Source organism: Tetrao urogallus (genome assembly GCF_951394365.1).
Source record: "Tetrao urogallus genome assembly, chromosome: 12".
In the NCBI taxonomy this organism is placed as follows: domain Eukaryota; kingdom Metazoa; phylum Chordata; class Aves; order Galliformes; family Phasianidae; genus Tetrao; species Tetrao urogallus.
In genome coordinates this window covers 9016548-9260665 of record NC_136825.1, presented here as the reverse complement: position 1 = coordinate 9260665, position 244118 = coordinate 9016548, and the positions used below count along the sequence as shown (strand labels likewise).

The following is a 244118-nucleotide window of genomic DNA, read 5'->3' as shown; positions in this document are numbered from 1 at the left end:
AATCAAGTTACTTTGCTTGAGACACATTTCTGCAAACAATTCAGGCTTATCTTCAATACAAATACGTGTTTAAATGCGCCGCTGATGCAAGCCTTATGTATGTAACACACATACAGCTAAACGACAAGATACTTCAGACTCTTGCGGAGGTATTTACACCCTCCCACTGCCCAGCTGGCAGGGCCAGCATCCTACATTCCATGGAGAACGAAGCAAGCAACGATCTCCACAGGTTGGCCAAAATGCTGCTGTAGCTGTATAAATCCAACGTGGGAGTTTTTGCGGCAAAGGGAGCCACGACACCGAGCTTAGCAAAGTGCAACTCAGGACCTCGGCAGATTTATAAATAGTTTTTAATTAACCGAACCCTAAAATATGCCCTGGTTGCTACAATACCCGTGAGAACACTGCAGCACGATCAGACTCCACACGGGCATTAATTAGAACCGCAGCACTTCCTACCTCTCCGAGGACCGCGCTCCCCAGGCGGCTCCCGGACGCCTCGCGCCCCGGCGCCGGGCCGCAGCCATCGCCCCGCACCTGCGCACACCAACTGCCTTAGCCTCAAAGTCAGCAGCACGCCCAAACCCCGCACGCCTGCCTGCGCTCACCGCTCTGTCAGCCGGCAGCCACACCTGTTCGACGGCGCCAGGCTGCCACCCGCGGCAGCCTCGGCCCCACAGGGAGCCGCTCGGTTCGCCGTGCCCTGGGCCCTCTGGCCCGCGGGCGCTGCTCCCCACGCGGCCCTCGCACCCCGCTGGGAGCAGCCGCCGGTTTCCGTGGCAACGGCTGTTGGCGGGAAGGCCGGAGCGGGCTGAGGAAGGAGCGGCGGGCTGAGGCGGCGCGCGGGATTGAGGCCCGGGGCGTCTTCCTCAGAGCCCCCATCGCTTCGTCCCGGCCCGCGGCTGCCGGCTCAGCAGTCTCCACGAGGAGAAGGAGCCCGGGGCTGTCCGGCTCTCTTGCACAGCTCTGGCGAGACGAGAGGCCCCGACCCTTTGGCCTCCATCTCCTGCCCCACGCAAACTCTGGCTCCTGCACTGCAGATGGAGCCACAGCATTTGTCCTGCATTATTCATGCTCTCAGTGCGTGGAAATGAAAATCGAAATATATATATATATATATACTCATTTAAAGCTATTTTTCAGATCGCTTCAAAATTCAAATTAATTAAGATTAATTAAAAATTAAATAAAAAATAAAAAGCTCTGAAAGTGATTTTTTTATTTCACTTACATCTTTAATGTAGCAGCAACTCCAGTGGGGCCACTGTTTTTAGTTTCATGTGGCACAACAAGAGAAATGGGGACTTGCTATCCTGATGTGGCAGCGCAGAGGAGAAGGACCGTGCCAGCAACAGCTTTCACTGAAGAAACAAGGGGCAAAATACATCTGACAAGCTGAAGTGGGGATGAGGGAGGAATGCTGTTGCCAACGTGCCACGTGAGAGCAGCCGCCTGTCCTTTTCCTTCCCCAAAACCAAGCAGATTTCTTAACAGCTGTACAAAGGCAGAGTGAGGGGGAAAAAGACCCCCATCCCTGCCGCCCTCAGCATGCAAAAGCCATCACCTGGCTTCATCGCTCCTCAGATGTGTGGAAGAACCTTTAATCTCTTGGAAGAACTGCCCTTTTCACAGTGGAAACACCCTGCCATACTGGGAATATGAATGTAAGATGCTTTTGAAAAGCAAGTAAATATGTGGCCCACAGGGGAAAAAGGCTGCATTTGAATTTCAGGCCTGTGACTGAACAGCAAAACTCCTAAAGGCAGCAGATGCAGAAGCAGTATGGGATCCTTTCACAGACCCAAGTGTAATCCCTGCTCGTATCCCTCATCGTTTAACCTCCCCAGCAGAGCTGATGACATGGCTCTTGTCAGCAGTCACGTGGTGAGCACCAGAGTCCAGGTAAGAAGTGGGTTGCCAGTGTGCTAGGCACACACAGAAACCTGGGAAATGCTTTGCTGCTCCAAATTCTCAGTGTCATTCCGGGAAAAGAGAAATAGGAATTGAGCAGAAAAGCAACAAAAGGAAGGGCTGGAGGGTTGTGGCTCATAGGTGGGAGACATCGAGCAGGTGGATGGTCCTGTTGACCATTTTCATCAGTTCAATTAATTTGTCCTTCTACAGAACCACCAGTTTCTGGTGGCTCCCCAACGTAGTTGTTTGCCAGCAGCTTACTTGGTCAGGTCAAGGGAATCTTGTGAGGAAAAGCAAGGCTGGTCTCCTGCTTTGTGGACAATGCCATATATTCAGAAACTAGAAATCGCTATGAGGCGCTTTTTAATACAAGACTCCTCAAACACCTCCATTCAGCAGGGAATATATATATACTCTTTCTATAAAACAATATATGTCGAAAACGTGCTTGCACTTCTGTTCCTAAAGAATGCCTTGACAACAGAATACTCAAGTGGGTAACACTTCACAAACATTAAACATACATTGGTCCTTTGCATAAAGCAGAATGAGTCTAATATTCAAGGATGGACAAAAACATAACTGTGTAGTTGTTGCCACAAATTATTTTAAGAAGGATAGTGTGCTGGCTCTGATAGCACCACATCATTTTCATTTCCAACTGCATTAAACTAATCTGTTCACAGATTCCTTCAGAAAGTCCCTCAAACGCTAATTGCAAAATAAAAGCTGGTTTTAAAATCCAGAACTGACTTCCTTTAGTAATTTTCCATCTGAAAACTTAGGCTACAATGTCAAAAACTGTGGCATTACAATAGAACATTTAAACTAAATGTTACGTTTATTTAACTTAAGAGTTTGGTTATTCTGTGCACAATTTCCTTCAAATACATATTTCATGATGAGAAACATGCCTCTTATTTAAGTTTACTCCAACTAGAAGAAAGGCATTCTCTTCTCTGTCTGAGAAGAAATTCATGGCGAAAAATGTGGAGTAATACAATATTCAAAGAGATAAGAGCGTAGATCCATGAAAAATGGTGCCATAGCACATACAGGTTGGAAGGTAAGTATGATTTCTTCTGCTTGGGAATATTGTTTTTATATCAGACTTTTGGAGACATCTGTATTATTAACTTCACATACCTACACAACATCCAAAGTGATACCATTGATATTAAAAAATTTAGAGTCAATATTCTGAAATCTTCCTCTTGCAGAATATTTGTCTGGGTTTTTTTTTCAAACGTAGTATAAGTAAAGCAGCGTATGCCATTGTATCTGTCTCAAAGGATGCCAGGCAGGAGGAATGAAAGGCTTTGAATATCTGCTTAACTGAAATCAGTGAAGCAAAGGAGAAGAGACCATCAGGGAGACTGTTAAGGTCCCTGATTCTCAGGCCCAGTGTAAATTAGAGCCCAGCTGGCAATGGTACTCGGGAGACCATACGCTAGCTGAGGATGGCTGCAGCACAGCATGTTGCGACCATATGTCTGACATACTGTCTCCTTTCCAAGGGTCTCTGGCATAACAGGATTTGGTTAGACTCTGCTCAGCTGGCCAGGTTCAGAGCTCTCATCTTCTTTGTACCAAAACAAAGGCGTCAAAGCTGTGGTTAAACTTGTCCGCAGCAGCATTCAAGTGGGCAAGGAGAAGCAGCACTGTGATGCATCATCCTCTTGGTAGGAGTGTGTTTCCACTGTGGCATGTGGTGAAAATGCTCCAGCTGAGTCTGCATGCATCATAGGTGGGCAGGATGACCACTGTGGGGAATGGGACACCGGGCTGAAAACTGGAGGTGTCATGTGGCAGCACCACAATGTAAACAGATCTGAAAAGACAATCATGCAAAACCACTGCCAGTTTCAAGTCTTTCTGTGTTGCAGCAATAGGAGCGCTGGACCAGAACACTGCTAATTCTGCCTTTTCATACTGATTATTACCAGGAATTAGTTTTGTTTTGAGATGTGTGCTAACTTGCAAGTTAGTTTTAGCTTCACAATCTCCAATTCACTATTCATTTAGTCTAACAGATGAATTTCATGACCCTGAATTAATTTTTTAGTTTTCCCCTCCCAGTTGTGCTTTTTCTATTAGATATTTTGCAACACGAAAGTGTGCTTCACTCAACTCTTCACGTGCTGTTTAATACATGGTTTCATGGTTTAGAACTCATTCCGTTGGCTCCCAAAAGAATTTATCTGTCTACTCATCCTGTTATCTGAGGGTTACAACAGCTTGTACTATCCTACTTACTGTGGGTCTGAAACCATGGTCCTTAAGAATATTTTCTTCCTTGCCACTGACATCCAACTTGCATAGAATCACAGAATCACAGAATTGTAGGGGTTGGAAGGGACCTCCAGAGATCATCGAGTCCAACCATCCTGCCAAAGCAGGTTCCCTACACCAGCTCACACAGGTAGGTGTCCAGGCGGGTCTTGAATATCTCCAGAGGAGACTCCACAACCTCTCTGGGCAGCCTGTCCCAGTGCTCCATCACCCTCACCGCAAAGAAGTTCTTGTGCACATTTGTGACTATTCTATCCCCTTCTGGAATCCATACCTAAGAATTTGCTTGTTTTTCTATTTCTTCTGCTCTCATGTCCATGTCATCGTATTTTGTTGAGCGACTTCTCTCTCAGGTTCTGTTCCAATTACACAATATTCAGACTTCTCAGTCTATTTGACAAAGAGGAAGAGTGTTGAAATACTGCTACATAAATAAGAAGCAACTCTTCTTTGGTTCTAGATGTGCCTGTGCTTATCTCAAACCCTAAAAACAGAACATGATTTCATCCAAGAGGGGCATTATGGCTCTTTTCTTTATTCTCTGTATTCAGTTAAGTGGCATTTTTGCAGTATAACTTATTCCAGACCTTTGCTAGAAAAAAACTATGCATACAACCTGCCTTAGAAGTGTATTCAGTTGGGAGCTGCCTGGCTGCAGAGGATCTTACACATCGTTCAGCTAAGTCAGCAATCCATATGCAAAAATCAAGCTTTCAGGGACACTGTGTAGATTTGTGACATACTGTAGAGTACTGTGCATCTCTAAAAACCAAAGAATGGATTACACCCAACCATGAAAAATGTTTTTTTCCTTACCATGACATCTATAATATAGATACGCTTTATTTAATAAGGAGCTAAAAACACGTGGCACAAAAGTTACTTTAAAATGTTTAAAATATTCAATATTGTAACTGTTTAAGATGATAAATGAGAGAACACAACAAGCTGACGTCATGCTGAAAGCTAACATAGGACATCCTGAGTATATTTAATTTTAGGACCTGATCTTGGCTTGTAACATTTGGAAGCATGGAGAGGTGGGCAAACTTATTCGATTCTGTATTTCCTGATAAGCTATTTTATCTTTGCAGTCCAGCGTAGGTTATATTACACTGCTGTCATGAGTTAGGTGCTGGATAATGGATAGTCTCAAAAAGAGTCCATCTCTATGTAGGCAATCAAGTAACAGTTTGTAAATTCACTCAGCAGCAATACGTCTCTTGAAAAAAAAAAAAAAAAGAGCATTTCAAGGAAGAGAGTGACAAGACTTGGTGAGTTCCTAAAGATCAGATTTTATTCTCTTCATGGTCATGCTTACTGCTCCCAGGAAATCCCTTATCTGCCTACAAATGACAAAAAATTTTTTGTCTTAATTAGCAAACCCTGGGTCAAGTTCTTGTTACAGAACTGGCACTGCCACTGGCTTCAACTGGGAGATGTCCTTAATTCTTCCTTTTTTTTTTTTTAGTCCGTTATGTGTCAGCAGACTGAAGCAAGCGCTGATATTTTAAGGTTCTTAATATTTTCAGGATTCTCACAAGAGCAAACTTTCTCACTAGCTCAACACATTTGTAATCAGCATTAGCCTTCCACACCTCTGCTTCTATCTCAGTGTAAGTGAGGGAGGTGGTGGTGCTAGTCACAGGACCTATGGCATGACCACTCAGATGTGTTTCTCCCTGTTATCTGTGGTCAGTCTTCTCCCACCAGGAGACAAGGCTAATGGTAGTCGTGTCCAGTAAACCTCACTGAAGGCAACAAAACCATGTAGGCTTTGCTGACCAACAACTGTCCAAAAATTACTTCTGAAGGACTAATTTCTTACTCAGAACTTCTGGACTACATCTGTGTCTTAACCGTGATTGAGGAGAGTATTAACCTACATATAGATATGGATTCCTTTCTTTTAACGGAACAAAACTCTAATTCTCACTTGCCTGCTTTAAACATTTCTTTAAATGTTCTATTTTCTCCGTTATTTAAAGTGCCCACTGGAGCATAAAGTGTTTCAAAGAAGAGGACCAGGCAGACTGGACATTTCTTTGTGTACTTTTTGCAGCTAGTGCGAATGTTGCTTTTGCTGCCAGGAAGCCAGAATTGGCCTCAGGTTCACGTATGTAACATGAGAAGTGCTAAAGTCAGACTCAAGCTTCGAGTGAAGACACATAAAGGAAAGGATATGCACTAATATGCACTAATACAGGATGAGGTCTCTAGAATATCTTCATACAGGCACTTTGAGATCCATATACAAATTCATGTATCGCAGTGTAGAAGAGGTTGATGGTTTTTTTCAGTTCATTATACCTTCTTTCACACAGCCCATTCAAATCTGATCATTTCCAAATATATTTGGAATATCTTATTGACAGGAAATTTCTGTTGCTCAAAATTTGCATCTTTTCATGATCTTTCATTTTCTATTCTGACAAATATGCAGTGTTATTTTTGAAAAACACCAAATGATGAAGGAAAATAAGATGGGATTCTCTACAGATTTCTATTTCATACTGTTTTCAGAGTGTTGGGTAATTTCTGATCTCTTCATTGAAAAAGTTGAAATGAGCTATGGAAAAATTAGACTGACTAACACATTAGAGAATGGTTCTGTCCAAATCAATTGTTAAGCATCTGCATAGAATACAAAGAAGAGCTGATTAAAAAAAAATAATAATAAAATCCAAAGTGTTTTATTTGAAGTATTTAACATCTTAATAGACTCATGGGAGGCATTTAGCCAAGAGGTTTTAAAACACCTATGTTACAGCTTAGCTCTTTTAGTTGTAATATCCTACAACCTAGCCCAAGACTCTTCAGTTACAAATTTTGTATTGCTTTGTAAGGAGTATAATAGAGTTTTTGAGAGAATAAGTTATGTTCACTTCCAGTAGTATGTCTTCTTTTTTCTTCACTACATACTATTTAATATTTTCCTTTGTACACTTCTTAATAGTTGAGCTCCAAGTGAAACTCTGAAAAACAACATTAGGATTCAAACTAAAGTGGAAGAATTTATTTTCAGGGTCACAAGTAGCGTAGTGAGATTTCTCTCTTAAACAATGACACTTAGTATCTCTGTAGTTCTATGAATACTTTTGAAGTGTCATATTAAAACCAATCTCTTGGCCTTCAGGCAAAGAGAAGCAATTAGTCTTGGAGTTGTGAATAAATAAAAATCCATTTATATACCCGTCCTTGACATGTACCTTGCAAATCTTAGAAACTTCATCTAGTGGGAAAAGAAATGTTAAATCACAAACACCAAGACTAATCATACTGTGGTGTTGCTTCCTAAAACTGTTTAGAGTGTATCAAACTTTCAAGTATTAATTTGTATGTATATATTCATACATATTGAAACACAACAACAGAAAGGCATTCGCACACATGAGTGAGAAGAAAGAAATGAGCGAGTGCGTATAGAGCTATAATGCACACCTTTATTATCTATCCTCAGCACTAATCCAGGTGAGAAAACTCAAAGCTCTTGAGCACATTGTTCTGTCTAGCTCCTGCACAAACAGTCCCTCACAAGCATCCTACCATGCGCACGCCTCTCTCATCCCAAATGCGTTCAGTCTTTGGTCTGCAAACAAACAAACAAAGCAGATCTTTATTAGCCACGCATGCCAGTGAAGTGGTACCTGTGGCAGTCGTGTTGGAATGAGTCAGAAAACAATTTCTACTTTTTGTTCAGTGCAGTATTTTTAGGTCTTCTCTTTCTTCATTACTGCACCTCAGTGCAGAAGCATCCTATTTCTACAATGCTCTACTTGCCGTTCAAGGTTCTTGCGTTTGTTTTTCGTTTAGCAGTCAGTAGATCACAGAGGAAGTAAAAATTACATTGTCAGGTGATCCCTGGCAGTTTGTACATCCCTACAGAAACACGAGGTAGCTGGGGGTGGGAGACAGGTCAGGGAGCCTCGGCAGATCTCGTCCTCCTCGTGCTCCACTTGTTGAGCGGTGAGAGATGGGATTGCTGGGGATGCCGCCCGGCCCGACGACAGGTGGGACGGCCGCGCGGGGCCGCACAGTGGCCGCACGTCGGGACAGAGCTGGCCTCGGGGCCGCGCAGAGCTCAGAGGTGGGACTCAGCGAAGACCGCACCTGGGCCGGTGGGATGGTCAAGGAAAACAAATTTAAGTCTATTCTGGATGCAAATCTCTCCGCTGACCTAGTTCTCATTCTCCTTTTCATTTCAGAAGCTCAGCTAAAAATCCATAAATTAAGGAAATTAACTGATGGAGCCTGCGGCATCTTTGTAAGCTATTTAAATCTTTAAATTTACAACATCTTCTGCATATATCAAGTAATTGAACTAACTGCAGGGATGTAACTTTAATGAGAAAATTTCCCTCTTCTCCTGTAGTTTGTACTCGAGAAGGAAAAAAAAAAAAAAAAAAAAAAAAAAGAGAGAGAGAGAGAGAAAAAAAAAAAAGCTACCCTTAGGAGAAAAGTTTCTGTTTATTCCTGCCACGGAAGATAACTTTAAAAAAAAAACGAATTGCAGGGGTCCTGCCTGTTTTTCTCCGTTCCCTGCAGGTCGAGGCGGGCGGGCACCGGCGGGGCCGCCCCGAGCCCCGCGGCGCGGAGGGAAGAGCGGGCGGGCGCGGAGAGGAGAGGAGCGCGGCCCGCCGCCGGGCTGACCTTTCGGGCGGCCGCGGCGCGTTGCGTAACTCCCTGCGCGGCCGCGCTCGGCGGCTAGTAGGCGCTGCAGCCCGCCCGGCCGCGGCCACCCGGACGCGCGGCGCCGCTCCGCGGGCGCGCAGCTGCCGGAGCCCCTCCTCTGCGGCGGCCGGCGGCCGAGGGCCGGACGCTGCGGGGCGGCGCTCCCCCCGAACTTCTCCCGCAGGGGCCGCTCTCCGCGGGGAGCGCAATCCCGCGGGGACTCGGGGAAACGCGGAGCCCCAGGCGGAGGCGCGTCTTGGGCGGAAAGTTGAGGGGCGGGCTTCGCGTTGTTTTAATTTTTATTATCGTTTCTTTTCGCTTTTTCTTTTTTTCTTTTTTTCTTTTTTTTTTTTTTTTTGGTGCGGAGGGGGGTTCCCGCCCCCTTCCCTTCGGGGCGTGCTGCGCGCCCGCGGAGCCGCCCGCGGAGCCCCGCGCCATCGCGCCGCACGCTCTAATTGAAATGGCGCTTTTGGCCGGGGGCGGGCTGCCAGGGCGCTCCGCAATAGCACAATGCATGTCGATAGACGTCATTTGGTTTTAATGGCCTACAGGAAATTTGGCGTTTACAATGCGAGACATTAGCAAGGGTGAAAGGGAGGGGGAGGCGGGCGGGCGGGCTGGAAATAATTGCGGCCCCCCCGCCGCCGAGACCCCCCGTCTGCACCCCGCCGGCGCTGGGGATGCGCCCGGGGGGGCCGCGGCGATTTTTTTTATTATTTATTTTTGAACTTGATGTAGTTTATCAACAAGTGCGGAGTGGGTGCTACCCTAATTGTAACGGAGGAGTCGGGAGATGTGAGAAACGTGCCCTGCGTTACTTATTTGGGAGCTGAAAATTTATGCCTAGTTGAAAACGCCTGGGGAAATATTACATCAGACCAAATGACAATGATTAAAATCAGCTTTTTCCCCCCCTTCCCCCTTTTCCTCCTTCTTCTTTTCAGTAAGCCCGCGGAAGGACGTGACAGCGGCCCGAGCCTCCCCGGCACCGACCCGTTACCGCCGGCGGGGCCGGGCCGGGCCGCGCAGCTCCGCGGGCGGCGTAGGGCTCCGCGGGCTGCGGTGCGGCGCCTCCCGGCCCCATCCATTTCCAGGGATCGTGTTTTGTTTTACGGGGGGTGGGGGTGTGAAATAAATCTGGGGACCTTCACTAAAAGCAGGGGAAAATATCCAATTTTCATCGCAAAATTAGCTAGGGCGAGAGCAAAGGGCTGAGCTAATTGTAGCCTAATCCTCTGCCCTGCAGGCGTTTGCAAAGCCTTGAGCAAGAATTCGCTTTTTTTCCTCCTCTTCTCCCTTCCCTCTGTTATTTAGAGACGGGATTATTGCCTTTCTTCTCATAACAGCCTCGGCAGTTTCATTTAAAGGCTTTTTTCCCCCTCACACACACACACATCCGCGCACACACAACATAAATAGAAAGAAGCGGCAAAAACAGAGAGGGGGAGAGCGAGCGAGCGAGGAGAGAGAAGCCTTAAAAATAATAATAATCACAGCAGGATCTGAGGAGCAAAGATAGTAATAAAGGCAAAAAAACTGAGCCCATCCACACACAAACCCAGCAGAGCCCAAAGCCGAGGGGGGCTCGCGGCTCATCCTGTGCTCAAGGTAAGGAACGCGGCAGCGGCTGCACCCGCGGCTGCCCGGGCCGGGCCAGAGCGTGCCGTGCCGTGCCGTGCTGAGCCGTGCATTGCATTGCGCTGCACCGCGCGGCACGCTCGCGCCTTCTCTCGCTCCTTTTTTTTTCTGTCTTTTTTTTTTTTTTTTTTTTTTTTTTTTTTTTTTTTTTTTTTTGGAAAGTGCCTCTTCTTCAAACTAACTCGGCTCCCGGCTCCGGAGGAGAAGCGGCGGAGGAGTGTTTTTTTTTAAAGCTACAGCTCCCGCTTTGCTAGCGCCGTGTGTGTGCCTGTGCGTGTGTGTGCGTGCGTGTGTGTATGTTTTGTTTTGCTCCGCTCCAGCATGGGCAGCGCCGGCGGAGCCCCGCGGCCCGGGGCGCCCGCGCTGCCGCCCCGGCCCCGGTTCTGAAGACGGCCCGGCCCCGGCCCCGGCGCGGCGGAGGCAGCGCAGCCCGCTCCGCGCTCTCGCAGGGTACACGCGGAGCCGCGGGGGTCGGGCGGGCGGCGCGGGGTGCGCGGCCGGGGCGCGGGGGTGGCGGCGGGGCGGCTCGGCACAAAGGGAAGGCGGGCGACAATGGGAGCGCCGCGTATGGAAAGCACGGGCGGGCCGTGAATGAAACTCTGGCGCCAGTGAGAGTGGAAGGCTCGGGCTGGGGCAGACTTCAAACCACTCTAGGCTATAGTTTGCATTTCTGCTCCTGCATGCGATGTGGCACACTTCTGCAAAATTCATACATTAGCCTGGCTAACGCTCACCTCCATTGGCTGCACCGAAATTGGATGCGATCGGGGTTACGGGGTTCTTTTGCCCTCGCGTTCATCTAAGACATCTCCTTTCTTGTTATGAGGGAATAAGTAAAGGACGCCATGTTGTGCTTTTTTTTTTTTGGCTGATCGTTACCTTTGGGCACGCCGCGCGTTTCAGAGCAAAAGGCAGAAGTTGGGAGGGCGGCTGCGGCGCTCCGCGGTGGTTCCCCTGACCAGCAGCGGGGAGAGGCGTGGGGTGACGTGAAGCCGCACTGATAGAGCGGCGGCTGCCACAGCGGGCGGGGGTGGGGAGGGAGGGAGAAAGCCTCTGCTTTTTTTTTTTTTTTTTTTTTTTTTTTTTTTTTTTGCTTTTTTTTGTGTGTGTGAGGAGAGCTCCGCAGGGAGCCCCCACTCCCCCTGCAAAAGTTTTGGGCACGATCCACTCTGTCACTCGGGACAGCGGTGCGTGAGGAAGCGCGGAGGTGTGTGCAAATGTTGACGGACTTTAAATTTTGGAGCCATCCAGTGCGAGGTTTCGAGTAACCCCATCCCTTCTTTGTCTCTAGGCTCGCTTCTCAGCGTAACCAATTGTCTCCGAGTGGCTCTGGAGGCAGACCCGAGCGGTCGCCGTGCGTGTTTATGGAGACAAAGGTAATGCCCGGCCCGGGGCTCTGCCCCCGGCTCCGCGGGGCCGCGGGGCTGGGGCCGCTCCCGCAGCTGCTCGGCCCGGAGCGCTGCGGCGGGGCCGCTCCGGCGGTGGGGCCGGGCCGCGAGCGGGCGCTGGCCTCCCCTGAGCCGGGCGGAGCGGAGCGGCCGCAGCGCCCGTCGGCGGGCGTCGGTCCTGCTGCGGGCGGGGCACGGGGCGCGACCCGCGGGGCCCCGCAGGCGCCCGGGCGGAGCGAGCGGGGACTGGCGGCTCCTGGAACCTGCGGTGCTCATTTCACGTCTCGAATGTGCATGAAGGAATTAAACTGCACGAGTGAATAACAGCATTAGTTTCAATTAATTTTTATCCTGGCAACAATAAACTTTAGAAACAAAGCGCTTTTACATCCGCAATTAGTCTTGCTTCCCATCTGTAGTCTTTTTAAGTGCCTGCTCCTCGATTTAACTTTGTCCCTCCTTCAGAGCTGCCTCCTTTTCCGCTCTCCCCCCTTTTTGCTCGTTATCCCTTCCAGGCTGCCGCTTGCTTCTCCTGCAACCTTTCACCTTCCCTGTCCCTATCTGTCTGCTCTGCTCTCTGCAGTTTATTTCTACTGTATTTTCCCAACATCAGCAGCAGTATTGGTTACCATGGCCCCGGGCTATGTGCAGAGGTGGGAAAGCTTCATCCGCCCAAAAGTTCTTAGACTTTTGAAGTCTTTCTTTTAGTAGGATCTGAAATGTATCATCTAGAGTGTGTATTAAATGAACAGTATTCCTGAAGGCTTTAGAGCAAGAAAGGCAACACCCTGGAAAATTCTGCAGTCTTTCAGCATTCTCTGCCCTAGGGTTATAGCCCTGGGCACGGAGCTGAATGGAGCTCTTACAACTGCCTTCTGTTTACCTTTTATGGTTAAAATAACAGCTTAGCAAAGAAGCAACTTCATGGAGAAACGATTCAGTGAAATCATCTCAAGCTGTAGCAGCATAGCTAGTTTAATCACCCCTAGAGAGCTGAACAACTGTGAGCACAATGGGACACAAAATCATTTTGTGTGTAAATGAGCATGGCATTGTGATTATTTCACTTTGCATGGGCAAATAGTTTTTACAAGCAGTACTTATGCAGTTAGCTTAGAAAGGCAGAAAAAGATAAGCTGGCTCTGAAAGATCTTGGTGTGCAATGTTTGAAAAACTAAATATTCAGATAATTTGGGAATCGGGCTCTATTGATTTTGCCTTCAGCAGGTTCCCGTGTTACTTATTAGAGCAGGGTTATTGCCTGTGCCACTAGTTGGGATGCTGTATCCTGTTGCAGGCAACTAAAGAGCAAGGATTATTTTACATGGTTTAATAAATGAATTTAGTTAGTGTTCCTGCAGTATTCACCCTTAAGGTTTTAATTTTCACATCAGTATTAGAAAATACGTGCATAAAGACTCACTGGATAAATACATTTAGGATTTTGCTTTGTGCATAAAATAAGTGCATTATTCAGTGTGATGAATTTTATCTGCGTCTTACATTAAGGAGAGGAAGGAGTCATTAGAAATAGTGTTACAGTACCTTAAGAAATGAGAGTGCTTATTTCTTGGAGCACTAGAAGTGCTTTCTGTATCCTTACGCTCAACAATTACGCCCCCTGATAATCTGCACATAGGAAATGACTGAAGTCCACAGCTCTCATAAACACGTTGGCTTCATTTTTAATACGAATCCTCTCCAAGCAAGGGAAAAGCCTGTGTTCTAATTCTCCCTCCTCCCCCAAAAAGCCGGTAGCATCCTCAGTAAGTATGAGAAGCCATAAAACTTTGAGAACTATTTTAGCTTTCCAGTGATTTTCTATAATTAAGTGTTTTTTCAACACATGCTCTAGCTGAGAGATGCCAAAAGCAGAGGATTGTTCAAAAGGTCCCTCCAGTGAATAGTATAAATTAAATATCTACTGTGTGATTATGGATGGCCTCACTGAGAATCTCAGGCTTTTTACAGATCAAGGAATTTACTGGTATACTAACATTAAACAAAATCCTAAGATAGCAGCCGTGCTTAAATATGCACAAATAGATTCGGATCACTTGATCTTTAGCTATCTGTGCATATTTTAAAATTGAAGTCTGTGTTTCAAGACAAATGGTTAAATGCAAGACTCGTTTACAGAAGCCCTTTGATTTCATTTGGAAATTGTAACAAGGGGTGCAGATGAGCCCTAATTAGGCGCTTGTTTTGTGAAACTGCATGAGATGTGTTTCTAAGGCAGCTCTGTGCTGCACGAGGTCTATACCTTTATCATTAGTGATAATAGTTAGGGTCTGAACAAAGACAGGGTTGACATTCAGCCTGTGTCTCCTGACCCTTTCATTTAAGTGAGGGAGCACAGACTGAACATGAGTTTGCAGTGCTCTTTGGTAAGAAAGAAAAATCTCTGTGTTGGCAGACAGATGAGGCACCCACAGACTGGTAAACAGAGCGCCAAAATCCTGCAGGTACTTACATACTAAGTTGCTTTTGAAAGTTAGTTCTTTTATTTATGCTATACGACCTATTTACTAAAGCTTGCCCACAACAAGCTCTTGTGGGAAACAAGAAAGCAGCATCTTGAGTCATGAAAGGATTCAATCACTTTCCTTGAAGGTGGTGCTGTAGTAAAAATGTTAATGCCCAATTTCACATCGACTGACACAGAAGTCCTAGGACAGAGCTGGCATTTGCTTCGTGCTCAGTGCAGAGGTCCCTTCTGCCTCCGAAGAGGAAAGGATGTGGATTCACAATGGGGTGATGTATTGCTGTGCTTTAGATGCAGGAAATCCTTTGGAGCTAAACCTGATAAATGCAGTTAATGGAGACGTTATGATGACTTTATGAAGCTGTCCGGATGTATTAAGATTTTTCAGCTCCTTTCTAATAGCTTAGATTTGGATTTTTACAGAGAATATTTCTAACTGCATGTTCATTGAGTGTCACAGCCAGGCTTCTCGTGCAAAATATTTGCTGCTAAGAGAAAGACGAGACCAGCTTTAGATTTCTAGGAAACATTATCAAAGTAACGTGGGAGAAATGGGAATTTACTTTGTAATGCTGTATTAAAGTGCTTCTTAGATGGAAGGGAGAGTCTGGGTGTTTGGTAGCATGCTTGCAAAACAAAATACCAAGAAAATTAGATTATATTCAGAAATATCTTCAGTTATAATGTTTTGCATATGTTGTTTTACCCATAAGGGGGAGAATGAATGGACATTTTCTAAAACTTACAGCAGATTTTTTTTGTTTGCCTTGTATGTTATCTGTACTGATTCAACCAGAATTAGCTCTGAGACACACGTTTCATGCAGAATAAGCCGTGCTTTTTGTACTGAAGAGAACTGAGGAATTTTCTCCTGCTTTGCTAATTCTTTCCATTTTTAAGACATTTAAGTGTTTTTTGCTTTGTCTATCAGCTGAAGATTCTTGACCCAATTCAGTAGTTCTGCTAATTTTCAAACGTTTTAAGTGCAGTAGCCATTAGGTAGATGTTGAATTTGTAATTTCGCTTGCCAGATTGCGTAGTGGTTTCTAACGCTTCTTGTCATGAAAACACAGGTCAATTTATATATATATATATCTTTCTGTTTTCACTGCTTCCAGGCATTGCATTCAGTTTGAAAGCTTATTAGTTCTTTGTATCTAATATTAAGGCTTAACTAAAAAGTATCCATTCATTTTGCAATTATTGAAAATAAGACACAAAATTGATCTTAGTTTGATATGAAATTTACTACATGTATGAACTAAATGCCTTAAGTATTGAGGAAGTCACTAATTTAGAGGTGTCTTGTTACTGAGACAAACTTGCAAAACCCCCTGAATCCCAATTCACAAATTGGTTATTCGTTTGTCAGGGGATATTTCACATCTAACACATAAGCCCGCGACCTTTAATTAGAATTTTGCAGTTTGTTTTATGCCCCTTGAGGCTGACACCTTGAAATTTTTTTTTCTTGATTTCTTATGGCTAATAAGCATCTTTCCCTTCCCCTCTGGTACTTTAAAGAAAATGATGCAAATACACTTAATTACAGTGGTGGCAATAATTTGTTAGCTGAATATGTGATCAGGCAGATGCAAAAATGATCTGATTAGATCTGTGATCACACTGAAAATAAAGGTAACATACTGCTACATTTAAGAGAAACTGTTCTTTTTGTCCTCCGTTTCCAGGAGGGAAGAAGCATGTCCCGTCTGTCTCTAACACGGTCCCCAGTTTCTCCTCTGGCTGCTCAAGGAATTCCTCTCCCAGCTCAGCTCACCAAGTCGAACGCTCCTGTGCACATAGATGTAGGAGGACACATGTACACCAGCAGCCTGGCTACCCTGACCAAGTACCCAGATTCCAGGTAAGACTTCTGTATTTTCAGTCTCTCTGCCTCATTCCGTTCATTGCATGGAAATACTCGTGCACCTGTGTGGCATATTTTGGTGTGAAATACCATTTATTATGTATTCACTTATGAATAATTCAGTTTCCAATTTATACGTTAACTTCACTGGTGTTGTATAGAAAAAATGCCTGTACAATTTATGTATTATTTAGAGAGCCTATTCATTTTCCCTCTCAGTGTCTTCAGCACTGTACTGCTACGTGTGAAGCACCTGTTGGTGTCCTGGATTATTTCCAACTGTACCTAGCAACCTATTCCTTTCAGATTTAGGGAAAAAAAATACTTCTTTTTTCCCCTTTTGAGAGAACAAAACAGTTCAGTTATACTAGGACAGACAGATGCTTTTGTTGGCCAGCAGAAATCCTAAAGTCAGGCATAGCTCAGTGCCTCTGTGGCAGCAGCTATGTCCTGTGGGCAGTGGCCAGTATAGCAGCTCTGTGCACTTGCAGCCACAATTTGGATCCAGTTTTTATACTTTAGGGTAGCTGATCAGCACTGAAGATGTTGATGACAAGCCTGGCAAAAAGAATTTAGTTCTGGCCGTATTATCGCAGAGGGAACTCCAGATACATCAAACTATGAACTGAGGTGGCATGAAAACATTGTACGTGTAACACTGTCTCTTTGTTACTTGCCCAGGTCCCAGTCCTCTGGGGTACTGGGCACCACGATGTATGGGTCAGCCTGGGTAGCATCAGACCTGTAATGGTACTGTGAAAGAGATCGCTGTTTTCAGGGTTAAAATATTTTCATTTTAGTAGTACCTGATTTTGATTTACAGTTATTGGTCACTAAAATGATTCATCCTTTTGTCATTCTGACTGTTATGCTTCAGAAGGATAAATGCCTCGTGTGTAACCACCAGAAGGTGTAGATGTGTAGCATCGAGGTGCCTGTCAAACTGCTTAAAGGAGACTATGGACTCAAAAGTAATTCAGAGCTCAGGCCAGTGAGTTACCAGAGATTTTGCTACCCACATGGCCAGTATTTCTGTAAAGAGAAGGACTTTTTTTTTCTTTATTGACAACCACTGTAAAGCTCTAGATTTACTTGGGGATTTTTCCTTTTAAAGAACTAGCTTTTTGGCACAGAATTGGCAGGTTCTCAAGCAATAAATGTCATTTATGGAGATACCTTGATATGCTTCTGATGTCATAAAGCTGGACTTGTGTTCTCATGCCAAGGAGAGATACTTGCTACATTGTCTATGGGAAAGAAACAATTATTAAAATACCTCTATCTTATGGTTAGGCTGAAACCATATATATATATATATATATATATATATATATATATATATATATATATATATATTTTTTTTTTTTTTTCAGAACAGTTGCTGTTTAATGTTTGTGTGGTACTTTAATCACAGAGAAGTCTGTTTGGTGGGGAGAGATTTATAACAGAGGAGCAGACAAATGCTTCATAGTAGAAAAATACAGAGAAGATTCAGTAGTTGTGATGGAATAGCACATCTGTTTCTGCGTTTTAAAATATCACTGCTGACACTATTTCTAAAATGTGCCTCATATCAGACTTGCTTAATAAAAAAATGTACATAAATTCACATATTTTATATAAAGAGAACAGTTATTTAAAATCTTTTTCCTGTTTGCGAAGATACCAGAAGCATATTCCATAAGGTTCTGTAGTTCTATTAAGTTAAAAATACAAAACTGTGACTGACCAGAGCTCTTGTGCTGCCAGATGTTTTGCTGTGTACTGTATGTTGTTTGCATTGCAGTATTATCTCATAAGGCTTGAATGCTTTTTCAGCTGCTCAAACTTCAGTTCTTACAGGAGTAAGAGCTTGAAGAGCTAGATCTGAAAATCAGAAGGATTACATAGTAGCCGTGTATATTTTTATAGCAAAACATAACCCCTTACCACCACCTATGTAGATTGCATTGCTACATGTGTTATGGATGGAGGGTTCACTTTAAGTTTCAAATCAAATCTTAGCTGTTGTGGTTTTTTTTTTTTTTCTTCTTCATAATTTGGCTTTTTGCAGCAGTGCACTGTAGACTTGGTTGGTTGCCCCATTGAGCCTGTCCTACTCTCATTCCCAGTTAAATCAAAATAAAACTTGCAGTTATTTCAGTGGGGATGATGGGAGCTCCTGATGGTGCTTCGCTGCCTGTGTGTGATTCTTCCACAAGGCACAGATTTCCACTGCAGTGCTCTGGATGAGAGAGGCATCTCTTACAGATGCAAGAAGAAGGAGATAGCTTTTCTGGGTGAGACATCTGGAAAGAATGCCAGAGCACTATTAAATTATGCTCAGATGATGATGTGCATGGCCACATATAGAGGCATATATCATCCACATGCAGAGTTTCCTGGATTATTTTGGACAGCATATTAAACTCTTGGTTTGAGCATGAATTTATAAGCTTCAAATCCAAGAAATTAAACAAATTTCTAGCTTCTGTTTCAGGGAAAGATGTAAGCATATGCTGAAATGCATTGTTAAATCTTAGCTTGTGCCACATAAAATATAATTTGCACTCACTAAAAGTGAAAGCTGTGGGAATAACCTTCCTGTTCATGTTACAACCTCTATCTCTTTTTCTGTGTTCCAAAATCCCAAATAGACTTTTAGCTTGTAATTTATACAGCACATGCACATTTAAGGACATGTGTATAAACATGATTGTACACAGAGACATCACTTGCTAATGGGAAACGGAAAACAATCACTGAATCATGTTTATCTTTCAATAGTATTTGAAGGAGGCCCAATCCTGTTAGGTCCTAAATGAACTCAGTTTGTGTTGACTTCAGCGGGAGGGAAGAGCTCTCAGCAGCTTGCCAGATCAGGCCCAGCAGGAGCAAGTATAGGTATGACCAGTTCCTGCCTATACCTGCTCTCCAGTCACCCCTCTGGTATGACATAAATTACACCTGACAGCAGGCAGCGTGATACATTTCTTATTGTAATTTGTTAGGATTGACTGTGCTCAGCCCACTCGCTTGCTTTACTTGTCTGATCCCAAGTTATGTGGTTAGCCCTAATTCATGGAAACAAAGGACCTGATTCTGGGAGTCTTACTCACGTGAGGGAAATAGCTGGCAATGTAAAGTTGGAGAACTAATTTTGCATTTCAGTGATCCCAGAGCTGTTTTGGAGAAACTTTGATGAAGTCTTTGATGGTGTTCATACTACAGTGCAGCTGCTGGGAGAAGAGAATTTGTCCATTGATTAGATTTGCATAAGCAAAGGGAGCCAGATTAGGCATTAAATGTGGCAGATGCCCTCTTTCCAGTGAATTTTTATGGGCTACATAACTTCTCCAAAGAAGAGAACACTGGAGCAGCACACAACTGTTGTGGCAAAAGGGAAGGGTTAAACAGCCACTGCCAAGGACAGTTTCTAAACTAGACATGCTCACCTTAGTCTTTACTCTTACAAGTTTTCCCAGTTGGCTTTTTAAATGAAACACCTTATAAATAAGTAAACTGGATTTTCAAAGGGTGAAAGGCAAAGGAAAAAAGAAACAAGCAAAAGATACTGTGAGCAGAAACAACGTAAACACAGCATAATAGTCACAGAGAGGATCTCAGAAGTAGTAGTATTAATCCCTCTACTTATAACTAGTTGAAGCTGATATTCTTGTATACCTGAAATTGCCATTCAAGTTAACAAGTTTTGGGGGATTCATGGAGGCTGGCACTGACTTACTGCATCTAAGGCTTACTTTCTCTAGCTTATTTTTAGTAAGTTTTCTCACAAAAACTGCCAACTCTGATAGTTGTGAGCTACAGGTGTGTAAAGCAAAGAAAAAAAATCTGTTGAATACTCTTACTGTCAATATCTTATTTGTAAAGTAACCAGCTGAACAGACCAATTATTCAACTTTGAGAGCATTTCCTCTAGAAATTCCATTGATGTTTTCACCCACAGGACCTCTAAAAGCAACCCCTTCACACGTTGACACTTGAATATGGATTTATATGACAGATTATAAGGGAAGTCTGTAAAGACTTTAGCACATCTATAAAGTGAGCTGCAAATTGTATTTATTCAAGGGAATGTGGTAGCTCTTAAAAAACAAAAATAAAAAACAACCAGAAATCCGAGCTTTTAATGTGCAAAGTCGAATACCCAAAGATGCTGCCAAATCATCCAGTCTTACTCCCACTGAGTTCAGTGACAGATATCTCATCGACTTTAAGTGGAAAAGAACTAGAAGTTCTAAATCCCCTTATACCACAGCAAGCACACACTTTGCCATTTCACTGAAAATTTTGATATGATTTTTAAGTTGTTAGAAAGCAGAATGACATTTTTTTCATTAGAAAAAATGAAAAACAGGCCTGTTCTTTTTACAGCCCTGTTTAACATTTATCTCAGAGAATTGCTGTGAGCTCCCTGTGAATTGTTCAGCTATAAAGGGTACATATATTTACTTTACATTCTTGGTTAATTAGTATTTGTTGTCTAACCCTCTGTTAAAGATAAATATGTTATTTTGTGAAGCAAGGTTATAAGAGGTCTCACTTCCAGGAGTGTTGCTCGTGTGCGAGAAGTGAGCAGACATCCTTGTAATTGAGGCAGAGGTTCCCTGGTGGGAGCAGTGTGGTCACACAGACCCAGAGGAGCTTCCCCATCACCGCTTGGCAGAAGGTGGCTGGGACCTGCCAGACTGGACCTGCCTGCCTTCAGCCTTTACTCCGTCTGGTTAACCGAGAACACCCACCTTTTTTAAAGTTTTCTTACCTCTTTAGGAAAGCAAAACTTGTTGGCTCTGTGGCCCAAGGCAGTGCTGGTGCTAACAGTGCATGCCCTGACCTTGAGGCACCTTGGCTTCTGGAGATGGCGTCCACCCATCTGGAGGCTCTGCCCTCCAGAGAAAACCAGCACAGGCTTTTCTTAACAGTTTCATAAAGCAGTGATATGACTGTAGGTTTTAAGAGGCATGGTATAATTTTCCTGTTTTCTCTGTCTTATTTTCCTCTGAACACACGATCTTTTGGAGGGAATTTACAAAAGAGCCCCCTAAAGTTTTGGACTTTTTCTTGTCAAAGCAAACTCTATTCTTTTATAAAGCCACATTTGGACAAGCTCTCCTAGCAAGAATGTTCTTCTGAGCCCAGCTGCACAGTAAGTCATCTAGATTCCCCTGTTGCTGGAACTCAGCAGCAACACCCAAGATCTTTTCTTCTCCCCACCTCTCTGCAGTCACACCAGGCTGGACTGAATTCCAGGCCAACATTCTTCTCCAAGTTTCAAGACTCACCTGTTGTAGCTGCCAGACCATGACTGCTGACATCGTATAGCCAGATACAGATTAACTCAAACACATCCAATACTGAGATTGTCAAAACAGATTTTCCACTTCACCCTTTACAACTAAAAACTTCCTGCTCTTCTTGGGAGAGAGCAGGGAAATTAATTCGGATGTATTCAGTGTGTATAATTCTCCAGATTTAGCACACGTAAGAGCACGTAGGATCAGTCCAGTGTTACCACCATTGACTTGTTAACTCCTCATCAGATCTGTGGAGTCCTGATGTTATTACAAGAAAACAATGCCAATTATCAGATCCTGTCATTCACCACATACTGGCAGAAGGGTGTAAATCAGTTCTTAAACAAATCCTCTGCTTTGGCCAGGAAGTTAAGACCAAATTTGTTCATAACCAGAGGCTGATTGTGGCCTCTAAAACACAGTGCATTTGTGGTCAGGGTTGCAATTTGGAGCAGAAAACTGCCAGCTCTCCTGGGTCCACTCGCTCTCTTTTGACCCTGTATAATTGTTAGCATCAATACTAACCTAGGGGTTTCCAAAACCTCTCAATTCCAATTCCATACCACACTGACCACAGCTCACTCACGCAGTGTGTGTGTATGGCATGTTGTCCCTCTTCAGTATCTCTGCAGACCTGCTTAGTGATGCTCTTTTAGCACAACGTGTGCCTGCCGTGGCACATTATACGAGCAGTAAGGTACTGCTCTTCCCAGTGAAGTCATCTGAGCGGTGGCACGAGGCTCAGGCATAACCAGGCTAAAAGGCACGGTCTATTACTCAAAAGGCAAAGTTTCTGAATTAGTGCCTACAGCCCACATTCAGGCAAAGCTCTACAAAACACACCTGCATGTGAGCTGCAGCACAAAGCTCATCAATTTTAATGGATATTGTGAACTTGAAGCATACATGGGCTTTAAAGGAAAACACTTGAAGAGGTAGGATTGTTTTCCTGTGCTACTGATGCTCAGAGCTGCAGAGCCGAGGTATGGCACCAGCACGGTGGTTGTGGTGCACTGGCACTGGAGTGCTGAGCTTGGCAGGGGCCCCCCAGCTCTGCTGCAGAAGACAGCAAGGAAAGGAATAGAAAAGCAGAAATTTCGGTTATGCATAAAGCCTTTTCTGAATTAACATAAGAATTTTCATTGAGATTAAAATCATTTTCTGTTACATTTAATGCACCTGTAATTAACAGAAAAATCTTGAGAGTTTTTCTCATTTGGTTGCTGACTGGGCAGGTCTTTGGTTTCCAAGGGAATTCTGACCAGCAGAACAGTTAATGGGAAGAAAAAATCCTCAAAAAAACCTTTCTGTATCCCACCCTTCTTTCCCCCCCAGCTTGCATCTAAACCTGTGGGTGCTGTGCTTACCTGAGTGGAAGCTGGAATCAGCAAAGAACTCTTATTTCTAGATTGCTGAATCAAGTAATGGAAAATGAACCAGGCATTCCCTGCTTGCACAGCAAACATTGCTGTTTTGTAAAGGTGCTGTGTGGCTGCAGCCACCTGAGTCCATGCAACTCTCTGGGAAGTGTGAGAAGTTAGGGGCAGGATGGGAGCTGCTTCCAGGACCCAGCCAGCAAAACTCCTGGGTAGCACGGAGGTCAGAGTATGGCAGGCAGAGGTGGAAAACCCTTCATTCTCCTGGCTGGACTCGTTGGAGCCGATGTGGCAGCCGCCTCAACAGCGCCAGGCCTGAAAGGAGCAGGGCATTGCCTGGCTAAAGGAGGTGCACTGGATGTGGCCTCCATGGAATAAAAATCTGCTACAGGGAAGTAATTACAGCTGGGGATAATGACTTAGATACCCTGTCTCTACATTCTATTAGAGGGAAAAATCCTAGAATCAAAGTCTGCTTTGAGAAACTGAGCAGAGCTCATGGAAATAATACACAAAAACAGATCTGCCTGTGTTAACTAAGGATGCTGCTGCATTTCTGCAGTGGAGGTGGCTTTGGTGGTAAAGGAGAACAAGCCCTCTAACGTAACTGTTCAGTCCAGTGACTGTGAGAGATGGGAGCAAAGGAATTTGTATGGAAACTGATTCTTCAGACCTGTCTGTGTCCATCTCTCCAGGATCTCTGACTAACTGGCATGTAGGGAGCCACAACAGAGCTGAGCTGTCTGCTGTGATAAAAGTGTTTACTCCTTACTGGACTTCATAAATGCTGCCTTGCCCAGCACAGCTGCTGCCCAGGGACTGCCTGCAGGCTCTGGAGAGGGAAGCAGAGCTTATCCTTCGGGAACACAAATCTTAGTGTAATTGGGTGCAGAGATTGGGACCTGTCAATGAATGAATTATTGGTATGTTTACTTGGAATATTTGATGAAATGTATGAGAGAATGTTACACAGCTAGTCTCTGATGAACACTTTTTCCAAAATTATTATTTCTCTGTATACGTATATATATTACAGCCTGAGCTGTGGAGTTCTAGGCACAAATAGGTATTATAGCATGTAGAAAGGGGAGGATTGTGCTACTGTTGGAGAGGACAAGATAGCAAACCACACTCATCCGCCTGACAGAAATAAAATTATGGCTGTGTTGCTAAGCCCAGCACAGGCTGCTCAAAAAGCCTGAAGTTGAGAAAATTCCACATTCCTGATCTAGATATTACCTTGTTTGGCTTGGCTAGTCAAAAGGGAAGAGAGAGGAGGTGTTCTCCATGCAATCCATCCTGGCTGTGGCCAGAGGGATGTCACTTGTGGCCTTTGAGAGCAGCTCAGGCCTGCTGGGCTGTGTCTCTCCAATATCTTCGGTGCAAACTCAGATGACCATGTCTCGTTTTCTGCTCTTCTCTGTTCTCCTGCAACAATAACTGGGCTGAGTTTAGCCCATTAGAATTTCCCTCCTTCCTGTTTACAGTGGGTTAAAAATCAGTCTGTTTAAAAATCAGTCAGTTAAAACTCACACATAAAGCCCAGAAGACAGGGAGACCAGTAATTCAGCATTTTCTTGCTTTAGCGCTCTGTATTTATAGCAGTTTCTGAGGTTAGTTGGTTAAGTCCTTTGTCATTTTTCTAATTCCTTCTTTTGCTTACCACTCACCTCTCACCTGCCAGGGTACTTCAGTGCCAGCAGCACAATTTAAGTATTTTTCAGCAGTTGTTTTCAGGGCACTAACATGAAACATGAAAAGCATCAGCATTAGCAGCATGGTTTGAGAAACAGCTCCCATAAGATGCTATGGAAGTAACCTGTCTCCTCCTTTTATGTGCTGCTAATGGAGGCTGCTTTTCTGCTGGTGAACACAGTGCAAAGTACTGCACCTTTGCCCAGTTTCATAGTTGTAGCAACTTCACACTTAAAACAAAGGGGAATCCCCTCTATTGATGGTTTTCTTTTTTTTTTTTTTTTTTTTTTTGTATGCTCTGCACCCAGTAGACACAACACATGGAGAGGACTTATGTTAAGATGTGGGTTTGGTAACTTTGTGTTGGAAATCATGTCCTGAGGTCACAGCAAACCACTGCACCAGCAAAGCAAAAGAGATGTTACCTCTTCATATTTGGTCTTTGAGTACACATCACTGGTGTTTGTCTTGTGATTTATAAACTTTTGCTTTATAATGACTCTGCAATGGCAAGTAGACCTGGTCTCCTTAGGGGGATATTTCATGAACTACTTAGGAAGTTTATAAAAAAGAGTCCCTAGATTATGAAGCAAGGGGTATCTGTTTTGTAAGGAACGTGTTACAAAATGAATTTGTCTTTAGGCCTAATTTAATTATTTTAATGATCCCACTGGTGGTTGTTGTAGGTGTCGTTCTGTGTATATATTGTGACCTACATGCTTGTGATCATTTATGAAATCTAAGATTTAAAAATACATTGGGCCTTATTAATTCATTGCCTTCTATCACTGAAGTAAATTGAGGTAGTTTGGATATTAGTACACGGGGCCAAATCTGTCTTCCAGTGAAGACAATGAGAGTTTTACTGTAAGCATAAATGGAAACAAAATAAGTCCTGTTCTTTTAGAAAAGTGCCCCACATAATCCCTGGTGTAACTGTTCACTGCTGTGGAGTGATGCCAGAAATGCATATTGATGTGAAGACAGGAACTTGTCAAAGACATCTGAAGGTGTAAAATCAACAGGCAGGTGAGCACAGAAGAGTCCTACCCTTACAGGTAGGTGCATGTGCCTTTCCTGGTCAGGTGGCCTTCAAAAAAAGAAGACTTCATTGGCTTTGAAGGAGATACTCCAAATTCGTACCCGTAAAATTGAAAATAGAATTAATCTATTCATGGGCTAAGAATCAGTCTTTAAGAACAAACCGCATATTTAAATAGAAGAAATATGTAGGCATGCAAACACAGGATTCAATTCTGAAAGCACAGAGGAGGCTACATCTCTCAAGCACAGTGACAAGGTGATGCGGACCATGCTAGGCTATAGCTAACACGGGTTGTGCCCTAAACTGCTGTTAGCTACATCAGTTCCGCCAAGTTTCTTTGTTACATGAATGTAACAAACAGATTAATGTGCTTAGTCCTTGCAGCACAACAGCTTGCTCCATTGTGCTATTCTGACATCAAATGAATATTCTGCTGAGTGAGAACGGGTAAGTATTGCCACTCTCATCCCCGGTATAACTGCATTGATACAGTGTTACCCAGGATGGTGGCTCTCCTAACAAGATTTTGCAGCTGGGAGAAGCTGCAGAGTTAGAAATAAGCTCCAGAGTTATAAACTCATATCTCCATGCTCTATCCACCAAGTTACCTACTCTTCTAACTCATCTGCTGTGATTAGCATGCATTTTATTTTCTAGTACTTAAAAATAATTTGCAGGCAAATTTTAAGAGATTTTGTACTTTGGTATTTTTGTTGTTCATGTTTTCACCTGATTTGTTCTTGCTTGAATCTGTGCTAGGAGGGCTGGCTTTTAGCTTAGCATGCGTGCACTTACTGCATTCCTCATTGATACAATCCCTGCGATGACTGCCTGCTTGCCAGAGCTGGGCACCAGACAAACAGGCTAAGCAGAGGTATTCCAGTGTTCATATGTACTGTATTGATTTCACTCTACTGTAGTATGGTATGAGTTCAAAGGCTAAAATTCCTGCTTTTTTATCTGCTGAGGACCACAAAAAGCAATACCTGAAAGGAATCCTGCACGTGGATGCTGGGAAGCTATTATGCAGCACTTGCAACGTTACTCTTGGTCAGACTCAGAAGGGATCAGTTGGCAAGCACTGGAAACTGAGATTTTCACCGTAAAGCTGAAACGCTGAAGGAATCCCAGTCCAAAGGGCAGGCTGCCGTTACGCCTCTGTCCTAATGGAGAGCAGATGCTACCAGTGCTGCAGGTAATCCGTTTAGATCTGGTAGAAGCTTTTGCAGCAGCAAATCTCTCTCTTGAGAAAGCAGACAATGAAAAACAGGGACTCTTCTTTTAACATTGGTGTCATACTGTGTTGATGGTGTTATGCCAATGACTTGTATGGGTATGATTACATCAGAGGCTGCAGATTTGGCATTTGGGGAACATGGTATGCCTTCAGGGAGATCACTGCCTAAATTCTGCCATTGCAAAACTTACATATAATTTCACGGACAAACTTGGCTAGTTGAACTGCACGGGAATCAGTAGATGACAGTAGAAAGAAACTTGGTCCTCCACTTGTGTTGGGGTTGTCTGGGAGGGAATGAGGGCTGAACTTGGGCCAGAAGTACTTACCACTGCTTTTGAAAGAGGAATAAATTCAGTGATTGCTTTCCCCCCCCCCCCCCCCCCCAATTAAAAAGATGGATTTGTTGCCAGCTGTAAACATTTCCTCTTCTGTTCACATCCAGTTATATTCTGTTTGCAGATGCAAGGGTTAAAGTGGGAGCTGCCTTCTGTTTTCAGTTAAGTCAAAGGATGTTTTGGCCTTGACTTCACTGGGACCAGAATCAAACCCATGACCATAGTATTGTATTTAAGAATGAATCTCTCTCAGTCACATAAAAAAGCCAGGTTCGACTTTCAGCACCTCATCATAATCCAACAGTTAACAGTTTTCTTATTACTTTCAAGTTTTCCCCAAGCTTAAGCCCAGAGCATCCTCTGTGCAGCAGGTATATTGATTGCCGTCTCCCTCTGGGGTGCCGTTTCCCCCTCTGCAATAAGGCCCCCCACTCTTTTCTTCCAGAATGTGGCTTGGGAGCCTGGTTCTCCTACTTGATGTATCTGTGCATCAGTGTTTCTCTTTATCTGCTCTTTCCCTGCTGCTGGAGCAAAAAACTTAGTGGAAATCGCACTCTGATTCTGCCTTTCACCTGCCAACCAGCAAAAAAACTGTTGCCCAAGTCTTCCAACTTGCAACATACAGATGTAAGGTCTTTGTTGGTTGTTTTCCCTTCGAAATAACTTTAACAAATTATTATTGACATGCTCAGTTTCTCTAAGGGAGCCAGGAAAAATACATTGAATACAGCATAATTAAATGCAAAAATAAGCAGGAGCATAATTCAAGCATTGTTTTAAGTGTGACAACAAAAACATGGATAGAAAAAACTGGATACAACTTCCAAATCACTTGCTTACAGAGAATTGCAAACAGCTGTGGCCTTGGGCGTGCCCATAACTGCCCCTGGTGTTTTTGTGCCAGAGCAGTGGTGTGAGCTGCATGAGGTATTCAGCAGTGTGGTGCTGGGACTGTACAAAATAAGTGTAGCTTATTCACCAGAGAACAAAAAGATGGGGTGCAGGAAAACCAAATGGAGGATGAATGTAAGATAAGCTCTTTTTTCCATATTATAATTCTCAGCAAGAGAAGAGTTACCAGTTTCACAAATTGGCATGCCAGTCAATTGCCAGTATTACCACATGGCCTGAGTTGTAAGCAGAAAGTTAAATTATCCGTACCCAGAATCGCTGGTATCATTCTTGTTCATGTCAGTGGAGAGCATCCTGATGTAGTGGAAGGCAGTGGAGCTCCTGGCAGGCTGTGCCCAGCGACTTTTTTCTGCTGGCCTGGAAAGAAAGAAAACAGTAACAGGAAAAAATTGCTCAGCTTTCACATGCTTGTGCTCAGAAGTGCAGGGATATGGCTTGCACAGATGAAATATTGTAGCAGTTTGCATGAGCAGTGGGCACCAAAGCGTGTTAGCTGTCACTATTTGCATTTTACAAAGGTGGTGCAGACTATGAGCGCCTGCTCCCCTTATTCCCACTGTGGGCTGAAATGTGCTGGTTTCACAGCACCCACACGCACAAAGGATGAGGAAGGTCAGACTTGCACCCTGAAAAGTGACTGAGTTACATCTAGAATTTTTCCTGTCTTCACTGAGACCCATGGAGAGTTTCTCTGTTGACTTCAATGAGCAAGGATTTAGGCCATTTACATTAAAATAAAACCAGTATCTGCATGTTTGCCAACCTCCCCACATGTTGTACAAGGTTGATGTTAGTGGCAGCAAAGTCCAGACATACTCAGATTTGAAAATCTTTGTAAAAGTGTGGTTGGCTCCCACTTGAAGTTACAGCAAATAAGAAGAAAGAGGTGTGACAGGCAACCCTTTATTCATCAGGTCCCTCATAGTACTATGACTTAGGGGTGTTTAAAGGAATAGCAAGAAAAGGCTTGTATAGGCAAGCATGTTTTATTTGAATTGTGCATCTTCTCAGGTATTAACTTAATTCTGTTGAGTGCCCACAACTCCCACAGAGTTTGAACTGAAATGCAGTTCTTGCAGGATTGGGACCTTTGGGAAACTAGAAAGCATTAAGATGCTAGCTTGGGAGTTTGTTTGAAATCAAAGAATTTTTGTTCCTGCACTGATTTTCATGGCCAAATTTACTGTAAATTCTCTACTGAGAAAACATGAAAGGCCAAGAACTCTCACAGGGCTCAGATAAGAGCAGCGGCAACAATGTTATAATTCACACAGGATACTTGTAGTGATATAAATTTGTATTAGTATTTTTAATCTTCGCTAATCATTTGGATAGAAATTCAGTTAGAATGAACTGAAAGAAGAGGAAAAGTAACCAGAACTTCATACTGAAAAAAGTGATAGCACTGGAAGGAAATCAGGCTAATGCACTTGCTTTACTTAACTAATGTACTTATTTAACTCAAATGCTAGTCCACAGTTTAAAATGAGGTGAATTCCTAGATGCACAGATATTACCTATAGCGTATGAACTCCTGGGCACTTACCTGGACTTTGGCGTATTCCACCGAAGAAAAAAAGCTTAGCTCCTACCTGCAATGAATTTTGTATTTTGAGGGTTCATATCATAGTTTAATATCATTTGGTTGCATCTGTTAGAATGACGCAGTCAGCCAGAATGTGTCCCTCGTGCTCTTCTCAGCCACTGCGGCCTGTGGGGCCCAGGGCGACAGAGCCAGCCTGGCAGACCGCAGCGATGCGTGGGGCTGCACTGCTGTTAGCACAGCCACCCTCCCAGGGATGGCACCCACGTTGGTGCATTGGGTTTGTGCCACCTGCATCATTCTGAACCGAATTAGTGGCTTCTGCCCATGTCCCAGGGAGCTTTATGCCAAGGGCTCAGGGGTGATGAGGATGGGCTGAGTTCCAGTCACAGCAGGACCTCACAGTTTGCACCAATAAGGCAGGCAGCCTCCTGGGTGTGACCAGCAAAATGGTGCACAGCAGAGGCTGTAGGGGATAAATGCAAATGGTATGTTTAATGGCAGGCTGTATCTCACGTTCTCTGTTACAAAAGATTAAAAAGACCAGCGGAGCAGTGTCAGTAGCACACAGGGAAGTTTTACAGAGAAATGCAAATTCTACCTGTATTTGAAAGTTACATTTTTTTCTTGTTAAGCACAGCAAATGCATTTCACGACTGACGACTGAAATGAATGTGTCAGAATTATGATGTGTTGGTAGGATGAGTGCCGTTCTGTCTGTATGTGTCTCTACTTATCCAGCTTATAAATGTGGTTATATGCTGAGCAGAATGAAAGAATTCGTAATACAGCAATTAACATACTAGAAACTGTTTGTTTAGTAAAGTCTTTTTATAGCTGTTAAAATAACACACTAAAATATACAAATGCTAGTTTAATAAGGCAAAATAAAATCATTAGCCTGACTTAGGGCTGGATTCTGCCACCATTACTCATGGCTAAGCAGTGCTTTACTCAAGAACTGTTTACGGGAGATGGGTGGCAGAAGCAGGCCCTCGGGAAATGAACATGTTGCTGATAAATTTGGGATGAGCAGCCAGTGCTGATGGGCCTAATTCCAGACTCCCAGTGAGGTGAAGGGCTATGGGTTAATACCATAATAAACCTGGTGGAAATGAGACGCACGGAAATGAAAGTCCAGATCTCTTTGACCACTGCTCTGCTTGCTCTTACTGTGTGACTGCTCCCTCCTGCTCCTCCCCAAGGAGCTGATGGGATGCTCAGCCATGCTGAGCAATGCCAGGCTTTTGATGACGAGAATTTCTTAACACAGGAAAAGGCATACCCTTCTGTACCAGGATTAGTGCTTCCAGTGCTACGTTATAGGCAACACCATCTCTATAAATTTAAAAAAATAAAAAATAAAAATTATATATATATATCTACATATACATATATATATTTCCATGAAATTGTACATCAAATAGATACCTGTGAAAGTGTCTGAAGTGTGGAAACAGATTGTTAGCAACAAGCAGAGAGAAAGAGCTACAAGGTCTCTTAACCTTATCACCATGGATGCTTTGTGGTATTTCAGAAATAACAGCTCATTTGTACTTCAGCGGATTTTACTGCCTGTTGCTTCAGTGGTCCTCAGTTGATAGTAACATAGAACTGAACACATTGTTTTCTTTACCTTTGTTTTAGTGACAAAATCTATTACATACTAATTTTGCTTTTCAGTTGAAAGTGCAAAAAATCTTGCAGAACTTTGTAAGAATGATTCTCCATGGCAGATGATAATGTTCCTTTTGGATTATTGACTTTTAAAAATACATGTTGGTACTACATACACTATCTCTGACCTATTACAAAAATAGATATTCAAGCCTGAACAGCAAAATATGAAGTATTAAATCTAGATAATAGATCCTGCAGTTCCTCCAGGTCCCAGTTAATGAATGTAATATCCCACAAAAGCACTGCAAAGTGAGCATATGGCTCAGACAACTCCTATAGCATTCCAGGGCCAATGTTAGAAGGCTGGCATGAGAGGTATTCAGGAATTAAGAGGTGGATGAGCCTGTTACATTGTGTTACTCTACTCATCCCTCCAATAAGATAGGACTGTACTATTTGATACTTCGTTGGAGCTAAAAACAGAGAGGTGCTGGGGGTTATAGGTTTACTATCTCCACAGAATCACAGAACTGTAGGGGTTGGAAGGGACCTCCTGAGATCATCGAGTCCAACCCCCCTGCCAAAGCAGGTTCCCTACACCAGGTAGCACAGGTAGGCATCCAGGCAGGTCTTGAACATCTCCAGAGAAGGAGACTCCACCACCTCCCTGGGCAGCCTGTCCCAGTGCTCCGTCACCCTCACTGTAAAGAAGTTCTTGCGCATGTTTGTGCGGAACTTCCTATGCTCCAGTTTCTAGCCATTTCCCCTTGTCCTGTCTCCACTCACCACTGAAAAGAGTCCGGCCTCGCCATTCTGCCCCCCACACCTTAGATATTTATAGACCTGGATCAGGTCCCCTCTCAGTCTCCTTTTCTCAAGGCTGAACAGACCCAGTTCACTCAGCCTTTCCTCATAGGGGAGATGCTGCAGGCCCTTCACCATCTTCGTGGCCCTCCGCTGGACTCTTTCCAAGAGATCCCTGTCTTTTTTGTACTGGGGAGCCCAGAACTGGACGCAGTACTCCAGATGAGGTCTTACCAGGGCAGAGTAGAGGGGGAGGATCACCTCCTTTGACCTGCTGGCCACGCTCTTTTTAATGCACCCCAGTAAGCCATTGGCCTTTTTGGCCACAAGGGCACACTGCTGGCTCATGGCCAACCTGTCATCCACCAGGACACCCAGGTCCCTTTCTGCAGAGCTCCCCTCCAGCAGCTCATCCCCCAACCTGTACTGGTGCATGCAATTATTCCTCCCCAGATGCAAGACTCTACACTTGCTTTTGTTAAACCTCATCCGGTTTTTTTCTGCCCAGTTCTCCCTTCTTTTCTCACAGATCAGCTGTGTATCTGTGGTCACTGACCTGTGCCATCAGGACTGGGCTTCATGGCTGATCAGAGCATGTACATGCCCAGTCAGAGCATCTAGGAGATGGGGGACTCCTCTAGTCTCTTACTAAGGGCTTGAAGTCTGCACCTCACTAGGGACACAAAACCTGTGCCTGAGATGGGATTCAGTGTGTGGGACCTGGTACATGGAGCAGAGCACGTGTGAATGCTTGGCTTTTGCAATTTGCAGGGTAGTGGTCTGCACCCCAATTTAAGATTCAAACTCTTGCCCAGTGAACACTTTTTCCTGTCACTGTGTAAGTAAAATATTTAAAAGATGCTTAAATCAAAATTCTCCCTGGCTTGAACACCCTCAAGGCCAAATGTATGTCTGGGGAAATCTGAGCTGACCAGGATGTTGTCTTTGATTGTAATGGAAACTAGACTCGTACAATCACAGAAACTTTTGAATTGGAAGGGACATTTAAAGGCCTTCTAGCCCAACTCTCCTGCAATGAACAGGGGCACCTACAGCTTCATGAGGTGCTCAGTCTGGTCCATCCTGATCCTGAATGTCTCCAAGGACAGGGCATCCACCAGCTGGGCAACCTGTTCCAGTGCCTCACCACCATTATTGTAAAAAAGGCCTTTCTTATGTCCAATCTAAATCTCCCCTCTTTTAGTTTGAATCCACTTATCCTTGTCCTGTCACAACAGACCCTGATAAAGAGTCTGCCCCCTTCCTTCTTATAGCCCCCCTTCAGATATTGGAAGGCCACCTGAAGCCTTCTCTTCTCCAGGCTGAACAGCCCTATGTCTCACAGCCTGTTCTCATAGGAAAGGTATTCCATCTCTTGGATCATTTTTTTGTCTGTATTGACCCCTGAGGGATAACACCTGTCTCTGATTTCCATCCGGACATTGACCAGTGACCACCACTTTCTGGGAATGATCTTGCAACTAGTTCCTCATCCATCGAACAGTTCACTCATCAAATCCATATCTTTCCTATTTGGAGAGAAGGAAGTTAATGGGGGACTGTCAAAGGCCTTACTGAAATCCAGATAGGTTAATTCAGTGGCTCTTCCCTTGACCACGGACACACGCCATCATAAGAAGCGACAAGGTTGGTTGCTTTTTGGTTGGAAACTGTGGCAGACCCCTTCAGTGATGAAGCCAGTGCCGCATTAGTGAGCAGTGAGCAGAGTTCCATGCTGTAGGCAGTGTCACTTGTTAGTGCTATTTTCCCATAATTGGAAAGGGTTTAAAATCACTGGTCATGCAACAGGTGATGAAAATATGCTATAAAAATAAAACAGCATTTTTTTAATTGACGTCCACACTAATTATAGCTGAAGATTTAAACTGAGGCAAATCAGAAAAACTTCTGCAGCCATATGCAACCTTTAGCCACATTCCTGGCAGTCTGGGGCATGAGGGAGCATGAGTCCCAGCTTGATTGCTCTACCATCCCTCCCTCCTGGCTGCCATTGGAGCAGGAGGCAGGGGACAGTGGCCATGTTCTCCCTGTCCCTCCTCTTGCCATCCCTCTTGCCCCTCACCCAGGGAGCAAACTGCCTGGCTGCTTGGATAGCCGTGTCAGATACTGTGGTACTCTCCAGTCTCTTGAGCACCTCTGCTCCCATTCACAGCGGTTTTTTGCAACAAAGCAGGTAACAATATGTATCATGCCCATCTTGAACAAATATTTAGGAGATAAGCATCCCTTATGGCTCAGCAGAAGTGTCTGGACTCCACTTACACACCCAGCAGTGCTAACACATGCAGCAGGGTGGCTTCAGGTCATGCTGGATGCGGCTGCCCCGCTCTGTTCCAGCTCTGAACAACCCCCTTCCTTCTCCCTGTTGCACCTCGCACAGCCTCTGTTCCTGCAGCCTCACAACAGCCAGGAGCTGCATGCAGTCAGCAGAGCCTGCATGGTGCAGGAGGAGCTGCAGAGCTCTGTAAGACCAACAGGAGCGGAAGGAGCAGGGATGGAGCAAGGATGGAGCAGGGAAGCAAGCAGAGTGCAGCCCCACATGCTGGAGGGGCTCACCACAAGCATTCCTCTTTTCTTCCCTGCTCTTTCCATAAAAACAGAAGAGAGCCACGTTTAATGACAGTCCTCTGTAATGCGCACTCCCTGCTGATGTGACATTGGGCAGAAAGTGTCTACAGAATAAATCTTTAATATATGCAAACAACTGAATTATGAATGACAAAAATATCACTGAACAGTTAAATATTAATCACGTAATTAGTTAAATTAATACTTTTACTGCAATGTTGTGATAAAGGCTGTCACTCACGTGCTGTGGCTGTGCTGGCTGGGGGAGCAAGGTGCAACAGTGGAGGCTTGGTGGATACTTGGCTTCATTTTCCTGCAGGTCCCCCTGTACTTGGTGCTCCTCTTAAGGCCCCTGGGATCAGATCTGTTAGGAAAGAACTTCAGTTTTCTGTTCAAAAAGAGAGTTATCAAGAAAATGACTAATCTAGCCCAAAAGGAGAAAGCACCACCACCTCCAAACACTCATCATCCCCAAATGCTATTTACTTCCAGCTTGGTGATGCACAAAGCCCAGCTGCGCTGCACTGCTGGGCAGCAATCTTGAGAATGTGCGGTGCTTCAGAGAGCAAAAAGCCCTGGCTACTCCCTGATGGATTTGGGTGGGTCTGTGAATGAGGCTGTGTGTGGTGAGGGCTGCAGCAGGTTCTGGACTCGGTGTCCCCATGCATCCTCCCCAGCTGTGCTCTGATGCAGGCAGCCTGCATGGTCCTGGGTGGACTGCAGGGAGGAGAGCTGTCAGTGGTGTGGGTGGCAGTGGGTCTCTGTAGGTGCTCACACACAGCACACAGCTTCCTTCCCTGTCCAAGGAACTCAGGAAAGAATTTACTCTTGTCCTTGTGGGTTGGCTGGCTGCGCTGTTTGTTTTTGATCTAATAAAAAAGGAGGCCTTAATATCATAGTGAAATGGGTATAAAGCTAGAAACTTGCCCCCTGGCATTTTGGCAAAACGTTATTGAAAATGTAAAAGAGTCTTTAGCAGAAACAACTGAAGCACAAAGAAGCTACAAAAATAGGATCAACAGGATGTGTTCTGGACATTGGGAAGAGGGGTTAGAAGCATCCATCTGCAGGCTCGGCACCATTTCACTCCTCATCCAGCTCTGCAGGGCAGGGAGCTGGAGCTCTGTGAGGGGCTGGGTGGGTACACATGGAGGACTGGGTGGCACGGAGGGATTCTAGAAGGCAGGAACAGCTGTGAGAGAAGCATGTGGCTGGAAGAGTGCAAAGCACAGCTGGACCTGGCTGGGAAGGTGGAAGGTGAAGGCAGTGGGAAAGCATGCACACTGGGACTGTTTTGTTTGATCCTGGCTTGGGCTGCTGTCCAGAAATGAAATATGGGGGGGGGGAAAAAATTAAAAGCATTTTTAAATGCGAAAGTGAACAATCTCTTAAAAGGTGGGAGTACTGAAGAAACATTCACTGCTGAGACTCACCCATCTGTATAGGATCTAAGTGCAGCTCTTTTTGCCTTGCTCTGTTTTCCTCTGCCTTCCACTTCACAAACATCACTGGGAGCACCGTTCTCATGTGCTATAAGCAAGTGGCTCCTCCAGGAAAACGAAGTTTTAAAGTATTATGCACCAGGACTGCTCATAAAAGCAAACATTTTGGGATGACCACTGTCCAATCCGAGAGCTGCAGCAAGTCCCCACATCTGCATGCAGTGGTGTGTGCTGTGCAGACTGAGAGCAGATTGCTGAGTGCATCTGATAGCAGAGCTGTTGTTCACTGTGCTTCCACAGCTTTGCCAATCAGGAGTAAAGCCAGTGCATCAGAGCTTCTGGAAGCTGTCATTTGGGTTCACTTTTTGTTCTCGCAGAACTGCATTTTCTGATAGGCTTTTTGCAGGTACAGCTTGTGCTGATGAGGCGGGAGAAACAGGAGCACTTTCCACATGCAGTGTTTCAGAATGCTGCAGTGAAGCTTGTTCTTGGAACATAGCAGACCCCTAAAATGTCAAATAAATCCTCAAACTATTCATCACTCTGTTTTTGGGGTGGCAGTTAAGTCTTTCAACACTCTGTAAGTTTCTTTCCCCAGCAGTAATTTTGCTGGTGAAGAAATACAGCTCAAGGCACTCTACAAAGGCCTCAAAATTCATGTTTTGTTTTCATTACAAAAAAAAAAAAAGAAAAGAAAAGAAAAAAGCTTCACTACATTAAAGAGCAACCCATTAGCATTTTGTATCCTGTCTTCCCTGCATCCTTTCTTTGTTGGCAAACCTTCCCCCATATGCACCAAGGAGCTGAACAACAGCCATTGCTTTGCTTATGCAGACTTCACGGGCTGCAGCAGGAGGAGGTTTAATCCACAGCCCAGCTTGTTTAGGGAGTAAGTGGGAAAGATGAGTTCTCAAAACTTTTGGTAGCCACACAAATAATGAATGTCTTGTACTGAAACATTAAGTTACTTTATCGGCTTTCAGGCTAGCCCAGAACAGCACCCAGGCTCTGTGCATGTCTAAGGAAATAAATTAACTGTCTGGTTCCTGGGTTGAAATTTAGCTCTGTATGAAGCAATATATTTAGCTGTCTCAAGCAAATAGACCTCAAATAACAAGGAAAATACTGAATTACTGGAGGCTTGCTGAACCTTGGGATTGTATAAATTAAATGTTGCAGTGCGAGTTGGATTTTTCTGATACAGTTAGAAAGTTAGAGGATGGAGAAAGACAGTAAATATACTACAATTAGGGTTTAGGGAAGCATTTGATTATTCTAAGTAACTCAGAGTAGTTGAATGCTAGTACAGATGTAAGGAAATGAGAGCAGGCAGCAAAACCTGGAGTGTACATTTGAGTGGAGAAAGGTTTTTTAGCTGTGTTCAGTAGGAAATTGCTAACTTAGTATCTCCACAATTAACTTAGAAATCAATGGCATGTTAATTATATTCATAACTACATCAAAAAGTTGGAAGACCAGACTGAGGGGCAGCTGCAGAAAACAAATTTTACCCACAAAGACCCCACAGTCCAAAACAAGCTGAGCACAGGGCAGCTGCAAGCATCTGCACTGCTGTGAGCAAGACTGTCCTCCAGCACATGGGCTGATGCTCACCATCCCAGCCATGCCCTGGGCACTCTCTGCAGGGCTGGGGAGCAGGAGCAGCCAGGCTGCAGCTGCTGAGCTCGCTGGCAGTGCTGGCCATCACCTCGCACAGTGGCTGGGTGGGCTCCTTTCCACGGCAGGGAAAAGCCCTTCCCTGGTGGCAGTAGGGGATACTGGTGGATGGCACAGCCGAGCCTAAGGGACACTCGACAGTGAAATCTAGCGGGCTGTGGAATAGTCTCACTGGGAAATGGTGGAGTCCTCACTGGCAGGGTTATTGAAGACTCGACTTTGAAACACGAGACATTCTGCAGTTGAGAACAATGCTGCACTGTCAGAGAGATGGACTCAATTACTTAATAGGTCGTTGCTGTCTGTCTCCTGTGATTTTCCTTTCAAGAACATATATTCAGCTGGGTTATTTCTCATGGGAAGACAAAGCCTTCTGAAAGAAGCCAGACATTTGGAGAAGAGAGGCATGAGGGAGTGTAGCCTAGCAAACACCCAGCCTGCATTGTGCTGTCAGGAGGACATGGAGAAAACTTGCACAGTGCAGCAGATGCAGTGTTTGGTTCTGCTGACACCTACCCAGCTGGACCTGTGCTCTCAGGCCTCACCCCTTGTCTTTGCCCAGGAAGCATTTGGCAGGCTGTGTTGTCCCCACAGAGGCCGGTACGTAGGGCACTGGTGGGGCTGTATGGACCCTTGCTGCTGGTTTGCCAAAACATTCAGCACTGAGGGGTCCGTACAGCTCATGACAATGCATGGGTATCCTCCTCTCTCATGTGGAAGTGCTTTGATGGTGTTGATCAGAATGGCAGCGCAGCTGATGAGAAATCCAGGAGCCCATCTCTGAGTGACATCCCAGCACTCCATGAATGGTACCTGAGGACAGGGGTATATAACTTACCCAATAATACGTTCTTCCAGAAATTGTCCTGCCAGCCACAGGGTGAGTTTCACAGGCACTTCCCTTGTTGGAGCTCTGAGCCTAATTTGCAGCGCTGATTCAGAGCAACGTGAGCTTTGTGCTAGGAGCAGTTGCCAGCGGGCACTTCGTGCGCGTGTGTGTGCACACGCATCCAAGGCGTCTATCTTCCTACGTTTGTTTGCATTTGCCACCAAATGAAGACACTGCATTACCTTATGCACACTGAATTGATACAGCTATATTGAGTGGATGTTTTTACACCCTGAGGGGAGAATGAGATTTTGTCTTTTTTGCCCACTTCTTTTTCTTTTTCTTTTTTTTTTTCCAGAATAAGTCGTCTGTTTAATGGCACAGAGCCTATTGTCTTGGACAGTTTAAAACAACATTATTTCATTGATCGAGACGGTGAGATTTTCAGATATATATTAAGCTTCCTAAGGACATCTAAGCTACTGCTCCCAGAAGATTTTAAGGTAAGGAAAGCTATAGTCTGCAATCTATTTTTTCCCCCCATTCTATCATTTATTTTGGAGGAGGTTGGTTTGTGTGCTTGACCTAAACACACTTAGCTAAATGTTGCTGTTTATTGTTAGGATTTTTAGTACTTGTGTATTACGCTAGGGATGCTATTATTTAATAAACAGACCAATGGTTGTCATGGATACCATAAAAAGTTAAATGATGAAGCTTACAGCTAAATCAGTTTTTCTAAACTAATTGTATTTTCTCACATTTTTAGCTTATTTATCGGAGTATAACAACAATTAAGAATCAACACCAGCAACTAGCACTTACCAGGGTTTAATGTTCAGAATCTGGTAGAAATGTTTTAAATTTGATACTTAGAGTAATTAAATGGTATAAATCTTTTTCTTGTTGGTATGAAAAAGTAACACCCTTAAACAAATCCATGAGGACTTCTGCTAGATATATCCAGTTCAGATACTTCGATTTCAATAAGTAATCTTTTACACAATGTATGAATGTCAGAATATTGGTGGGAAATAGAATTTACTGAGAGACCTTTAAGGAGCAATAATACATGTTTTCTATGAAATAATGACAGCAAGTTGCTTTGTAAATCCTGATTGTTGAAACCCTCTCCTCCTAGCATTGTTTATTTGGCTTTGTGCTTATGAAACTTGCAACACTGTCATCCTTATGTATGAAAATTAGAAGACAAAACTATCCAAACTAGATGACAAGATTCAACAAAAGAGCTAACTCCAGGATGAAATAATGAATAAATTGGGATGCTAATGGGGACTTAGAGGACACTGAGTGCTACTAGAAAAGAAAGTTCCCGTGCTCAGTAGTAAAATTTCATTTTTCATGTTGGACTGGGTAGGCAAGGTAATTTGGTCAGGCCTTCCTGAGTCATCCTAAATGTATAGTTACTGTGGCATATAGCTGATCCTCTTGCTGCAAACCGGTCCTTAGACATTTTTGCCTAAATCATGAGTGTACTTGTACTTGACACCAGCATCTCAGCACTTACAGCTGACACTGAGCAGACGCACAGCACAGTGGGTGCACACCTCCTTTGCCAAGGCCAAGCAGAAGTTTTGGCATTCCCAGGCAGGACTGAAGGCGCAGCCCTACGGGGGCTGTCTGAGCACTGGGCTCTGTGGGAGCGGCTGGCAGGCCAGGGAGGCTGCCCTGTGGCACTGGGTGCTGTGACGTGGGAAGAGGCAGAGCATGCAGGGGCGGACGCAAGACAAGAGAGATGAGAGCAAATGTGTGGGTAGGATTGAAGCGAAAGACCTGTGGGGTGCAAGACGGAACAATTAAAGAGGATGGGTGGAGCAATGGTACTGACACAGCCTCAGGGAGGTGCTTTATCAGCAGTGCTTTGGACAATCTGGTGGCAAAAGAGACTGAGAAGAGAGTGCAGAAGAGATCTAGTTCACCCTGATCATGGTCTCGACCAGCAGCCAGGCAGATGGATTTCAGAGGTGCTGTGAAACAAAACCAGCAGGATTCAGTAAGAGCCTCGAGGGGAGAATGTCAGAGGATGCCAAGGACTTGCCTGCACAGCGAGCCGCTGGCAGGGCTGGGAGAGACTTGGAGAGCCGGCGCTGTGACCAACTCAGTCCGTTGTTCCAGACCATCTCTTTGCATAGAGTTAACTGTACTTCATTTGGTTCCTCCCTGAGAGAGCTTTAGAGCAAACCCCAGGCTAATGAGGGCTCAAGAACAAAGCAAAGTATTGCTAGGTAGGGAGTAACTAAATAAAAATGCATAGAAGAATGCACTGCAAAGCTGTATTAAAACTGCACTGTAAACGGATTTGACTTCACAGAAATTGTGTAATTTTACCAGCATGATTAAAGTGACAGAAGACAATAATCAAAGGCAGCAAATGGAATCACTTGGTGTTTCTAAATGCAAAACTCTATTTAAGGTATAAAACCTGACAGGTTTTCCAGTGAGACTTGCATTAACTGTTCTTTATGTCAAACAAAGCATTATCAAGTGTTTTGAATATTTATTAGTTTTTACCCCTTAATTTAATCAAGCAGTTTATTAGCCTCAAGGTTTAGCCAAGTTGCTTTTCAACTTGAATTGCTGCTCAAATGGTTATTTTGCAAAGTTTGGAATGTTAGTACCACACCAACCTCGCAGTGTTTTCTGTTTAAGTGTTGTTTTCAGACTAAGTTAACACTGAAAAGCAGAGAAAGTGGGGTATGTGTTCCTAGGCTAGTGATTCTTTATTATCAAGTCTCACTGGTGTGTTTACAGTGAATATTAATTACACTTCCAACTACTAATAAGCCAGAACTTGAAAGCGTTTAGAATCTGACAGGTCTCCCTGCTGAAAGCAACATTCTAATAGTTCATATAATTTTCCTGGGCTTGGAGGATTTTAAGCCCCATGAAGTATGTTCAGAAATTACCATGAGCTCTTGGCTCGGTTCTGCTTTGCAGTGTCTGCTGAGCAAGGCAATGGCGGGTGGCTGGGAGCTGCTTACAGTTCCCTTCTCCTGCTCTGGTCAGAGTCCTGGGCGTGGAGCCACTCCACCTTAAGTGACACGTCCTCAAGTGAAGTGTTGGGCCTGCACCCTGGGTCTGCCACACTGCAGGGCCAGGGGGTGTCCAGCAAAGGAGCTGACCCTCATCCACAGCCCAAATATCTGCCTTGATTCTCCATCAGAGGTGTTTCCCCGTGGCAATTATGATCACCGTTTCTCCCTTCAATCACAAAATACATCTCCATGCAAAACCATGATTGCCCATTGAACCTACTTATCTGGCACTCCCTGCTTAGAGATCTTCCAACAGAAATAGATGTAGGCAGTACATATATCATCATTTAATGTTAAGGAGGAGAGGAGCACAAATGCAGAGGACATTTGAGTTTCACATGATTTACTTACTGAGGTCACCTGTAGGGTCAGGTGGCATCTGCTTTATTATACAGTCTTAAAATGTGCATGCCTACGTCTAGTTGTAAGTGCTTTCACACTGACCTTAGCAAATGGTGCACTCATCATAGCAGAAGTGACAGCTTGCTCTCATGTTCAGGAATCAGATCTTCACGGCACTGAATGATAAAGGAAATGCTGAGTCAGGATGACAGTCTGTCGTGTCATGGAAACAAAGAATAACAAGAAAAAAAACAAAAAATAGAAAGCCTGTTCAGGGATCAATCTTATGTGCTCAATTACATAAACTTTACTATTGAGAGAACAGCACCAGATTCATACAAGACGTGTTTTTATTTTACAATTCCTGTTGGCTGTCTCTACTCATAGTTCATAGATGTTTACTGATAGACTGGCACTGATGTCAATTGCACAGTTTACTTTGAAGTCACGATACCTGCCTCCTCCTTGGGAAGATGTGACCCTCATGAGAGATGACTGCTGAACTTAGCCAACACGAAATCAATCACAAAAAAAAAACTTTTCTACCACATTGTGAATTGAAAATTATTTTGCAAAAGCAAAAAACCCTGCATCTTTGAATGATCTGTTGACCCTTTACCCAAAATCTAAATGCTGCTCAAAATTTGAGGATGGAGAATCTGTGCTTCCCAGCTGGCTGCTCCCTGCTTCCTCTTCTGGGTGACAGCACAGAATCTGCCCACTAAGTCCTACTGCAGCCATAAGAAGTTGAAGGCTATTGAGGATTCACAATAGCCCCACCATTGCTAGCAGGGACTCAGGGATGGGAGACCTTGTCCTGCAGGACAAGGAGCTCCTGGATCCCACACCGTATCTGCCCTGAGATGCTGCCAGCTGCTTAGAGAAACTGCTAATGCCAGCACTGGAGTCTCCATGAAAGAGAGAGGGTACAGTACATGTATGCATCTATCATCATACGCCTGGAACAGAAGACACACCAAGCTGCTGTGAGTCTGGGTTTCAATGGAACAGTGCACTTTGTCACTGCACCAGGCAGTTAACATCCTGTAGCTACTCCTGTTCCTCTTCCAGTGAAATGTGCCTTTTTTGGATAGCTCTGAAAAGATTCGTGTTTGCATCTGCCTTTGGTAACTTATCCAAATGAACAGCATAGAGCAGCTCTATCTTGCAGCTCTTGCGGCACCTCCTTGGCAGGGGTCCCTTGTTGTTAAATTCTTGTACTTGATATTTTGTGTTAAACATTTGCAAATCATCAGGATATGATTTTACGTCTACAGTGCAAGGTTGGAAAGACAGTGTTACCTGAGCATCCTGAGTGTGCTGTGAAGGCATTGCAGAGCTGGGCATTGCTGCTGGTCCAGTCACAGCTGCACACTTCTCTGACTGGTTTATAAAACCTGCATGAGAAGAGAGTGCATTAGCACTGTGTTGAGTTTTAGGAGTACCATACTTCTGTTTGCTTTCAAAAATGAAGGACTGATTTTTACAAGGCTATACCACCTCTTATAGCTTTGAATGGTGTTTCTACTAGCACACATTCAATTCACTGCCCTAACATATAACATTATTTTATAGTAGCCATGAACACAAATATTGCAAAACCGAATTTGCGCAACTTACTGAAAACAGTGGAAGACTTTCCATTGACATGTGAGCACTCCATGCTCCTGCTAACTCTATAGCATTACATTTCTCCTTAGCATCACATGCTTTCCTTGGCTCAAAATGGTTATACAGGGCCAGCAGATTCACAGCAAACATTTGACACACCTCTGTAACAAACAGGTGCATGGGAGATTGTTTTGTTACAGTGTCCTGCATGAAGATTTCAGAAAGTTTGGAGTAGAGGTTGTATTTTGCTTTTAATTTAAACCTCTAATGCCTATAGATTTAAACTGATCCCACATGCAGTAACCAAAGAGCTTCACAGGTGGAGAGGGAAAAGCAATAATGGCTCAGCAGAGCATGCTGATTTTTCTGGGAAAAAAACCCAAACCTTCCATTGGTGGCACTGGGGCTGGCAAGCTCTTACCTGTCACCAGGTGGTGGCAGCTCCTTGGCTGGCCAGGTGCTTCCTAAAGCATTTCTCCTTTATCTTCCTGCTGCTTTTCATCTTCTGGATCCTTCTCAAGTTCTGTTGCCCTCATTTCTTCACATTTGCTCTTATCACTCTTTTCTCTCTGCACCTTCTCCAGTCCCTTTTTCTCCACTAATAGTGTGCGTATCGTCCAAGCCTTAACAGACATCAAAGAGATGCAAAGGATCAGATTTCTCTTCTGTAACATGATAACCTTGCTCGTGTCACTGTTAATTTTCATGTATCTCCAGGCTGAAGGCAGTGCTGTGGTGATAGAGCACCTCTCCACAAGTGGCAGTGGCTCTGTGGTGCCAAATTCCAACACGGCTGACTGCTTTGGTTCTGTAGGCAATACCTTGCAGCAGCAGGTTTTGCAGGTTAATTCATGATGCTCTGACAAGTTGCACCTTTTTGTGCTGTACATTCAATGGCTTTTGATTCTCTTTCTTCGAGTTCTGCAGAAGTGCTGCAGTTATTTCCTTATGCAATTTTGGTGCCCGTTTTCCAATAACTTCTCGTCACTCCCTTCTTTCCAGTCTAAATGATTCCCGTAGTTTCATTCACAATCTTTCATTCCCTTCTCTTACTGCAGTACTGAGGTTGCCTTTATGCCCAGGTGATGGCCTACAGCATGCTCCAAAAAAGTCACCCACTGTACCTGCACTTCTATCTGAAAATGGGCAGAGGAAGCTAGGATCAGGTCCTCAGGGAGGAACTGCTCCCATGCCTCAGTTGTCTCTCTTCCCTTCAGGAAACTGCAGGAGGCAGAGGGGCAATGCAAGCAAACCAGCCCAGCGTGCTTCCCCTCTTGTTCAGATCTGGCTGGGTCTGATGGTGCTGCACCCTTTTCAGCATATTCCCACGTGTTTAAGCTGAGATGGGAAGATCCATTGAAAATCTGATGAAAAATTATTAATGAGCATATGCAGATGACATCTCAATCAATTAACTGGGAATTGGATCAAATTGGGAATTTGAATTGCCTGAAGGTCCCTGTTGGGTTATGGATAGCTGGCTGAAAAGAACATTTTCTTTCAAGTTGTTGGAGTAAACACAGCTGAGCTCCCAGCCACTGGGTGGTCACTACGGCAGTATAATTTACCAAGCTCCAAAGTATGCTTGAATAATCATGCAGGGAGCAGCCCAGCCTCTGCAGCTTCATTTCAAATGTGGCAAAACCAGGTGAGAGGTGAAAAGCTGAACTGCCATCTCTACCTTGTAACACGTATGTGAGGGATGACAGCACAATCCAAGATTTTCTGTCATAAGATCAGAAGTGAATATCTGAGGTCAAGAGTGAAGATCAGGGCTTGAGACATCTTCTCTTAAGTCAGTATGCTTTACTTATTGCAACCAGTTATTCTGAGTTCTTAATCCACAAGTAAAACCTTCTTGCATTGAGCTTGTGGGATAATAAATGAAAGAATAATTCAGTGCAATGGGAACTTCATGGTCAGCTCAAATAAATTCAGCACTAACACATTGTGGTTTCCTGCGTAGGTGTAAGATGACAAAATATGTGGATACCTGACCTGTTGCCTTTGCTCTCTTGCTGACAATACATAAGCTTAAGTAGGTCAAACAGGAACAATACTCATTTTTAAAAGGGAACTATAAGCATTTCTAGTTTCTCTCTCCTTTTTTTTTTTTTTTTTCTCAGGACTTTAATCTTTTATATGAAGAAGCAAAGTATTACCAGCTGCAGCCAATGATTAAGGAACTTGAGCGATGGAAACAAGAGAAAGAACAAAGGAAACATTTCCAGCCTTGTGACTGCTTGGTTGTAAGAGTGACTCCAGATCTGGGGGAAAGAATTGCATTGAGTGGGGAGAAAGCTTTGATAGAAGAGATCTTCCCTGAGACGGGGGACGTCATGTGCAACTCTGTAAACGCAGGCTGGAACCAAGACCCTACCCACGTTATTAGGTTTCCTTTGAACGGATACTGCCGGTTGAATTCAGTGCAGGTAACGGCCTTTTAGTGCTGGCTCATCTGGATGCTTTTTCTTTCTTTTTTTTTTTTTTTTTTTTTTTTTTAATTTCTTGTTCAATTATATGCAAATTATTTGCTTCTGCCCAATTACCTTTAGTGCTTATACTGCACGGAGACATTTTCTGCCTGGTGAGATCACAGTCTTTCAGGTTTTCCTAAGTCTAAGCAGAAAAATAGATTTAGATTTTGTGTATGTTAGTGCCATGCTGGTCTCATAATGGTGTTATACTGATAAATGCTAATTTTTTCATCAATGTATAGCCTGCAGCAGTTTTTTTTTCCCTCCAAAGTGCCCTCAGGAACAAAGAGAGAGTTCCAAAAACTACAAAAAAAATCTCCACACCATTTTATAGAAAATGCAACAATGTGTAAATGCATAATTTATGTCTCACTCATAATTAAATGATGGTGCCTGCGGGATGGACTTAAAAAAATTGATCTCTGCACTTTTTTTTTTTTCAAAAGGATGTTCTATAAAAATTGCCCAGAGTATTTTAAACAAAATGTATTTCATTTTATACTCAGAGTTTTGACATTAGGTTTAAAATTAAACATATGAAACAAAAGAAGATAACTGGACAGATAGGTGGGTGGTAGCGGAAATAAATACGTGGTTTGTGTTTAGGCAGCAGCCTTCTGGGCAAGAAATGCCATTTCACAAGGCGTCACCACCACTGCAGCCAGAGCTCTGGTGTAGCTGTCCTTGGGCTGAGGAGAAGGAACAGTGTCGATGGTGCTGTTAACTTACTCCTTAATTAACATGGGAAAACACAGAGCTCTTGGTTTTTGCATGCATGCCTTTAAATTATGCTAGAAAGATTACCATTATGGAAATTGAAATCAACCTAAAGGAGCACGTTTCCAAAGTCATTGTGACCAGAGGTGCTAGCTGGGCTGTGGGAAATGCCTCAGTGGTCTTGATAAACTTCCCTATGGGCAAATATCCACAACAGAATTGGCCTGTGAGGCAGGCTGGCCAGACAGGCTCAGGGGGAAGGTACAATTGCAAGGGAGTTGGAAGAAGTTAGAGCACTTGCTTACCAGTATTGTCAGCATGCAGCAAGTTTAGACTCTCTCCACTGTCACCTCCCACTGGACAGCATTCACTGACTGGTAGGAACAGTATGGTAACAGAAGCTTTCATCTGAAACCATTCTAAAAAGCAGTGATTTACCTAATTTTTAGTTTAAGGCTTCTAAGAATTTTATTTGGTTGAACTTAACAGTCCATTGCCTGTGGTTAATTTTGCACAGTCCTTAGCAATTTCACATTCAGCAAGGGTTGGAGTGGGCTGCCCCAAAAATAGAAGGCTGGAGGTGGGTCAGAGGGAGATCCATTTTCTAGCAGCGGGAATAGTGATGAATTCACCACTGAGCTGGAGAGGGGAGCAGCTGCAGTTCAGCTAAGGTGAGTGGGTAGAGAAGCATGTTTGTGTTTCAGCCACACTCTGTTCATGCAATATGGTCAGGGGCATTCAAGAAATTAGAGTAACTGAAACAATAAAGGGTCATTGCTGGTCACTGATAAGCGCAGCACGGCAAGCAGCCGAGGCTCACGCTTGGCTCTATTAAGTGGCTTTTACAACTATTTATAATTAAAACTGGATGTCAATTATTACTATTAGAATGTGTTTCGAATTCAGTCAAAATCAGTCAGAGTCACTTTGTAGGTTCATATTACGAAAGAAAATTTCTATGTCAGAGAGTCTACAGTCTAAATAATTTTATTAAATTACATCACTTTACTGTATAATTAATAGAGAGCGTTTTCAAACACTTTCTGGAAAATGATGCATTGCTGAGACAAAAGCCTGATGAGATCAGAAATAATTATCACTGACTGTGATGGACTCTCACTTACACATGGGCACTACACTTCCCAGTTCTTTGACAAAACAATACTGAGTCAGTAGATGGAAGAATGGTGGAGTGAACAGCGTGGAGTTAAGGGAGATCAGTTATAAGGTGCAGTGGCTGGCGGAGCAGAAGCACGCTGAAAGAATCTGGGAGTGCTGTGATAAATCTGCCTGCTGTTTACTGAGATGCATTGCTTTTGTCCCCCACTGTCCTGCTTCAGGTATTTGGTGGCACAACTGCAATATTTATAAATCCTTCAGCACTTTTAAAAAGATTTTCATTAAATGCTTTCTGTCAAGAACTGTACATATAAGACACAGAATGTCAACACTGAGTAGGTAGTGGCAACCAAAAAACAGCAGCTCTTATTTAATGCCCACTTGTAATCGCCTATTGGTATCGTTTTCCTAAGACTGATTTTTCAACACCTCACAACAGATGCTGGTGAGATCCATGAGCCTACCTTGGAGAAAATTCTCTGATGTGTGTCTATGTTAAACACTGAGTCTTCATAATTAAGACTGCATTCTTTTAGTATTCTGCAAAATGTAAATAAAATGCAGGAAGTGAAAAGATCATGTTTTTATCTGGAAAACCTCCCAACAAAATCAGAGCCCATATCTCGATGTGCTCAGAATACTGGGAGACAGAGTATATTAAATCTTAGCACAAATCCTCTATTCAATATTGTGTGCCTGTCTTCTTATATGTAGGAGAGTCACAGCTGATACTCATTTGCTTTTTGGCATATTCTTGTGGGAGATTTATAGGAAAGTAGCTCAGATTTTATTTACAGGCACTTACTGCTTTCCCTCCATCTGTCTATTACCTTCAAAAAAGTAATGCACATAGGGCCAAGTTCACTAAGTGGAATTTAAATCTGTTCATGTTCAACATGCCATTTAGTCTCATGCATGCATTGGTGCATACCAACAAATGCTTAAGGCACATGGAAAACAGCCCCTGGGAGACTTTCTCCATAGACCTGAGCACAACCTCGTTCGAGTTATCCTTAAAACTCTACAGTATTTAAACATTCACAGCATTGTTTACAGGATTTGACCAGTTTTGTTTCTTGCCCAGAAAATTGATGATCCCACGCTTTCTAACCCTAGATGATAGCCTGCAGCCCAGTCCTCTGAGCACAAGGGTAGCAAAAATGAATTGCTTTGTTCTGCATGCGGTGCTCTAAGGGTGTAAAGCCTACCTGGGTTGTGTGTTTGCACACAGCTGGCTCGGGAAAGAAAAGCCCTGTGTTAACATGCAGCCTTCCATTGCTTTGGACTGAGGCAAGCCAAGGGCACCCCAGTGCTTGTTTTGTCTTACAACCAAATTGATTTTTAAAAGTTTTTAGCAAGGTTTTGAAGTCACATCTCTCCCTGAAATTTTACCTGTCAATCCTCTGATTCTCTGCCCAGTTAAATGGAAGAAGCCTCCTTTCCTGTAGCTGAGCTGCCTCTTGTCCTCATCTTGCCTGCTTGCTTGGGTTAAGAACAGGGACACACAAAGTCAAAGCACATGCCAGCCTGTGAAACAGCTCGGTGATGTTTTGTTCCTCCCTCCCTAGCAAACTCCTGCTTTCTCTGAGCAGGAACAAGTGTTAGTAAAACTATACTGGGATATACTGGGACCTGTGCGTTACCCCACTTCTGTCCTAAAGGCTGTGCACAGCCCAGAAAATAGAGGGGTAAGCTTTTTATATTTCTTTTTCTTTTTTTCTTTTTTTTAACCCTCCCTTCTTTTAATCTCTCTGGGTCCTTTTTTCTTCTGCATACTGGGATGCTTTTTTGCACTTTCATTTCTACAACTTTCAGGGAAAATATTTGGTTGGCACAACTTCCTGAGCTCATAAGGCACTTTGTCCCAAGGCCAGACTCCTCAGGGCAAGCTGATTTTGAGCAGATTCTGCATGGCAAGCAAAGCACGTGTTCAGTCAGAAGGAATGCTCACCTTGGCCTCACGTGGGTTTGTGTGCAGGGGCGAGGGCAGAGTCTGGTGTGCAAACATGGCACTATTTTTAGTACCTCTGTGAGCAATTAGCTCAGGCCTTGAACCATTAAGACTGAGGTGCCATTGCAGTAAGTATTGAAGCGCTTCACAGTCACTCATGGTGATACTAAAAAGAAATCAAATTATCTCTGCAGCAAAACCACGAAAGCACACAAGTTGTCTCCTTCAGGAGCAGGGGATATTGCTGAGACGCTTACCTAAATTGACCAAGTTTTTAACTGAGTCCCTGGAGTTGCTGGTTGCAGAGTCGCGTGAGGGTCATTACTACGTTTGTCAGGCTTAGGGAACAACCAGGTTCTCCTGGCACTGTGGTGGGCACACATGATGGCGGCACCACGGCGGGGCTGTCGCACAGAGCAGTGCAGGAGGCTTCCCCTTGGTGACATTTTTCTGCAGGGAAATTCATGCAACCACTTTTCCCACCTGTAAAATATATGTTGGACCAGTTAATTCACTTTATGGTACAAATTTCAGACCCAGTTCTGATTTTTCAAGTATGTGCTGGAGTATTATTAGTATTAGTAGCCTACATGGTAATTTGGCTTAGTGCTTACAGTGCCATGGCCTCTGGTAAAGGTTTGGCTGGAGGAGCATTCACACGTGGGTGTGAATATTCCTGTTACTCAGCCAATCTTAACATGTGGGTCTGGTTCAGCTCTACTCTATGTAACGCAGCAGAGCCCTGCCCAACCCTCTGACCCCCTGTAATAGGTAGGAATCTCCCGTGCACTAAAGGGTGCCTAAGTGCCTTTTGTCATGCTGAGATGTCTTTGGAGACACTGTGCTACTGCCCTGGGCTCAGGTGAGCTGCCGGAGGGAGGGAGCACAGCATCTCCTCCAGTGGATCTTACACTGCAGATCTGCCCAAGGTGGATCTGGCATCCACTGTCACCTAATGCTGCAAAGAGTCTGTGTGCTTCCTGCTCTGCTGGGAAACTGTATATCAACATGCTCACCCATGTGAAAACAAAGCCCCCGTCATATTGCCAAGATCAGTATATCCTGCAGTAATGTGCTGTGTGACAGTCTCAGAAATTAAAGTTGCCTCTGGGTTCCTTAAATTCATGCATCTAAATTGCACCAACTTTTCTTTAGAAGGAGAAAGAGAAAATATATATATGGGCAATACAAATTAACCTCGTTCTTGGGCCAGAATGTTTCCTTATTGTCCATGTCTTGGCTCCACATCCTGTCTTTGCCATGCTTTGCTAGAAGCAGCACTCCCTTCCAGCAAGGGAAAATCACAGCTGCGATTTCCGTGAAGGTCTGGTGCAAGTGTCACTCAGATTCCTAAAACCTTTTCATCTCCTAAAGAAGAGCTTGCAAATGCTTTCAGCCCTTATCTGCAAGACTGTTCACAATACTAATGAATAATGGGCACTTTTTATTATGACTTAAACCTGCTGTTGATTTGTTTAAGCAGTAAGAGATAGCATCGATATCACTGCAGTCCAGTATTTTACTACATAATGTAGTAAGCTGTTCTGTGGAGCACTTATTTGTTTGATTAATTTTTGTTTTCTGCAGAGGTTTGCTGAGAGCGAGACTTTAATCACAGTGTAGTCATTTAAGACTAAGTTACAGAATTATAGCTGAATAAAATTCGTTCTATGAAGACTGAAAAGACTAAATCCATCATTTAGATCCAGTGCTTCTAAAAGCTTTTATCACTAAAATTGCTAAATATCCAGCTGATTTTTTTTTCCACGTTGCAGGTGCTTGAAAGGTTATTTCAGAAGGGATTTAATATGGCAGCTTCCTGTGGTGGTGGGGTGGATTCCTCTCAGTTCAGCGAATACGTGCTGTGTCGTGAAGACAGACGACCGCAACCCACCCCAACGATCAGAATAAAACAGGAGCCCCTGGACTAGACCCTACCTGTACTCCTCTGTAACCATAGAAGTGTTTAATAGTCCCTTATGTGAAACACTAAGGATTTGCAAAACAGTATTAGCAAACAGATTTTGACTTTATGTTGCCAATTAGTGGTATTCTGAAACTACCTGTTCACGTAGCCAGCCATGAAATGCATTTGAAAAATCAGTTGTCTGCTCTCCACGATGAAATTACTGAGCATGCTCAGCATACCAGGCCCGGTGGGAACGTCCTTTGAGCTGAACAGCTGTGTGGTGCAAAAGGCAAAGCTTCATACAACCCCGACCCCAGAACAGACTTCTGCAGAACGAGCAATTAAAGCAATTTGAATCTATCAGCAGGAGAAGTGATTCCGACAGCCTTCCCAACGACACCGCAGACGTGACGTGCAGAAGTGCGGTCTCCGAGAGGAAGATGGTACATCACTAACTGCACTGAGAACCCCCCTGGCTGCCATACCTCCTCATATCAGATGTGCTTTACACCTCCGTACCGTTACATTACACTTCTGTGATTGTACTCATTCATGCTAGCAAATGGCTTATTTTTATACAACATTGCCAACTGAAATATCTTTCTGTGGACAGAATCTAGAACCAGAAAAGGACCGATTTATAGTCAACTGGTGCTCAGTACTGAAAAACAAGCAAACAGACCAAACAAAAAAAAGCAACAAAAAATTGAGAAGGCCAATTATGGCAATACATGCAAAAGTAGGGATTTGGAAGCACAACATAAAACTCCGTCAAACAAGGGCCACACACCTACGGTGGAGCTGTAGCTCTCTCAAAGCCAGTCACGTTTTGACTCAGAAACTAAGTTTTGCATCATAGGAGAATCGTGGCTCTGCCACCTCTTGTTGTTCATTTATGAACCTTGTTTATGGGGACAACCAACTCTTTATGGGTCTGGAATTTTCGCAAAGAGATGTTAAAACCCTCTACCTTCCACTGTCCGATGAAAGCAGGCCATGGTTTGTTTAGATTGTTTTTCCTCTATATTTTAAACTATTATTAAAATGCCAATTGTGTATCTGCCCTCTATCTGTTTAATTTTCTCTTCAAACAAGCCCAGTGTCTGTAGTAGGTTACTGTTCCTTTCATGAATCAGTATCAGCTCTCTGACTTACAGGGCTTCCTAACTCAGGAGACAGCACCATGTTTGCAGGTGCAAGGTTATAAATAGCATTCTGCTGAATCCTCTTTATTGCTGTTTAGCAAATTGGGTCCTCAATAACTAATGCACGTGTTAATCACAATTTAGTTTCTCCCACGTTCATTTATAGAATACTGTTGTAGATGCTGAATTCTAATTAAACTTTTTAGATGCATAAATATGGCCATACATAACAGTATTTGATGGTTAACAATTCTTTAATACCAAAAGATTATAATCAGGCAAAATAAAGATTCAAGTTTAAGACTGATGCGTTTGAAGTGACGACCTGTACTAAATATGCAAAGCTGCAACCTTGGCAGAGGTCTGGTTTTTTGGATAAACGTGGGATGCCAGTCCATGGAAAATCAGACCTCAGCAGGTTTTTTTCACCCTGGTTGCCCAAATCAGAAATCTCTTAGGAAATTCTTAGCCTATACATATTGACCTGCTAACTTAGCAAAACCGTTGAGCAAATCTGTCTACTTTCAAAGAGTTGTAAAGTTATTTTATTTTGTGGTTTTATACTTGTATGACACTCTAAAGTTCCTAGGCATTGCCATATTTGAATATATGGCACAACATTCACCTTTGTATGTAAGATATCTGTAGAATTGTATATTATACATTTAATATTGTAAAGAACTTAACGTATAATTGTCATGTATTTGTGTATGCACATTTCTTATACAGTACTTCATGCCATAAACATTTCTGTAAAGTAAATGATCGAAAATAAGCAAGGAGGGTGGAACACTCACTGTATCTCCCACGTCGTTTGAAAAGTGAGAAGTTCTGATTGCATCTCCTCTGGCCTTTTGCTCCATTCAGCTTGATGTAGCCAGGTCTTACAAAAAGAGAAGGAAAAAACAGTTTTATTTATTACTTTCATACATCGAGTTGACTTGAAGTTCAAAATATCCTTAAATAGTCCATTCTGCTTCTTGTTTTTATCCTATGTATGCTTTCGTCCTGCATTTCTGACCAGGGAGACTTAGTACTAGCAGAGGCTGAACGCATGTCTGTGCATCCTCCTCCTTTCATTACCACTCAGCTAGGAGATAAAGGTGAATATGTCACACCTCCGTTTAAAAACACCGCGATCTGCCATTCTTACTCAGGCTAAGCCACGCAGAGGTGCACATGGGCTGTCTGCCAGAGGAGCGGCCGCTGCGTACCTGCGTGGTGCTGAGCATGGCCCACCTGCACTGAAGTTGAAGGCAGCCAGCACTCTTACACACTTGGAAGCAGGGTGCTTTTAGGTGTATGCAGTCACTGGAAGTACTCGTGGTTGGTTGGTTTGTTCTTCTTCAGTCTGGTGTCTACCGCTAGTTTTTCTGCTCAGTAAGGCAGCTCCAGTACTTACGGCAGTTTGCAAAGGTGGCAGCGTGAAAAGTTCCAGGCTGCGCCAGCCGTGTTCATGTGAACTTGAGACGGAAAGTTTGGGCCATGACATCACAGCATTGACTGCAGAATAGCACTAAGGCAAGGAAGACATGTGGAAACAATCACTTTGTTAGAAGAAATATGCCTTCTGAAAAAAAAAAAGTTAAGCTAGGACATGTTTTTTTAGTTAGTAACTTCAGGTCACTTATTTAAAGTTTATTACAGTTTCATTTATATCTTTTTTACTTATTTCCCTCTATTCTTAGGCAGCAATATCAGCAAAAACCAATTTGAATTTTTACTTCTGGCCTTAAACTATAGCAACGTAACTTAATTAAGAACATCACTCAGTGTTGCTAAAACAGGTTTTAAAATATCGCAGAATCTCCAATAAAACCGTGGTGTGCAGCCAGCAAATGTTTTCATTACAAAGGCCAAAAAGTAAACGTAGCTTGGTTTTAACCTAATTTGATGGAACAGAATTGTTCTAACCCTTTTTTTGCTGAGCTCCAAAGCTGTGGCTTGAAGAACAGTCTTTGCAAGCCCTTTTGTACAACCCTGTGGCACCGCTCTGCTCCCACATCTGAAAAGAAATGGATGAATGTTATGTTGTGCTTATTGGACCGATCGCCCTTGAAAAGGCAACTGTGTTGAGTGCATTCATTCACTGCATTAATAGCATCAAGGTTTGTTGACAATTTTATTAGATGTTTGACAAAGGATAAGAATCAGCACAACAGAACATTAAAGTATTTGGTTTTAATATTTCTTTGTGGGTATCCTGTTAATATTTTAATGCAAAATGTTTCTGAACAGTGCTTAAGAACTACCAGACAATGTGAAATTCATGTTTGATAAATTAATACTATGTCACTCGATGTGTTACTTTAGTAAATTGTTTTATTTCTTTACAAAATAAGTACAAATAAGGGAGTATGTTTTCACACAAATTGGGGGTATTTACGAGTATGTACAGAAATCATCAAAATAACGTAATTCTAATAAACACAAGGCCTTTATAAACAATATGTACAAATTATCAATACATTTAAAACATAATTTTACACTTCCTGGCCTTAAATACCTTATGAATAATCTTTTGGCTAAATAGCAGCAGTATAAATTTTCTTCTGCTTTTCATAAACCTTAAAAAATAATTAAAACTTTTGTTTTTAAAACTATTGGACAAATAGTTCTATTTGTGCTTTCGCTACGGTTTCCCATTAAAAAAAAAATATTGCCTCAAAAAAGTGGCAAGCATAACGTAGTAAAAATTGAAAAGATAAATAAGCAAACGTCTCCCTTCCACGGCTACTGGGAACACTGTACCTCGGAAGTACGGCTCGTGCCCACCTCCTGCTGAGCATTCCTATCCAATACCCATTTAAAAAGACTCGCACTTGAGTCAACTTTGCTTGACTTTGGTGTGGGCCCCCGAAAATCCAATTCAGCAAAGCGTTTAAAAAGCATTCATCCCACCGTAAGTACTGACAGCTACCCATATGCTTAAAGTCATGCACTTGTTCATGAGCCTCTCTGGACTGGAGTCCTCAGGTCCAATCGTCCGCGTAAAGCACCACCAGTCCCCGCAGCACCGGCTCCCAGGGCACGCCCTGGCTCTTGTGACTGCCAAGGGGAAAGATCCCAAAAGCCTCCTTTACAGTGACTTGAATAATCCATATAGAATACTCTAAAATCTTTCCCAAACAATACTCTCTTTTATAACCATCATTAAACCATACTCTTTGCAATAAATAAATTAAGATATTTTTAGAAAATAAAAGGATTCATGTTACTAACTGCTACAAATGTGCAAAAGGTTGAAGAGATTCAGAAAACAGCGGGAAGCTACTCAATGGACTGCGGCTGGGACCCAGACGCACAGATTTCATACACTTAGGATTTGGTTCAGCAAATGGCTGAAGGAACGCGCTGGGCTGTAAAAGCAAAAATCCTAAATATATCAAATTTGTGGCAGCGTGCATTGGTTTTTCATTTAGCTGTGCAAAAAATTGCAATTATATCTAATCTAACAGGTATTACCATGCTCAGTGGAAACAGCGCTAGCAAACCTTAAAGGAAAACCAGCACTGTCAGTGAACACAAAGGTTTTCCCCGTTCAGGTCCCGATCCTCCTGGCCATGACATCTTTGTGAGCCACTGCGGCATTCTTTCTCTTTGTGTAACTTCAATGCCATCTATTTTAGCCTTATCTAACGTGGCCAAACGCAGTAAGCCTTTGAAGTTGGTTACATCTGTGGATTTAACATTTTAAAACCTTTTGCACATTTTTTTTTCTTTTTTACATAAAGGGAATTTATTGCATGTGTCTGACAGTTTTACAAAACAAAATTACCGGAACATTGACTTCTGAAAAAAATAGAAGGCACATTAAAATGACAGCTTTCAATGCAAGTTGAACTTCTGTATGGAGAAATCAGTACAATTCTTGGCTTTATTTAAGCAAAGCTCGATAGAGCAGGAGAGAACGGCTCGTTTCTCTTTCCTGTTCCATGTAGAAGATGAAGTCCCTGAGGTTTACACGTGTTATTTTCTGTCGTGCATACTGCCTGGATGAAGGAGTCCCCAAGCCAGCCTGACCTCCACCGGACATATTGAGGCCCTACAAAGAAAGCACAGCAGAGTTCAAAGTCCTGCAACAGTAGGGAGCTTCCTCCAGCAACCAACTGCTGGATTATTTTAAATATCTTACATGTATTATGAACCTTGTTCTGAAAGTATTACATACGACTTCTTTTTCTGTACTTCTGAGTCTCTCCAAGTTAAAGAGTGAGTAAAGAAACATGTGGAAACAAGCACGAGACAGAACTACACAGTGTGTGTTTACAACACAGGACAAACATACTGATAATTCTCTTGCTACAGTGAACCACAGATGTATTAGGCCCATATAATTTTAAGAGCCTTTCTGGGACAGAACTAACTGCAGTACATAAAACCTTCATTAGTACATCAGATGTGCACACAATCTTTATTCCACATCCTTCATCTAAGGCTGGAATGAGGAGAGCAGTGCATGGGTGAGTACATTGCTACTGCCATAACCTCTGCAGCTGCAGATCCCATGCGGACCCAGATGCCCTCTTCTGGGTGTCCGGAAGAAAAGGGCTTGGTGTGAGCAGACACTGAACCATCTTGCTGAGATGGACAAATCAAGAAAAGAAATCACAAGGAAGACTCAGACACTGTAAGATGATGAAGACAAACATTCGTGTACTGTTATGTAAAACGATGACAGATTTTTGTTTAAGTTGGTTTGAAGCTCCTCAATCACTGAATACCTCATCCTGGCCTTCTGAACAGGGATAGCATCCAAAAACTACCTTAATTTCGGATCTGGGCCTGAGAACCCCATGGTCTGAATATTTAGAAACTGAACGAGCATAGCGCATAGACTCTGCAGTCTTGCCGAGTTTAAAACAGAAACTTGACTACTACATACAACCTTTTTCCATCCTTTGAAGACCACTTTTAATAATTCCAATTGATTTCTGGCAAAATAGAATGCTCTAACTTAAAAAAATAGGTTTTAATTTGTAAAAATGTATAAATTATTTTTAAAATCTCTAAAACTTCTGGCAAAAGTTTCCAATATTTTTAAAATACCAAGCCTACTTGCTGCTGCTCTTAACCTACCTTTCTTTCCCCAGGAAATACTTCCTGTATGATCTTGATTTCAGCCACTAGAAATACAGTTCAGCGTTATTCTAGTATTGAAAGGTTATAGGGAAAAAACGTATATGGTATATTGCAAGGAAGAAGTGACACTGTTTTCTCTATTGCTTTTCTGTGTGCGTGCTGCCAAAGTAGGAATCACCAGCAGAACAATACTGCTCAATATATTTCTCTTATATCTGATTATTAAATTACAATAGTGGGTCAAATCCTATTCTCTTATTATAGCCTTAATGTAGTTAAATGAATGCTGCTAAGCTTGGAGGCAAGAGCCCACAACCTTCGAGCACCACCAGCATTTGATCTCAGGGATTCCACTCTCTAGTACGAAGTAGCTTTTGCTAATAGATTAATTGATTTACCACCTAGCCTCACTGCTCATAGGAAAAGCATGTGCTGCAGCTGCAAGGGCTGCTCATCCATGCTGAAGCCAGACATATCCCCAGTGCATAATCCATTTATTAGCAGTGCTCTGAATTTGTTCAGCCTTTATGTTAAAACACATTGCATTCCTAAATGGAATAGCATCATTTAAACTCATATTCTCTATCTTCCACAGGTCTGGATCAATGCCCCACCTTAAGCTGCCTCTCATCCCACTCTGTTCAGCCAGGGCTGTTGTGACTAATTCCAGCTTTCCAAGGAACTACCACGTGCATACTTATTTTAATTAAACGGACTCAAATATATCTTTCTTTTTCCTCTTCTTCCTACGTAGTGAATCCCTCCCAAAACCCAGCAATGCCTCTGTCAGCTCCGCATGCACTACAGATACTGAGCAGCAGCAAAGACACAACGCGGCCACCAGCCGCCCTAAACTCACTCCAAGAACTGATCAGAAATACTACCTGTACCTTACTGGACCAGAACCACACACTTCAATAAACCTAAACAGAAAAGCTACTTTTTTTTTTTTTGTTTGTTTGTTTTCTTCATCTAAAACAATTTCTTTAATTGTTGAGGTACATATAAATCCAATAATTGCTTTATATTTGTTGGACTGAGCAGCTGGAATTATGATGAGGTCAGACACATTCAATGCATTTATCACTTGAGGTACTGAATTTTTGGGTGGTAAGAGCATCTACTTGATGCAAGGCCATAACATGACATTAAGCTGTGCACATTCACTTGGAGCCAATCAGTGAGCCTGCTATCATCCCGTAATCCTCTTTTACAAGGAAAAAAAATGTTACAATGTCGTTAGAAAGTGGAAAAACACATCTGTGAATTGACAGAACAGTAATTTGTTTCTGTCAGTATGATCTCCAATTTAAATTAAAGACTGACTTTTTGGTACTGAACTCAAATTATTGAGTACTACATTAAAAACATGTACCACCAAATGCCACCTTTTTAACTATATACGTAAATACAAGGATATTTCATTGGCAAGAGTGGTGGAACTGAAGTAATGCAGATTGTTCTTTTTCAAACTTCTTTTTCTTTTTAATCAGCACGACAGGCTTCTCATCAACACAAACAAGCCCTAGCTTGACTGTATCTATGGCAACTCGTAAGAGTTACAAAGATAAAAGCTCTAACAAAAAAAATACATGGCTGTAAATTGTTTACATCTTTTGTTTCCTGCCTGCCCACACCCAAGCTATTACCAAATCACACCCACTCAAATATACATCAGTACCAGTCTTTGTATCAGCAATGTTCTATTTATAACTTAAGGGAAACTTACGATATTTCAGATCAGAAAAAAAGACAACAAAAAAAATCAACAATTTACACAATATATTTATCATATGAACCCTTTCTGCCTCTTCATTTTGAAAGGACCTGCATACATGAGTTACAGCAACTTGTTTCCATTCCACCCGGCCCTCCCTATTCTCCAGCCATCTCTGCCCTTGCTGCCTCACCATTCTTCCTTTCCTGTAACACCAACCTCGGTAGCTGCAAATCTCACAGGACAATCCTCACAGTAAGGAAGACAGCGGAGAGCGGCTGCATTGCTCTGCATCCTGCAGCATCTGCTCCCTTCCAGAGTCAAAGGCAGGGATTGGCAAAAAAGGCCACGGTGCCACGCTGCTTTAAACCTGTAACCTGGGACCCACTGACACAGTCAGACTTCACCATCTTCAGTGAGCTTTAATACAGCTCAAATATGCTCAGCTGACATGTGTATACACCACTTGCAGAATTTTAAGTAATGTTGGACTGTCAAGCTTAATTCAACTGTTGGAAGCTACCTAGGTTTAAACTATGGCTTAAGAAGAAGAGATGGAGCAGTAACTGGTTCAGTGTGCACATTTTGAAGCAATTCCGAATTTACGTCAGATGAGACACAAGATTTGGGCCACTCAGCTTGTTTGCTATTTTTATGATCATCTTCTGTGAGAAAACTCATGCTGCTGGAAAAGCAGAGTAATTTTTATTCTGCTCTAGTTCAAAATAAAGTAACAACCAAAGAGCTGGTAGATTAGTAGGTAAACATACAACCGTCTGCCAAACAAACATACACTCTAGAAACTAAAACAAATAGTCCTGTGAACAGAGAAATCCACGGAGCCTGATTTCTTCCAGATGTATTGCATTTCTTCTACATTACTTCTTACCAGAATAAAACCAGCTCCTCCACACGCATTCATCACCTCTTACCTCCTCCAGGAACATTCTCCCTCCACTGTAGCACCCTCCACACACCACAGATGTCCCCCTGCCTCTAAGAGCCTTTGCCTTTTACCACATGCTCTCAGAAGCACCCCACGGGCAGCTCTTCTCCCACCCTCCCCAACCGCTCACTACTCGTAGCAGCCGCCCAGCAGACACGTGGCCCCCAAGACAAACCCACCCAGGACTGGTGGAGCTTACACCAAAGCCTATTCCTCGCTGCCAATACCAGCATGTCTCGTCTTTCCTGTACCCAAGCCAACAGTTTTCACAAAGATTTCATGGGCTCGCTCTCCAGCTCCTTTCTGCTTCTTTCCCTCTTCCAATGCCCACTCTCAGGTGTGATCAGTATTTCCCAAAAGGCTTAAAAGCTGCCAAGAGACTGGACTAAGAAATACAGGCACACCTCTTCCAAAATTTTCATGGACAAACTACCCTGCTACTCAGAAAGTAAAAATGTCTTTGAGCATTAAATTATAGTTTAATGCACAAAGGAACAGGTTGCCCAGAGATGTGGTTGTTGATGCCCATCCCTGGAGACTTCCAAGGCGAGGTTGGATCAGCTCCTGGGCAACCCGATCGAGCTGTGGTGTCCCTGTTCACAGCAGGGAGTAGGACTAGATGGCCTTTAAAGGTCCCTTCCAACTCTAAGGATTCTGTCATTCTATAATAGTTGTGTATGCAGCAGGTGTATGAAAATTAAACTGAGTAACACTGAAAAGTATGCTGCTCCTTATTTGGGGCAGAATATCTTTCATGTAACGTAGAAACATTTGTAACAACATCTACACTGATTTTTATAACCGTGATTTCTACCACTGAACAATTCAATCAGTTTTTTCACAAATCTGTATACCTTTAAATCTTTGAAGGCACTGAATTATAGAGCCATCGAAACACACTGTGATATTCTGTGATATTTTGTCAAAAAACACAAAGATAAGGGCAAGTAGAAAATTGCATTTAATATTTTATCCATCCTTCCTTCACCAGAAAACAATTCAGTCCTGACATCTCTCCTTTGAACACAGTCTTGAACTGCGGCTATTGCTTCTCTGTGACCCAGAGAGACAAGGCAATAATGATGAAAGACCCGCTGGTTTTCTTCCCGGGCTACATGGCACATCCTTGTGGCAGACTTGCACTTCAAGCCGAAGTCTCAAAGTGGGAATCACACAGTAGCAATTCAAAGCTAAGCAATCTATGGAGTAAAAAACACAAGGCATTTTTTTCTCTCCAACCTCCATGAACTGGAGAGGAGTGGGAAGGTAACGTATATATTAGTTTGGCATTATGAATAAGACATCTCGGATCAGAAGAAATCTTCTGGAGATATTCTGCAGCAATAATGTTTGCTTGCATAAAGTCCTATTAGATCTTTGGCTGAGAGGCACTTTGTACATGAAAAACAGGTATAATATTATGTATGATTAGCTGTCCCACATAATTTAGAGTTTAATCCAGCACCTACTAAGGCTAACAGTAATGATTTTACTGATTTAAATGAAAGCTGAAACATCCTTAAATCAGTATTCCCCTGAAGTACAGAAAAGTAAATAATAACTGTTTGCCAGCACCTCAAAGATGAACAATACTGCATGAAATGTAATTATATCTACGAAAGGGCCGTGCATCTTCATATGCACAATATGGCAGCACCGCAATGTCTTTAGAAAGATTCATCACCAAAAGCTATCCTTTAGGCCTCCAGACCAGCACCATTTCCAGGGAGGACACCATCATTTCTTAGGCAGCTAGTTATGTTCATTTGCAAACATTTTACCCTATCCTATTTTAGTGCAACTGTTCCTACAGACTCCGTTTTGGCACGCGTTCGCCTGCTACGCCCTCTTGGATGCAAATGCGTCTCCTTTCCCCTGGGCACATAAACACACACCTCACCCTGCAGACAAACATCAGAAAAGCTGATTTGCACAAGTATTTACAAGTACTTCAAATACCAACACAATTGCAACATTTCAAAGACAGCATGCAGTAATTTTTATATTAAGAAATAGTGAGAGGAAGGTAAATCATACTGAGACATAGGTACAGTGAAAAAATTTTCTTTAGATGTGATCATTTTAGTTTATAATTACACACTGTTATTTCAACCCATATAAATGGACTGCCATTACAAGAAGAATGCTTTATATATACTTGCTCTTTGCTTTCATTATGTTAAGGGCTAAATCACATATGCAAGTACTATTCTAATTGAAAAACTGCTTTGCAAAACAGCACTGCACCAAAACCTTCCTGCTGAAAAAAATTCAGCGCCTTCTGCCACTCTGACCAGCTATTCTTTCTTCTAAGTGAACGCTCCCCCCCAAAAAAAGAATAAGAACAGACAAAAAGCAAGTCAGAGAACATCTCAGTGTGAAACAACCTGGGGAGAAGTGTGCCCCAATGGAAATAAGTAGCATGGATTAAGTGTGAAGCAGATATGGGCCATTTCATTTACCTGCTCGAGGGAGATAACTGCTCAATTGCCCAGTCCTCAACGAGCCAGGAAGGAATTGGACTGCTAATCATTTCAGATTCTTAATCAATTTATCCAGGCAGATCTCTGAACAATAAACTGTATTAACGTGGGAAAGAGAATCTCAAGTTTTTCCTGCACAGAGATACAGCTCTGCATTCTGCTAGGACTTGTCACCTTCCAAAGGCCTTCCTGTATCCCTGGTTCCTCACTCGGTGTGACAGAAACGCTTTGTGTCCTCTGCCACCTTGCAGCACAGGCTTTGCTCGGGTGGTGCAGTCTCCAGGTCTTTTCATTTAACTTTGTTCACGGACCTGCTCTTCATTGCAGCTACAGGCCTTGCCAACATCTTTATCCACAAACATCTCATACCTACCACAATTCACTTACTTGGACTTAAAAGCAATGACAATTTTACCTGATTAAGAATTCTCAGTTTGGACTGAATTCTTGCAGTGGTAATTACAAGTAGAATATTCTATTTGTCCTGTTTCCATCATACACATATATTTTCATTTTGCTTGGAATGCTTCTCCTCCCATGTTTTCCAAATGCTTAATCAAGTGCTGCTCCCTTTGAAATACTAATCCTGCCAAATTTTTATTGTTATTTTTCAAGCGTTGTGGTGCCTTTTCCTTCTCATCTTTCAATATTAGCATGTGGGATTTTTCCCCTCTTTTTAAGGACTTGCCAGTTCTACTCTACTCCAACCACTCTGTACAACCCCATATTCCCTCTCACTGGGAGAGGAGAAACGTCAAACCAATTCTGGGAGAAGCCCTACATTGGAACTTGCAGGATTCACATTTTCCTGGAATCATACTCGACTCCCAGCTGAATTTTCTCTTGGGGTAATCCTTGGTATTAGTTCTGAACTACTGCAGTTCTACATAGTGGGTGGCCTTTTCTTTTTTAACCTGTATGATTGTGACTTTTGTTTAAACTTAAAATGATTAAAACATTCTTGACATTCACCAATCTCCAGACACACAACTGTAACATTTAATTGTTTAAATATCTAATTAAAATATACTAATTGCTAAGCCAGTAAAGACTGTCTCTTATGGAAGACATGCTGAGCAGAACAACTGTAGGGGACAGGCTGACTGTGGGGGTCTAGATTCATTTGTCGCTGTTTCTGATTAAGGAGAAAATCAGCGCTAAGAAGTGCATCTTGTCCACCCTGTGTGCTAGCTACATCTCATCTACTTAAGATGAGACACTGATACCATATAACTGTTTCATATATTGTCAGTCCTCACGTGGAAGCGGAGAAGAGAGGGGGACAGAAAACTATCTAAATCTTAATGCTTGTGGGAGAAAAAATTACAAATGTGAAATCTAAACGCAAAATCATTTCCTCAACCCTTGAGAGAATGAATTGCCCTCATTCATCTCCACTGACTTTCTGTTCTTAAGCCTAATTATGATGTATAACACCCAGGCTTTAAAATAATTATGTTTGCAACTGTGGGCCATCTTGTGCACTCCCAGCAATTGTGCAAGTGCCAATCAAGTGACTTTATGCACTACTTGCCAAACAAAGGGCAAAAATAGCCACAGATCTACCAGCTCTTGGCACTTTTTTTTCAGTGTAAAATTTGCTAGTACATTAGTTACAATCTAAGAATAGCGTTATAAACCCTTCCTCGTAATTACTAGAGGCTCCTCTGTGGATTGAGGGTAGTATATGGCCCTAATTCATACATCCAGTCCATTAAATTTAAAAAAAAAAAAAAAAAAAAGGAAGGCAATGCAGTTATCTCAGAATTGAGTGGCAATAAAATTAAGCCTTAAATGCTAATACCTTCAGCTTGCAGGATAAATACATTGTCAGAGAAGAGTCCAGTGTATAGGAAATAAGAGATCAACTTTTGTAAATAACATATAGAAGTTGGTTAACACTTTCTGTTGCTGCACGTACCACAGAATACAATTAAGGCCTAGTGTATTTCAGACACTGGGAAAAAAATACAGAGCTCAACAGGAAAAGTCTGAATCATTTAGCGACTCATTTCTTTATTTCTTAATGTTTCTATTTCTTATAGTTAATTCTCCTGACAGTTTCTAAGTTAGCAATTTCTTTTTTTCAGAAAAAGTCCAAAACCTTCGGCTCGTACCTGCACAAATAGCACCTGAATGAATGGCTCCAAAAAGGAAACTCTTTCCCTTCCTACAGACATCAGAAAACAGAAAGCAGCTCTGGCTCAGTGAGATACTTAGATTCCCCCTCTGCATGATGAAGACAGTTTCTCGCTCGGCACAGTCACAACTTACAATTTATCAAACTGCACTTCTCCTCAAATCCTTCTCTAAGTTCCCTTCTGCCTTTCCTCCACATCAGGATCAGTTCTCCAGGACTCAGTGCAGATGGGCTTCACAGCCCGCATGTCTTATCACCACCCCGCAGACCACAACTGGACCTGCTGCCCAACTTTGGCTTTAATAGACATACCTCAATCTTTTTTAAAAAAAAAATCAAAAGCCCACTACTGCTTCATACTTCCCCCTAACCTCCTACTGTCAGTGCAGATTTTTCCTTTTTCTCCATTATGAGACAAGCCCTCAGTAAAAAGCAGACTAGTTTAACATATGAACGGAGTAACATCAATTTAAACTTTGCTCTAACATTTGAAAAAGCTGTAATTTCCCTTTCCTCAAGAATTCCAAATTGTTATCTTCTACCAGAGCCATTTCATTACAAAGCAAACAAGAAATATTTTAAACTCTAATATTCTAGACAACCAACAAAGAATAAGCCTTGAATTTCAAACTAAGCCATTTAAAGAACTTGCTTTTGTGAAGTTAACATTCCTACACTCTCACAATTATCCCAGATCTACCTCTTTTTATAAAGTGGGATCAAATGCAACAAATGCTTTAACCAACTACATTTTGCTGTAACAAAAACACGATTGAGCAATCCATGCTGATATGAAGGAAAAATCTCTTCAGCATACAGATACTCATTTCCTGATGTTAAAGCTCTACTCCTAGCTATCTGCAATTTCTCACATCTACTACCCTGGTCAATTTGGATACCACGCAGACTACCTTGAAAAAATTGAAAATAAATATCATTGCTACCATAACCTAGCCCTCATTAGAAACCATATACATACAGTTATCAATGTATATTACAGCCAAAATCAAAGGCTCCATTATGAACAACTATAAAACCTATGATAGGAAAGAGTCTAAGAGAGACACAAGATCATCTATTAGCATAACTCATCTGATACACATTGAGTAGGTCCCCAAAACTGACAGTGACCAATAATATAAGCTGACTGGTGTCACATACCTAATTACTCCCAAACTAGAATGAAAATGAATTGCTTTGCAACAACAGAAAAAGAGGGCTGCAGCTACAGAAAAACCTTTCCCAAAGCACTAGCCCAAAATGGAGACTATGGTGGGATTTTTGGGAGGCAAAAAACAAAAGGCAATGAAGTGTAATAAATTCCCTGTCTTTGGAAGAGAGCTGGCACAACCAATCATCAGCAATGTGAGAACTTGAACAGATGACGGAAGAGGGCAACAGAGCAGACATACACAAATGTACACTTGCACATACACTGAAGAGGATTACTAAATTAATTAGAGAGGCAAGTGAAAAAACAGTGTGGAATTCAGAATGCGCTCAGTAGTATGGAATGATGCTACTGGCCTATTTTTACCATTGGCAATAAGAGACGAGAAACAGCTAGCTCTAGTAGAAGCAAGTGCATTATGATACAACACAACATGAGCATTATAAAATGCGAGATGAATCTCAAGCCCAGAGGCTCTTTAGCACCACTCCAAATCACAACTCTCTGCCTTCATTTTTCTTCTTTGCTACCATTCCACTTCTTCTCCCAGTACTTCTGACTCGATTAACCCTTTTCTCTCTCTCTTTTTTTTTTTTGTCTTTTACCTTCACATTTTCATGCCATCACATCAGATTCTTTAAAAATGTCTGAATAACAACAGCAGAAATTATAGATCAGGAGTAAGATTTTCTGAAGTGCTATAACCCAGGGAAGTCATAATTGTTTCCAGTGATAAAATTATTACTTTGCTGTCACCTTAATAAGATTGTGTGCTCTTTTGAAAATTGGGCCCAATTAGAAGTCACAAAAACCAAGATCAAGTCATAACCTGTTTTTAATGTTCTGAATTCAAGTGCTGTAAATTTGTTTTTTCTTTAAATACTTTCCTCAGAAATTCAAGCATAATGAGCCTGAAATAGACTTCCTGAAACACAAGCTTCATTTTAGCTTTTTGGGAATTAAAAATTATATGGTTACATGCTATGCATAATTTCTTGTATCCCTTTCTTGAATACTGAGCTCCATTGTGCAGTCTAACCAAATACAGTTCATTAATCTGGCCTGAAATTATGAAATTACTTTTTCAGGAGCTTTTCTTACTAAAAACATGAGTTAGGATCACTGATCTCACCACACGGCATATATCATATGCTATGTGCTACCTGAATGTGTGTGGCAGTCCCGTGTGGTACAGTAGGTTATAACTATTTTACCATCTGTTGTATCTGAATCCTAACCTTGATAATCAAATATCAGCTTTTCCTTCTTCCATTGTTCTCAGATCTTGGCTTCCACTTACCCTTTTACAATTTTACAACTGTAAGCAAGATGACCGCTGCTTTTCAGTGCTACTTTTCAGTAGCCCGCACTGCTCCTCAAGTGACATTGTTTGGTCAAGGTCTTAAACAATTCCTTCAAAAGAATAGGCCTTTTTTTTTTTTTTTTTTTCATTTCAGTTAGCAAGACAAATCAGTAGCCAGAACAGAACATCCTTTATTATGAGAAGTATTGCTCAAGATCCTGCCACATTCTTTACGTACTCATTTGAAAAGTACTTTGCTTCTGTTTAGAGAAGTGCACCATCCTCAGTGGAACTGCAGTGCACTCAATGCTTTCCAAGAACAAGCTACAATCTGTCAGCAATGCTCTCCACATTGCCTGACTCAGTCCCTCTCTAGCCACCGCACATTGTAGAGTAGAGCAGTTCTAATTTGGCTTTTGCACACACAGCAAAATTACAGTAACACCTTACTGTCTTGCTATTGAGTCACCCTACAAATTAAACAGTGACAAGAACAATAGCATCATTTTGAAAAATAAAATGTTAACCTGATGGGAACAAACAAATTCTCCTTAAAGTTAGGAAAACTGGACAGATTTGGTAAATTGGGCAGTAATGCTTGAACCTTTTATTATTTTACCTTTTTATTTTGTTTGTTTTTAAAGACTTGCATCTCATGTCACCAAGTTCTATTTTCAGTTTGGAGTTTGAAAGTCTAAGCTTTAATTCTAGGCATTGCCAGAACAGCTCATCTGTCACACTGTTTTTAAATTTAACATCTGCCTTGTTTACAAAAACTCAGACAATAGCTACACAGTAATTAAAATCTATGGAATATTGTGGCCTTACTATTTACACATACCTCTACAAAACTAATTATACACATAGGCATATATAAATCCTAAATATGTACTTAATAAAAATGAATGGCATCCAGAAGATCATATGTACCTTCAGTTTTACTAACATGAATAAAGCATCAGCACTCGGCACTACTAGTTCTTCTGGGTGATGAAATGGAAGAAAGAAGCAAATATGGTTATCACCAATTACTATTTCACAATAACCATTTTCAACTCAAAATATTAAATTATAACAGCTCAGTAAACTTCTCTGACTCATTATCAACTGAACCAGACTGTAATGCCTACATAATAAAAACTATATTTATATAAGTATACCTTTGTGAAATGATTTAACTTTTAAAATGAGTATCACCCATTTTCATGAAAGGTATTCGTATCATCTCCAATTTGGAAAATAATATCATTCCTAGAAAAACGTTTCTCTTCTGATTTCTGTTTAGTATCTGAACAAAAGATGAATTCGATTTTTTGAATGTGTGAAGAAATCAGTTCATGAGATATAATTTTGCTTTTTCACACATGAGTAGTTTAAATATGTTATTCAATGTTATCTTGAGGCACAAACATAAGGCATGTAGGTTAGAGAAGTAAAAACTACATGCTAGTCTGCTACTTCAAATGTCTTTTAAAATATGCAACTAAAGGACATCATGGAAACTATAATTTGATTAAAGTACATTGAATTTTAGTTGTAATTGGAGTTCTAGTAAATAAATAGCATACAGTGACTATACACACACACAGTCCCTGAATACACATATCTAATTCCACACATGTTTTCTAACTACACAAAAGCATTTATATTTTATAACTGTACTTGGGGGAAGAGAGAAGTACTTGTTTTCTTTTGGAGTTTTAGCTTAAACTGTCTGTTCCTTCTCTATCCAATGCAAGAGAAATAAAAGCTTTAACAGATAACAGCTAGAGTTTACACTTCACTCTTCCTCTCCAAATGCAGGAGGACATTAGCTTCCCTATATATACACATAATTCTCTTTTGCATTCAAATATTTCCACCTCTGCATAAAAATGACTTTTATTATGCAGTTTCACAGGCTTCCCTAGGTTGGCACCCCAGGAGCATAAACCTGATTCACAAAACAAAAACATCTAATTACCCCAGCTGCATAATTCATTGGCCCATAAATAAAAGTTGGCCAAGTCATGATCTTATCTGACAGCCTCCACAGAGCATGTGTGAGAATCTCTGGCAGAAGCATTCACCAGTGCTGGCAGCAGCACGGGCAGGAGCTGGGCTCTGCGAGTCTTGGTTTTACCAGGGAGAGAAAGAAGAGATGCCATTTTGCAACCGGGAACTTCCACGCTTGCAAGCTGTTTGCAGTGCCTTTGGTCGCTCAGTCTGTTTTAGATGAATCATTTAACTAGAGGTTCCTTATCAGAGCTGTGATCCTCCACAGCTCACTGCAGTGAGCCACACATGCTTTGTGATTAACTGAATTCCAGTAATAAAGAAAGAGAAAATGCTTGAACTGGAAATACCATACTATAAATACATAGTACAGATTTTCTTCAGTCACACTGAGATGTAAGACTGTAATTTGAAAATCAGACAATATTCAGGTTGCAAAACTGAAACATACTTACTGAGTGTTCCTTTACTTTGCATCTATTTTTCATACAATTTTGATGAAAAGCAATGTAAATTCACGCTATTCTGGCAAGCTTCCCAACAGAAACAGAAAGCTTTCAGACACTGTCTACAGAGAATCTCTGCAGTCCTCTTATAATTGCTTCTGTTTAATTAACAGAAGTTCTTAAGAATCACCTAACCCTTGAAAGACATCATTTTGTTTACTTACAGGATCAAGCATCTTAGATGCATTAGATTACAAATAAAGATGGCGATCTGGGCCACACTTTGTACCAGCTAGCAAAAAACCTTGCAGTCTTGCATGAATTTCAAGTGAAAAGAAATGGTTTCTAATGAGCTGGGTTCCAATAGGCAACCTTTCCCCACATTTCAGAGTTGAACAAGGTTTCCATTCTGCACTACAGCAGCCCCGCTCAGCCTGTGCAGCCCAGATGCTGCCAGAATCTCTTCTTCAGTGCAAGCATCGTCTTGGAGCCAAGAAACCCCTTAACAAATATATTTTTGAAACAGATGTACTTTCGCCAAACATTTTTATCTTTGATAAAATGATTTTGATAGAGAAAGTTTCATTGCCAATTTCTTCGTAGCACTAATGATGAGAAGCTGGACTGCCAGGGCCTGCATGGCTGTGCCGTGCTGAGTTAGAGGAGGTCTCTCTGGCTAGAGCAATGCCAGCTGCCAGAACTGCAGTAATGAAAATATGTGTGCACTGCCTCCATTTACACGACTTCTCAGTGCTCACCCTAACCCAACAAGCAGCAGATCCCTTGGCAGCCGCATTCCCAGGCCTGCCTCTGTCCTCCTGAGCAGGTCTCCACAGCTCTGTCTGCATGAGGATGTCACGTACTTAAGTAGTAATTAACAACAGAAATGTTTAGAATAAACGAGTAAGGACAGGGCATTTGAAAAAGAGTTAACAGATGTCCTTTACATTGCTGCTGGCCTAATATCGTTGCTGCAGTAATTTATTTGATATGGAGTTTATTTAGCTGCTGCAAACATATAGGGTTGTAATAATCATAAGCATGTTGCATTAAGCACAACACACCTCAAATGTGTTACAGTGTTAAAAATAATCCAAGAAATAGTACGCCTTAAAGAGAGATGTGCAATAACTTCTACAATCTGACAGTAAAAAGCTAGCCAGAAAGCATCATTCTGACTTTCAAATGATTAAAAAAGAAGAAAAAAATAATCAAGAGTTCCTTTACAGATAATTTTGCCCATATTTTCGGATAGCAACCATTCAATTCAAACATCAAATCCTGGCATACTTCGGTAAGCTATCAGCACAGCAGTGCTGCCTTTTTTTCCTTTGAAAAATGAAAGAATTAAATTCAAAACAAACAACTTCAATTTAACACCAAACTACAGGATAACCAATCTTAAAAATGTCAAATTGTAATGGATCTTAATACCCATATAAAACACAAAAATAGTGGCATTGTTCCTTGGTAATGCATAGCAACCTTACAGAATTTCAGTGAAGGAGAAAGAAGGGAAAAACACCTTATTACTTCTAACTCCTGCGAGCCATTTTGGTCTCCAAAGGTTTTAGACTGCCTCAGGCCATGTGTCTGCAGTGTTTCGGGAAATGACTTGCCTTCGCACGAACACTGCTATGTTCTGCAGCACTGCTGCCCCCCAGCATCCCCGCTCAATTTCTGTTTAACTCTTCCTTACCTGTATCAGCCTTTTCCCCCTTTTTTTGCTGTTAGATTTCAGAAAGATTTTGCTTAAAAAACAAAAACCGTGAAAGCACCTACACAAAAAACACAAACCAAAAACCCATCTGCTTTTCCTAACAAGTTTTTTCATAAATAGACTGAGGCAGAATTTATCTCTATAAATCTTGGAAAGGAAAAAGGAAATAGATTTTAAACTAAAATATTTGATAACAAGACTAGTTTAGCTATCATCAAGGAGCTTTTAAGTTGGATATTTCTTAGATGCTTGCATACTTCACCTCAGTTAAATACGACTATGTAGAAAACAAAAAAATCATTCTCTCCACAGAAAGCAGTGGTATTACCAAAAATCTTCACTTATCACCATATTTAGATTTTTAATTACATGCCAAGCACCACATTATAGGCTATGATTAAGTCCCCGTATAAGGCCTTATAGCCATTAACTAATTTGTCTTAGCAGCAGTGTAGTAAAGGCAATAGGAAACAGAGGGAAAAAAAAGATTTACTCCTCCTTATAATTTTTAACTCATTTATGAAGAGACGTTTTGTGTTTCCCTCAATTTTCTGCAAAGATTCAAGGAAAAGCACTACAAGCTATTTAGCTTGATAGCTTTTCTAAAAACCTCTAGAAAATTCTTATCCAAGGTCACTGCTGATTGACTCAAAATACGACAGTGTACGAGGCTACTAAAATATTCTGTTCATCTCAGAGGTTGAGTAAGCAGCTCTAACTAAGAGGAAAATCAATATAATACTTCACAGTGAGGTAGAAAATGGAAAATAGTTTAGCAGTTAAGTGGTTAATGCAATTCCTAAGTGTTCAGCAATCATTGCAATTTAGTGCCATTTCGATTATTACACAATAAACAGACCATGTTGTCTGGAAGCAAATTTTTATGAGTATAGCTGAAGGGGTTGCAACTTATTTAGCTGCTGAAACTCTAAGGGAAAGAACATTTCTGAATGCGAACACTACAGATCAGAAATATACAGGTACACTAGAAAGGTTATTTTTAGGTCACTACTATGGTAACTAACCACACTGACCTTTAAAATTAATATGCAGCTCAAGAAAAATTAAGTTCAGTAAAACGTTCTTTAAACAGGATCACTTTAATAAACAATGCAGCACATCCTTTACAGCAGGATGTTGTCATGTTTTACAGCTATTAGTTTCACCTCTGCATGTAACATTACAGTATAACGTTTAGAATATCACGATGCAGAACTAGGAAAAAACATGTAAAATCCAGAAAACTGATCTATTATTACTAATCTGCATTTTAAAATTATTATTATTGCTATTTTTAAATTAAGAACAGTTGTATTTCTTTGCGTAGAATAAAATAAAACAGCTAACTGGAGAAGGACAGTTTTCTTTCCTATGATGTTGTGAAGCTGTGAAAACATTCAAAATAGGTTTAGCCAAAAATGATCTTATTTTGTCTCATTTTGTTGAAATACAGAATTTTAAGCGGATTTCAAAAACAAACCTAGTTATGCAATTTATAAATTCTCGAAGAAAAACAGGGAAGAGTTGTATTCAGGGCAGATAATGGCAGGAGATATGGACAACAGCAGTGGAGACTCAGTGAAGGAAGTTTTGAACAGAAGTACCATTTGAACCCAACGTACTAATGCTTAACGAGATACAACTTCAATTAGAATCAAGTTTTCAATAAATAATATATGTTGCGTTGGTCCATTAGGCAAGAAATTGAAATTAAATCCTGTCTGGTCATAAGGGTGTGCTGGCTGTTCAACAAAATCAGCACTGCAGAGAATATATTAACAAGCAGCATTCTGAGTCTTGGAAAGATCCAGTTTACCCCCATCAATTTACCCCTAGCAAACACAGAATACAACTGTTCTAATTTCATCAAGATTAGTCCTAGCTATGTTTGAGACAGTGTGCAATGCTGTATCAAATGACTGAGAGCAAAGCAGATACACAGTTAGAAAACATCATATATATGCATACATATAGAGACAGAGAGATAGATACCTTTTAATCTGGGCTATATTGTAGACCTATTGTAGACTCTGGCTCTTCCAGAAGCATAAAAAAATACATATTTTTAAAAGGAAAAACTATATCTGCATTTTTTCAGAACTCAGTATGCTTCTGAGTAACAGTGCTCTTGAAGTAACTTTTAAATGCCTTGATCACCATTTGTATGAAAAAGGGGAAGAAAAACCCTCTACAGCTAATGAGATTCTGAGTCACTAGTCCAGTTTTCCCATCCACTTGAATACTGCTTTGTATCCACACCTCTTTGTTGGTCACAGGCGGGATAGATGGGTACCAGTCAATTAGTAACTATATCCACCTTTAAGTCTCATCTGAAAATAGGCTCTTTTACAATATCTACTGCACAAAAACACAGCAAGGAACAGGCACAATTAGCAATTTAACAAAAGGAAAAAAAAGAGAAAAAAGAAACGGATGGAAGATAAGCTGTACTAATATCCCCATTTTACAAAAGGGGGTCTGAGTGCAGCCATTGCACCACGGGAGAGACAGTCCAGTTCCTGCAGCCACCCAGGAAGCCCTAGCTCACAGTAAGTGAATTCAAACCCATGCTGAGGACTACGAACACACATAGGAAGCTTAATTTCACATACATTTTGTTGAACGTTAATGTACATGTTTTCCAGATTTAAAATTCCATTGAGAAAACACAAAAATATACATCTCATTGGCCCATATTAAAAACTGTACGTTTAACCAAGCACACACAGGACATGGTGATTGCTCTATTGGCGTTAACAGAGCTATACTCTTTTGTTTTTTCTCTAATTAATACTTAGAATAACTTTTCTTACTAAAATAAACGTAAACAGTTTATAAACACGTAGCGACATGAGAACAGGATCTTGTTTCCAAAATGCAAAGCAGAATCCTAGGCTTAACTTCTCTGAAAATGTAAGACCTCCAGGTTAGCCTTCCCCCCTTTTCCATGGGAGAATTTCGCTGATAGTAAATAATCAAAATTGTCATTTTTTGAAAGACAACCAAGATTCTGAGCATTCTTCTTGACATCTTTTCAGCCAAGATTGCTTATAGCTGTTGGCCACTGAATGAGCTTATTTAAGGAATGGAAGGTTGTAAGAGTGCCAAACAGGAGCAGAACAAGCTAACACAACAGGTAGACTGCAGTGATGGAAATATTTTTCCTCAAATTACGGCCTCTCATCAGCAAAGACCACCAGCAATGATATCCCTTCTGCTGTACTGTACGTCACAATCTCCAAATCTATGCTAAAATAGATCCAAGTTATGGCAGGATGTTTTCCATTTTGCTCTCAGACTGGTATATACACAAAAGAAACAAAACCAAATTTTGGTTCAAATAGGGGGAAAAAAAAAAAAGCAAAAAGAAAAAAAAGCTTGCATAAGTAGCAGTTCAGAATTAAGAATGCAACATTATGTATTCCAGTCTGACATAACAAGAGAAACAAGAAGCAGAAATAATTGCTGACACTAGTTACACTGTGATGATTAACACATAGATTTAGCTTTAAAATACAGATTTCACTGCAATATTATGACCATACATGAGTATCTGCCTTTATAAAGAAACTGCTAATTCAAAGGATACAGGTAAGGGTGCTCTTTTATTTTGTGTGTATGTGTATAAATATATATTCTGTTCATCTGTGTTGTGTGCAAATTTACTTAAAATACAATAAAATGATAGGCAGGTCTAAAGACTAAATGCAAAAATATAAGAATGTCAAATGAGCAAACTTTTAAACTCTGCAGTTTTTATTTTATTATTAGATGCTATTCCTAACTTGTTAAAATTGATCAAATAGAAAGCTGTGAATAGAGAAAAAATTAAGCCAACTAGAAAAGTGTGACTTGGATTTAATATTTTATAATTGCCAAGGGACATACTGAGATCAATGAATTTTTGCCCGAGATGAACGTCAGAAAGAGATGTACTTCAGTCTTTTAGGGAACATTGGTCTATTTAATTCTTGTGTCTGATGCATGTGAAATATGCCTGTCTTGGCCTTCTTTCTTGCCTTAAGGCCACGCTGGAGGCAGACATTACCACTTTTAATAGGCCGCCATCTGAGGAATGGCAAGGGATCCAATAACCCATCGACTCTAATGGATTTGCCTGTTTATTCACTTATACCTTTTTTTGCAGCTAATTTTAGTTTTGCATGCTGAGTTGTTTCACTTTAAATTAAATGAATAGAAACAAAGGGGAAAAGACTGTGCAGCTAATAAACCATGATTATTTTCGAAGTTCTTCGCAACAGGATCCCCCATATACTAAGGTGTATCACTAGAGAACAGCTTCACTGCTGTGTTTTTCCACTTGTTGTCAGAATTAAAAAAGCTTCTTTTAAATTTTGTGAGACAAAAAATAGGCTAATATAAACTCTTGCCTATAATGTACTAATAATTTGTAGCTGTATAAAACATCCTGCTTCAGATCACTGAGGGTCATGAGCATCTTCAAAGAATAATACAGATAGGTAGGGCTGATGATTATGCAGTATTATCACCTAGAAAAATAGCACACAAAGTAATTTAGCCCTTCATGTGTATTTTGAAAATTACACGTAATCCTTAATGTGTTACTTATAAAGCAAATAGAGCCCTTCTAGATACAGAGGAATTCTGAGTAATAGAGTTTTCCACCACATTTGATACATAGAAAAAACATACATTACAAGCTAGAACTTATTAGGGGATGCAATCTCTGTATTTGGATTGCATTAATATTAGGTTCCTCTACAGAAAAGTTCTTGCACCCTATCCTTGGGAGACAGCCTCTTTCATCTCAGCCCCACAACTTGCTGGCCCTTTGCAAACACTCCTATTCAGCAGCTTTTCTTTCCAGTCCCACCATCTCTGTTTCCTTTACTTTCTGAAAAAGGCTAAAAGATACTTATTTGAGAGCCATCACTGCAAGGCCTGGCTCAAAGATGGGCTTCACTAAGATATCAAGAAGCCTTTTCTGCAAGCATGGTTGAATCTCAGCTTTCCCAGCACACTGCAGCATACCTCAGCTAAGAGGGCCAGGTGTTAGGCTGGTGCCAAGTCACTTGCTGGGACCCTTGCATCCCCACCTCGTGGGAACACATCCCTCACTGGCAGCACCCACAGCCCTGGACAACCATCTAGGCAGCAAATATTCACATCACATCAGAAGCCACCTTTAGAAGCCACCATTTTTTTTTAAGGCATAGAAGTAATATGACTTCTAACTCCAGAAATAAGAGAACTGGATTAGTCACCCCCAAACAAACAGAAAAACCCAAACACCTCTGTAGCCACCACAGAAAAACGACTGAGTTGCACAAACCCTGAAAGCCTCCTACTTCATCAGTGTAAACCCATTTCTCTTTTCTCTAATACAGTTGCATAAAACACAGCAACACTTGGTTGTTTGTTTGCTCTTCACTACAGAAATACAAATGCATGACATCTACAAAAGATCATAATATGCAGCGTGGCTTTGTCAGTGAAACTGCAGGAACATGGCTATGAAAATCCAGCATTAGAGCCAAAACCTTTAGAGGCCATTCTGTGTCAACTGCTGCAAGCAAGGGCCAAGATGCAGCACATCCACTGCAGTTAGAGGGGAGCTCGTGTACCCCTTGAGTTAGAAAAACACATTTTGTTGGGAAGCTTCTGCTCCTGTGAAGCAGCATTTGTAGCACAAATGAGCTATAAACTAACATAAAAACTCTCTTCATAGAGAAAATGATTAGAACAAGAAAACTTATATCATTTAGAAGGGGCAACAAAGATACCAATTACAAAAGGAAAGGGAAGCAGCTACGAGCATTTTTCTTCCTCTGGCTGATGATGTTTTATTTTAAGGGATCACATTAGAAATCTGGCATCTCCTTATTTTTGTCACGAAGACTTCACCTCTTTTTTTTACCATCTGCTGATTTCTTACAGATTCTTTAGTAATGTGGTATGACATGACATCAACTCAGATGCTTTACCAGGGCTTTTGGGCTGGATAAATGGCTAGGGTTTTTGTCACTCTATGGCTTACAAGACATGGCAGTATGTAATTCAAAGGATGATCCACCATTATGAAAATTAGCATCTTAGCTTTGCATTTGTTTTTACTGCTAGCAAATCTGTTTTCTCTCAAAGCAGTGGGAAACCTTTTTTCTGACACAGAACTATCATCAGTATCCCCAGAAATATATAGCAAGAATTAAAACGTGGTTCCTAAATAATTTTGAACAGATCTACTTATCCAAAGTGTAAATCTGTTCATGACATGAGCGTTAGGGGATAGTTGTAAACCCATCTTTCTTTTTAAAACGGTAACTAAGGCCTGTTATTTTCAAGCGTCTAAAACATCCATGCTAATAGGACATTTTACAAGCACACAGACAAGTTAAAATAATCTGTCTGCTCCAGACATATTTAAGTGAATCTGCAAAGCAGAAGTTACAAAGCTGTTGAATAATTTTTTTTCCCCCAAATCGTATTTGTAGACCTGGATACCAACTCCCAGACACACTGTGCAAAGAAAAATGGGAACAACAGACTGAAGTTGGGATTGATTTACTTCATTAGCTGGGATTACAAGTTTAACTTACAAACCAGAGGTCAAAATTTCTCATTAACAAGGGGGCCATGAATCGCTGCAGGGCTTGGTTCAAGAGGAGACCACTCTTATTACTAACTACACATTTCAATCTGTCTTTGATGTTCTCCTTCTACCCTCCTCCCTTTTATTTTTTGGCAGAGGAGTTGATTTTAATTGTAGCTACACAACACAGCTCAGTTTGCCTGAGAGCCAGCCTCCACATCTGCAGTGAGTGCAGTTCTAGTGATATTGGGTGCAGTCCATAGCTTAGGGCTAATTTTAATGGCTCCCCTTTTCATACAAGGCTCAGATTGTTTTCCACGTGATTCCTGTTAATTTAGCTGCAGGAAAGGGCATCAGTTTTCCTTGTGAGTTTCTGATCCATACTTCTAAACTAGGTGAAATATATTAAAGAAGAGAAATGATCACAAAACGAAAGATTCGATTTTCTACAACCCCCTTAAACTGATAAGGCAAATAATCCCCACTGTTTTGATATCCAAAAGAGAAATACAGGTAACAACAGCATTTTTCTAATGTCTGCCTTTTGATAATCTTTTAATTTCTGAAATGCTGGAAAGAAGCTTCTGAAATCTCAAACAGGGCTAAGGGTTAAAAAGAAAGGAATGCTAGATGTCTGTATATTGTATGTTTTCAAAATCTATAGATGCAAACTACAATTTCACAGCACATTTCTCAAAACAAGTAATAGTTGAGTGTGTTATGGCAGCAGATGGTGTACTACACCATCAAATAATAAAATGTTTAATGCATATTTTCTATTTTTGGTGAATAGAAATAAAATAACTGAAAACAGTCAAAGGTAGGGTATTCAAACAGCTGAGAAGTACTTGGTCTACAGAACTTACTATAGTTTTAACAGGAAAACCTGTCGTTGATGCTGGTTAAACAGCTGAAATTTTATATATTATGGACAGTTACATTTATAATCAAATCTGCCTCAGCAATCAGTTATATTCTGTATAGTTGTAACTGTATTGAAGCAATACAAAATTTAAAAACACAGAAAAATTAAGCATAGTAAATATTACAAGTAACAATGACAGATATTTATAGAAATATATTTTTCTTGAGATGCACAAAAGCAATTGCTAAGACTTAATAGTTATCAAAATATTTTTTCATAGATACTCATTTTTGTTTACATACACCTATTTTGACTACAAAGAGTTATCATCTCCAGCTTCATACCTATTTATTACTGGTAATGAAAGAGAATTTTGCGCAGGGTAAATTCATATGGGTTTATGATGCAAAACCCTAGGGTGAAAAAGCAGGGACAATTAGATGGGTTATTTTAATTTTGGACAAAACTAGATTTCTGCTCATTACAATAGACAAAAATCTCCTGCAAATTGCACAGACGTATGCTGTGATTCCCTTTTTCTATTTGGCCAGTTTTCACTTCACATGGAATACTTTCGGATAAAATACAGTGAATTATTCTTTTACTTGTTTATATTAACAGTTATTGTTAGTGCTCCACTAACAATTTTTTCATTTCACAATTATTTTTCAAGCTTTTCCAGTTGCCAGTCAGTGTAAAAGCACTAGAAGGTATGCTTTTAATTCACACTCTGAGCTGAGCATTAACTTTTTCTGATGGTAAAGTCAGTCCCCTTTTGTGAAAGTCTATTACTAGTTTGCAACTAATCTGCCTGCTGGAAGTTTATAAAGACCCTTTGTTTGTTTCTGGAACCAGAATGCAGTGAGATGCAAGGCGAGGCAGGCTTGGCTGGCTATCGGTTTCATTCCTTTCAGCAGCACAGGTCAAGTCACTGGCCATGACTTCCAGTCACCTTTACGAGATCTGCTAAAGCGTCAGTACCGTCTTATCAACACAGGGTGCAACAGCTACCTTCAAGTTTCAACAGGGGGTTATCTTAACAACTAGACATCTTTAAAAGGTCATTATTGCAGTCTAATTTCAAACTGGCACCAAAATGAAGGGTTGTCTTTGTGTGGGATTAATTTGAAAACCTCAGGATTTGATGTCAGTGGGAAATAACCAGCGTGGGACTCATAATGCTGCCTTCTCCTGCTTCTGGCCAGCACCTAGGGCTAATTTCTTAGGAGATGAAAACTATGACAAGCCCTTCAGTTAAGCTGAAAGCAGGCAGCAGTCCAGTAACACCCACAGGCCTCAGAGGCATCCTGTGACCCCCTTAGAAAAGTCACATTCACTTTGCTCTTGAGAAAGGAAAAATAATGCTGGAGGCATTTTGTTTTAAACCATGTGAAATAAGGAAATGTGAGGATGTGAAAATGAAGTGAAAAAAGTTAGAATTCATTTCCTCCCTTTGCGATGGCTTAGAAGCAAAACTGGTTCATTTTGAAAGTGTGCGTAAAAATCTGATACATTCACCAGTAGGCAGTGACTACAAAATGCTTAAGGTAAAATATGTAAATATGTAAAATAATCTCTTGAAAACCATCTCCTTTTGTGCTTGAAAGCATTCTGTAAAAGCATCTTTATTTCTCAGCAGCATTAATAGACAGCCAGAATGAAAAGTTACTTCTTGTTAAAACAAAAAAATAACAACAAAATTCAAGGTACTAGAAAAATATTTTGAAATAAATCTTCAGAGTAATGAAGAGGAAGAAAATTAATGTAAGTTCCTTGGATGACTTCTGCCCTTTTAGTATTAATCTGAATAATAATAAAGGAATATGTAAATTACAAAATTCAAAATTTTACATGGGGTTATTTTAACTATCATAGACTTAAGGCAAACCTAATCTGCCAAGTCTTCACTCTCATTTTATTCTAAAACTGTGCCTCACTTTTTTAGTCCTATTATGCCTTCTAACTTAGCTGAGCTTTTTTGTCTCATACCTAGGTAGAACCAACCTAATTTCCTCTTTTATACTAAACCAGACTACAGAAATGTACACTCAAGACTGTTTACTACTTAGTAGGATAGCTAATCTTGCTCCAAATTATTCTCATTAATAAAAGGCTACACTTCGAGGACCCATTAAAATACTGAAACTAACAGTGCATGAATACTTGAAACTTTTATTCTCTGGCCTAAATTCTTGAGACTGTATTATCATATTATCAACTGCATACTGAAAACCAAGTAACAGAGAATTCATTAACATTAATACAATTTTCAAAAAAATGTTTCAAAAATGAGGTCTGAATTCATGGAAATGTAGTCTCACCTGAAAAAAATACATTATCCTTGATTTTTTTTTTTTCCATATTTGAGGAAAGATAAGAAAGCAAAGATAATTAACAGGTAAGGAAGAAGACAGAAAACAAGGGCAAAGGAAGGGCATTTTGAGTTACTGCAACACACAGATACTGAATGATCTTTCTAGATAAAGACTACTGGGATCTTGCAAGAAAAGTTCAAAGGGCATCAGGCTTCAACACAGCAATGCAACTACAAAAACATGTATATTAAAAAAGGAAGCAATGATAACTTTGAATGTTTGAGATAGGGGAATTCATACAGTTCAGTTTCTTTAACAAAATACCTCTCTCAAATTAATTATCAACAACAGTAATACTAAATAAGAAAATAAATTATTTGCAGCATCACATCCAAGTTCCACAACCAGGTTACTCTGCTCACTCATTTAACATAGAGGCAGTTATGTGTACTATGCTGTGGAGAACTTCTCACCACATCCCTAGAATCTTAAAATAACACTATAAGAAGTTGAAAGGAAATTTCAAAAACTGACAGTGCCAAAGGATAAGGTACCTTCATTCCCTTTCCAGTGTAATGGATAAGCAGTAGGAAATGGAAAATATTGAATGGAAAAATGATGGTCTATATCTGTATTAAAAGGAATCAAAACACTCAATTTGATTTTCCTCCTCCTCGTCCTCTCAAAGCTGTATTTTTTTCAGTAAACTGAGGATGGAAGGATGCATCTCAGCATGCTTTTAATATGAAGACTAAAGACATGATTCTGACAAATTCTTAAGTCCTAAGTGTTTGCTTGAATTAAAGGGTTTAGTAAATTGGCATTTTTTTCTAAGACAGCTATAGTTAATGGGTCAAAACATAATTTGCCTGTCCTGGTTGAGCTCACAGACATTTGTACAAGTGTCACAATCATTCATGTGACACTTGTCTGCTTTATTATTCCATGCCACATATAAGCAAATGCTTACAAGGTTTGTTTCTCTGAAGCAAACACAGAATATAGAAGGAAAGAAAAAGACAGGAGTAAGTGTATGCAGGAAGCTTGAAAGATATCGAGACTATTACTTTGCAACACTGCTTTTTTGAGACTAGCTTCTCCACCCTGTGTTCTTTAAATTATTGTTGCGTTATTACAGGAATATTTGTAATCAACTCAGTTATGGTCAAGCGTGCACTGGACTGTAAATTCAAGCCTCCTGTCATCCCATCAGCCATTCACTTCCTCACAAGCACAGAGGAGCTTCGTGACTGTAGGAACCTGAAATATCTTGTGTATATGGGCACATGGGCTCCTTCTCATTAGATCTGAGAAAGAAAGAGAAGACATATATGCATTCTTTGATGGCAACTGCAGCAAAACCGAACAGCTTCTTTCTGTAATTCCTGTATTTTAATTTCCCAGCTGCTCCTTACTGAGACTTGCACATATAGCCATTGCTAGAAAAGTATAGGAAAGTTAATAATTGTTAAAGGGTTACATGAAGAAGATAATTGTTCTATTTCTTCTGAATTGCCAATACTGATTTTGCTGTGAGGGGGGATTATGGAAAGAAATGGAACACTAGAGACAGAAAAGTACTGTCACCAAAATAATCTAACAAATGCAAATACAGCTCAAAGTATTAACAAAAGTGTTGAGTCTAAGACTATAGACAGATGTTAGATTTGAATCCAGCTGTGCTGATCAAAGGCTTTATGCCCCCCAGCTGCTCCTCACTGCCCCCTGCTGAAGTTATTATCCTGAAGATCTGCCAGCAGAGTAGTTCATATGAGCGCTCTCCAACTCACTCCAGGCGATATCAGCCAGCTTAATCCATACCACCTATTTATATTATTTAAAATAATCCAGTTGATTTTGTCTGAAGTATGAACCATTCTATAGTCTGAACTTCACTGTGGTGAGATCCATGAGAGGACTCACACAAAGTTCACCACTAGTACAGTTGTAGCGCAGCACTGCAACTGTCTTTCTGAAGCCTTGGAAATCAAGCACTGCTAAAATATCATCTCTCTCAATAATTTAAATAGAAAGCATTTAAAAAATCACCTAAGCAAATAAATGCCTAAATCCTGATTTTTTTTTCCCCACAACACAATAGCACCCACTGAATTCTCCTACTTGTTTAGCTAGATGGCTAACAACAGTATTTACATTTGAAAACAGCACCAAAAGTAGTGATATAAACCTCCCTTAACTTGGAAAGTGTACAGCATCAAAACCATTACTTCTATTCAAATACACTTATAAGAGATCACTAAGAGTAACAAAAGATAAGCTAAACTACTGTTTCATTTAGTGATTCTTGATTTTGGGCGGACAAATTATGCCTGATCCAACTTTCACACAGAAACAAGATGCTAATAGAGGCAAAACTAAAAAGACAAATCAGGAAATGTTTAGAGCTGCAGACTCTGTACCTTTCTAATGTGTAAAATAATACTTTCATTTGCATGAGAATTTGGTATTACCTCGCACTTACTTTTTGAAGTGCGTTTGAAGCCATGCAACATATTTCCCAACATTGTCAAAACGTGTCTACCATCACACCACACATATTAAAACAGTCCCTTAAATATTAAATACTAATCATGACCACATTTTCAATTGGATTTCAGCCTGCTCTGGTAACTTTTTTCTTGAGGTGACAAACTGGCAGTACCTGAATTCATTACAGTCTGATTAATTATGCTGCTTTCATACAAAGGTGAGAGAGACTTCAGTCAGAAACAGTAACCTTAAACAGTACCTGTGCAGCAGTGCATCAGAGTATCAATCCAGATTGCTGCATTTGCTTTGTGAATTCTTAGTAATTACTTCTCCATGTGATAGATATGTCACATAAAACAGCTAAACAGCAACTGGTTAAGTAACTAAAGGAAGAGGCTGGCAACATTTCAGTTCTAGGGGATGGAAATCACACATGCTAGCAGAGGATACTGAAAACTGTACTTACATTCTCTGCTTTTACCACAGCCTAGCTCTACTATGCAATCAATTTTTTTCCCCAACTAAGCATTGCAGGAATTGGAAGAATAAATGGGAAAGGGAGGAGTGGAATTAATGGCAGACTCCTCTTTTCTCATGCAGCTGAGGAATGCCAAAATTTCATCTTTTATATCTTTGGAAAACATTTCTTTAAAGTATCCAGAAAGAGAGAATCTTCTGGTTATCACCTTCTTTTAAAGGTCTGTGACTATAACATGCATATGGCCCCAAACACACCTATAACTTGAGAGCAGTACTGCTTTTGATTGCTTCGTACTCATACTTGTTAACATGAAAAGACAAATTAATACAAGACAAGAATCAGACATACATGTCTAAAATACACACTGCATAATTAAACTGAGAATGAAAACAAATCAAAGGTATATATGTTCAAATAGTACTTATTGTTCCTTTACATAAAGGAACAAGGAAATTGGCAAATATTTCATACGAATAAAGGCCCATCTTCACACAAGTATGGGTTATGAATAGCAATGAATGAGATAAGAACACTAAGATAAAGTCAACTAGAGTAAGCCACAGAAGAGAAGTAGAGCCAGACTGACAATGAAATAATTCCCATTGCACTGGGCTAAAGAGCTTTCTCTATAGATTCATTTAATACCAACACACATCAGCATTTATACTGAAAGAGACACTTTGGAGAAATATTTTCAAATGCAAAGTTTGGGATATCTCTTTTTTTATACAGTCAATACTCAAAGCATATTTCTCTCTACAGACTTAGGTCTCTCGTGCCTGCAGTCTGTAACATGCCTGCGTGCTCTGCTGCTGACGGCGATTTGAAGAATTTGCTGTACCTACAGAATTGTATTATGGAGATCCTAGAGGGTATGACTAAAACCTGTTGAATTAAGTTCTAAGAAAATAAATGTAGGTGATTGGTTAAGGTTCAGTTAAAAGCAGGAACTGAAGGTACTCCAAGGTTCCTCTTTCATTGCTACTTGTCTCTACTGTTATGGGCACGGCACTGACTAAAATATCATCTTTATTCAATTTTTGAGGGAAAAAATCTGAATTTTAGCACCAATAAGAGACTTAAAAGCACAGAAAAGCAAACAACTGGAAAATATTTTGTGAATTCAACGAAAATGTAAAACTCTATTTTAATCAAATTGATAAAACAGTCTTCTATAAGTACATAAAGCAAAAATAAAATTGGTTTACTTCCAATTATATAGTCACCTTCTCTTCAAGATTATTTCTCAAGTACTAACCATGAAAAAGTACCTAATTCTCTGAACAATAGAAATGAAAAATACACTGTTTAATCAATAACCACTAACTCTTACGTTTGTATAAACATTCACAGATGAAAATATATGCATTCCAAAGGATATATAAGCCAGACACAAATTAATCTTTAAAATTGTAGTAGAGAAGATATCTCCTTCACATTCTCTTTGATTTGGCTGGCTCAACCAATCTGCTATGGTCATTCAACCAGTTACATAAATTTCTATAATGATTTCACCATTTTAGGCTGCCTATCTGCAAGTTCTTACTGTCAACATGAATTACTCTGTACGCTGCAATTCCCCCATCAGTTGAGACAAAGTATGACTGTTGTAGCGTTCTGTTAACATGACATGCTTCTCATATATCTGTATTCCAAATGTCAAGTTGATACGGTACAGTCAGCCAGAAGTGTTCTGTTATCAGATCTAGAAGAACAATTCACACTAAAGAGCAGGCTGTAGAATAGGTAGGTAAAGCATTTTCTTTGATACGCAATCTCTACTTTGGTGTCAATTCTGAACAAGTTCTCCATTTATGGTGTCTTTCTATGCAACTGGAGTGTAAGCCGCTTAAGGAGGATTAATCTGACACAGCTTGATTTGTCTGTTTTACGTGATGCTCATTCTAACCAGCCATAAGTCAGGTAGCTTTGTCTTAAAAATGAGAGAAAAGAGAGGATAGAAAAAGCTATCGATGAGTTTCTTTTGTGTTTTTTCTTTTTTTTCTTTTTTTTTTTTTTTTTTGCCCAGGGGAAAACTATCAGAAATTGCAGTGCAAATCAAAATTATTGAGAAAAAAGGTATTAATTACACCAATTGAAAGTGGGAGATACAAAAATACCTCTGAAAACCCTGAAAAGTGTATCATTTTTGTTGAAGTTTAAATGACTGCATCTTTAAATTCAAGAGCAATGTCTCTCAACATACAGTTAAATGAAATAACTCGCAACTAGATTAAAGATTATATGGCCTTGTTAAATAATTACACTAAAATTAGAAGATTTAAGTTAAATTCATCATTTAAATAAGAATAGCAAAAATCTAATGCTGTGGAATCTGTAGTTGGAAAAGCATACTCAAAAGAAAAAATACTGCTTTTCTATCTCCCACTCACACAGTACAACCTAATGCATTTACCACAGCAGTATGCAGTACTTAAACAGTAATGGTAGAAATATAGAGAACGAAAGATCGTTTTGATCATCACTAGGATAAATATAAATACAATAAATAACATTTTTAAATTATCCTGAAATCCAAAAAACTTTGTGTCTCTCTAATGCTAGTATAAAAACTGTGTTTGACTTCACACCAACAAGGACTCATTGCTCAAAAATACGTAGAACAAGTTGGATTACGAATTACATCACATTTTTTAATACATGACACTCTAGAAAGGGAACCCCAATATGTCAAACTAACTTATTAGCCACAACAGCTAGAATAAACACTGTGAGTAATGAGATCCAGATCTAGATTTATATTTCTCTCATCTCGGAAAGTTCAAGTCTTTCTAACACACATCAAGAATTTCAACTAAAAAAAGTACTAAAACGTTCATTAAACATTCCTAATTTTCCTTACTTGCTGCGAACTGATCATAAAGCAAACTCAAATGCAGAACATACATGATCTACAGATTTGATCACACAGAGACCAGAGTCAATATAAATAGAGCTGATGCTTCAGTTAGAGATTAATAGCTTTCTAAATATTATAGAACCAGAAGAATTTTTGCTAAAATGAAGTATTACTGGTTAAGTGATTTGGACACAGATGAATCCTTAAATGTGAAAATGATGATCAGGCGTGGAATCAGATCACCCTTTTAAATTCTTCTTGCCCTTAACTAGAAAACCCACAAAACATGTCTCATTACAAGTAAGCTTGTCAATTGAATTAACATGTCACTTATTTGAAAGTAAGTGATTGCAGATTCAGATTCACAATATTTCTTAAATAATTTTCTTTGTTACTTATAGAGAATTACTAATAGAGAGGATAGAACAAATGCTGGCTTTGGAGATAAGTATCAGGCATATTTTTCAGGTCCATCAGATTTAGCTCCCCCTTCTGCTTTGTAAAGATGTTTCTTAAAAAAAAAAGGGGGGGGGGAGGGAAGGGATTTTACTTGCATAAAATTGAAAACAAGTGAAAAGAGAAGACAGACAGGATCAACAAAACCCTGGTAAAGAGAGAAATGCAGGTGACTTCTTTTACGGCTTGGGAGAAGTGCACCATAGGCCAGTGATACAGCCCGGGAAAAAAATGCCCTCTGCTGACACCTCCCTTATAGATAAAGTAGGATGCAGTGCTGCTGTCTTTTTGATCAAGAGAAGAAATCCCACGCCAATGACTGTTTCTCCTGACAGACTGCTTGTCCTTTTTAATGTTACATGAGAGCACCAGCCTGAATTTCCCTCCCCTCAGAGCTAGTACCACTACCACTGATTAGAGATGCTGGTCTGCCTAGGGGTACTCACTTCTTCGGCCAAGGCTGTTTAACCTGTTGTGCTCCTTTTTTATTCCCAACCTTCTTCTTTGGAGACAGAAGCTTCGCTTTTTTTCTTCTAACAGAGCTTCCTCTATATTGTTCAGAAACTGGTCCATCATACAGAGATTCAGCTCTTGTTATGATTCCAGCTTTACAAGAGACCGTAATGCTCAGAAAGACTAAAGAAATAATTTTTTTACTGATAATTGCAGTCAACACCATCTGCACGTTCTAAGTCATGGAAATCACTATCTGTGACAACTCCTGCTTTCTCAGAGATGCAGATGATCTCATGATTCTCTTAATTTGCCTCCACACAACACTGCTGTTCTTTGGCCTGTTGTTTGCTGAGATAATTATCATGCCAACACTACTACAAACAGAACAACAAAAGCAACAATATCTCTTTCACATAGCTAATACACAGGCTCTGTTCAAAGTTCATGACAAAAATGGGGGTGAATTAGAGTAAAATTTTCTAATGTGTATCACCTTTGTTTAACTCTTAAGGGCTTGGACTTTTAAATGACCTATGATTTCCACACACAATTTTTAATATAGTTTAGCTTTAGTTAATTATGGGAAACATGTCTGTGTAGATTCATTTTTGCTTGGAAGAGTGCTGATGTGAAACTACTTCACTACTTTGTAAGAGTACCCTAAGAAACTAACTTTGGATTCTCAAAGTGGTACATATTAAAAAAGGTATAAAAATCATAATTTCATTAAAACCAGTGGAACTTTAGACATACAAAAAAGTGGGAGTTTGGTCTGAATGCAGGTACTGAAAGAGAAAAAAAACCACAGTTTTACAAATAATCAAAGTCCTGCTAGACTGTAAAAAAAAATTCCTTCTTTCCATTTTTTAACTTGCATACTTTTCTTTTTGACCATATCTCCCATTGTGTCTTATTTAAGAAGTGAAAAAAAGAAGAAAAAGAAAAAGATATTTTAAAAAGCATGCCAAGGTCAGGGAGCTCCGATTTGCAGTGCTGCTTGATGCCCTTCCCTTCCTATTGCTCCTCCCCTGCAGCAACTGGCTGCAAGCCTGTAACTTGAAGGCAAGCAGTAACTAAGTAACTAATAAATAAGGAGTATACCACTAAAGTAAACAGTACCCTAGCTATAATTAGCTAGCACAGACAAGCTGCTGGTGGTAGATGTCTCTCCGAGTTCCCTCAGGCCCTCTCGAGTCCAACTCCCCCACAGAATCCCTTTAACCAGCATGCTCCTGTTTGACTGCAGGCAAAACAAAAACAAAACCCCCTTTTTTCCTAGTCGCTCACTAGAATAGACTCTGTAACAAAAGGAATACCAAGATGAAGATCCCCCTGTCAGATATTTTTACTATGTTAATTCTTTGAAAGCAAAACACAGCCTGCAATATTGAAAACACACTGGGAAAGTTCTGAAGCCTGCCCCTAAATACACTGATAGTCCCAAGTCTTTGGCGGTCAAACGTGAGACTTTTCAAAAGCATGCAACACGCCCAAAAAGAAAATTGTTTTTTATCATGTAAAGAGAACAGTAATAAGGCACTTCCTAAATCAGGATCAGTTACAGATTAGCGGAATTCATGCAGTAGGAAATGCAAAAAGACTGACATGAACACTGAAATACACAGCGATCCAACAAAAGCTTCTTGCACGTAATTAATGTTCTACACAAGGCATGTTACTAACTTCAAACAAACCAACCACTGTGCTTAAAGTTAAGCATGTGCACATGTCCTTGCAGGTCTGGAACTCGGATGCTTAACTTCTTGTGAACACAGCCAACCAGGATCCATTTTCTCATCTCTCTTACAAAAAAAGGATGTATAAGCCATGCAAGCTTGTCAAGCTTTTGGCTTTAAGCTCCAAGTTTAAATATTTGAGTCACTGCTTTCAATTTTATCATTGACAAATTTTAGCCAAATTCCAAAAGGGAAATGTGGACAGTAGCAGACTGGTCAACAGATGTGGAAGTAGTGTGAACAATAATTTCCAAATTAAACAAATGTTTGCTCAAAATGTTCTTACAGTACACAATAGATTATAGGGGCTGACAACACATCATGTTCATTAAACAGCAAAATTTGTCTGAATAGAAAACCCTGCACCACAAACTGCTGATATTTTGTCATTTCACAATGACATTGCTTATGAAAACTGTAATAGGACCTGACTCTAACATTTGTGCATAAATATACATGAATACTACACATACATTAATACTTCCAAATTGATAAAGAAACCATTCAGACTTACAGTGCAATCTTGGAAGACTCTTACGTGACATGAGGAAACCATAATAGGCCCGTCTTCCTTCCTCTTTCATACGCACTGTTATTTTTTTTCTTTTGAGTAGAGCTACTTAAGATCACTTTTAGTACACACAGTAAGAAATGTTTATCTGTCAGGTGTTTGTTTGTTTGTTTTAAAGCAAGATATTTCTCCTTACCAATAGAATATTTTTGCAACTGAAGCAATGATGGTCAGATCTGTTTCAGGAGCATCAATATAGAGTACCGGCAGGACTTCAGAAAGCTTGTGCTGATAACTTCACTTTCTCAAAGAGGATTTTCTCTTGTTATTCCAAACTGTTTTCACTGTGTTCTGTATCATGAAATTCAAAAGAAACTCTAAGATAGACTTGATGCCCTATGAAGGTAAGTTCAGAAACACTACAGAAGTAGCAGAAGCACTGCTTAGATACTCTTGTTTGTAAGAGGAACTCAGGCAATAGTTTGGTTTTACAGTTTGGATCAGATAAAGTAACAAAAATTTTGTTCAGTACTTCAAAGTGAACTGTTTATATCATAAGCTAGCAAAAGGACTCCCTTGAAGTTCAAGCCTTCCTGCCTAAAGGTTCAGAGGAAACTAAAATGTTAAACACTGATACCCTAATTGTCCCTCTTGGTATGACCAACATATTACTCGACCTCCTGTAAAGAATAAGGCTGGAAATATCCAAGAATGGACATCTAATTAAGTTTCTTAAGACTCCGAGGATTACCCAAAAGTTACCTGATATTAAACAAGATGGAAGAGAGAAGGAAACAAAACAATTGGATGATTCACTTGACTCTTTTGGAGAAGAGTCAGTTAGAGAAGTGCTGCTGTTTTAAGATACTAAATCTTTCCTTGTGTATTCTGAAAAGTTGCACCACGAACACTTTCTGCTCAAGCTTTTAAAAACATACTTGCACGGACATCTACAAACGTCACAGAACCTTGGGCCTCACACCTTCTGAAGTCAATGTAGAAATTCAAGTCAATTCTGAAAAATCCTCAGCTAGGCCCTTTATTTTAGACTCAGCAGTTTTACAGAAGAAAAATTCTAGAATTGTAAACGTCAGAAAAACAGAGGCCACAAAATATTAAGACACTAAAGGGAGAAAACAATTGAAAATACAAGGCCTACTTTGAAAGCAGTGCTTCCTATTTTATTATTATTGTCCCACAACATCAGAGGCAGACATTGTTGGTATGGCAGTAGAGGCTGAATCTTCCCACCAACATTCCATTCTATTTTGTTGCAAGGTGACAGACGGCAGCAGAGGGGCAGTCTGACAAGCTGGCATCTGACATGGAAGTACTATGAAGCAAAGGTGTGGAACTGAATCCCTTCACGCAGAAAAAATTGTGCCCAATGACATTCATTGATGCTTGCTGAATGTTTATGGATAGATGTGAGCACAGTGAGGTGGAGGGTGGCACGTTTCAGTAGTGGCCACAGTGGGTCACCTCTGCTGGTACAGATTTTGACTGCAGCATGCAGGCTCTTGTTCATCACTGACAAAAGCACATACTTAATAGCAGTGACTATGCTGAAAAAGAGTGTTTTGTAGCTAAGAATTTGCTCAACCAAACCGTGTTATTGTGCTCTTTGCATCTGTTGGAGTTTTCATAGAAAAGGCTATCTTAGACTTGCAGAGGACAGACTTTGAACTATTCAGGACACTAGTAGGGAGAATTCCTTGGGAGCCTGTCCTGAAGGGTAAAGGGATCCAGGAAGGGTGGATGCTCCTCAAGAAGAAAGTCTTAAAGATGCAGGAGCAGGCTGTTCCCAAATTCCATAGGATGAGCAGGAGCTTTCACTGAGACTCTGGGACAAAAAGAGAGCCTGCCTCCTGTGGAAGAAGGGACAGGCAACTTAAGAAGACTACAGAGAAGTGGCTAGGATATGCAAGGAGAAAATGAGAAAGGTGAAAGCCTAGCTTGAGTGGAACCTGACTACTGTAATAAAAGACAACAACAACAAAAAATTAATATATTAATAGAGGGAGGGCTTAATTAATATATTAAAAGAGGAGGGCTAAGGAGAATTTCCATCCTTTACTGGATGCAGTGAGCAACGTGACCACAGAGGATAAGAAAAAGGCTGAGGTTCTCAATGCCTTCTTTACATCCGTCTTTAATCATCAGACCAGTTATGCTCAGGGTACTCTACCCCCTGACCTGGAAGTCTGGGATGGGGAGGTGGTCCCATTCTGTGGAGCAGAATAAACCTCCCATAACTCAGATGGAAACAGTTACAGACCTATTACCCCACCCAGATTGCCACAAGACCATGGGGCCAGATGGGATCCACCCAAGGGTACTGAGGGAGCTGGCAAAGGTGACTGCCAAGCCACTTACCACTATGTATCAGTGTTCCTGGTTGACCACAGAAGTCCCAGAAGATTGGAGGCTTGCCAGCGTGACTTCATCTATAAAAACAGTCATAAGGAAAATCTAGAGAAACACAGGTCTGTCAGCCATGCCTTTGGTGCAAGGGAAGTTCATGGAACAGATCTCCTTGAGTGAGATCACATGGCACATGAGGGACAAAAGGGGAATCATGTCCAGCCAGCATGGGTTCACAAAAGGCAGTCCCGCTTCATCAGCCTGATCTCCTTCTGTGACTGGGTGACCAGTCTGGTGGTGAGAGAAAGGCTGCAGATACAGTCTATCTAGACTTCAGCAAAGCCTTTGACACTGTCTCTCACAGTATTCTCCTGGAGAAGCTGGCAGCCCATGGCTTGGACAGGTACACACTTTGCAGAGTAAACAACTGGCTGGATGGCTGGGTCCAGAGAGTGGTGGTGAATGGAGCTAAACCCTGCTGGCGACCGGTCAAGAGTAGTATTCCCCAGGAGTGGGTATTGTGGCCTATCCTGTTTAATATCTTTATTGGTGATCTGGATGAGAGGATTGTGTGCATCCTGAGAAAGCTTGCAATGACGCCAAAATAGGAGGCAGTGTCCTGCCAGAGGGTAAGAAGGCCCTAGAGAGGGATCTGGTCAGACTGGATCACTGAGCTGATGCAAATGGGATGAAGTTCAACAAGACCAAGTGCTGAGTCCTATACTTTGGTCACAACAACCACATGCAATGCTACTGGCATGAGTGGCTGGAAGATTGTGCAGACGAAAAGGATCTGGAGGTGCTGTTCAATGCTTGGCTGAACACATGTTGGCCCAGGTGGCCAAGAAAGCCAGTGGCTTCAGATATGGTGTAGCCAGCAGGAGCAGGGAGGTGATTGTCTGACTGTACTCAGCTCTAGTGAGACCATACCTCAAGTATTGTGTTCAGTTTTAGGTTCCTTATTACAAGAAAGACACTGAGGCCATGGAGTGCGCCCAGAGAAGAGCAACAGAGTTGGTGAGAGGACTGGAGCACAATTCATGTGGGAAATGGCTGAGGGAACTGAGATTGTTTAGACTGGAGAAGCGGCAACTCAGAAGAGATCTCGACAACTCCCTGAAAGGAGGCTGTGACAAGGTGGGGGTCAGCTTCTTTTCCCACATAACTAGCAATAGAACTAGAGGGAATGGCCTCAAGTTGCACCAGGGGAGGTGGAAGCTGGATATTAGGAAAAATATCAAAACAGTGGTCAGGCACCGGAAAGGAGTATCCAAGAAAGTGTTTGAGTCCCTGAAGGTGTTTAAGAAATGTGAGGATGTGGCACTGAGGAACATGTTCAGTGGGCTACATTGGTGGTAAGCGGACAGTTGGAGTAAATGACCTTTGAGGTCCTTTCCAACCTTAAAGATTCTACGATTCAAAACAGGAGGCATTACTTTCAGAGTGACCCATTTATAATAAATAACAACAACCCCTAAAACCTTCAAAAAAAAAAAAAAATCACCCTAACAACAACAAGCAATTCACATATCCTCTGTCCCCCAGACCCTCAAAGTAGCTGCCTTTTGCAAGAAGAAAAGCAATATTTTAGCAAATAACAGCAATGGACATCTATAGGGACTGACAAATAATGGATGAACTATTAACCACTCAAAAGTCATTTCGCCAAGTTCTCACGTTCCTTGCTAATAAGCTGCACACACTGACTACACTTCTAAAATATCCATAAATGAAAATACTGTATTTAATAGTACTACACTGATAAAATTACTTTCAACATTAATTTTTTTTCCATGTTCTATCATGAAGGAGGATTTTAGTTAAAATACAAAACACTGTATGTAAAGCTCCAGGAAGAAACCTTTGAAAAGCAAGGAAATAAATGCTCTAATGGTCTCTCCTGTGCATTAGATCCACATCATGCAGACGGGGATCAACTACCCTTTCCATCTCCAAATGAAGTAAAAATCAAATTGGTCTTGGCCAGTGAGGAAAAATGATTAATACCACAGAATGTGTGTCAGAATATTTTGTGTTCAACAGATCAAAGGAATACATACAGTATGCAAACCTGTTCTACTAGTAAAAAAGAATGCTTGCGCTGGCACAGAGCCACTTCCTATTTTCTTGTATTGCCAACAGACTATTATTCCTCATGTCAACTGAGATCCATACAAAATCATTCTGCCTTCTTACTCAACGTATTTCTTACTGTTTGCAACAGGCACAATGTATGCTAATAATTCTGATTTGGTGTGAATGTATAAATCATCAACAAAAAGTTGGCATTGCCCATTATATTTAAGACATTCCTACTTTCTATTACCAAGTCTGTGAAACGTGTTAATGCTTACAAATTCTTTTCGCAAAATAAAACCACAATTATATGTATTTTTAAATATTCCTGATGGACTAGGACACCATTTGAAATTATATCTGAAATACAGTAATTCTTCACTGGGGTAAATTATTTGAAATCTCATTTATTTAAGAACAAGAAAAATAGGTACGATAATTAGTAAGGATAATATCTGTAAGGTATTTAAAAAGACTTTGGTTTTCAAATAGATAGTAACATATTTACTATGAATTATTATATTATGTATTTTGAGTTTTGAAAACAACAATCAAAACAAGCCACAAAAGCTGAACTAAACTTGGAAATTTCAAAGCTTCACAAAGATGTATGCATTTAACTCCATAAAAGAGTGATAAGGACACACTGTTCAACTACATTCTGTCTACCTGAAAATTCAAACCCGTATTTTTAACTGATAGCTTTCTACATCTAAAAGGGAAATTACAACTACCTGCAGGAGTGGCATCCTACATCAAAATGGGACTGAGATATCTACTCTATTCTATCATGTCAGCGATGCATGGAGCAACAGTGCTTGAAAGGACAATGATACAATAAATCACAAAAAGTTTTTTGTTCTGCTGTTAGTCTACAGGCTTTAAAGCGTGAAAAGTTTTAACTTCTTGGACCATAAACACTTGCAAAAGGCATTATGGTCTATTGTATCTGCTTTCACATAACTCAAGCTTAACCAGTATAAAGGTTCTTTAGATTCAACTGCTTTCTAAACATATTTTGACCACTTAAAAAGTTATTTATCAAGAGCCAACTGTACAGACATGAAGACCAAGCTGATACTTGAGTTGCAGAACAAGTCATTCCAATGATTTTTTTAAAGTGGGTGCCATAAAACCACCTTAGTCCCAAAAAGGTGAGAAAATATCCCAAAGATTTGCTCATAGCATGGCATCCTACTGACTGGTGTTTTTCCCCTGAATAAAAGACTATAAAATGGCTCTTTTTCAGATCTTTCAAAAACAGTTTTATGCTTCAAAATCATATTGGCTGATTCATAAACTTCAAAATCTGCACAACATTCTTTGAATGGACATTTTGGAAAGAACCTATGACACAACCATTCTGCAACAAAGACCTCTGCAAGACAGATGATGCATTTCTTTCTGTTTGAAAGGGGTGAGAAGAGAAGGAAACAAGGCCATGTTTTCCACGAGAAGTTCTACCACACTTACTTATCACGTGTAACCTACTCCAATCAGAAAACTACCTAGTATTGAGATTTCTTTAAACAAACAAACAAAAAAAAAATTAACAATAGGTTTGAGGAAAAACCGTAGAGGTTGCTGAAACATTTTACAGATAACTCATGCATAAAGTGAGAATGCCAGCTGCTAACATGTGCAAGCAAATGAATCACATTCAGTCTCAGATGAATGAGGAGTCCAGAGTCAAAAGTACTTTTTCCACTTACATCATGGTACCCAAGTGCCTCCCAGGTAATCATGGATTCATTCCTACGCTTCCAACAACTAGTAGCATAAAGATCTGATATAGAGGAATGTAAAGTAACTTGTATATGCCTGCCTTTTGGAGTCTCTGGTATAACAGATTTCCAAGCCTCAAATCTTAATCTTAAGAATATTAAAGACATTTTATACAAAATCATATACAAAATCATCAGAAAAACTGCTTTAAAGTGATTAAATTATACCATCAAAATGTGAAACTCAGAAAAAAAAACATGGAATTTTTTGCTAGCAATATATCTCAATCAAGTTGGTAGCCACTCTGGCTACTGAAATAATCTAAAGTATATTTTCAATCGCTACAGTCATTGAGAAATTAATTTTTCCCAACTCAAAATACCACTGCATTAACTATAGCCATTTTGAGATATTCAAGTCAGCAAAAACATTGTATTTCCAGGCGGTTTTAATGGCTTGAATAAACACTGGCTGTGAAAAGAAACAATACCAGCTCTCCTTTGAACGCTGCTCCAACATATGCTCCTGCAAATGTTTGGAAGGTGGATTTTCAAGATACTTTGCTGAATATTCCTAAGATGACTGCCCTTCCACGATGTGAGAAAGAAGTTTTTTTCTTATCCCTAAAATGACTGTCTTCAATAAGTGGTGATTCACTGAACTAGCCCTGAAGCTGTCTTTGGAAGCTCAGTATTCAAAAACCATCTGTGCCAGCAAGTACCAGGAGAGGGCTTTCACTTGATGTTTAAACAAATTATACCCTCAGATATTTCAAACATATACTTTCTATTTATGTATTTTGGGATACTAGCCATAGGTCTTGATGAAAAGCCACATTATTTAATTATTATTTTTCTTAAGTATAACACATACTTGCACTTAACCTCTACAGTTTCATTCCATAGACAAAAATGAAAGATTTTGAAATATGCAAATTTTGCATTCATGCTATCTTAGCAACACTCAAATACTTGATTTCTAAAACTGCTACGTGTAGGTCTTGTGATGGTTAATTATTTTCTTAAAGCTTTAACTCTTACAGTTATACGAGACTATCTATCTAAATGAAAGTAAATTTTAATGCTAACAATTAAAAGCCTTACATTTCAAGAAAAAAGCTTGCAAAAATTTAAACTCAATGGATTAAAAATTTAAAAGGTAAGCAAAAACAACTCAAAATTTATTAACATTTATCTAGCAAGTGCTTCTAGCAAGGATACTAACTAAAGAATATAAGTAGTTGCTGCTCTCCCTCTACTGCATGTTCCATTCAGTGCCCTACCTTTGCCACTGCTCTGTATGAACACAAGCACTAAAAAGATCCAGACAGCAAAGAAGTGTTGGGCAGTACTACTTCAGAAATGTTTGATATCTTACACGGCAATCACATATTAAATTGCAAAAAGCAGCAACATTTAGAGATATTTTCCAGCTATTTTGCTAGTCACCATCAAATAAAAGTATAAAATCCTGTACATGTAATATTTTATACTCTGCAAGACAGAAAAGCCGAATTCTTCTAAATGGTGTCTCATTTCTCTTTATCCTTTCTCTTAAATTTTTGATGTAAACTGTACTGTATATGTAATAATAAATAGACTGATTAGTGATGGAACTGCTGCCTGCTACATAGGAAAAATATGAGAATATAAGAAAGGTAGCAGACACAGCAAATGAAGGTGATAGCAAACTTCACAAACTAAGCAGAAAATATTCACTTTTTGTTGTTGTTAGGTTAGTTTTCTGCCAATTTATCAAATGGAAATGGGTTAGCACAGTGCACAAGAGCCAAAGCCCATGAAATAGGTAGGAATGCACTAGGACTGGGAGAGAGATCACAGATCAGCTTAGGCTACTCTGTAGTCACATTCTGAAACTAGTTACATGTTTGGTGGAAGCGTTATTTGAGGAGCACCTTTCACTCCTGTTCATCCATTTTTCTTGAAAATCTTTTTCCTTGTTTTTCAGAAAGCAATTCTTTATGTGGATGTGTCAAAGTACATATGCTAATCAGTTACTGAAAACAAAACGTTTGCATTTTCCTCAGAACAGATGTGTAATAGAATTACTTTGACTCCCATGGTGTAGGCATATTTAGCAGAAACAAAAGTTGAACTACAACTGAACTATAGAATACAGTACTCAGTAAGAGTTATCCAAGGTAGTGTAACCACATCACCACAGTTCTCCATGTTGGCTAATATATTTCACTCGAGGATTTTGCATTGCTTCGTGTGCTAAAAAGCGTGATCCTATTTCTAGAGCATAGTATTCCTGTTGAAATTACAACACAATTTAGTGCGACTACAAACTCATCTTTGCAATTGCAGGGCCATTCTGTAAAATGTTTGGACACATTTGTCACAAAAACTAGTATTACTACAAGCTCACAATTTGGACTGTGAGCAAGACTACTGTTTTGTTTTTCCAGATTTTTCTTCATACCTTACCCATTCTTCTATTTTCATTCGTACAATACAGAGGAGAAAGCTAGCATAAACACACACAGAACATCTGTAAGGAGAGATCTACGTACTTCAGGTTTAGCTTTCCTTTTAGAATATTATGTAATATCTGTTGAAAGACAATACTCGAAAATACAACTAAGTGATGATATCATTTTAACTGTGACTCACAGTCCTTCTAATTCAGTAGTTTGTATCTCCTTTTCCAAATCACAGTTCACTGAAAACATCAGCATGCTGTATCTCTAGTTACTCCTACTAGCTTTTGAAAGAATCAGGTCTCTCACTATGTGTATAAACAAATACCTCTCCTCCTATGGTAAGCAGTCCAGGTGAATCAAGTTTCCGTTTCTTCCGGGGACCAATAGCTGCCAATGCAGTTAGATTGGCATCTCTCTGCCTCATTTGTGCAAGTTCTTGTTGCTGCATCTATTAGAAAGAAAAGATTAGATTTTATTCTGCTGTCATAACAAAACGAGCACTCTCCAGACTTGTGAGCAAAAGGTGAAAATCATATATGAACAATTACTAACAGTTTTAAGCTATTCCCAGAAAAACCATTTTAGCAGCTCAAGAATGCAGCACTGTAGCAGTAATAATGAAACAGAGAAATTCTCTTGACTTTCCGCAGAATTTCTGCTTCACATACTCCAACTGTTTTTGAAAACTCACTCTCAGCCTTGAAAACTGTCCCACCTAGTAAGTCCTATATATCAGGTTTACAACTCCAGTTTAATATCAATATGGCGAATGTAAATATTGATTAAAATTCTCAAAAAATACATTTTCTTCCATCTGAGATTTACTTTGAATATTATGACTAGGCTTGATACTCGTGTTCAAAAAAAAAGCTAAATAGATTACCTCTATATGAACATTAGAAGAAAGTATTACTGAAATAAAAACCACACAAACTGAATCTGCAACTGCTTTATGGGACTGGGATTTAGGTAACAACATATTTAGCTACTTTGAGGCTAAGACAACAGTCTGCCAGTTTTATTATGTAACAGCATTGTATGCTACAGAAAGAGAAAATACTTCAGCTACCACATGATGAAGAGGTAAGACTACATACTCATTTTAACTGTATAGTTCCTTTAGCGAATTAATGATAAGGGACACAGTTCCATGAACAACATCACTTTATTAAGGATTCTGATAATCCATCTTGCACAAAAATATCTAATGAGGTAAGCAGCATGTGATTTTAATTAGATAAAAGCAGTCATAATTCTTAGTAATAATGCAATTCCTTGAACAAATTCAGAGGAAGTATTTGATTGCAGATCCCACTGATGTCATTCCTCCCTCAACCAAAATGCATAGAAGGCTACCTCAAGAAATCCAGTAGTGGTAATGAAGACATTGTACAATACAGGCACATTTCTTCATTAAAATCAAACTGAACGGATAGGTCTAGATAGAAGTGTCTGACTTTAGGTAAATGTGAGCTGCATATACAAGTGAGACTTAAATTTCCTGGCTGATGTTAAAAGGAAGGGAGGTTTAAATAGAAAAAGAACAGCGTATGGTATTTTTCCTCCATTCACTACTGCCTAGAAAAAGCAGGTCAGCTTCATAAATCTCTCTTACTGCATTTTTCAGCTTTATTCATTTACCAAAGCAACATTCTGATGTTCTTCAGAAAAAGCAAGTTTAGTACATTCGGAGTTTGGAAACCCATTTTCATATCTTCAATTACTATCAGAACTTCAATACAAAATTATATAAACACCTAATTAATCTACAGGATAAGAGAATTCTTTAAATACAAAAAAGAAACATGGAAAAATATCTAAATAATACTGCAAAGGTCTATGCATACTTTCCTTTGCCAACTCATATTAGGTTTTTAGCTCAAATATCTTTGGCTCTCTTCCAGATTAAATGCCAGTTAGACAGACCTGCCCGCTTACCCTTTCAAGGTAGATAGCAACAGTGGTGAGCTCTAATCATTTACAAAGGTCATGATCGGGAGCTAGCCCGTAAGCAGTCATTTAAAATTCGATTGATCCCTATTTGTAGTCAGGGAAAGAAAATGGACATTTCAGCTGTATTGTAATTATGAGGCTTCAAGGCAACTGTAAATAGATGTGCAAATCCAGATACTGGCAAATACCTTAGAGAAGAAATTATTACTATAGTATAACATATATCCAGGAAAGGTTGAAGATAAAACTGCATATAAAAAAAGATCTATCATCTTTTTGCTAATTTGCCATGCTTGCCAGCCTATAAGGGTTATCACAATTATCAGAAGTCTGATGAATATTTAAGCTAGGGCCAACTGGCTTCAAGTGATCTCAGACGAAGCTGCAAAGTGGATGGCTTCACAGAATAAGAAATTTTGCAGCAGAGAAATTTCAGTTTCCTGGGAGGCATGAACCAGAAATACAGCCTGCTAGATAACTGGTACAATACAAAGGTTATTGTTATATGAGCTTCTTGTCCGAAGTCACCATTTTCAAACCACAGTAAGCTAATGCTTTGCCCATTGTACAACCTGCAATGCAATACACAGTGATTGTGTCAACATGTAACGTATGCACGTAACAATTGTGAAGGATTGTTCCACTACCTGTAATTCAGTATTTATTTTTTTTTACTTTTTGCATGTGACATAAAACATGATGTTTCTTTAAACTTCACATAGTGGGACAAATCCTCCTCTCACTTCAAAAACTGCAAAGTTTCTGGTGCTATTTCACCAAGCAAATATTAAATAGATTTGTGAGTATGCAGGAGGGTTTACACTCATTTATTTCTCAGGTTGTCATGTTTTTTTATTCAGTGAGAAGAGCTGAAGATAGTTTCTGATATCAAATACTAATTTTTTGACAAATGCATTGGCTTTGCACTTGTCCAAACAAATGTACAAGATTTTCAGCTAACTGTAATTCAACAGATGACAGGAAACCTGGCTCAGCAGACAGAGCCAAAGGAGCCAGGCTCTGTTTCACTGACACTTGGTGTGAGTACTGGCAAGACCTTTCCCCTCACTTCTCTGTGCTTCTCACCTCACTTCACCCAGATAGTCAGACTATAAGCTCTCCAGACACAGATTCTTCTGTACTACATGCTTTACTTATCATCTACTGCCACTGGGGCTGGTAGACATTACCTTAATACAAATAAGGAATATCTTGTCAGGTGCAAAAACTCCAGGTAAATACAGAATACAGTTGCTAATGCCGGCTTTACAGTACATAACTTGGTATACTCCAACAGAAAATAAAAACCTTCTTACGTAAACCTAAATGAATATTGTTCAAAATGTATCAAATTCATCAAAGGCATATATATATTATCATAAGATCACAGTATCCTGAAGTTTCATAAAAAAAGAGGGGCTGAAATTGTGAAATACTTGATACTGTATTTTTCATTTTTTCACAAATTATTGTAAGTCTTAAACAACAGTCATCAACAAACACTGATGTGTTTGTGTTTTGCTTTTAAGAAAATCTTACCTGAATGCAGATAATCATAAGACTACAGTTAAAAATAAATGAAAGAATTATGATCCTCATACTGATTACCAACAGAGGTATTAATCTTGAAGCAACTAGTGCACTGCAGTTGGCTTAAATGAACATCTTTACACACTCACAATCAACATGCTTGCAATGAAACATCTTTGCAGTTTATGAACACTTATGAGTAAGATATTCAACAAAATTTCTAAGTGATATTTAACATATTGAAGCATGCTAGCCTCCACTATTTGTGCCTCTTCATTCCCCCCCCCCATTCCATCCTTCATACATACAAGTTACATATTTTTCCATACTCCACAACAGATTAGCTCTACCAGCTTCCTTCCTTCTCATCATCTGACTCTTCATCAAAAATACTATCACCAACTGCAGTCTTCACAGTTAGAGGAGAGTGAAAAAAGGTAGTGTTCTGACTTCTGCTCCAAAGGAGGGAACAGCACTTTTCAGAGACAAGCACACAATACGTCTGACTCAACAGGAGTCTCTCAGAGAACGCAAGAAAAGATACAGGCTGTTTTTAACAGAGAGAAAACTGCATATAGTTATTATTGTGGGTATCTTGCAAGGAGTTCAGGAATAACTGATATTTTCTGAGAGCTGTACAATTCACAAAGAACTCATATTCTGCTTTGGCATCAACAGATTATTTTAAGATGTGTCTCTTGTACCACCCTACGCCAAATGCACAACCCAGACCAGCAACAGCCCTTTTCCCCAGTATACTCTAGGACTGCATTCTGCATGTAGTGGAACTGACAGTGCAACAAGTATCACCCCCCGCTTTTTCAGTCCGCAGAATAAGGTGAATTAAATGTAGCCATCTTCAGTGTTTTTGTGATTTTAAAGTATTCTTGAAAGCAACCATGAAACTAAAGCTGCTTAAGCTTTACACGATCAATTATATTTTTAAACTTAAAAAGCAGACTGTTATTACAATATAGTTTACCGCTTAACTCAGGCAGGTAATAATTTCTGGATATTTAAACAAACAAAGCATCTGTTTACAACTGTACATCCTGATAAAATAAATAACTTTCCTATTAACTAACATTCTTTAGTAGAAATGAATCCAACTCATTACATCAACCAACACACGATGCAGCTGCTTCATTGCTGCATTCACTTTTACTGTCATTTTCATATCACAGTTCAGTATCATTCTTTAACTTGCCTTCATCCACAATTAATATGGATATATTTATCAATATTAAAATTTCTGCCCTCTGGAAAAGAACCAATGCTTCATTTGGAACTAATCAACAATTAATTTTTTTGAAAGTCAAAATATTTATTTAAAACAGAGATGAATATTCCAATATGTTATAAAAGAAAACTGCTTACAAATGAAATTTTATTCTTTGCTCCTGATCTGCTCCAAATTTATTTTTAGCACACCACTTCCTTTGTGACAGCTTTAACTTACAGAGATACCTTTGACAAGAAGTACAGCACAAGAATATCAACATTATTTCACAAAATGAAATTTTCTTCTTTGCATAACACCAACAAAAAGAACACTGCACTACTATGTTACTAAAGAAAAGCTAACAGATTCAAAAATGCTGGTTTGTTTTTCATAGGCTGTTACTGGTTACATTTCAAAAAAGCAGCACCACGAGCCATACGCCACAAGACAGCCATACGCCTATCCGAAGAATCAACATTCAATCTTCAAAACCTAGATTTAATAACTTCCAAAGCACATCAAGGGCACATCCATGACGTTTGGTAAATAATTTCGCAACAGAAACCAAGCATTTATTTTAAGCTGCTTCTGCACTACAAGCCATTGTGGGAACAGTCATTGAGACAACAATAAATTAACAAATGGTGTTGGTATATGTTCAGCAAGTTTTTTCTTCTTAGATTTTTATTTTCACCAGCACGGGCAGCAGCCCATGTGAGTGGAAGAAACCGCCTGTTTCAGAAATGAGCATGGATTCTTTGTCAAGATTTCTTAAAGAACTGAAGTTTCCAACCATTACTGTAATTAGTACCGTAACAATCCACTTTTCTATGACATCAATTAAAATAAAAGCAAATTCAGAATGTTATGGCTAGAGGAATACATCATTGTATAGATTTGTTCAAGGAATTAGCTATGTTTGGAAAGGTAATAGAAAAGCAAATGGCTACTTGGTACAAACAAGCTCTCCGGTCAAGCAACTTCAGTACAGAAGAAAAAATGGCCTAGCTGTTGCTGTTCTGTATTGGACACAGATAAGTCCCTTACTTCAGTGAATACAAAAGTGAGTATCCCAGGAGAAATAAGTCTGTTAACGTCAACTGTGCAAACATTCCAGTAAGTCTCCTTTGCTTGAATCTACAGGGAAGGGAATGCCAAAAAGCAAATGAGATACTGGACTACTAATCAGAAAGACAGGAGTTCAAAACCATGAGTTAGAAGCATCCTGATGTGAAAGCAAAATGTGCTCCAAATTGAGGGCAAAAATTATGCAAATAAATTACCTTTGCTTTAGCAGAGATGTACACCAAACATGGAGCTGAGCTATAGTCATTAAGGACTGCTGCATGAGAAACTTACTTCAATATCATCAGAAATTAAGAGAATGACTGGAAATCTAACGATTCAAATCTACACATAAATACATTTTTTAAAAAAAAGGGAAGAGGAGAGAGTGGCATTATATCAGAGAAAGAAAGGTTGAGTGTTTCTCTTCTTCAATATAGAAATCTGGGGTGCTTTTTGACCTAGAAGAAAAATAACCTGGTGACAGAGAAGACTGAAGATAAAGGAAGAGCTTGAGGAGATTGTCAAGTACAAATGGATACTATCAATATATGATTTTGTATGGAAATAGAAGCAGAAGTTACAGAAGTTACAGAACCAACTCAGCTCATAAAGAATCAGACTTCGGCTACGTACAATCCCCTTTATAGTTCAGAAATAGTCTGAAAATAAGAAAAGTGGGCACAGAAGGGACTGATAGAAACTATAAATACTGACAGACTGTAAAACACAATCGAGAATGAAGACAGCCAACAATGAACACTGAACGGGGAATCAGCAATGGAAAGCACTGAATGGCGGAAATGCTTAATGAAAGGAAGATCATATAAACAATGACTTAAGAACTGATTTCTAGCCAATAGGCATCAATAGAGATCCTTCCTAATTCTGTTTGCAGTGAATGATTTAATTCTTGATAACAGGGTCATATGCTGCGAAAAGCCTGCCTTAATTGATGGTTCTGCAACATATATCTATCAGTCTCAGACAGTGATTACACCCCCTGGAAAAACATCTTTTTTGCTCAGAAGAGCCTGAAACGTGGAACCATTACACATGTCCTAAGATGTCCACAACAGAAGGCGCAATTAAAAAAATGAAACTCATTAAAAATGCTGGTAGTAACCCCAACGAAGTCCAAGACAATGATCAAGGAGGACTAGAAAATCAGTTAACTTCAGAGAGAGCCTTGAAAAACAGCTAATGTCTACAGAATGCTCACGCTTGGCTCCCTGCTCTCCTTGCGTTACCCAAGTCTCTAAAGGTCAACAAAACTCCTTCAGCAATAGCACACTGCCTAGTAAGAAACCAGTAGTAGCTCAAGTGAAGAAGTAGCGCTGCAATAACACAGTGCACAGAAGGTTTATATGTGCAACACCAAAGCATTCACTGAACACATCATACTCATAGCTCTACAAAACTATATCTTGTTTTCTTCAGTGCAAAGCTGGATGCTACTTCTCCACAGCTGTTCTCCCACCACACAGTAAAAACTGCAGTGGTCACTTGCGATGGCTGCACATCTGTTTGAAGATGAAGGCATGAAGGCTCCAGTGTACTGAAAGGGTGCGTGTGCATGCTTTTCCTTTCTTTCAAACACACCAAGAGTCAAAAATTATTGCAGTGTTGAAAAAATCACCCTGGATAAACACTAGACTGGGAACACTTCAGACCTCAAAATGAATGTCCCTCTGAATAATGAGCATGTGAATATAGTTCTGGAGCCTTAACTAGGGTACTTTCGACCAGATGTCTTTCATACAATAGACCTATGCTGTTTATTATTTCTAATTTGATTTTGTTTTAGAAGTTCACTCAAAATTTCCATTAACATTTGGCCCCATTACTTTTGTGAAAATGCATTAAACTTCTGATATGGAAAATGTCAGGTGCATCCTGCCTTTCTTTCTCATTTTCCCCTGAAGACAAGCCTTAACTGTAATATTCTTCGGTCACATACATCACCCACAATTTTTTAAAAAAAACTATCAGTAAAACAACAATTTTATCTCCTCATTACATGCTGTCTGAACTGTTTCATACACATTCATACCTGTATGGTCTAATTTTCTTGAAAGTCTTCTTAACACCTTTCTCATAGTTTATAAAACATGAAAAGTGTGAAGAAGCCACATACAATTCTGAGCAAAGTCTTAAGATTTTAGGGTACTTCGTTCCCAATATTACTTTTTCCTCCTAAATACTTTGAAGAAATTCTCATCCCATTAGTCTCTGATCAACAGAGATGGTCTAACAGTCTTTACAGATGTCTATGAACTTAATGTTGTATATTCTCAGTCATTTGACTTTTCAATTTTCCATATAAAATGTGCTATTAAAATTTAATTTAAAACCGTTTATTTCTACAACTCTCTAACCATTTCTTAAGCCATATTCATATCTGCAGTACCAGACTGTGTACATCTTTTTGAAAGATTCCTTCAGATTCCTCTAGAAGTGTTCTACAGCAATGTTTTGTGCCTTTTCACTAATGCTACTCATTACATTTTTTTACTCTTAAAAAACTTTTCTTGAAGCTTCAGCACATTTTGTCTGGTTTGGTTAAACTACTCCTCAAACAACTTATCTCTGTTAGCACCAGTTCCAGGCTCTGCAATATTTAGCTCTTATTTTAAGCCTTTTGTTAAGTCCCATAATTGTTGTTCTCAGCTTTGCTGGTGCAAACCCAGAGAAATTGAAGAAACTGTTTCTAAGGCACAAATAACACAAAACAGCATCATTAGAGATGGCAACTTTTTCGGATACCTACAACTTAACTCTAGTAAGATTCAGAAAAAGTTCTGAAAGAATTTCCCTAAGGTTTTAGAGCAACCCAGCAAGACAACTACAAATATTCACAAACTATTTTTCAAAGGAAAATAAAGATATTCATGCAGGCTGGGAAGACAGAAGGAATGGTAGGAACACCACACATTGAAAAAGCTTGATAGCTTTGACAGCAAACTTGTTGAGCTGTGGTTTTGGTTAAGGAGATCTGACAGTGCTGGGTATACTGGGATAACGGGAGCTAACTCACCTAAGAGATGTGAGGAAAAATGCTTCATCTTTTTAAAATAATGTGTGGGAAGATACAAGGCTCAAATGAACCTCTCAACCAAGCTTTCTAACAACTCCCCACACTTGAAGCTGGAGTGCACACATTAACTCCTAGAGGCTGAACTCCCTACTGTAAGTAGACTTCCATTAGAGTTCCATTTTTCCATGGAGAAAGCACAGTTTAGTCAGTATGCCAATGGAGCAAACTGAAGGATGAGGTACACAGGAAGATCACAGAATCACAGAATTGTAGGGGTTGGAAGGGACCTCTAGAGATTGAGTCCAACCCTCCTGCCAAAGCAGGTTCCCTACACCAGGTCGCACAGGTAGGCGTCCAGGCGAGACTTGAACATCTCCAGAGAAGGAGACTCCACAACCCCCCTGGGCAGCCTGTCCCAGTGCTCCGTCACCTCACTGTAAAGAAGTTCTTTAAGTTCCATTATACCAAATTTCATACTAGTAAAAAGACAACCAGAAATTGTGGTAAGAGGCTTTAGTAACTAGATTATTTAAATTAAAAAAATAAATCACACACACACACACACACACATATATATATATATATATATATATATATATATATATATATATATATATATATATATATATATATATATATATATATATATATATATGAAGTAGCCCGGATTTTGATACCAGTATTCCAATACCACTCCTATGGCAAAGCCTTCTCTTGAAACTGCCAGTTTCATTTGAGGAAATGTGGAAAATGCAGCAGTCTACTAAAATCATTTGGCTGTAATAAGTGATTCTAATCAAACAGTTAGAAAGAATGTGATTGCAGTTAATTTCTATAGTGTCATAAACAGATGGAAAATGGGTAGTGCAGTGATTAGTCGTGCACTTTTAACACAACATTTTTTGCAGTCTGGATTGCAGTTCGATCAAGTCTAAGTGACAAGATGAAAACAACTTTAATTTATTCTGAAACTATACTCAACTAAAGAATACACAATATAGGAAGCATGCTACTCTTTTCAGAAGTGGGATTTGAGGCAGTACAGAGTGAGGAACAAAAGTAGCCAGACACCCACCTTCTTCTACCCCTGAAAAGTTGTAGGGGTAGTACTGGGGCTTCACTGCCAAAATGGAAGTTCCATTGGGGATGCAAAACAAGCTCAAAATTTAAATAATCTACATCTTTCCTATTTTAGATTTAAGTACAGCAAAACTGCTACTGCTCATTTCTCCTGCAGATCAAGGGAAGAAAATACTAGTGTGGGGACAAAATATTTCAAGCAATTTTTCATACACTGACAAGTAGTAAATTAGGGAATCTTGTAAGTACAATACAGTAGTCATCTCCTTCTATTGATCACATATAATTTACATCTTACAAAGATGTGAATTCTTGCATTCTCACTCCACAAGGAAAATCTCAATGATTTATTCATTTCAAATAAAAAATAGAAGGTAGATGAGAAGAATTACTTCACAGGCTGTAGCTTTCTCAGGGCACTAGTGCTAGGCTCTTCTTTCGCACTGCCCGAAGGCCCTTTGTGTGCAAGTCCCTCTAATTAACAAGGTGAATCATGCAGCAGTTCCCTAATTAGTGAACATGACAAGCCAATGGAAACAAGCAGACAGACCTGGAGTACAGATATGGTCAACAAAAGGCATAGCAACACATCATTAAAAAAAAACATATATTTCATGTAAATAAAATACAAAAAGTAAGACATCTAGCATAATGCCTAATTTTCCTTTTCATGTTTTATGCTTATACCTCATTTATTGCAGACATAAATAACGACACAATAAAGGTTTCCAACTGCAAGTCACTTCACCTCTCCAAAATCAAAGCACAGCTATCCTACATGAATAAGCATCTGCTTAGGGGGCACTATTTGTTTTCTTTCTTGTTTTTCTGCTTTAAAGAACTGCAGTTACATTAAACTCAGTGCTTTAAGAGTCCTTTAATTAATTCATTTTATTCAAAGTTATTTTTTCTTGAAAACTGATATATTAGTAGATGAAATTGAGTGCAATAGTTGTACTATTATGTACATTTTAAAATGGCTACATTCCCAACATGCAAAAATTACTAAGTTTTATATAAAGATAAATAAATAATAAAAATGAATAACCAAGGCATCAGATTTGCATTAGAAAGAAAATGAGATGATTTAAAGCATAGTCCCTTGTATTCACCTTTTCAAGTAAAATGTTTTTCAGTCTTTCTCTCTTTCTTCTGCTTTTCTCAAAAATACTCTCCCCATTTCCAAAATAACACATGCAGATTTAATTTATTTTCCATTTATTTCAAATTGAATCTTTGATTTAGATCTTAATGATCTTGCAACACATTACAAGTCTAAAATGCACATCATCAACAGTAGAATAGAATTAATCACAGAAGAATTCCATGAGATTCTTTGTTCTTTATTCCTCAGCACATTATAATAGGCAAGGGAAACTACAGACTATCCCTTTATTATACTTTCATCTTCCTAACAATCTTGAAAACAAGTATTTATTCTTTTAATTGGGTAAAATTTCAATTTACAACCTAAAGTTTACGTTTAAAATACTAAAAATGCATAAAACATCTAAAAAAAAAAAATCTGTCTTCTGACTACAGTAGTTTTAAAAAAACAGGATTAGAATACTGGCACTTAAGTAATAATGGTTCTACGTGCCTTTAAAAAGTTCTCTTTTGGATATAAACTTGAACAATATTTAATGTTGCTCTAGCATAGAACTGATTAACTGCCTCTTGTTTCACAGCAGTTTTAAAATCAGTACAATTTACAGTACTCGTTATAAAGGATCCTGAACGGAAAGCTGAAATCACTACAATGTTTGCTGTGCTCTTTTTTCCTTTAGCAACCGTGAACTTCCCCAAACTTCTCTTAGATCCCATTCAACATAACCATTCTTAAGACAGTGCAGAACAGCTTTAAACATAGGCTGAGAGGTATCCTCTTTTAACATCAAGGCACAATGGATAATCTGCTAACAACTGAACTATGATCTGCCATATGCACAGAGGAAGTATTCAGCAAACAACCTGTCACAAATGCTTATTGTTTCAGTAAGCAACCCACCAAAGGACTCTGCTCTATAAAATACATCACAAACTCTGAAACAATTTATTATCAAAGGCATTGGTAATTAAATGTGAAATTATTGGAAAAAAGATTTGGTGTATTAAAAAGGTTTACAATCCTCTCTGCATCCTAAAAAAAAAAAAAAAAAAAAAAATTAAAAAAAAAAAATCAAAGGATTTCGAAATTTATGTAAAATATGCAATACCAGAATTCAAAAACAATACATTTTTGAGCTGATTTATCAAAGAGACTATATAGACAGATTCTTTTATACATAGGTAATTACAAAAATATTTTGCTTCTAAGTAAAAGTTTCGAATGTAGCCAGCAACAACAAATCACAGTTGTTCACAGGGGATGCTTTGATATGAGATTATATTTTATATCAGAGAGGCAAATTCCGTTTGTTTTCAATATGTCACTGATGTCAATAGATTTATTATTCCAGTGTTGTAGCAAAGTGGCAAAGAAGAATTCAATTTCCAATAATTTAAACGTTAGGAACACACTTTAAAAGTGATGGAAATTCACTAAAATGCAGGCAGGATAAAAATAATAATCCTTTAGACAAAAAAGTCAGGTTATTCTACCATTTAGCACATGATCTATCACAACAACTCCACGTTTCCAAATGACATCTAGCTTGCTAAGCCAGATATTTCCTTCTCCACTGGAACACCACATTTAGAGGTTTTGTGTTTCAAACTTCAATGCTAACAAGAGACAATCTCTCCATACAGACAGATGGATAGATAAGGATATATATATATTTTTATTTTATTAATGTATTTTTTATTTTTAATGCCTCAGTTATAATTACCAGAGAATATTTGTGAGACATACATTTATTTATTTACAGCTGGGCAGATCACAAAACACATCATAAAGTGTAATCATTCTGGAGTAATAAATTAATGGATGATAAATTTAAGAAACATACATTTTAGATAATACTACTGTTCACAAGATATTGTAATTTGTCTATACCCAAAACATTAAAAAGAATGGGCAGAGCACAATCACATACTACTGAAACCCCACCATCTCCTACTGATCCGTTGTGTGCACACAACATACACAAAGGTTTAACTCAACAGCAAAGTATATTTTATCTCTGCACAGAGATTAAACCTTGACAAAACTGGGATTAATGTCTGTTCTCAGACAACCCTGCCAGAGAGTTTCTCATGACCTCAAATTACCCATCTCTGAGGAGTACAATCTCTAGTACAAGCCAGACATCTCCATCCTAAAATAAGATTTTACCCGAGACTAAATGAGAGTAGTTTATAGAGTTGACAAGTGTCGCTTCACGCTCTTTAGAAGTCTTCCATGCAGCTCTGTATCACCTCAGATTATTAAAAAGGATAAATGGCTATAAGATGCAAACATTTGAAGGATAGCCTAGTGACATCTCATATTCCAAGAGGGAAAAAATTATGCCACATTTTTGTTTTCTTATTCACAATAGTAACCAATAGACCTCCTGAACGCTGTGCTCAAGAAGGAAAAATTAGCAACTGCTAATAACAGACCATTATTAAAAGAGAAAATGATTCTGTTGACTGCTGAAAACTTAAGACTTCCTCAAAATAGGAAGCTGAAAGTGATCTAATGAAAGAATTAAACAGCAGCATAAACTGTAGTAATAACATATATTCAATAACTTTTTTATTGTTACCTGTCCTAATTAGACAGATATCCTACATATACCTCCCATGCTGGGGACCTCTCATACGTATCCAGAGCTGATAGCTGTCAACTAGAGGCACAAAGTGCTGGGCTGCATCAAGAATAAGGTCTCCTGGAGAAAACAGACACCTAACTTTTCCAGAATTTAAACACAGTCCTAAAAATAGCTCTTTTCTTTACTGATGTAAAACTATACATCAGTAGGGCTAACAGGACACTTATTCCACCTCATCATTTACTTTTAAACTAACAAGTAGAAGAGTAAAAGCAACTGCATATCAAAGATCAAATTAGTTTCAGGGGGAGGAACAAACATCCTAGAAGTTTCTCCAAGTGTTTCGGTTTTTGTTTTTTAAAGATCAAGAAAAAAGCTACAACTAAAAATAATATTCAAAAAGAAATAGTCAGAATTATAGTATGTCAGAAAAATATTCTCAATCTGTTATTATTTTCCTTGTAATGTGAACGTTCTCTCTCTCAATTAATAGACCAGATTCAGTCTAATCCCCCATTTTTTGTTTTTGATGACTTCCCTAAAGCCTATTTGCCTTGCCTGACACGTTTACCAGATGTGAACACTTCTTCCAGGGTAGTTTTATTATCATTATTATTAACTTTTTAAGGAAATAAACAGATTTTCATTCACTTTGACATGCGAATACTACATTTAGACATACATGGTGAAAATCCCTACAAAATTTAAGACTCTTACGTCAAGAAAGATTAAGAGAGCACTTCAAAAATCTAAATGTTTTGATTTCAAGAACCCAAATGTTCGTTGTGAATATAAAGAGATTTATACCTGTTATAAAGGGAAGGAATGCAGAAGTGTAAGGAAACATACTCTGTATTTCCAATTCCTGATGCAGATTTTCACATGGCTATGCAGAGATACTGAACCTATGAGCTGCAGTTGCATTGGACTGCTTTTCAACTTGTTTCACTTAAATCCTACAAAATGCTAAGATACCAGTGAAACTCTGGCATTTCAGTGTACAGAAACTCACGAGCACAAACTTATAACGTACTTTCACATTCCACAAAAAACTGATTCAGAACTTCCTCATCATTTCCATAAAAACGTAGAAGTTAATCACAAACTCACCAACAAAAACACAATGAGGCCTTTAAAATGTTGACATTTTAGAGAGAATCATATCTTCCCTTGGTAAACACATACTTGAGGGAAAAAAACCATACTGCTTTCATCACGAATGGCAGTAACACTTTTTAGTTTTTAATTTTTAAATATACTACTATCAGAGAGAGAAATAAGTTGTAGGAATATGTCAAGCAGTATCTTTTTATTCAGCTATGATGATGCAACTATTTGCAGACTCTTCCACAGCCTAACAAGGGCGTTCTGATAAAAGACTGAATTAAAAATCAGGCAATAGATGTTAACACAGCTTTCATGTCCTCTCTCTATTACTGATCAGCCTGATCTGACTTGCAACCTAGGAGGAAAGTATTTTATATATATATATATATATATATGTATATTACACACATACACACACACTCCAGCCATGGACAGAAACATTCAGTATTTACTAAGCCAAAACTGACTTGTTTCACGCTAGGTTAACTGTATCGAAAATTCAGTAGTAAAAATTCAATCACAACAAACCACCTGACAGTGACAACAAAACTGATGTTTGCATTGCTCCATAATTTATACATATATGTACATAACCATAAATTGTCACATCCTAGCACGCACGCTCTGAAAGGAGATACTGACAAATAAGAAAATTATAGCACAACTTTACAAAGCAGACTTACAGATCCGGATTACTGCTTGTATAAGAGTCCTGTGAAAATTAGCCTTGCTTATCTTATAAATTAATTAGAGATGCACAAAAGTATCACATACTTCACGATTCTCAAAAATGTACAGGCAAGGAAGGCTAAGGTTATCCTTTTAAAAATGTTATCACTACAGTTCCAAATTTAACTTTGCTTGTATAAACTCTTTCATTTCCCACTAATAGGCTAGAAACATCATACATTTTATGAAATGCAGCAAATTCCACCAAGCATACGCACTTCAAACAAGGGCCTTCCATTGTAAAGTGAGAGAAGATGCAAATGCTCTTCCTGACTACAACAGGGAGTAGATGTGGGTCTCGCACAAAAAAAAAGCAATGGAAGATTTGTCAGCAGGAGGTATGCAGCTGATTGCTGATGGCCAGCTGCCTGCTGCCGGTGCAATGTGCAGTACCCAGACTGAGTGGGCAGAGGAACAGAAGATTTAGTAGGTGCGTCTCCACCGCCGCGGGTCACGCCATGTGACTGGAGCGCCCCGAGGAACTGGGGGCAGATGAAAGCTGGCAGCTGTGTGCTGCCTCAGGCCTTCGGAGGCTGCCAAACAGGGCTTACAAACATGTTAGCTCAGCGGCAGAATTAAAGCCCTCATTCGGGCTTATTTTGGAGCAAGAAACCAACGCGCATACAGAGAATGGGGGAAAACTTGCCCTGCAGGCTGGAGCCTAAGTACACCTTGACCTCTCCTCCCTGCAAGCTGCAGTATTGCAGAGCAGACTTGATGAAGGGACCAAAATAGCTCATAATTTGTATTGTCTTCCCAGTAACCTCTCCAGGTTCTGACAACCAGACATAGCTGACATTTGCTGCCCTCTACTTATTAAATAGGCAACTGTATTTTAAAAGCTAAAGCACTATTATTTTTCCAGATCAGCAGGGGAGTAAATCTGTTGCAGTTTAGATAAAACAGTTCGGCGATTTTTTCATATTCACATCTTGCTTGAAATGAATTCTTTTTTTTCTTTTTTTAAGTTGTGACAGAGTCACAAATTAAGCACTCTTGTTTCTCCCTGAAGATGACCCATTTTAGACAAAATACCACTGGAAAAAGAACTGGAAATTCAGTCTTCATGTCTTCCTCTAGGAAATCGATCTGATATATATCTACATACGTATATATTCAAATACAAGAAAGAATGTAAAAATGTTTTGGAGGAGGAAGTGTTGCTGAATGCATTCCTCCCTGCCTCTCACAGAACCTCTGGGTGCCATCGCTAATACAAAGCAGAGGCAAAGTCAAACCACCCTTACGGCAAACCTCGCACAACAAAGATGGAAGAAAACTGTTGCCTTTGCTGTTCTCTGAGCTCTGCAGTCCGTGTACCCAGAAGCAGTTACAAACAGAGGGGTTGCCACCCCTTTAGCTACCACTCCCTTGTTTAGCACAGCCACAAAATGCAAAAGCATTAATTTTTCCTCCAGACACAGAAAGAAAATTGCAGGGGATCTGAAGAGTTGAAAATTCCACTGTTTCTTTCCTGCAAAGGAAAAATCAGTCACTACCTCCAGAAAACTCATTTTACAGGAGAAAGTTTCTACTGAATTATTTTGGTGAGATTCTAAAAAGCTTCTTCCGGCATCGGACAGTCTCTGCAGTAAGCTCATCCCGTGATAAGCCCAGGTTCTGTATACTTCTATTTAAGTAGTCCTGTTACTTCATAATGACAGACTGCTTGTTACAACAATCTATGAAACAGAGCTCCATTGCTCTGTATACCCGTCTCCTTTTCAGCTTTTCAAAAAAGTAAAACACAACAGGTAAAGCACTATTTGTAATGGCTGTTGCATTGTTTTGAAATATCCTAATATAAACAAAGTGTGTTTCAGAACAAAGTTAAACTTCAATTTGGGAATGAGCCTCAAATCTTCCTCATTAGTTTTGCTGAAAAATCAGGTACACATGTAACATTTTGTTGGGAAACGTAATAAGTAAGAATCTAGAAAAGGAAAGCTAACATTTACAAACATAGCTGACTTATTTGTTCTGTGTTCCCAAATTCTAAGAGAACCACGTGGGAACCTTTCAGTAAGAAAAATACTGTAACTCATTTGCCTACATAGCTGCTAATGCCTCAACTAGCAGATTGCATCAGAGCAGATACATTTGTCATGCAAAATCTAAGGATATCACAGTGCTGCTGTGTTAAATTGAAGACTGCTGCCTTTCAAACACCTCTTCTAGAACCACTTCTACCACAACACTACACACCAGATAAGTAATGAATAATGTTTGACTAGACAGTTTTCCTTCTCATTACTATCTCCTCTTCTGATTACCTGTTGCATTTTTGTTTTTTGGTTTTTTTTGGGTTTTTTTTTGCATTAGTCCCCATTCGCCACGTCTTTCAGCACTGCTCATAAGCACTCAATACAAAGACTCAGGTCTGACAGGGGTCCTCATGAAGTAGCAAAACACATCAGTAGATACTGATGATCCTTCTTGTGCAACACGTTCTAATTTGTATGCAACTCCAGCAACGGTGCCTAACGAAGTTCTAAGATTTTCTAGATAATAATTAGTGAATTAGCGTTCTTAGCTTATTATAGAAGGTATCAAATATAGAGTTAGGCTGTTAAGACAGACCATAAATTTAGCATGTACATAAGTAAAAGAGAATTTCATTGCATAATGCTAGTTACAAGCAGTCGCACAACAGAGCTTTTCCTTCATTTTTTTTCCTCTGTAAAAAGCAAACAAGAACCAGGTACTGCATGCACTAAAATCGTGCATCACTAAAGAACTCCAACAAAGTGATTTTGAGCAAGGAAATTACTGTATTGGGCAGGATTGGATTTAATTTAGATTTGTGCTGGAATAATGAGGTAATCTTGGGTCAGAGCTAGGTCAGAAAAAAGGACAACAAAACTATCTAGTCCTTGACTCAACTCTAATTAATATAAATTTTACCTAAGCAAGAATAAAACAATTTTACTTAGTTGGAAAGTATTGTGGCCATTCCCTTGATTTCCTGGCTTTATTTTTCCTTTGCCAATTACTCAGTTTTCTGATTCTGTATAGCACAGGTAGCACCACACTTCACCTTCAGCCAAACACCTGCCATCACTTCTGCTCCAAGCTCAGGGAAACAGGCTGGAAGTATCATGGTCTTCAATTTTACAAAAAGAGTTCTGCTGAACAGTAAGACTACAACTGCATGAAGCTCTGAAGTACTTCAGAATTCATGGTGGGGTAATACCTTATCCTCAGAAACACAGCTAAACTTTGTCAATATTCACTATCTTTAAACTAATAAACTATAAATTGGTTATAGACAAATCATGTCTTCCATCAGCTGTTCCTCTCCTGCTCTTCCTAGAAGCTCATATCAACTCCAGTTATCAAAATTTGTGACCATTATCATAATATCTGTTCATCAGAAGTAATCTCTGCTCACAAGTAAAAAATATATTTCACATAAAAGCAGTAAGTTGAATAACAGCAGGATTTTCCTGAAAGTATTTTAATTGATGACAGACAGGATTGCTTCTTTTTGAGATGCAAGTTCAGCATCAATATTTGAAGTCACTAAAACAACTTTATAACTTCAGGAATATTGCAGTATTTCAGTTGCAGTAATTCATTACTTCATTACTATCACATTCTTCATTACTCCTTTGCATCTTATGATCCTCGGGTGGATTACACAGCTAAATGGAATCTTAATTCAAACTTACTTCAGTTAAAATGCTCAATTTCTCAACAAAGGTTTTATAAGAAATCATTTAAGAGAAGATTGTTGCTTTTGAATACTTTTATGTCAGGCATGGTGCAACAGAAAACTTGAGACATCTCATCACAAAAGACACTGCATTACTTGTAAAATCTTTAAGAATTTTGTTTTTGCTAAGGTGAAAAAAAACAAAACAAAATCCTTTTCATTTGCTTCTTGTTTCAGTAATGCCTTTTCAAAGCATGAATGACTGCAATAAACTTTTTTTTTTTTTTTTTTTTTTACAAGAAACCACACCTATAGAGTTGCTACAGAGGTATTGATGTGGTGACAAGAAATTATTCAAAGTAAAATTGATTTTGTAATATAAGTATTCCATACATAACACTAGAGTTTCAGTACTTTCTCTAATAAAAGTCATTCTATGATTTTAAATTTCTACAAAATACATCATGTGATCTCCACAATACATACACACTTCACTAGTGTTTTCAGATGAGAGAAGGACCTTATGGCTCTAACAGTCCAGATGTTATTGTGTACAAACCTTAGCAAAGGATGCATTTCAAGATCTAAAAACTTAACAGATAAGTCAGTTACTACAAAAGACAAGGAAGATGACAGCACCCAGGCAGAATGAGCACCACAATGATGTGGAGAGTATGGGAAAAGCCTGCCTTTGGTCTGCTTACGCAAGAGCTGGGTACTCCCAAAGCTCCTCACCAGCGTAACAGTCACAGCAGCAACCACTTAAATATCACTGTTAAAAGACTATTAAACTTTAGAAAAATGGGATACCTGCATGGGTAAAAAGGTAAGCGGACAGCCTTCTGTCTCCCTGTGAAATTAGTAAGGCTTCCATTATGAATATCAACAGGCTTCTGATTTCACTTGCATGGTTAACAAGTACATCTGAGAACAGATTCATCTGAGTGTTATCTAAGCTGATCTAGGTCCTGGATACACGCCCAGACATTTATGGTGTCTGGTTTAAGTTTTTATTATTATGCAATATTCTTGGTTGGTGATGACACAAAGATTTTAACCAAGTTAATCTTTCGGGATCAACGCACTCAGCTACTTCACTTTTAAATTAAAAGATTTTTGGCCAACAGATACTGAATATGTAGAAAAATATTCATGACAGATAGGATATTTAGGATCTTACCTCCTCTGTCTTTCTTTCAAGTAATTCACATGATTAACTGCTAGGTGTTGACTCAATTATTTCTAATCTGGATCAATCAGTTATATGGCCTGTTTTATGTCCTATTTAATGAACCTTCTGAATGGAAATTAGGGACATTTTCTTTAACTTATATTTGTGACTTTCTATTCTTCCAGTCAGCTTAGCATATTTTTTAAAACTTAATTTTAAAAGATTCAGTCATGGAATATGAAGTAGATAAATGATTCTATTTCTTACATTAAGTTATACTACAAGTTAAATATTTCAGAATTTGTTACAAACAATGTAAATAGCTTCCTGAAAGAGTCTGGATGGAAAATGTGTTTTACAAGTTTGTTAAGTAAGTCTACCATTAAAATCATGTAATGTGCACTGGCAAAACCATAGAAAGCTGGACTAATTTAAAAGTGTGAAAGAATGCAGGTGCATTTTCCTCCTGCTTTCACTCAAATCCATTTAAAACAGGCTAATGCTAAAGGAAAATAAGTCAATCAAACTGAAATAAGAGTGGGTTGCACTGACTTAACTATAACAGTGCTAATCTGCGTGTGAGTGAAACCTGACTATTTACGTAAGTAACTGGCTGTTACGTCTGGTTTCTGTAATAAGACCTGGCTCTGCAAGTAATGCCTCCTAATTAACTTCTTTTGTACAAGTTTTAGTTTCAATTTTTTAGTATTTAAATATTTTATGTAAAAATCGCTAAAACAGCTGAAGAGCCATAGAACTCTAATTACTAAAAACAGATACATGCCTAAATTTCTTATGGTTTCAAGTATGTAGAATAAAATTAAACTTCAGAGAGAGGCAAGGTGCCAGCAAATTACACACTTTCATTAGAAGGGTGGGAAAAAAGGCAGGACTAATGTACAATAGAAGAGAGTGCAGCACTCAAAAATCCTGCTGTTCGCTCTGCATTTACTCAAAACGTCTTAGCATTTCCAGGAACACTACTTCTCTAAAATCATAAAGCCTAAACATTTCTAATAAGATTATCACCAAACCACAAGACTTGCTATGTCTTTAATAATACCAGTATTACAATTACTTATAATGCATTTCATACACATGCTTTTATTCACATGTCAGCACTCTGTCACTCCCTCTAGTGGGTAAGAAATGCAGCTTAAATGGAAATACCAGATTTTCATACAGGGGAGAGGTATTCCAGCAGCTACACCAAAAGCAAGAGCACTGGCTAGAACACAAATCTTCCATCACAGCTATAAAAGAGAGCCAATAATTCATTCTATTAGGAAATGTATTTTCTAGCCCTGTTGTTTACTTTGCTGTCTCAGGTTTCCAGTTATGAAGAACTGCAATGAATGGAAATACTGTCACAGCAAGAAATGCACTTATTTCTAGCTTACTTTCATTTCCAGCAGTGTGGTAGTTTAGTCCTCAGCTCAAATGCAAGCCTTGCCAGCCAACAATTATTTTCCATATATTTTCAGAAGCAATTTCCTTTGCATATACAGACTGCTTACTAAGCTCAAATAGTATCAAATCCTATATCTTCTACCAAATAATTCAATCTCTGTTTCATTTGAAAGCTTGACAATTCCAACACTGGATGGCTTTAAGTTTACAAGATTTATAATTACATAAATGGGAGGAGATAAATGAAAGTTAACTTGATTTTTTTTTTTTTTCTGCTACATGTATAAAAAAATCTGTATATGTAACGGGAACTATAGAATACTGCCAAAAGGGAAACTAAACTGGAAGAACAGGTCAATAGAAAAAAAAAAAGTGTTATATGCATTCTTCTGCATATATTACCCTCTAATGTATTATTATTACCTTCTAATGCATATATCCAAATAACTTAGCTAGAGAAAAAAAGCATCAGTTTGCTCAATATGATGCTAATTTCTTTTTGATAGGAACAACTTTTCATTCGTAGATATATTTTAGTCTTCTTAAGTGATTTAAGTCACAAACTGATCCTAAGGCGTAAGATGCCTCAAGCAAAGGACTGCCATGCTCACTTACAGAACATTAAGGTATACTAAGAATAACATATCAAAACTTGAACTGAAATTATTTTATATTTGTTAGATTATTGTAATTTAGAACAATGAGTAAATGGTACACTGAACAACACTGTAATTGCCAGTCCTTCTCTGCACATTACTTGAAAGACTGTTGTCAGAACAGAACTGTTAAGTAACAAATTTCTAAGAAAGTGACATTTTAAAAAGACAAAGGCATATATTCTGCACCAAATCTAATGCTGCTGTCATCAACAACCCAACAAAAGCTAGAGCTACCTAAAATGGAAATGAAAGTGTAATGTATGGAAATGTTCTCTTATAAAATCTCCTTAGGCTTCACATGTATTAATGTATTAGTTTGCAAACATCAAGATCAAAGGCAAAGCAACAAATACATCCTAAAAAGTTTTTTAGTCAGATTTTTATTAACGATATACAAGTAGCAAGGCATAAAAAATTAATATGTTCAAGCCTTGAAATGTCAAGTGTAATGATCTCTAGCTCTGCTTACCTCCTTTGCTTTTTGTTTCAGTCTAGCTTGCTCTGGGTCCTCTTGCCTTGAGCGACTCTACATGTTAAAAAAAAAATGGGGAAAAAAGGTTAACAGATGGTTTAAGAACCCCTCATCTGTGGAAGTTAAAAGATAGCAAAGAAAGAGGCACAAGATACAAGGTGTCAAATATGTGATACTTAAATTCACAGAGGTGCAATTTCAAATGCACAGGTCTCACCAAAAAGACTTAAATATTCAGTTGTAAGCAGAATCTACTTGGCATTTAAATTTAAAAACAAACAGAACCAACACCTCTATGTATCTTTCAATTCTAAAGTTTCCATACAGATTTAAATTACTTAATACTAACAAATTAAAGCGTCTGAGAGCAGAACTGACACCTTTTCCCAATATCTATCTTTTAATTTAATTGTCAGTGAGTGAGGGAGTTATTTTAAAATTATTTACTGTTTGCAACTTTTTTTTTTTTTTCCAGCTGTTGGTAGAGAACGTGCTGGAAACAGTTTTAATGCTATTCTTCCAAACAACAAACCTTCTGAAATAAAGACAATACAATTTGTATGGAATTACAGAGGTAGATACACATGCATGATTATACTTCTTTAATTGTACTTTTTGTCAGTATTTAGAAGTTCCACAAAAAAACTGTTGTCCCTGGTACTTGAAAGATTTCAATGTTTTATTTCAGACTTAAATTGATGCTGTTTACATAACTCCTAAAAGAACACTTTCTTTACTCTCTCCTTTCTCTGCCTCTCAAGGTTGAAGACAGACCTGAAACTTGAGAAGAGTATTAAACTGTAAAGATTAAAGATTAAAGAGTATTAAACTGTAAACCTACACATGCTCTTTTTTTTTTTCCTTTTGTTTGAGTTTTTCGTAATATGTTCATATTACATTCGTAATATGTTCACAAGTGACAAATACATGAACCAAACAGTTGAAGATACGTTTTAAGGGTAGGCAAGATGTGATACTGTGGACATACCTGGAGAGTCTCATCATCATTTCGGAGTGAGAATAACAATGACTGATTTCTCTACCCTTCTCTTGTGCTTTTATTTATTTCTATTTGAGACTTTTTTTCTGCTAATATGGCACACACAACACAAATGGTAAAGAAAACTCAAACTAAACAGTTGGGAGATTTTTAGAAAATGTGCACTGTGCAAGAGTCAAGTGTGTTAGCTGCATTTTCCAGTGCTACCTACCAATGATTTTGTGCCTGTTACATATAAGGTAGCTTGACAGGATAGTGTCTGTAGTAAAGCAATGAGATATTAAAAACTGTAGAGAGCTGATTACTGAATTAGACTCTCATGTTATAGCTATGCCAACAAAGAAAGAAACAACTTTATGTAGACAGGTTCCTTTGAAGTGTTGTGGTCAGACAAAAAGAAAAATGCAGAAATGCAGACAACCTGATCTAGCTACTGTTTAAAGAACAAAAAGACACATTCATTAAATACATGGATATGCCAGAGAGCTGGGACTCTATTTAGTGGAGCAATTACTTGGAACTTGACTATGTTTATACCCATTCAGGGTGGGGGGAGATAGATGAGTTCCTTCTCTAGGAGATGGACAGTATTTAAGATCTAGGCTGAATTAGGGCCTTGCTCTGTCATTTTCTGATGACAGTTCAATCACTGTGTGCCTCAGTTTCTCCAGCGTCGTGTTTGGGAAATCAGCTTTAGTTCTTTCATGACTTTTTGATGATAAATTTATAGAAGTACAATGAACTTCTGTTGCTTTCTGAATCTCGCAGAGAAGGGAGTACAGAAATACAAAGTGTATTCATACCACTACATGAAGCTGAATCATTTGCCAAATGCAAAGCACAAGTTAAAAGCATTTCAGCTGAAGGAGAAAGCATGGAGTCCTCAGAGAATCAAGCTGAGACTTCTAATAATGTTACCAAGTTTCTATAAGAAAGTGACAGAATCCTGGAAAACATACCAGATCTGTGTTACATTCAGGGACACGGGTAGAAAAAAAATCAAAGCAACAGATACAAAGTAACATCTACATTTCCTGTTCCCATCAGTGAAGGAAAAACTCAGAAAACTGCAAGTTTTCTTAAAAAAGTGGTTTGTTTTTTGGTTTTTTTTTTTTTTTTTTTTTTTTTTTGTTTACATTTAAAGATTTCTGTGCTTTGTTTGTTTTCAGGAAGTGACCAAATAAAAGTAGATCTGGACATCAGGATAGCAGACCTTTTACACAAAAAATAACAAATTGCTACATAGGTGAAAATGAGCATTCAGATGCTGAGTGACATAAAAAACAGAAAATTCATCACTAATGGAGTTTTAAAATACCAGGTGATGTCAGATATCAAACCCAGACTAAAAAGTGGGTTTAGAACTACTTTTACGTTCAGGATAATGCAATGAGTTTCTGGTTATTCCTTTAACCCATATGAAATGCTCTTTTCAAGGAGCTCAAGCTAGCTCTTGCTTCAAGTAAGTAGAATTTCAGCTTTATATCGGATGTGTCATTTCTGTTTTAAGTACCATACTAATAAAATTAAGGAATTTCAACTGTCATTTTCTGTTTGTTGTTTTTTGGGTTTTTCTTTTTCTGTGCACGTGTTTAAATAAATGCTAGTAGGGTTTTTCCAACAGATTGTTTAAAATAAAATGTGTTCCTGCAGACTGTCAGCTTGAAAATCAGTAAGCCAGTGAAATAAAAGCAGCATACAAAGATTAAAATGTGTTAGAGGTAAAGAAAAAGGATTAGCAATAACAATTGCATTAATTCTTCATTTTATGATCCAATGTAACTCACAAAAGGCTTCTCCAATGCTGATGTAACACAGATTAAAGCAAATAGAAGCAAACGAAAATGTCAAACTTAATAGAGGTGGCTAGATAAGCTTTAAAAATGTCACTGGCTTCTCTTTACACTCCATTCCACACGTAAGCATCTTTTGCTTCCTCTGAAGAGTTTGAACAATTTTGCGGCTATTCAGCTCTTGCAGCGCCTGCATCTCTCCTGTTATTTTTATTCACCAATTACTTTAATACTTCACACTTACTTTCATGAAGCTACTAGCTAATTGTTCCTTTCTTTTAATTCTAGTTTCAATTTTCTCTACCAACTCATCTCATACTGTTGAGTTTGTCTTCCTTTCTCCTTTACCACTAACCTTCAAAAATTAATATACTGCATCTCAATTGATTTGTAAGAAGAAAAGAAAGAATTTTCACAAAATCTTTTAAGCCACAAATGTCTCCTCTATGTTTCCTCTAAAGCTTCAGAAACACCCACCTGTCACAGACCCCCCAACCCAAACACTTCCAAAGAGTTCATCATGACTCTTTTCCTTCCCTCACTCTATTCTTCATCTCCATAATATCTGTAAATAATGAAAGCTGGATTTATGCAATATATTTTCATGTTGGTGAATAAACATCCTTAGAAGCAAGCTTGCTTCCCATAGTAATTTTAGAGAAACCTAGGACTGATCTTAACCAGATAACATACCTTTAAATACATTAAATGATGTCTCCTACTGAGAATGCATCCACCAAGCCAGGTTTGTTAGCATTTCTCCCAAACATAAGCTACTTTCATTAGACCAGACAGGCTGATATTTTAATTGTTAACAACGAAAGTGCTTTGTGTTATAGAACTTGCTATCTTATTTATCTGAAAACTGCATAGATCACATTAGCTCTATGGAAATATCAGACTTTGAAAGTATGAAAAGCAGCACATGCTAAATGTGTGCATTCAAAACATATTAGAAACATGGGGTTACATGTTTATATTTACATGTTACCAAACTAATGTTCCAAACCTCAGCTTTTCTCCTTGCTTGTGCTAATGAATAATGCCACAGAAACAGACATCTAATTACACACATAACAGTACAGTTTTAAGAAGCGGACTTCATATTTCTTACAATTGTCTTACATTAGAAATCAAAAGTATTTTTAAAGGAATATCTATCTGACTTCGATGTAATAAGGCAACAATTATTTTTAAAGCTGAAGGACACCTGCATCTGTGCAGGTGAGCAGAACAACACTGGTTGTTGTCTGGTGCTCTGAACCAGGACCATTATCCCATATTTTGTTGTCATTTGCAATGTCAAAGTTGCACTGTTGTTACATCTTTTTCCCCACTAACAAAAAAAGGTTTCTCTTAGATTTAGAATAACTGTGATGTTTTCCATCGGCTAAATCTCTGAAAAACTCTCAGGGTCTCCATTCCTAAATACTTGACTGTTGCCTGATCAGCAAAATCTGATCCCAGTTAAGGTGCTCACACCTCTTCTCCCCCTTCCCAGTACATGTCCTGGGAGTCTTTAATTCTTCCAATTCATATTTTTTCATTAAATAAAGTGAAGAATCACAACTGCAGGTGCTGTACTATTGAGAGTCACCGCTGTGCCAACAGTTTCAATTTTAAACTTATTTTTCCCCATTGATGACATTAGAACTTCACCCACGGCTGTACCAGCTTATAACTTTCACTTTTAATTAAAGAAATTAAATTGGCAACATGAAACACTTTGCTTTCACATTAGCTTTGTTAATAAAAAGTGAGAGTTAAAAGCAGCATAGCTGAGGGTAAAACCCTATTTTGAGCTACGACCACAGTGAGGAAGATTGCAAGAGTGCAGGTCTAAAAGAAGATTCATTTTTAAAATCATTAAAATTGAAGTAACAAATTTTTTAAAATTGAGAAAATTATCTCAACGCAATAATTCACTCTTTGCTCTCCTCTCATCGGAATTGAGTTACAAGTTTCAGTTCAGAAAGTGCTTCATCTCACAAAAAGCTGCATTACCTCCACTGTAGTCTCAGAAGAGAAGGAAAGGATTAAATTGGCATGACGACTGAACTCATCTCTCACTCAGAGAGATGGGCCCTTCAAGTAATGACAGGAGGTGCACGTGATAGCGCTGCGTAAGGGAATCTGCACAGCCAAATTTCAACCATCTCTCTCCAATAAGAAAGCACCCACAAGGTAAAAAAGCACCTTCAACCTACTGCACTATCAAAATCTCCATCATCCATAAATGCTGCTTAACTGTGCAAACACCACCAAGCAATTCTTCAGTTTGCTTACTGATACCGTTCACAGAATAAAGGCCACATTCCTATGATAGCTGCAGTTATATTTTAAAACCCAAAACTAGACAGGCCTGTGCTATTAATACAGAGCACTGATAGTAGACCACAAACTCCTTTCTGCTGCCAGAAATACTTCCGTTATTACACTCGAATCAGAACCTCATTCCATTTGACACACAACCTTACATTTTCCAGATTTTGGAAATCGCCATGAAAGCAGCAAGGATGAATCACCATGAAAGCATCTTTTACTATAGCAAGACATGTGCTGTGTGTTTTCAGAAAGTCCACACACCACAACAAACACCACGTCAAATGTAAAGGTAAGCTCCTCAAGTTATTTCAGTCTGGCTTTTGACCTTTCTGCTGTCTTCAGACTTCCCTTAGCTTCTTTTCTGATTTCCCATATCAACCACCAAAGACAGATTCAAAAGACCTTTGCTTCTGCACACAATGGAAATAATGGCCAGTGGCTACTTATTAGGAAAACAAACAAGGAGAAAGAGGTGAGTCTCCAAAATAGTTTATTTAAAGAGACTGCACTCCACATACATGTATGTATACATACACACAAGATAGCCCTTCCTTGTGTCATTATTCCTTTACCCTATGATTTACTTAACAGGAAGAAAATCCAAAAGCAATGATAATCGAGGCAGCTGTAGCACCTCCCTGTACAGCTTCTGTATTAAAATCATCACATCTGGTGAAACAGGAATTGTTCCACCAGATGACAACTGCAGATCTGACAGTTTTGGGGACCAATATATCATCTTTAAGCATTATAATTAGAAAAAGTATCACTAGAAGGTAAATTAGAGAAATATTTTGGGCCACACATTCTAGGTTGGTACATGTTATCAGACATGATCCAAAGTCCTCAAAGTAGAAGTCCAGTTTAAAATTTTTAGGTGTTTAATTAAAAATAAACAGTATATTGCAATAACTTTTAAAAAGTTTCTGAAGCCTTACTTTTTTCTTTGGTCTCTCCATCTGACTTTATCCCTCGTTCCTCCCAAGCCACCTCCTGCAGCAAAATCCACCCCACCAGGGTACTTATGAATTCTACACTCATATCTTACAGTAGTAGCTGACAATACAGTTGCAGGTCAATCAGAAGACAACATTTCCTTTCTCAGTATCTTATTCTTCATGAACACGTGGACTTGGTTGCTAAAGAGGCTTCACAAACTAAATACTTAAAAAGAACTTTCACTCAGCAAGTTAAACCTGTATATGCTGTTTCATACTTATACAACAGACTAGGTACCACTAGCAGGCAATTTCAAAACTTTTTCTAAAATTATTCTGCTGAGTATCTTTAACAAACATTGCAAAATAGCGTGCCAAAACATGTACAGGATAAAAAAAATCACTGTCTAAAAGGCACATTAAGCAGCAGTAGCTTCTACATAGTTGGTTGTTTGTTTTTTTTTTTTTAATATATATATGATTTTTAGATTTAAGTGCTTATAGAAAAATAAGCAGAAACAGAAATTTCATCTTAAAATCCCAAGGTTTCTAACTTTTAAATACACCATACTATCAAGGTGACAAAGGTGCCCTGATCTGTGAAACAATCTCTTTGCATAAGAGGTATTTCAGTCTCCAGAACCAGTTTAATCATTACCCTCTTTGCGGGCACAAATAGCAATCAGCATACCACAAACAGACATGAAACATTTTCTGGTCTGTAGCATTAGTTACCAGAGCAGATGAGGTAGATTTTAACTGTGTCCATTTAATAACTGCTTCATTGCAATTACTGCATCCTCTCCACAAAGCCTTCCATCTCCTCAAACAACTAAGGATGTGAAAAAAGACCAGAAAGACCAAAATCCTGGCTAAGGGTTCAGTATGTAGGAATTCAAAATAAAGATCACAAGAGCTCTCTCTGTTGATGTACAGAGCACCCTGCATTTCAGCAGCAACCTAGAGTCTGAGGAGATAACGAACAATGTATTGTTTAGAATAAGAAGTTGTGAGTTTGGCACAGCATGTTCAAATACATTCTATGTGAGTTTTGAAACAGGTGGTCAATCCATGGGAACCGCACGGCAGAGAGCAGACACGTGCTCCAGAAAGGACAGATGCTATCATTCTACGTTCAATTCAAAGCTGGCATTTAACACTTAAATCCCAGCACCACATAAGCACCTTTCAAAGGTTTCACAATATTTTCAATTTCTCTTTCTAAACATTAATGCTGGTAAATCAGCATTTTTCTTCCACAGTTACTTTGTGGTTTTGTTTCTTTTTTGTCATACGTATTTTTTCTAGTATAAATTGTCGTTATGCCCAGCTGTCTGGTTATAAAGCTGATTTACATGTGCATTATGTTAATGAAAATGATTTCTTCAAGTCATGTAAAAGACTTCTTCAATGTTTTTTGGTGTAATTATTTGAATTCACTCTATAATCTATTAGAATCAAACTTATTGTTAATGTATTTATTTCCTAAAACTCCCATGAAGTTAAGATAACATTGACTCAAGATATAAGAAAAAGAATCCAGAAAACATGGCATCATAAGTTTGGAAGTGATAACATCTAATCCAGCCTTAGATCAACTTGCATGTGACTTTGCCCAGTTAGTGAAATGCTTTTAAACTAAAGACTACAGAACCGTATTCTCTCAAAGTCCATTAAAAAAAAAAAAGAGAGAGAGAGAGAGAGAAAAGAGAAAGACTTCAAAAAGCAACAAACAAAAAGAGATACAGAGAAAGAAAGTGTGATTCATCAAGATGTATTCATTCAATGTAGAAAATTAAATACAAAAAAAAAAAGCATTAAAAATGAAAAGTGTCACTGCTTCCATCTAAACATTTAAAGGGCATATATATCTTCTGTGGAAAATTGTGGAATACCTAAAAATGTGAATGATTTTAAATTAAGAAAGAAAACAACAGATTAAAAAAAAAAAATGAAAACAGCCAAATTGGGAAATATTTTTCTGAAATTAGCAAGTCAGGTCCTGTTGTTGGGTTGGCTTCTTTTTTGTTGCTGTTGTTTTTAAGTTTGCAAATGGAAAGGTCTTCTAATAACAGACAAAATTTTACCTCTGAACACTGAGTTGTGCTATATAAACTGTTTAGAATATACAATAAATAATTCAGTGAAAATGTAAAACAGTGGATGAATAACTCAGAATAACTAAGGAATAAACTTATTTGTAGTTTGATAAATCAGTAATACAGCTAAAGTGGCAGTTTTGGATAGGAATTTATCTATAGATATATAAGGCATTGCCTTCCATAATCTCCAGAACCCACCATATTCAGCGTTACATCTTCCTGAGAATGCAGGAGCATTCCACCAGCTAGGTGTGCTGTCGTTGTGGATAAACAGCATGACTTCATAAATATAAGGTGCGGTGTCAAAACAGAAATATTTCTTTGGTATATGCAATGCTTTAATGCAATGGAAAGTACAGCAACAATAATGGGGTGGCAAATGATGAGAAGCCCAAAGGCAGCAGCCATAGATGTAGAAATGAAGGAAGAAAATCTCCTTACCTTTGGAAAGCCTCAGGTAGGCAGGGATCTCCAGAGAGATGCCCTCACCTCCACTGTCAACTCTTAAATGAGTGCTGGGAAGGGCTGCATCCTGGCTCCACCCCTTCTGGTCACTCAGGTGCACTGCATGCACTGAGCTCCCCTGCATTGGCCCTGCCTTCCCACCAGGTGCTCAGTCACTGCTTCAAGCTATGACTCAGCATTTCTGCTATAGTTTAAGAAACAAAAACTGTTCCAGAACCAGATTTCAAGAGATTAAGTGGTTGTTTGAAGACCAAGAACTGCTAAATAATTTTTAAAAATAGAATAATTAAGATACCTTGGCAGCCTTTAGCAAGATTTCCCTCTCTTGTTCATCTTTCCTTTGCTTTTCTAAACGTTCCAACTGCTCAAAAAACTTCAATTGTGATCGGACATCTGTAGCTTGTTCATACCATTCATCATCCTGTAAAGAACAATATTTTATGAAAACAGGCATTTTCATCAAGACCGAGTGTATACATTAAAATCTTTCTACAGTACTAACAACAACAAAAGTATTAAGCTTGGTGCAATGAAGCCAGCCACCTACATACTTTTGTATTAGTTTAACAATTGCTAGCAATTTTCTTTTATTAAAAAAAAAAAGTAACTTATTTCTAATAACGAAACATACTTGACTTACCTGAATTTCAAACTGGTTTGCAGTTTTTTATTACAATTTCCCTTCTGGTTTAAGATATCTAAATTATTTCAATTTTCTCCAAGAATACAATCACTAACAACAGTATCAGAATAACTTGAAACCCTTTTTTTTTAAAAAAAAGAGAATATTGTTTAATTATAGTGAAGAATTTAATAGTTGAATTCTTTAGTTGCAGGCTTAAGACAAATTAGTAGCTCTTCCCTCTAATCTCAGAACAGTTTTTATGCCTGTCTAATCATTATATTCTTTAAGTTAAACAATTTAAGTTTTGTGCTAAAATTTTTAAATGGCAAGTATAGAAGTATTAGTATCTCACACGGTCAAAGACAGGTATAGCTAGTGCAGATTCCTAAATATTGAACCAATTTTGGTCCAATCAGCAGTTACCCTGGTCAGAAGAGAAGGCGTGAATCAACAGCCTTGGTCACAAAAAGGTGAGCAGAAATAGCTTAACAGGTGAGCCCAGTATACAAAGACGAATACAACTTTACACACAAATTCTATGACAGAGAAGACAGGTCTGGCAAGCAGGGTCATCATCCCACTGCTCTCTATGCAACGAGGTAGATAAATTTGTGATTAAAATGTGCTCTGCACACAAAATGAACACAAAACATGTACCATGTGCTAAGAAAGAAAACCGTGTCAAGTTGCATCGCTATATATATCCAATAGCTTGATTTGCACACTTACTTTGTATGATTCCATGCGGTGCTGGGTTATCACTGTTACTTTTTCTATCACTGTTCTTAATCTGCTTTGTGTTGCATGGGAAATAAAAGTAACCACCTCAGCTGGCACATCAGTAATTCCTAATTTTTTAGCTAAAGCAGAAGAAAAAAAAAAGAAAATTAGCTGACCTTCCAAAAAAAAAAAAAAAAAAAAAAAAAAAAAAAAAAAAAAAAAGCCCAATCTGTAAAGAACACGAAGTCACAACGTTATTTTCCTGAGTATATAAATCCTTGATAGTAAATCTCTAAAGCTTTGGTGATAACATTCATTACCTCTTGAAAACAGATGTGGTCACAATTTTAAGTTTGAGATAATCCAGAGTTGCTTCTTTACCCCTCAGAAGACACTGAGGCACCTTACCAGGTTTAATCCCAGTACAGTGACAGAAAGTAGAAGATGAGGCAATCTAAGCTCTCAGAAGCAGCAAATCCTTGCTTTCAGGATCGCTGCTGCAGCGCCCACAATCCCAGGCTGCAGCCCACAGCACACTGCTGTGTCCTTCAGCACACACTACTAGTTTTTCTTTAAACAAACGTAAGCCTTAAAAATGCTTGAATATGTTCACTTGTGACATAATAATATGTACACAAAGCATTCCAGGAAATTAACTGAGAATATTCTGGAAAGTGTTTCCTGAGTGACTAATTAGAGCAGTTGTCACCTGTGGGAGAGAACTCCACACAAATACAAACCTGAGAGGCTTAAAAATGAGCCTGTTTTATGACACATTCCTATCTTTTTCCAGCCAAACTCGAGGGTAAAAAACCATCACACGTCCGAAAAACGAAGATGAGGTAACGAGCAGCGTTCTGGCGTGCCTACAGCCCCGTTGTTTCAGCGGCAGGAGCAGCCGGCAGCGCTCACTGCACCACCGGCGGGGCGGGACCGCCCTCCCGGCAGGGGGCGCTGCAGCAGCGCGTGGGGAGAGCCCGCATAAGGCGCACAGCTGCGGCGGGAACCGGCTGTGCCCGACCGCCTGAGCTTCTTTTTTTCTTTCTTTTTTTTTTTTTTTTTTTTTTTTCCTCCAACCGTTCTGTCTATTTAAATGTATATTTTATTACATCACTACAGCACATCATCCCCACGCTTCCCAGAGCTGAATTCTGTCATATATTTCTGATATTAATTTTTTTTTTTTTTGTAATGATTCTTTGAAGTTGTTATCTCTTCAACTTAAGCTATCACTGCCTTTATACAGTACACGATACCTTAAGGACTTCAGCAGTATGTATATGACTTCAACTGATTTTTGCTTTGCCGCTAAAAAAATTCCATCTGTCTTGGTGCCCAATTTGTCCTCTGTAATAGAGATGGAGCTCCACCGAGGTTGCTGAAAGCTGAACGCATAATGGAAAGCAGACATTCCCATTAAGATCCCAACGCTGCAACTGTTACTCATGCAAATTAAGTCCTTGAAGTCATTGGGACTATTCATGTTGGTGGGAGCTATTTGTGCCAGTCAGGCTTGCAATATCCACACCTATTTGAGCATGCACCACTTTATTATGCAAACCTGTAAGCAAAGCTATCAATCTGAAAATAAAAAAAAAAAACTAGTCTGTATGATAAAATACAAGCAGAAAGGGAAATTTAATTAAGTAGTATCTAGAAAAGAGGTTTGAGATGGAAAATTCTGCCAGGTATTCTAGTTACAAGTAGGAATGAATAATTGTTACAATAATAATTCTTTGAATTTCAGCTGTTTAACTACAGCTACCCAACTTCTCTGAACACACAATGCTTTCATAATAAAGAGCTACCACCACCTTTTTCTTTTTCTTTTTTTTTTTTTCTTTTCTCATGATAAAAGTTTTCCTAATTTTAAGCACTTTTGCCCTAAGTCAACTCACCTACTATGCAGCTCTTTTTGCCTATTCAACTCTTTGGAACTTCATCCATAATGAAAGGATCATTTCCTGAGATGCCCACTTCCCAAAGGGTCATGTCCTAGGCCCTCCCCACCATTCTGCACGATAACCCTGTGAGATTTCCTACTCCTGAAATCCCTCCGAACAAGTCTTCACAATTCTAGAAAACTACCTGAAAGCCAATTATAAATGGTGGCCCTCATGAGTCTGTCCTGGGACTTGCCCTTTTGAATACCTTTTTCAGGGATGTACAGGGAGATCTAAAGCACCCTCATCAAGTTTGCAGATGACAGCACAGCGAATGCTGTGGAAAGCTGATGGAAAGCTTATGGTGGGCAGTCAGCCAGCCATGATTCAGCAATGCATCCTGGCAACAGTGAAGACTATCAGTACAAATGGCTGTATCAACAGGAGGCAAAAGTAGTCAGTACATCAAGAGAGGTGACTACTCCTTTTCTTTTGGTCCATCCCACAGCTCAGTTTCAGGTACCCCAGTGCAAGAAAGATTTGAAAAATTTGAGTCCGGGAACAAGTCACCAGGGCTGGAACATTTGGTCAATACAAGCAGAACATGAGCTGTCTTTATCTGGGAGAAAACTTAAGGCAGAGGTTATTTAGGAAGATTAATCCGGTCTCTTTATTGAGATGCCTGGAGTAAGGATGAGAAAAATTCATAAACTGAAATAGTAAAGGTTCTGACCAGACATAGGCAAGAATTCTTCATTAAGTGTTAGAATACTTTGCACAAAAAAAGCTACAGAATCTCCCACCTTGCATGTTTTTATTACTCAGATGAACATAATTTAGACAATCTAGTCTGATTCTATGATCCCTGCTTCTCTTGAACAGCTCCAGTTCCTTCCCGCAATCCTTGTTATCCCTTCTTACCACAACATCCTAGCTCCCTCACACGTCTAACATCACCCCCGGCCTATCTTCCAGCCCACATTTATCCAGCTTGCCAGCTGGGCACAGCCAGCTCACCCTGAGGCAAGTCTGTACAAGAATGCTGATTGGCAGCTATCCATTCAGAAGAGCAAAGAAAAGAAAATTTGATTTTCCCCTCAATTGGAAGACACAAGGGCTATCTAGCTGTTGATTTATCAATAAATTCAAAAGTTATCTGCAGGGGGAGAGAAGGAAGGCAAATAGACTGTTCCATCATCTAAGGCTTGCTTTCTTTGGAAAGCAGGCTAAAGAAGAAAGAATACAGCACAAATTTCCCCAAAAACATCAAGAAACCAGACTACAAAAAGATAAATGTATAAGAAGTCAACTCGTCATCCACAACATTCATCATGTGTGGAAACAACACGTTTTCCTTGCTCTAAATTTATACCAGTCATTAGTTCTGTTAGCATAGAACATCAGAAGCAGGGTGCATTCCAAAGCTGTATACTACAAGAAGATTTGGCACACTACTGAAACACTTGGGCTATACTTGGGGCAAAGATGGGAAAATTACCAGCATGCTCCTGAAACAGTAATTTCATCTATACTTGGAAAGGTTGCCTAAGTTATACTCTCGTAAACAGGCATCTTTACAACCTTACTGATTTTCTGATTGAAGAAGAGTTTTGATAACATTCTTAGAGACTTTTAAAAACAGTTCTTATATTTTTCTGCTATATAAATAGATACTTAAAAGCAGTGAAAGTAGCAAAATGACACTATCTCATAAAGCCCAAAAAAATGCCAAGAAGTAGAAACTGAATCTATGCAAAAGTTAATACTTGTAGTGGTGAAGAAAAAGATATTAAGACTTCAAAATAGGAACTTACATCTCCTCCTGAGCTTCATCCACTCCTATTTATATTTTAAAAAAAACACACTGGAATTTTTTTTCCTTCAAAGGAGAATTGTGCTGATCTTCAGATAGGAAATACCCGAGACCCACTCCTAAAGCACATAGTTGTTTTTTCCTATTTTAATTCAGAAAGGTTTACCTTCCCTTCACAAGAATGTTTGTGCAGACACTAAAATATGACAATAAATACGAACTAGATAGTTAATATTTAATTTGATAGGAGAAAAGAAATATAAAGTTATTAAAAAATTGTATATGCAATTATATGAAAATACTTTATGTACTTAACTGTATCAATAAAGCATAAATATTATCATACACAGTTTATCTTGCCAACCAGCTCATGGGATAGCTGGTTCAATTGCAGATACTTTTTTTTTTTTTTTTTTTTTTTTTTTTTTTTAAGTCCCAGCATTCTAGATTCCCATCTTAGATGCACTAACTGGTCATAGTATGTATGCTTACTCACATATAGACACACAAAATACAAAGAGAAAATAAAGATTAAACAAAAGAATTAATGTTGATCAACAAACTGCTGTGACATACCTTTGTTTTTTTAACAAAAAGTTGTAATTATTTCTGACTTTTTTTTCTGCTCCCATTAATGTGCTCGAAGGTTGATACTGTGGACGTCTTCACTTGTAGATTCATAACCCAAATTGTGCATTATAAAGCAGTAAGGAGCTACACATTTAAAACATCATGAAATGCATAGTTTGAAAAAAATTGTTTGGTATCAAATTATACATTTGCTAAATTCAAACATTTTCAACATCAAGCACAATCCTTAAGCCTTTAAAATGACTTTAGCAATGTAATTCTGAATTTTTCCTATAGCTATGATAAAAACATCATCAAGGATGACAACAAAGATGGAGATGGAGCAAAGCAAGGCTTCAAGCTGTAATTTTAACCAATCTCTCCACTTGAATTTGAGTTCTTATGTTTTAAAAAGCATAACTAAGGTCATGTTTTTCATTCAAGCACTTTTGCCAGTACACTAGAGCTGTAAAAGACCATGAAGAAGCAATGAATGATAGCTTGAACACTTCTATTCTTTGTGACAGAACTTAAGTCTCAATTGCTTCTCAGGGGTATCACTACAAAGCAGTCGGTTGAGTCACCTTGTCATATGTGAAAAATATGAGGGTTCACAAATTAATACTTCCAAAATGAACAAATTTCTAATCTGCCAAGCATTTATAGAACAGCATAATAAGGCCTGTCTGCATATTAAATCTTAATTACATGTTTGGAAGCATTAGTAGAAAACCCATGGTTCAGTCAGCATTTAATAAAGGTCTACAGCATATGAAATAGCATGCAAAGAAAGTATAAAAAAAGCACTGAAATATTTTCGTTACAAATAAACTGTTTTCTACTTAAAAGTTTGCAATATTGCAAGAGAATTTCTATAAAGTTAGAACTTGTATATAAGTTTCAAAAACCTTGAGGGAAAAAGCATTCAGCAATATTATTCTGATATTGGCATATGTGTCACTAGCACAAGGTTGGTTTTTTTCCACAAACATAACAGTGCCTAAACCTTGTCTTTGAAAACTTTCAGGTTCCAAGAAGTGAAGATTTTGAAGAGTGCTATTATCTACTTCCATATTTGAGGGGTACCAACTTCACTGTGCTTTAGAAATTTAATTATATTTTATTGATCAAACAAACCAAACTAAATCATAAGAATACTGTCCTATTTGAGAAGCAGGACAAAACACTATCGTTGCAGATAGGCTTTCAAAGAATCAAAAAGTTACTTGAATAATTTATACTTAAAGAGGACTGACAGGACGGAGATTAAAGATAAAAAAAATTATTTGTAAAACATTAGGTCTGACTGATTAGTGATGTGATAAATTATTGAATGCCTGTATAAAATCTCTTTACATTTACACTTAAAACAAACAAACAAAAAAACTTTAAAGAATTGGTTTTAAGCGATTAAACAGCATATATTTAGGGCTTGAATTTGTCTCATCCTTCAACATAAACACTGGGAGAGAGCCTATTTATTCTCTATTTGCTCTTAATCACAGGTCAGCCAAAAATGCAGAAAGCACTCACTGCTATCATCTTAAAATTAGAAGAAACTTAAAGTTCTTTATGCTAAACATTGGCCACAATTGGAACCAGATTTCTTAGGTCCAGGCCTCATCTGCTGTTACAACACGCTTACATAGAGCAAGATGGAAGGAAATCACATAAATTCATCCTCCTTGCATCTGGAATATTTCCTATTTGTCTAAATTTCTATTTTACCTCATTTAACAGCATCAGATGAGGAATAATAAAACAGAGATGCATCTGGCCATACCTATCTACCCCATCCCCAGAGCATAAAAAGTACCTGACTGTGCCTTGGATTGCATCTATGATGAGCTCAAGCATTCTTCCTCCTCATTCATCCCAAACTATTCACCACAGTTTACAAGCCTGCCTCTCTGTAATTTTCCCTATCAAGGAAAGTAATGTTTTTGAAAAATTACCCCCTAAATTGCTGCAGTAATCTTCCAAACCTTTAAAATGATGTAATTCTTTAATTAATTTCAGCCCTTCATTTTAATAGCATGAAAGAAAGCGATGATTTTATAGTTCTGCTGAAGGTGTCAATCCCTATAAAATTAAATATCATTAAAAAATCAGGACCAGTTAAGTAGTCATCATTCAAGACTTAAGCTGTACAGAAACTTCTGATGGCTAACAGCTGACAAAAAATGGGGGAAAAGTGGTGAGCAGTTCCCTTCTAGAACAACACAAACAATATCTGCAGGTCCTAAAACATACCGTGTGTTCTCTACAGAATGCAGGTCATGAAATCAGCAGAAAGCAATAGGGACTTTGCCTAATACTATGACATCAGTCATTCTACACTCAGCAACAACATTTACCAGCCTGCCTAAACACAGTCAGGAAACAACTGTAATGCACTGAGAGCCTGAGGAGCCATAAAACAGCAATTACTGAACTTACATGTCCCCTGTCCTGAAGCCCAACCTGATTAGACTGGGACATCTCCCACACAGCAGTGTCCTCAGCCATCAACACTGCGTTCAAAACTCCAAAGGGAAAACTGGATCTTACACGTTAAGGTAGACAGTTGAGGATTGAACACAACAAAGAAACTGAGGAGGTTGGCTGGGTACAAAACACTCTGGAGTTGTCTGGAGGGACTGCCACAGCCCCAGACTACCTTTTAGTATTAAAAACAGAAAGAAAAGCTTGTTAAATGGAGCAATGAGCAAACAGTAAATCACTAGCTATGATGACGGGGATTAGGGATTCCTATGAGTATAAGATAACCTAGCGATCCCAGGCAAAACAAACAGTATCATGATTTTAGCTGTCATCCTAGGTTTTCAGTCCTTTAAATAAAAAAAAGCTTCACTTTAAGTCTTACTAAATAAACAAATAAATAATTTAATCAGTGTTGATTTGCTCTACTGTTAAATCTGTCTGGGAGATATTATGAGATATTATGTGGAAAGGTAAAACTAAAGCTTTAGCTGCTTCCTTCACAAAATCAGCAAATCCAAAGTAGTTTGAGCAGGTGCCTCTGAGAAACTTGGAATCTGGAGACTGTTTAGGGCTAGGGAATGTTTTGTGCCAAACTAGAGAGAATTGGTGCCAAGTGTTTTGTGTTTTGGTAAGCAATTCCCTCTGGCAGGTATAAACCAGCATCCCTTCAGTGAGGGGCAGATGGCCAAGATACATTCCACAGCTCCAAATCAACCCTGAACTATCTCAACTGTTATGGGGAAGATTTGGTAAAGTAGCACCCAATACAGTTCAACACTATACTTCTAGTTCACCTTCACATAAACTGCCTACGATGGAAGGCTCCACGTTAGTTACTTTAGTAAGCTTGTTTTTATAAGAACATTTTTCCTTTCATAGGATAAAATCTCATGAGCTCACTTCTGGATAAAAGCATACAATATGCTTGAGTACGCAGGACTTGCTGGGGCCTAATGTCTTTTCTGTACTATTTCAGTACTACAGACTATGAGATGATTTTTCAGGAAGCAATTCGTGAAACTGAAAAACCAGTGAAACAGTTACTTTTAACTATACATACAAATAAACCCAACTTACAGATGAAAATCCTTGAAATACATAGCTCTTTTCAATGCAAAACACAGCAGAAAAGACCAGCCATACAATTCTAATGTAACTTAATGCATACAAAGTCTAAATAAATATTCTGAAAACTGTAATGCTCTCTTCTTCTGCTTTCTCCAAAATAAGTGCCAACCAAATTATTTTAGCAAGGTAAGATTCACCTAAGACTCAATCTCTGCAGGAGAATGCACTGCAGAGAAAAGCACTCAAAGCTTTGTTCAGATACTACAGAGGATTTAACTTATTCAGTACAAATTATACTACAATGAACTTTTTGCATTTCTGCAATTGTATACAAAGTTAAGAAAGGTTACACTGAATAATACAGTCCAGCACCCATTCTCTAACAGTAGTAGTGTGAAATACTGCTGAAAAAAAAAAAAAAAAAAAAAGAAAAGAGCATCCACATAAACAACCATATACAGCTTAGAACCACCCTAAAGGACCTGTCTTACTCTTCACTACCCCTCAATGGATTTTTTTTTTCCATTAATTTTTCAAGTCATTTCTTGAACCTGCAACATCCTAAAATAAAGGTTTGACAACTTAACTATTCACTTTCGTTTGTTTTGAACTGTCACCTCCTAATTTTACCTAATACCCTAATTCTTACAAAACTGAGACCAGAGTGGAAAAACAGCTCTATTCTAGGCAGTCATAGCAGTATGATTATTTTAACACAACAGACACAGAAACAGCCACATAGATCAAAAATCCACACGTAACCAGGCCAAAATGCCTATTCCCTATGCTTACTCAAAGCTATTATGCAAGTCAGTGAGAGTTAGAGCAGGGAAAAATATCCAGGAAACAAAAAGAATTACTAGGGAAACTGTTTAACCCTTCTTATATGATTAGCATTTTTTGACAAAAGCAATGCAGAAGTGAGAAAACAGAAAAGCCTTAAGAACTCTCAGCAAGAGCATAAGTCCAGGATTACAAATATGATTTTTTGGCAAAAAGAAAGAACTAATTTGAGAAGAGGTCTGACCTAAAATATTTACAACCAGACAATCCAGTTTCCAAAATTCTGTCTTTGAGCAAAGTAATTAAACAGCTAAAAGGCAGCTATTAATCATCCCTAAAGAGTATTTCTATAATCCTAAGCAGTTTGTCTTCAACGGAACCATGCTAGTTGCCAAACAGTATGATGTACAGGTAAGCAGAGGCCTGGAAAATGGAAGCGGTTGCCATGAACCAGGAAAGCACTAACAGAAAAGCAGTGCATCTAGTAGTAGAACAGAATATTTGGTATGCAGACAGACAGCAAGCCTGACAGCTTGATCAGAGTGGACAGAAAGATAATGAGTACTCAGAGGAACAGAAGTGGATTACAATTATTTTTTTCCTTATTTTCTCTGTAACTAAACTGTATTTTATCTAATTCCTTGTGGAAGAAATAAAAATCTCAATGTCTTAAACAGAAGATGAAAAGATATTAAACCATTACAAGACCTCAGGCTTAAGTAAAAGAACAAAATGATTACGGGTTTATGTTAGGTGAGCAAGACATGGGAAAGAACTGCTATAAGAATGTCAGAAATGACAAGCACAGATGTCAGTATACTGTGACATGGTCCTTGCAATAGCAGAACAATCTAACTCACATTCACAAAAGGATAAAAATAAATACCATGAAGAAGAGTTTGCCTATATGCTTCTGTTTTTTTGAAGCAGATTATGGAAATAATGTAGACACTTTGGCAATTTAGTTTTCCTGAAGAAACTCTAGCTCTGACCCTATAAATGTCTCATAGGTTACATGTCTGAAGAGCTACCACAGATGTTCACTGATATTAGGCAGATTAGTTCAACATGAAGCCACATCTTAAGGAGGCAGGATGGGTAAGTCACCTGAAAAAGATACATGTGCACAAAGAACACAGGAAATTATAAAAGATATCAGAAGAGTAAAACACCATAACCTGAATTTCAGTGTCAGCAACATTGTCTGTGTATGTCCAGGATTAGAGGAAAAGTAGTCAAATTCAGGACATCTCACCATATTCACTAATTAATGCTAACTCTGTGTATTACCAGATCATCCACCACTACAAAGTGAATCCACATCAGATATGGTCACGTGATTTTGTCAAAACAGTTGTGTTTTATGTGGTTTATATCAGATTCATACATTCACATTATTGTGCAGGAACAGATGGTACCTCATCTGGCACAATGTCCAGCGATGCAGTTACCTCCTTGAAAACAAATAACCCTTTGTTATCAGTGAAGTGTCTTTGTACTGGTTCAACACTTTTCAACATTTGGCTGTGGACTACTTTATTTAACACTAGACAAACCACACTAACACTCTCGATTATCTTAACCACTGAAAAAAACAGTCGAACTGTGTTATCCTGCAACATGGACTTTCTGTGCAGTAGATTCAGTAGCATAAAGACAACTAACAAATGCAATGCACTAAAACAGAGAGTGACATTTTTACTTGCAGAGCACTGAAATTTTTAAGTGCAAATTCAACTTATATGAGAAAGACAGACTAAAGATTGAGGTATTTCAGTAATTTTAAGAAACAAAAACATTGCAACCTTAGTATGAGCAGCAGGATTGCCAAATAAACATAATGAACAATCACTGCAATATATTTTAGAAACTATTACCTTTTACTTTTTTCCCCGTAAATGACCCTCGAAGATCTGCTCACTGATCAATGACTTCCTCCTCAAAGATGTTCCAACATGTGTTGAGTTTCGGGACATAAGTACCACCTCTAGAGCATGGAGCTTGCCTACAGGGATAACGTAAGTCAGATTTACTGCAATATTGAATGGTTCTCTAAGGTTTTCTTTTTATTGTTCTTATTCTACATCCCATGTTTATTACTAGAAATCTACTTATGAGTTAGTCTTCATGAATGAATCTGGCAGAGAACGAATCTCCATGGAATTAATTTTACCCTTCTTTGCAGAGACTGAGAAATTTAAATCATTATTCCAGATACAAACTTATTCTGAGGCTGAGTGACAAATTACAGCTTCATTTTCTTCACAAATAATCATAGTTTGAACAAATCTTCATTTATTTGTTGTAGTGTTGCAGAACCAATTAGAGTAATAAAAAGAAAACCTTAGAAATACACAAAAAAAACATTGAACAGAGGCTGCCTTACCTTTCACAGAAAGGCAGACTCCAAGCTCTCAGGTGGTACTGAAGTTATCATCCCAACACATGCTGGGACATCTTGTAAAACAGGAAGTCTAATCATGGACCTATTAGAGAAAGAACAACAATACATTTTAACACTCTTCTGAAACACTTAGTGGTTATGTTTATTTGGCAACACTGCTGCTAATACTTAGATGGGAACTTATTCCCACCTTTTTTTTTTAATTTTTTTTTTTTTTAAAAAAGGAAATTGTAAATGCAAACAACATAATATAATAATATATATTATAACATGAGCAAACAATAAATTGCAGTACAGAACAACAAATTTGTTATTAAATATAACATAATAAACTAAATGTTCATAGATATGAACACTGATGAGAAAGAAGCGCACGACTAAATGAAATTTCTAGTAAATTGCTTGTGTTACACAGTGGGAGAAAAAGTCTGTACTTACTAAGAAAGACACAGAACTATTTCATATGTCAGAATTTATATACATTTCCATATCTGTCATGTCTCCCTACCCGTCAATAATTAAGTTAATAGGAACTTTAGAAAGTCAACATATTTGGCGTGCACAGTAAGTTGCTGTATGTGTTACACAATACCTAGCATTTTTGGTTTTTTTTTCCCTGGGAAGCAGCAAGTAAAGTCAGAGAAAACCCCACTCCAGGTACAGTTTAATTGGACTATGCATCTTGTTAGGACAGTGAACAACTTCAAAATTCTATGCTTAAGGAGAAAAAGGACTTCATGGGCTGATTTGCACATTAGAACCACCTCCAAACACAAAAGTTATGTACACAGATATTTAAGGAGGCCATCATGACAGAAAAATGCTGTTGAAAAACAGTGGTATTAAAAGGAATATTTCAGTTTGAAGACAAATCAGCTTATGGATAACAAGTTAAAAGTCAATAATGAAAACAACTAGGATCAACAAAAAGCACACTGAAAACAAAAGCACACGTTTGCAGGCAATCTGATGGATCAGAATTTCAGTACCCACAACTGTAATCTAAGCAGCTGTAAAAACCCTCTAAAGTAAACCAACCTCAGAGATAAGTATACTTTTATGTTAGAACTGCTCCATATGTGAAAGAGCAATCATCAATAGTAGTTTCATCTCATTCAAACATGAATATAACTTTTGACAAATAAACAGATGAAACAGGGATGACAGAATGACTCTACTATTAAACTAGTAACAAATGCTTTAAACAAAGGCTCTGAAATGTACTGGCCCGGTTCCATGAAGGATATTCCAATCAGTTTTTAGGTTGTTCAACAATAAAAGATGCCCTCCAGAGTATTAAAATTATTTAAAATATATACACATGCAAACAACTCAGTTGCCAGTGTGATGTCACAAAGTAGATTCAATATACTACAGAATACAGAAAGACAGATGAGCTATTTGCTTATGTTTTAGCATACATTTCTATAGCAGACATGTAATTCAAATGTAACAGAACAAAGAATCAAATAGAACACAATTAACATGTCATTAGACAATTAAAAATACATCGCCAACAAAATAACAAAAAGGTAAATCTATGTGTTATGTTGAACCTAACCCTACAACCACTACACTGGCAGAGACAGCAGAGACAGTGGCTTAAATCTAAAAAAGCTCAACTGCTTTGAGGCCCTTTTAAGAATGACTGTAGACCTAGGAGCATTTGGATTCAATGGTGCATTTACATGTTTCATAATAATTCACCCGCACCACTACTTGTGTTCTTGACTAAAAATCTATTTGGATAAAGCAAGAGAATCCAGTACTAATTATTGATAGGAAATGTCAGAGGTGTATGCTATTTTGCCAACGTAATAGACTTTTAACAATATATAACAATACTTGCTTATAGACATAAATCTTAATAAGATATTACAACTTAATAAGATATTACAGAAAGATTGATTTCTTAATGAAGATATAAAAATAATTATGAATCAATGTGAAATAAAACATATTTGTAATTCTTCAATACATTTTTATCACACATTCAAATAAAAATTGTTTAGAAATACAAGACGGACACTTAAAATGGATTAAATATGGCCAAATCAGTCCCACACTTCTTACAATGTCACATTTGTAGTCATTCTATCTATCCAGAGCTCTGTAACAACACAAGCTGAAACAGAAACATTGGGTGAAGAACACTGAAGGTGATATGAAAGAGAGAAGGAAAGAAACTAACTCAACAATATGCCAAAATTATGTTTTATTTTTATTGCTTTCAGACAGTTAATTTATGGTTAAGGGTCTCCTTGTAACATGACATTTTAGGGATAGCCATGGAAAAACCAAAATGGCATAACCTGGTTGAAGAGGACATAAGAACTGAAATACTGCTGTGGGAGTTAATATTCTGCAAGCTCTAAGCTTGTGAAGATATTGTGCTCTGGTGACCACAAAATCACAAGCAAAGCTTTTGGAACTGCTAGCAGAGTCTTAGAGACCACCAATTCTCAGTAAAATGACTTCTCATATCATTGTAATGAGTGGAAATTTTAAAAGTAACCTGCATAAGAAAAGCAAACTTCACCCACCGTACCGTGCCGGGTGATACCAACAAGACATTCATAAGGGCTTTTGCACACACAAAAAAATGTACTGCACTATGAAAAAGTCCCACCTAGTTAAAACCAAATACAAAGAAAAAAAAAACAAACAGAACAGTCAAACATGAACTGCTACAAGGTATCCAGAATAGACTCACCACAGTCTGGTAAAGAATAAGGTTAATGACAGTTATTTAGGTATTAGGCTGATAATTTAATTCTCACTGTATACAGTTCTTATTTAAATACAATTCTTAGCTATCACCTGTTAATGTTTTACAGTATTTTTCCCCCCTTTCTCTTCTGTATATGTTCCTTTCCACGGATTTAGTTATCACACAATATACATAGGATCACCTTTTTATCCCATCCTAAAGTCCTGATAACGTTCACTGTATTAAAAATATAGTATAGTCTAATTCTTCTCTGATGAGTGTCAGGAACAACGCTGTAATTACAGTAACTCTTGAATCAAGGAATTTCTACTTTTACAGCACAGTTACAAACCACAGTTTCCCTCTTAAAACAACCTGCTACACCATACCATCTTATTAATGAAAGTGTTGCCCCTTTTGATAAATAGTGAAGACTCGATGCCTAAAACTAGTTTCAAAAGTAATAAAACAATCCAGCATTCTTACCAATGAAGAAAGAGCTTGTGATTGAATTAAATTGAGAAGTGAATCATCTACAAAATTATTTTTCTTCTTTCTTTTCCACAAAAAACAAACAAACAAAAAAAACCAAACCCAAAATAGCTAGGATTTTTCAGCACTATTCAGCTTATCTTACCCACTCACTTTACTAATGGAGTTAAAGGCCTAGAAAGTTTTTGAAGTTTACACGCACATCAGTGCATGCATGAAGAACATCAGTCTCTGCCTCTGAACCTGCCAAAAGAAACAAGTCCTACAGCTCTCTGCATGTGTTTCATTGTGCTGTCCTGTCATACAGAAAGATCTGGGTTTAAATTTTTATGATCCTGTATGGAATAGCAAAAGAAATACATTAACTGCTCAGAAACATCCACTCTTGGTTTCACATCAAAGAAATTGAAACAGTTTACGATGCTGTCGTCCTACAGTAAGAAATAGCAATGATTACCAGACAGACAACTAGATATCAAATTGGATAAGGAAGCATGTGGAAAGTGGATGAATATTTTACCATGAATTACCTTCCACTTACTTCCTCCATTTGGATGGATCAATAATAATATTGCTCATTGAGGTTTAATATAAACTTTGGATGATAACAATGCCAAGTTGAGCGGTACAGGTGAGAACGTACAATAGATTAAGAAATCTCTTTCACTATAACTTTGAGGCATTTGGCTGGTGGTTACTCTCAAAGACTGAGAAGCATCTGCTCTCGCTTTAGCAGTTTATATTCTGACTCCAGTGAATGGAAGGACAATCTCTGAAACACCCTTTGGGGAACACAGCTGAGCTGCTCGACAGAACTCTTACTCGAAAAAGAGAGGAAGAGATTAATATGACAGAAAACTTGAAAGATCTAGCTTCTGAGAAGGGAGAGAAGAACAGTTTCCTAACACTGTACATACCACAAATCTCTCTTTTACTAAAACATTAAAAACATGCCCTAGAACTAAAGTGATCATTAAATATGAACAGATATAAAGGTAGAAAATAAGGTCTATTTAAGTCATGCTCAGGTTAAAGGAAGATGATATATTTTATCTCATTTGTCAACAGGCATGTAACAAAAGCAGAAGAATGAGGATTCACATAAGACACTTTATTTTCCTAATGTGCCTGAGAAGGTCACAGCCTCCTGTGCTTGATCCTGGTGTGGCTTGGCACAGCAACACATGGTAAGACTGAGTTTCATCATGATCTTACAATGTCGTTATTTTAAGTGCCCAGTAGCACACACTACTAAATTTGTGTGGTCCCAGGCAATCAACAAATCTGGCCACACACAGTGAAAACCAAGCTTCTAAAACTTCAAAAATCAGCTGAAGGAATTCTCTTCTCAAGAGCCATAGATCCCAGATAGTAGCCACTAGTGAACCCCACAGACACTTTCAAAACTATAAAAGGCTTCATATAAAGACAAAATAAAGCTCTAAAAGTGGCTGCAGGAGATCACTAGGAGTGGCCGCTCTTTTGGATTCATTGCTTTTGAGAAGTAAATCCCTGCAGCTGCTTTTAAAAGCTTTGAAAGTTTCATTTCAATTATCAAAGCCAATAAAGCTTCAAAAACAGCCATAGGGATTTGCTCCTCAGAGGAGCAAACCCCAAAAGGCAGTGATGAATAGCGTGATGGGCTCTGCGGTTCTTAAAGTATGTACAGATTCCTGCAAGTCCTGCACTTGTAATTACAGCTCCATGTTGTGCAGCAATTGTTACGCCCAGACAGTTCATTAAGGATTATATGGCAAATTTATTACTGATTTCCCGTTCTTTTTAACGGTCTCCATTTCCTTTTTTTTCTAACACCTGTATAATGCATTATACAAGCACCCTTCACAACACATTCTCAAACAAATTTCACAACAATCTTTCTGCCTTCCCATCTCAGCTGGCAATAAGCCACTTCACAAAATATTGCACATATGCTTTCCCACGCTGCATCACACAATGTAATCGTCATATCATTTCAACATGATAACTAGAACATGCAAAATTTGTTTCTCAGAATGGCTTCAACTAATTATAACACAAAAGTGAAGCTCAATAGCAGATTAATGAAGAAACTTGCTGTAACTGCAATATAAAAAGGCTTTCATTAAATCAGTGAACATAAACGCAATATTTCAGAAATACCCTTCAAACCTTAAAACCCTAAAAACATTAAAACCACGAGGACAATGATTCCCTACAGATTTTCACATATTTATGAAAGTTCTTAAAAAAAAACCAAAAGCTTCTATACACTTGGAGCTCTGTATCTTAAGACTTTGATGTACCTGAAAACATTATCAAAAATTATGGTGAAAAGATACATTTAGGTAACAGATGATATACAATATATTAATTACGTATGTAAAATAAAATACATAATGAGCATGCCTAATAACCTTAAAGCATCACTAATTTTGACTAATTATTTTTTCTACTGAAATTTATAACTTTCATTTTCAAATGACAGAATAAATAAATAAACCTTTTGGAAAAATACTACAAGAAAATCACCGTGAATTTAAATAGATGCAAGCGTTAAGAACTGAATTATTGGTTTGCATGAGGAAAAAAAACTTTGACAGGTAACTTCAGCAATCCGTTACATCTTATTCACAGGTGTCCTCTGTGACCTGAACTACTTAATTTACCTCTCTGTTTCAACATTCTCACGTGTAAAACATGAAGAAGGATTGTGAGAAATAATTAATGTTTGCAAAGAGCTTTGAGATCCTTGGATATAAAAAACATGCGGAAAGTATGAAATATGAAAGGACCTATACAACATTTTTTTCCCATTTGATATAGCTCAGCTACTTCTATCACAAAAACCTTGAAAGTTCAAGAATACAAGATTATGTAATAAAAGGCATAAGCTCTCTTATTTATAACAATCTTAAGTGCTAAGCATATTCTGTTACTCAGAACTATATAATGAAAAATACCAAAAAGAGAGGACATGTTTCTCACCCATTTCAAGTATGCGTTTATGTAGAGGTATAGCAGCAAGAAAGGGTTCATCTTTACACGACTGTATCTGAGTTCCAACCAAGTCAGAGTTGGTAGCCATAATTCGGGCACTTTCTTCATTTAGATTAACACCAGCCATAGAGGCAACATCATTGATGTCATCATCATCTCTATAATGAAAATACAAATAAAAAATAATTCTGCATTTGAAACACTCAATTAAATACACACAAACTAACTCCAGAGCATGCAATAGGCTTGCTGTCTGGGCCAACTTAAGTCACAACTATCACAGTCTCAATTCTCACATGTCATATTCTAGATTCAGAATTAACTATTTCTTGATCACATTCAGAAGTCCCCACATGCAGGGCCATTTGCCTGGAGGGATGGAGGTGCCTTTTCTTCATTTGTGAGTAACAACAGTGAATTCACAGGTAAGTTTGGTTTCCAAGCATCATTTAACTGTACAATACTATTTTCCCTAGCAACATACAAAAACAGTTGAACACGTCATCTAGTTTTAGAGAAATGAGCTGCGTTTCAGATGATGATAGCAGCATTTCCCAAGCCACTGCTTGCTCTGCAATACCCTTCCTAACAGCTTGACAAAGGACTAACTGACAAATGTGAGTTTCAGAAGACAGATCATACCGGTATCTCCCAAGCATCTGTTATGGCCTACCTCTATAAGAGATGGCTCATAACTGTGGAAACAAACCATCTGCTTTCAGCACTTTCTGTTTATTTGTGACACAGACACTGTATTTGAGTGTATTCTAGGAACGACTACGCAACTGTTGAGAATACAGATTTGGAAAAAATCCATATACATCCAACTTCAGATTTCTACTGCATAAAACAAGCGAAAGTTTAATTTAAAAGATTTATATAAAAACATGCATACACGGCCCTCTACATGCACTGGAATACTTAGTTTCACTTGCTAACACGCCACAGTAAAAACCAAAAATACAAGTAAGGATAAAGAACAAAAGTAACAAGAGGAATCTTGAAATCCATGTCTTCCCTGTTCCCCCCATATTCTTCTAGATATCTACCTCAGAGTATCCAATTTTCTTGGAAGACTTTGATAGTTTAAGATATTGGTTTTGCTTTCTTTCAAAGGAAGAAGGGATTTTTGCCTGTATAAGCCTGGAGAAACATGCTGAATACTTGAGGCTGAAAATGGCAAATTTTACAATGATTGTCAGAAAAAGCTTTTTACTCGCACAAGTCAGCTTTTGTTGTTTTCCACAACCGCTAAGAACTTCATTTCTTCTCCAAAGTGAAATTCCTAAGGATACTGTCACTTTTCACAGGGTTTTGTTTTGTTTTGTTTTTTTTTTTTTGTCGTCTTAAACTTCTACTTTGATTATCCTGAGATTCCAAGTTTCACCTTTTCTTTTTGGTAGGCAGTATCAGAAAGGCAATTCTTTTTTTTATTTGAGCACAAAATAGGAATTCACAGAAATCATCAAAATCAGCACAACAGCACTTACAAAGAAGACTACCAAGGTAACTCCTGGACAGAATTATTTCCTGTCAACTTACATCAGCAATTTACTACCACCAAGTACATTTGTTTTTATTTTACATCAGAAAGAAGACAGATGTTAAATATTTTCATTAATCATGATTAGCACTACAGATTTTCCAGTCTGAGGGTAAAGTTTCTATCAATATCCTTTTTTACTTTGAGGAACTTCAACACAAAAGAGAACTTGGTTTTGGATACTGACATAAACACGTTTGTATACAAAAGAGGGCTCGCATCTTTGCCATACCATTTCCTACAAAAGTCAACTATCTAACTCTACATGTCTTCAAAAGTCATTCTGTGGAACAAAGATGCCATCCAGTGGTTGACTAAATTGATGATTAATGTCTGTCTTTACTTATTCATCCAGCACGTTATTTAACAATTTCATATTTCCTGGTAGAAATGACTGTGCTTATATTAATTACTTCTGGGTTCACTGAGCTAAAATCTAAGCTTTATTAGATAAATCTAACATCCCAATATGCACACTATTTTTAAGTAGGCAGCATGGGTTTTCAAGCTGTACCTTGCATTTGAAAACATTTCCTCATCCTATACTTAACCTTTTTCAACACCTCCTTTCCCCCCTCTTATTGAGATGAAAAAAAACTCACCAACTACAAAGAGCACCTCCTTGAAAATAATGCTCAGAAAAAATGAAGCATTTGCACAGTTTTCTAAAACATACTTCAAAGATTTTGTTTAAATTACGACATTAAGAAAATCTGGAGGCATTTTACTTATGAATAAATCTTCAACATGTGAGTGCATAGTAATACTTTTCCTTACACACTTTGAGCTCATGATGTCCTAATCTCCAATATTGAACTATTCTCAAATAAGTTATGTAAAATAATATAAAATACCACCTAAAACAGTTGAGATAGCATATGCCACTGATTCCTCACTTTTTCCAAAGTAAAATTTCATGTTTTTATAGCAGTCCATGCACATACGCAAGACACTAAGTCTACATATTAGTTGAGCAGAGATCAGCTACAACACTGGATAGAACCTGTCACTTGAAATTACAGCAACAGCCACTACTGTATTACATTTTAAAATAGCATCACTTTCACTGATGCAAATTCTATTATAATGCTTATTCTGACTGTCATAGGTTTTTGAGATTCATCCCTATCAGTGCTTTATCATACAATCCATCCATGAAGTCTATGTTGGATTTTACCAGTGACAAGAAAAAAAGGATGACAAAACATTAAATTTGCGATCAGCACTTTATTTTTTACAAATGTGGAAAAAACACAAGCTCATCTCAGAGCCTGTAACGTTGATCTGAAAAAAAAATAAAGAAACTTAAAATTACAGCTTAAGTATACCATTCTGAGGTGAAGTTATCCATTTAACACTGCATTAGCTTTCTTGCTTTCCCAAAACAGCACACTGCTTGGTGTTTTATCAGATATATCATCAAGCATTTTGAGGTATTTTGCCAAAATTAGGTTATTAAACTTTTATTTAAATAAAGAGGCAAAAAGAGACTTATCTGATTCAGAATGCATGTCTTCTGGGCAGATGAAAGAAGACTGAAATACAGTCGATTATTTATTCCAGGGTATACTCTATTTTAAAACATGACCACTCAGCAATATAAAATCTAAGTACAAAGATAAGGTTCAAATAGTACCAGTTATTTCATGGCATGAATTCTCAAAACAAAAAAAAAAAAAAAAAAAAACCAAAAAAAAAACCCACATCACTGAGGCTGCAGAGGTAATTATGGGCTCCAACAGGTCATATACAACTTCATATTACTGTCTCAGAAATAGTAAGGTTCCTGTGAAAAGGAAGGAGCATCAGCCTAACTGGCACAGTCAGGTAAATGATCATCGTCACACACATTAAAGGAATGGTTCTGCCCACCTCTTGCTCAATTTTAAGTACAATGCCTCTGAGCTTTACTCAGTTCTGTTAGGAAGCGATAAGGCAATTCCAGAGTACAAATGCTTACCTCTGTCCTTCTAGACAGGCAGAACCGGGCAAGTTCCTGGTGTAACCAAACTGCTCTGACTCAGAAGCTGGAGTAGCTGACCACCCAAAATCCCTTCCTACTTAATTTCAAGGGAAACAAATGCTTCCACTTTTTCTCTGTATTGGCCACAGTCTGAATTGCAGGTAATAACTACTTCAAGAGCACGCTATTTTCATTGTCTTCTGTAGTATGTAACATTGGTGGAAGCTCTAATGTTTCTAAATGACACTGGTGATGCACACAGCAGCTGCAGCACAACATGCAAGCCCCATGCAGACTTCAAGAAGCCATCTCCTCCATTTCTCCTCTACTTTCACTTTATTATGGTACAAATATAAGACTAGATATTTACTATAAAAGAAAAAATATTACAAAGAATGAAATTCTAATTTCCATTCATTTATGTAGTAGAAAAATCAACTAAATTGAATGGTCTGTATTTTCTACTTAAAAATGTAGAAACAACAAATTTTAATATCAAAAAAGGTGACGTAAGATTTCAGATTTACATCATCTTTGAAGTGCAGAAGCCTCAGTGCTCAAGATTGTACGTCATAGAGCAGCTACCACAATATCTGGTGAACTTGTGTAAGCAGACATACAATTAATTAATCAATGCTGACATTAGAGGTTAAGCTGTAATTTGTGACATTTCTAATTGCTACATCTCTCTGTAATTCCTTCCACTGTTTCTCAGTCTGGAACAATACCAGAAGTTTAAGAATGTGTATGACTACAAGAAACCAAAAATAGCCGAGTTCACATTTCCATTTCTAGTGACCAACACCTTCCTCACAAGAGTAAAAATAAAGAAGTAGAATATAGAATAATGAAACAAATATGCAATAATGAAACACTAAGGGCAAAATAAATTTATACATAACACAACTATTTTTCAAAATTCTTGCTTTGCTTTAGATGCCAGTTTGCCTTCTGGCTAAAAACACATTCTTCACACACGCTGGGAATGTTGAGGAAAACTAGTCAGCATTCAGAGGATTAATACAGATCTCCAGCTCTGTGCCTTTAGGCTTAATAGTCAGACATCTATTTGTCCTGAGGAGAGGTTAGGGGTTGAAATGCAAATATGCAAACAACTGAATTCTTTGTTAAGATATCAAGGAAAAGCTTGATCTTTGCCGCTGTTTAATAAATCCCCGCAATTTTATGGACTTATTTAAATGCAGTATTGTGTCTTACTATTTGAAGGAGAAAACAATGCAAGGAAACAAACACATTCATTCTGACTAAAATTTGTTCTCTAGAGGAAAAATGACATACACCCTTGACAGCTTATTTACCAAACTCACTAAAGATTTATTGATTTATCAATCAGTGCCTTGAGCATTTGCTTCTCCCCAAGGGAAAATTAACAATTCCAACTAACCTAATATATTCTATGTATAAACTAAGTGAATGCAAGAATCAATCCTGGCACAGTTTACAACATCCAGTTTAAAAAAAAAAAATGCTGTCCCTTTTGGTGTATGTAAAATTGAAAGCTATACTAACGAAGAATAAATGCTCATGTTGCTTACAAACATAAAAAATACTTATTAAGACAGTACAGTTGAACCCATAAGACATTTTAAATCATTTAAATACTCAGTGGGAGGCAAAAGCATTGGAAAATAAAAAATTGAATGATTTTGCTTCTAGATTAATACTAAGTACTACTATTATTAGTTGCAATACTGACATGCCTCAAAGCAGAGATATTTCACTAAGAGCTACAAAATCTCTTCTATTGCACCTGAAAAAGTCTAAGCCTGTAAAATTAATTACTGGTTTCATGACGTCAGAGAGCAGCATACGAATTCCTGGATTTTCATTTCCTTCTGGATTATTTTGTCATTTAGCAAAGAAACAGGAAGAAGAAACTGCTCAACCACTACATGCACATTAAATGTACTCCCATCAGCAGGGAAAAAAAAAAAAGACAGAAATGAAAATGCAATAAATGGAAGACCAGTTTTTCACTACAAACAGCTAACATACCCAAAACACTAAAAAAAAAAAAAAAAAAAACAACCAAAAAAAAACAACCAACCAAATAGGAGTTTGCAGTATGAAAGAATTGCAAATAGCAGCTCAACGCACCAGTGCTCCTGTGCTGAACTTTGCAGCACCAGATTACTATAGAAACTCACAGAATACCGTAATCTGCCACAAAAGTAGGCACATGAAGAAAAGATAAAGCAATGTTTTCTTTTCTCTTAAAAGTACACATACACATAGAAAACACACTAGCAAGAACAGTGTTTGCAGTATGCTTATGTGGAGATGGCTGCAGCTTAGCAGTCATCTATCAACAGGATGCCTTGTCATTACAATTAGCATCTTCTCAGCAAGATTTATTCCATATGAACATTCAAATCTCATACATAAAAGCAGTAGTGTATTTTTTAAAGCTTCATACGCACAGTTCCATTTGCCAGAATTTTTACTGAAATGCACAGAAGTGAAGGCTTTATTGAACACTCTGAAGTGTATTTAGAAAAAAAATTTCAAGACGTGTCCCACCACTCCTTTTTTTTCTTTTCCCAATACAACTAAGTAAGAAAATTATCATCCAATCACAGTCAGAAAGCCAGAAATTATTGTAAAACACTGCCCTCTGGTGTTAAACCAATTCTGAATTTTATTTAAGACCCCCCCCCCCTCCAGCCACCCTCCTGCAATCTTTTTTTTTTTTTTTTACCTGAAAGAACCACCTCCAGGGTCATTCAGCTTGTTTTTCTGATTTGCAGAGACCTGAACACCAAAGCCCCCAGGACTTTTGCTGGCTTGTATTGTTGGTGCCTTCCCTACTGTGCCTGAAAAACACCAAGCAATGTTATTATGAGCTGTCTTAGACAATTTACATCAAAGAACCTTCTGTCCAGGAACTAAATTTAACTGTCTGTAAATTGCAAACAAAGGAAGTTATTATTTTTAAAGATTACACTGCTGAAGAAGAACAATTTTAGACAAAATTTATATTAACATTACAGTTTGTTCTATATTTACAGGATACTGAAGATTCTCCATACATGAAAACCGTTGGCCAATGTTGGTTATAACACACACAAAGGTTATGTGTCTGCAATTGCCAGTGAACCATTTTTCTTCATATTCTGCACAACATATAGAAACATAATTTCAAATGTTCTTAATATAGATGTATTAAGTCAGCCACTCCAGGTATTAACTATGCCTTTTACATTTTTTTACAGTCATTTTTGATGTGTTGCAGAGTTCAAAATGTTACTTTAAGTATTTTTAGATATTTATACTGCATGTAAAAGAGCCCAAACCATTTTAAAATTTGACATACCCTCCCTCGTAAAGGTTTTATTTTACTTTCTTATTTTGAAAATGTGCTTTTATAAGTAATATACATCTGCTTCTAGATTTTATAAGTCTCTCCATACAAAAAATGGGATTTCTAACTGAGCCAAATTGTGGTGTACATTCAGCTTGTTGTGCAACCAAATTAAAAAAGATATTAATTCCTGCATGACATTTGGAAAATCTAATAAAAAATAATTATAAGTTTATGTTGCTAATTGGTAAATCAAGGAGCATAATTATTAACTGTCACTAGAAAAGATCGAAACAGCATTTGACTCAAAAAGTACTGAAAATGAAAAAGACCTACTATGTCTTCTTTAATATTTAAGATTTTAATACATGCTTAGCTCAGTTATATGTTTTCCATTTCTTGTAACCCTACTTCTATGTTGGCATGTGAAAGTAATTAAGTCATGTGCTTACTTGACTTACAGAGATTTTACTTTTTTTTTTTTTTTAATATCATTCAATTGTATTGAGTTACAAACTGTGGTATTTAAGACTGAGAAGTACATGAAAGTTCTTCCTGCACATCTGTGGATCAATTGCCTAAAAACGGCATGATACGAGCCTTAGCAGAAATAAGCTATTCTTCATTGATGAATTCTAAAAACCACAGAAATTCTGAAATCACATCTATCACAATAAATCCTTTAAAACACTTCTTAGCTGAAACACTAGCTGTACATGAGCCCTGCATTCCTTTTTTTCTTTGCAAGTCTTCATCTAGGGTAATTATGCTCTGAGAGCAAAACTTAATTGACAGTGTTCATTCAGTCATTCAGTCAAGATAAAAATATTTTTGCTTGAACCCTCAACATTAGCAAATACAAAACAAGATTCATGACTTTGAGTTCTAAGCCTGGGGAATAAAACTACTTTGTCATCAGAAAACGTAAGGTCTGTGAGATGTCACAGATAGCATCATTTCATGGCCTGGTCCATTTATCTATTTCAGATTAACTGATTGAAAGGTTTTTACTAAGTGAATTGAAAGGAAAGAAATTATATAACAATAAAAATGAGCAATCTCTGCTTTCAGCAGCAAGTTTTGAGGAAATTGAAGCCTGTTAGCCTTGAAAATTACTGTAATGGCTGAAGCAAGGGAACAGGGGTACTTCTCCAGAATAAACACTATATTCCTTTGCGGCTAATATCAGCATTTTCTTTTCCACAGATGATAAGTTTTGACACCAAAAATTAAGGAAAAGATACAACAACAGAGCAGTTAACTTGTTGGTTGGAGGAGAATTATACATCTACATTGGAAATTTAAAAAATGTCTCATTTTCTTTCATCCTATTACATAATTTTGCTCAGATGGATCTGACAAAATTAATGTAAGTTTGGGGGTGACACACAAGCCTTACAGTTTAAACCACAACAGAATGTGATTAAGGAGTTAGACTACAGTTATGGCTCAACTAACAATTTACACTATGGCGAATGGAAAATTAAAATCACCTGTGGGTCTAGATTTTTCATGAGATTGGTAATGACATACAGAGTCCATCAACACTGTATCCTTGCTTCAAATTGCAAGTAGCATGATTCTGAGAAATAAGCCCACATTTTGGAACTCTTAAGTTCCTAGCTCTGTCTTTGCCTAGGTTAAATAGCTGCAATGAATGCTATGGCTAATTACTTCACTCTGGTTCCATTCCTCCATCTGAAAGATTCAATTCACAGATATTTTGTACTGATAACGGTTTTGATAAAAGAGTGTGACTTTTTCCTTAAATAATAATAATGTTACTTTCCCGAGTGTGGATGCCATTTACTAATACAAGTTACTAGAGCCTGCCATCTACCTATAGTATAGTTTTGAAAGCATTACAGTTTGTTCACATGGATGCTTTAATATTAATATAAAACGCAGCACTCTGTGGAAGTCAGATCAATTCTGACATAATCATCCTTGAAAAATAATCACTCTCCACAAAATTTTACTACTGTAATTTTCTAAACCAGACAATGTTCTATTCAAGTATCTTACCTTTTTCTACGGGAATAGTTAAACCAGCATAAAACAATTAAACTGGTGTTTATATTAGAAAATTTTAACAATACATCACAATCAAAATGTATAGTTATCTGGCAGTATGCCATAGGCATTTCTTAGAGCTGTGAACACACAGGCAGATTTTTCCCCAGACACGGGCTGCAGAATATATAGTCTTCACAATGGGACATTTTTTAAATTTCCGTTCTGAATGCTTTGTATGCGTAAGTAAAACAATGTAGTGGTAGGCTTAAAAACAGGCTCATAAATAGGAATAAGCTCACTTGGAAGCGCAGCTTCACATGAATGGGCCTTTGTGAATTTTTGTCTTCCTTAACCCAAACTGCCAGTTGAGTTGTATTTCACTGGCCAGTCAATGGCTATCATCAATAAATTTGTGAGCTGAATTCACTGTTTGTGGTGATGCTGATACTATGCAAATTTTTCACGTACTGCTCTCATTCACAACTTAAGAGACAGTATACTAAGAATAGAAATGAAATCAGTCTTTACTCTCAGACATTAGTCAGAAGTGAAAGTCTGCGCTCTAAGACACTAAATACTCTGTTAATAAACTCAGGACATGAGTGCCAGTGCTATCAAGTAAATGCCTTTTATGACAAGTAAATGCGTATCTTTCTAACCTGGAAAAACAGCCTACAAAAGGAATACACTGACAGCTTGGTCTCCTCGTCCATTCACTCTGAAGTGAACAAGAAATCAACTGCTACTGTGTGCCGTCGTTTTTGTTTGTTTGTTTTTCTTTTTTTTTAATGTTTCCTTTTCCCAAAATGAGAAAATTGAAACAAATCTAAACAGGCAGCAATAGCTTCCATGTGCACTTAAGTTTGGTTTCTGTTTCATATCCCAAGATGATAAACTCTGTATTCCATTACAAATCCTCAACCATCTAAATCCCCATATCCAAAACGATACTCTTCCATGTAATTATACACCAAAGCTAAAAGGCCTAGTGGTAGAAAGGAACAAAAGGAGATTTATTAAGAAAAGAAGGGTTTAAAAACCCTCTTAAGAAGTGGGATGCATCAGCCAGACATCCACCCACCTGTGCACAAACCTGTCAGAAAGTTGTGTATACCACCAGACCTCTTTCTCCCCTGGCATGTCATGTTGCTGCAAACTGCCTCTGACCTCACCAAACAGTAAGCATACTGGCAGAAAAAAATCGTGTGAGTTGAGAAATTTCTCAAGCTCCTATCTTATCTCTGGAGCTATAATGTTCTGCTTCAAGAGCAAGCGTTAAAGTGAGATGATTAAATTGAGGAATTCTAGAAGCTTCAGGAAAAACAAAGCATTTCTTTCTTGGCCCAAAACTACAGTGTGCATTAGTAAAAATCAAGTTCCTTACAGCTGTGTAAGGAACTAAGCATGTGCAAGCTGAGTTCTAAGGTAACTCCAAAACATTTAATTGTGTAGGTCTGAAATGTTCAAACTGCAGTGAAAACATGCACTCCTCAGCCAGTATGAAGTAAAAAAAAAAAAAAACAAAAAAAAAACGTCAAGCCTGCTAACGTCAGCACTGTAAGTTTTTCCCATGCTACTAGTTCGTAATTACAATAAAATTCATACACAGGTAACAATCTCACTAAAACATTTAAACCCATACCTTGTGGTCTAATGGTCTGAGTTATTACCACTGGCATCCTAATCTGGGTAGTCTGGCAAGCAGGGTTTCGTTTCACAGTTTGAGCAGATGTTGACTGGATAATCTGCTATTATTAAAAAAAAGTATACTTATATTATACTCTTTATACACAAACACACACAACGTAAACATACTAACACCTGCAGTTACTAATATAAGCATATGGATCTCTACAAGCACAACCAGCTAGTGACAAAAGTCATAGTCATGTAACGCATGTGGTTGTGTGTGTGTGTATATATACATATTTTGCTGTTATGTTAAAAAAGAAAATAATATTTGACACAAATGTCACAACCTTCATAAAAATGTGAGGTAAACATCAAAGTTCAGACTTTTGTCTTCACAAACTTTACTAGCAAGAAAAGTATTTGCAGAAGAAAACTGCAATAATTTTATTGGTATACATCTACAGCAGTTAGGTCTCTCACTATAAACCCATGCTTTTTAAAGAAAATACATACTAAAAGTAAAATCCAAAATATTACGTTCCAAAGTCAGATGTACACAAGAAGGGAAAGTAATGTTTTGGGATTATTATTTATCTTTTCAATTTTAACTGGATGTTCTCGTGGTTTTGTTTACTGAAATTCTGAGGTCCTTACCCAAAACAGAAACTGGGTCAGGAACTTAGAATTCGGCTCACATATGAATTGAAACAAAAAATAAAATAATAATTTAAAAAAAAAAAAAAAAAACCAAACCACCGCAAGGGTCCTTTCTAAGGATAGCTAAAAGAAATCAGGGACAAGGTATAGACATAATGAACAGAAGATTCAATGACACACATGGATGCTGCAGAGAGGGAAAATAAATCCATAAACAAACTTTGAAAACAAAACACAGGCAGATAGCTGCAAATAAATTACAACCACAAAAACCTTGGAAGTCATGTGCTCTTCACAGCCACTACTATGTTAGTTCCACAGCATAATACATCCAATTTCTGAATTACAAGTCACTGTCTTCCACCATTATTACCTCCAAGACGACAATATGCAATGTCATGCACCACTACATGAAGTGAACAGGAAAAAATGCATCTTTATTTAGCATCTCTAGATGTTACTCTTACAAAGTATATGCAAATATAGTATTTAGGTAAACAATGAAAGACTAGATCTCTGACTTCAAAGTATGCTACGGAGAAAAGGGAAAGTATATACACATATATACAAAGATATGCATATATATACACACATTTTCAAATGAAATGTAAAAGTAGAGAATAAAATGAGCTGGGGAACAGACAGGCAGGTGTTCCATCAACAGGAACCAGGGCTGCCAAATCAAAAGGTGAAAAATACAAACAGGAGAGGAGAGTAGTTCAGGAACAACAATTTTAATACAATCTGGAGAAAAAACAAATAGGGGCATTTTCAATTAAGGAAATTGCATTCTGTACACCCTAAAATATTAAAAGCTGTGAGATCATAATAAACCTGCAGATGTAGAAGTATTAAAAATTTCTAGCTTGCAGAAAGAGAAAGGGGAAAAAACAGTTTCAACTGTAGACACTGAAGGAAAAGCAAGCATTTGGAGTAAGCACAGAAATGGAGCAAGTAGACATAAACCTACTAGGTCAAGACAGGCAGTGAGTAAATAACAGCACGCAGAATAAAGGAGCTACCAAGTTTCAAACTAGAGAAAAATATAGGCAGTAATTGAAAAAGAGGGAGAAAGTTTAATTAAACTCCATTTTCAGGCACAAAAATTTCCACATACAAGTATATTTTCATAAGGAGACATAACAGACCAGAAGCAAAAAACTGGTATTTTATAGAAAAGGAGAATGTCACCACTTCTACAGTGATTTCTTTTATTAGATGAGTCTTCAGAGAATAGTGAAGGAAAGCAGCCATACCTTAATTGGCCAAAAGTCAGGCCAAAAAGGAAATGTGTGTGACCTGTGGATAGAAGTATCATCCAGTATTACGAACATCTGTTACTAAATTCTCTTTCTGTGAAGCAAGCAACCTCTAGAATTCAAGATCAAATTCTGTTTCATTTGATTAATATTTTCACGCAAATACTCTACAAAGTGGGTCAATTAACACTATTAAAGACAGGCTAGTATTTAACATTTAAGATTATGTAAATAATGACATCTTTACTATTAAAAAAAACTAATGAATATATTTTGAATGTATTAACAAGTATTATTCTAGGATCTCAGCATACATAAAAGTGCTGGAAGAATAGAAAATGACTGAGAAATAAACTTTTCCACGGGGTGCAGATCAAACTCCACATCTTCAGCTCTATATTGAACCTGGTCAGCAGCAACACATTCTCTAAAAGGAAGAACTGCACTTGAACTCAGAGCTTAGATTTCAGCTTCTATATGGTTTTATGATATATTTCAACGCAGATGTGATCTTCAAATCTGGCAGCAGTTAAGGAACAAACATTACCAATTTGTTTTTGAAACAGAATGTGCAGCTTTCTTTCCAGACAAATATAAACAAAGAACATGGTAAAAACTGATGAATCAGAGGTAGATTACACTGCGTGAAAATTTACAAACAATCTAAACCAGTCTTCATCAATTACACTAATTTAAATTGTTCTAATCCTCTTGCCTATTTTCCCCACAGCATAAACATTATTGTTTCGTCCAGAATTTGGCCTGGAAAATGTAAGCAATGAACAGGGTGCTGGCATGATAATCTAGGAGATGATTTACTTCACCAATTTTACATTTCTCATAGCCTAAAAATATGAACATACCACATCTAACATTACTGATTCATGTGCTGAATCAGTTCACAAGCACCAACATCTTAAACTAGACTGATTCAGAAAATAGAAAAGTGGGTGTTCTTAGTAAACTGAGGTTATCAGAGATGGTACTTCATGTTTAGCAGAAGGGGAGCTCTTACTGCTGTCTCCAGCTACCTAATGGGAAGATGTTCAGAAGACTCTTTTGGTTAGAATACAGGCCAAGAAAGAAATGAGCCAAAGCACATAAAATGGATTGAAGTAGAAAGTTTCCCTTCTATCTACACGAGACATTCCAAATAAAAATGAATGCTAGTACATGCAAACCATTAAAAAGAAAATTCCTTTGAGACAATGGATTACAGCTCACAATTAAAGGTTTCAAGGAAAGGAATTCTGCAGATTTCAACAATCCAGGTGCTTCTTCGCAGATGCATAGGGTCACAATGACCTGCAGCCTGTATCTTGACTGGAAGTGCAAAATTAATCTCATCTGATTCACACAAAACAACACTTTGCAACAGAAGCATAAGCATACAATATAGCAATAAAAACTAACAACAAAGGAAACAGAAGCTTCTGCAAAGAATTGAACAAAAGTAAATTTCAAAAATAAGTTTTATACGGAGCATTTTTTCTCTCAATTAAAATTAATATTGATTTAATTTTTTTTTTTTAAAAAAAAAAAAGCACTGTGGAAGGAAGAACCAAGTAAGCTACTTGTTCAAAACACAGAATGGCTATGGACTGATATGACATACATCTTCACTCATGAGTAAACACTTGCTAACTCACTTGTGGCTATGCCACTTGTGATTTATCAGTCTCCTCGCTCCTGAAGATAAATGTCATATCAAACCTCAGCTATCATGTAATCTGGCAGCATTAACTTAGAATGTTCATGCTTTCATGGGCCTAGAATTCATACTTACCATTACTGAACATGCTGTAATAGTAAAAGAATTTCTCAACAATGCCTCAAAATTTACATACACGATTACTGTTTTCCTCCCAGACAAAAAAAATAAAAATTCACTTTTTGAAGGAGCACATAATTTTTAATGTTAAGATGACAATGCTGCTCTATTGAATTTTCAAATAAGCAACGAAGTAAATAAAAACAAATGACATTGGAACACTTGTCCCACCTGCCCCCCAGTGTAGGAGGGCTATTCTGAAAGTAATGTTGGCCCACGATGGCAGAGGTAGATGTTGGTGTGGCAGTAATTGTTGAGCCTTTCTGCCAATATTGAATTCCTCCATGAAGAAAAAATGTCATCCACCAACACTCATTGACATTTGCTGAACATTTATGGGGCCCAAACAGAGGATGTGAGCACAGTGAGGTGGTGGGTGGTGCATTTCAGTAGTGGCAACAGTGACAGTGAGTCACCTCCACTGGTGCAGATCTCTAAAAGCACAGCATGCAGGCTCTTGATCACTGCTGGTGAAAAACACACAGCTGATGACGGTGACAACATCAAACAAATAGTGTAGATGAGAATTTGCTATAACATTGTTACTGTGCTCTTAGTATCTCTTACAGTTTCTGTGGAAATAAATAGCAGCCACTACTTTAAGAGCAACCTACTAAAAAGTCACTAAGCTGTATTTCAAGCAGGCACACAACTTTCCAACTATAGGTTTTGTTCCTACTGAAAGATCACACATTTTTATATAAATTTTCTCGTACACCAAACTCAAAACTTACAGCTAGGTATTTATTAGTTCATTAATATAAACTACTTTTACCCAAATAGACATCTTCTATTGTTCCATTTCTAAGATGCCTTGTATACAAGACCAGAACAAAATCACTTCTTGTGAGCACTGAGAAGTGTACGAATTACACTCTTTTAGAACCAGAACTGATGATAGGAAGGCTTCAGCAGAGATTTAAAACAAAGTACAGCATCCCCACATACCAGGATGCTTATTCTGCCACTGTATTTTATTTGTATACTCAGTTGCTCTCTCTTATCTTCTAGAAGAGTCCAACTAGACCTGCGTAGTCTCTGTTATTTTACATAATTAGATTATGTAATTAAATTTGTTTTAATTAAGAAGAAACGCATCAAATTTCTTTGGGTTTTTTTATCATATAAGTTTAGTAAGTGGCTTCAACCTCCAGAATACTTCTTATAACATAGTAGCAGCACAACACGTAAGGTGCAAATCAATCTCCATTATTCAATCTATTTACAGCTTCAACACTTAAAAATAATCTCTATCATTCACAGAAATCAGAAAAACACCTAGAATAAGATAGGCAACGCCTCCATATATCAGCATATAAAGAGCTTTTGCCTACAAAGGATAAATTTAGACAAACTTTGAACACTGCACTTAGAACAATTACAAAAATTGATTGCTAGCTTATCTCGTTAGTGCCTCATCAATAAAATATTAGCCCAAGACTTATCCACATTTCCCCAGCTAGCAGTAGCTACTATTTCTAATAGAATTATCTATCTCTTACAGAACACTGATTTGTCATAGTTTTAGAAAAGGATGCACACCTTAAAAATAGAAAAATATAATCCCCTCATTCATCTGTGTCAGCACTATAGATTTTAATGATTAAGTCTCCTTTGGTGCAACCTACATTGCAAACTGAGCAGTATACAGAGAAGTCTCTAGTTGTGAGAAACCACAGTATATCAGAGAGAAGTATCACCACGTTAGAATTGCCACAAGCCACGTGAACTAGCCCTATGGACAGAACTTACCTACAACAGGAAGTGAAGATGACTGTGATTTAACATCTCAGCATCTTGCACAGTACTACGCTCACTATATGTATAACAAATCAGGACAGTACCAGCTCACACATCTTAGCCACACTGCTGAGTTGTACGGACATGCTCTTTGTCTTACACTAACTTCTATCTAAATTATCAGCAGGGATGTTTCGTTAGTGATGAATAACAACATGTGAAGACAAAGCAGCTTTACCTTCAAATGCCTCAATTCTGCTGGAACACCTTCTTAGACAATTCATATTGTTTTTCTGGAAATAATAAAATTCTGCTTTCCCATCAATTTAATGTTTTTTGTTTTAAAACAGCAGAATCTTACAAAAACAAATCAGATTAACTTCCAAATGAGCTTTCCAAAAACGCTAAGAGATGGACTATCTTGATCACTACTAAATGCAGAAGGACAGTTTTTCACTGACTTTAAAGAACAGCATTTACCTAAGATAATGCTTTTAAACAAGTCCAATCTGACTAATGTAATTCAAAACTGTAATATGAGGTGCTCTGAAAGACTCAATATATGCAACAATAAAGATAAATATTGCGTCTTTCCAAAAGTGTCGTGCACTATCTCCTAACACTGACCCCTTTGTAAAACAGAAAAGTCAAAAGAAATGAACAGCTAACAGATTATCCATTTTTTAAGATGACAGCGGATACTGTAACTGGCTGGTTTGAGAGGATCTATATTCCAAAACAGGCTTGCCCTTCTGCAGCTGGACAGTTTGCACAGCCAGCTGGAACTCTCTCCAGTGAGCTTCAGGCTTGGAGAATCTGGAGCTCAGCCAGTTTCCTTCATCAGTGCTGGCTGCCCTCTGGCAAGCCAGCTGTAATCTTCCTCTTCCGGAAAACTCCCAGGCAAGATTGCCAGGAGCTCTTTGCTGTGCTCTGATTTTGGGGAGCACTAAGAAGTGTGAAGAGTGTTATCGTTATCACTACAAAAAAAGTCAATACTTACAAACAATTACTAGCGTGATATGAGATGATGTTGGGTTGTCTGCTTGGCACATGAGCTGATGGCTGTTGTGGAATATAGGATTTTTTTATTCAGTATCTCCTATTATCTGATGCTGCTTTTGTCTGTACAGAACTAATCTGAGGGACATTAAAAAGTGTTTGGTTAATGTAATGTTTGGTTCTATTAATCGGTTTTGTTACTGATAAATTGAAAACAAATACAGAAACCAAGTTCTACAGTAAAGCCGACAAATTTTCATTTCTTATGCATTCATTCTCCATGAAATATTTTCTACAAGTATTAAGCATAATTTCGCTCCAGTTTGCCACCTTATGAAAATAGAAATGCCATCTCACGTACCTAGTAAGATTAAAATTTATTCCTAGAATCATCAGCACCTCACAGACTGAAAATTTCCTTTGCCCATTAGACCCATTTCCTCAATGCAGTTGTCAATTCCCTCATGTTGCACATGTACGTTGAATGACAAAGCAGCTCTTCACACTGTTAGTCTCTACTCCCATTAATGTCACAATTGCTTGCTTTGTGTACACACAGGCACATTGGAGAGAGAACATATGTGAATGTTAAGACCAGTCTTACAAGAATTTGCATTTATTCCATTCAGAAAATATTCCAGAAGAGCTACAATCATAAGAGAAAATCTCCATGAACTTCTCTTTGTTTGACATCAGTGTTTCTCACAGGTGAATGTAGCCTGCCTAGCAGTCACAGGAGTGTTCAGAGCGAGCTGCAAAACACTGGAAAAGGTAGTGCTAGCTGGCAGTGGCTTTGCCTTAGCATTGTGACACGAGAGCAGACTAGATGTACCAGCCACAAGCATTTATACCTGTAAGGAACCTGCTAGCTGCTGCCAGAAATTTGCTTTCTGCAGGTCAGAGAATAATTTGTACACCTACTGCCTGTAATCAAAACCAATTCCTTTTCCCCTACCTTGAAGAATGAATGCTGTTGTCAATTCATTCTTACAAGATGTAGACAAGTAGGAGCTAAAAAAGTCTAAGGAACACTTTTCTAAATAATAAAACAGTCCAGAAGAGGTGGAGAGAGAACATCTCAGAAAAAAAATTTGCATGGCTGGATGGAAAGCAGTCAAGTTAAGGTGCAAAACATCCACATCTTCTGTGTATTACAAAAGCTGAAGCAGGGTGTCTAAAAACCAAATCAGATGTTCTTACACCTTAAAACTATGCTCATAAAAGACTGGTAAAATTGTATTAATTTCACTTTAAATTTAGCAATTTAATTGTCAGAAGGTGCAAGGTTCAAAAGACCACATTTTCGAACTGTGTACTGCCACTTTTAGATTAAAAATAATGAATATTCTCCCTCCACGCCTCCTAAAACCTATTTCCTTTACAGAGCCCATAAATTCAAGGATAGAAGGTGTTACAACATCATACCTGCATTTCTGAGACTAGATAATATTCACTGTTCCAGCTTGACACACTTTCTGAAACTCGTTCATTTAATTTTGAAACCTAAATCAAGTACTTTGCTCACCCATACATAGAAACTACAGACCAAAATTCTCACATCTTTGTTTAGAAGGATGATAATGCCTGTAAGAACTCAGAGCCTTGTTAAAAACTCGAACTGTGTTTTAATTACAAGCGTACACACCCTCACAAGACCTTATGCAGCAATAAGACAAACTCATCATCCACTCTATAACTGAATTTGCTGTTGCCCTATTGGTAATGCTTCTGCAATTAATGAATCTTATCATGTAACACTTCAGTCTGCGCAGCAAGTTTCAGCAAAAGAAAGTACAGAAAACATCTTGATATAAAATTTTATAACTACATATAGAATAGTTAAAAATGAGCTAGTGAATTTTAACGTACTAAAGGAAGCAAAGAAACATACCTAAAAATTATACTCTAGCCTATAAGTCTTCTGTTCTAAACTGGTAATTAATTCAAATTCCACTGTGATCATATAACATCCATATTTCAGGAAAAAAGGCCAAGAACATAGGCTTCTCTTAAATTTAAGACATGTTAACAATGTAATTTAAATTAATGGCTCAGCACGTACGTAAACAACCGTAAAATGAACTAACAGCATGTCATAGATTATTATATAAAAAGCATTGCCCAAACAAATTGAAATAACAACATTAAGAACTGCTATTTAGTCTGTATGTTACAGTACCTACCAGTTGAGAACTCTGATTTGACTGTACCACCTTAACCTGAGGAGGCTGCACTGTATTTGATACAGAGACTGTGCAAATGTTGTTTGGTTGCCTTATTCCTATTGTCTGCGTTGTGACAATGGAGGAAATACTTCCAGAGGCAGATTGAGGTATAACTTGTGATAGCTTGGTTTGTTGAAGCGACTGCTGAGACGGCTGTCCTTGCAAAACTGAATGTTGACTATTCAGTAAAGATTGTCTCAATGCAGGTAGACTTTTCTAAAAAAAGAAAGAAAGTTTATGAAATACCAAATTTACCAGGTTGCCTAAAATAAAGTCTTCTGAAATTTGCTGTAAACCTAACTAAAAGATTACATCTTTTTTCCCCAATTGTACAATCTACTTTTTCATGAAAAAGTAGTAATACTGAACACATAAGAGGGAAAGATCAGTTTATAGTTTCAGAAAGCTTTCAATTTATATTTAGTAACTGCAGACTCTGACATGCCCCAATTCCACCATTATGGTAAAATATAATCCTCCTTCCCAAGTCAAGACCATCTAGAACTTGTAGCTTAGCTCTCTGGAAGGGCAAAAAAATGGGAAGAGAAAAGACACAACAGTAGCAGCAACCTACTTAATGCTAGAAGTAAGCTGCACCTATTTACTTCTCCTGACATGCCTCCAGTACCTAGAACAAGATGATTTAACTGTTGATGCCCTACAGCAATAGTTGTTTACTGTATTACTACTGATCTAATGTATTCTGACTGCATTAGAAAAGCGTACTATTGTGTGCTTCATGTTCAGACCACTTCAACCAAAAAACACAGCTCCAAAAGGCTATACCCTACCTTCACAAATAAACTTTTTACTTTTTAAGTGGTAGTAGTGTTCTTTTGAAGTGCTATCCCTCAGGCAGCTGAGGAACACAAACGTTTAACTCGAGCTATAGCCCTTTCTACATTTCTAATATTTAAAATTTAATGTCTGTTGCCAAGAAAGGACTTCAAAGAAAAGAAAGAGTTAAAACTGGTGTTCAAGCTAGAAGCGGCTGCAGAGTAAGGGCAGGAAAAAGAAAAGGGTTAATGATAACTTGAAAAAAACAAAAGCAAGGGCAAAGAGTTCTGAAGAAAAGATGAACAGAGAAAAAAAAAAAAGAAGGAATCTTCCCTAAACTGAGAATTTTTGGATGAGAAGAAAAATGTTTTCAGAACAATCGTTGTGGCTCTGTTATAATAATTACGTTTGTATGTGTCTAATCTTGCATATGGAAGCTATTTTAGGTAATGCAGGAAAAAAAAAACAGAAGTTAAATTTACCCCTATGTTTATTACTGCAGGATCAATAAATCTGTTTGGAATCACATTAGAATTTCTATATGAAACGTTGCAGATTACAAGCAGGATCAACTCATCAGTTATTCCCATAGCATTATCCAGTTTTTCATCATTGCAATTACACATGAATTGAAAGTTCTTGATGTCTCAAACTTAGATAACAACAAACAATATGGAGAAAGTCTAATTATCTGAAGCGTTCTATAGACCTTGTAACTCCTCCAGTGGACATGGTGTACTTTACAGAAATGGACTATGCAGAAAGCTTAATGCAAAGAAACACTACAGAATAAACAGCATATAATTTCCAAACAAATCAGTAACAACTTTTATAAACAAATCTGATTAATAAATTGTTCTAGTTCAAGGCTACTCAAGCAGTAAGCTCCAGATCAGCTCTAAACCACACATAAATTTTGCTTAAACCTAAACCAAAGTCTCAAACGGGAGATCTGCCTCCTGTAGGAAATCCCGTTTTCTTACCATCCTCTTGACCTGCACCTGCTGGGTGCAGCTAACTGGAGTACATAGCGAAGGCTCCCAGCCAGGAAGGGAACAAGCAGCACCTGGCTGGGCCTGACAGAGGTGGGTACTGCATAAGTTTCAGCTGAGCAGATTTCAGGAAAAATCCTCACCACAAAGTAAATATTGAGTACGCCTGCTTTAGACAGGTGAAATTAATTCCACTTAAAAAAACCATCCTCTAAAACTCAAAGCGCTAACATTCCCACTAAAATAAATTTATCTAAACAATATTCACATTACCTTAAGGAAAGGTACAAGATATGGCTGAGGAGATGATTTGAGTTCTGATTGGAGGCGGCCTGTAAATTCTTCTGGATCAATCTTTGCATCCTTGGAGGGGAAAAAAAAGAAAATAATAATAATTTTAAAAAATATATAAAATCATCAACAATTCAGTCCTGTTGTTTGGTTGTTTTTTCAGATAATGAAACCAAGTTCACGTATGTTAAAATGTCCATACATGGTACACATGTGTATCTACGTACACATACACACAGAAACACATTTGATTCTTGATTTCTTTTAAAAAATATTAATCCAAAAAGAGGTTGTTGATTTAGACTGACAAGTGATTATAAAATTTGCCAGCTCTTTTAATAAGAAAACGGCTTTACTTGATTCCAAAGGCAGTTTTGAAGGTCCAATTTAAATTAGAATATACATACATGCTTACATAAAGCATATGTACGAGTATTAAAAGTACACACATATAAAAACATCTGCCTATACGTACATATGTTCATAAAATATAAGCTTATAAAAATATAGATTATATTATATATATATATTTACTAGTTTACTAAGTAGTAAATACGGGAGAACTGTGTAATGCAGATATATTTTTCAGATACTCCCAGTACAGCCAGGCTGTTAGACTGACAGAGAAAAAGAAACAAACCAATACAACCTCCACTAAATAAATATATTTCTTACGTACGTGCCCATTATTTTAAAATACTCTAAGTAGCTACCTTTATTTAGTTACTGTTTCTTAGTTATCAAAACTTAAAATGAGTTTTTACAGGAACTAGAGAATATTACTGCCTAATTGTTTCTACTCGAAATGTTTTAGGAGTTATTTAAACAATACAGATTTCTGCCAACGAATTCAAAGAAATAGGTATCAACTACTTTCAAGTGCAAGTTCTTCAAAGATCGATACCTTTTAAGAAGCTTGACCATTTGTACAACTCCAAAGTAGCACCTGTTTGCAGTGCATTCATGCAACTTTGAAATGTCTGTTGCCCTGAAGACTACTCAAGTTAACCTTTTTTCCAAGCTCACAGGTTCTGTTCAGCCAAAAGACAGCTTTTCTTCTAGAAATTAACTCACAGTTAAGGCTCCATGCAGGGACATCTACCTTGAGAACTGCTTAGACACTGTAGCTTAGCAAAGTACTTTTCCTACAGTTCTTGAAACTCTCAATCACATTATGCAGATTCCTACATTCATATTGTGGTTAAAAAATTAATTGGATTCTTACTTTTTCAGAAAAGATCATGGTTTAGAGGAAAATAAAATGAATCCTCAAGGAAAAAAGGAAAAAAATCTTTTTTTAAAAAAAAAATTCCACACAGAGCAAAGAATTAGCTATCAAAACAAGATTACTTTTGATTAATCCATACTAAATATTCTGTTGTATTTCCCCTTCTTTCAGAATATACAAGTGTATGGGAACTGCTGAGTCACGGCCTGAACCTCTGATTGATCACCTGAGGTGAGCCATGAGTCAGCCAGAGGAGCGCAGGTGAAGGCAATTCAGCTGTGCTGCCGGAAGGGGGGGAGCCAGGCTCCACCCCTCCTAGACCTATTTAAGAGCTGGCTAGCAGTAGGGAAGGATCTCTTCTTGTGTTTTGTAGGTGAGCCCAGCATAAGGGTAAGCTTTCCATTTATTCTCTTTTGTTATCATTGTCCACTTTGCCTAACTCTCTTGATTATATTGTGATTGTAACATCTTTATATCCATTGATTATACAACCAGAAAGCCCACTTTATCAGATTTTTGAAATACACTGGATAACAGAAAATCCGCATTTTGATGTGGCCCAACTCCTTTCCCTATATTATAGCAACAGTTTTCAGCATGTTACTCATGCATGAATGATGAGTTTAATGAGGAATTAACATTTGGGAATGGTAACTAAATACTTACTAACAAATCCTGAACCAGAGCTTTCACATTGCGGGATGTTTCTGGAGAAGGTGAATTATGAGAAGCAAGTTTTATAAGAGTAGCTAAAAAGTTTTTGCATTTTTTCACATTCTCTTGCATCTCCTGCAAAAGCCAAAGAAAATAAAAATCAGACACATGCTATTTTTCAAGAATTATCACTGTACATTCCAATTACTATAAATAGAGAAAATGATTAAACTGTTCTAATTCAAGCAGGAGATACTACATGTACAACAGCTGTTATTTTGCCATTGCTGTTAGTTACCTGACATTTTCTTCGTGTCTTATTTAACTGAACATCATACTTCATAATGACTAACAGAAGTCAGAGAAGGAAATCATAAACATCTTACCTTTTGATTTGATAGAAACAAGTATAAATGCAAGAATTAATGTAACAATTTGTTGGAGATACATTCTCCTTTGGAATGCACAATGTACAGCATTCCTTAAGTTATCTTAATTTGTTGAATTATTGAATCAGTGTTTTTGTACAAAGCAGCTACATCAATAAAACCAAATTAGAGATCATTCAAATTCTATCATACGTAATGTTTTTCAACAGCATAAGATCTGATGCTCTTATTTTTCAAGATATTTTTATATGCTGTAATTTGGTCCCAAAACTTTGAGAACCAGAAACAATACACTTCAGCTTAACCATAGATTTCCACTTATTTACGAATTGTATAATCAATGAATGTACAGATGTTATAGTTATGAGGCATACCAGAGAGCTTGCCTATGTAGTTATTACACAAAAGCAGAAAAGATAGAACGCTCACCCATACTCTGGGCTCGCTTGTGAAAATCCAGCAGAGTGGATCTCCAGAAATCCTTCCCCCCTGGCACTCCTTTCTTAAATGGGTCTAGGAGAGGTGCAGCCAGGCTCCGTCCATTCCAGCAGCACAGGTGAATTGCCTTCACCTGTGCTCCTATGGCTGACTCATTGCTTGCATCAGGTGATCAATCAGAGGTTCAGGCTGTGATTCAGCAGTTCCCATACACGAATATATGGCAAGATGGAGAAAGCTAACCACAGCTGTTCACCCTTTTCAGAATTTGTATTCCACTTAGTTAAAATGAGTGGAAAGGCTTCTGTTTTGTAACATAACTGTTTCATTACGGGAAGTAGGCTTGCATGGAATTTTCTACTTCTGAATAGATCCAAGTAGTTCATAAAATACTAAGAAAACCAAGTGACTAATATTTTAATACTTACCTGTGATACAACTGTAGTTCCGGGTACAGGAGAGCTTGGTATGACTTGGGGCTGTGCTGGCACTTGTGCTGTTGTATGAGGTGGAAGTGGGAGCCGAGGCTGACTCTGGTTTTGTGCTGCAGATTGAGTTTGTCCACCAGTAATTACTGCAGGCTGTTGAGATGTTGGTGTTCCCGTTGATACTGTAGTCTTGAACAAATTTTGAGCATTTGTTGTACCTACTGATACCTATGAGTATTTTAGGTTGGAAAACAGGTCATTCTTTTAAATCTTTCACCCAACCACAAAGTTCTTAGAAGTCTGACAAAAAAATGCATTTCCTTTCAAATACACCTTTACTGACAAAATAAAAATGTTAACTTCATTATAACTCTAATTTTGTTACCATTTAACCACACTGAAGTCAATCTCATCTAAATTTCTTTTTATTACAAAAATCAATGTACAACTAAAAATGAGTTTTTATTACCCAGTCCTTTAAGATGATTGTTCTGATGTTACTTCTTCACCTCAACTTTTTGTAGATTTGTCCCTTGACACAAGCAAGACAATTCCCAATGATCCATTGCCATGTCATCAAGCTTACAATGCTCTACACTACAGTTACAGCTCAGATCCAGATTACACAAATGCATCACCACAGTTTCACAACCTAATTTGAGCACAAGGGCTGCATATGTGCTTTAGCCTTTGCAAACAGAACTGTCTCTGTAGCTTGGCTGTATGTAAAGATCCTGCTGCACTGTCCTCAATCTTAGAAGGCTGGAAAGCTTATCAGGCTGAACAGAGGACCACATACACACACGCTCAGTCCAGTTCAGCATTGACATGATCTGACTAAATATGCCACCTTCCCCAGTGCCAAGAAGTCTCAAACTGACACACCAAATGGCACTGCAGAAACTAGAGAGCTCAGCCAGGCAGCATAGCATGCTGAGCAGAACCTATTAAAACTTCTTGATCCAACCTACCTGCAGAGTTTTGGCACAGACACAGAACAAGCTGACCCAGGCACCTGCACTGCAATGCATGGTGTACACTATGGCAGTGGTGTCCATGCAGTCATAGACACCACAGTTCTCGACGGGGGACAAACCTAGTGCTACGAGTCCACCACTGAAACAACACTAAAGAGCCCAACTGATTTTTTTACTTTAAAAAAGAAAAAAAAAATAAGAAATCATACTACCCATTTGTTTTCTATTAGCTAGGAAACAACAAAATAAAATACAGGCTATCATCCTACCCCTGCATAAAACAGACAGATGATCGATTCACTACTGATTTTTATGCTTGTGATAAAAATAAACACGTTAATTTCTCATTAAAATTCACATTAGGAAAACCAAATGATTACAAACAAAACTTCTTATTCCATCTTTTGCTTTTTATATTCTCAGTACTTACTGTGGTATGTGAAAGAATAGAGCCTCCTGGCAGAGTTGCAGCAGCTGTAGCACTAACAGGTGTTGCAGTTGACTGAACAACTTTGGCTTGCACTGGAAGTCCAAGGCGAACAGTAGATGTGGCTACAGAAGTTGGTTGCTAATAAAAGAAAAATTAGCAATTTAATCATTAATTATATGCAATATTTACATGTAATTATTCATCAATACATGAGTTTCTAATTGGCAGGAGCACATATTGGTTCTTTATATACACATTTGCTTTTTCTATGAATTCTTCTGAAGGGAAATTAATACTGGGAAAAGTTTAGACAGAAAAAAAATATATATTTTCAGGCAAATATACCATCAGTCCAGCAACACTGAATATCTATCTTCTGTACTTGGGGGAATAAATAAAGTTTAAAAATCTACCTGATATCTCAGGAAAAAAAAATGCAATTTTTTTTTGTTAATTTCTGTTTTGCTTTGTTTGTTTGAATAGCTCTCAAGATTTTTCTCTCGAGTTTGGATTTCTTCCATGCTAAGGTAGCCTAGAGGCAATAAACAGCATCATCACAAATAGGTAGAATTGTGTGTCTGTGTAGAAGAATTATCATAAATGCTTCTTAGGATTTAAAATGCCGCATTTCTTTTCTCAAGTGTACAAAAGACCACTAGCTTCAATTTCACTGGTCACGTGAAACTATATGCACCTGAAGCATTTATAAATGTTTGCATTTATAAACATGAATCCTGCATATCTTGTTCATTTCCTTATGATCAGTTTCTGAGCTAAAATCCCTATGCTGTCAGCCCCTTTCTTGTCAGTGACTGCTTACAGAAGTGGAGATTTGCAAAGAAGGGAGATAACCAGGCAAACTTCTGACATCACTCAGTTCCAAGAAAGATCTCCAGTCAGAACTCTGTAAATACATACATAGCTCAGACTACTCGCTACAGAATTTTCCTCAATTAATAAATGTTCTCAATTCAGCATAAGAATATGCTCTAGGAAAAAAAATCACATATAATTAAAACACGAAATTTCCATACCATAATAGTGTGTTACCTAAGTTTGCAACATATTCCATACACAATTCTCCATTGTGCCAGACCACATGAACCAGCTGTGAAATGCTAAGACTAAATGCATCCTATTTTAAAAATCACTAGTGACAATAGCTTTTCATACAAAGTTGCCGTAAAATCTATTAATGAGTTGGACTTGAAGAAAAAGCCTTACTACTGCAAAGAAATTAATGCAACTTTTTACAACCATGGTTCCAAATCTCAAATACATTAAAAAGTCAAATGTGAAATGAGTGGATCAGAAACATTAGAATTTCCTTATATTATTTGCAAGCATCATGAAAATTGTATTAAAATGACAATTATAAATTGCCAGAAGACACCATAAGAACTCCCAATACAAACACATCAACAAGATCTAGTAAAATAATCACAAAATTTAGAAGCTATCAGCTGTATTTTCTATTAAGGGAAAACTGTAAATAAAAGTCAAGGGAAATATATGAGGAAAAAAAAACCCACAAAAATTATCAATGCCTTATAAGAAAATCATAACATAAAAGATTTTGTAATGACCTTTAAAGAACAACTGCTAAGGTTTGGTACGAGAGTAATTAAATTCCAAAATCACTAACCAAGACCAAGAAAGGGATATATTTTCAAATGTAGGTGTATTACTTTTTTAACAGATGCATCATGTATTTTGCGCTTCCTAAATATATAAATTGAATGTTTTAAAGGCCTTTCCATGGCACCTGTAAATTAACACGCAAAGAAACCAGGACATGAATGAATACTCCAATACAAATCTCCACAGGGACACTTCAGAATACTTAAGATAGCCTTTCATATGCAGACATGAGTTGGCTCTTTGCATGCAAAGAGGTTAACTGTTCTAAGCAGGGCACAGTGCAGTGCAGATCTGGAAGCATGGATTTCAAATGGATCTGGCCAGCATGGAGGATGGATGTCCCAAGATTCTTTCTGTCTGCACAAGTCAGTTACTTCACTTCCACAGAAGCAGTCAGTGCACATTGTAATTGTTCTTGGAAGGAGCCAGTGTGGAATTACTCTGGGTACAGCAAATTCACTGCTTAAATAACTTTCTTATGTAGACCTTCTCACCAGCTCTCTGGACACAAAAGTGGCAAGGCAAAGCTTGAGGCATAAACAGGAACAAACTGCTTTGTACCTGCTGTGCACAAGTGAGCTGCTGTTATATTTGAAGGAATAATCAAAACGATGCACTTGAAAAAGCAGGCCACATGAATACGGAAAAACTACACTGAAATACACAGGAAATATTTGCCAGTGCTTAGGCAGGACAACACAAACTTTGGGGATTATTTTGTGTATCTGCAGCTCTTCAAAATCAAGGCCATTCAAACTGCCACAGGTTAGTACACTGATGTCAGTAAACCTCTGGAAAAAAAGTTGGTGGTATAGGTGTGTTCTGTGCCACCTACTGATGTACACTCAGGGTGCCAGCATTAAGGAACACTGCTAAGGGACACAGGCCTCACCTGACACCACTGCTGGAGTGCATTTAAAAGAAAAAAGAAAGAAAAAGAAGGGAAGAAAGAAAAACACAAAAGGTAAGGAAGGCATGAGGAGAGGCACAGCAAACCAAAGAATCTGGTGGGTAAAATTTTGGCCCTAAGGTTAGTTTCTACTTCTACCTCAGTGGCACAGAGTTTGTGCTACCACACAGATATTCTATTGCATGCAAATACAGATAACCTAATGTGAATTCTCCTATGCCATACACATGAGTGTGCAACTTGGAAAGTAGAGTCAGTGACGTGGTGTGGTCATGGCTACAGCTGGAGACAATGAAGGCAAAACAAACACAAAAAGTTAACCAGTATATTTAATTATTCACTTAATATCTTTATTTTCTACTTATAAAAAGAGGCTAATAGTCCCCTCGACTGCATTGTTGAGAAAGTTATTGTAGGGGTAAGCATTGCAAAAAAAACCCTGTTTAGTTATTAATACCCGCTTCAAAAAGATGCTTAGAAACTGAGCAGCAAATAAGCCTGAAGCAATCCACGGAACAGTTAAGGAAGAAAATATCACATAATTCTTCACAAGGTTGTTGAATGTTTTAAAAATTAAGAAAAATAGTAACGTGATCATGTAGTACGAAGCATGTGCATATGGGAGCCACTACTGCACTGCTCAGGAATTCAGCATTTCCTAATCTTTGCAAGCTTAATTTTAAAGCCTTACTAATGATTGGGAGTGCTATAGGCACGATACTTCAAGAAGTTGAAAAATTGCATGTTAACTCTACAAAAGGTAAGCAGTAGAATGCGTGGAAGGAAAACGGTTTTGTGGCTGAAGCACAGCCAAGGTATCAGCATTTCAACCTGCCCTGCTAACACAAATGTCTTTTCCAGAATTCTGTATGAGAGGAACAAGCCTCAAAACTATCTATACAAAAATACTATGGGATAGCTGATGTGATAATAAAGTTAATGCGCTTCAGGAAACAACAAAGATTTTTCAATTTGCTTACAATTTACTTCAAAGAGGCAAAACAAGCATTTATCAGGAAAACAGGAAGGATATGAAAAACAGAAAAAATAAATACACAAACCAGAAAAAAAATGTCAAAATTGTAAAAGAACAGAAATACAAATACAGGCACAGTGTATCACCAGAACCATCTCGGACTTGAAAGGCTCAGCTTTAGCAAGAAGAGTTTCTCAAACATTAACAATGTCAGAACTCATGATGGTGAAGGCCAAGCTGCTGCTTAATGCTGCTCTTCTCTATATGATGCTCACTTCTTTCTTTTTGCTGTCCAGAAGCACTTTAATTTTGTAACTAACTTCATATGATTTTAATTTAAAAATTTATGTTTCTCCTTTTTTGGTTACGAAAATTAAACTAATGGGTTCTGAAAACCAGCAAACAAGTATGTGCCACATCAAAAGCATGAAAACCCATCAGCTGTACAAATGAAAAGCGTAGATAAACAAAAGAAACTCACCAGAGAAAAACTAGATGGCAGCACCTACTCATTTTTCATAATTTTAGAAGCAGAGGCTTCCAAACAAGATATGGAGGCAAAAGTGTAACACAAACTGAATAATAATTGCAAAGTCTTCATCTCTGAAGAATACATACAGGGATGCAAGTAAACCTGTGCTTTTTTGATCTACTTGTAGTAGAAGACTCTACAGCAAACTTTTTTTCTAAGACAACTGAGGTTCCATCAAATAATAGCTCATTCTTCACACATTGTTTTAACTAAGGTCATACAGCAGGTACAGTTCTGCCAATGTTAATGATTCAATATGCAGAAAAAAATGATTTTGATCAAAACCAAAAGGAAACTAAAACAAATGTGTAGAAATAAAAAATTCAAAGAAAATTATTCACTGTTAATTCAAACCAACATTCACTATAAATTTATCATCTTGTTAAATGCTTTCTTCAAACAAGCATTATCAGTGAGAAAGTCTTCACTTTCTTTTTTTTCAAGTCTTCACTAAGTGTAACTTCTCAATGCGTCAAAAGTTCATAATAATCCTTCATAAGATAAGTTCTTCCTGGTAAAACGTGATATTTTAAAAAGATAAGGTTCTGCTAGCTACACCTACAAGATGAATTGTATTCCTAAACCAAAAAATGTTTTGTTCTTCTACATCTGAATATTTGGACATATAATTTCCCTATTTTTTAAAAAAAGTGTAGTTAGCTGTAGTTAATATCCCTATCCCTCTCACAGTCATCTATAACCTTATTATAGACCTGAACTGAAATTATTTTAATGTACAATTTCAAGCTTTTGTTGAATTCTTACTTGAAGCCACATAGATGCCAATTTAGAAGATCACTGAAATATTACACATATCTTCATATTACAGGTACTTGTCTCCACAACTGCTTTCTCCGTACTATTCTATTATTTTCAAATACTGATTCTTCAGCCTGAATCCATTCCATTACTTCTGACTGCCCTCCAAAAATTGCACATGCTTTTGTGACTCTCCCATACTCTACAGCCTTTAAGCCCTGCATTAGTTTAATGCAGAACCTCTCCTACCAGGTACTCACTTATCTGATTTGTCAGTTTGCAGAATTTTAACAGAAATGGAATCAAGGCACTATCATCAGAAGAAGTAACTTAAATAGCCAAGCACCCCAGAGGAAAGAAACACCAAATTTAGGTTTGCAGTGCAACAGTAATTGCAGTAATGGTGTGCCTGGTCTAGCTGATGCTTTTATCTTTGTGCATTTATCACAGACTGCCACTCACTGCACAGTTAAAGAAGAGATTATCGTAGGATGAATGGGAATTCATGTGTCTCAATTTTCCCGAACTTTTCTGTTTGACACGGCAATCACAATGCTTACTTTTCTACCCAGGGAAGAAAATACTCTTACATGGAGATATCTGAGCTCTGAGCCTTCAGCAAGGCAACACGTGCTTGTTTTTTAATCAAAGGAAAGAGTTATGCTAAGCTCATATGCTAAATCCTGAGGGAAATTAAACTATGCTTTCTTCTGCTACTCCTACAGAAAGTTGGCTCTTTCCTCATAGACTGTTCTGGATGGAAGCACAGCTGCTGAAGTCACAGGAATTTTCCCTCACAAACAACGGGGAGAAGATCTATCAAATAATGGTCCTGGGATATAGGAAGGATACCTTGATGCGTTACCAGGCTAAAGAAGTAGCCCAGAGTCTGTATAGCTGTATGTATTGATTAAGTCAATTTGATTTAAGAACACTTAAAACATTTATTTATTTTCCCCACCTTTTTTTTTTTTTTTTGAGAGAGAGGAAGGAGATTCACGGAGCTTCAGATTTCACAGACACACTCTGTTAGTTTTGCAGACCATCCTTCTTGTTATTTTTAAAGTTGTTCTTTTTATATTCTGCAGCTCTCACTCACAGCACTCAAAGAGATGCCAAAGCTAACTACCAGATTTTACCATTTCTTTGTGAGATAATTTAATAACCCTTATTTGACATCTAATTACGTAGCTCCTAGCATACTTCCTTAATATAATTATTTAAAGTGTACATAGAAATTACATCAGTAACACTGAAAACAATTACTGAGCTGGTATTTGACGCTGGCTAGAAATGAGTACAAACTAAAGAAAAGCAAACAGAGGAGCTATGAAGTAGACATTGACTAACACGTTCTTTGTAGTAAGAGCTGGTATCCTAGAAAATGCTTTGAGTACTAACTCACTGGATGAATGCTTTTTCAGTACATACAACTCTGCATTTTAGCGCTTCATCCTTTTCCTTGGCTAACCAGAACGACTACTCAAACAACTGACACTTCCAAAAACTTAGCACAGTATTTATCACTGGACATTACACTACATCATCCTAATACTAGAACTAGCTCCCTCAGATTTTTAGCATCTCTACCACCACACGAACATGCAGTATTCTCAGAGCTTAATTTTTACAAAAACCCAGCACGTCAGATTACACTATTTCCACAATCTTAACAGCTTCATATAACTGGAGAACACCTGCCTGAGGCCAATATGATCAACTCCCAACATCTGTTGTGCACACATACAAATTCCAACCTTCTAATAAAGACTGAACACAGGCAGCCAAGCAGAACTGCATTTTTGTCATAAAATTCTATGTACAATAAAGATGTTCTCCTCATATGTTCTCAAATAACAGACTATTTCTTAATGTGTAATTTCCTATGAATGCTTCCACTCTGAATTTTAATTCTGAATGCTACCCACAGCAATTAAAGTTGCACAAAAACTTACAGTATGAAACCAAACCAACTAAACCTAACTCATTTTAACAGACTGAGGTCATATTCTTGGTGCAGTCCCACCCCATGATCTGTTATGCATTTATGCTATACACTCATCTCAGAATCCTTTGCTAGAGTGTGTGCTGTATATTCTTTCGTAGTCAGTAATGAAGAAGTAATGCATTTATTTTAAAAGCAAACAAACAAAACAAGAAAGCAAACAACCAATAACGGACGCACAAACTAAATAATGAACATTGTCCAGATTTCTCTTTGTGTCAAATCAGTGAAAACAAACAAACAAACACCTGGAAATCAAGATAGGCTTGTCACTGTGTTTATTCCTGGCATCTCATATTTATCTCTGAAGGATTTTTACAAATCTTCTTAGCCTTCCAGATCTCACAAATTTAGATATTAACCAGCTGCCCTTTCTGCAGAGTTCTTTTACAATATTCCATCTAATACTGTGCTTACCTTTTTTCTGGCAGCACAAAGTTTTTCAAATGTTTCCAGGCTTTTATCTCTTCTTGAGATACATTCTGTTGAGCTACACAATATTCCTATTACATTCATATCTAAAACTTGCATTTTACTTGGCTACTCTATGGTTTAGATTACCTCATTTTCAATTATACAATTCTATTCTGACTTCCTTCTCTTCTGAAAAATTTACCATTGCTTTTAGTTTTTAACTAAACAATTTCTTAAACTACAAACATGATGTAAAACACAAAGCATATAATGGGACAGCAATCAAATATGAATATACATATTTAAGATATTTCAAACAAGATACACAACAATCAATCAAAAATTCTAAGGGCATATTTTTCACCTACTTTCAGAGTTATCTCTTTTATAAGCAATGAACTTAGGCAAAGCTACCTTTCACTCTGTCTGTAATTATCATAGCACAACAGCCCTATACATCTGAAGACGCTTACCTCTACATTCTAGTAAGACTGGCCATACATAGTCTGAAGCTGAACAACATCCTTACAGAATTTTAAACAAAAAAACTTTACAAAGTAATTTAAAATAAATAAATAAACAAATTCCACACTTTCATCCTTGAAAATAAAACAGAAGTGAACCAGAGGAATCAAATCTTTCTCCCAGATAAAGTATACTACAAAAATGTAACTACTGTGAATTCTGGCATAGAACACGCTTTGCTTTCTCTTTTCTAATTTCTAGTGATCACATCCATCACTATGCTGGAATATCACAATGACTCAGAGAGGGAACAAAGTCATTTACTAGTCAGTGGCACACATTCCAAACTAATTTCTGTCTAAGATGAGCCCTCTGACCTCCAATGAACTCAAAGCCCAAAAAGGCTCTTGAGCAAACCTGCAACGTAGACTTTTCTGGAAAAAAAAAAAAAGAGAAAAAAAAAATTCAAGCCACTGAAAATGAACTGTATTTGAATAAGTATTTCTTGGTTGTCAATTAAAAAAAAAAAAGTGTATGCACAGGAAGCACATTTGTCAAAGAACCAATAATGTACAAGACAGAGGAAAACGAAACACACAAAAGCAAGGTGAAATCGAGCCAGACATACTTGAGTTGTTGTTAGGCGAAAAACTGGGCCACTTGTGGGCACTGAAAGTCGAGGTGAAATGCTGGCAGGACCTTGTCCCTGGGTCTGCACTTGAGCCTGCATCTGTGCCTGGGCTAGAGCCTGCTGAGGTACCATCACAAGTTGTCCAGCATCCGTGCGCACCAAGACCATGCCTAGTGAGAATAAAGTGACAATAACTATAGAGTAAAGAATAACACGAATTATAAGGAATCACGTAACTATGAAATATAGAATAAGAACAACAATAGTACTGTCCCTTTTTCTTTATTCTGTACCTTTCTTTTTTACTGGGGTGCAATATGAGATTTTACTTCAATGAAGAAAAGGAACTCTCACCAGCAAACAAAAACTACTCAAGCTAGTTTGAAATTCAAACACCTATAATTTACGGTGACCAAAACAAATGGTAACTTGAGCATACAGGTGTGCAGTGATGCACAGAAGTGTAGCTAAGGTTTGGAGAATAAAACTCGAAAGAAACAGTCACTAAAGTAAACTATAACAACAGTCTAGTTGCTGAGAACAACATTCAGTTTGCACATACCAGGGACAATGACATGAGAGCTTTACTAAAACAACAGTGTTAGGGAACGTGTGGATGCAAACATTAAGCCAGGCACATTTCTGAGTATACAGTATTTGAGATCTAGTTAATGTTTGAGCTCTGACACATTAATTTATTCAGCACTTACCATCACTGTACTGGGAGGTTTGGGATGAAGGAAAAATACTATCACACCCACAGGCCCAACACAATTAGAAGCACGGGTGCTTGAGGAAAAATTCCAAGGAATTGTTTTAAATGAACAGAGTACTTTCTGGATGTAAATGAAAATACTTTTATTTTCTCATAATACGCTTCACAAATAAAAGCCCTTCTACACATCCATTCGGTGCCATCCAGACTTGCCCTTACTGTAACTGTCCTGGTTTTCCACTATCAGCAGGTCAAAAAGGAGCTCCCAATGGCTAAGCTGGCCCCTGAATCACCTGGACATTTACACTTATTCCAGGTCACTGCAAGCATGTAATGTGCTTTTTCTAGTTCAGTCAGAATTAAGAAGCCATTCTCCAGATATAATATGTAAAAGAATTTTCAAGTTAGTCTCAGAATACATTCCAATAATCTGACCTAGATGAGAGTAGGATACAGTGTACTATCAAGAAGGAACAGATCTTTCAGGAAAATCTTTCTAGGAAATCTCTTTCACTCTGCTGACAACAGAGCCAGGAGACGTTGTTCCTGTAACTTATCTGTATGTACAGATTTATTCATATGCATTTTATAACTTTGCAAGGGAAAATAAAGTAAAAACATATACTCACTTCTAAGTATTAGCTTCCCAGAAAAACAAACAAACAAAAAACCTCAGTAAATAGATTTTGAAACATATTGAGCACTATTATATCCAGCAAGTAACCAAATTCAGAAGCAGTCTATATCTTTCTTTCTATGTCTCTGACATAGAAACACAGAGCCCAGTCCCATGATGAACACAACTGAACTGCAGCTCCAATAGAAGCCCTCACTTACTGAGTCCTGGGTGCTCCCAGCCACCTTCACTACAAAAATCACAAACAGAAAACACATTTCTGCCACTATGAACTGAAGAGCTGTAGAAATCAAGCTTTAAGATAAAAAGCATACAGAGCTACTGCAAGGACCTCATCCATAGGATACGATCACATCTCTCTCACAGCCTGGATGAGTGATTTTTAAAAGAAGAGCTCAGCAACAACAGATCTTGAAAAGGTAACTTTCTAGGAGCATTAGCCCTTCCAGCACCAGACCTAATGGTTTGTAGAAAACCCCATAAGCAGAAGATGTACTCAATATCTGCTGTTCTGGACAAACAAATATTAATAATTGCTCCAATGTGCGGAACGGATACATTCCTGTGAGCATCGTGAACCTAATGCAAAAATCCTTAGAGGATAATGCATACCACACACACACAAAAAATACACATTCTATTGGCATTACACCAATTCACATCTGTCTTGTTAATTACTTCTTCAACCTTGTAAAATTCAATCTGAATTTAAAAAAAAAAAAAAAGAACAGAATGGACAAATTAATTGCAACGCATGCCACACCGTTTCAATACAATCTGCAGATATAACTACTTCTGCAGATGCATACGTGTTCGTGCAGCAATTTTATATTTTAATCCAGCTTTGAGGACTTGAAAATTCTTTTATTTTACAGCATGCAGGAAGTGGTCAGATTCTCATAATTGAGTTAAACAAGGCAATTAATTTTTCCTTATTGTCAGCCATGAAAGGATCCAACTCATGAGCTGCTAAGAAGTGCCAAAACTGGTACTGGTATTGTATGCTAATCAGTACTATTTGCTAAAATAAACTCATTCTAAACTTCTGCATTAGGCAGAATATCACAATAGGAGAGTTTCAATATCATTTAATAATGATGCACAAACTTAAGGAGTAATTAATCAAAAACAACAATGTATTTTCTGAATTACTCTTACCCTTCCAACATGCTATCCTTCTGTTAATGCAAATTTAATGGATTTCAAGCTATCTGGTAACAAAATTAAATTCAAGTGATACATTTTCCACACTATTATTTCCAGAACTGTCTCTAAACCTCTGACAAGATTGCTTTCAAGGACTCTGTTTTCCCCTTCTATTTAAAAACTACATAGCAGAACAAAGGCAATAAACTGCAGAAACTTCATACAAAGTCATGCTACAACTTATCATAGGTATTCACTATTTATCAAGCATATTAAAAAAGTGAAGTCAATGGCTAAAGCTAACAATATAATTGGAATATAGTCATGTATTTTTAAACTAACCCCTTAATAGTTTTGAGTTAGTCAGGTCTTCATGAAACCACTGAGTTTTATCCAACTGGGGCATCAAAATTTGGAGCAGGAGTTTCATAAGCTGCAGTCAAATACACAGCTACTAAGAGCTACTAAAGCACACTCAGAAGCACGCTTCTATTGCATTTTGCTCTATTTATCTTGGCTAACAAAAAACAGCTATTAAAAGAAACATGGTGAAAGAAATGAATCATTTCAGATTACATCAGTATCTACAGGTAGTATCACACTGTCAACATAAATAGAAAAAAAACAAAAAAAAGGAAAAAATTAAATGTCAATTCATCTCCTAGATCTGTAACTAACTTAGCAACTTGTTGCAATCAATCTAGGCATGGGAGCACAGCCTGCAACCCTGGGAACGTTTAGGTAAGGCAATACACTGTGAAGTAGGAGTTACCAGGATGGAGAGGTGCTGCTTTGATTCATCAGCCAAACTTGCATCTTTACAAAACAACACCAAGAAACTAAGAAGGGAACAAGCAGGACACGGGGGCTTCTTCAGGGCTGGAAACAAAATGCAGTGATGGCAAGGCTGTGAGTACCCAGCAAGGAGTGACACCGTCACACACACCAAAAAGAACTTCTTTACATTAAACCAGACTGCTTAGTGGACATGGTCACCCGGTGCCCATCAGAAGGCATTCCCTGCAAACAGAAAACTTTTCTCCACATCGAGAGTACAGCAGATTGCAGAGCTCTTCAAGAGAGACGTGATTCCTGGTTAACGCATTCCAGATTGTTCTGCCGCACAGCTGTTTTTACACCGTTACAAAATACTTACCGTGACCATCTCTCTCTCAACGAGAGGAAACAACTACTCTGCACCAGCAGCAAAGCACCCTAAGTCAACCACATCCTCGCTCACGCCAACCAGTCGGCCAGGACTCGCTCTCAGACTGGCGCCCGTCCTTTGGCTCGCAACACGCGGAGCAGCGGGAAAACGCCAACTTTGAAAAACCTCCGTCAGAGAAAGGCCGAGCAGAGAGCCGCGCGCCCGCCCCGCCCGCCCCACTTACCGGGCGGGATGGTGAAACCCGGCGGCAGCTGGATGGTGGTCTGCTGCGGCGGCCTGACGATCAGCTGCGGGGCCACCAGCCTCGGGGCAGCACCCAGCGCGGGCCGTGGCGACAGCGCCTGCGAAGCGGCAGGGAGGGCAGCCCCCGGCTTGGCGACGCTCGCGGGTTTGGCAGCAGAGCCCGGTCCCGGCGGGGTGGCGGCGGGCGCGGGGCTGGCGGAGTTGCCAAGTGCGTTTACTGCGGGCTGAGGGCCGTGCGCGGGCTTGGGCTGCGCCGCGCCGCCTTCCCTGCCGGCCGGGCTCTGCTGGCCGCTGACTGGCGGCACCGCCGCCGCCCGGCCCCCGGCGCCCTCCCCGTTGGGCGCCGCCTCGCCAGGCAGCGGCGCGGGCTCGGCGGCGTCGGCTCCCTCCGTCGCAGCCCGCCCGCCGCCCTTCGCCCCGCTCCCCTCCACGGCCTCGTCGCGCGGTGGCGTCTCCACGGCGGGCGGGCTGCGGCCGGGGCTGGGGCTGCCCGCGTTCCGGGAGCCGGCGCCGGCGGCCACATGGTTGTTGACAGGCGGGGCGGGCGGGGGCGCGGCGGGCTGCGGCGGGGCCGGGGCGGCGGGGCTGCCGCCGAGCAGAGCCGCTCCATGTGATTGCTGCACACTACTACTGTTTACACTCACTCCCCGCCCCGCCGCCGCCGCCGCCGCTACCGCCGTCGCTGCCGCCGGGGGAGACGGGGACGGGAGCGGCCCCGGGGCGGGGGCTCGGCTCTCCGCGGCTCCGGGACGGCCCGCCGCAGCCTCCTCCACCCCGGTAGCGGGGGGGGGCGCGGGGTGCCCCAGCTGCTGCCGGACGGGGCTGCCGCCCCCCGCCAGGCTGCCCTGGCGCTGCTGCTGCTGCGGCTGCTGCGGCTGCTGCGGCTGGGACAGGGCGGAGGTCCTGGGCTGGGGCGCCTCGGCCGAGCCCCGGCCGCCGGCCAGCTGCGATTCCAGGGAGCCCACCAGGTCGCTGACCGCCTTCTCGTCCACCTCCTCGGAGAAGAGCAGCATCTCTTCCAGGGGATCCGAGGCGCCCGCCGCCATCTTGCGCTGAGGTGGGAGCCGGCCGCGCAACGCGCAGGCGCGCCGGCCTCTGTCGCGCGCGGGGCACGCTGGGAGGGCCCGCCTTCTTGCTCTCCCCGCCGTGGGGCGGGCGCTCGCAGGGCGCGGGCGGAATGTCAGGCTTGGCGCTTTCGAGCTTGCTTTTCGGCGCCGGGGAACATTCGCCGAGATGCGCGGGGCTCCCGCTGCTCCTGGCCGGCAGGGCGTGGGCAGGGCCTGGCGTCCTGCCCGGTATAGGCGGAGGGGTACTGCGTGAAGGAGCATCGGGCGGCAGCGCTTCGGCGGTGAGGGGTTTTTAACGCCCGGCAGAGAGCGTTGGGAAAGCCTGCCGAGCCGGCTCGGAGCGCTGTGCGTTTGCACGTTGTGAAATGAAATGTGCGATCGCGCTACCTGGCGTTTGTAAAGCTGCCATAACCGTGTGCTTTGCCTTCAAGTCATTCATTCCTCGTGAAAACAATCCCAGGCAGCAGGTCATTCTTAGCGAGAACTGAAAGCAGACAGGCTGCGAGAAGGGCTCAGCAGCCCAACGCAGGCATTTTTTCCAAGGCGGCAACGTAAGTGCTGCTGAAGCTGCTGGAAGTCCTGATGCGGGCAGGCTGTCGTGTCTGCTTTAAAGCTTTTGTGTCTAAAACTCCTGCATTGCACTGCTAGCAGAAGGCTTGTTACCAGAATGCTCTTTGCGTCATCACAGCAGCTGCCCTCACGCTGTTCCCTCAGCATCCCCACTGGAAATTTGAGGCGGTTCATTCTGTTTCTAGCGATTTTATCATTGCTTTTCTATATGCGCTTTTTCCATTACTGCTTGCCTCGTGCATTTGGAAATTTCCAAGAGGAAAACGGTAGCTCTAGTCTGTAATTTCTTTGACAAATGACAGAACAGTTTATTTCACGGGACCTGCAGAGAAAGTGATTTTGCCCACATGTATAATCACTTTCCACAACTCGTTACATCTGTTCTCGCACACAAGTGATAACCACCATGTATTTTTCAAGCTGACAGCGGAGAACAGCTTGGATTCCAGTGGCTGTCTGCTGACCTATGATAGCATGGATAGCAAAGTTGGATGCATTTGGTCTGCTACTCAGTGGCCTGAAATGGTGATTCACTTTCTGATTTTTTCAGGTGATTCTTTTTACGATTCTCCCCGAAACTGAAAAATGCATATCAGTGAATAACCTACCTAAGCATAAAGTGAACTTGTAGAAAAGAGTGATGGTCTTACTATACCCATACACACAGCTGATAATCCATTCTCAAGCTCCAAAGCCATACACTATATGATCTGGCTGGAATCACAAGGCTAAGCTGCTAATCACTTGTTACCATCCAGGTTACATATTTTTATTCAGGGTAGTTTTTCCAGATTGTACATTCATGCTTTTAGGAACAGATTTATGATAAATCAAAATAAACTACATCTAAAATGCATTAAGAATATCCAAACAAGATCGTGTTTCTTTAATGAGGGAAGTTCAAATGTCTCCTGAAGTTAAACCAGTGTCCAGTAAAAGAACAAGCAGCATCAAGAGGTGCTCAGGATGTACAAATAGGAAATTGTGCAGTAAGTGCATGTAAAAGCACAGTAGTACACATGAAAAACAGTACTCAGGAAAGAGCACCTAGGAAAAGTACAAATCAAAAATGTGGTTAATAAATGAATGTTGCTTCTATGGAATACTACAGGTGAGATTTGGACTTTGAACAAATGTTTCTATCTGGAAATTTAATTATAGTACTATGCACAAAAATAAAGAATATTAACTTGGGTTTGCAAGACATCAACATCTATCCAGTATTACTTTGTACAGAGTCCCATGTTTTACTTATTTTTTTAATTAAGAGAAGAGTCCATGCTTTCTTTGCTCACTATGACCTGTCCTGCACTTTGTTTGCATACTGCTGTCTCCACAGTTTTTAGAAAAGAATTTCCTGTTAGACACATCCTCCAATTAGTCCTGACTGTGAAAAATGTTTCAGCATACATTTTTCTACTGCACTATGCCATTAAACTGGTGTCTCCATAAAAAGCACCCTAGAGGAAACCTTTATTGCTACGTAACTTCAGAAGATAAAAAGTAAATCTTTCAGCTGGAAGGAGAAAATTACAAGCCATGATTTACACTACATCTTTCAAAACTTCAAAAATGACCTGCTTTTAATTACAGTCTTAAATACATCTGAGGATGAATAATCTGTAATACATGAAATCACTCATATTTCTTCCCATTCACCCCTTCTTAATTTAGCCACTTTACATATATAAACACGCAGTAAGGAAGTATAATGAATATTTTGTTTAATAAAACACCATCTACTCTGATAGACATCAGACTTTTCGCAAGTCAGAAAGCAATAATACTAAGAATATACATGAACTTGTTGCTGAATCTATCTCTGGGCTTGCACTTCTATGTAAGGAGCATGAGTTTTAGTGAAGTACAGGATCTCTGTGAACTTTTGTATTCATTCTTTGATCATTAAAAAAAAAAAAGCTTTTTAAAAATATTTACATACTTTTCATCATAGAAAAGTATAGAAAACATTTCTGAACAAATCTGTTGCTCTTTCATCTTCATTACTTTATTCCATACATATTTAGCTCCTAGAAAGTCACAGACCACTGTGCTCACCTCATTATACCTCTTTCAAAAACAATCTTTCCTGAATTATTTTTATGTTTGAAATAGATATTGGCCAGAAGCAAAGCCACATGGGGATCTGGGGAATGCAGATGTATTTCAGTGTATTCCACTGACTCCCCTCTCTGCTCTTAGATCAGCATCTCCAGTCAGAGGCCAGGTCTTTCCTGAAAACTCTTTCAAAGCTTTCCTTACTCTCCCCTAAGCTCCACCCATATCTGAAGCTCATTAATCTCCTTCATTAAGGAGGCAGGAAAAATGTAATACACTCAACCTGATCCTCTTGATGGCTGTTAGGCACTCCACCTCCTCCAAAAGACATTGTTATTTTGACACAGTGAGCAGCAGCTCCAGGCCATTCTCTAGTGGTCAGCATGATTCTCTCTTGCCTTGTAAAGTATCATGGGAAAGGTATCTTTATTTTTCTTATCAAACGCTTTATCAGTTACAGATACTGATTTCAGCAGTTGCCTCCTACTGACTTTACATGGCCACACACCTCTTGCACCCTCCACAACATCCTCAGAATACATTGTATTGTTGTAATATCTGCAGGGCATTAAGACCTTCCATGACTTCACTGTCAGTTCCACCTTGGCATAAAATTTCCAGAAGTCTAGTACAGCTCTTATTTACAAACATCTCAGCTCTTCCAGAAAATCTGGGCTTTCTCTTGTGTTCCGAAGCCTTTTCTTGAGAAAAGTGCTTGCTAAACCTCTGTAACATCAGTGTTCCCTTGCTGAAACAAAATCTATTAAGTACCCTTTTCTGTAAGTTCATTTTTACTGCACAATATTACATAAGATGTACATGTTAGGTGTAATCTCAAAATTGTGCGGGTTTTTTCTACTTGCTTATACAAAAAGGGTATTTTCTCGAAAATGATTCCATACTGAAGTTAGGATTTGTGAGTGTGTTGGGATGGTGAGATAGTGAGTGCTGCTTGGCAGGTCTGACCACCAGCACTGCCCACTGAGCACAACAAAGCTGAGTAGTTATTGTTCAGCATTCTGCAGCTCTGTGAATGACTGCATCCTGAATTACTTATTAAGGTACTTGAAAGCTTAGTATTCAGTGATAGGTGCTTCTCTCTCTCTCTAAAAAAAAAAAAAAACAAACAAAAACAAAACCACCACAGAAAACAAAACCATATAAATCACTCAACCTGCTTCACACCATGCCTGCTGCTCAGGCAGGGAAAAAGGGGGTTCCAAGCTGCAGGCTCAGACTCCTGGCACTCTGGGCTGGAGGAGCCCCAACATCCACACTCTGAGAAATATCGCACTAATTTACTAAGGCCAGGACTCATACCAAATAAGTTTATTCACAATTGCAATGGCGGGTATCCTGTAAACAGGGGCACACTTGCAGAAGCAATACCGTATCTTTTATTCCCTACTGTCCAAAACTTGTTCCCTCCCCTAGTTCCTCACAGGCTGTGTACTTCAGGTTCATAACTTACCTGACCCTCGTTACTAGCCATAGTGTGCTCCAGTTAATACATTCATTGACAATGTTTTCCCAATTAGACAGTTTGTATCTGAATACCTAGTTTCATCATTCTCTCTGCAATAGGTTAGTCCCTGCTTTGGGTATATGTAACAGCTGTCCCCTGATTATTTTATCCCCTAGTTTCAATTCAGTATTCTTAAAAAGTGGTGCTATTATTCCAGTCCCCTCTATCCCTGTCACCTATCTTCAGGCACAATTCCAGAGACTTCTTCACGCCACTCTCCCTGGATTCTTTGTTCCTCATCTTCCCAGCCCCTCTCAGTATAGTGCTGTGAAGTCCAGTGCTCACAGAGATACTGCACACCTACACTTGGGACTTCGAAAAACTGAGTCTGTACTGGTGAGCGCTCTTCTGAGCATGGCATGCCATTACACTTACAGGCTCTCTGATTCCCTGCAATTCTTTTAGTCTCTCGCTTCATCCATCTCTAGCTGTGTCCCTCATGGGACTACAGAATCATGGATCGCAACTCCACACTCACTTTGCACTAATGTCTCAGTGATACTTTATGCAAGGGTCTCTCCCGACCCCCCAAGCAATACTTCAATTTTCTTACCTTAATTCACGCACAGAGATGCCAGGACTAATTTTTGATGATGGTGCCTATAATTCCCTGAGACTTCGCAGAGTCTGCCTTTCAATAGAGCAGCTTCGGTTTTCCATCAGCTGTGCTGGGAATTCACCCCATCACCTCCAAGAGGAGCATTGAAATCAGCGGGGTGTGCGTCTGTTGGTTACAGTGTGAGATAACCCCAACAAGTGACTGGATCCTGGATGAGCTCCCAGACTGTGTCTCAGTAATCTTCTGAGGCAAGGTCTTATACAAAGTAAGTGTATTCACGATAGCAATGCCAGGCATCCTGTAAGCAGGAACGCACTTGTGGGAGCAATATCATCTTTTATTCGCTACCATCTGGCACTGGTTCCCTGTCCTGGATCCTCACTGCCTGAGTACTTCAGGTTCACAACCTACACAAAGCTTGTTACTAGCCATATACAGGCAGAGTTATATTACCAAACTTTAATTTCTTTTTTTTTTTTTTTTTTCTTTTAGGAAATTCATTTGCCATTGATGTTTCACAGCCTTTAACCTGTTTTTCTCAGCTTATCTTTCCTTATTTCTTGCGATGGAATTCTCCGCTGCCTGCTGACTTGGCTATCTCTGAGAGAACGCGCCGTTAGTGGTTTGTTTAAGTGCCTTTTGCTACTTGCACAGCTAGTAGAATTTCCAGTGCAAAAACACAACTGTCACCACACAACCTCTGGGCCAGGCAGGGAAAGTGCAGTCGACCCAACTGGCCAAAGCAGCGGCACCACTCACCACGAAAGCGCCCACAGCCTCCGAGGTAATTAGGCGTGCGGCCCCAATAGCGCTGCCCGCCCTCAGCCCCGCCTGCAGCTTCTCGCGAGATCTGTTCTGCTCCCGGCATCCATTTCGCGGCCGGAGAACGGGGGGGCGCCGCTGAGGGAAGATGAAGGCGGCGGCCATGTTGGGAGCTTTAGGGCGGCTTTGGTGCGCGATGTGCTGAGGGAGTCTGCGCGGAGGAAAGCTGTTGCTGGAGGATCGGCGAAAAGTCAGTCTCGAATCGGGAGGAGAAGAGTGCCTTCTACGTTTCTGAGCCGGGCTTGTTTCGTTGTTTGTGTCCGGCTTCGGGAGCGCTCGGCAGGGAAGGAGGGGGGGGTCCCTGACCGAGGAGGCAGCGCCATGAGCGGGGGGACGCCCTACATCGGGAGCAAGATCAGCCTCATTTCCAAGGCCGAGATCCGTTATGAGGGGATTCTGTACACTATCGACACCGAGAACTCCACCGTGGCGCTGGCCAAGGGTAAGGGCCTGGCGGAGCGAAGGAAGGGTCCCGGAGACGGGGCGGGAGAGAACGGGCAGCTCGCGGGGCCCGTTGGGGCCACGCAGCGGTGGAGCGAGAGCCTGAAGCGGCGGTGTTGCGGCGATGAGGAGGTTCCGGAGTAGGCCTGCAGCCCCAGCGGGCTCAGCGGCGGCTCGAGGGGGGGATCCGGGGGTTCTATCTAGAGCCCGCGGCGTTTCGGCCGGAGACGTGATCTTCCGCCCGCTTCCCCTCACCGGAGCCCTGGTGGGGGGTCTGTGGTGGCCGCGACGCCGCGGAGCGGGGGTGGAAGTGAGGGAGTGCCTGGGAGAGCCGTGGCGGCACGGCGTGGCCTTTATTCCGCCGCGGGGGGTGGGGAAACCCGGCGGGAGCGGGGGGACCGCCGCGGAAAGGGGTTGGAGCCTGAGTTGGACGGGCCGGGACAGGAGGGGCTGCTAGAAGGAGCCATGAACGAAGGGGAAGTGAAAACCTCCGCTAGTCCTGAGTTAGCAAGAGAGAGTAAGAGAGGAGGCAGGAAAAAGGATTTATTTGCATTGTAAAAATGCCAAATCAAAAGAGACTGCGCACTGTCGAACAGTTCTCATCCCGCGGTGGGAGACGACTGGAGGCGGCTGCAGTCTGCAGAAGGTGCTGTGAGTGCTGGGTTGTCGACCAAGAAGTTGGTCGAGAGCACTTCAGGAGTTCTTTGTAAGCTGTATGGCACTGTGTAAATTAAAATCGGGTACAGACAGGTGAGAGAATGTGTAAGCCAGAGAATGTGTGTGCCAGAAACTTACAGGGAGTCGGTTTACGGAGTGAGTGTTGGAGACCAGCAAGTGGAAAAAAAAAAAGTTTGAAACTGTGCAAGCGAAAGACTTTAGTGTTTCATGTACACGGTAATGCACTTTCAACACGAGTCTGGTAGCCATCACAGTGAGTGCGTAATGTTCAGGTCGAAAATTAAGTGAAAATCTTCTTCATTCTTAAAAACTCTATGGTATTTAATTTACACTTACTCAATCTGTGTAAGTAATGTAAACACATGCATAAAAACCCGTTTTATCCAGCTGATAGGTAAGGAGAAAAATTACTCCTTGTGTAAATTAATCTTCTGGGATTGAGAATATTCCAGAGCTCTGTTCATGTTCAGTATGGTAAGCTTGTCATTTTAGCATGATCACTGTCTGTAATACAAACAGATATTTATATAATATATTACGTAGTTGATGTAGATACTTAATAGTTGTTCTGGAGTTTATGCCATGTAGCAGTTGTTTGCTTTCAGTTGAGCAGTTGGATCGCTCATTGGCATTTGTGGTATTTTTCTGTTTGTGTACCATGTCACTGTAGGGCCCCTCCCACCCTCCAGCATATAGAGATTTATTATTTAAGGAATAGATTGCTTTATCCTGTGAGTTCTTGTATGTATGTTTTGAAACACTTCACATTTGGTTTGGTTGGCATGCGTAGTTCGTTTACTGGGCTTTTAGCTCTCTTGATGTGATCTTATTTCTAAAGTTGCTTTCGAGTTGATTTACCGTGCTGAAAGTGAGTTATCTGTTCAAAAAAGATAGCTAGTATTTCTTTATATGAGGAAAAGATGAATACTGTGATTAAAAAAAAAAAAAGTTTAGAAATTCCACTTGAATGCTATGGTTGTTAAGATTCATACAGAAGCACTTAGAAAAATCCTATTCTTGTGGAGCTTGTGATAGTTTTACCCTAAGTTAGACAGATTTAATACTGAGCAAGCCAACCTTGCATGACTTCTCAAGAGTGATTAAGTCATGTTATGGCATATCTGCCAAAGTGTGGTTATTTAAGATGGATCAAACTACAGTCACAAATCTAATCCACTTTCTTACTCTAATAAAAAATGTAAATCTAAATCATTTTGTTTGCTTTAATAGAATTTGGCTGAGTTAGCTCAGGAATGTGTGTTTTGTAATACAGTGTTATGATTCAGAAGAAAATAAAACCAGTATTTCTAGGCCACTAAGAACCTAAAATCTTGCAATTAATCTGAAAGCTGATAACAACCATGTTAGGCTTTGAAACAGCTCTCTGTGCTCCTGAACAAAATGTTCAAGTCTGTAGACAAAGTTTCTGAACAAATGAAAGCTTAGGTCATATGCATGTGTTAGGACAGCATGTTTATATATGAGGTGACAAGTGTGGTTAATTATAGCTAGATCTGTGAAAGAAAAAGTGTATCTTCACTGTCTGCAGCTGTATGTATGTTAATCCGGGTAATAGCAGTTTTACCGCTAAAAAAAAGGAGGCACTTTGCTTCTGTGCTTGGTGTCATGTGGCTGTTATCTGGGTTGAATGCATGAGTTTGTCATTATTCATTTATTATCCATTTTCATATTATTCTTTTTCTCAACTAAAATAGATGAAATTGTTTGTGACGCGAAGTATAAAAGTAGAATTAGAATCTGTTCTTGAATAACTACAGATTTGCCTGACAATAGTGCTTTCAGTGGGCTCAGCTGAAGTCAGATAAACTGAGGATGTGCTTGTGAAATGTCTTCAATTATCTTAAATCTTGTGTGATTTGGGCAGAAATAAGATTTTCGGGCTGATAATAAAAATACTGATAGTACTCTTCAGTTCTTTGAGGGATAATCTGTTCTTGTTCTGTTGTGTTAATTTTGTTTGCAAAGCTATTAAGCTGTGGCAAAAGTGTAGTTTCTCTTGTGAGTTAAAGGAATATAGGAACTCTTTAAAAATGTTGTGACTGATAATGGAAGGCAGTGCATCTTTTCAGAAATTGCTCGAGTCTATCATTATTTATAAGTTAAAACTCCAATTAAAAGTATTAAATTACACGGTTATTTGAGGCTTTTATATATTATTGATGCATGTGTTTCCTTTGGATTTGTAGCTTTCCAGAGGTAGTGTGTGGTAACAAAAAAAATACTCTTTCATTCTCAATTTTCAAATTAAATTAGTTTGAAATGTCTTTCCAATTCTACTTTTTTTTTTTTTTTTTTTTAAAAACATTCGATCCAGACACTTTTGGAATGGACTGCTAGTGAACCACAGATAGGGTCATGTTTTCTTTCTTTAAAGTGATTGCTGCCTTGCTTGGAGCAGTTGTAGAATAATCATGACCGGTTTTTGTTGATCTTATGTTGCAGCATTAAAAAGTAGTTGTTATCTTTCCAGCTGATAATACATGTCTTTCTATTTCAAGACACCGACTTGGGAAAAAAGATTTTTAATGTAGGTAAGCCATGTAAGAACAACCAGGCTTTGTTCTCTGACAGCTAGCTAACAGTAGAAAATCCTTAGGGATGTGGATATGAGGAAATGAGATGCTGTCTTTCTGTTGTAATGCATCAGTTTTCACTATCAGCTGCTGGGACTTTGTGTGGAGTTGCATTGGGCAATTATAATTAATAGATACTAAATTCATGAAAGCAACTTCATTAATAAGCAGTTAATGTTCTGGTATTTTCAGCTGGCTGTGGTAGTATTATCCATAGTCTGATGACACATGCAAGAGCAAACTGTACTTCGCAAAATATGGAAGAGTGAGAGGAAATGAAAATAAGCACATGAAAATTATCATCTTGTAAGACTTAAAAGGACTGTGGTAAATCCATTCAAAAAGGCAACCATATATTAAAACTTACTTTGACCAACTTCAACATTACTACTATAGCGTACTTTAATACATCCTGCTGTATTATACTACTTCATTATCCAAGGAGACCATTGTAACTTCCGCCATCAGTCAGAAAATCCAACACCTGTTAGATGAAAAAAAAATACTCTGCTAGTCAAAAGCCAGTTTGTGTGTTGTACTAGCAGAAGAGGATTCTGTTCTCCACTAATGTGAATTATAGCAAACACGGAGTTCAATTAGTCTCTGCATACAGCACTTAAGACAGTCTTACCAGCCTTACTTTGTATGTATCGTATAGATACAGAAGTCAGCCTTTCTCCACTGTTAAGGGATCCGTGAGATATTTGATGACAAAAGGAAGGCTATCATTACCAGAACCAGTCATTGCAATTATCATCTCTATCCAAAATCTTACCACCTTTTCTCTGTAACATACTTGGATGGCTGCACACCATTAATGGAATAAGATTAATGTGAAGGAGTCAGCTTGTAGAGGGCTCATACTCATTGGAACATTAACTCTGTCTGCATTCTCTTGCTCATAGGAGCATTAACAGGGCGGCAAGATGTGGGGGAAGTAGACATGAGGGGGCTTCCTTCTGCACACAGAGTTGATCTTGGCACACACAAAGCTCAAGACGTAGACAATGTGTTCCTTAACTGACCCTGAAAAACAACTTGATAGAAACTTAATGAAAACCTACTCCTTGCCTTTTTTAATGTCACTCCTGTACTGAAGGAAATGCTCAGGTCTTTGCGAGAGTTTAAGCTGCTTCTGGCTTCATTTCTGACTCTTTTACCCAGTTAATGTTTGTAAAAGTCTAAAAGAATCATAGAATCATAGAATTGCTCAGGTTGGAGAAGACCTTAAAGATCATTAAGTCCAACTGCAACCTAACCACAGTACCCTAACTCTGACAGCCCTCTGCTAAACCATATCCCTGAGCACATCCAAATGGTTTTTAAACACATCCAGGGTTGGTGACTCAACCACCTCCCTGGGGAGCCTATTCCAGTGCTTAAAAACCTTATCTGTAAAGAAGTTTTTCCTGATATCCAATCTAAACCTCCCCTGGCTTAACATGAGGCTATTTCCCTTCATCCTGTCACGAGTGAGAAGAGACCAACTGCAATCACCTTTCAGCTATTTGAAGAGATCAACAAGGTCTCTGCTCAGCCTCCTCCTCCTCCCCAGACTAAACAGCTCTAGTTCAAAAGTACAGGTGTAGTCTGAAATGTCCCAGAAGACACAGCTGGGTAGAGCTCTAAGACTGCTGCTGCTCCAATGCCTTACCTTTTTGATACTCTGCCATATTTGTATTTCTGATTATGCAAAATTATGGCAAAAAACTATTTCATTCTAATATTCTACTGTATTGTCCATCTTTAGTATTAATTTAATATTAATAAAATCAACTTTGGTTATACTTACCAACACAGTAGGTCAAATGATGCAGTGAAGGGCCAAAGTTACTTTATTGTTTATGTAATATGTATAGGTGGCCAAAAATGGAAGTTGAATCTTTGATCACAACTGAAATAAATAGGTCATTCTGAAAGTAATGCCTCCCATTTATTTCCATGAAAACTACAACAGATGCAAAGAGCACAATAGCACTATTTGATAGAGCAAGTTAATAACTACCAAACACTACTTTTCAATGTAGTTATCACCATTAGCTGTGCGTTTTTGCCAGCAGTGATCAGGAGCCTGCATGCTGTGCTTGTAAAAATCTGTATCAGTGGAGGCGGCCCACTGTTTTACAGCTGCTATAAGGTCATAATTGCTAGGGAAATATTGCCCATGCAGTCCATCTTTTATCAAACAGCTGGAAGTCAGAAGGCTCCAAATCTGGACTGTGCCAGGTATGGTAGGACAGTCTAGCCAATGTTGGCAGTGTGCTCCTCAGACTTCCAACTGATGCGTGGCCTGGCGTTATGTTACAGGGGGAGGGTTGTCTTGCTGTCTGCCCTGACTCTGGAAGTTCAAGCCTTCAGATTAGCATTACCATGTAGTGGTCAGAGATAGTTTGCCTGGGTTCTCAGTCTTTTTTTTTTGTCTTTTTTTTTTTTTTTCTGTTGAGAGAGAAGAAAGGCTTGTAACAAAGTTTTGAAGTTGTCTTGAGCATCATCTGCCTTTTGACAGCTCTTAAACACTCCAGTAGTGTTTGGAGCAGGCTTTGAGATGCACAGAAAAAGAAAAGTTCATTGTAGTAGGTGATAAGAGTATAAGCTAGTAGTTACAACCATTTAGTGTTGTTTCTCACTGTCATGTTGTGTCTTATAACCCTCAGCTCCCAAGCAACTTGTAATACTTGACTGTTCATGCAGGTCTCGAAGAAACAACAGTGACGGAAGATGGTATAGCCTCTGAAATAACTTGGTGTTACTTCATATAGCTCTGTAGGAATCTCTTCTTGTGACTGAAGGTTTTATGACTGAAAATAAATACCTAATAATGTCTCAAAACTGCTTATGCATCTGAAAAAGAAGGGAAAACTTATGCTAGTAAATTAAAAGTGAAGTACAGATGCATAAATTCTAGTATGTTACAGTGCGAACAAACCTTAAAAAGCTGAAACAAAGAGTTGTGAGGTATTACTGAAGGTACTGCAAGTTGATGTTCAGTGGAATTTGATGCTTTATTCTTAAGTTCTTTCAATTCACTGATCAATTTTTGCTTATGTAGCTCCAGCTTTTGTAGACACGTCTTTTGTTCCATCTTGTTTTCAGCAAAGATTGGCACAAAGGTGAGGAAAGGTCTTGGAGAAAGTAGCCATGTGATGCTCTATTGTATGCATGCAGTATTTAGTGGGAAGGGAAAAGCATGATAAGCATCGTTACGCAGTCTGAATGTTGTTGGAAGTCAGCTAAGTGCATAGAAATAAATGTAATTTCTCAGTATGTGCGCACTATGTCGATATGCTTAGGAAGGTAATTCTGCCCCAGTTAATTTACTTAATTTGGTGAAAATCATGTGAAACTTAACACCAGCAAGCAAAATACATTCTGCTTCGTGAAAATTGTCTACACGTACTACAGAGAGCCTGACTTTGACTTGAAATATTCATTCAAATCTTAAATCTACTGAGGAAGTTTGCTTTTGGTCATCTTTAATTTCAGGTAATTTTAGCATGATCTTTCTTTCCAATTTGCAAATCCGTAACATGAAGTATAAACTCATGTAGTCCTTAATTCACAGGACTGGCTTACCAGCCTTTATTGCTACATGGCATCTTTGCTGTTAAAATTAATGTCCAGAGAGTGATAACATAAGCAAAAACTGCTTTGCTGTTTCCCCTCAACTTCACTAAGCGATGAAAATAATTATTCAGCCCATGACTGTGCAAGTGGTGTTTTAGTAAAGAGCCAAGGAGGCACCTTTCTGCTTCAATTTTAACTGAGATTTGCAAGATCAAATTTCTTGTTTATGTCTGAGTAGTTAATAATGGTAAAGAGTATGCTGCCTATATAATAAGTGCTCAATGAAATCTTATGCTTTTTATTTAAAACTGTTGTTCTGTGAAGTATATTTGAAATATTGGTTAAATGCGAGATGGTTTCCATTTTTGCAGTTCGTTCCTTTGGTACAGAAGATAGACCAACTGACAGACCTATACCGCCTCGAGATGAGGTCTTTGAGTACATTATATTCCGTGGTAGTGACATTAAAGACTTAACTGTCTGTGAGCCACCAAAGCCTCAGTGTTCTTTGCCACAAGACCCTGCTATTGTTCAGGTAAGTCAAAATATATATATTTTTTGTATTTGTTGCTGAAGGTATAACATAGCAGCTTTGAGTGTTCTCTAGCTCAGAGTGCTTAAAAAATCAAATCTTTGTTGAAGTTCACAAACCAGTGTAAAGAGCCATGGAAAGACTTTTTTTTTCCTCTTCTGAATCATGTTCTTCACCATGAAAAATCAGGGTTGAAATCTAACTCTAGCACAGTTCACTGGAATGCAAAAGTTAATGCATTTCTAATGCTTAGCTGGTTGATAAGATAAAAATCCAGATTATTCCTTGCAGATTATACCTGCGGTCCTCCAGGATCTTCTGGTAAAACTAGTACAACTGTTCTTGTCAGCGTTTATTGAGATCCGGGGAGTTGCGTTAATGTTAACCCCAATGTTTGTAATAAACTCACTGTCCTCTGGTATCTTAGGGTCTTTCATTGGTCATGTGGTTTTGAAACTTTAGGAAAAGCATGTAGCACTTCTCAGGTTTGCTGACAGAAGCTTTTATGGGTGTGTGACAAAAGTGAAGTCCAGTATTAGAGGTTCCAGGGAAGAGCTTGCACGTTTTAGGGTACTGTTTTCACAGGTCTGTGGTATTGGTATGGTGAAAGCAATTTCTAAACTGTACGCATGCTTGTGAAAATGTTTTCTGCTGCTGACTGCTTTGAGGTTTTTCATGCAGAGTAATTTGCATACTTAACTATTTTTGTGTTGTCTTTGCTTCTCCACTGAAGTGAAATAATTGCTATGAAAACATGCTCTTGGAAGTTAAGTTTTTTTTTGCATATGTTAGTCACAGCTCTGGTGTTAGGGTAAATCTTAATTAATAGTTCCTGCATTTCTTGCCTTATAGAGCTATTTCCTACTTCTTGTGCTTTTTGTCTTTAGTCTTCACTAGGATCTTCAACAACATCTTCATTCCAGTCCGTGGGGTCCTATGGTCCTTTTGGCAGAATGCCTGCATACAGTCAGTTTAGTCCAAGCCCGCTTGTGGGACAGCAGTTTGGCACTGTTGGAGTTGGTATGTTTATGTTTATTATTTTGTGTTTTCCTATAAGTGAAGTTGCAAGTATGTGTGTACTGACAGTGAGTGCTTATAAGTCCTTCAGTGCTTTATCCTAGGGGACAGATCCAGAGTATTCAGTCTGTATCTGTCTGACAGTTTAGCTGAGGAGTATTAGGTTTCTTATAGTCTTTGCACCTCTAATCAAAGTATTCATGTGATTGGGAACTAAACGCCCTCAGAGGGATGAGTGGTGAAGGGCTCATATGTTCATGAATTCATTATATTTCATATATGTTCGTTATACTCATCTTGTATTTGCTCTATTTCACAAGTGGTAGAGGCAACACCTCCATAAAAGCCTCAGCTGTGCTGTGAATACCTGGTTTCCTAGGCTGATCCAAGGTAGTGTGTGCCTCACCAAGGATTTGGATGTTTTCCTAGTATAATTGGAACCTGCATTTGTACTTAAGATACAAAAGATCACTAATGATCAATTTATTTCTTTAGTGAAGAATACGTTGGTTTTTTTTTTTACTGAAATGTAGCTGTTGGCTTTCAGTAAGCCTGAAGGTGAAAGCCTTCATCTTTGTGTGTGAGAAAAGACCACAGAGATACTCCTGAGGTGGAGTTTCAAAGGATTTTCTTTTCTTTTTTTTTTTTCTTTCTGTATTCTACTTTGTATTTTATCTTCTAGGATCTTATATTCTTGTAACTATTACATTGACAACGTTACTCCTGTTACTGAAAATGTTTCATGTGGAAGGAAGTCTGCAGAACTGTCTTTGACTATCAAGTTTTACTTAAGTTATATTTTTGTTTGAAAGAAAGGAAGTTGAAATATAGTAGTGTTTGTTCTGGACTCTCTGAGATGCTGACCATGCTCTCTGTTAATGCTTACGATATTAGCTTTTTTAAATAAAAAAAACAAGGTATTATGGCCTGATAAGCTTGTTAAGTAAGAAGGTGATTGTCTAACTGATGCCTTCACTGGTCATTTTCATATTTTTTAGCTAGAGAAAAGTCTAACTGAGGTCTTACAACTATATTATTTCTTTCAAAGCAGGAGGTTCGTTAACGTCTTTTGGAACAGACTCTTCAGGCAGTGCTAGCATGTCCCAAAGCACTGCAGTTGGTTCTGCGTTTACAACAGATGCAAGAGCACTAAAAACACAAATGTCTCAAGGTAAATCTTTTTGAATAACTCCTTTCTTTTTGACCAATCATTTCCTTAACTTCTGTTACTTAGGTGGCTGCCAGAAGTGTAACCAAACAACTCAATTCTGTCATGAAAACATATTAAAACATTAAAAAAAAAAAACCCACTGTGAATATCTGATCTATAAATGTTTTCCTACGTCTAGATATGATGCATATGCTGCTTAAGCAAGTGTGTTAGTGTTGACAGTTGTTAGACATTGTTCTTAAAATGTCTTCATTGTGGAGTAGGACTTAATTCAATCCAATAACTCTAGCAGGTAACTACATATGGAAATCTGGCGTGTAGTTTTATTGCAGTATGAGGAAGCTGAAGATACTTCACACTGATACGATTGTGAAGTCCGTCAGCCTACAGTTCTTTGTTTTTATTTCTAAAGGTATTCATGTGTTTAAATAATACTTACAGCAGACTTGAATGTCTGTACAAATAGTGATGTTGACAGGTAAGTCTGCTTAACAGTAATAGAAACTGCATGATTTATTGTGTAATATTGCATAAAGAAGCAAACTGCAATAAGGTTAATTCTTGATACTTTCCTGAGTGGCAAAGAGAGGAGAAACTAAATGTCATGCAACTTAACCCTCATTTGTCCTGAATGTCTGTTAAGTTTGCTCCCCAAATCCCGAAGGCGTATTTCCTGCTCTTCCAGTTTTCATTGCTGTGACTAAAGGTTGGCACAAACGTATGGTCCTCATGCTATTTTCAAGTGTATTTAGTTACATTAGAAGACAAAATAGTTTGGTGTTTCTGAATTCTAGATGGAGTTTGGGAACCAATAGGGACTGCTTTCAGGGATTAGTTTTGTGATTACCAAAAATAGATTCTAGTTTGTTTAATTAATTATTCTAAGCATTTAATTTTTTCTCTTGAAAGTGTAGCTTGGTTTCCTGTAGAAGTTAAACATGTATGATTTTTTTTACTTAATACAGTGTGTTTCAGATGAGCAAACATTGTTCCACAAAATTTACAGGGGACACCAACAAGTTTTTTTAGTGTATTTTTGCTTTTGAAAGTAATTGTTTTAGATCATGTGTTGTGACTGTTTAATTTTTACGGAATGCCTATTCTTTTCTTTTTCTTGGGACTTAAGTCTTATCCCACTAATTTCTTAGTGTATTTATCATATCATAAATTTGTGAGATCAGATCATCAGATATCTCAGTTCTAAAGATGTTTCTGACCCCAGTCACTCATGTTGCAAGCTGAAATATATGGGCAGCAGTTTATGGGGAAGCTTGCACAATTTCTTCATCTGCAGTATGCATGCCACCAGCTATCACTATTCATTATTTTGTAGTGAATGCAAGATATTGTGCTAGATGAAATAAAACATAAGTATCATAACAACTCTGCCTTTGGGAGCAGTTGCTTTCCATTTGGCTTTCCAGGGATGCAGAAAGAGTATGTATACCTGCAGGCAATCCAGGAATTTCATTCCGAAGTTAAATGCACATTGTGGATGTGTTGGTAGGGATTAATTGTCCTACCCATTTTTTTTTTTGTTGTTGTTTTAGACTAGGGGAAGGGGAATTGATAAATCTGCTTCATTCTGGATTAGTGGATCTAAGGGTGCAGAAATATTTATTTCTCTTTGGACACAGCAGTCTTGACTGGTAAGGCAGATAAACCTGTCAGTCTGGATTGGTTGGGACCAGTAACTTGAATTCATGGATGAGAAATAATTTTTGTTTACTTGTTTTTTTAAAGGTCATTCAAGCCCTCAGATAGATCATTTGAGAAGGAGCCCCACCATGGAACAAGCAGTACAAACAGCTTCAGCCCACTTGCCTACTCCAGCACCAGTTGGGAGGAGGAGTCCTGTGCCAGCCAGACCTATGGTGTCTGCTAGCCAAAAATCATTAGAGAGTCAAGAGCACAGACGAGGTAGCTTTGGTTCATTTTCATGGGGGTTCTTTTCTTCCACATGCATCTTAAGTGCTCTTTTTGAGGTAAACATGTAGGAATTTTCCTGCTGCCCTTTACTAGTAAACTGGCTAGCAGAGACCTGGATTTCACATATTGCTTTTTAAAGTCAAATATTTATTTATTTACTCTATTATTAAGAAATTAAACTCATATTTTACTTTCATAGGTTTGGATTTCTTGAAAATCAGAGCCATATAGCAATTTACATAAGCATGGTAGAAAATACCTAATTGGATAAACATCTTTTTATTTCCAACTTTAGCTGAAGCACACAAGGTTTCAAGATCAGAAAATGAACTCAGAAATGAAAACAAACGACAAATTGGTAAATCTTATTTTGAGAAATAGCTATAATTCTAGTTTCAGACTTGAATTATTTTATTAAAAGCCTGCTTTAAGAAATGCAGCATTATGTATACTTTGCCAAGTGCTAAGACTTAGTTTTTAGTGTGCAGAAATCTTAGTCTTTCAGTTCACCTTATAACATAAAACTTTAGAATTTAGAATGTTTTCACAATATTGTTTGCAGTGCATTGATTGGGTCATGGATTTGTAAGCATAATAGAATGGAACAAACTTGGTATCTTTTGAAGAAAATACTCAACTGAAAAGAGATGAGCATTTTTAAGTCTTGAGAAGGCTTTTAATGACTTCTAGGAAGTCTTTTAATACACCCCAAGGTTAGAGCATTATGCTTTCAGTGTCACTGCTGTATTCACTGTGATTTTAAAAATTGTAAGCTGCTCCAGCAGGACTTGTAACAACAGAAGTGCAGGATGCATGAAGTCCCAACTTCTACTCCAGGAACTTTAAAAAAAAAAAAAAAAAAAAAAAAAAAGTTTCCCCCTCTTTAGTTCCAGGTGCTCCTTCAGCACGGAGAGGCCGTGGAGGTCACCGGGGAGGCCGAGGAAGATTTGGTATTAGGAGGGATGGTCCAATGAAATTTGAGAAGGACTTCGATTTCGAAAGTGCAAATGCACAATTCAACAAGGAGGAAATTGATAGAGAATTTCATAATAAACTTAAACTGAAAGGTAAACCAACTCTTGCTTTAGATTTAAGTGTGGGTAAAATAAGCGTATCTTGCTCTTCAATTTTTGTTGCTGCCATGGGGAAACAGCTTTTAAGAAGTATTACCTTCAAAGTCTTGTTCATGGTAGCGAAAAATAAACCAATTAATAAGTAAACTGAAATTGCCTATTTAATTCATTAAGTATTTGGTTAAATACTGAAGTGTGGGCTTTGAAAGAATTGTAAGTTGAAAGGATGTGGCATACTTCAGCAAATCTGTCAGTTAAAAATACTTGAGCAGAAGTCACATTAGTGTAAGTGTTCTTCTGGAGAAGATGCAATAAAAGCAAATCCATATTTGTTTTCATTTTGCAGGAGAGTGCATGAGGTTTTCTATGTGTTAAGTTCCTGGTATTTCTTTGCCGTTAATCTTTTCTAAAGAAACACCAGAGTAATTCATATCTGTGTTGCTAGCATGTTTATTTTATTTTCTGACAGGATTCTGGTTTTATTACCTCATTCTCTATGACCAGACCCCTGTTGGTTGTTATGACTGCTAGTTTTTGGACAAAAAGCTATAAAACAAACTTTTCTATTTTAGCAGACAATGGGCTAAAAGTATGTTGGGTTTCAGCGTAAAGTAAAATCACCAATGGAATCCTATAGGATTTGTTCTCTGGTGCTTGCCTCTTCTGGATCTTTTTTTTTTAATGATGATGTGACACATAAATGATTAGCTTAATGTGGATACTAAATTTTTCAGAATAGTAAGGAGAAACCTTGAGAAATGAGTTTGCTGACAACACCAAACTGAGGAAGAAGTGTCAATCTGTCTGAGTGTAGGAAGACCCTGCAGAGTGATCTGGACGGGTTGGGTTGGTGAGCTGTGACCAATGGGATGAAGTTCCAGTGTCAGGTCTTGCACTTCGGTTGCAACATCCCCATGCAGTGCTACAGGCTTGGAGCTGAGTGGCTGGAAAGCTGTGTGGTGGAAAAGGGTTTGGGTGTGTTGGTGCTTGGCTGCACGTGAGCCAGCAGTGTGCTCAGGTGGCCAACAAGGCCAATGGCATTCTGGCTTGCAGCGGAAGGAGGAAATAGCGTAACCAGCAGGAGCAGGGAGGTGATTGTCCCTTTGTACTCAGCTCCGGTGAGGTTGCATCTTGAGTACTGTGTTCAGTTTTGTGCACCTCATTATAAGAAAGACATCAAGGCCCTGCAGCATGTCCAGAGAAGGGCAGTGAAGCTATTAAAGGGTCTGGAACAGAAACAAGTCTTATGTGGAGGGGCTGAGAGAAATGGGATTGTGTAGTATGGAGGAGACTCGGGAAACCTTATCGCACTCTGAAAGAAGGTTGTGGTGAGGTGGGGGTCAACTTCTTTTCCTGTGTAACTAGTGATGGGACAAGCGGTAATGGCCTAATTGCATCAGGGGAGGATCTGCATTCAGATTAGATATTAGGGAGAATTTCTTCTCAGAGCAGTTAGGTGTTGGAACAGGGAAGTGATGGAGTCACTGTCCCTGAAAGTTTTTAAGAAAACAGTAGAGGTAATTAGGAACATGATTTAGTGGGCAATATTGGTGGTAGGTGGATGATCTTAGAGGTTATTTCCAACCTTAATGATTCTGTGATAAAGAATTACAGAAACATCTTCTGAGACATAGTGGTAGTGTGTGTTGTGGAAGTTTGAGTGAAGAAACAAGTTCACGTGTGACGTGGTGAGATTTGAGCTCTAAGTAGTTAAAATGCAGTTTCAGGATGATAACAATTAGCTCTGTGGAACTATCAGCTTCTGCTTCAGTACAAATGAAAACAAGAAGTAGAACTTCAGACATTATTAGAGAAGGAATATAATGTGGAGTCAGTTAAAGGCATGTCTTGAATGCTGGCCCTTTGACTCGAGACTTCAGAATCAGGACAATGAAGAAGGGTAATGGGGGCAAACAAAATCATGGATAGGCTTTGATAAGAGAACTGATGGAGGCACTTAACTGTGTAAAAAAGGTGGCTAGGAGCTTATAAAACAGGTGACCATCAAATCCATTTTCTCAAGGTTTTGTTTTGTGTATTTTTTAACTCAAAAACTATTGTTTTTAACTCAGAATATAGAAGAGAACAAACCTCTAGGGAGCAGCAGCGAAACATTCTAACTCATGTTTCAGATTGACTTCCACATTCTTTTTAGGAGAGCTTACTATAGTTTTTTTTAACGTTCAGCTGTTTTTTTGGAGGGGGAGGTGTGTGTATACATGTCTTGGAATAAATTAATATTGCTGTACTGTTTAGTCTGATGGCCTGGAAGGAATCTGTTTACTTCTGTTTTCCAGAAGACAAGCTTGAGAAACCAGAGAAGCCTGTAAATGGAGAAGACAAAGGTGACTCAGGTGTAGATACCCAAAATAGCGAAGGGAATGCAGATGAAGAAGATCCACTTGGACCCAACTGCTACTATGACAAAACCAAATCCTTCTTTGATAACATCTCCTGTGATGACAATAGGTACAGCCTATGAGGGAAAGCTTGTTAGTGTACTTAATGTGTCTGTGTTGGCACCACTCATTACAATAAAGTCACCAAAGGCTACATCTGCATGTCAAAGACAAAATGAAATGGGAATATGGAGTACTTCTGACTGTATATGCTACAGAATCTCCTTTTCCAGTTTAGGATTTTTGCTTTGCTATGCAATTAGCACCTTAGTTAAGTCAATTATTATTTTGCTTTTATAGTGGTTTCTAAGTAGATTACATAACTTAGCAAGTAGTATTGTTTGAATGGGAAGATAACATTACAGGAAGAGAGAAGCTTATCGTTGCTGTGGGCTTTTTTATTATGCATGTTGATGTGGATTGCTGACTGAGTTTGAAGAATGAGGGGTGAGAGGGAAGGTTGGGTGTATTTTACTAACGGCTAGATAAGGTTAATGCATGCAACTATAAACTCTTACTTTCTTGTTCTCTGTTCTAAATTGCAAATGGCTCTTTTTTAATACATCATGTGTGCAGAGGTTACAGACCTTGCTATTCTCTACAGGAAACTTAGTGTTTTTGATTTATAACCAATATTGTAACACACCTCTTCTTACTGAGTTTAATGAGTTGTGGCAGACATCTAGGTTTTGCAGAAGCATAGTTTGTAACAAATGATGATGATGTATCATTTTTTATTTCACTGCCTTTGTGGTGATTCTAACAAAACAGGGCAGCCTTCATTCTAAAGTGTTTTAAAAACAAAACAATCTTTGTTCCTATGTATGTGACAGGGAACGTCGACCAACCTGGGCTGAGGAAAGAAGATTGAATGCAGAGACCTTTGGAATACCACTGCGTCCTAATCGTGGCCGGGGAGGGTTCCGAGGCAGAGGGGGGATTGGTTTCCGAGGTGGAAGAGGACGAGGAGGTGGAAGAGGTGGTTTCACTACTCCCCGTGGATTTCGTGGTGGTTTCAGAGGAGGTCGTGGAGGCAGGGAGTTTGCTGACTTTGAATATAGGGTAAAATATATTTAATCTTACTCTAACTTGATCAGCTGTGTTTGGAAACTAGTAGTATAACTTTTGCTGCTTTTAGATTTGATATTGAACTAGAAGTTCTTGAATAGTATCGTGTAGATAGACTCAGCTACTTAATAGAAAGTCTGTTGATTCTTGTTACTTACCATTGTTTGGCTGTCAACAGCAACCAAAGCTGCCTTTAATCCGATGTTCTAAATATGTGTTCTGTAGCTGGATTTGAAGAAAAATGTGAGAGATCTACAGATCTGATGTGAGAGAAGAATTAGAAGAATTGCAAGCGTTTTTCTAGTCAATACTGAAAAACACAGAGAAGAAACTTCACTTGTAGTGTGCAAGGAAGTTCTTTGACTTCTTTGTGAATGAGCTGGCACAGTGCCTATGTACTTGTAATATACTACATAGCCCTTAAAATAGAATAATTGAATTTAAGTGTACAGATGACCTTTTGCATAAGACAGGTCAAATGTATTCGACATATGTAAGTTTGTTACACAGTTTGTAATTATATTGTAGCTCAGTAGCTACTGGGAAAGCTGAGGCAAGATTGACTTTTTTTCAGCCACTCAGAGCAAAAAGGAACTGTGGGAGATAAAGCAAAATCTTGCAGAAAAGATCACTACCCATCCCACAGATAATACTTATTTTCACCTTTTAGAAAATATTTTATTACTTTAAGTAAATATGAAGAGGGTTAAAGTTTCTTAAAGCATTATGCGCAGGTTGCCATAGAAGTCTGTTAACCAAGGTAACCTGATGCACAAACATGTTTTCATCATCATGTAATCATATAAATAGTAATTTGGTCTGCAGAAGCTGTGGTGGCTGAATTCACTGTTTCTCTTTTAGAGTATACTTAGGCAGTTCAACTTTTGCAAAACTATCAAGGCATGCGCTTTCCTCTTTCCTGTTGAAGATCTTAACTCCTCTTCTTATCAGCCATTCCAAGGAAGAAGTTGGATGCCACCCTCTGCTAGTAAAGCAGTGTGTTCTGTGCTAATGATGTCTTAGCTGCACTTTCTTTCTCTTAAAACATCCCCAAATCCTCCTCTTATCAGTGCTAATGGATCAGACAGATTATATGAATTATGAGAGCTTGGTCACTTACAAAAATAAAATCTTTTCATAATTTCATTGCAAGCTATTTTTCTAGACCTCATCTTCAGCTTGAATATTACCCTATGAAGGAGCAGAAATGATGTGGGCACACTGTTTAAAATCAGTAACAAATATAATTAACTGAACTAAAGCAAGCAAGTGTAGACTTTTACAGTTCTGACTCAGACAGAACTTTTTCTGGTAGCTTGTGAGCAGTAAGAAATTTTACAGCGCAAAATCATTGCGTTCTGATTGAAGATTCAATTTTTTTTTTAAAAGCCTTTTCATAACTGAAGATGTCTGTCCCTCAGCCATTCGTTCCTCAAATTGCAAGAATTAGCCCTGTGATTTAAAGAAGTTTAGTAGCTGAGCATGAACTGAAATGAGGAGTTGAAGATCATAAGTAGGTTTTTGTGAATGAACGTTTCACAGTTGTCTGGATAAGTAGGAGGTGGCATGCAGGCAGAGGATCTGTGCTACAACTTCAGTCGGTGTGTTGTCTCGGTGTTTGCCGGTATTTTGACCAGCTGCTAATGTGGAGATTGGAGAAATCTCCTTTCTGATTTCAGAAAATCAAAAGTAGCCATTGGAGCATATCTCCTCCCAGCGCTGTTCCCCAAATTAACCTGTCATTTTTTGTTTTGCAAAATTAATTGTAACATTCTACTGTTGTTCCCTCTAGAAAGACAACAAAGTTGCTGCATAGTCTACAGGAAAGCTGAAACTGCGTGAACGTCTAGATCTTCTTGATCCAGAGAATTAGTTTCAATCTCTGCAAAGAATGAAGTTAATTTGCTGTATACTTGTCACCAGCACTGGGATTTAACTATTTAATTTCAAAGGGGTGTAATGCAGTTACTTTTTGAAAAATGGCCATCTTTGAAAACAGTGAGCATTAAATATATTTGAAACAGAAGGATAAGTAATTTCTTATGTATAGTTAATTATAAAGCAGTACTTCGATGGAGTTTAAGTATTTTTTCATCACTGAAAGGATTTTTCTTATTACTAAACTGTATTTGATAATTGCTTCAAGTTGTAAGGACAATTGTATGCAGAAGGCCGTCGATACTGTGAGTGTTTTGATCCACTGAAGGTTGTTTTTTGGAAATCCTGTAATATCCCTTTTGAGATGGTTGTACTTTATCAACTAGGGTGCTGGACAGTAGAAAACTTGCTTTGTCAGTCAGATATGTACACACAGTAAATACTGTTTCTTAGGCAAAGGAAACTTTTTATATAGTTGTAAAATTCCATTATATCCCATTGCCAAAGAAACATTACAAACTTTGTATAGCTGTATAAAAAGCAACTAATTTTTTAAAGAATAAACATTTTTAAGTCGGCAAACATACTGTGTTATTGCAGAAGTTGATATGCTGAAGAACACTGAATTAGTTGTGGTTTTTTCTTTAGCAGCTTTTTGGGCTTAAATTTGATTTTATATTTGGAGTATAATGAAGATTTGGAATGTTCTTCCATTACACAAAACTGGATACACTCTTCGCTTCTCTTGCAAGCAATTGATTTTGTAGTTTCTGGCATATCACAGGATTTGACCAAATGAAAGAGCTATTTTTCAAATGAGGACAAAATAAATTTCATATGTCCAAATTTTCAATTAATTTTACTTAGTGATAAATATTAACTTTTTTTTAAGAATGGACCAGGCACATGAGTTAAAGCGATTCTTCTGGAACGCCTGGGCCAGAAGTATGTCTGCATTTGTCAGTTCTTGAAGCGTTAACTTTGTTGTAATACCCGTAGACATAAGCAATTGAGGAATTAGTGTTTGGAGTTGTTTGCGTTTGATAGGCCATAGTTTGGAGAAGATGAGAACCTGGTTCTAAGACATTGCATCCGCAAATGACATAGTATGGACTTTCTGCCAATTCTGATGCCTAGTTCCACTTTGTGGATACGCTGAAATAGAGACCCGGTCATTTGTGTCTGTATATGTATGTGAAGGCCACAGGAATAAAGGGATCCAAAGATTAAACGTTTTGATCTAATTTACTGATTTTTTTTTTTTAACTTCAAAGTACTCAGTGGTGATAAAAATGCAGAAAACTGCACTGTTGGAAAGTTGGAATATTTAAAGTGGGTGATAGAATCTTAATTTTATAACTTTTGTATAGCACTCTGAGGAACTATTTTGTAATTGGTTTCCTTATTAAGGTCAAGTATTTGGCAGCCGTAGAAGTTAGATAACGTTGTTAGTAACGTTTTTGCATGTGAACAGCACTGCCTTGTGGGCGCCGCCGCGGCTGGCTCCGAGCAGCTGCCGCGCTGTGGGAGCGCGGGGCCGCCGCACGGCTGCGGGCGGGAAGCGGCCGTACGGGCGGCTGCGGGGCGGGGGCTCTGTGCGCAGGGAGCGGGCAGCGCTGCCACCGGCGGGCTACTTTGTTTCATGGAAGCGAGGGGTTTTTATTTTCAACCGGAATAAACTCTTCAATACAACGAGGCTGTGGGGAGTTATTTCGTGCCCTCGCAGCCGCACGGGGCACGGCGGGATCGGCGGCGTTCGCTCGAGCGGGAACCGGGCGCGAGGAGGGAGGGGCGCGAGGGGGGGGGGGGGAGGGAGGAGCGGCGAGCTGTTCCCTCAGCGCAGGCGCAAGGGCGGCGCTTCCCTCAGCGCAGGCGCGGGGCGGCGGCGGAATGTCGGTGGTGTTCGTGCCGGAGCGGCTGCGCGGCAAGGCGGAGGTGAACCAGGAGACACTGCAGCGGGTGAGCGGGCGGCGGGGTCCCGGGGTGGCGGCAGGGGACAGCCCGGCACGGCTCAGGCAGCGCCGGCTCCGCCCGGGCCCGCCGCCGCCCTCGCAACCCCCCCTCAGCGGCGGCGCGGGAGGCGGGGCCGAAGCGGGCGGTGACGGCGGTGTCTGTCGTAGCTGCTGGAGGAGAACGACCAGCTGATCCGCTGCATCGTGGAGTACCAGAGCAAGGGCCGCGCCACCGACTGCGTGCAGTAAGTGCGGGCGGGCGGCCCCGAGGGGCTCGGGAGGGGGGGTAGGGGCGGCGGCCTCGGCTCGGCCCGGTCCTGCGCAGACTGCTTAGGGAACGCGAGCGGGTTACGGAAGTGACGGCTTCAGTCTGCGGCATCTGCTCGAGAAAAACAGGCAGTCGCTCACTTCCCAAAAAATGTTTTTCTTTCCTTGATAGGTACCAGCATATCCTGCACAGAAACCTCATTTATTTAGCCACAATTGCAGATGCGACGCCACCCAGCGCGCAGAAGACTACAGAGTGACTGCACGTACCCGGCTGCAGGCTGCCTTGCTTTACAGAGAAAGGCTTTAGTTTACATTGCCACTGTGGGAGGGAGAAAGTGTAGTCACACAAGGCAGGTAAAGAGCCATCCCACTCTGTTAAAATGTGAATTCCAATATTAGAATAGCTTCTTTCTTCCTATTAAGTAGAACTTAGGGGAGAGGATTACCAAGCTTTCAGCTCTAGAAAACCTCAGTGTTGTGTGTTTCTGAAAATAGCTCAATTGTCAGGACACCACCACTGCTGCCTTGGGAAGACTGTGGCAGCCTTAGTGAGGCTTAGTGAGTTTCATGACTGAGATTGTGTAACAGGAGGACACCAGTGACCAGGTGGGAAAGTAGAAATGATGAGACAGATGTTGCACAGACTATTGTGTACACTGTATCATAAAAATTGTGCTAATAAATTGAAGATGTGCTTTGTAAAGCAATAGTTTCTGGATTAATGTAACATGTTAACAAAGGAACACCTTGGCGTTTACTGCAAAAGGACTTGAATTTCAGAATTCCTAGGAAGGAGCTTTTAAGTTATGCAACAGTCAAGTTCACTAAGAGAGGGCTGATGTTAACCCCTCTTGCACCAAGATTTTCAGTTTTGCTTGGAATGTTCTGCCCTACAGATTCTGTAAACAAGTAACTTCTTGCATTATCAGCAAGGCCTCATGTGCACCTTGGGTAATTGTCAGCCTTTCATCTGTCTGCCTCTATACTCTTACCTACCGAGAGCACAGCTTATTTTACTATTATATACATATTTTTACACCTGATTGTGCATTTCAGTGATGCAATTAGCATAAGCTAAACAAGCCTCGGTAATTAGTTCTCCCCTCCTCATCATTCTCCCCCTTCCCCCCCCCCCCAAAAAAAGGTTTTCACTCACTCCCATTCAAATCATTTACTTGTCTAAAAATTCACATTACTTATTTATGGCAATGTTCATCTGCACTAATAGTCCAAAGATACTGTTAAGGCATTTTCTCTTATGAAAGAGTATCTTTTAAGATGCTTCAGGCTGTATGGTGTATTAAGTTCAGTTTTATATCATGTAAGTAGGCAGCTAACAACTTTCAAACTGTTAAATAATCCTATGTTAATGAAGTAAGGTCTTTGTTTACAAACCAAAATTACAATTTTAGATGCTGCTCATTTTCAGTAAGGTGCATATTCTAAACAGGTATGACCTATTAAATGTATATCTTTAATAAAGCTAATATTTTACTTTTACAGAAGCTTTAAAATACAAAATGTACAATTCCAGTTCAGAAGCATTAGCTATTCACAGAAGCACTGCAATAAGGGTAAGTTAACTAAGCACCAAACCCTTGCACTTGGCAGTGTAAGTGAAGTTTAATGGCAAGACTCATTTGCCAAGTGCAACAACTCTTAAAATTACCAGTGTTCAGAACAATCGGAAGCGAAGGACATAGTAGCACCTACGTGGTCAAAATGCAGACAGACTTGGTTTCTGCAATTTACTCTGTACATCTAGAAACCTGCCAGCATTTGTAATTATGAATCAGCTGCACAAACTATAGCAATAATTTTGGCACTTGTTAGGAGGAGTTCAAAATAAAATGTTTTCATTAACTTCCATTTTGGTCTTAGTGTGAATAACCAGTAACTACAACCAAATTTAGGATTTAATATTAGATCTAAATGACAAGACTGAGGAAACTCAAAACCATTCATCAAGTTAAGTAACCACTAACATTTTCAGCAGAGGGTTTTCAAAACTGTAGTAGTACAGACCATCAACAATTTACAGACAAGCCACACTGATTGTGCAAAGCACATTACTGTAAAAAGTCTATGTACAGCAAACAAATCTTTGTAAACATGTAAGTATGAACTTTCAGAAAACGTGGTGACAATATCATAAATACAGGCAACATTGGCATCCTCAAACAGCACAAAAAGTAACAATCTGGGCCAGCAAATACAGCCCATCACCATACAAACAAAAAAGGTGGATGGGTTTTAAATACCCAAATGTTTAATAGTTTTAGTGTTGTGTATACTTCTTATTTATATATATGTATTAATTTTTTGGTATCTTTAGATATAGATGTACTTAGTTTGTAGAAACAAAAACAACAAATGTGCTTTCTCTTCATTGAAAAATTATGTAGTTAGAACTAATAACCCATTTTACTAGTAGTTAACATATTAGAATGATATGACTTAAGAAAAATACAAAAATAAGATTAATACTGTCAAAACTCTTATACCAGAAAATATTGTGGTTTTTTAGTCTCTTTCAAAGATGAAATATGAAAATTTAAATAAGCTCTAACTATATAAAGAATCTTCTGTAATCTCAGTTAATATACAGTGGGATAGCTATATATATATTTACCATTGTTCTTCACTTTTTAAGCACCAGTCACTCCCAGACCCACTTTGGTTGGAAGATTATTCCCAATTCCACAGGTTCACTTAATGGCACATATTGACTGCAAATAATTACTTTATCCTTTTAAAAAAAATAACGTTCTTATAGCTAACTGCTACCCCACGTGACAGTTCTGATATCTTCTGAGCCAGCTCACAACTTTTTTTTTTTTTTTTTTTTTAGATCAACTAGCATCTGAAATAAGACTTTAAAATATATGCAAGTAGTCTTTCAGGCTGTACTTTCACACACTTAAGGAAGGAGTACTGTGTGGATAATGCCTTTGGCCAAATGAAGCACTAACAAATGTATTTATTTGAAAACCAGTGTCATCCACACAGGTGCCATCTACTGTAAGCAGCTCAGTTAACATTTGTGACACAAATCTGAGTGGTTCTGCTGATCTATACTTTGAGGAAGGAAACTACCACAGCACTCAATTTCACAACTGCTTCTGCAACAGTTTTATAATGAACTTGCTTGTGTGGCACATGAGAAGCTGCACTTACACTTCATTTAAAAAAAAAAAAAAAAAGTTGCCCACAGGCCATTTATGGAAGAAACAAAGGCTTTCCAGCTTGTCCATTGTAAATTCAAACACAGCATTGAGCAAAGTGACCACTATATGTTTGCTTCAACATATTCATTGTGTTTCAGTAAGATGTCAACTATAAATCTATATGAAAAATAGCTACAAAATACAGTGTTTTTTGTATGGTAGTCCTTCAGCAGTTGCTTTTTTTTTTTTAAAAAAAAAAGCTTTTGAAAGTAAAGGCAATATAGATATTTTTAAAAGCATTTCTACATCACAGTTTTGGGCTGTTTCATATACAAACAAACATATTGGCCACATTGCTCAGCACTGTAAATAAGAGTCAAGAGTTTTTATACCTCTCCTCAAGCCCCCCTCGATTCCCTGTTTAATAAGATGAACAGGTTATAGCCAACATACAATTGTGAAAAAAGTACACGTACTTCATAACTATTTGGCCCTGTGCTGCATTTTCCAATATGAAAAGCAATCAGTATTGATGCAGGTAAGATGGTCTGCGTTCGTGCTTTACAGGAAAAGATTTAAAGCCCTTATTCATCTGTTTGTGCTGGGAAGCCTGTTGCTGTGACTGCTGCTGCTGCGCATAGGCAAAGCTAGAGGAAATGCCTGTCGATGGAGCACAGTCGTTGGCTGCTGCCCACACGGGTGACTGAAGGATCTGCATCGTGTCACTCCACTGGCTGACAGGGCTGCTCATAGGGTACAGAGACGTGCTCTGACTGGGTAGTGTATTCGTGACAGAGGACGTATGTTGCCAGGGTGCCTTTGGAGGCCACGTTTTGGTTTTGTTATCCTGAGAAAACAGAAATAGTTGTTGGTTTGTGAAGCGGGTTGGTTTTTCTGTTTTGTTTTTGATCCATGTACTTTATTTTGAGACAGTACTTAACTACAACATTTTCAAAGGATTAATCTTTAAAAACAGAATTGATGCATATATACAACTTATATAACTCATAGCCCATACAGTATTTGCCTCTTGAAAAACCTTTATTCAGCACATTTGCTTGATGACCAGCAGCCCTGCTGAAAGTTACAATTTCTAGTAAGGCAGGTAATTAACAGAATCACAGAACTGTAGGGGTGGGAAGGGACCTCTGGAGGTCATCAAGTCCAACCCCTCTGCTACAGCAATTCCCTACAGTAGGGTGCACAGGAATGCATCTGGGCAGGTTTTGAGCACCTGCAGAGAAGGAGACTCCACAACCTCTCGGCAGCCCATTTCAGTGCTCTGTTTCCTAATGGAACTTTCTGTGTTCTAGGTTGTGCCCACTGCCCCCTGACTTGCTGCTGGACTCTCACCCTTTAAGTGTTCTAAGAATTTATAAGCATTGACAGCTACCCACCACCCTCCGCTACCCCGTCTTCTCCAGGCAGAACAATCCCAGGTCTCAGACTTTCCTCCTAAGAGAAATCTCCAGGCTCCTAATTGTCATTGTGGCCCCCTGCTGGTCTCTCTCTAGATGCTCCCTGTCTTTCTGGGTAACCCAGAACTGGACACAGTACTCCACACGTCACCTTACCAGGACAGAGTAGGGGCGGGGGGTGACTTCCCCTGAACTGCTGGCCACTGCCCTTCTTGGCCTCAAGGGCCAATCTGGTGGAACTTTCATTGTTTGTGTAAACTGAAGTTGACTGTGTTGTCTCTTAGCTTAACTTGAATCTTTGTGTTTTCTGCTGTAATTTCTGCCACAAGGGAGAAGTTCAATTATTTCCTATTTTAAATTTGGTACTTTTCATTTAAAAAAGAAAAACGAAGAATCTAGTACTACTTCAGTGTAAATCATTTGTGTTTTAGTCAAGGTAAGGAATATGGAGCTACAGCTTCTATTCTAGTTGATTTCCTAAAGAAAACCACTCCAAAACACACGCAGGACAGATGACTAAACAAAGATGTTTTCCACTTACCTGATTACGGTCATCTACTGCAGAAAGAAGAGGTGGTGATGGTAGTGTACTAGGTTCCTGTTCTCCACTACTGTGTTTTCTGCCCCAAGAAAGCAACATTTAGTTTGATTTGTTTTTATGTTAGTCACATGCATTAATATGCCACTAGAATACCATTCTGTAGTTCTGCTCTGTCTTATTTAACAGCCTAGAATGTATAGTGGCATTTCATCTCATATTTTTTCTCAATAGAGGTAAAAGTACAAGTTATTGCAGCAAGAAATTTGTTACTGAATACTGTCAGAGACTTGACAGTGCAGCAACAGCTTCAACAACACATTTTTGTGGAGATGAACAAGGAAGATGAGCTGGTCTTCTGCTGTGATGTTTATTTGACAACGATCTCCCAGTTATTTCAATTCAGCATTTATTTTTGTCCCCTCTTAAAAGTTTTGGTAAAGGTACAAATTCAGAAAGCACCTCCTGGCTTAATCAAATCCTTTCAACTTGTTTGCCTTAGCTTCATCTTACTTTACCCCAGCATACTTTCTTTACCCCAATGCATATAAAAATAACTTCTGTGGTAATCTGCAGAAAACTGTTGGTGTGGCCACTGATTTTTTTTCCTGTCACAAAGAGTAGACAGCTGTATTCTAATGCATCAACTCTGATTTTGTTTCTGATCAAATACTAATTTTAAAAGTATTTGGTCACCGAATACTTTACTTTTTAAAACCTTTTCTAAAAATAAGCTGAGAGTTTAATTCCAGATTGAAATTTGGTCAGAAATCATGCTTCATCTTGTGCCTTATTTGGTGGGAATTCATACTTTCTGTTGTGCCTTTTATCCTCTTAACTAACCCCTAGCATGGAATCACTGAGGTTTCAAAGACAGAGCTATAAGCCCTTTGGGAAAGCTGGAAGTAACTACATTCTAATTTATACTATTACATTTCAGTGCATTCATAGTTAGTTGAATTCACTTGTTAATAATTCATATTTTAAAATCCTAGCTTAGTTTTTAAGTTACTGAGCTTATTTAGGAATATAATTAAACTCCCTCTTTGATCAGAAAGAAAAGGAGCAAATAGTCAGTATTTAAGTATTTTAAACTACTGAAATGGTGTTGGTGGGCAATGTTAGACAGAAGTTTATACTTTAAGGTTAGTATTATCAAGTGCCACAAAGCTGCAGAGAAGCCAGGGAATAGGAACTTGCTGATATCAAAATGCTGTGCAGGGGCAGTTCAGGATCTTGAAACACTTGTTTCATAATAAAAGCTACACTGCAGTACAGTTCATAAAACCAATTCAAAGATCATCTCTAAGACCCAGTACTTTAGGAAGAAGCGCCATCCCAAACAGCCCATCTTACAGGGAGACTGTCAGCTCCTAGGCATAATCAGTTTCAGCCAGCAGCTGGCTATCTGTACAGATGTTAATGTGTATTAAGATTTAGCTGCTAATGTAACTCAATTTGTGAACCCCTAGCATTAAGATCATACACACTATACACTGATTCACTGATTGTGTGCAGCACACAAACCAACATTCATGTAACTTTACCTGACTGACAGGAGTCAATTACCTGTGCCCTCAAATTATCAAAACACCCCAAATTTTTATATAGTGATATGTATTTCTGCTCATTTTTCTGACCTTCTCTGCTTTACAGCAGCGACGAGGTCTGGCCCTGAGAACATGGAGAACAAGCTGTCCCCATTGGCTGAAGAGGTCTCATCACTCGAGCTGGCAGAATCTCCTTGAGTACCAGACCAGCTGTTTGTCACATCACTGTAAGACAAAACATTTTATTAGTTCTTCTATCTATACTGCTTGGTCCAGACCGTATGCTCTAGTTAGTTATGCTGAATCTCAGTGACAGATGATACCTCAAGGGCACAAAGAAATTTCAGTATTTTGTTAAATGTAGAACTAACACAAATACTTTCATGTATTTACTTCTGAGTGATTGTATCGCTGCTTTGTCGGTTACAATTAGTTTATATCTAGGTATTCTACTAAAATAACACAGTCTGTCCTGGTTAAGAAGGAAAAACAAATGATTCTTGGTTTTGCAGTCACTAAGCACTCAGCTCTTTCACTACATAACTGAGCTAGAAAACACCTTTGTCCTACTGGTTTTAAACTAGCCTTAGACTCATAGCTGTAGCTCTGTAGATGAACAGGCAGAGGATCTTGAAACACTTGTTTCATAATAAAGTTACAACTTGGAAGACATTAAAAACCACTAACTTTCTGTAAGGTATGGTGACATGCCTTAAAGTAATAAGATTAAGCATGTGAAATCTGTTCAGTTGAACTAAGTCAGGTGCTGCAACTTTCATAGAATCACTCCTCATCAAAACTAGGTCTTAAACATTTTAAAGATACTGAAATTGGAACATTCCAAATGGATCTGTTATGAAGTCCTCATATCCTCTGAGTCAAACTTAGTACGCATTCTACTTTCAGAATCGTATCAAACAAATGCCAGTTCTTTAGTACCAAGAAAGCAGAAAGGGCTCAGATTTTTCTACTCTTGCCATGAGCTGCAGCTTTTACTCGTGCAGCAGCAATCAGAAAAAAATACAGCTCTTATTCCCATATCCTGCCAAGTTTCGAGTGAAGAACTGACCCAAATACAAAAAATTGAAAACAAAGTGGCTCGACCATTCTCTTACCTTTCTGTGAAATACTCAGGAAAGGGCCAGGTTTTGTGAGGGTCATCAGGCAGAAGCCAGTTGCTTCGTGTGTTGCTTGGACGACGGACGTGCTGTGCTTGCCTTTTCTGTTGCATAGCCTGGTTGACCCCAGCAACATAGCGGGCAAACTCTGGATCAGACCCAACTAAATAAAAGAAATCATGAAGTCAGTAGCTGACATTCAGCTATTGCTACTGCATTTAACTCTTTCATTTAATCCTTTAGACCTGACCATAGAAAAGAAGTTCCTTCTCACTGACAGTTAATGCTAAACCATTTATACTTCTTGATGGAGCACTGAACACTGAATAGGAAATGTTTTAATAAAAAGTAGATGTGTTGTACATGGTAGATAATAATTCTCATCTGGAATTCTCATCTTTTATACCTGTCCCTTGCATCCCCTCTGAAGAGCAGTATTTTGTGACTATGATCATGCCTATGCCCTTAAATGTCCGGCATCAGATACTGACTAAATTGGAGACTGGATATTTATCCATTGTCAGAAAAACAATATTTGAATTATTACTGTTGATTCAGGATCACAAAACGATTTCCATCCATGCTGTGATTTTGCTTCTCAAGAGACCAAACGCTCAGACTGATCTCATTAAAACATGCAGCCCAGAAGCTCCTACTTCTTACAAAGACCACAGCCATTCTGAAAACATTTTGATCCTGAAGTACTAAGCAGTTCAGGGTAAGATTGATATTTACTGAAAACAAATAGTAATTTTTAACACACAAAGTCTTAAAGTGCACAGCTTGGAAAACAAATCAAAATACCTTTTGTTCATCTGATTGCTTCCCTATGTTCGGTTCAGCATTTGAAGGAAAGCTTTATTTTTTAGCACATTTACAAAAGAAGAGCTCTAATGTTCTGGTGCACTCAAACTAAAACTAAAACAAATAAATTACCTTTGTTTCTAGACATCCTTTATTGTATGAACAAGGAACAGAGCTGCCTGACAGCTGTACAGAAACAAAGTGTTGCCACTACTACTTAGTTTGAGAAATACTTTTATGTCAATTTAATCTGAGGCTGGAAGTTAGACATATCCTCAGATCAAAGGATAGGTTCTGAAGGGCAAGAATAGTTCTGTTCTGTGGGTAGCATGAGGTGTTAAATTACAGTTATATGCAAAATAGCAACTTGTGTCAATTTTACCTCTGTAAGAACAGATAAACACCCTTTCATAAGATAGGTTCACCTGTAAAAATACAGATGTATCAATCTTCCCTTTACTGATACCGCATTCATTCCTTAGAGATTATGAAAATACTGCAGAATACATTTTTGGCAGTCACTTAGGCCTTTGACCATAAAAAACCCCATCAATTCTATAAATTCTTAATTAGCAGATTTTCCCTTGAAAAGTCATTATTTTCAGACTAAAAATACTCATCAAGTAACCCAATTTGTTTCAAGTGACTTAGGAGCACAACTCCTAAGGAAATCAGAAAATGATTTTTTTTGTGTGCATATTTAAAGCTTTCTGTACTACACTAACTGAAGCTTAGATTTCAAATGACATCACAGTTCAACCTGGCATGTTATATGAAGAAAGGTTCTAATTCCAGTCTATTTGGTTGAAGATTTTTTGTCACACACACACACAGGTAGCAGCAGAAAAATGATAAAGTGGTTTTAGAAAAGATTGTTCTGGCACTTTTAATAAATGCACAGTACGAAGTCCTGTAGCTACGTTCCACATCAACAGATACATCTGTAGGAGAATAGACTGGCCTGTTGATCTCAAGTGGTATCACTAATCTCCTCTTAGTCCCAGATTCTATAATCAATTTGATAGCCTCTAAGTTGTTTGCTTATAACCATAAAATTTTATCTCACTTCATCTTTAATAATCATCCCCATACATTTACAGTTTACCAGTGGCTCCAACATACTTGGCAAACCACATGACACTTGCTCCTTAGTCTCTAACCCTTTAGCATCCAAGCTTTTCAATGCAATAACAGCCGGAGAGCAGGAATTGGTGTGTTTCTCATACTGAAGGGGGAGAGCAGGGATATGGGAAAGATGCAATTCAATTGTACCTCTAGAGTGCAAGAGTGGTAAAGAGCAGGAAGAATAGTTGATGGGGGAGGCAAAATACACAGATCTGAATGCTATTCTTTTAAACAATCTAAAAAATTAACAGCAGGAAGAGCGTTATCTGTAAGTTTCAACACTTTTATCTGATCCCTATAGGAAAGGTAAGAACTACCACTGAGATAAACATGGAATTTGTTAAAATTCTGATTTTTTAATGAAACTTAATGACATTTTTTACTTACTTTTTTTTTGTACTTCACTTCAACCTACGTTAAAAAAAAGGCATACAGAAATACCTGTCTCTATTTTTAATAACCTTAGCATCTGGTAAATAGTACTAGGAAATAATTACTGCTAAGAATATTTAACAGTATTCTTCTATTTGTAATAGGATCTTCCTGAAAAGTAATAAAGGAAAGCACACACACCTGCAGGGTCAAAGGGCAGAATTTCTCCCAGCATTCCAAACACTCCATCAGTTTGGTCACGATTTGGCCATGTGTTGTTTCTAGGTCCTTGTGGTTTTTGTCCTAACATCTCTGACATCATATTGTCCATATAGCTGCTCACAAGACCCAAACTGTACAAGTCAGAGCTTAAATCTGAAAAACCAGGATTATTCCACTGGTTTAAATGAGATAATCCAGCTCCAACAGTTTGGGCTGGCTGCTGTGAAGAATTAGTCAGCCATTTGGCAGGTACACGTTGCTGTGGTCCGATAGGTTGAAGCAAATGTTGGTAATATTGCATTTGTTGCTGCTGCTTTTGTGACTGTTGTTGCTGTGACAAGCCTTGCTGAGAAGGATGCAGTGGTGTGTGAGAGACAGATTGGGGCTGCTGTTGTACTGTTCCTGATTTTTGTTCTGCTGCTGTAGAGGATGCAATAGAGTTTCTTCTTTTCACCATTGGAGAAGTCTGCTGGGATTTGCCCATGTTGAAACCAGACAAGAAATCTATGACATCCTGCATTTCTTGGTCAGTTGGTAAATTCATACCTTTGTCATCCTTGCCTTCATCCAGTTTGAAGAAGTTGTCCTGTCTTTCAACTAAAAACCCATTTACTATCTGATTATTTGTGCTCTGGATTGACTGCAGTGAATCTGTGGTCCTAGGAAAGTTACCAATGTTCAAAATGCTTTGTAGCCGTGCATCTATGTTAGTGGGCATTTTAGCCTTCTCCTCTGAGCTGGAACTTATGAAGACATTTTTGGAAGGTGTACTGGGGATTGAATAATTTCCACTATTACTTGTACTGGTGCAGGAAGTTTTTTTTGTAAACCGTGAAGTCAGTTTTGAAAATGTCTTTTGTAGACCACCTGAAGATTTGCTTCCATTTCCAGATGGCATGTCAACTTGGTTCCCAAAGTCTGAGATTTCACGCTGCAACTGGATCTGAATACAAGGCAAAGCTTGCTCCCTGCATCAACAAAAACATGTATCAAACCACCCAACAAATCCCATTTATCCTACACTGCACTGGATACGTAAAGACATTTAACTGAGTTTTTATTTTGCAGAAAAATGTGCATTTGGGTAATAGAAAGTGGAAGAAATAAAACTGGAGTTCTCTATTAGATTGCTAGTTCACTGGCTACTTACAATAACAATTCAAACTATTACTACCCACAGTCATGGGTAACGTGCTCTACAGCAGCCTGCTTGTATGAGAGGTTGGACGAGATGATCCCCAGAGCTCCCTTCCAATCCCAACTATTCTGTAACTCTGTGATATGCAGTAGCATTTACTATTCTCCTAAAGAATTTTTAATTGCACTTCAAGATACAAATGAAAATATTTATTTAATATTAAATATTTTATAAATTTTATTTATAAATAATATTTTAATAAATCAAGTGGGTTTTTTTTATGCAAGAGAAAAATACTTTTGTGCACATAGGTAAACTGCTAGGTTTTTTTTGTTTGGTTTTTTAACGTACTCACATACGTACTCACAAGATTACCTATATAGAGTACAAGTTTCTTGCTTTGTTTGACCAGTGATTTCTCTTTCTGGTTAACCAGAAAACCAGAAACTAAATTCCTCAGTATAGTCTTTTCAACAGCGATGACTTTGTTTAAACAACAGGCTCAAGAGGAGATGTACCTTCCCTCCTTCCACCGTGGTATGTCAAACACAGCAGTATAGAGCACATCTACTAGTCCCAAAGTCTTCTCTGGATCCAGACTCCTCTGAAGCAAAGACATTGTTGCTGGATCTTCTTTTAGACACCTGTAATCAAAATCACAACTTTGAATTCCACACTGAACAATTTTACCATGCTAGTCAGACAATGAAAGGCTAATTAACATGCTACTTTTGCTCCTGCAAAGGTACAACTAGCAAGGCAGTATAACATATGAATACCTGAGGATTCCCGAGGACTAATACCACAGCCCCAGTTTCTTTTTTTTTTAACTGTTGAGTATATAAGAAAATTTCGTTGTAGGCAAGAGTTTTATCATTTATTTTCAAAATCAAGATTGATGATTTCCTGTTTAGCTGAGCAGGCATGATTAAGGCATATTAGGAAATAAAAAAAAACACAAGAAATCCTGTTTTCTAGGAAATGGCAAGAGCACTCAACAAGCCTGACAAAAAGACAAGGTGCAGGAACTGTAAATCTTGAGTGCACTCTAGATGTCCCATCCTAGGAACACCCAGCCTGACACACTCAGTGAGAAAAATGGTTCAGCACATCCAGTAATCTGTGGAAGATTTTACTGATCTGTGAAGATGCATGCTTACTGTAATTCTTCAATAATCTATGGAATTAGGATTTAATTTGAGGTGAGATCAGAATAACCTGGATTTAAGCACTGGCACAGCTGTCAATTATTTAATGAGCCCCTTCAGCAGAGATGAATAAACAGGCAGTCTCTCAGCGTGTCAGCAGGTGGAGCTCTTTCAGAGATGCCAAACGCTGGCACAAAGTGCTCAGCAGTATTTTAGTTCTTCCACAATAGAGCAATTTACCTAAAGGGAATAGAGAAGTGCCAGTTCATACCCCATAGTGGAATTAAAGATGAATTTGGATAAAGATTGTGGGCTGACTTGTACTTCTGGACGCACCATTGGCACCATCAGCAACAGGCTATCTCACTAAGGATTCAGATGAATGCAGTGTTTTACACCGAAGTTCATAACACCAAGTACACTGAAGAAATAAAGGAAATACTGTAATTCCAAATTATTGTTTCAAAAGGGAAGACAACCTCACCTCAAAGTGCAAATTAATGTTATGCTTTCCTAGGCAGCTAGTTAAACCACTAGGAATGGCACCTCTTGAACCACAAAGTTCTGCAGTTCACAACAGCACCTAAAGAACATTAGTTAAGAGCTAAAACTCTTCTACTGATCTCAGCACCCAGGACTGCCAGGGAGAGTGACAGGAATATTTCTGGATTTATATTTATTTAACTTCATCTAGCTTTTACCGTTCTTCTGCTCGTGCACCAGCCTTGCTTCCCTTCCACTGCCGCCAACAGAGGGAGCATTAATACAAAGACAGCTCAAGTACAACTGCTGGTCAGTCTGATGAATACTGGCATTTAGTCAGTTCCACATAAAGGAATTTAAGGAAGATAAGCCATAATTACATAGCAGTTCCTGCTCCACTTGTACTGCACTGTATTCTTTCCTATGTATTTCTGTCATACCTACTAGGATGATCTACAGTGCAGTACTTTCACTTACCAAGTTGATGGAACTTGCACCACTATTCTGGATCCTTCTAAACTTATTTGAGGAGCATAGGCTTCTTTATTTTCAATCTGTGCTGTGTCCACAACCACCTAGAAAATAATATGAAAATAAAACACAATTTAGGAATTAGTTATAGTTATTTTTATCACCCCTGTAGTCAAGATGCAATAGTCTCAGCTCCCTGCCACTCTACAAAGAACCTTTGTACAAAGATGTACAAAGAACCAGATAAAAACAAATCATCTCAAAATCATCATCATATGTTAATTTGTACTGAAATGTCTTGGGGAAAGAAAAAATGAGAGTATGTAAACTGATCAGTTTGATACATTAGCCCATATTTCAAGGACATTCTTCTCGACTGCACTGAGTCACCATGTAGTTACCAACGTCTTTACGTAGCAGCTGGTAGTTATCAATGGATTTGTGTAACAGCTCTTATATGTGAGAAGTCTAACACAGTTGCTACCTTAATAGCCCCCAAACACCTATTTCTCAAAATATTTTAAATAATGCATACCATGCTACAGACAAAGAGTATTTAGCCTGAAACTCTCCACATATCCTGCAATTTTTAGCACCCCCCTACACAAACTTTCACGATTACAAAATCGTATACCAGCATATCTCTATCCAGTGGTACTGTAGGTAACAGAGAATTAATAGTAGTAAAGAGAAGAAAATTGACTGTTCAACTTTTTTATTTTTTATTATTATTATTTTTTTTAACTCTAAGCCTTCTGTAAGACATCATGAATTTATATGGAAAAAGGAAAGTCTCGAAAATTAATCTGTTATGAACCCTTTTTTTTTTTTTTTTTTTTTTTTTTTTTTTTTTTTTTTTAATGGAAACTGAGAAGGAATGGATTCACTCCAACTTCATTTAAACTTCAGTACCAGTGATAGTAAGTTCCATATTTGGTTTGTGCTCTCTGTTGTTGTCCAGTCTGCATGAGCTGGCCTTTTTGATCACTTCCATAATTTCCTATTTTGGTCATGCTGAACCAGCAGCTTTTTGGCAACAGTCAGCACTTCTTGCTCTGGTGACTAGCAGATTAGCTGTACCATTTATCCTTGAAATGGCAAAAAGTCCTCCAGCATAAATAAGCCTCAAGGGGCATTACTGGCTTTTTTGCAATCATCCTACACTTGTTCTACTTCTGTCCTGTAGTCTATTACTGTTTATGAAGAAAGGTGAAATATAAATAGAGCTGAGATTCTCTTCTCCTGAATTACCAAACCCCTCCAACAATACTTAAGCTTTACTATTTCCTACCATCTCAATATTTTAACATAAGGCCTTCATTTTCCTCTAGCTGTCTCTGAACATTTGCTCAGGTTTATCTGGACTTGCAAAATCTGTCTAAGCACAGTCCAAGCATGTGGAAAAATGCTATTACCCATTCACGATGATACCTAACATAGTAACAGTGCAACGCCATTATTTTTTCTTCATATTTGCACCATTTTAATTTTAAATAATTTGGTATAGATTTAGCTATATTGCAATTATAATTGGACTAAGGTGAGATCAACTAAGTAGTAATTCTTCTTTTCCCCTCAGCTTCCCCCAGAAATACTGTCTGCATCTCAGATCAATCTCACATCAGTCAAGAAGTAAAATTTTAATTGGTGCAAATCTAGGTCAGTTCCTGGAAGTGATGCACTGTAGTGCCACTGCTCTTGGGAGGGGTTTTCCCCACATTTGTTTGACTTTTTTTTTTTTTAAAGGGAAGAAGGAGGAAAAAAAAAAAAGTCACATTTCTCAACATTTGGTCACAGTTACAACATCTCAGATTTAAAACTACTAGGAGATTGAGTGCTCCCACAATGCATGTTTTCTGCTAACAAAGATCAGTAAGCACAGGAAAGGATGGCTAACTAAAGACAAAGTATTTTGTTTGCAGGATACCAATTCAAAGTTTTATTTCCATTCATCCTCTGAATTACTTTAATTCCTGCATCTTTTTATTCAAACATACATTTACTTAGCTGACCTAAATCTGAAAAGACAGGAATTCTTTACACACACACCACTTAGCACATACGTATATCCAGATATTACCTTAGAATATACATACACACACACACAAAAAACCCTACAATTCCAGAAATTCTTTAAGTTAAAAACCTAAAACAATAAAACAAACTAATTTACACCTCATTGCACTTTCTGCACTTATCAAGAGTTCCTTCTGCAAAGGCACATGGCACAATAGGCCAAAGATAGTGAGCGTATCAATGTTCCTTTTTAAGTTTGATATTGACTTAGCTTAACTCACCACTCTGAACTAACACAGATAGCTTAGTTCTCAAAAGCAGTGAACGAAAGACTGCATAATATTGTCCAATGATACATTTATCCGAGTTGCACGCAAAATAAAATAAACATGTTTCTCACTCCCTGCCTGCTAGGTGCTCACTGGATAGCTTCCTGTGCATCAGACATCCATTGTTCTTGTTTTAAAGGTGTTTCCTCCCTCATCTCCACCCAAAGAAGGCTTTAAAGAAATAAATTACAGTTTCTCATCATTGCATGAGACTACATACAGGCATAATTGAATCATGTAAAAAAAAAAAAAAAAAAAAAAAAAAAGGCCCATATTTTATACCTTCACACCCATTTATACTGTAACAAATCAAAAGTGAGAATGAATTCAGACATAAGGCTTACAAATACTTCAACTATGTATAGAGCTCATTACTGTGTAACTGAAGATAGAAACCTGCTATTTTCAGAACAAGAGATTCAGGCAAAGACATTCATGCTTCTACTGGAGATAATATCCTTTTATCAGCACTGTCATATGGGAGAACATATAATAAGATTATACTGACAACTCTCCATATGTTATGATAAACCCAAAGAGTATCAGTGATACAATTACCAGCAGGTCTAACAAGTTATGTCTAGACTAGGGGATACCAGGTTTCCAGACTCCTGAGTTCAAATTTGCCTTGGGCCACTCTCAAAATCTGATCAGGGCGTACACAATGCTGAAACCCCTAAGCTTTTGTTTTGCTGGAAAGGAAGCAGTGGGGAGTGCAGCATCCTCCAAGGCATTCCTCATCTAGATGCTCAGAAGGCAAGAACTGCTAAGGAATTACTGCACACTTCCATAGGGCTGCTGACAAACACTTCTTTCGTGGCCCCATTTCCCACACCTTGCTGCTGTCTCCCAGCATCCTATCAGCCAAAGAAAGTCTGACTTAACTATGGCCCTTTTTCTAGTTGTTCGTGCATTTAACACGCATTTTCCTAGTAAACACCTACATACAAATTTGATCAATCCTATTATTTCAAAGTGCACCCCTCCCTGCAAAGATGCGACCCTCTTAAACCTCTCTCTGTAAAATTTCCTTATATAAAGTGCTTATTTTACTACCACTTCCCTCTACGTCACACTGCGGTAAGGACTGATGGCAGTCACACTGCTGTTACGATATTGATGGTTTGTCTCTTTCATTTTAAGCCTTCAATCCAACTGCGTTGTTACAAACAACCATGACTTAAATCCAGTTGTCCAGCATATTTCATGTCAAGGGGATATCTAATACCTAATAAAGGAAACCTGAAATAGATGCATCCGACATTCACCATTACTAGAGAATGTATTAACAGTACCAAAAAATATATGGATCAATGATCTAAGAATGGAGGTTAGGCAAGGTCACTTAATCAGCTGTTTGCTTGAAAAATGTATTTGCAAGGTATTAGCAATAAGGATCTTTCCATTTGAAATTGCAATTTCAGTTCTGGCAGTCTGTATTCACCTCGAACAAGGCATCAATAAATGATCATCAACAGCATTTAGCCCAGAAATGATTCAAAGAATACTTGACAGAAACTATTGTAGGCTATGGTACACCTCTGTGCATCAATTTCATCCTATCCTACTGCACTCCTGTCCCCATTTTATTTGCCCTGTCGAGTGAAAACTCAAGTCTAAAAAAATGAATTTATCAACAAACTCTTCATTAAATGAAGAGATCGCAGGAACTAGTTATAGGAGTACAAGTGCATTTTCTTATCAAAATGCATTTCAAACACCTGTTTTTACTAAATCCTTACACAGTGTAGAATCTATGGTGCCTTTTGCTCATTTGCTTCTAAAGGATATACATGTCTGCAGAAAGGCATTAAGTGCTATGCCTTCTGCTGGAGGCACCAGGTTGCATTACTTGGTGCAGACGACTAGACGACTTACTGCTTTCTGTTCAGCAGTAAAACCAAGCTTCCACTGGAACGAGGAAGGAAAAAAAAAAAAGAGCTGAGAGAAAGGTTCTTGTTTTGTTTGCTTTGTTTTATTAAACAGGAAAGATTCAAACATTTCCTATTTCACTATTAGAACTGAAGTTTCATTTCTTGTCTTCCCCTGTTCCCAACAACTACAGATAGCATCTACAAACCTGCATTCCATGAGGATACATCTTGTTTATAACTAAAGTTAGCTGCATGTTAAAAATAGAAACTCGGAGCAAGATGTAGGAAATTAATTTTCAAACACTTTAAAATACCTAGTTTCTCTTCAGAATGTTGAAGTAGCCCTTTTTTTGGCTAAGCCTATCTCTATTACTTACCAGTCCTGCTTGGCCAAACAACAACTGTACAGCAGTTTTGCAGGCTCCACGCCAAGTCGAAGGGCAAACCTGATTTAGTACTTCAGTAACAGGAGAGTCATCCCGTGGTGTAAGTCCATTATGGCATCCAGCTTCTTTAATTAGTTGCAACATTGTGTGCTGGAAAAAAAACGAAACACATTTGTCATGTGATTCAGAAATGTTAACATTAATGGCCTCCATATGTACACAGTTTTCAAAAGCTTTTCAGCCACCTATTGCTACATGTGCTACCTCTCAATGGTCCTACATGTAAGACCTTAGCTGCAGAACAGAAACATTGTAGTCAGCGTGTGCAATTTTGAACACAGAACTCCAATACGATAAACAGTATTTAGCTTTTGCAGAACAGTTTAATCAAAACTACAAAAGGCACTTCAAAGACAAAAGAAAAGCATTTTAAGTTGTTGGCTGTTTCAGCACTTTCAGGAGCAAGGACTGGCCTTATCTAAAAATTGGAAAAAGCTGATTAAAATTCCCAAATTACTTCTCAATGGACACCTTTTACATCTTCTCTACATTGAAAATTCAACTAACTTTTCTACAACTTCTAAAAATACATTTTAAGTTGACTTAGAAAGATTGCTTAAAGTTTGGAAGACATGAAAGAAAAGATATCGTAATACTGTTTATTTTAAAGTACTTCCCTTAGCAGCAGAAGGCACAGTCCTGACTGGTTTTGGCACCTAAGATTATATAAGCTCTAAAGTCCATCACCTGCTAAGGACATCTGTAAGGATGTCATATTTTGATACCTGTTTTTAAAAAGCTTATAGAACCCCAATTACCTCTTAGACTTCTGTGTTTCTCTTACACTGGGCTGAATTTGCCTAGGTGGTTTAAACATTATCAGAGGGAGGAGTGAGCCCACAGCGTTATCACATCTCGATTCCACAGGAAGTCAGGCTAAAAATACGCACTTTTAAGTACAAGTTGGCACTGAACTACTGTGGTTTTTCTCTGGGTTTTAAGGAGTTCTACTGATTCTCATTTTATTTGTTAACCATTGTGGTTAGATTCAGGACTATTACCGTTTTCAGCTTCAGGTTTTCTGCTGCAGACTCGTTAAAGGATATTCCTTTCAGAAAGTGCGGCCCTATCTGAACCGGTACAGTGGGCAATTCACACTGAATTGGCTGAGGTGGAGTCTGTCTCCTTCCTGTTTGCTGGGCTTCGGCTTCACTGCAACAGCCCTGAAGCATAAAGAAACAGATTAGAAGGAAATGAAGATAATGAAAACATTCTCATGAGTCCAATTCTTTTTTTTTTTTTTTTTTTAAATAGTTAGTTTTAAGGTGCAGAGGGATGAAAGAGCAGGTTTAGCAGATCCTACCTGAAGACTTGCTTCAATAGCTTTTGGGTTCAAGTGGAAGCCAGCCTTCATTGCATATTCACAATGGCCTAAGCTCTCCAGAGCCACTTTGTAAGCCTGACGTTAAACAGAAAGTTGAAGGGAACAGCTACATCAGCAAAGAAGCAAGCAGTCACTGTTTCTGGATACACATATAAATTTGTTATGTAGGTTTGCTTTACTCAGTTCTGCAGTGTGTACACATCTATCACGTAAGTTCAATACCTGCAGTCCTCTCGTACTTCAGGGCTGCCTGTGGTACAGGTGTCTGCAGTAATATATTCCCTCCCTGTTTCATTCATTGTCCCACTGACTGCACTAGATGCACACGAAAGCAACTGATTTTAAAAACTCACCTGCAAAGCACTGTCAATTTTCACGTTTAGCTCTTTGAGCTGATGTTCAGGGATTGCTACGCTCTGTGAGCAGAAAAGCTGTTGAACTTCAATTCCTGCCAAACATCCATCGCAACCTCTTTCTCGCAGTCGAGATGTAGCCTATAACATCAAGAAAAAACTATTGGGTAAAAAGTCCAACAGCAAACCAAAATCACACTGAAGTTAAAAACAAACAAAACCAAACAACCTACACAGAGTTTAAAACATAAAGGAGATTAGAAGAAGCATGTGGTGGAAGAGTTCTGGAGCTAATTACTTATTATAACTGATTCAACTTCTAGTGTCACTTAGAAAGTATAAATCTCATGTAATTTATATGGTGTTGGATAGCAAATCAAATCAGCATCGTTTGCTGTTACTAATTCAATTCTTTCTCTGGACTATGGCTCCTGGTTACATGGCCACATGATCAATGTGCTCAGATGAGGAAGGACTTAAATCTTTTATCATAAAGCGCATTTTAAATCCTTACCACAGAAACAAAATCTACATACGTGTCATGTACGTACAAACATTGCAGCGTATATAAAATACGCTTTATGAAGTTACGGGTGATCACTATGGTACAATTTGAGAAGAGCCACACAAGACTAAAATTAACCACGGGCAACAAGAGTGTAACAGCTTTACCTACTTCAGTTTTAAAGAATGGTAAATACTAAACACAGAATACCTGAATTAAAAACTGAAATACTACTGAGCAGTGGAAAACAAAGAGAAGCCTATTTCTGTCTGTATTTAAGACTTTAGATACTGTTGATTTGAATAATGTAATAGTGGTATTAAACTGTCTTGAAATACAGTTTTTATTCAGAGAAATAGCTGGAATGGGGTGTTAGGAAAAAAAGGGTAGAGTCCCAGATCTCTAAGTCCAATTTTAATTCTAAGCAGGTTTTAAATGAACTTGATAGCAATTACATTTCTAGAAGCTACAACACAATTTTAAGGAAATAATAAACACAAAATTATTTTTATACAAAAGAAGTAAAACCACACCAGGATTAGGACTGTCTAGATTATATGCTATAGTCTACATCAAGCATTTCCAATCTCTATTTTGTCTAGTGAAAGCAGTTCATGCCACAGTAGGAATTACAAATAATTCCTCTGCATTCAGAGTTCTAAGGAAAGCTTATTTGCCTTGATACAACTTGCAGACATCTGCTAGCTGATAAATGGAAAGCCCAACAAGATTTCCAAACAAGATGTTTAACGTGCCCAGGTGGGTTGCCCAATTAGACTTCAAAAGCACACGCTGCTCTTGGTTACTTGAAACTAAGGAAACCACGTACTCCATGTCAGAAGCCATTTTGGTCTGTCTGTGCACTTCAGTAACGTACAGGAAATGCAGGAAAGCTCATAAACCTGTTTTTTTCCTTGTATGAACTTTTTTTTTTTTTGGCAGAAAAGGATTTCACAGATAGCAGTGCTAACTCAAATCCAAGTCCAGAGAGTAGCACATTTAAGTAATAAGATGAACATTCCAACTACTGATACAGCAAGGAACATCAAGGCTAACAGCTAATTCTCCCTCAGCACAAAGACAAGCAATGTCAGAAGTTTTCAGAAAAAAACAAAAACAAGGAATTGGCACTCAAGATGTTAAAGATACAGATGTTACCTAAGTTATCGCTCATCTAAAATTGCACCCTGTATCTGCAGTGACTATTTTTTTTAAATAATTCCTTCTGTCCACTGATCCATATCTGAATGCTGTTAATTGCTAATAACAAACAGCTGTTTCCATTGTGCACTCCTTATATACATTCACATCATGAGTAAAAGCTTTTCACGGGGCAGAGATCATATGAACACCGCATAGCTAAAACAGATTTTAGTTTCCTTCTTCAAATGCAGCATTTCTTTAAAGTTAGAGATTTTCTTCCCTTATTAGGGCACTTAGGCCTGAACTTTTGTTTCACTGAATACAACACAATGTCACTACACCGAGCCTTCCATACCTCTGCTGCTCCTCTCCATGATCTTACTGCATCTTCTAGCTCATTTGTGGGGCTTAAATTTGAGGCTCCAGCTCCACCAACATTCTTTCTTTCTTGGGCTACAGCTTCAGCAAAGCAAGAATGTGCCACTGGCTGGACCTTCTGCAAAGCTTGTGACAGGAACTGAAAGTGAACCTGCATCACTGTCAAGAAACATCGTCCAAGCACCTGCAGGAAGAAGAAAAAACAATTTTTAAATCAATAAGAGATTTTACAGATTTTTTTTCCTTCTTTCTTGCTCAATGCTTGGGTTAAGTGACTAAGTTAAATTTTGATTTATTAATTAAAAAAAAAGGAAGAAGAAATACTAGTGCCTCAGACCAGAAGCAGCACTCAGCATTTAACCATTTACTTATGGTAAACACTGAGCAATAGCTTCTACAAATTAAGAGGAGATCGGACTGATACAGTCAATTCAAGCTTCTGTGTTGTCTTTAACTAACCTTACCTTGATCTCAGAAGTAAATAATGAAAAGCTTTAAGTTATTTTGTAGTATCAGGCACATGAAACAAAAAAAATAAAAATCACAGTAGCACGTTATCACAATACAGTCAACAGCCAAAAACATTAACACACAGACCTGGCTGAATTTATGCTAAATATATCTGTATTTTAAGACATGATAACAAAATCAGAAGAGTTTAATTCTAAAGTTTATCTTTCTAAGCAGACCAGTAATTACTAACAAACATGAAAAACGTTTTGCCACAAGGTACAGATGCACTGTAGTACCGTTTTTAGCATACAACAGTGACTGCAGGATACACACAAAATCGCAGTTCTGTCACTTGCATTGTCTGACAGGAATGCTAACGCTGGCACAAATCTCATCAGTACATTTCACTGAAACGTGTCACCTAATACTACTCAATTGGAAAGCAGGATGTAGAGTAGGGAAGAGCGAGCAGGAGGGCTGCTGGTCTGTTCCCATACCCAGAGGGACCAGCACTGACAGCACAGCAGCTCCTGCAATGCCAGAGCTGGCTCCACAGGGCAGCCACCCGAAGCAGTGGGCTCTGCATCCCATCGTATCCCTCCGTTTGCCTCCCTCACATGCAAACACTGCTCCTGAGAATGACGACCACAGATAGGCCACAGTTACTACAAGCAAAACAAAACAACGATCCCCAAAACCAAGTTTTAGGTGTAGGCACTGTATGTAAAATTGTTGGAGTAGGGCTGTTTGAAAAGGCAACTCTGAGGACAAAGCAGCATATACACAAGTGCTCTGCCTGCTTGCAAGGCCATGCTTTCTTAAGTGAACAAAAGCTTTCAACAAAGGACATCCGGGATGCAGGAGAGAAGCAAGTATTTCCCAAATTGCTGCAGAAATAATTTAAGAACTATTCAAAATGCTTTGTTTCTTTTATGAAGTTTCTCACAAAGTGGTTTAAAGTGTATATTTGACTTTATTAAAAAAGACTAGGCTTGAATAATAGTAATATTCATAAAATACAAAGATAATGTACAAACCCATTGTGCCTTAGAGCAAATAAATCATCTGGCTTATTTTCAGTTACATTCTTCTGGAATAAAAATATTCAGACACAGTGATCTTACTGGCAAGACGCTGCAGTCATATGAACAGCTATATGCATCAGCTATCTACTTTAAAAGGATCCGTGGTGGCAATTCTTTTTTTCCATTGCATCCGGTCTCCTTTTGACATTCCATTCTGGTTCCATCACTTCCCTTCTTTGTACGAGGCACAAAATTAAACATTTTTGGTACTTTGACTGACCCCTGGAAGTGCAGTTTGCCTTACTAAAAAAGCATTCAGCAAATGATAAAAATGAATAAAACTTCAACTGTCCTGACTACAGAGATGGAAAGGTTTATAAGAACACCGCAGTAAATAAATAAACAAGTAAATAAAACTTGCGACATGAATATTTCTGTGTACAAAGAATAGAGTTGTCAGGGGAAGAAGAAACCAGAACTCAATAGGAATTTCAAGCTGATTAAGTTTCATTTAAGGTACAGAGGCTGCAGTTTCTCCTGCCTTGGAATAATGTTCAAATAAATGATTTAGTTTCAGTGGCACCACACAGCATTTCTAGTGTAATTTTTAATGTTAAGCAGCAGAGATAAATAGCAACATCTGCTTTGCAAAACTTGTTTTGTTTGAAAAATAATCCATTCCAGTCTTCCTCAGAAATGGTCAAGAGTGGCTTTAACTGCTTAAATAGAACCTAATTGGTGGAAGATTTCTGTACCACAGAATTAAATGCTCACTCCACATAGCAAACTCACTTTGCTTTAAAATTCAATTAATGAAGATTTTCTTTCAGAAGAGCCGTATCTCTGTCTTCACAGTGGGAAAGTTATCTACCACCAGTTTAAACACAGCCAGGGTTGGCCAGCGGCACCAAAGCATGTAAAGCAACGTGCACCATGTTGTGAGATCTGCAGAACTACGTTACTGCATGGATACAATGCAACTGTTTTCACAGCTAGGAATACCACTAGCTATTTTACTTTTCTCTACTTTGCCATGCCAAAAGCATTCAATTCCCCTGCTTTAGACTATAATGAGAACAAGAAAAAACCTAGAAACTGTGTAATAATCAAAAAAGAACTGGAGCCATTGCAGGTGCCAACCTGTAAGTTTCTGTTCATGGTGGCACTTTCATAAATTATTTCTTAGAATCATTTATGTTGCAAATATGATGAAGTCTTTTGCTTGCAAACTTATCCCAAGAAACACATCTCTAGCACCACAATTCTGCTACTCCTTTGCCAGGCAGGGCAGCAATCTCTCTCTGAATAACCCTACCTGAAAGGAGTTTGCTCTGTTTAGGCAGCTGGAAGCAAAGTTACTTCTGAGGAGATGTAGTTTTAAACTTCCTTGTCACTGAAGCAGGTGATGAGTTTAATTAAATCGACGACATACATACAGAAGTGTCAGATGAGGCTGTACTGGTAGGTTACATTCTGTCCCACATGAACACCTTCCAATCAATTTTAGAATATTCTGATACAGAAAAAATATTCTGATACAGAAAATACAGAAAACTGCCAGATTTCAATGCTGAACAGTGATGCCATGCAAATTCCCTGGGAAGCAAATGCTTAAAGAATCTGTTGATTATATATCACTACCATTAATAAAATTAACAAGTAACCAGTATCAGTCTTCCAGACTTGATACACGCAATGATGTACCATTCTATATAATGGAGCATAATAGCTTTTTCATAATGGCTTTTTCTCCCTAAGCAAACAAAACAAACCCACAGACAAAAACATGACACCACAACAGGCTTACTCAGTGGTTTCCCTGCTATCCTCATGTTTCTATTTATACCAGTTCTTCATGGTTTTGGTGACGACAAGCCCTATGCATAATCCACCTACCCACTGAACAGACCAGATTAAAATATCAACATTATTATGTTAACCATGTCCCTTTACTCAAACTGCCAGATTATGAGATAGTCCTCTTTCTCATGTACTACTGAGAGTGAACAGAATATTGCTTTTTCTAAAAAAAAAAAAGAAAACAAAACAAAACAAAACAAACCTACGTATCAATGCTCTGCAGTTTGGAAGAGTGATCTCATATGACCAGAGCACCTCCAAAGGAAGACACGACGCTACTCACTAACAAGAGTTGCTTGCAAGGTAAACTGGATTCCATTGGTAGTTGCTCCTCTACACTTATTAGGAGACAAGGGCAATCTAACACACCTACCCCAAACAAAAGACTCCTGAGGATATTTCTGAGCTGCCATTCAAAACACTGAAACATCTTGTTTCCTTTTCAGACAAAAAAAGAAAAAAAAAAAATCAATTATGTTCTTCAGTCACCTACTAGAGAAGATGGCAAAACATCTTTAGGTATTACTATATTTTCTCCTCAGTCCTACAAAAAAAATTATGCTGCCTCTCACACTCTTTCCCCCAGTGTATCTTGGTGAAACTGTGCAAGCCTTACGTTTTTTCTGCTTCCATTCTGTGGATTTAAAGTGAGTTTTTAATCCTGCTTCTAGTTTTATGAAATGTTAACATTTCACATAGATCAGGAAGAAAAAAAAATTGTTAAAGTTTTGGCATAAATAGTTCAGTATTCAAATCACAGAACAGCAGATTAGGAGAGGATCTCAACAGGTCGCTGTATTGTCCCAAGGAGCAATTTCAGAGTCAATTCTGCCAAATGCAAGTTTAACACACTCTGTAGGGTCTTTGTGATGGACTCCAAGTTGTTTCTTCTTAGAGCGAAATCCCTCTGTGTTGCTGGGGAGTGGGAACTGACTGATTTCAAACACTGTATAACATTACTTTATTCCGAGGGGTGGGGGCACCCCTCCAGTGGGATCAAAGTAAGGGAGAGAAGATGGTAGCTGACTCAAATCTTACTTCTGTAGTCTCCCTACCTTTTATAACAAACCACTTCAGTGATTCTCTGACATTACAAACTGCTTCCACAAAATCTGAAATGAATCTTCCCTTATGAAATTTATGTTCATTTTTTCTTACTCCATCTTACATGGACACAAAGGACAGAACAATGCCACGACTTCTGGCAGTTTTTTACATACCTGATGACTACTGATTTTCCTTCTGTCTGCTCTTCTGTAAAAATCAGTCTTTCTAGTTCATCCTCAGAGGCCCTATTTTCTGGATGTCTGACTACCACATGTCCCTCTAGTTACTCGCTATTCTAAGTCATGCAGTCAAGCATGGATGCAGTGTTGAATTTAAGGCCATGATACCCAAAGTGAAGAGAACTTAATCCTTATTCCATGGTTTATGTAGGTTATGGTCATGTTAAAATACATTACAACTGCCTCTGCACAGTTTTGCACAAATGATTTATTAGACTGTGTTCAAGGTCTAGAAAAGGTATCTTTTTAAAATATATAGCTAATGTTACTTCACTGCATACTGAGCACAGAACATGGAAAAAACAAAATTCTCACTACTAACTTTCATGGTTTCTCAGCTGATATGCAGCTTTATGTGAACACTGATGACAAAACACCTCTCCCAAGTGTTCAGATTTCCCTTCAGAATGGATAATATTATGGAGAACATTGTTTAATTTAGAAGATGGCCTGATATCATTAGAAATTAACTAATATGGAACAAAAAATCATAGGATCATACAATATCCAGAGCTAGAAGGGACCCACCAGGTTCCTTTAAGTCCAACTTTTGGCTCCACACAGGACTACATAAAAGATTTAAACTAATGTTTGATTTTTAATTACTTAGACTTGTTAATTTTGGGCAGTGGGATGCTGTGTTTGTTTTGCTTTTATTATTATTATCATTTATTTTCTAAACTGGACATGAGTTTCCCCAAATAAGAAAGAGGTTATTGTATTTCTAGCTATAAGTTTAAATCTGATGGAAAACTACCAATTAGAATTATGTAAATAGTACAATTTAATTACAATTTACCTTATTTCATGAAATCTTTAAATTTTGTGCAAGCCCTTGTACAAAAGTAACCACTAAATATCTCATTCAATACAGCTAGAGCATAACTGCTGTAAATAACTTAATATTTTTGAGAACAAAGATAAAATGCTGCTCTTTTTATCAGCACTAGTCACAGATACAAAAGCAAGGCAGACAGAACTTTCGGGGTAGTAGTGACTTTTAAATACAAGTCCAATTAAGAAGGAACACCACAAATTCGCACGCGAAACAAAATCCCCCAAAGTAACTTACCTCAATGTCTTGTAGGCTGAATTCTTTTTGATCTTTGAAATTTGCAGCGCCTGCACTCAGTTCCATCAGCATTTTTGCTATTTCTGGTTTTATTGCTGCTGTGAGTCGACTCGCTGCTTCCATGACATGTTCCTGCACGTCTTTCAGTTGCATAGCTGCCTTAGAATAGTGAGAGTTCCTAAATACACTGCTGAAAAGGTCTGTAAGGAAAGTGCTCGTACGGCAAAATACGTTGAGTGCATCCAGATATTTGGAGATTCCCTGCTGGATGTCTGCAATCGGAGTCGTATGGGATACAGGGTGACTGCAGCTGCCCGCAGCAGCTGAGGAGACCAGGGGAGATGCTGGGGTTGTAGATGCCAGTGGTGCGCTCAGGGTCCTGCCTAGCTCAGGCATTTGATACTGCTGGTGTTGCTGCACTTTTTGCTTGGACCCGCCAAGCAAAAAGCGCCGCTTATAGTCCATTTTGCTTTCTTGTGCACTACAGCAATACATAAGTGAGAGCTTGTCCGAAGACTTCTTGAATTAACAATCACTTGTCAAATTCCTTCCCCAAATATATAGTTATGTACAGTAACAGTGGAGGACTGTGTACATAGGTTTCACAAAAGGCATTTCAAAAAGGCAAGCGTCTGTATAATCTGTATCAGCAGTGAGAAAGGCAGCAGATTTGCTGACTTAGTATTTTCAATGTTCAGTGCAGCCCTGCTGCAGTTATAAACTGTAATCAGAAAGCAAACCAAAGTATCTTAATAATGCTCTGTCTGGGCCGGTATTCCACTCTGCGCACAGAAAAGCAGAGAACTTATCGCCTACAGTTTCTTCATGAGCATGTTATCATTACTTGCTGTTATGTCTACAAAAATTTTGTCAATGCAAATAATATTTTTAGAAGCAATATTTTAATACAATTTTCCAATTAGTAGTCAGGAAAAGTGGAGCAAACCACCGATCAACAGCGATTATAAAAGCAGTGCAGAGGCGCCTTCCTTAAAAAAAGCAAATCCTTATGTCAGCAGTCTTCAAATGTCTCGACAGATCCAGTCTGCCAAATTAGTTTACTTGTAGTGTCTCTTCTTAATACTGGAGGGGAAAAAAATCCAGAGTCTGAATAGAGAAGACTTTCCAAGTGTAAGCTACTGAAAATTAGAGTGTTTGTTACTGCAAGCCTTCTTCCCCTTTCTTTGTTTGTTGAGGTAGTTGTTTCTGTTGTAACATTAAGTGGTGGTGCTTCCAGACTGCACTTGCCCTCGATTGTAGACTCAGAACAAAAATGCACAAATGTATTTGTAAGGCCTCTAGGTCATTTCCTGCAAAGGAGAAAAAAAGTGGTTCAAATGTCATGGAACAACAAGAAGTATTACAATTTTAACATCCCACTATGCTGCACAAGGCACACACTGTTGACAATACCTAAGACTGGAAGGAAGGGAGAATTGCCGTTTGAAAGGCAGTTACCAGCTGGTATCATCATGGTACTGATGAATATTTTCTTACTAATTCTTCTATCCTCCTAGATTGACAAACTTGGGACTAATAGTTAATCCCCACTGCAACCCTTCCACAGATAAAACAGTAGAGGTCTGCTAATGCTCAGGGGGAGTTTTTTCTAACCTTATTCTTTTCAAATGATTAAAAAGTCAATGAGACCTTTTTTTTTTTTCATATACAATAATTCATTGCAGAAATCTGAGACTCCCTTTTTAATAATTCATTAAGTCAACAGGCAGCTTTTTTATTATTATTATTTAGTACAACAGCAGATCTGCCCACATCCTGAGATCCCATTTCAGGACGATGTCCTCTACCTATCACAGGTGCAGAACTGCCTGAGCAGCAAACTGACCAGACACAAAAGCAGGGAAGATCCACAGCCTCCAGTACCACCCTGCTTCTACCAGCAAACTCAGGTACATCTAGAGAGCCACCATCACTTTCTGGAAAGCATCTGTAGGAAGGTGAAGGGAGCCTAAATAACAAGGTCAGTTTGCAACAGGCTGTGGTCAAGGCCAGG

The 244118-nt window shown here is 38.8% G+C and overlaps 5 protein-coding genes across 12 annotated transcripts; 3 read left to right on the top strand and 2 right to left on the bottom strand.

Moving 5' to 3' along the window:
• Window positions 1-1863: 1863 nt before the first annotated feature.
• On the top strand, window positions 1864-51866 carry KCTD15 (potassium channel tetramerization domain containing 15; the record flags this gene model as incomplete). Of its 2 annotated transcripts, none has more annotated exons than XM_079541404.1 (5): window positions 1864-1905; window positions 16083-16258; window positions 39021-39165; window positions 45798-46103; window positions 51711-51866. In XM_079541404.1, 5 exons carry the CDS (start codon window positions 1864-1866, stop codon window positions 51864-51866), a joined length of 825 nt encoding a protein of 274 aa, XP_079397530.1. The 2 variants fall into 2 exon arrangements, with proteins under 2 accessions (XP_079397530.1, XP_079397531.1); XM_079541405.1 differs by lacking the exon at window positions 1864-1905 and adding an exon at window positions 14643-14660.
• Window positions 51867-56866: 5000 nt separating this feature from the next.
• On the bottom strand, window positions 56867-188365 carry LOC306950849 (transcription initiation factor TFIID subunit 4-like; the record flags this gene model as incomplete). Its single annotated transcript, XM_079541235.1, has 15 exons — window positions 56867-57034; window positions 99670-99792; window positions 122130-122186; window positions 131051-131176; window positions 132110-132240; window positions 149275-149444; window positions 155512-155626; window positions 159773-159878; window positions 168432-168689; window positions 170516-170605; window positions 172428-172550; window positions 173671-173898; window positions 175078-175215; window positions 183408-183580; window positions 187300-188365. 15 exons carry the CDS (start codon window positions 188363-188365, stop codon window positions 56867-56869), a joined length of 3072 nt encoding a protein of 1023 aa, XP_079397361.1.
• Window positions 188366-194241: 5876 nt separating this feature from the next.
• On the top strand, window positions 194242-212202 carry LSM14A (LSM14A mRNA processing body assembly factor; the record flags this gene model as incomplete). Of its 7 annotated transcripts, none has more annotated exons than XM_079541544.1 (10): window positions 194242-194362; window positions 201569-201732; window positions 202653-202749; window positions 203795-203917; window positions 205661-205837; window positions 206142-206204; window positions 206734-206913; window positions 209217-209388; window positions 210152-210380; window positions 212179-212202. In XM_079541544.1, the coding sequence occupies 10 exons, from the start codon at window positions 194242-194244 to the stop codon at window positions 212200-212202; spliced, it is 1350 nt and encodes a 449-aa protein (XP_079397670.1). The 7 variants fall into 7 exon arrangements, with proteins under 7 accessions (XP_079397670.1, XP_079397669.1, XP_079397668.1 ...); XM_079541543.1 differs by having other exon boundaries at window positions 202617-202749; window positions 206740-206913; XM_079541542.1 differs by having other exon boundaries at window positions 202617-202749.
• Window positions 212203-214130: 1928 nt separating this feature from the next.
• SS18L2 (SS18 like 2) lies at window positions 214131-214743 on the top strand (the record flags this gene model as incomplete). The annotated part of the gene is made up of 3 exons (XM_079541441.1): window positions 214131-214223; window positions 214385-214461; window positions 214656-214743. The coding sequence occupies exons 1-3, from the start codon at window positions 214155-214157 to the stop codon at window positions 214741-214743; spliced, it is 234 nt and encodes a 77-aa protein (XP_079397567.1). The 5' UTR covers window positions 214131-214154.
• A 3433-nt stretch (window positions 214744-218176) lies between these two features.
• Window positions 218177-242599, bottom strand: GARRE1 (granule associated Rac and RHOG effector 1; the record flags this gene model as incomplete). Its single annotated transcript, XM_079541365.1, has 13 exons — window positions 218177-218500; window positions 219613-219691; window positions 221250-221384; window positions 222275-222440; window positions 224780-225768; window positions 226457-226582; window positions 228047-228144; window positions 232637-232795; window positions 233707-233868; window positions 234009-234104; window positions 234383-234523; window positions 236386-236592; window positions 242105-242599. The coding sequence occupies 13 exons, from the start codon at window positions 242597-242599 to the stop codon at window positions 218177-218179; spliced, it is 3177 nt and encodes a 1058-aa protein (XP_079397491.1).
• Between the last annotated feature and the right edge of the window lie 1519 nt (window positions 242600-244118).